This window comes from Podarcis gaigeae, assembly GCF_964106915.1.
Source record: "Podarcis gaigeae genome assembly, chromosome: 12".
NCBI lineage: Eukaryota > Metazoa > Chordata > Lepidosauria > Squamata > Lacertidae > Podarcis > Podarcis gaigeae.
Genome location: NC_139688.1, coordinates 49,344,081 through 49,632,438, shown reverse-complemented (window position 1 = coordinate 49,632,438; position 288,358 = coordinate 49,344,081). Strand labels below are relative to the sequence as shown.

At 42.5% G+C, this 288,358-nt stretch overlaps 3 protein-coding genes and 3 long non-coding RNA genes across 19 annotated transcripts in view; 4 read left to right on the top strand and 2 right to left on the bottom strand.

The window, feature by feature from the left end:
- The window catches only part of TMC2 (transmembrane channel like 2), a gene marked incomplete at its 5' end in the record, with an annotated part of 46,196 nt that extends 43,883 nt beyond the window's left edge, over positions 1 to 2,313 (bottom strand). For 3 of the 4 annotated variants that reach the window (XM_083705775.1, XM_083705777.1, XM_083705778.1), the window contains 2 exons: positions 57 to 147; positions 2,123 to 2,313. In XM_083705775.1, the coding sequence (XP_083561901.1) occupies positions 57 to 147; positions 2,123 to 2,313 (282 nt within the window). The remainder of the gene's footprint in view (positions 1 to 56; positions 148 to 2,122) is intronic. The other variant, XM_083705776.1, reaches the window with a different exon arrangement.
- LOC310828459 overlaps positions 1 to 81,432 on the top strand; it is a 95,023-nt gene extending 13,591 nt beyond the window's left edge. The window contains exons 1-3 of one of the 2 annotated variants that reach the window (XR_014556901.1): positions 481 to 608; positions 2,212 to 2,328; positions 80,941 to 81,432. This is a non-coding gene — a long non-coding RNA (uncharacterized lncRNA). Of the gene's footprint in view, positions 1 to 480; positions 609 to 2,211; positions 2,329 to 80,940 lie in introns of those variants that run through there. The other variant, XR_014556900.1, reaches the window with a different exon arrangement.
- LOC310828721 (uncharacterized protein) lies at positions 4,185 to 8,811 on the bottom strand. Its single transcript, XM_083706461.1, has 3 exons — positions 8,328 to 8,811; positions 7,807 to 7,854; positions 4,185 to 5,572 (listed from the first exon to the last, which is right to left on the bottom strand). The coding sequence occupies exons 1-3, from the start codon at positions 8,377 to 8,379 to the stop codon at positions 5,247 to 5,249; spliced, it is 426 nt and encodes a 141-aa protein (XP_083562587.1). The 5' UTR covers positions 8,380 to 8,811; the 3' UTR covers positions 4,185 to 5,246.
- A 3,547-nt stretch (positions 81,433 to 84,979) lies between the features above and the next one.
- LOC310828478 lies at positions 84,980 to 90,377 on the top strand. Its single transcript, XR_014556944.1, has 2 exons — positions 84,980 to 86,479; positions 89,316 to 90,377. It is a non-coding gene; the product is annotated as an uncharacterized lncRNA (long non-coding RNA).
- An 8,244-nt stretch (positions 90,378 to 98,621) lies between these two features.
- LOC310828490 lies at positions 98,622 to 101,267 on the top strand. 2 transcript variants are annotated; one of them, XR_014556959.1, is made up of 3 exons: positions 98,622 to 99,000; positions 100,376 to 100,536; positions 101,115 to 101,267. It is a non-coding gene; the product is annotated as an uncharacterized lncRNA (long non-coding RNA). The 2 variants fall into 2 exon arrangements; XR_014556960.1 differs by having other exon boundaries at positions 101,112 to 101,267.
- Positions 101,268 to 134,893: 33,626 nt separating this feature from the next.
- Positions 134,894 to 283,571, top strand: MYRIP (myosin VIIA and Rab interacting protein). Of its 9 annotated transcripts, none has more exons than XM_083705639.1 (18): positions 134,894 to 135,492; positions 153,374 to 153,524; positions 205,576 to 205,797; positions 236,241 to 236,377; positions 240,251 to 240,334; positions 241,125 to 241,222; positions 242,357 to 242,437; positions 244,917 to 245,069; positions 256,398 to 256,575; positions 259,076 to 259,722; positions 263,870 to 264,103; positions 266,144 to 266,206; positions 274,822 to 275,016; positions 276,481 to 276,642; positions 277,048 to 277,152; positions 277,480 to 277,540; positions 280,291 to 280,412; positions 281,844 to 283,571. In XM_083705639.1, exons 2-18 carry the CDS (start codon positions 153,415 to 153,417, stop codon positions 281,874 to 281,876), a joined length of 2,685 nt encoding a protein of 894 aa, XP_083561765.1. In that variant the 5' UTR covers positions 134,894 to 135,492; positions 153,374 to 153,414; the 3' UTR covers positions 281,877 to 283,571. The 9 variants fall into 9 exon arrangements, 8 of the variants coding, with proteins under 8 accessions (XP_083561765.1, XP_083561769.1, XP_083561770.1 ...); XM_083705638.1 differs by lacking the exon at positions 134,894 to 135,492 and adding an exon at positions 138,377 to 138,554; XM_083705640.1 differs by lacking the exon at positions 134,894 to 135,492 and adding an exon at positions 138,554 to 138,606.
- The last annotated feature ends 4,787 nt before the right edge of the window (positions 283,572 to 288,358 follow it).

Here is a 288,358-nt window from a genome sequence, read left to right as displayed (position 1 = left end):
CACCATACAAATTATGGGAAAACCTTACATTCATCAGAGTTCCTCATGTCGCTTACCTTTGCCATCATCATTTTGTAGGCATACAACTTTTTTCCTTTGCCTTTCCCCAAGGCACCTTCAAACTTTTCAACAAAAGCTTGAGCCTCCCTAATTTAAAGTTTGAAAAGGTGGTTATATTAACGACAACAGCAATAATAATGCATCTCTGGAAGTTGGCAGAAGCTTTAACACTTGTGTTGATCACAAATGCAGTATAACCACTGAAGTCACAGTGCTTGAGTTCTAAAGCAGTGCCAAGGCCTGGGTTTCATCATGAAGGAATCTGAAGTCATGTCTGCTATCATGTTATACAAAGGGGTTCTTATCCAACATTTCTCCTCTGTGATGATATTTACACTATAAAAGTAAACTGGTTTAATTGCCATGGTTTCTTCTCTCTCAACATTGTGACTTGGTCATTGTTGCATCATTGTCCATGAACAACTTTCTTAGTAAGATGGCAAGCCACATTATGTTGAGGTAGTCCTCTCTGTGTCTTCCTCCCTAGTTACGTCAACTGACAAACTCCAAATGTCAGCTGACCAGTTTACTCAGATTTGGAGCTTTCAGTGAGTACTAAAGGATGTATCTTCACCACAAAACCTACATTTTTTTCATGAGGGGTTACTGATCTACATGGTTCTCTGTGGTGCTTTGAATTGGTGGGGGCGTTGAATTTACTGGACATGACTCACTTGAGCTCACTAATTTCAGTTGGTTTACTCTGTGTAGGGCATAATTACAAATAACGCTAGTGGGATTTCAAGAAGTTCTGTAAATGATGGAGGACTATTGTATTGGTGAAAACTAAGTGTGTGAAGGTTTATAAAATGCAATATAAAATCAGGAAATGCGTATTTAAAAATTTAATGGATGATTGTCAGAGAGGTTGAAGGAAGTCTAAAAGAGAAAATATGTGATAAATTTAGATTGGATACTATAAATGTATGTTGGAAAATTTAATTAAAAAATTAATAAAAAAAGAGTAGGGCATAATTAACTACAACCCTAATTCCTTCTGGTGTGTTTCCTTGATACTTTAGCATCTAGTAACTTGCTCTGCTTTCTCTTCTAGCTCTACATCTGGGTCTTTGTATGAAATAATTTGGACATCATTTGTACTATATTATTATTATTATTATTATTATTATTATTATTATTATTATTATTATTACTACTATTAAAAATATACTGCCCATTTTTCAGTTGAAATTGATGGTGAATATAAAATAACCCACAGTTCAACTGAATCATAAATCAAAATACCAGCAGAAAAATCAAGACTATAATAAAACAAAATGACTAAACATAAATATGCCAAAAAGAGAAAATATTCAGCCAAGGGCCTTCTTAAACAGCCATAATGAACCATTAGGTTTTAAAACAGTTAATGTACACATGAAGCCTTATACTGAACCAGACAATTGGCTCAGTTGTCTGGTCTGAGTGGCAGCAGCTGTCCCAGACAGAATGTTCTCCTCTCACCTGCTGAGATGCCAAGGGCTGAACTTGAGACCTTCAGCAAGCCAGCTGTATGCTGTACCATTGAGCTCTAGCCACTCCCTGATGCTGGCCAGTAAACATTATTAGCTGAGGGCACATTGCGTCATTCGCTGGAAGAGCCTGGCAGCTGTACTCCACAAAGCAGTAATTGGTGCATTATGTTTCTCCTTACTGCTTCCAAATGTCTAACACCTGAAAGCTCTTGGGAAAGGATCACTTTGATTCGTATATATAGCAAAAAGCATAAATAATCAAAGAAGAGCAGAGAGCTTACTTCAACAAGGTTTCTGAAAGCCAGGCATTTAGGCCTGTGTGTTTTAATTGAAGCAATAAAATGAGCCATAGCTAGGTATCAGTCGAAGAGATTTCTACTCATCATCTGGCCTTCAGTTACAAAGACCGTTAACAGATTCCTGCGTTCTTCTTGTTAAGGCAGCCGATATGGCAAACATTGGTTGCTTTCCCAAAGTGATATAGTGGCTGCAGGGCAGTTTCTGCCGTTTTGAAAGAGAAGCCTAACCACATACCTATCCCTTGTGAAAATGGACATCACTGGGGGGGGGGGAGTGTTGCAGGTTACCTCAGCACAGCTAATTTCTTTGCCATCCGCCAGGGTTTGTTTCTCATGATCGAAATGAGTTTCTTCTTCTCCTCCACTTGCTCCTTTAGCTTGCCCAGTTCCTCTTCGCATAGAGACTCATCGTCTGAGGAGTTGGGAGATGAGGAAGAACTAGGAGCAAAAAGACAAGACCGGGACCAGGGACAGTTCATTCCTTTGTTCATGTGGTGAGTGCTTTGAAACCTTGCATGTATCAGCTCATCAAATGCGTTCAGCTCACCATGTGCAGTCACTCCTATGCACAGGGTCCAGTGTTTGGTGTTCCATTGCAAAAACAGGAGTAGCACATGCAAAAATACTCTGCATTAGATGACAGGTGTTGACCATGGATAGATGGATAGTTTGGCATGTGTCACATACTTTGTGGCTATTGTGTGTTCAGTAAACATGTGATTTGGCTATAAACATGTGATGTGATGGTAGATGTAAGATACTGGGTGACTTGGTCAATATTATCCATTACTGATAAAGGATGGAAATGAGGATGAAAAGTGGACACTGATGCCTGAATACACAACAGACTACGGTGGTACCTTGGTTCTCAAACACCTTAGTTCCAAAACGCCAAAAACTCAGAAGTAAGTGTTCCGTTTTTTGAACATTTTTCGGAAGCCGAACGTCCAATATTCAGCTATTGTTTCCAGGGCGCCTGCACCAATCAGAAGCTGCACCTTGGTTTTCGAACATTTTGGAAGTCAAACAGACTTCCGGAATGGAATTAAGTTTGGTGCTTTTGTTTTTGCTATTTATTTTGTGTTTTTGTTTTTGAGGCTTTTTCGTTTAGTTTGTTTTTGTGACTGTGTGGAACCCAGTTCAGCTACTGATTGATTGATTGATTGATTGATTGTGTGACTGCGGAAATGGATAAAAGCCCCTCATCCAAACAATGACTATCATCAGTGCAGGTAAGAATTTTTTTAAAAAAATTTAATCATCTACAATACTGTCTTTTTTATTTTATAGTACAATACATTGATTATTGCTTTCATTTTATGGATCAGTGGTCTCATTAGATAGCAAAAATCACAACAGACTACAGTGGTGCCTTGGTTCTCGAATGCCTTGGTTCCCAAACACCAAAAACCCAGAAGTAAGTGTTCCAGTTTTTGAATGTTTTTCAGAAGCTGAACGTTCAATGCGGTTACAGGTAGGTAGCCATGTTGGTCTGCTGTAGTCGAAACAAAATAAAAAAAATCCTTCCAGTAGCACCTTAGAGACCAACTAAGTTTGTCGTTGGTATGAGCTTTTGTGTGCATGCACACTTCTTCAGATACATTGAAACAGAAGTCACCAGACCCTTATATATAGTGAGAGGGTGGGGAGGGGTATTACTCAGAAAGGTGGTGGGAATGGGTGATTGGCTGATAGGTGTGGTAAACCAGTTGATGACTGTTAATGACTGCAGTTGGTCTTACAGGAAAAAGCAAGGGGTGAGATGGCTAAAAATAGCCTTTTAGTGGTTAAGAAAGCCCAACAGAGACTCCATCTCCTCAGAGTATTGCGAAAGAAAGATGTCAATCAATATTTGATGATCTCCTTCTACCAGTCCACAATAGAAAGTGTCCTTTCATACTGCATCACAGTGTGGTACGCTGGTTTGACATCAACTGATAGGAAGTGCCTACAGAGGGTGGTGAATACAGCACAAGATATTATGGGCTGTCCCGTGAATCTGCTGGATGAAATAGCGGAAGAACGTTGCCTCAGGAGAGTGAGGAAAATTCTCAGAGATAATTCACACCCTGGCCAGCACTTTCTTGATCTCCTGCCCTCAGGCAGAAGATATAGAAGCATGATTAGTCGCACCAACAGGGTAAAGAACAGCTTCTATCCGTGGGCTGTTAGACTGCTGAATGAAAAGATAACAACAGGGCAACTGACTTTCGGGTTTGGTGGGTGTGCGTCAGTAAATGAGGGGAATTAAGACTAAAAGAGCTGAGTGGAAGGTGCTCGAGTAATCTCACTGTATACAAGTTGTACAAGTGACAATAAAGTATTTCAATTTCAATAATGAGATAAGAATCCAATGTCTCTATTCAGACCAGGTCTCTCCATGGTTTTAAGTTTGGTAATAAGTTGCAATCCAGCAACTTCTCTTTCCAGTCTATTTCTGAAATTCTTTTGTAATAAGAGCTACTTTGAGATCTTGTATAGAATGTCCTGGGAGACTGAAGTGTTCTCCTACTGGTTTCTCTGTCTTGTGATTCCTGATGTCAGATTTATGTCCATTTATCCTTTGACGTAGGGTTTGGCCTGTTTGTCCAATATAGAGAGCTGAAGGGCACCGATCAATGCGGTTGTCGGCTATTGTTTCAGGGGCCCCAGAGCCAATCAGAAGCCGCGCCTTGGTTTTCGAACATTTCAGAAGTCAAACAGACTTCCAGAATGGATTAAGTTTGACACTTTTGTTTTTGCTATTTATTTTGCGTTTTAGTTTTTGAGGCTTTTCCGGTTAATTTGTTTTTGTGATTCTGTGGAACCCAATTCAGCTACTGATTGATTGATTAATTGATTGATTGGGTGACTGCGGAAATGGATAAAAGCCCCCCCCCATTCAAACAATGACTATCATCAGTGCAGGTAAGAATTTTTTTTTAATCATCTACAATACTGTCTTAGTTATTGTATAGTACAGTACATTGATTATTGCTTTCATTTTATGGATCAATGGTCTCATTAGATAGCAAAATTCATGTTAAATTGCTGTTTTAGGGGTTGTTTTTAAAAGTCTGGAACGGATTAATCCATTTTGCATTACTTTCTATGGGAAAGTGTGCCTTGGTTTTGGAATGCTTTGGTTTTGGAATGGAATTCCAGAACGGCTTAAGTCTGAGAACCAATGTACCACTGTATTTGCATTACTCCTGAAAGGCACACATCATTAAATCTCAATTTATCTTCGTGAAGTACACAGAAGTGGTGCTGGGAAAGCAATGGACTCCACAGATGTTTATTTTGCTAAGAAAAGCAGTGATTTAAATGTTTGTGTGCCACTCAGAACTGATAGAAAAGCATAGACTTTTAGTAAATAGTTATCTGTACCCAATGTCCAAATATCAAAGTCCTTAAGCATATTTTGTGGTCTTTACCTCTCATCTGCATTTTTCTTTTTCTTCTTCTTCCCTTTTGTTTTCTTGTTTGCAGCATCTTTTTGCTCTTTGCTGGAAACAGTTTTCCCTCCCTTATTCTTGCCTTTTGCTGTTTCCTCCATTTCACTTTCTTCATCTCCAGCAACATCATCCCCCACTTTCTGATTTTTCTTTTTATTTGTTTTCTTCCTCCTGGAACTCTCTCCATCATCCTCATCACTTTCATCATCAGCATCCCTCTCATTTTCTTTTTTTGTTGCCTTAGCAGTTTCCTTTGTATTCCTCCTTCTGACTATCGTTTCATCCTCTTCCTCATCTGTATCTAAGGGAGAAATGCTTGTTTTCAATAAAACTCCCACCAGTTAATAAGGAATAGCCTACTAGTACAGACAAGTAATCAGATGCATCAAAATACATCCTCAATGACTGTCGTGGTCTCTTGATCAGCCTTGTTTTTGAATCACACCACTATAAAAGACTTGCGCATCTATTGTGACAGTCAGTCAAGTGCCCTAAAGGTTAATAATACTATTATTTCAAGTATGTTAGGAGAGACTTTTAAGACATTCACATGGTAGGCAATATTTCCTTATAGGAAATTTGTGGATTATTTTTTAAAATTGCTAATTACAATAACTGAAAACAAATAGAATAGACAACATCAACAAAACAAAACAAAAAAACAGCCACAAATGAAAAAGGAAAAATATCAATCCATAATACAAACGTCCAAACAAAATTATATATAATCTTGACTTCCCTCCACCCATATATGACTTCCTTCTCTCATTTTAAGTTTGATTGTTGTGTTATTTATATTGTTTTACCTTTATACCTCTTATAACCAATTCCTCCTTATCTTTACCTTGCAAACTTCATTCACTGCATATCAATATATTTATACCAGAACGATCTTTTTTCATATCGTATACCCTTGACCGAAGAACGGTACACTCCTATCTGGGATGGTTGTCCTCTTCCACGGAGTGTGCAGCTTCAGGAGAGACGCACGTGGAGTGGTGAGGGAGGAAGGGGACACCCACCTAGCCAGCCAGATCAGCCGAATCAACCCTGGCGATCAATGGGATGACAGATGTCTCAGCCAGATCGCCCTCACATCCATATTTTTTCATATACTCCTTTACACAATCCCACTCTATCAGTTTTTGGTCTGTTTCTCCTCTTATCACTGCCGTACGTCTTGCCAAAACTATAAATTTGTGAATTTAGTACTCCATTGCAGCTCCACTCCCATGCTTAGCCCTCCAGTATGGATTTAGTAGTTCACCAGTGCCACAGCACAAAAGTATCAGTGCAGTATTACAAAGAACTCCTTAACTGTAAGTGGAGTTCATTGGAATCAGCTGCCTTTGAGTGGTGATGGAATCTCTTGTCTCTCAGGTGAACGGGTGGGCATGCATCTGATAGGATGCTCCAGGTCCAGCACACTTTGATTCTTCTTTTGGGATGAAGTACAGTAGACCCTCTACTTATGGCCGTCTCTACTTGGGCCCAATCCAAGTTGTGACCATGGCAAACCCGAAAGTAAATACTGGGTTTGCTGTGATTTGCGCACGTGCAGATGAGGCTGCAGAAGCATGCTGCCGCCAAATGTGCCTGCACACAATGGCGCTTCTACCAGCGACCCGGATCGACTTACGGATGGACCTCCGGAACTGATTGCGTCTGTAAGTAGAGGTTCCACTGTAGATGATCTGCTGTACCCCTTCCAAACCATTGACATTGTCAGTTACACTAAGAACGTTTGACTCAGCCCATAGAATAGAATCCCACTGATTTAATAGGCAAAAGTACTTCTTGATAAGAACCAGAGACTGTATATTAAGGCAGAGGTAGCCCATGGGCTGCATCTGGACCTGCAATTTTATTTTTTCGCTCCTCCAATTTGTTATTTTGATTATGCCTATGGTCCTGCATTGTTATACCATAATGTCAAAAGGGTGTGTGTTTTTGTAGCCTTCCAAGAGCCTTCCACCCCAGTTTTTAGTTTAAAAACCATTTCCATTTAGACCCCCCCCCCCAAAAAAAAAACTTTATGCATGTATGTATAATGATTGCTCCTATGGGTCTTCCATTACCATGCCATGATGCCAAAAAATTGTTTTGTGGGCTCCCAAGGAACTCCCAAATTTGTCCATGTTTTACAATTCTTATTTCCCCCTTAATAATATATATATGTTTATACTGACCACCCCACGAGTTCCCAGTTGCAATTGTGTGACACCAAAATATTTTCATGGAAGGCGAAAGATTTATATTATCAGAAGAGAAACCAGAGCATTTTTGAATGCACCCCACCGCCACCCCCAGTTCCTTTTGGTCTCTCTTTTGGCCCAAACCATCAGCCTGAAAATGATTAGCCACCCATTTTAAGGCAATCACCCCCACCCCCACCCCACCCCGACAGCTGGCAATCACTGAACAATTGCTTATGTCACTGCCTGTATGCATCAGTTTATACACCCTGCATGTAATTCTTGGGAAAATAAATTCTTTAACACCATTAAAGGCAGCTGCTATTAATCTATCATTTACCTTCACTTTCTGAGTCGCTCTCCAGTTGGCCATCTATCTCCATCCCGACTGCAAAACAGCAAATGGAACGATCACGTTTATTGTTAGTACTTCAGCATAATAGTAGATAACTCATAAAAGGGGGTGGGGAAAACATCTCCTAACTTTGGGCTAGAGAAAATAATAGTAGTAATAATAATAATAATAATAATAATAATAATAATAATAATAATAATTTATTAATATCCCGCCCTCCACAGCCAAAGCTGGGCTCAGAGCAGCTAACAACAGTAAAATAATATAACATTCTAAAATCATTTCATTATAAAATCAGTTCATTTTATAAATCAAGTTTAAAACCATGTGCAATTCTATTTTTTCCTGCTTTGCTATTCTTAACAGTGTGCAAATTACTGATTTGCTTTTTCTTGCAAAGGAATCTCAAATACATATTCATTGAGCATTGGGTATGAATTTAAAGCCAAGTTGTTTCCCACAAAGTCCAAGAAATGGTGACCAAATACAGGTGATTCCATACAAACCATCTTCCATAATGACCTCTAATTCACATTTCTCCTTCTTCTTCTTTGGCATCTTTTTCTCTCTGGCTCGAGGATATTATGGCCACCAGTTATATATATGCAGTTGCGTCCTAGGCTGCCTTCTTCGGCTACCTACTGCTGTTCACAAAGCACTGCCGTCAAGTCTTGCAACTACTAGTTCTCCCAGACATTGTTCTTCTATTACACAGCCGCTTCAGCTTACAGACTGCCGGCTGAGAGGAGATTCGCGGTACCAATCCTATCCAGCCACTTTCAGCTCTGATCTCTTTTCGACACGGAAAGCACCTGTTGGCATTACATTGCACAACATTACTTAAACATGAAGGAAAGCCCTTTGCAGAATGCTCTGCAATGTCTTTGGAGAGCAATGCAAATTCTAGTGTACACAGCACTGTGATGGCTTGAGGATCTCATTCGTGGCAGAAATGTTTGCCAAACCCTTTGCCAAACTTGAAGCGTTCCTAGAGGGGAATGCACAGGCCCCAGATCTTTTTATCTAAGGGTCTCCAATATTTCTGGGTGAATTATGAAGAAACGGAGTGAGTTCTGGGTGAATTATGAAGAAACGGAGCATATAGAGGGTATTAAATGAGCATAATGGAATTGTTCCAGAGCAGAATCTGTTGGAAAATTGGGAGCAAATGAACAAATTTGGGGTGATCTGGGTGGCATTCAGATTAAAAGAAGAACTTAGTGGACCACAAGAGTACTTCAACATAGACCCCTTGACCCACACACTGAATTAAATTTCTGTATCACAAATTAAAGTTTTTGTAATATAGTTAATATTGAATATACACATTAGATTTAATTGAATATATATAATTAATTACAAAATGCGAAAGCAGGTGAAGATTCAAGTGATGTTGTACGTATATGTAGCCATCATAGGAGCCAACTCCTAGCTGCTGAGGTCCCTTTGGCTCCCCCAATAAAATATTTGAGGGGGCTGCCCCCCCCAAGTTGATGGGCAATTCCATTCAAATGGTGTGCGTGCACTGCATCTTGGGATCAATTATGTGGGGTGGGGCTTACCTGTTCCCCCCATATTTTATTGAAGTTGGCATCCCTGGTAGTCATGCCATGTTTCAGTGCCATCTATTGGCACTGAAAGCTATTGCTTCTGATACCATACTCAAGGTATCCAAAGATGATCATACTTACATTTTCCCCCCCCCCAATAGTTTACGTTGTTGCTGAGGACTGCTAAAAAATCGGCCTCGTGCGGCCCAAAGGCTGTGGGGTTGAGCCACCCTGTGTTACACCACCCTTGTGCGGCCTCTTGGAAGCAACTGGCTGGCCTCTATTGGAAACATATTGCTGTGTGGAAGAGGGATTTTTGAACTGATGGAGCAGGCAGGAATCTTCTTATATCCTTTAAATCAGGAGTCAGCAAACTTTTTCAGCAGGGGGCCGGTCCACTGTCCCTCAGACCTTGTGGGGAGCCAGACTGTATTTTGAAAGAAAGAAAAAAATGAACGAATTCCTATGTCCCACAAATAACCCAGAGATGCATTTTAAATAAAAGGACACATTCCACTCATGTAAAAACACCCTGATTCCTGGACCGTCCACAGGCCGGATTTAGAAGGTGATTGGGCCAGATTCGCCCCCCGGGCCTTAGTTTGCCTACCCATGCTTTAAATGATGCATCCTTTGTATGGTAGTCCTTCCTTCACGGCACAGATAGATGGAAATGTAAATATTCTGTAGAATCTGTCCAGGCAAGATAAAAGACATGATGGTGCGTGAGAGCAGGAGAAAGAAAGGGGCATGATTTAGCAGGGGCCACTGAAGCAAAAAATAACCACAGGCAAGACAGAGAATCTGCATTAGAAGATGGGACATACATGCCAGGGATTGCTTAATTAGAATTCAATGAACAATTCAAAATAAGATAATTTCTTTCCTATTTTTTCTCCCTCTCCCCTCATCAAGTACAGACCTTGGGGTCTATGTAGACGCGCATGACAGAGAAGAGGCCACGTCTGCAGTACTGAGGGCTAGTGCTTGTTTGTCAAAGGAGACCTAGAGGATCGATCTCCTAAACCACAGGTGTCCATGAGGTCTCTCACCTTCCTTTTTATTGCCTCACACACCGTCCAAAGCTGAAGGTGGCTTTGTGAAACGGTTCCCCGTTTATTCCCCTGCTCAAAAAAAGACCCTGCCCCAAAACCTTCCACAGATAGTTGGTACAGATTTATGCCTTCAGCGTGGCTCATAATTTTACTCACCCGTTTGTTAAGCGGCGAGCATTTACATCTTCTGTTTTTTCCACTCAGCATATGGGATTAGTTTTCCTAGGAGGATAAAATGTCTTGCTGCCTTTCTTTCTTCCTCAGAGTTATGGGCTGATAACTTAACAGATTGCTTTTTTTGCCTCCAGAGCTTGCTCTGTGCAAGATATAAATTAGTAATGTGCAACTGTGAACCTAAACAATTACTTATGTAAATGTCAGACTAGTGTGCAGAGCATGAACAATTTGCAGGGCTGTAGCAAGGCATTGGGGATGACTGGACTGGATTACACAGTGGGTGGATCGGAGGGTGGCAGAAACCACCTCTCTTTTTTAGTGGACACCAGCACTTTCCAAGTTACCTTATGATTTTTAATAAACTTCAGACATAAGGGTTTTCTGACCACTTTGTACCCCCTCCCCTTTACGTTGTGTTTGCAGAGAACCTGCAACTGGATCCTGAAAGCACACACAACAGACTCCTTAATATTTAACCAGATAGTGTTGCCTTTCTTTCTTCGTTTTTGGTTAACATAAGGCTTTAGCTAATTAATCCTTGGGTTACGTTTATTCAACATTCAGCTTGTCTATAAATAATCCCTAGCTGAGCAGGTTTCCCAGTGCTAATACTTGATTCCTGCATATTCACAGAAATATGCAGCTCCTTTCCCCCCCTTTTGCTCACTAGACTTTCAGTGGTTGATGGTAGTTATGTGTTCCAGGTACGCAATCTGAAGTGCAGGCATTTGCCTTGAAAGCCCTACAAGGCTTAAGATCTATGTACCAGAGGTTAGAGTGGGAGGTTGTCCTCTAGATCCCTGAGGTAAATTGAGACAGAGAGCCTTCTCAGTGGTGGCACCTCATTTTTTAATTTCCTCCCTAGAGGCACCTTTGTGGCACCACCATTGCTACCTTTTCAATAAATATTATTTATATATATATATATATATATATATATATATATATTTGCTTTCGTAGATTTTCACGGGTACAGGAATGCAGGTTTTGGTGTCCTCGGGTGTCTTCCCGTGTAAAAGTTGGGGTGTCTAGGCGACGTTTCGACGAGGTCTCACTCGTCATCTTCAGGCTGGTGCTTTCGGCTTCTTGTTACTGGAACAGAGCGGGATCTCAATGTTTGAGTTCCTATAAATACTGTAGAGGGGGTGTGGTGTCTAGCCTCCAATGTTCTGGGCAGAGAGGAAGTTCCCAGGCTAGTGTGCCTTTTCTTCTTTTGTTCCTTAATTACTTGAGAGATACCTTGAGTGATTTCTTGAGTGATATCCTGAGTACCACTTAGGTGGGTCATTAGGTGTGGATTAGTTGCTAAAGTCTTTGTGTCTTGACCTCTTGAACTTTGTGAAGAGTTTTCCTGAGAAGATGGCTGTATTGCACTTAGTTGTGCTTTGGCTTGGCTTCGTGTATAGGGGCGAGCTGTGGTTTTGTGGCTTGTGTCAGCCAGATCTGTGTAGGGATTGCAGGGGGGTGCAGCATCCGGAGGTGCCACCATGGATTGGCTACTGGATGGTGTCAGTAATTCATCTGTGGAGAGGGTCTGGGTTTGGGTCTGGTGTGGTTGATTGGTGTTGGCGTTCTGTGTGCCTCTGGATCTGGTGTCAGTTTTTGTGGGGAGGGCTAATTTCCAGATGTCTGGCAAGCGGGATGTGTCGTCACGCTTGTTCATGTTGTGAGGGTGTTTCTCTATCTCGATGGCTTCCATGATTATTCTCTTGTGGTGATGTTCCGTGTTAAAGAGCAATTTGGAATCTGCAAAATTAATTTCGTGTCCTGTTTCTTTCATGTGTTGGAAAAGAGAGGAAGTTTTTTCTTCTTTTTTGACGGCATTCTTGTGTTCTGCGATACGTGCATTTATTCGTCTGTTTGTTTGTCCAATGTACGTGGCTGGGCAGACTTTGCAGGGTATTTCATAGATGACGTCCTAATCTACAAAAAACCTGATGGCTCCCTAGGACACACTATCTACCAGAAAAAAACACACACCAACCGCTACTTACATGCACAATCACACCACCACCCTGCACAAATAAACTCCGTAGCCAAGACTCTCATCTCCAGAACCAAACGCCTGGCTGACAAAGACCACTTGACAACTGAGTTACAGAATCTCTCAAATGTGTTAATTGCCAATGGATACCAGCAAAACAGGATTACGAAGCTAATCCAAAAGGAAACACCCCCCAAAAACCAAGACACAGAAGAAAACAATGGCATGGCCCTCCTTCCTTATATCAAGGGCACTACAGATAAAATTAGCAAAATCCTCCATAAACACAATATCAAAACAGCCTTTTGCACCAACCAAAAAATAGCCAATATCCTCAGAAACCCCAAGGATAAAATCCAGTTGGAAAACCAAGGGATCTATGAAATACCCTGCAAAGTCTGCCCAGCCACGTACATTGGACAAACAAACAGACGAATAAATGCACGTATCGCAGAACACAAGAATGCCGTCAAAAAAGAAGAAAAAACTTCCTCTCTTTTCCAACACATGAAAGAAACAGGACACGAAATTAATTTTGCAGATTCCAAATTGCTCTTTAACACGGAACATCACCACAAGAGAATAATCATGGAAGCCATCGAGATAGAGAAACACCCTCACAACATGAACAAGCGTGACGACACATCCCGCTTGCCAGACATCTGGAAATTAGCCCTCCCCACAAAAACTGACACCAGATCCAGAGGCACACAGAACGCCAACACCAATCAACCACACCAGACCCAAACCCAGACCCTCTCCACAGATGAATTACTGACACCATCCAGTAGCCAATCCATGGTGGCACCTCCGGATGCTGCACCCCCCTGCAATCCCTACACAGATCTGGCTGACACAAGCCACAAAACCACAGCTCGCCCCTATACACGAAGCCAAGCCAAAGCACAACTAAGTGCAATACAGCCATCTTCTCAGGAAAACTCTTCACAAAGTTCAAGAGGTCAAGACACAAAGACTTTAGCAACTAATCCACACCTAATGACCCACCTAAGTGGTACTCAGGATATCACTCAAGAAATCACTCAAGGTATCTCTCAAGTAATTAAGGAACAAAAGAAGAAAAGGCACACTAGCCTGGGAACTTCCTCTCTGCCCAGAACATTGGAGGCTAGACACCACACCCCCTCTACAGTATTTATAGGAACTCAAACATTGAGATCCCGCTCTGTTCCAGTAACAAGAAGCCGAAAGCACCAGCCTGAAGATGACGAGTGAGACCTCGTCGAAACGTCGCCTAGACACCCCAACTTTTACACGGGAAGACACCCGAGGACACCAAAACCTGCATTCCTGTACCCGTGAAAATCTACGAAAGCAAATATCTTACCTCTACGGGGAGGAAACCTTCCAGCTGACAAGAACCTACGAGAAACTAGAAGTCCGAAGAGCCACCATCTTATGTGATCTCTTGTTCCTACGCAACTGCCGAGACAACAAATTAATTCCCACATGCTTCCAACTTAAATTCCACTCTAAAACCCCAGCCACCGAAAGGATCCTGAAACGAACTGAACTATCCCTAATCAGAAACGAACTACACAAGAAAAGATACCTACTAGACCAAACCAACAAAGATCTACTCACTCTTCACCTCAAACTCTGTAACAAAATCCACCCTGCACTCTGGGACAAATGCAAACAACTAGCCGTCTGGAGAGCTGAAACGGAGACCTCACATAAGACAGACACACACACCAACAAACTCCACAAACTAGAGAAACGCCAGAAGCCCGGCCACCCTCCACAGCAACCCATGAAACAAACAGTACATAACATATCAGACAGGATCCTCACCACAACTGAAACCAAAGTACTCTCCAAAGGTTTCAACTTTGCAGTCGCCCCGAGACGCATCCCCACGGAAAACATCATATGCGGAGTCGAAGCTAGCCTAACCAAATTCAACCCAGATGAAGCCAATAAAATCAGACTTGAAGTCACCAACATCCTCTGCTCCAGCAAACCACCCAGAAGCAATTTACACAAAGAAGAACAGAAAGCACTCACCAACCTGAGGAAAGACAACAACATAATCATTCTCCCAGCAGACAAAGGTAATGCCACAGTGGTGATGAACACATCGGACTACCAAGCAAAACTATCAAAGCTACTCCAAGATCCTGCCTACAAACCTATAAAAACAGATCCCACCACCTATCTGGAAAAAACCACCAAATCCAAAATAAAAGCCTCTCCTATCAGTGAAGAAATCCAGCTAAGAATCATCCCCAGAGAAAAATCATCCAGATGCCCCAAACTCTACGGCCTCCCCAAGATACACAAAGAAGGAACACCACTCAGACCAATAGTCAGCTCCATAGGCTCACCTCTACAAAATCTCGCTAAATTTCTCGCCAAGCAACTTCAGCCCTATGCAGAATCCATCTCTTCACACGTACCAAACTCCTTCCAGTTCATAGAAACAATAAAGAAGCAAAACCTACATCCTAATGACCTACTTGTGAGCTTCGATGTTGTATCTCTCTTCACACAAGTGCCCATTAATGAAGCCTTGACAGCTATTCAAAACAAATACAATCCCCCCGAATACATCTTGGACCTGACCAACCACTGCCTAACCAACACGTACTTCATCCACAATGGACAAAGATACAAACAGATAGAAGGAGCACCTATGGGATCACCCCTCTCACCGGTCATCGCAAACCTGTACATGGAACACTTTGAAACCAATGCTTTAGACAAGTCAGAACACAAACCCAAACTTTGGCTCAGATATGTTGACGACACCTTTGTAATTTGGCCACACGGGAAGGAAAAACTGGATAGCTTCCTCACACATCTCAACAACTTACACCCCAAAATACAATTCACTATGGAAATAGAAGCCAACAACCAACTTCCCTTCCTTGACGTCCTAATCTACAAAAAACCTGATGGCTCCCTAGGACACACTATCTACCAGAAAAAAACACACACCAACCGCTACTTACATGCACAATCACACCACCACCCTGCACAAATAAACTCCGTAGCCAAGACTCTCATCTCCAGAACCAAACGCCTGGCTGACAAAGACCACTTGACAACTGAGTTACAGAATCTCTCAAATGTGTTAATTGCCAATGGATACCAGCAAAACAGGATTACGAAGCTAATCCAAAAGGAAACACCCCCCAAAAACCAAGACACAGAAGAAAACAATGGCATGGCCCTCCTTCCTTATATCAAGGGCACTACAGATAAAATTAGCAAAATCCTCCATAAACACAATATCAAAACAGCCTTTTGCACCAACCAAAAAATAGCCAATATCCTCAGAAACCCCAAGGATAAAATCCAGTTGGAAAACCAAGGGATCTATGAAATACCCTGCAAAGTCTGCCCAGCCACGTACATTGGACAAACAAACAGACGAATAAATGCACGTATCGCAGAACACAAGAATGCCGTCAAAAAAGAAGAAAAAACTTCCTCTCTTTTCCAACACATGAAAGAAACAGGACACGAAATTAATTTTGCAGATTCCAAATTGCTCTTTAACACGGAACATCACCACAAGAGAATAATCATGGAAGCCATCGAGATAGAGAAACACCCTCACAACATGAACAAGCGTGACGACACATCCCGCTTGCCAGACATCTGGAAATTAGCCCTCCCCACAAAAACTGACACCAGATCCAGAGGCACACAGAACGCCAACACCAATCAACCACACCAGACCCAAACCCAGACCCTCTCCACAGATGAATTACTGACACCATCCAGTAGCCAATCCATGGTGGCACCTCCGGATGCTGCACCCCCCTGCAATCCCTACACAGATCTGGCTGACACAAGCCACAAAACCACAGCTCGCCCCTATACACGAAGCCAAGCCAAAGCACAACTAAGTGCAATACAGCCATCTTCTCAGGAAAACTCTTCACAAAGTTCAAGAGGTCAAGACACAAAGACTTTAGCAACTAATCCACACCTAATGACCCACCTAAGTGGTACTCAGGATATCACTCAAGAAATCACTCAAGGTATCTCTCAAGTAATTAAGGAACAAAAGAAGAAAAGGCACACTAGCCTGGGAACTTCCTCTCTGCCCAGAACATTGGAGGCTAGACACCACACCCCCTCTACAGTATTTATAGGAACTCAAACATTGAGATCCCGCTCTGTTCCAGTAACAAGAAGCCGAAAGCACCAGCCTGAAGATGACGAGTGAGACCTCGTCGAAACGTCGCCTAGACACCCCAACTTTTACACGGGAAGACACCCGAGGACACCAAAACCTGCATTCCTGTACCCGTGAAAATCTACGAAAGCAAATATCTTACCTCTACGGGGAGGAAACCTTCCAGCTGACAAGAACCTACGAGAAACTAGAAGTCCGAAGAGCCACCATCTTATGTGATCTCTTGTTCCTACGCAACTGCCGAGACAACAAATTAATTCCCACATGCTTCCAACTTAAATTCCACTCTAAAACCCCAGCCACCGAAAGGATCCTGAAACGAACTGAACTATCCCTAATCAGAAACGAACTACACAAGAAAAGATACCTACTAGACCAAACCAACAAAGATCTACTCACTCTTCACCTCAAACTCTGTAACAAAATCCACCCTGCACTCTGGGACAAATGCAAACAACTAGCCGTCTGGAGAGCTGAAACGGAGACCTCACATAAGACAGACACACACACCAACAAACTCCACAAACTAGAGAAACGCCAGAAGCCCGGCCACCCTCCACAGCAACCCATGAAACAAACAGTACATAACATATCAGACAGGATCCTCACCACAACTGAAACCAAAGTACTCTCCAAAGGTTTCAACTTTGCAGTCGCCCCGAGACGCATCCCCACGGAAAACATCATATGCGGAGTCGAAGCTAGCCTAACCAAATTCAACCCAGATGAAGCCAATAAAATCAGACTTGAAGTCACCAACATCCTCTGCTCCAGCAAACCACCCAGAAGCAATTTACACAAAGAAGAACAGAAAGCACTCACCAACCTGAGGAAAGACAACAACATAATCATTCTCCCAGCAGACAAAGGTAATGCCACAGTGGTGATGAACACATCGGACTACCAAGCAAAACTATCAAAGCTACTCCAAGATCCTGCCTACAAACCTATAAAAACAGATCCCACCACCTATCTGGAAAAAACCACCAAATCCAAAATAAAAGCCTCTCCTATCAGTGAAGAAATCCAGCTAAGAATCATCCCCAGAGAAAAATCATCCAGATGCCCCAAACTCTACGGCCTCCCCAAGATACACAAAGAAGGAACACCACTCAGACCAATAGTCAGCTCCATAGGCTCACCTCTACAAAATCTCGCTAAATTTCTCGCCAAGCAACTTCAGCCCTATGCAGAATCCATCTCTTCACACGTACCAAACTCCTTCCAGTTCATAGAAACAATAAAGAAGCAAAACCTACATCCTAATGACCTACTTGTGAGCTTCGATGTTGTATCTCTCTTCACACAAGTGCCCATTAATGAAGCCTTGACAGCTATTCAAAACAAATACAATCCCCCCGAATACATCTTGGACCTGACCAACCACTGCCTAACCAACACGTACTTCATCCACAATGGACAAAGATACAAACAGATAGAAGGAGCACCTATGGGATCACCCCTCTCACCGGTCATCGCAAACCTGTACATGGAACACTTTGAAACCAATGCTTTAGACAAGTCAGAACACAAACCCAAACTTTGGCTCAGATATGTTGACGACACCTTTGTAATTTGGCCACACGGGAAGGAAAAACTGGATAGCTTCCTCACACATCTCAACAACTTACACCCCAAAATACAATTCACTATGGAAATAGAAGCCAACAACCAACTTCCCTTCCTTGACGTCCTAATCTACAAAAAACCTGATGGCTCCCTAGGACACACTATCTACCAGAAAAAAACACACACCAACCGCTACTTACATGCACAATCACACCACCACCCTGCACAAATAAACTCCGTAGCCAAGACTCTCATCTCCAGAACCAAACGCCTGGCTGACAAAGACCACTTGACAACTGAGTTACAGAATCTCTCAAATGTGTTAATTGCCAATGGATACCAGCAAAACAGGATTACGAAGCTAATCCAAAAGGAAACACCCCCCAAAAACCAAGACACAGAAGAAAACAATGGCATGGCCCTCCTTCCTTATATCAAGGGCACTACAGATAAAATTAGCAAAATCCTCCATAAACACAATATCAAAACAGCCTTTTGCACCAACCAAAAAATAGCCAATATCCTCAGAAACCCCAAGGATAAAATCCAGTTGGAAAACCAAGGGATCTATGAAATACCCTGCAAAGTCTGCCCAGCCACGTACATTGGACAAACAAACAGACGAATAAATGCACGTATCGCAGAACACAAGAATGCCGTCAAAAAAGAAGAAAAAACTTCCTCTCTTTTCCAACACATGAAAGAAACAGGACACGAAATTAATTTTGCAGATTCCAAATTGCTCTTTAACACGGAACATCACCACAAGAGAATAATCATGGAAGCCATCGAGATAGAGAAACACCCTCACAACATGAACAAGCGTGACGACACATCCCGCTTGCCAGACATCTGGAAATTAGCCCTCCCCACAAAAACTGACACCAGATCCAGAGGCACACAGAACGCCAACACCAATCAACCACACCAGACCCAAACCCAGACCCTCTCCACAGATGAATTACTGACACCATCCAGTAGCCAATCCATGGTGGCACCTCCGGATGCTGCACCCCCCTGCAATCCCTACACAGATCTGGCTGACACAAGCCACAAAACCACAGCTCGCCCCTATACACGAAGCCAAGCCAAAGCACAACTAAGTGCAATACAGCCATCTTCTCAGGAAAACTCTTCACAAAGTTCAAGAGGTCAAGACACAAAGACTTTAGCAACTAATCCACACCTAATGACCCACCTAAGTGGTACTCAGGATATCACTCAAGAAATCACTCAAGGTATCTCTCAAGTAATTAAGGAACAAAAGAAGAAAAGGCACACTAGCCTGGGAACTTCCTCTCTGCCCAGAACATTGGAGGCTAGACACCACACCCCCTCTACAGTATTTATAGGAACTCAAACATTGAGATCCCGCTCTGTTCCAGTAACAAGAAGCCGAAAGCACCAGCCTGAAGATGACGAGTGAGACCTCGTCGAAACGTCGCCTAGACACCCCAACTTTTACACGGGAAGACACCCGAGGACACCAAAACCTGCATATATATATATATATATATATATATTTAATACACACACACACACACACACCTCCCACCCCCACTCCTTGTTTGATTGATCATCCTGGAAGCGTTGCCTGTCTGTGCATAAATCTTTAAATTAATTGATCAATTAAATACTTTGCTAGGAAGAAAATGAAGACCAGTTTGGAACCAGTCAAATTTTCCAGTGCAGCGCCATCTGTATGTGCTTAAAAGGTAAAGGTAAAGGTACCCCTGCCCATACGGGCCAGTCTTGACAGACTCTAGGGTTGTGCGCTCATCTCACTCTAGAGGCCGGGAGCCAGCGCTGTCCGCAGACACTTCCGGGTCACGTGGCCAGCGTGACGAAGCTGCTCCAGCGAACTGGCACCAGAGCAGCACACGGAAACGCCGTTTACCTTCCCGCTATACAGCGGTACCTATTTATCTACTTGCACTTAAGGGTGCTTTCGAACTGCTAGGTGGGCAGGAGCTGGGACCGAACGACGGGAGCTCACTCCACCGCGGGGATTCGAACCGCCGACCATGTGATCGGCAAGTCCTAGGCACCGAGGTTTTACCCACAGCGCCACCCGCGTTCCTCTGTATGTGCTTCATTTGTTTTAAAACCAAAGTGCCGTAAATCAAGGAGGCCCCACAAACTCATTCCCTATTCTAGAAGCCCTGCTGTTATATGTATGTGTGTGGACAAAGGGATAGTTGTGGTAAAGGCACTTTTCCTGTTCCCAAAGTTCCCCCATATTATTTCTCCTCTTTCAGCCTTGCCTCAGCCACCATGCACATAGAGAACAATTCCTAAATTTGTCTCATGAAAACCATGGGACAAATTTATTAGATTCTGGCTATGTTCATGCACACAGAGTGATGCCTATAAACAAGTGTGATGCTGCTGTCAGTGGCATCCCTGTTCTGAGACCTGTTTCGAGAACTTAAGATGAAAAGTGCTGCTGCATCTGATCAGACTTGATCCATCCAGTTCAATATTCTTTTTACAGTTATGGCCAACCAGATGCATTTGGGAGCTCACAGACATCTGGAGATACTATCATGGACTATAGCCAGCGACAGACCTAGAGACAATTAATTTACCTAATCCTTTTTATAAGCTACCTAACGGCTTTAATATAAGTGCTTGGAACTCCCATATAAATGTGTTAAATTGAATTTTCTCCTAAAAAATGTCATCAAGGTCCAAACCACATGTTTACTAGCAGTCCCTCCAAGTGCCCCTATTTTCCAGGGACAGTCCTGGATTTACAGAAGCCGTCCTGGTTTCTGAGTTGATCCCTGAATGTCCTGCTTTTCCTTAAAAGGTAAAGGTAAAGGTACCCCTGCCCGTACGGGCCAGTCTTGACAGACTCTGGGGTTGTGCGCCCATCTCACTTAAGAGGCCAGGGGCCAGCGCTGTCCGGAGACACTTCCGGGTCACGTGGCCAGCGTGACAAAGCTGCATCTGGCAAGCCAGAGCCGCACACGGAAACGCCGTTTACCTTCCCGCTGGTAAGTGGTCCCTATTTATCTACTTGCACCCGGAGGTGCTTTTGAACTGCTAGGTTGGCAGGCGCTGGGACCGAGCAGCGGGAGCGCACCCCGTCGCAGGGATTCGAACCGCCAACCTTTCGATCGGCAAGTCCTAGGCGCTGAGGCTTTAACCCACAGCGCCACCTGCGTCCCTGCTTTTCCTTAGGACGTCCCTATTTTCATCAGAGGGTTGGAGGGTATGGAGTTTTGCCACCCCTGAGCCAAGGAGATATGTAACTATACAACCTTTAGAAGACTTCTGAAGGCAGCCCTGTGTAGAGAGTTTTTTTTTTTTATGTTTTATTATTTTTATATATATGTTGGAAGACACCCAGAGTGGCTGGGGCAACCCAGTCAGATAACCAGTGTCAGCAATGAGTTGTGAGTGCTAGCAAAGACAAGAGCCCAGGAATCCAGCCATATTTACAGGATTTATTGCTCCTTTGAAGCTATGTACAAGCAGCTCAAAAGTTCGACTCATTCATGGCGGGTCAGTTGTCCCGAGTAAACTTCCTTTCGATTTTCCCCAGCATAACCACCTTCTAAGCCCAGCCCCCCTCCTTCCTCTCTGACGAGAGTGGCTTATCCCCACAAGTGCCTGCCCCCTCTCAGATTCATTACCTCCTGACAGTTCTTCATCAGCCTCCTCGTCCGAGGAGGAGCAACTACTTATTAAAGGAGCTTTCTCCCAGTAAGTTCCCATTCTCTCCCCCTTCTCTGGTTCCAGTTCTCTGACAATCAGTGTATAAATAATAAAAATATTATGATGATGGAATAGGATGTCCCTATTTTCATCAGAGAAATGTTGAAGGCTATGTGCTGGATATATAGCATGTATCTTCATAGGTAGCTTTTTCTGACTTAAATACAAAGGCATTCGGGTGCGTGTCTTTTTTTTCCTAGAAAGACAGAATATGGCTATACCATTGTTATAGACCCATACTTATGTTCAGCTGGAGAAATGAGAGAACACTAGAGTATCCATTTCTATGTAAAAAAAAACATTTCCCCTCCTTAACATAGGGAAGGAATGCTTGAAGGCACACCCTGAACATATGCCCACTTCTGTAAAGTGAATTTTGGGGGGTGTCCCCTAACAACACTCAACAGCTGTAAACTGCAGTTCCCAGAATTTCTGGGGCCCTTAGAAAACTTTCCATATGATCTAAATCACCCACCCCGGGCAAAAAAATTCCTGCATTGCAGGGGATTGGACTAGATCAGCCTTTCTCAACCTTGGGTCCCCAGATGTTGTTGAACTACAACTCCCATCATCCCTACCTAGCAAGGCCAGAGCTCAGGGATGATGGGAGTTGTAGTCCAACAACATCTGGGGATTCAAGGTTGAGAAACATTGGACTAGGTGGTCCTTGTGGTCCATTCCAGCTCTACACTTCTATGATTCTGTGATTCAGGCACTGGATAGAATGACTTCACCAAGAAAGCAATTAAGAGCTCCCTCTTGTGATGGCAAATTTACATAGCAAAGAACTGCTTGCAAAGAATCCTGTGTTCTGCGATGATAATCCTGGATTTGCCCCCTCTTCTTGCACAGCAAGGTGTTGCTCTCCTATCAGGACATCTACTGGGTGTGTTAGAAAGTTGGTGAGGCTCTTTAGGTGATTGACAATGGGGCAGCGAGGGGAGAAAGTGTTCTGAGCATCAGTTAAGCCCTATTCATGCATTGAAAGCTGCTGGCAGAGCTCATCTGCCTCAGTTTCGAACATCCACATGTTGAGCGTTGATGTCTGAGCTAGAAAAGTTTGCATACATAGACCTCTCCATGAATTGGGGCCCTGTACAGTCAGGGGTTCAGCTCACCGGAAGCCCGTGTATAGACAGCCCCCCCCCCCAGTTCAACCGTCCACACCTGACCCATGTAACCTTAAAGGTATGGCCAACTCTTTGACTCTACTGCCCTTTTCACAGTGTGTACCCATTTTATGAATTAACATATGTGAGGTGGGAATCCATAATGGAAGTGAAGTTAGAATCTGGGGGGAGGGGAGGAGAAAGAAGAAAATAGATGGGGACTTTTCAGTTGTTTATAGTATCAGAATTTACAGTTAACAGGTTTAAAAATTCTGGATTATGTGTTTGAAGGGAAGAGTTAGGCAAGCTGTCTTATTTTTCTCCCAATATAAATAGAAACTTCAAGAGCTGGGAATTTTGATCACAGTCTGAGTCAGATGTCACTTCCTGGGCATATATTCAGTATGTGCCTTCAAGCATTCATTCCCTATCTTAAGGAGAGAGAGAATTCTTTTTTTACATGGAAACTGAGACTCTAGTATTCTCTCATTTCTCCAAGCACAAGTATGGATCTGTAGTAATGCCCATTCTGTGTGTGTGTGATATAACCTCACTTGGAGGTTTTAAATTATATATCTCAAATAACAAATAACGAAAACCTCACAACTTAGGGTCCCACAAGAGTTTTTTCTTCCAATAGCTGCTACAAATAGTGTGAGGTCTAAAAATGTCTTATATATTGTCGTCCTGACCATAATACGATGCTTAGCTAGATTCTTAATTATGTGTGTGGATCATGTTTTTGTGATGCTTAAGTCCAAGGTCATGTAATTTTACCCAGTAGTTTTACTATCCACTCTACACATTAATCACAGGTAAGCTGCCCTAGTCAATTTCTCCAGAGTTATCATCTTTGCTCAGACACAATTATATATACAGTGGTACCTCGGGTTACAGATGCTTCAGGCTACAGACTCCGCTAACCCAGAAATAGTATCTCAGGTTAAGAACTTTGCTTCAAGATGAGAACAGAAATCAAAAGGTGGTGGGGTGGCGGCAGTGGGAGGCCCCATTAACTAAAGTGGTACCTCAGGTTAAGAACAGTTTCAGGTTAAGAACGGACCTCCAGAACGAATTAAGTTCTTAACCCGAGGTACAGATGCTTACTGGGGACCACTTTCTGGCAAAGCATGTGCTGTATTACTGAGCCACATCCCTTCATTAGAAGGGGAAATTGCCTATTGTATATAGAAGTAAATTCTTGGATATGTGACTCAAGGTAAAGGCAAAGGTAAAGGGACCGCTGACCATTAGGTCCAGTTGAGGCCGACTCAGGGATTGCGGGGCTCATCTCACTTTATTGGCTGAGGGAGCCGGCGTACAGCTTCCGGGTCATGTGGCCAGCATGACTAAGCCGCTTCTGTCGAACCAGAGCAGCGCACGGAAACACCGTTTACCTTCCCACCGGAATGGTACCTATTTATCTACTTGAATTTTGACGTGCTTTCGAAGTGCTAGGTTGGCAGGAGCTGGGACCGAGCAACAGGAGCTCACCCCATCGCGGGGATTCGAACCGCCAACCTTCTGATCGGCAAGTCCTAGGCTCTGTGGTTTAACCCACCGCGCCACCTTAGTCCCATATGTGACTCGAGAGGTAAACACAAATTAAACCCTAAATCTGTAATTAAGTTGAATCTCGATAAACAAAAATAACTCTGATATTATGAAAAGTTGCAATGGTTGAAATATTTTGTCATGGAGTTCTACCCAGGGTTCATTTCCTCCAAAGCACTTATGACTGGGGGTGTTTCTGTTCTTGCATTTCATTCTACCTCTTCCATTTGTTTATTGCTTTATTGAGTTACGCAGTTCTCAAACTGACCAGCCCAACTGAGTGCTCTTATTGCTAATCTCATTGAGAGAAGCATCAGAATCTTTTCCCCTCTGTAGTTAATCCAATTCACTGAGGGAAATGTTGCATTCTTTTTACCAGCCAGTCAAATATGTATGAAATGACAGGATGAGAAAGCGTTTCTTACCAAGTAAAGCATACTCCCATTTGGTGTTTTTTTTAAAAAGAAGACTTTTCATTCTGTGAACATATGAGCCAGAAATGCCTGTGGAGATGTTGTGATATAAGCAGTATGAGTTTTTGCATGGCCTGCAGAGTATCGCCGATGTGACTGGATTATCAAAATCCTCCCCTGTTCTCCACATACAAAACCCAGAATTATCTTAAAATGTGCTCATTGCCCTTCACTCCTTCTTCATATATATATAATTAGAACACTGCAATGTTATTAATAATACCATGGGATTAACACCTTTTGTGTAGAAACTTCAGAATCATATACAGAGGAAGACTTACTAGGCCTCCTGGGTAGAGAAGAATTTACTAAGCAAATTACTCACAGGTTCCTGTGGAGAGTGACAGAAGAACTGATGAAATAATCAAGGATTCCACTCTCAAAGATCTAGTAAAACAAAGTTATTAGATCACTATGTATTGTATACGGAGAAAAAAACAAATATAAATATAGATTATTGTCCCTGAATAAGGAAACGTTCTCTGCTTTCTAAATGCATTCAGTAGGAGGCATATATATGTATTTAGGAGGCATATATATGTATTTATTTTGACTTATTGTTATAATTGTGTACCATCTGGCAACGGATGGATGATCAGGGTCTTAACAAAGGGGCTTAATTTTTTTATTGACTGGAAATCTTTTCTCAGTCTTCAGCTACTGGGCGGGGCAGAAAAATGGCACTTGAAGTTTGACTGCAGACAGAGTCCAGAAGAAAGAGGAGGAGATAGGAGAGTCTAGTTGGGCTTGGCTTAATTGGATGAAGCATTAGGGGGAAATAATTATAATTATAATTATAATTATAATTATGTATTATTTGTACCCCACCCACCTGACACAGTTGCCCCAGCAATCTAATGATGATTAGTGGTTATGCTGTTTTCTTTAGGATTCTGCTTGCTTCCAAAATCATTCATTTTGTGTGTGTGTGTGTGTGTGTGTGTGTGTGAACAAAAAGATAAAGACACAGAATTGGATAAGATGATAGGAAGGATTCGAAACCTGCGGGACCAGAGATTCACAGAAGATTGGAATAAATATGCGAACTATTTGAAGAACAATTGTAATCAACAAATTACGCTAGTAGGACTACAAGAAGTTTTGTAAGGAGGAATATATGAACTATTGCAAAGAAGATAAAGAAGAGAGACATTAGTTATGATATTTAAAAGTAACAGTGAAGTAAGAAATGTAAATAAAGTGGAAAAAAATTAGAAAATTTTCAGATGTGACTGATGGAAGTAAAAAAAATTGTATAAGATATAAAAGTATGTTTTACAATGTTGAAAATGATATGTTGGAAATATATATATATATGCTTTCGTAGATTTTCACGGGTACAGGAATGCAGGTTTTGGTGTCCTCGGGTGTCTTCCCGTGTAAAAGTTGGGGTGTCTAGGCGACGTTTCGACGAGGTCACCAGCCTGAAGATGACGAGTGAGACCTCGTCGAAACGTCGCCTAGACACCCCAACTTTTACACGGGAAGACACCCGAGGACACCAAAACCTATATATATATATATATATATATATATATATATATATACACACATATATATCTCACAAAAGACGCCATAGTACATTCTCATCATAAGGAAGATTCCGTAATGAGGCTACCCATGAACCTTCTAACTATAGCCCATTTTTGTATCTATATCAGGAGACATGTGTTTTGCATATCAAAATCTGCATTACATTCCCCAAAGCTTGGAGCAGATACTCGTGCCCATCAATAAGGACTGCTTTGTCATCATCTAATATTAGGTTATTAGAGAGACAGGAGAGGACTTGGGTTAACCAAAGGGCATCTTTGCGTCACCAGTCTGACCAGATTTTGTGTTTGGAGGAGTACAGACTCCAATGCATAAATAAAAGTGAACCCTACCCCCAGTAATCACAGCCTTCGTTGCACCCATTCAGAACTTGTGGAAATGGGGGTGACACTGAATTAAAAGATGCAGACTGAAAAAGGAAACCAAGAGGAAAAGGCTTTTTCCCGCAGACAAAAAACAAAATGACATGTTAGCAATCAGATTCCAGTCAATCATCAGACAAAGAAATCAAATTTGATACTCTGCCAAGCTGTACTAGGAGGGGACTTTCAGTATTTCATGTGCAAAAATAGACATTTCAGCGTCTCCTTATACACAATGGAATGCCGAAAGGAATTGCTTATCGGCTTCACAGTCCCCGTTTATCCCTTTTGTAGACCGCAGCTTTGGCCTATTTTTATCTTTACCCTGACATTGGAAACTGCCTTCTTAAAAATGTATTAAACGACGTATCTGAACAAACAGCACCAGGGAAATTTTGCATTTCTACCCAACAAAAATAGTACCTTGAAATGTAGAACTTGGGGGGAGGGGACCAGTGTTGCAGTGCACCCTCATTCTCTAAAAGGAATGCTCCTGTTCAGGGTTCCAGCCAGCCAAGTCAAGCTCTGAGGCAGGTACAGGGAACCTTGGCTTAGCTCAGTGTAGCAAGGAAGTAAATAAGGAATAAAGCATCTCCTGGACATCAGGAAATAGCACCATTTTACAAAATAATAATAATAATAATAATATCCCTGCTACTTGTACTTATGCAAGTGTTCTCTCCACTGCTCTCAGCAAATGCAGATAATACTACCTGCTAGTTTCTGGGTTATGATTACAAAGAATAAAACGATGCAATTTCCTTTGGGCTCCGTGTTTGGAGTTATAAATGCAGGTGTCGATTTGGAGGCTGAGTAAGGATTATATAGAATTAGTTCATAGTTAGAAGTTGGAAGCCTGTCTGAGGTTGGAAGCCTCACCGATCTGCCTTCCATCTTGATTGATATTTCAAATTAATTCCAATATAAGGCAATACTGCTTGGGGAGGGTGTTGGTGAAACTTGAAAGCTGGCATATCCTTGGGTCAATGAATGTGATGTACGTTTCCAAGTGCTTTGCATCTCCTACACTTTGGAACTGATATGGCAACGACTATCTACTGATTCATGGTTTTGCATTAAGAGGCAGCCCAAAAACCTGTTCTGTATTTATCATGAACCAGGGCAAGAGGCTCATTACGGACAATTGTAAGGATATAATTTAGAGTTCCTGCAATCATCTGAGAAACAGCAGCAGCAAGCAGCTGTGCTAAGCAAACTTTAGAGAATACTTAGAATTATTCCATGTAATCATTTCCCATTCATAGTCATTCTGATGAATGAGCTACATCCTGTTGAAGTCAAATGGTAAATAAAACCTTTCATTGCTTTTTATGCATATGGATTGCCTCTCCACTTCAGATTTGGGCTCTTGCATAAGAGCACCAGGTCTATGCAAGCGAATTTATCTGTTGCCCATTCAGAGGCCCAGTAACAGCGCTGGGGCGGGGGGAAATAATTAAAAAAATAAGGATAGTTCTTTTATTCTATTGACATATATTTCATCTCTCTCTGTCACCAAAGAAATTTGCTTTTATGTTACCCCATCATCTTGATAAATGTGTGTGGTGGTTTAGATGTATTGGCAAGCCACGTTTTTAATATTTTGCAAATAAACCTTGAAAGACTCGCAGGCACAGACTTCTCTTGTGCACGACAATTCCTCGTCATTTCCTGATTTGTGGCACACAAAAGTTTGTTGTACAAACTCTTCTTTGTACTTGACCTGCACACAGGGACTGGCAACTTGCTTATGCTCACTCACTGCATGAACAAAACTGCAACTTCACAACCAATATAGCACATGTATACAAAATAAAATTTAAAATTTAAAAAACCTCCAAACAATGCAGGATGAGATCTCCAGGACTGGAACTCATTTTGTACTTCTTCTTCAAAAAGAGAATATGCATGGGTGGCAGCTATTAATCCCTTAATGACTCAATTTTTCTTTCTTTCTGGATTTTGCTCTCCCCCCCCCCCAAGTTAACATCATTGCTGTGAGCCCTCTTCTATCCTATTGCATGCCCCTGGGCACCTAAAAGTAACCAAGAAGGTTATAACTGCAAGCACTGTAGTCCAAAATTGAAGTATTTTCATTCATCAAACCAAGGTAAATATATAAAAGCTGCTTATCCAGAAAATTATGCAGAGGCCTTACATACAGAAGCAAAGTGGCCAGTTCATGCATTTACAACACCTGTGATTCTAACAGTTGCCTCCTCCAAAGAGCAGCAGCTTCTGCTTTCTCTTCTTTGTCGATTACTTGTAGCTGAGTAAGATTGTCTTCCATAAACATGGTTTTAACAATGAGTCCGTAAGTGACTCTGGAGGCCAATTCTGGATCCACACGTCATTCCACAGTGGGGACATTGGTTTCTGGGTGGGAGTTGATCATGGCATGGATTTGCCAAGCATGACGTCCTCTTTTCTTCCTTGCGTCCTGAGTTTGAGTGTCTTCAAAGCCCATGACACCTTTGGTAAAGGCTGTTCTCCAATTGGAGTGCTTGCAGGCAAGTGTTTCCCAATTGTTGGTGTTTATACTACATTTTTAAAGATTTTCCTTGAGAGAATCTTTAAACCTCGTTTGTTGACCACCAGCATTATGCTTTCCATTTTTAAGTTCGGATTAGAGTAGTTGCTTCGGAAGATGATCATCAGGCATCTGCACAACATGACCAGTCCAACGAAGTTGATGTTGAAGAATCCTTGCTTCAACACTGGTGATCTTTGCTTCTTCCAGTACACTGGTATTAGTTCGCCTGTCTTCCCAAGTGATGTGTAAAATTTTTCAGAGACACCGTTGATGGAATCTTTCGAGGAGTTGGAGATGGTGTTTATAAGTGGTCCATGTTTCACAAGTATACAGTAAGGTTGGTAGTACAATAGCTTTGTAAACAAGCATTTTGGTATCCTTGTGAATGTCCTGGTCCTCAAACACTCTGCACTTCAATTGGGAGAAAGCCTCACTTGCAGAGCTCAGGCGATGCTGGATTTCGGCATCAATGTTGGCCCTTGCGGAAAGACATTCTTGGAAAGGAGAGTTCTTGAGGGCGCAAAGGGATTCTCCACTATGAGTTTAGAGCATCGACTGGGAAGTCCCTGCATGCATCAGCACTGCTGAGTCAAGGCCATTAGGTGGCAGCAAGTCCAATTACTTTTCCACATAACATACTTCATATTCCGAGAGCAGATAACCATTCCAGTTTTTAACTTTTTCTCCTCCCCCACCTTCCAGCTGTACTGTTGCCAATTTTGATTTAAAAAACCAACAGCTTTCAGACGCAGGAAGCAAAGGAGATACACTAGAAGGGAAATGCAGATACTCTTTGAGATTGTGCATTGATGTTCTTCAGGAAAACAGACCCCAGACAGGTCCATACCACAAGAAGGGAGGGTAGCTGGCTGCCATAGAGACTGAATTATGTGTGTTAGCGATAGGGGAAGGGTAGGCTGTGTATTTAAAAAGATGGACTGGCGAAAGAAATGGGCAGCACAAGGTGTGGAGGGAAACAATGGGGAGGAATTTGGGAAGCAGAGGGAGAATTCTTAGAGAATTCCTGTTGGAATACAATGCCCAAAGCAACCCATCTCCACTTCTCCCATCCCAATCCAAAGATGCAAGTGACAGTGTTGGCCTTCCAGGGCCTCAAACGGCCATAGTAGAAGTGCTGGAATCGAATCCATTTTTAAGGACTTGCCTGCAATTATGTGGGTGACATAAGAGCATATTAACAAGCAACAAGATTGTTTTTAACTTCATCCATTGGCTGAAGAGTGGTATAGAAATCAGCTGTGGTATAGAAATATCTAAAGTTATTAGGAAAGTAAGAACACAAGAAGAGCCTGCTGGATCAGCACCCTGTTTTCATATATATATATATATATATATATATATATATATATATATATATATATATTTGCTTTCGTAGATTTTCACGGGTACAGGAATGCAGGTTTTGGTGTCCTCGGGTGTCTTCCCGTGTAAAAGTTGGGGTGTCTAGGCGACGTTTCGACGAGGTCTCACTCATCATCTTCAGGCTGGTGCTTTCGGCTTCTTGTTACTGGAACAGAGCGGGATCTCAATGTTTGAGTTCCTATAAATACTGTAGAGGGGTTCCTATAAATGAGTTCCTATAAATACTGTAGAGGGGGTGTGGTGTCTAGCCTCCAATGTTCTGGGCAGAGAGGAAGTTCCCAGGCTAGTGTGCCTTTTCTTCTTTTGTTCCTTAATTACTTGAGAGATACCTTGAGTGATTTCTTGAGTGATATCCTGAGTACCACTTAGGTGGGTCATTAGGTGTGGATTAGTTGCTAAAGTCTTTGTGTCTTGACCTCTTGAACTTTGTGAAGAGTTTTCCTGAGAAGATGGCTGTATTGCACTTAGTTGTGCTTTGGCTTGGCTTCGTGTATAGGGGCGAGCTGTGGTTTTGTGGCTTGTGTCAGCCAGATCTGTGTAGGGATTGCAGGGGGGTGCAGCATCAGCCTGAAGATGACGAGTGAGACCTCGTCGAAACGTCGCCTAGACACCCCAACTTTTACACGGGAAGACACCCGAGGACACCAAAACCTGCATTCCTGTACCCGTGAAAATCTACGAAAGCATATATATATATATTTATATATAATTAGTTTTTTAACATGCCATTTTCAACAGTAATTAAACATACTTTTATATCTTATTCAATTTTTTTTGACTTCCATCAGTCCTGTCTGAAAATTTTCTAATCTAATCTCTTAGCATGCATTTCTTAGTTTCCCTATTACATTTCAAACTCATAACCAATATCTCTATCTTTTTCTACTTTGTAACACTTTGTATACTTCTCCTTACAAATCTTCTTGTAGTCCTACTAGCGTAATTTGTTGATTACAGTTCCTCTTCAAATAATTCATATACTTCTTCCAATCTTCTGTAAATCTCTGGTTCCTCAGGTTTCGAATCCTTCCTGTCATTTTGTCCAATGCTGCATAGTCAATAGCTTCCATTTCTGGGCTAACAGTACTCTTGCCGCTGTTGTTGCACATCAGAACCATTTAACATTTTGCCTATTAATGTTTTGGCCTATAATGCCAAGTAAAAAAATTTCTGGTTTTTTTTTTTAAGAATGTATATTTCAACATCTTTTTCATCTCATTATATATCATTTCCCAGAAGTTCTTTACTTTCTTACATTCCCACCACATATGATAAAATGTTCCTTCTTTTTCTTTACATTTCCAACATTTATTATTTTATACGTTTTAGCTAATTTCACTGGTGTAATATACCATCTAGACATCATTTTCATCACATTCTCTTTCAAAGCATTACAGGCTGTAAATTTATCCAGCACCCTGTTTTCACACCCAGACACCTGCGGGAAACTCGTAAGCGGGACCTGAGCATGAGAGCACACTCCCCTCCTGTGGTTTCCAGCAACAGATATTCAGCAACATTACTGCCTCTGACCATGGAGGCAGAGCATAGCTACCATAGCTAACAGACAGTGTTAGCCTTATCCTCCATGAATTTGTCTTATTCTCTTTTAAAGCCATCCTGATTGGTGCCCATCACTGCCTCTTATGGCAGTGAGTTCCATAGTTTAACTGTGTGCTAAGTGAAGATGTGCTTTCTTTTATCTGTCCTGAATCTTCATCATTAAGCTTTTTGGCATATCCGTGAATTCTACTGCTAAGAGAGAGGGAGAAAAGTTTTTCTATTTCCACTTTCTCCGTGCCATGTATTATTTTGGACTTGGACTTGATATCCCGCCTTTCACTCCCCTTAAGGAGTCTCAAAGCGGCTAACAATCTCCTTTCCCTTCCTCCCCCACAACAAACACTCTGTGAGGTGAGTGAGGCTGAGAGACTTCAGAGAAGTGTGACTGGCCCAAGGTCACCCAGCAGCTGCAGGTGGAGGAGCAGGGAAGTGAACCCAGTTCACCAGATTACAAGTCCACCACTCTTAACCATTACACCACACTGGCTCTTTTTATAAACTTCTATCATGCCACTTCTTACTTGTTTTCCTCCTCTAAAATAAAAGCTCCCCAATATTGCCATTGTTCCTCACAAGGCACTCCTTTGATTGTTTGGGTTTTCCAACTCCACAATATCCTTTTTGAGTTTAGATGACCAGAGCTGTACATGGTAGTTCAAATATGGCCACACCATAGATTTGTATACAGTGGTACCTCAGGTTACAGACGCTTCAGGTTACAGATTCCGCTAACCCAGAAATAGTACCTCAGGTTAAAAACTTTGCTTCAGGATGAGAACAGAAATCATGCTCTGGTGGCACGGCGACAGCAGGAGGCCTCATTAGCTAAAGTGGTACTTCAGGTTAAGAACAGTTTCAGGTTAAGAACGGACCTCCAGAACGAATTAAGTTCTTAAAGACTCTCCTCCCTGGAAGAGAGGGGAGTGGTTGTGGGCGGGAGCCCGAGCACCGCCCCTAGCAGGGGGCGTTAGCCCCCTGCCTCCACCTCTCCTGGCTGGCGCCCACGCCCCTCGGCAGGCACCCAACCAGGTGTCTCCGAGGGGGCGTGCTCAGCAGCCTTTTGCTGCAGCGCCAGCCTCTCCCCGGCCTCATTCTTCGCCGTCGTCTCGCTCCGAGTCACCCACCCTCCACTCCCTTTGAGTTAGGGCTTAGGTCATTGGCCTTGCTATGGACCTTAGGTTGGTCGCCCTGGTTGTCCAGGGGACCTGGTAGGAGTTTTTCCATTTGGCATTAGGCCTTTTGGTTTTTTCGCCTACCTTGTAGCAACAACTTTTGTGGTGGGTAGGTTAGGCATTGGAATAATGTGTTGTGGTGTGTCGAAGGGCTAGGTGTGGCCATCGCCTATGCCTTCAATTTTTGGGTATTCCGTTAAAGGAATCTGGCGGTCGTGTATTCTGTCCGATGCCTGCTTGGCGGGAGGCCATGGCACGACCCTCGGTGACATCAGGGGTGAGCCTATAGTTGGATTAGCATCAACAGGCTCCACCTACTGGTGAATAAACACACTTGTTTGAGAGATCCAATGCCTAAGCCAATACCTTTTCACTGCTGTAATCAATAAAGTTGTGGCCTTTCCTTGCCCATTAACCTTATATAACGTGTCCTTGTGTATTCATTTCACATTGCGGGGGTCGGGTCCTCGAACCACAACCCGAGGTACCACTGTAATGCCATCAGGATACCAGCAGTTTTATTTTCACTTCTTTTCCTAATTGTCCCTAGCATGGAATTCACCTTTTTCACAGCTGCTGCTCACCAGGTTGACATCTTTGTCGAGCTATGTGCTACGACCCCAGGGTCATCAATTAAATAAGCCCACAAATAAATAAATAACATGTTAGCTAAATGGACATTTTGTCTCCCTCTGCCTTTATTTATTTTTTATAACAACCTCCAGCAACTTCTAGTTAATTTCTTCCGCCCATCATTGTGGGGGTTTTACAGTAGCGCAAGATGGATGAATAAGTTAAAAATGTTTCTTGCTCCTCCACTGAGGAAGAAAGAGCAAACTGATGGGCTCTCCAAGCAAGAGAGTTTCCATACATGATATTGCCTTGTACGTGCTTGCCCATCGGGCCGTTGCTTTTATTGCGTTTGACTTTTATTCATTGATGAAGTTAAAAATAAAGCTCCCCTCTGAAGCTATTCTTCTGTAAACAATATAGCAATCATATTCCAAGGCAGAGAATTTGTATTAGCCACATGAAAGTTCCTGCATCAAATTTATGACAACATTCTAGCAAATGGATGTCTGTCTTGCACAGCTTTGTTTCCATGACACTAGCCAGCAGAAGGCTGTGTTCTGATTAAGATCCTAAACAGGTTCCCTATCCCCTTTGGCTCAAGCACTCTTACTTTACAAATGCATTCCTAGAGAACTATATTAATTGTACATCCATTCCAATTTCAATGAAATAGGAGGTGTTTGAAGAGTTAGCAGGGGGTTCAGAGAAGCCAGGAATATGATTTCTTCTCCTTTATAATCAGGTAGGCTCTCCTACCACTAAATACTGTTTTAGGGAAATGCAGAATTTATTCTCAGAAGACAGGACCCAAGGAATTCCTTGCAAAAGCAAAAAAGGCTGTAAGGAGGAGCTTCTATTCCCCCACCTCCAGCCTTTAGGAACAGCTTTGGGAGGGAGGGTTGCCGTGGGAATAGGGGAACTGGAAAAGTCCATGTGCACATGTGAAAACCACATGTGACTCTCTGGAACCTGATGGATATACTCCATGTAAAACATGCCAGATTACAGCTCATAGACTGCTTTTACATGGGGTGGAATTGCATGCCTGTGGGTTTTGCAGAGCTTCAGAATTACTGAAAGGACAGCTGGCTCTCACACAGCCACGGTGTGTGGCATGTGTACACCCAAGAATGAGCCCTGGATTCATGCATCCTGCCCAATGTAGAGGAAACCTTTAAAATGAACCAGAGCTCACATGTAAATACTGTGCGAGTCAGCCCTGCTGGAACAACCTGTGCCCTGCATTTTTTAAAAAAAAATGAGTGAACAAATATGAGTGAGGCATAATTCATAGGGTTTAGTTCATAGCAAAGGCTTTAAGAACAGTGAAGCAGAACAGGCAAACTTGAGGATCACTCCCAAACCTGCTCTATGGATGGTAAACAAGCCAAGCCCACGCTACTTTTTAAAACACTCTTTAGAAGGTACTAAGAGCTAATGACTATTATGTAACCAGGGAGCTGTCCACAGTGCTGAAAAAGTAAGCGAAAACTATAGCACCCCACCCAACACACATCTTGATTTAACCAGAGCTGCCTCTACAAAAGTTCCATGGGGTGAACAAGCAACAGTAAGGATATACAATTGGGGTTTTTGGATCTTGGTTTGTCTGCTGTTCCACGTTTCTTAGTATCAATCTTTTCTTTCGCCTTTTAGGTTTCTTGTTTTGGCTTCTACCCAGCAATAGCTTTGCTATTTGCTGTTAGCTCGGATTTCATCTGTTAGAACATTTGCCTTGGCTCTCATTATTGAATTTATGACTCCGTTACCTCCACTGACTTCTCAGTTTCTGATCTGGGTTTGTCTATAAATTGCTTTGTCTTCTATATAGCTGTATATTGTGCACTTAGAAACCTTCTGCCCATGTAGCAGAGAGAAGGTCCACTTCAGCAGTTTGGGAAGGGAAAACTTTATTGAACAGACAACATTCCAGAAGCCAGAAGTGGGTTTTATTGCATAGCACAACACTGTTCATATGTGATCAGGATTTATAATGAAGGTTCATTGCATTAAGTTTTAAAGTATACAAGCTTCCATATAGCCAGGGCATTATATCACAAACCCAAGCAGAGAACAAACATTAATGTTTGGATTCTTTTTCAGATGTGCAACTTGTGAAAGCAATATAATTTCATAAGTGAACTGATGGGTGACACTTTTTAGCCATAGTTTAGATAAAATTAGACAGAACCACAAGATGGCAAGATAAAATTGCTTCATAGACCTGCTGGTCACCCCTGCTCTAGAAACTATCACTATGATGACATTCTTTGTAACTTCTCTTTATCTGAAAATTAGTGAGATTCCGGTAACTTCCCTTTATTAAGAATTTGGTGAGGGTTTTCCAAAGACATCTAGTTCTTATTAAGGGACCAAAATAAACAGAAACATTTGTAAGTATCCATCAGTTCATTAGTATTGATAGATTTTAGGGAACTGCATAATAGTAACTGGAATCAAATGCTTTGAAGCTCTATTCCCTAAAAGCATTGAATAAGCTCACCAACTCTTAGCTTTCCTTCGCATGCTTAACTGCCAAGAATTGTTGCTATATTAAATTCTCTCACAAATACATCTTATGTTGAAAATATCTGTGTTTGTTTCGGGGCCAAAGTTAAGCTCATTTTGGCAAGACTGGTTTTTATCCTTCTTATTTGACTATGAAAATATGTTTGCTTGTCATTTGTTCTGCTGGATCTTTGATCCTCCTATGGCATTATCAGAAGACTGCTGATACTGCTTATCAGCATGTGCACATATCACCACACTGTTCTGTGTGGCCTGTAGCATATCATTTTTGGAACGTCACAAGCCTCTGGGTGGAGATAAAGCTGTATCTCAAATGTAGTGTGTCAGCTGTGATGTGGGTTGTGGCATTCCTTCACAAACGCCGGCAAATCAAATGTGTTGTGCCTTTGAGAGTTGAACATACGTACCCTAGGTGCATCTGGTAATCTCCATGCTAATAAGCATTTGTTTTAATCTCCGCCCTAGGAGTTCCTTAAAAATGTGGCATCAGAATAGTGAAAGGAACATGGATCTGAAAAACATTGACTCCCCAAATATGTATCTATAGATATATTATCTATCAACAGGAGTAAGAATGGGGAAAGAAAGATAACAACAAGAACTACAACTGTCTCAGAATACTTTCTCTCTGTCACCTCTCCAAAGGTGTTTTCCACAATCCAAGAACAGTGAATCCTTCAATAACAGTCTTGGCTGACCACTGGAATCCAGGGAACCAAGGATATGGTAAAGATGTCTTCTGTACTTGGTGGTGTAAGAGAAACTACCACTTTTCAACATGACTGCAATTTTATTGCAGCTAGGTGTTGAAAAGGTGTAGAAAAGAGACACATGTTTCTAATGTTTTTGCCACCAAGAAACCCTGGAAGTAGTGGTTTATAGAAACAAAAATTATAATATTCAAAATTCTTCTTCAGCAATCACTCGTAGCCGAGTAAGATTGTCTTCCATTAATACGGTTTTAACAGTGAGTCCGTAAGTGACTGTGGAGGCCAATTCTGGGGACATAGGTTTCTGGGTGGGAGTTGATCATGGTGAGGGCTTGCCAAACCTGCCTTTCTCTTAGCACGTTTCTTCCTTTTGTCCTGAGTTTGAGCGTCTTCAAATTCCATGACACCTTTGGTAAAGGCTGTTCTCCAACTGGAGCGCTCGCAAGCCAGTTTTCCCAGTTGTTGGTGTTTATACTACATTTTTAAAGATTTGCCTTGAGAGAGTCTTTAAACCTCTTTTGTTGACCACCAGCATTACACTTTCCATTTTAAAGTTTGGAATAGAATAGTTGCTTTGGAAGACGATAATCAGGCATACATCAAAAGAAAACAAGTATCAAAATATCAGAAAAAATAGGCTATGCAACCCAACATTAACAATGAGGAAATGACTGAGCAAAGAGGTAGGGTTTCAACAGATTTAGGTTTACTAAACTTTATTATATTTCAGTGTTTGCCCAGAAGCAGATGAACAGCCTCGTAAAATAGAATTACTCTGTGATCCTGAACAATTAAGTCCTATTGAATTCAGCAGGACTTATTCTGAGGTAAATAGGGTTAGTAAGTGGGGTAAGTGTTAGGAAAATATAGGAATATTTAGGATTCATTAAATTAATTGTGATGTTAAACAATCAAAGTAAATGTAGAGAAATTTTAAATAGTTGGAGTCCACTAATATACCACATCTGGTTTGGGATGGAATATGTGATGCTGTAGCTTAGAACATTATTTACTGCGTAACTGGTGGAACTGTGGATTCAGTATAAACATTCGTGTACAAGAGGGATGGTAGAAAACTGTATTTTGTTATGTCCCTTTAATATTTCCATGTGTTTTGCAATTTAAAAAATGTATTCCAGCTTCCACGGGAGTAGCTGTGATGCATTTAAAACCAATTACATTTAGTACTGTAGCTCTGGTGGCCAGATCTGGTCTGGGCTTGACTCTCAGAAGAGTTCTGCTGCACCAGCTGAGATTAATCTTTTCGTGGCAGGGTTATATAAGAATTACTGAACCAGAATAGAAAACCTCTATGGGTGAGCCGGGAGCCTTCTTGAATTGTGAAAGGAGTTCTCAGATGTCTTCCTCGTCCCATCTTGGCAGCTTGCTAGTGACTTAACCTTTTGTTCTCTGATAGTGACAGCATTTGCTGTATGAAAAGCTGAAAAATTAGAAATAACATATAATACGAACCAGGAATCTGATGCTCTGTAGCCATTTTCCTTATGGATAAGTTTTGTATGCACAGAGTGAACTTGAAATGCTTTTTAATAAGGGCGCAACTTTGTATTAGATGTGTGTGCCGTGTACATCTCTGAACTGGGCTGCAGTCAGTGGGCAGTGAAAGGAACTCACATCCTTTCATTTCTTCATGGCCTTGCTTTGAGAGTGACTGCATATTTCTTCAAAAATGAGGACTAAGCCTTTTAGAGCAAGCAGTGCTGTACATACCGAGTCCTGAGCTAGTTGCTATGGTAACAATCCTTTCTACTTCAATAGCAAAATCAATAATTGCCTAAAACCTGCTAAAAGCTGTTTTAGGTTTTTGAGTTTTAATCTAGTGAGATGCCTCCTATTTTAAATATAGGTTCAAGAGGAAAAGAAAGTGCTGTATAGGAGAGCAATAAATAATACATTTTTGAAATTTTGGGGCCACGTGACTTCCCCTAGATTATAACACTTTCCAGATAGAATGGTTAATTGTGCGTTATTATTATTTTTAGATAAAGAAAATGTGATTATGTCTTAGCAGCAGGTTCATAAGTTATAAAAAGACAATGACCCTAAGTTTGCATGATACAATGTAACTTACATTAGCATTTCTGGGAAGTCTGGTTTTATTCATAGACGGAAGGCCACAATTTTAAACCTAGTTACCTAGAAGTAAGTAAGAATGGAAATAAGTCCTGTGGGAGTACATTTTGAATAGAATTATTGAGATCTGGGACTTGGATATCAAATACAGTGGTACCTCGGGTTACAAAATTTGTTCCAGAGGTCTGTCTTAACCCGAAATTGTTCTTAACCTGAGGTGTGCTTTCGCTAATGGGGCCTCCCACTGCCGCTGTGCCACCACTGTGCAATTTCCATTCTCATCCTGGGGCAAAGTTCGCAACCCGAGGTAACTACTTCCAGGTTAGCGGAGTTTGTAATCCAAAGCATTTGTAACCCAAAGCATTTGTAACCCGAGGTACCACTGTATCTGGGTAAAGGTAAAGGGACCTCTGACCATTAGATTTAGTCGTGGCCGACTCTGGGGTTGCAGTGCTCATCTCGCTTTGTTGGCCGAAAGAGCCAGCGTACAGCTTCCGGGTCATGTGGCCAGTATGACTAAGCCGCTTCTGGCGAACCAGAGCAGCGCACGGAAATGCCGTTTACCTTCCTGCCGGAGTGGTACCTATTTATCTACTTGCACTTTGACGTGCTTTCGAACTGCTAGGTTGGCAGGAGTTGGAACCGAGCAACGGGAGCTCACCCCGTCGCCGGGATTCGAACCGTTGACCTTCTGATCGGCAAGTCCTAGGCTCTGTGGTTTAACCCACAGCACCACCCGCGTCCCCTGTATCTGCAACTATGCTTTTTTAGGAAACTGCAGGGTAGTAAATGTCACAGATTGGTTTGGATGCAGAGGAATTGTGGGAGTCCCCAAGGGGAGAAGCCTCAGAGCCAGGAGACTGGTGCTGAGATGACAATGAGCAGTCAGAGTATAGTTTAACTTCTCTCAGGGAGGGAACTACCAGAAACCCCTCGGAGCTGGACCTCAGTGTCCGGACTGAATGATGGGGCTGGGGATGCTCCTTCAGGTATACAGGGCCAAAGCTGTTTAGGACTTTAAAAGTCAATGCGAACAATTTGAATCGTGCTCAGAAACTTACTGGAAGCCAATGCAGATCTTTGAGGACCCGTATCTTATGATTTTGATGACACTTCGCAAAGTGACCTTGAGTTTTGCACAGCAGGCTAATAAATATGCACATTTTGCATGTTTAAACTATATGATGTATTTGGCAAAAAGGTTTTAATGATGACTACAGGGCATAACTCCTAAACATTTGCCCCATCAGCTGGTTTTAAATAAACACTGACCTTTGGGTGGTGTTCCACCTGAGGACCCCAGAGAGAGTCTTAATCACTCTGCCGCTTTCAACCTGAATGAGCAGCATGCTAAACAAATGCCATCTCTCACCCCAGTCTTTAATTAGGTTTTAAAACTCTATGGATCATGGCACTGCCTGCGGTTCATCAAAATATGTGGCAGTGTCTCATGATTCAAAACTCGGCGACAGCACAGCTGCATAAAAATTGATTTATAACTCTTATTTATCAGTTGTCAAATGGGAAAGTGACTGTACAAAAAAGTTAACTTTTATAATGATAAATGTATGAACCTGTGAGATTGCAAATCCTGGAAATACGGCTTCAGAAACACTCCCCTTGCTGTCTTCGACCCACTGGGAGTTGCTATGGGTGTTGACAACAGCAACTGTGTTTATTACAGTTTTATCCATACTTCCTCCAAGGACCTGAGGCACATTGATAACCTTTTCATCATCACATGAAGTTGGTTAGGATGAGACTTGGCAGTGGGCTTGAGGTTACTGAGTGGCAGGGGCTGACATTGGTACTATGGCGCCCTGAGCTAGGCCAAAATTTGGCACACATACACACCCAGTGCTCGTGCCATGTCGGGCCTTGGCAAGGAGGTGTGAGGGCTCTAGCAGGGTCCTAGAGCTATCCCACCTCCTTCCCAAAGCTGTGCAATCTCTAAGTAAGCTTTGGGAAGCAGACAGGAAGACTCTAGGACCCTGTCAGAGCCGTCATACTTCATTCCCATAGTCGGGCAAGTGCAAACCACAGGGATCAGCAAACTTTTTCAGCAGGGGGCCGGTCCACTGTCCCTCAGCCTTGTGGTGGGCCCGGACTATATTTTGAAGAGGGGGGAGAACGAATACCTATGCCCCACAAATAACCCAGAGATGCATTTTAAATTAAAGGACACATTCTACTCATGTAAAAACACACTGATTCCTGTACCGTCTGCAGGCGGATTGAGAAGGCAATTGGGCTGGGCCGGATCCGGCCCCCGGGCCTTAGGTTGCCTACCCATGGCTTACAGGGTCCCCTCTCAGCTCAGCTCCCAGTGGGGAGGAATCAATCACACTGCTCAGGTCTTTCAATCATAGTCCATTGCTCCAGCTTCCATACCCCACTGACTCAAATGCAGAGTGTGCTAAGTAGCAACCAGCAGGTATGAACACAGGAGAAATTTCATTTGGTTGTGGTTTTAATGCAACCCCCCTCGGATTCACACTTTCTGAAACAGTACAAAAACTGAAATGTAGCCCATCATTCAAAATTCACACTTCGCCAAATGTGCAACTTTGCATTATACAAAGGTCACACCCACCCACCCTGCATTTAAGGCACCCTTATCATATATATATATATATTGGTCTAAACCACTGAGCCTCTTGGGCTTTCCAGTTGGAAGGTCAGAGGTTCAAATCCCCACGACGGGGTGAGCTCCCATTGCTCTGTCCCAGCTCCTGCCAACCTAGCAGTTCGAAAGCATGCCAGTGCAAGTAGATAAATAGGTACCACTGCAGCGGGAAGGTAAATGGCGTTTCCGTGTGCTCTGGTTTCCGTCACGGTATCCTGTTGCGCCAGAAGCAATTTAGTCACGCTGGTCACATGACCCAGAAAGCTGTCTGTGGACAAACACTGGCTCCCTTGGCTTGAAAGTGAGATGAGCACTGCACCCCATAGTTGCCTTTGACTAGACCAGAGGTCCTTTACCTTTACCTTTTTTTATCCTGCTTTAGCAGTCACAGAAAAACCTGGGAAGAGTAGTTTGCTAAGGGAACTGGAAATTGTAACTCTGCTACAAATTATAGTTTCCAAGATTATATGAGGGAAGTCATGACTATTAAAGTGCTGTAAGAGTTATTTCAATGTACAATGTGAACGTGACCAAGGATTTCCTAGAACATCTGCTCTTGGACAGCACAGTTGAATAAACCACTAACGGAAGCCAGTACACAATGCTCAGGCCTATCTTGCAGGCAATTTCCCAATAGAAACCACTATAGCTTGGCGGTTGAGCTCATGTTTAACTTGCAGAAGTTTCCTAGTTCAATTTCCGGCATCTCTTGTTGAAATGATAGGGGAAACCTTTCCTTGCCTGAGACCCCAGGGAACTGCTTCCATCCTTCAGAGTAGATAATACTCAGTTAACTGGATAAATGGTTTAACTTGGTGTAAGCCACATTTGCCACACCTACCAGCTCAACTGTTTCACCTTCTGAACATTTCTGATACAAAAATAATAAAAAAACCGGCTAAGCAGTGTGGTGTAGTGGTTAAGAGCGGTAGTCTCGTAATCTGGGGAACCAGGTTCGCGTCTCCGCTCCTCCACATGCAGCTGCTGGGTGACCTTGGGCCAGTTACACTTCTTTGAAGTCTCTCAGCCCCACTCACCTCACAGAGTGTTTGTTGTGGGGGAGGAAGGGAAAGGAGAATGTTAGCCGCTTTGAGACTCCTTAAAGGGAGTGAAAGGCGGGATATCAAATCCAAATTCTTCTTCTTCTTCTTCGGTGGCTGGCAAATATTGTACTAAAATGAGCGGCTTTCCTGAACACCAAAATCCCATCTTGGATCTGATGCTCTCTACTTCAGTCATCCATGTCTCCTTTTCATTCTCTCAAGGAATACTGTGTGGATAATGAGCACGGCCTCTAGCCGCAGAATGTGGCTCTCTGTGACAGCTTTGAAAATATATATGTTTCCACTATCCAGCTGTTATAAAATCTGACAAGCCTACTGGAAAACAAACAAACAAACAAACCCTCTGACACATGAGGCATAAAACTGACAAGCGGCAAACTCCAGCCACTACATAAAAAATGCAGCCCTTGTTGGATGTCTGGGTGTAATTGAGGTTTTGATGGATGGAGCGTGTTCTTCTCAGCTTGTCTTCCAGAACTGGTTAGCCTGCTTGAAATTCATAGAATCTCCTATCACTGAAACCATTTACTCAGCAGTGATAGATATAGTTCTGCCTTGCTCTTATGTGTTGTCGTGAGTTTCTTAGTTTTGCAAGTTCTGTATACTCTTTTTATTTTATTGTGGGAATGGGCTTTTATTATTTCCAGTGTTCGGGATTGGGATAAGCTTTCTGTTCTTTTCGAGTTGCATCCCAAGGTCCTCTCCACATGTCAACTACATGTCTTCAGCAGTGTCAGTTGCAAGGTTGAGTAATCCTTGCACCATCAACCCTCTAGTGTCTTCAGTGGACAATCTTGCTGTCTACTTGATTGTTACCCAGAAACAGGATAGGCATGAGGAATACTGCTTTCAAAGATAGAAGCAAGAAAAAGCCAGTATGGGGAAACAGAATTTCTCATGTGCTCCATTTTACAGGGATCTAATCAGTGCCCTTTCCCCCCTTTTTCTTTTTGGGTGAAAGATTTCATTTCATTTCACTTTTAATCTGTATCTTTCTATATCACTATGCGCAAGGCAGTCTGCAAGCTGAAGAAACAACAAGATCACACGAGCAACAATCTTATCCAATACAAAAAAAGTCACAATAACTTTAAAGTGAACAACTTAGAGCAATATTCAATAACCCATTAGAATATAATGTTAAACGGTAAAATTATATACCAGCAAATAATAATTAAACAGTTTACACTTAACAGTTACAATAAAGAGTTACTACACTATAATCAATCAAATGGCCAGTCAAATGCATAAAACACCACAAAACATACAGAACCAGCTAAAAGGATCAAACTGAGAAACAATGACACACATAAATTATTATAATTTACTGTATTTATTTATTGAAATATCCATGAACTCCTCTTCTCTCTTCCCAGCCACTTTGTTTTCAAAGTCATGGTCTGGGAAGGGCTCCTAGGGCTGGAGGGTGGGGCAAGGCAGGGGGGGAAAGCCATTGCCTGATGGGCAGCAGGACTCATATATTGATGAAAGTTCTATGGGTGCCAACACAAAATGTCTGCCATGAGTAGCAAAAAGAATAGAAAAGAGGTGATAGTACTCCATACCAATGAATACTCTCTCTCTCTCTCTCTCTCTCTCTCTCACACACACACACACACACACCCTGCCTGATATTGCTAAAGGGGTCAACAGTCATTCCTTCTGTCTTGAGAAATCCATTGTAAAGAAATGCCATTTAATTTCAGGACAGGAAGATTTTACAGTAAGCTTAACATTCAGTCTACTTAATTCACAGAAGTTCATACAATGAACCATATTGGAAACTTGATGTTTGAGTTGAGCACTCCCATCTATTTTGCCACTCCTCTGGAGAGGACCTCTTCTTCTTCTTCTTCTTCTTCTTCTTCTTCTTCTTCTTCTTCTTCTTCTTCTTCTTTTTCTTCTTCTTCTTCCACACTTTGGGAAAATGATCGCTAACTACAGGTATTCAGCCGTGTGCAAATATGCGCATTTTAAAAAATTACAACTGACTGCAGCCCCGAAATGTGAAAAACAACCATATAAAGAAGTAGGAAGTAAAGTGAAGTGTCTTATGCCCAGCTTGGAGAGTGCTGTTTGTATTCCAGGAAGGCAGAGTGAAAGTCTCTTTATTTCAAGGTACAGCTATTCTCTTTAAGAGCTGCAGGGAACAGCGCAATCAGGCCTGTAGCTCTGAAGGCACCAGTATTGCCTTTGAAAAAGGGGGGGAAAGAATGTTTGAAGCACAGCTCTAATGACTAGCAGTGTCAAAGCTCTTTTTGCCATGGTCTTTGGCATGCCGTCTCTGCCAAGGCATTTTATGGTAAAGAGCAAGCCTGTGTCAAATAAGAAACGCCACGGCGAAAACAGCAATGTCGAAACTGAAGTGGAGGGTGCAAAGGTTTGTCCTGAAGCCCTTTGAGAAGGAAGCAGATGCTACTTTGTTCTGAAACAGCAGAAGTTAACATTTAATGATCCCTTTTAAATGGGTTTCAATTTATTTGAAGTGGCACCCTAGTGCAAGGGAAGTGGGAACTTGACCCTTTGCCATGTGGTGGTGACTCTGCATACCCTCCAACATTTTTCTCTGATGAAAATAGGGACGTCCTATTCCATCATATAGTCCATATAGTTAAAGCTGTGGTTTTCCCAGTAGTGATGTATGGAAGTGAGAGCTGGACCATAAAGAAGGCTGATCGCCGAAGAATTGATGCTTTTGAATTCTGGTGCTGGAGGAGACTCTTGAGAGTCCCATGACTACAAGAAGATCAAACCTATCCATTCTGAAGGAAATCAGCCCTGAGTGCTCACTGGAAGGACAGATCGTGAAGCTGAGGCTCCAATACTTTGGCCACCTCATGAGAAGAGAAGACTCCCTGGAAAAGACCCTGATGTTGGGAAAGATGGAGGGCACAAGGAGAAGGGGACAAGAGAGCATGGCATGGTTGGACAGTGTTCTCGAAGCTACCAGCATGAGTTTGACCAAACTGCGGGAGGCAGTGGAAGACAGGAGTGCCTGGCGTGCTCTGGTCCATGGGGTCACGAAGAGTCGGACACGACTAAATGACTAAACAACAACAAAATTCCATCATCATCATCATCATCATCATCTATGGATAATTCTAGATTAGATTTAACCGGCATCAGACCTGCTTACTTTTTGGAGCAAAGGAGGTGATACTCTGATGGCTCAGTTACCGAAACGGTGTGTCAGGGAACTGCCATCGGAGAGTCAGGTGGTGGAAGGGCTCAAGGAGGCTAGGAGACCTTCGGACGCGGAGGAAGGAACCAGTAGGGGGAGAGGGAGAGTTCCTGCAGAAACACCATCGGAGGAAGGGCTCCAAGATGTTTCCAGTGAGAACAGCGGGGAGGGCTCAGGACCTCCGCTGGGGACGCCCACCCCGCGCAGGAAACTGTCACGCAGAGAATCCAGAAGGAGAGTTTCCGTCAAGGAACTCTTATGTTGGCGTAAATTCCGGAAGCGCCCACTGACGGATTCTGCCAGCGATTGAGGTAGCCATGCACCCATGGCTCCGCGGACTGGGAGAGTTTAGGAACTGATGGTAAAGCTTGGAGGGCTTAAACGCTTACGCACGAGCAGCCCCCTTTTCCCATTACACGGTGTTTTTCAATGGGAGAAGGAGAACATTTCTATCACTCTTGCAAGCAGCTCTTTAAATAATGTGCCCATTTAATTTGTCCCCCTCCAGTGTTCCATCTTCTCTCTCTTTGCTGCTCCCTTTTCTCACGTTCCTGAGGCTGGCAGATTGTACGCTTATTAAAATAGCATTCTCCCATTGGCTGTGCCTCTGGTTTGCAACGCATTCTGTAAAACCCCAGAATTTAAAGGGGATTTAAATTGTTCTATCTACTCGGGAATGTCTGTTATCTTGAAAGAGGAGCATGCAGTCTGCAATCTAGATGCCTTTCTTTGATGGCATAGTAAGAATGTGCAGAAATGGAAGCATCCTGATTTGAATTTGCTGTTTTGAATTTTGCATTTTAATTACACATCCCTGCATCCTTCAAGCTACCCTGAATCACACAGAAAGTATCTGTAAATTGCTCAGTATTCCATGAAATGTTCTACTTGGCACATTAAGCTCCTGTTGCTCCAATATATTTAGAAAGGGGGAAAGGAAGAAAATACGGAGCAAGAATATGCAGAATTATTATTTTTACTGACTTAAGATAATGCAGGAAGTCATGAGTCATAGTTGAACTGAACAGGGCTGATCTTCCTCCAATGTCTTCTTCAAGCTAATGGACCTTCTCATTGCTTCAAAGAAGGCTGCCATTTTAAGGAGAGGCCATATCCTCAGCAGCCTCCCTTCACCATTTAAAAATGTTATAAAAATAAAAAAGCATAATACAGCTGTACCTTGGTTCTCAAACAGAATCCATTCCGGAAGTCCACTTCTGAAAACGTTCAGAAACCAAGTTGCGGCTTCCGATTGGCTGCAGGAGCTTCCTGCAGCCAATTGGAAGCTATGGAAGCCGCGCCGGATGTTCAGCTTCCAAAAAATGTTCGTAAACCGGAACACTCACTTCTGGGTTTGCAGCATTTGGGAGCCAAAACGTTCGAGTCGTAAGGCGTTCAAGAACCAAGCTACAACTGTATATATATCGGAGCTCCCATGCCCATAAAAAGCAGCCAGTCAGCCAGCACAGAAAACTATTTCAGTCCCTTCCCCAATGCTCTACTCCCAAAATATAACACAATGTTAGCACAACTAAAAATTAAAATAAAATAAAAACAACTTTTTTTCTATTGACGCCACTCTTCACTTTCATTCCCCCCCCCCCCCCAAATATCTGTGTGATACTACTGTGAGCATAATTTTGCCTCTTTTAGAAAGATGTCAATTCACTTTAGCCAGTATGCTCATGACACCGGAGGATTTGGCCTAAACCAAAAAACCCACCAAAATGTTCAGAAAATGAATATTTTCTTCCGAGCACTTTTTGGCACCTGTTTGGTTTCTACTGCTTCCAGGGATAGCCACTGGATTCCTGTTCGCCAGGAAGCTATCGCTGTTTCATAGAATTTGTTGTATCAGCAGAGCAGCTGCTTCCATCCCCCTGACAATTTATATCTAAACATGGAAAAGCCAGGCGTGTGCTGGTCCAAATGCAGAAAACAGCAGCTACAGAAATCCATTTCTTTCTTTTTAATAGAATATTTATTAAGATTTTTTAAAGTATTACAATAAAAAAATGAAAAACAAAAATACAAAATAAAAATAGTTAAAAATACACAGATTTTCCATTGCTAATTTTCCTTTAGCTTATTTCCCGGACCTCCTCATACCTCCCTTTTTTGTATTCCACTTCAAATTGTTGGTTCAGCAAATCCTTACCTTTAGATTTTTACCTGTTTATAACCCTTTTTTCATATTCTCTTAAAGCATTACAGCTGGAAACCACTTAATTTCTATCCAACATCATTCTAACATTCATTAATTTTACAATATTTCTGTAAATAGACTTTAAATTTCTTCCAATCTTCTTCCACCAACTCTTCTCCCTGGTCTCGGATTCTGCCAGTCATTTCTGCCAGTCCCATATAGTCCATCACCTTCGTCTGCAGAAATCCATTTCTAATGTCAAGCATGTTTATTTGCATTGTGTCAGCAAGCCTCTGCCTTAGCAGAAGGAAGAGGCCTTCTCATTAGGAACATCCTAATGAGATGTTGCTAGACTACAACTTCCATCACCCCTGACCATTGGCCATGCTTACTGGGACTGATGGGAGTTGGGGTCCCACAACGTATGGTGGATAGCATATCAGCTACCCCTGAGGCACAAGCTTAGCACAGGGGAGGGCTGGAGAAGAGGGCTTCCTGTGCACTTTATCCTGAGAGCTCTCCATGTGACAGTTCTACAAATAGCAGGAGGATAAGGCCATTTTTGTTCTTGCCTCCCTGGATTGAATAGTTCAAGAGTGAAGGACAATGCAAGAAGCTCTTACTTTTCCAAATCCACAAGAAACTACACAAGGAAGTATGAAGTCTAAAGTGAAAGGGAACTTTCTCTCTCTCTCTCTCTCTCTCTCTCTCTCTCTCTCTCTTGAGTACAAGAATAATTTTATTAAGTTTTCCATTTAACAATCCAATCATATCACATTAATTATTCCAAATTATACCAATACATATTATAAAGTCCGAATATTATGTTGGGGGTTCCCATGTTTCGAGTTCAGTGAGGGTCCAATCATTTCATATTTCTGCTGCTTTTGATCTTCACAAATCCCATCTTCCAGTCTTCTTGTTGTTATCATTTTTCTTCTTAATAAACTCTGAGTTGTTTCTGCAGGCAAGTTAAACCAAACATTGTTACATTTCTGTGTGAACTTTGTAAGGCTCTCCTTAAATCAGCACACGCTGATCCAAAAGTTCTGCTCGAGCGGCAGGCGCCATTTTATTTTGTTCCGATGTAATAAAGTCTAAGCGTCTGCTCATTAATTTTCCCAGGCCAGTTGCACCATAAATCAGTCTTTCCAGGGTAGGGTTTGGCAACTCAAACACACAATCCAAACATGATAACAAAGCAATGGCTCACCTCCCCCTCTGACTATCAATCTCGAAACTTAGTCTGTCTCATAATGGCAGATCCTGATTAAGAACTGCGTCACCAGAGAGCCTTTCATTTTCTTTCCATATCTTCCAAAAAGCAAAGCCTTTAATTAATATTTTTGTTTCCACACAGTTTATTCCACACAGTTATTTTCCAGTCTCACTTGCTATCAGCCATGTGATGGTTCTTCTAGGGGAGGGGTTCTTAGGCAGTATCGTAAATAAAAGAAGAAGCTTCCCCCCCACTTTCCGTTCTGTTTCAACATACCGACATAGCTGTAATTCTTAGAGGTAATCTTCTGTTCAGTCCATTCTCGTCACTCTTAGCTTCTCAGTGGCTTAATTAGCAGCTAATATACCCTTTCCTTCGCTCAAAACATGTGCAATTACTTTTATATCCAATCATTAATCTGAAGTAATGCAACTAGCGTCGCTCTCAGAAGCAGCGTCAGAGAGATCCAGAGCTCACTCGAGGGCTTTCCGTCCAGTGCCCCCACTCCCTCCTTCTTTCGAACTCGGGGGTGATTTATGGGCAACCGTGGACGAGGCTGCATCTTCCCATCCCCTGGGAAGAGTTCGGGAGGCTGATGTACTCCCATAATCAGCCCCTAAATTACCTCGTGTGAGCCGGAGAGATGGTATTGTCGGCCATCTTCCAAGGCGCCCCTAGCGGCCCCCGAAAGGGAACTTTCTCTGAGGTGGGAATTTCCTACCAGATCTTCTCGCACGTCCCTTGTAATTTGCCTACTTTTATATTAGCAAAGTGTTACCAAACTTTTTTTTTTAAGCAGAAATTTTAGACATCTGTAACAAGGTTAATGGGGGACTTTCATCAGATTTCTCTTAATGTGTATGAAAGAGTTGGAGAGTTTGTAGGAGGAATACTCCCTTTAACAAACAAAGGGTATAATTTTAATTCAGAGATTGTTCCCCAAATGGGTAGTTATTCCCTCAGGTCTCTCCCCCACCCCACCTCCAATTTTTGCACAAATAGAAATAGCACATTGTGGAACAAAATAAACCTTAGATTCTGAGCTATCTCAGACACTTATATTGGGGGTACTGTGGGAAATTTAAATACTGAGCATGGGAGGGGGGAATCAAAGCAGGTATTAAGGGCCTGGTAGCTGCCTGATCATGTTGTGTGGTGAATCCAGGCCTTGCTGTTGGCGTTATCATTTCTTCTTTGACCAAGCTACTATCCCACAGCCTTCTGGACATTCATCTGCAATCATCATCTGAAGCCCTTCTTCATGTTTCTCTTCCATGAGAGGCCTGGAAGGTCGGCAACATTAGAACAGGGCCTTTTCTGCGGTGTCTCCCTGCCTTTGGAATGCTCCCTCCAGGGCAGTTCGCTGGGCACCTTCATTACATATCTTTAGGCACTGAGCAAAAACATTCCTCTTCTCCCAGGCCTTTGGCTAATTATACAATCTGGGGTTACGAAGAGTCAGACACGACTAAACGACTAAACAACAACAAATGGCCTTTTAAACTGTGTGTGTGTGTGTTACGGTTATTTTTTGTTACTGTGTTGTGTGTTTTTACATTGTAAACCATCTTGTGATCCTCGGATGAAGGGCGGTATTGAATTTTGTGTGTGTAAATGGATGGATTACCTACTGAGGACCAAAGATTAAGAGCAGGGGTCCTCCAGATTCAGCATTCATCCTGATTGGCTTGCGCAAAGCTATACCCAGTTTTTACTGAGGATTTGTTCCAGTTTGTTTACGGAGTGGTTCTATGGCCACAGCCATTCATCCTGCTCTCATCCCATTGTGCTTGTGGTTTGTTTCCATCATGGCTTTACCCCACACTTTTCAAAACATTGTCATGTGACTTTTCAAACCACAAGAAGCCTGCTTAATTTTTTTAAAATGGATTTTTGTGCTAGAATGCTTTAGTTCATTTAAGTGCGTGAACCTAATGTTTTAGTATGTGCTTGAATGCTTCCCACAGAACACTGTCAGTCTGGAGGCCTCTATAAATAACTTCTTCTTCTTCTGCAAGAGACTCCTGGCCATTCTTGCTACCAGTTGTTTCTCTTCTGGTGTAAAAAAAGGTAAAGATAAAGGTAAAGGACCCCTGACAGTTGTCCAGTCACAGATGACTCTGGTGTTTCGGTGCTCACCTCGCTTTACAGGCCGAGGGAGCCGGCGTTTGTCCACAGACAGTTTTTCTGGGTCATGTAGCCAGCATGATTAAGCTGCTTCTGGCGCTATGGAACACCGAAACCAGAGCAGCGCACAGAAACGCCGTTTACCTTCCCACCAGAGCGGTACCTATTTATCTACTTGCACTTGTTGGCGTGCTTTCAAACTGCTAGGTTGGCAGGAGCTGGGACTGAGCAACGGGAGCACACCCTGTCGCGGGGATTCGAACCATCAACCTTCTGATTGGCAAGCCCAAGAGGCTCAGTGGTTTAGACCACAGCGCCACCCGTGTCCTCTCTTCTGGTGTAGTTCTCATCAATTTTGAACCACGTGGGAGACATTTCAGGTGAATTGCTCCCCTTACGGGTGTGACACTTTCTACAGAATCACAATGGAATCACAATGCTCCTATGAATCTGGTCACCGTTCTACTTATAAATATCAACAAATATTTTCTTACTAGATAGGTTCCTTTCTAAAATAACAATCCTTCTCTACTCTTTCCTGACCATTCCCTTCAGTCTCTTTAAAAGCATTGCTGATGTTCTCCTCCCCCCCCCCACCTTAGTGGGTTGAAAACATCACTATTCTGGGTCACCACTGCATGTTTCTTGGCTGCAACAAATGAAATTTCATTATCTCTGGTCACTGATTTGGCTGTCTCCCAAAGCAATTTTACATCAGTCTCTCCGAATGGCTGCGTTGCCCATAAAAAGTACAAATTTAATCTGTTTGGAAACATTGTATATTCATGGTTACAAAGGAAAAGACAATGGAAATGAGATAGCTCTTAGCTCCCGGGGTAGCTTTAAAAATTTATGTGAATCTAGACCTATCACACGAGCATGGAATAAAAACAACACTAACTGCACCGTTGCATATTTTGGAATGCACTTATCTTTTTTCAGGCTTTAATGGCCTTTGCAATAAGTAAAAGACAAAAATTCAAGTGGTCAGCCTGGATGTGGAGAGCGGTGGGGGAGAAATTTGGGTCAGTTTCCATTTTAATGCAAACAAACCCAGTTTGCAGTTCCTGAAGTGATAATGAACCAAATCTCCACCATCCTTTGAAAGTCACAAATCTCTGGATTGTGTGGTAGAGTTCTCTAACCAACTTGTAAAAATGCATTCATCGGGGGAAAAGAAAACTAAAATGCCACTGAATTTTACGGAATGCTTTTCTTTTTTCATTTTTAATACAAAGTCATGTAGAAATGTGGCAAACTACAACTTAACATAGGAAAAATGAGAAACAGAAACCAAAATTAAGAGATTTGCCCATCTCTAGGTGTGGGGTGGTAATGGAGAGGCCTGCTTGAAAGTCCTATTGCGCAGATAGCAGCCACATGCTACATGCCTTGGTGTTATCCATGTACTTTGGAGAGCCTTCTCCCAATTTTAGTCAGAATGCCAGCTGCATCGCCTTCTGGGAATAAAAAATGGCCTTCAGGCTTAGTGATATCTAGGCTTAATTTCCATTCAGTGTTATATGTGAGGGTGCCTTGGGGAACATCAGCTGTTACAGAGCACTTCCAGAGTGGTAGCTGTGTTAATCTGCAGCTGCAGAAACAATAGAGTTCTATAGCAAAGACTAACTGTCACGGACCTTGTGCACACTGCAAGATCTTGAGAGATTTCAGTGAGATCTCAGCAGGAGCTGCTGCCACTTCCCTGGGTGGGCTGCCCATGGTGATGCTGCTTCTGGCACTTCCGCCACCTGAGGCAGCTGCTTCACTCTGCCTCATGGGTGGGCCATCCCTGCGCTGGTGCAGAATACACAATGTGACAAAACGGGATTGAGCTGCAAGTTTCCCCACTCGACTCAACTGGCGACCACTTGTGAGGGCAGTGAAACTTGCAGTGCCCAGTATCCCAGTACAGTGGTACCTCGGGTTAAGAACTTAATCCATTCCAGAGGTCCGTTCTTAACCTGAAACTGTTCTTAACCTGAGGTACCCCTTTAGCTAATGGGGCCTCCCACTGCTGCTGCGCTGCCACCGTGTGATTTCTGTTCTCATCCTGAAGCAAAGTTCTTAACTTGAGATACTATTTCTGGGTTAGCAGAGTCTGTAACTTGAAGCGTCTGTAATCCGAGGTACCACTGTATGTGTCTTACATTGTGCAATTCTACTGGGAGAGGGAGGAGCAGGAGGGGTGGGACATTTGCCTTTGTTGACACTTATCACCATTTTGACAGCTTCAAATACCCACACACACTGGTCTTGCATCTAGGCAGCAGTTCAAGATCTGTGCTCTATAGAGCAGTTGCGGCAACAAGGCCCACTTCTCCTCCACCAGTTTATATACCTCCCCCCAGTGGGCTGTGTTTACACAGCTGGTAAAGGTACAGGACCCCTGGAAAGTTAAGCCCAGTCAAAGGCAACTATGGGGTTGTGACACTCATCTCGCTTTTCAGGCTGAGGGAGCCGGTGTTTGTCCACAGACAGCTCTCTGGGTCATGTGGCCAGCAGGACTAAACCACCACTGGAGGACGGAGGACCATGACAAGTGCCAGAGCACACGGAAACACCGTTTACCTTCCCGTCACAGCGGTAACTATTTATCTGCTTGCACTGGTATGCTTTAAAACACAGCTGGAGACTACACCTGCATGGAAGCTGCCTCAGCTCTTCTCAATCTCCTCCTGGTTTTGGGAGACAGTATCACAGGGGAGGGCAGGGAAGCTGCTGGCCCTTCACTTGCCTGCCTGCCTGCCTCTTCCTCCTCGTCTTCCGACCAATCCTGGGCTCCATCCTCCAGCTCTGAAGCTTCCCCTGTATTATGTACTGAGCTGAATCCAAGAACAATAGGACCCAGAATGCAGCAGTCTGATTGGTCCACAGGAGCCACCCAATCCAGGTGGAAGTGAATCAGTAACCTGATTGGCCTGCAGGAGCAGCCAATCAGACTTCTGGAGGAGGTGAATCCGCAACCTGATTGGCCTACAGGAGCAGCCTGGAATTAGCCAATCATGTGGGGTCCATTGTGTAAATAATGTGTATATAGCTAGACGTTTTGGGGAAAGTTTCATTCATTGCTACTACGAGCTGAATAATGAGCATGAAATTCACACTCTACTTTATTTCACCCTGCCTCCGACTCTTCTCTTCTTCTCCCCACAGACCACAGCCCTCCTCTCAAAAGTCAGGCTCCAGTCCCCCTTTCCCTGGTGCGCACTTGTCCCTGACAGCTAGTGTGCCTAGGAAGGATGGAGCTTGAGGGACTGCTGAGTGGAGCAGCAGTGCCCATCCTCAAAAAACAGGAGGTGATATTCAACTTAGTTTTACTCAGAGTAGAGCCCTTAAAATGAATGTGCATGCTTATGTTAGCGCTATTGTTTTCAATAGGTCTACTCTGAGCAAAATGAAGTTTGAATGCCACCCATGACTGGTGGGTGGTGCCCATTGGGATGGATTAAGCAGAATACAGGGACACCAACAGTTGGTGCAGCCAGAACAAACTACTGTATTTTTTGCTCTATAAGACTCACTTTTTCCCTCCTAAAAAGTAAGGGGAAATGTGTGTGCGTCTTATGGAGCGAATGCAGCCTGCGCAGCTATCCCAGAAGCCAGAACAGCAAGAGGGATTGCTGCTTTCACTGCGCAGCGATCCCTCTTGCTGTTCTGGCTTCTGGGATTCAGAATATTTTTTCTTGTTTTCCTCGTCCAAAAACTAGGTGCGTCTCATGGTCTGGTGCGTCTTATAGAGCGAAAAATACGGTGATTCTAGTTTTATCCCATGATTCTCCATGCTGAGTTATACAAAGGCAGCACTGAGGCCAAGGAAAAGGAAGCAGTGCCATTCCCTGGAATGATGGGAAGGAAGAAGGCAGGCAGGCAGGCAGGCAGGTGAGGGCTGGCTGAGAACAGGCTGAGGTTGGTATAATGGGAGAGTCCCCCCCCCCCCCCCGGCTGCAGGCAAATCCTTCTTGACATAATCTGTATTGGATGTCTCGCGTTGCTATTTTGTATTGGGGAGAAAAAACATTTCCAAACATCTCAATACCTTTTAATCCTGTTAAGTGCAAGCATGGGAAGTGTATGGCAACACAGCTGGTATAATTGTGCTAATGCCACAAATGGGGGAAACAAATGTCCTGCAGCTCTAATGACAGAGCAGAGGGAATGCTGAAAAGGTGAAATGCACAACTGAAGCAGGAGTGCTGCTTAAAAAAGGAGTATGTTGGATGTCTTAAGCAACTCGTTGATACAGCCTGTGTGGTTAAGAGTGCATGTGTGTACACACACACACACACACACACACATCATCCTGTTTCTATAACTTTTTGTTCTTCTTGTTGTTGTTGTCATCTGTCTGTCTTGAGAGGCAATGGAGTGTGCCCCTGTGGGTGAAGTCAAACCACTGCATTAGCAGTACCGAAGTGACCTCCCTGGGGCGCAAGCCTGAGAAATGTGTGTGTAGGTTTTGAGCTGCCCAGAAGATAAGACTCCCCCCTCTCAGCCTCGCTGATGTGGTCCAAAGGAAAGCAGAGCGATATGTTTGGTACCAGCTGAACCATGATAACTGTCCCATTGGGATCTCCTAGTTCCATAACTTCCAAGGAACTTGAACCCAATCCCATTCTACTCCACTTCATAATGAGGTCTGCCCATTTTACCGGTTCACTCAGAGTCTAGTAAGCATCCTTGGCTCTCTTGACATCTTTCACTAAAGAACATAGGCTTTGTTCTGGCTATCCTCTTTGGAAGCCATTTCATTATTCTCTGCCAGAAGCGAACCAAAGCGAGCCATCAATAAATCACACTGATTAAGTGGACTTAGAAGAAACAGGAACTGCTCAGGAACTGCACAGTAACTCTTCTTCAGTAGATTTTACTCCTATGAGTTGTGGAGCCTGAAGGTCCCTGTCTTCCAAGAGCTGCCTAAGTCTCCTCTTCCCCAGGCTCTTTTTCAAGCAATCTGAGACTATGCTAGTGTGCCTGTCTTTGCTGCTCCCACTTCATACCTCTCCTGGTCCTAGGAGGCTGGGGTGGGGAGAGGAGCTTGTTAGAAGAGGAGGGGGAGACCTTCTGGCTTCTTTACCAGCCTGCCTCATCTCTGAATCTTGGATCCGCTCCTCTCCAGCCTCTGCTTCTGCCTCTGCTTCTGGGCTGCTCTCTGCCACAGCCTCTTCCTGCTCACTAAACCTTGTTATCTCTTCAGCTTCTGACACCACCTCTTCCCAATCTTCTCCCTCTGACCATCACCACTGTCCCATCACTAATTCCCCGGCTCTAAGCCTTCTTCCCTTGGGGGTTCCCCAGCTGGTTCCCTTCAACATTCCTCTGCGTCCAGCTAGTCTGTGACACCCTCACATTGTTCCTGATGGCTGGGGACAAACAAGACTGCTTAGAGCAGCTAATTACCCATTAATTATTTTCATTCACCACATCAAGAAGAAAGCAATTTCTCAATTCTCCATGACGGAAAACTAGAGTGTTTCTGGAAAAATCAGGACACGTGTGCAAAAACCAATAAAATGCCAGTTTATAAATTTAATTGGGGGAGGGGCTCTTTAATTGTCTTTTTTTCCTAAGTAATTCCCCCCCCCCACCTGTTCCCTGGGAAACCAGGTCAAGCTGCTTATCAACCATTTCTGTTACTTACTCAATTTAAAAACCATGTGTAAATACTACGCTGGCGAATGCATGAGATGAGTCTCACAGCAGGGTTCATAAACAGCAGGGACAGAGGGACCAATTTGGTGTCTTCTGTTGTATTGAGGTTTTGAGGCTGGCTATTTAGTTCCCATGCTTCCTTTTTAAAAATAAGGATGTTGCTTCTAAGGGGGAAATAATCATTCTGAGAGGCTGTTTATTTCCCAGTCTTAAACAGAAGCACATGAGGGGAAGGACAGTACTCAGGCAACTGAAGAATAATGGGAGTGTGATGTGAACAGGATCATACCATGGCCAAATAGCGTGTGTGAAAAATGCTTCAGACTCCTGCATTATGCTGAAATGTCAATGACAACCCAATCATTCCCAATAATTTGTGTGAAAGGAAAGTCAATTCACGTAACACTTCTAGCTTATATTGCAGTTTGGCATTCTGCAAATTGAATTTACGAGGCTATTAAAGAGAAGTGCCATTTCGGAGGTGCAAAGTTATTTCTGCGGAATGCCCGGGGGGAGGGGAGACTTGAAACTGACAATAGTTTGTGAGGCTGCGTTATAGCTCATGGTTTAACACTAGTCTAGGGCAGTTTCAGGCTCCCTCCCCCGGTGGCAGCAAAGAAGCAGATAAAAAGGGGAAGAGTTCTTACCAATTAGTTTATTCTAATTTGTGAGCACTTAATGCTTCCAACCCCCACAGGTTGCCATATGATTCTATTTCAATTTTAACCTAATTTTAAGCTGTGTTTTAATTGATTGTTTGACTTAATGTTTTAGTGTATTATATATTTTGATGTTAGGGACTCGGGTGGCGCTGTGGGTTAAACCACAGAGCCTAGGGCTTGCCAATCAAAAGGTCAGCGGTTCGAATCCCCGCGACGGAGTGAGCTCCCGTTGCTCAGTCCCTGCTCCTGCCAACCTAGCAGTTCGAAAGCACCTCAAAGTGCAAGTAGATAAATAGGTACCGCTCTGGCGGGAAAGTAAACAGTGTTTCCGTGCACTGCTCTGGTTTGCCAGAAGTGGCTTAGTCAGCTGGCCATATGACCCGGAAGCTGTACGCCGGCTTCTTGGCCAATAAAATGAGATGAGCGCCGCAACCCCAGAGTCGGTCCCAACTGGACCTAATGGTCAGGGGTCCCTTTATCTTTACCTTTTATATTTTGATGTTAGCTGCCCTGAGCCCAGCCTCGCCGGGGAGGGCGGGATATAAATAAAAAATATTATTATTAATTATTATTATTCAATAATCACAGTGAGAAACAAAGGAATGCGGTCTCTCTCCAGAAATGGCGTTGCTCCAAGTAAAGTCCCCCCCCCTCCATCTTCCCTGTATTCTACGTCAGTCCTGCACCAGCTAATCTGAGCTTTCTGCCGCTGAGCTCTCTGCTCTACTACCCTCAATGCCTGTCTGGTCCTGGGAGAAGTGGGGCCAGGAATGCTTTCCAAGGACACTGAGTCTGTCAGCTGTCTCTCCCTGGCGCTGCTTCTTCTTCCTGCTGTTCCTCTTCCAATATTTCCCAGCTTCTGCCCTCTGCAGCCTCTGGACTGTGCCCTTCTGCAAACCACTGATCTAAATCTATACTGTCCTCCTGTTCTTGGGAAGGTTCAGGAGAAGTGGGGCAGCCCCCAACCTTCCTCCTCAGTCCAGCCCCTGACAGGCAAGTATCACCAACCTTTGTAGACCCAGGGCCTACTTTTAACCCAACCAAACATTTGTGGACCCATTTCTTAATCTGTTACTAAATTTTTGCATGGTGGTAGGGCTAGGGTTGCCATGTGTCCTCTTTTTCCAGGACACATCCTCTTTTTCAGAGGTAAAATTTCTGTCCGGGTGGATTTTTTTAAATTTGCCAAAATGTCTCTGGCTATACTTTCTGGATAATACATAGACATAACTGGTGGCTGAAGACCTGCTTTCCTCTTCTCTTCTCCTGCCCCTCTCAGCAATATATCACAGCTTCTATAGCCTACATACTGTAGATGTATCTAAAATGAGAGTCGTCATAGCATCCTCTTTTTTTGCTCTTCAAAGTATGGCAACCCTAGATAGGGCTCTTGTTGAGAATGGTTAGTGCACAATTTATATTCAAAAACATTACTTTTGGGGGGGGGGCAGGTGGGGAGGAGAGGCTGACTTAGGCAATTAGTTACCATGGTCTCACAAGGCTTTCCATGATTTCCTAGTTATTTAGCAACTGTGCATGATACCTAAATGCATTTTTAATTTTAATTTTTTACCAGATTTCAAACACAATCCTGGGCTTATAAATGCTAAGATCCAACCCAAACTATATGTGAATAAGCCCGATTAACCTGTTGGAGCAAACACAGTAAAGCAACAAGTGGGAGAAAGCAAAACAAAACATTGGCACTCTGAGTCACAAATCTGGCAACCGAGCCACTGTGCAAATGATTTGAAAGCAACTGTGTTGGGCATCTTGGGATATGAGTTAAGGTGAACGCGAGTGTCTGGGCTGAGATCCAGCGTTGGCTCATTAGTATTCCAATATCACATCCAAAAAATGAAGGAGAATAAAAGATGAGACCAGAGTGGGAAGGAGAGTAATGGCAATAATAGCATGCTGTTTCTTCAAGTATTGAGCAATTTGTCCTGTTGCCCCCCCCCCCCGACCCAAATCCAACCTCAGACTAGTTATGGTAAACAGCCCGTTGTGTTCTTTACATGCCTCCACACATGATATCAGAGCAGGAACCAGGAGTGCATTCTAAAGACGGGGATTGCAACCAAAGCGGCCCATTCTCCAGCCGTCTCCTGCCCCAGGTTGTTTTCGCCTGTTCTGGAGGTTAGGACCCAAACCAATGGATTCAAGTTACAGCTAAACACCAGGAAGAACTTTCTGACAGTAAGAGCTGTTTGACAGTGGAACAGACTCCCTCAAAAGTGGACTCTCCTTCCTTGGAGGTTTTTAAACAGAGGTTGGATAGCCACCAGTCATGGATGTGTTACTTGAGATTCCTGCATTACAGAGGATTGGACTAGATGACCCTCAGGATACCTTCCATCTCTACAGTTCTACAATTATATATATATATACATTTTTATTAATTTTTTAACATCTCATTTCCAACAGTCATTTAACATACATTATTATCTTATACAGTGGTACCTCTGGATGCAAATGGGATCCGTCCCGGAGCCCCGTTCGCATCATGAACAGAACGCAACCCGCCTCTGCGCATGTGCGGGTCACCATTTGCCACTTCTGCGCATGCACATGACGTCATTCTGAGCATCTGCACATGTGTGAGTGGCGAAATCCAGAAGTAACCCATTCCGTTACTTCCGGGTCACCGTGGGACACAACCTGAAAAGACGTAACCTGAACCAAACGTAACAAGAGGTATGACTGCACAATATATTAGACCAGTGTTTCCCAACTTTTGGTCTCTAGCTGTTTTTGGACTACACTTCCCATCATCCCTAACCACTGGTCTTGCTCACTAAGTATGATGGGAGTTGTAGTCCAAAAACAGCTGGAGACCCAAGGTTGGGAAACACTGTATTAGACTTCCGTCAACTACCTCTGAAGATTTTCCATTCTTTATCACTTAATCTGCATTTCTTAATTTCTCTATTACTTTTAATTGTCCTTAGCTAATGATTCTCTTCATAGTCTTCTTTGCAATATTTCGCATAGTCCTCCTTACAAAACTTCTTGCAGTCCTACTAGCGCAATCTGTTTATTACAATTGTTTTTCAAATAGTTCAATATTTACTCCAGTCCTCTAAGAATCTCTGGTCCTGCAGGTTTTGAATCCTTCCTGTCAGTTTGTCTAATCCTGCATAGTCCATTAATTTCATTTGCCACTCTTCTTTTGTCGGTAATTCTTCTTGTTTCCATTTTTGTGCCAATAGTAAGCTCTATGGTTCTAAGGTTCTACCTTTCTGGTATAATGGTCTAGCACACTGTCTATGCATAGACCTAGAGGAGGAAAACAGGGCTGCATTGAGAGAACTGAACTTGTGAGAACTGTACTTACTGAAGGTCTACATCAGGGGGAACCTGCGGCCTTTCAGATGTCCTTAGACTCTCATTCCCATCAGCTCCAACCAGTATAGCCAATGGACAAGGATGATGGGAGTTGTAGAACAATAACATCTGGAGGGCCACATCTGTCCTATGCTTGGACTAGAGTGTGCTCCTTATGACATGGATTTTAGAGACGACGTCTGCAGATTAATTTATGGGCTCACTTTCTGATTGTGTTTTTCTTTTCTTTTCTTTTTATTGATACAGTCATACCTCGGGTTACAGGCGCTTCAGGTTCGGCAGTTATGGACCGCCGAAACCCGGAAGTACCAGAACAGGTTACTTACGGGTTTTGGCGGTCGCACGTGTGCAGAAGCACCGAATCGCAACCTGCACGTGCACAGGTGCGCAGCTGTGGGTTGCGAACGCTGCAGGTTGCAAATGTGCATCCCGCACGGATCATGTTCGCAACCTGAGTGTCCACTGTACAGCAAAAAAAAAAGAAAACACAGATACAGAATTACATGCAAGAATAACAATGAACACAAAATTTTCTTAACAAATAAAACATAAGTTGGTCTTAACACTATAGACCCACCTCCCGTCTATTCCTTATTTCAATTTCATATTACTTATTACCAATACACACTTTCTGAATATATCTTAACTCTTATGTCTAACTTGCAACTATTACTGAAGTTCCTCGAATGCTGCAACAGAGTTTAAACTACTGTAATTATATTTCAAATATACTTTGAAAACCTCCCATTTTGAAACAAACTCCTGTTTTGGTTTATTCTTTATTTTTTCTGATAGATCATCTAATCGTGCTTGTGTTTTGCCTTGGTTTCCATTACGTTAAAAAACGCAAATGTGATTGATGCACCCTCCCTGGCACTAATTTAACTATTGTAACTCATTCTCAGAAACATTTCCCATTCAGAAAGGTTTTGCTATTGGTAACAGTTCATGGGGAGGGGGGATGAGAAAGGGGTGGAAGATACTTCCTTGTTTGCTCAGTTGATACATCTGGCAGATTCAGCCTATCATTTCCCAACCATTTTGTAAAACGTTGTGGTTGCAGACAAAGGTCAGCAGCTATTACAGTTAACCATTATAGTGATGAGTGTGTATTTTTATTTGCATCTCATTAAAATGGTGTTCAGAAGCATTTACCCTATACTAGATGACAACGTAGCATGACACGATTTATTTCTGGGGCATATGTGGAGCCTGGTTTGAATTATAAGTAGGGATGTTATAAATTTTCCTCTGCATCCAGCATTGTTGATTCATCTGCCCCTAGTAAAAAATGGCATTATGGAAATAGCTTGGTCATGACTGGCACAGATTCTTTAAGGGAGGGTTTTCCCGTGCTCTTAATAGGTGTGCAGAACAGAGGATCTTGGCTAGGATCAACCCTAACCCTAACCCTAATAATATATATATATATATATATATATATATATATATATATATATATATATAGCCTGCCCCTCTGGCTGGGTGCCCCCTGCCATTCTGGGCGGCTCCCAACAGAATATTAAAAACACAATAAAACATCAAACATTAAAATCTTCCCTAAACAGGGCTGCCTTCAGATGTCTTCTCAAAGTCACATAGTTGTTTATTTCCTTGACATCTGATGGGAGGGCATTCCTCAGGGCGGTTGCCACTACCGAGAAGGCCCTCTGCCTGCTTCCCTGTAACTTGGCTTCTCGCAGTGAGGGAACCACCAGAAGGCCCTCAGAGCTGGACCTCAGTGTCCAGGAATTTGGGGCTCTCCTGCTCAAACAGCAGCTCTCTATCAGACAACCACCTTTGGAAGTGTGAAAAATTTCAAAAGCAGTTCACAGTATAGCATGGGGTAGGGTTGGGCAATCCCTGGTTTTCAACATTGTGATATATGGCAATGTCTGAAATAAGGATGGAGCTATGCGGAAGCATTGACAGGCTTGCTGCTTTTCCCACATTGTGATTTTTGCCAGTGGCGGCTCCTGTGATTCGCTCCTGCATGAGGCAGGGGAGAGCTGAGCTGGCAGAGTTAACAAGGGCTGCAGGAATTAAGAGAAGCATTGGTCGGCTTCACGGTTCTCCCCACATTGTGATTTTTGCATAGCACACACACGTAATGACTTGCGATATATTGCCAGGTCAAAAATTATGAAATCGATATCGCATTATGAACTTCAAACCGGTTCTGGACGATATATCGATACAGTCAAACCTTGGTTCCTGAACGGCTTAGTTGCCAAACGAATTGGCTCCTGAATGCCGCAAACCCGGAATGAATTGTTCCGGTTTGCAAACGTTTTTTCGGAAGCCAAACGTCTGACACGGCTTCTGCTTGAGTGCAGGAATCTCCTGCAGCCAATCGAAAGCCACATCTTGGTTTTTGAACGGTTTTGGGAGTCAAACAGACACCTGGAACGGATTACGTTTGAGAACCAAAGTACCACTGTATATTGCCCAGCCCCAGTGGTGCATGAGAATAAATGCCGTTCAGTGAAAACAGAAAAATCAAGAAATTCACTCGACATACCCAAGCACTCCACAGTTAGCTTTTCGGATCCTGATGCCTGACTGATTAATTTCATCCATCACAGAGCAACTTCAACTTAGCCAGAGTAGAGCTTCAGTGATATGAAGGGTCACACCAGGCACTAACTTTTCCACAATTATTAAATGCATTATATTGGGTGAATTTAATTATATCTCTATGTCGCCCTTCTCCAACCTTGCGGCCTCTAGATGTTTTAGACCACAATCCCCAACACTCCCAGCCAAAACAGCCAATGGCCAGGGATGGTGGAAGTTGTAGTCCAAACCTTTTGAGAGGCACCATGTTTGGGAAGACGCTTAAACATTGCATGCCAGGATTAGTGTATATGACAGTAATGCCATGTGTCAAACACCAAATGTACATAATATCTTCTCCTGATAGTTTCCTTCAAAATGTGTAGCATTATCTATTCTCTCTTAAGTGGCTCATGGGGAGATTATTTAAGCACAAATTAGAAATACACCCTTTGAAAACATCCTCCAGAAATGAATTGTATACATATGTAATGTTATATTTATCATATCAAAGTCATAATTTTGGAGAGGGAGGTGAGGAGGTGGGGGCGCAAGAAGAGATGCATTTAAACTAAATTCCTGCTGTTCCAGATTATCTGAAATGACCTGAGATGTAGTTCAGAAATGGAGTGAATAGGATACTGTGTATTTTGGCTCAGTCCTTAGAAGGAAATGCTTCTATAGTGGTGAAAAGCTAGAAGGGGAGATTAAAAAAAAAAATTCTGCTCTTTACCAGTTACCCCTGCAGCAGTTTACCATTCAACAGCAGATAAATAGCTCTTCTGAATCCTGCAGGGTAGAGATCATTAGTTAAACAAACAGATAATTAATGTGGAAGAATTCAATTCTAGTGTCTGGACTCCTGCTCAACACCCTGAAGACTATATGGAAATAAGTAGGGAAATTATCCTTTAATGTGACACTCAGAAGCACTACCCGAAGGCATAATTGTCTTACCAGTGATTCTGCTGTTGTCTTTTCAATGTACAAAGACACCTGGAGATGCATAAATACTCGTCGGTTTGAATCCACAGCTGCCTTTTGATTATAAACTAGACACTCTTGCATCAGAGTCACACCATACATTTAAAGCACATGGCTTCCCACAAAGACTCTTGGGAACTGTAGTCTGTGAAGGGTGCTGGGAATTGTAGCTCAGCGAGGAACAAACTACAGTTCCCAGAATTCTTTGTGGGGAAACCATGAATTTTATATGTGCACCGTTTGGATGTGATGGTGGACTTGCAAACTCGACTTTCTGAAATTTGAGCTCCTTGTTTGATTATTGATTACCGTATTTTTCGCTCTATAAGACACACCAGACCACAAGACGCACCTAGTTTTTGGAGGAGGAAAACAAGAAAAAAAATATTCTGAATCTCAGAAGCTAGAACAGCAAGAGGGATCACTGCGCAATGAAAGCCGCAATCCCTCTTGCTGTTCTGGCTTCTGGGATAACTGCACAGCCTGCATTCGCTCCATAAGACGCACACACATTTCCCCTTACTTTTTAGGAGGGAAAAAGTGAGTCTTATAGAGCAAAAAAATACGGTATTTATTTTAAAGGATAACATTATCTTTCATTTCATTTCACTTTTCATTTGTAGGAAGTTGGGTTATTGAACCACTGATCAATCTCTACTTGACCTGAACAGAAACTCATTGAGTCCCTTTATTTATATGTTATAGTTGAGTCTGATCTGCACTGGTTAAACTTCCTATTTAGATGACGGTACGGCTTAAGTGGTAAAGCATTTCCCTACATTGGAACAACTTGTACCAATTTATTTAGGATAACTAAGGCTGTGGTGTTGTTTGTTTGTAATTGTTGGGGGACATTGTTGCTGTTGTTGCAGATGGTTTTTTGTATCTTTATTTTAGATATTGTTATATGTGGAAATTGTTCAGGTTGGTTGTGTATTTTTCAAAGTTGTATTTATTGTTTATTACTACAGTGGTACCTCGGGTTAAGTACTTAATTCGTTCCGCAGGTCCGTTCTTAACCTGAAACTGTTCTTAACCTGAAGCACCACTTTAGCTAATGGGGCCTCCCACTGCCGCCACACCGCCGGAGCACAATTTCTGTTCTCATCCTGAAGCAAAGTTCTTAACCCGAGGTACTATTTCTGGGTTAGTGGAGTCTGTAACCTGAAGTGTATGTAACCTGAAGCGTATGTAACCTGAGGTACTACTGTACTGTGTTGTAGTGCTTTTTTTTCAGGAGGGACGCAAGGGTATGCATAGCCCTAAACATTTTGTGAATCTAATTTTGGCCTCATTGAGGGGCAGTATTTCAATATGAGTAGGAAAATGAGAGTACCCCTAAACATTTTTTAGTAAAAAAAAAGCAAGCACTGGTTGTAGTCATGTATTTTTTTATACTGTAAGCTGCCTCGGGCTGCTTGAACTGTGGAAATGTTGTATGCATGTATGTATTGAGTCTAGCTGTTTTATTTATTTTTGAGTTATCTAAGGTATCTGGACCAATTTGGCAATTATTGCCTGTGTTCTATCAGCTATTCATTTTTACTGACAGGCCAGCTACTTGCTTCAGGTCTTCCAATACTTTATCATTCTGACCTTTCCAGATGACTTGCATTATAAATACTTAGCTATTACAGGAAATTCAGGTGTCTTCCCTCAAGGAAGTAGTTGTATTGCAAAGACGTTATACTGGAAATGTGGCAGAACTGATTCATGTAAAATGCAGCGGTCCTGCTGCGATGGTTTGTGATGTTTGAATTGCGGTGGCATAAATGAACCACTTAAGAGGAATGTAAATTTAGTGGCTAATGTGCATAACAACTGGACAGTATGCACATTCACCAGGCTTAGTCAATATGCAGAATCTCCAACAGTGTATCCAGGAAGCAGAGATGTCCCCCCCCCCCAAAAAAAGCTCAAACAACAGCAACAACTTTTGGGAATATGGCAACCCTAGAAATGTGCATATAGTAACTGAACTTTGTAGTAGGCAGAGCTAAACTTTCTTGGCTGGTTAAATCTCTCTCTCCCCCTCCACCCCCACCACAATTCTGATGACTGACCTCAGGTGGGAAAACAAGTGGAAAAAACTAGTGTCTACTCACAGTAAGCCTATTCCTCCATGCAGCAAAACTACCTAACAATTTTATGAGAATGGGACATTGTGCCATTGTCAGGCCTACAACTAATACACAATGAAGAATACCATTTGGTGTGGTTTGAAAAGAAAACTGTCCCTTGGAGAGGCCCCTTTCTCATCCCTGAATATTGCTGCTGCTTTCCAAATGTTTTTCTTCTTTAAAGATTGCTGGTCTTGATCGGCATGTGTGTCTTCAAACTGTATACAATTCATCCATCCGTTGTGCATGTATATTGGCCTTTTCCGTCTTTGCTATAGTATTTGGGGTGTATGTGTGTGTATGTAGGAAGTTGGGTTATTGCACACCAAATTGTATACACACACACCCAATAAAACCAAATAATAGGTGCAATTGAAATATCTTTCCTGGCCTTAGTATGGTGATTCCAGGTGGCTCCCCCCGCCCCAGTATTCTACCATTCTTTCCGGCAATTATGCAACTTCTTGCTGCTGCTTTGTGAAGCCTTCAGCTTATCAGTGATGCTCCTGGTGGAGAGCCATAATTAAACATCCCTAAAGGGATTTCTTTCAGATATTCAAAACATTCAGCCTAGGATAGCAGCTCCCATGGAGTTACACTGGGTTGTTTTCATGCTTTCTGTCAAAATGTGCTTTTTGAAAAATATAAAGCGGTTATTTAGCTGTTCCGTACAGAGTCTGGTAGTAGCAACGATGCTACATTCTTCCAGAGATGATTGCAGCGACTGTGTGATCATATGAAAGACAAGCAGCTCCATAGATAAGGCTGCATGTTTATTTTAACAAAAATAAAATATAAAAACCCCAACCCCCAACATTGACAGATCTGATTAAAACAAAAGTGGTTGCCTCTGGAGACTCACCCTGACTTTGTTTTCCCTTCAGGAATATGATTGTCACCATTACTGCTGTGTGACAAATTGCAGTGTCGATTTATGAAACCGCAAGTTTCTGCTCCCTTCCTTAATTCTAGGTACCTTTGTTCTAGTCACTATTATTAACTAAATCATTTGCTAAACTTAGCCAAGTCACTTTCCTTTACTGTGTGTCCTTGAGTAACCTCAGCAGTAAACTGTGAATTGTAGTCCTTTTCATTTCTCCTTAGATCTGTACATGAAAAGAATGATAGGAAGAGTTGTGCTCTGTTCCACTTTCAGATTTCAATTTCATAAATGTCTGCCAGCTTTACTCCCTTAACAACCTTTCCTTGACATTTTTTTGCTAGGTGAATTGGGGGCAGATTCCTCCTAAGAAATTTCTGAGATCTAGGAGCCATCTTTTTTCAAATGTTGTTTTGAATAAGAGATGAGGAAAAAATATATTTCTTCTGGCACCTGCACTTTTCCGTGGAAAGGCTAATCTGGAATGAAATTCTGTTGGATTCATCAATATTCATTGGGTATTTACTTCTGCCAAAGGCATTTGTTGGATTTATTGATTTAATAAATGCTGTTAATGACCAAGTGAAGCATGTAGGCTCCTGAGAATCATCCATTTTTATATAGACACCTACTCATGAATGGGTCCAGAAATTAGTCCAGTTCAAACAGTTATTGGCTAAACATTCTGTTGTTTCTGTCTTTTAAAGATCCTGTTTATGTAGTGAGACTCTAGGTTTATAATCAGTTTCTCTCTCTCTTCCTCTCTCTCTCTCTCTCTCTCTCTCTCTCTCTCTCTCTTATACACCACCATACCCAACATTTCTCCGATGAAAATAGGGATGTCCTATTCTGCTTCACTGACTATGCAAAAGCATTTGACTGTGTCGACCACAGCAAACTATGGCAAGTTCTTAAAGAAATGGGAGTGCCTGATCACCTCATCTGTCTCCTGAGAAATCTCTATATGGGACAAGAAGCTACAGTTAGAACTGGATATGAAACAACTGATTGGTTCAAAATTGGGAAAGGAGTACAACAAGGCTGTATATTGTCTCCGTGCTTATTTAACGTATATGCAGAATTCATCATGCGAAAGGCTGGACTGGATGAATCCCAAGCTGGTATTAAGATTGCCAAAAGAAATATCAACAACCTCAGTTATGCAGCTGACACAACCTTAACGGCAGAAAGTGAGGAGGAATTAAAGAACCTTTAAAGAGGGTGAAAGAGGAGAGCACAAAATATGGTCAGAAGCTCAACATCAAAAAAACTTAAGATCATGGCCACTGGTCCCATCAATCTCCTGGCAAACAGAAGGGGAAGGGATGGAGGCAGTGAGAGATTTTACTTTATTGGGTTCCATGATCACTGCAGATGGTGACAGCAGTCACGAAATAAAAAGATGTCCGTATAGTTAAAGCTATGGTTTTCCCAGTAGCGGTGTATGGAAGTGAGAGCTGGACCATAAAGAAGGCTGATCGCCGAAGAATTGATGCTTTTGAATTCTGTTGCTGGAGAAGACTCTTGAGAGTCCCATGGACTGCAAGAAGATCAAACCTATCCATTCTAAAGGAAATCAGCCCTGAGTGCTCACTGGAAGGATAGATCCTGAAGCTGAGGCTCCAATACTTTGGCCACCTCATCAGAAGAGAAGACTCCCTGGAAAAGACCCTGATGTTGGGAAAGATTGATGGCACAAGGAGAAGGGGATGACAGAGGACGAGGTGGCTGGACAGTGTTCTCGAAGTTACCATCATGAGTTTGACCAAACTGCAGGAGGCAGTGGAAGACAGGAGTGTCTGGCGTGCTCTGGTCCATGGGGTCATGAAGAGTCAGACATGGCTAAACGACTAAACAACAACATTCCATAATAATAACAACAATTTTATTATTTATACCCCACCCATCTGACTGGGCTGCCCCAGCCACTCTGGGCGGCTTCTGACATATATAAAAACTTAATAAAACATTAAACAGTAAATAACTTTCCTATATAAGGCTGCCTTTGGATGTCTTCTAAAGGTTGTATAGTTACTTCTAACTCCATACCCTCTAACATTTCTCTGCTCAAACTAGGGATGTCCTAAGGAAAAACGGGACATTCTGGGATCAAATCAGAAACTGGGACAGCTTCTATAAATCCAGGACTGTCCTTGGAAAATAATGGCACTTGGAGGATTGGTGTGTGTGCCAGTCCACTGCCTCACCCCATGTACTAGATCTGTGGCAAGTGACCCTTGAAATGGTCCTTCATTGTACATAATAATAAGGCTTGATTTTTACGGAATAGCTGTAATGAGATCCTAGGAGTTGTCAAAACCATAATCATTTAATGCACAACTTGTTGCTTGTTACCATCTGCGTTAATGCCTTTTGCTTCCATGAGTCTCACTGCCCATTTTCTCTCGAACATCAGCTTCCGTGTTTAGCAGTGCCTTATTGAAAGTCGGGGAAGCTGGCAGCTTCCTTAGAGCTCTCTGTGTACAGAAACTCATAAAGAGAATGAATTATGGATAGTGACACCCTTGCGGAATACAAAGAGATCAGAAGAGGAAGGGAAAGAACAGGGCCGGAGAAGATGGCAGCAGGAGGCATGTAGACCCAGCCGCGAAGAAAGGAAAGGTGATAAACGATGCATGGTTTTAAGGTCTGAGTAACAGCACTATGCCACGTTCAAGCATATCACAGGAAGAAATGTAGTCTGCAGTTGATTTTTGCAGGGAAGTATGTGGAGTATCTTGACGTAAACATTGCTGTGAACCTTGACGCCTATCCTTTCCATTGGTGATATTTGTTGATTGTTTAAACCTTGCTTGACTTTGAAAATGAATATAACATGTGTTGTTGAAGTTTCTGGTGCGTTACTCAGTTACTGGTAGTGCTCACCATAACGAACGTTTTACAAAGACTGCAATATTCTAGTTCCAGTTGCAGCAGTGCAGATGGCTTCTCTGAGGTCTTGTCCTGATGCTTCAGATAAGAAGCTGCTTCCCCTGCAGAAATGCTTGAGGTTCAACCCGCCCCCGCCCCCCAGAGCCCATGCTTAATGCTAATAGTTTCTTGGGTATGATAATGTGCACACTAATGACCTACAGCAAAAGACTACGGCTTTAAATGGCTGAACAAAAATTTTAGCTTGGCTTTCAGACAGTGTGATTTCGCCGGAGGGTATTTTTCTAATGAACAAGCCAAACAAATTGCTATTCAGACAGAGTAGCAAGAGGTCGCAAAATGCAGTGCTCTTGCTTGAAAATCTGAGAGGAGCTCAGGCAGTAACAGAAACAGCAAAGGTGGTGGCAGAGGTGTTTTTGTGCGTGTCCTGTCACTGCCCAATTGGGCACTGCTTAAAATATGGAAATTATCTGTTGAGTGACCCCATGTGGACTTATAGGCAGGTTGATGTACACAGGAGTGCAAAATCATTAGGATGTGGCAAGAATGCAGAATTCAGCCTCCAGAGTATCTCAGTTCTCTCTCTCTCTCTCTCTCTCTCTCTCTCTCTCTCTCTCTCTAAAGCATGCTTCTATGTAGCTCTGAAGATTTCCTCAAAAGGAACCTCAGGTGTTAGTGGTAATATGGTTTCTAGTGCTTTAGGTCCTTCATAGTCACCCTGGGAATTTATTGGAAGTGTGGGTATAAATTCCAAATAATAATCTCCCTATAATGGATGCTTCAGCCTTCCTCCGAGAGGGTGGCTGCTGCAGATCCTGGTGCTCGCTTGCCATCCCCAGGCAGCCGGAACGGAATGCACATGGCCAGCTGGCCACTGGGGGAATTCCCCCTGGCCGCCTGGGTAGCTGCCCCAAGTTCCCCTGCCAGCTGTTGCATTACAAATTGGCCAGTGAGTGGCCTCTTCCAGGAGGTGTGCCTCACCAGCTGAAAGGGCATTGGCTCCTCACATGCCCGGGCAGCCAGCAAGGAATAAATTCCTAATGATAATCTCCCTTTAATATATCTATGCTAGTCCATCATTCATTGCATAGCTCCTTTTGGAGGATTTGTAGCACCACGTAGCAATTCCGGATTTGCATAAAGTCAGAGTTCTGGCCCCATCGGAAGGGAAAGGGTGTGAAGGTGAAAATGGAGAACTGCAGTTTTAAAAGAGTATATATTTAAAGCAGATGGATAAATGAGTAAATTAAGTTAATTTGGAATATGCGGGGGGGGGGGAATAAAAAAAATTAAGGAACCACAGAATGAGGGGGAAGGAAGTCGAATTTTGAAATGTTCAAATGATTGTAAAGTTACTGAAATGTATAAAACTGAAAATCATTAGCAGCAGCAGCAGCAACAACAACAAACCTTTTAGTCCTAAAAAGAAGAGGAAAGAAAAGAAAGAGAGAGGGGGAGAAAGAGAGAGAGAGAGAGAGAGAGAGAGAGAGAAAGAAAGAAAGAAAGAAAGAAAGAAAGAAAGAAAGAAAGAAGTGCAAAGAGGGTTGCAAGAAGCAGGGCCTTTTTTCAGCCAGAACTCACTAGAACGCCATTCCAGCACCTCTCCAATGGGTGCCATTGCCATTATAAGAGAACAAGGGAGGCATTCATGGTGAGTTATGGCACCTTTTTGTCTAGAAAAAAAAATAGGAGAAGGAACGAGTAGAAGTCATGAAAAGAGGTGAAGGAGAAAGTGGGCTTCAGAAGATGGTGGCTTCATAACTGGACAGAATGTGAAAAGGGTACCTAGTAGTTGCTGTGGGGAAGGGTGGAGGAAAAGATTCAGGGGGTTACCATGATGGTTGTCTGTATGCAAGGGGTGCTGCAGAATAGGAGGCGAGAGAAGAGGGCATCAGCATGGGGGTGAAGGTGAAAACGGGTGCAAAATGGTTCTGCGGAACAGGGAAGCTGGGGTGATTTCTTGAAATAGAATGTCTTGTGACTGGTGCAGTTGGGGCAAGTTGGTGGCTGACTGAATGGGGGGGCAGAGCCCCACAAGTAATAACAATATTAACACTAGCCCTAACATCTTTCATTGCAGCTGGTGATGTGATTTTATGCATTTCTAAGCCTTCTGGTCACTTTGAAGAGCTACAAGGACAGAGCAGTGGGGAAAATTCGCATGTGACTTTCAGTTGACACGACCTACCTTTGTCTTTAGATCTGCAGGGAATTAAAATAGACCTTGAGCTAAGGTTCACTGTGAAAGGTTTATACTTTTGTTGTTGTGTATTTCCAAAATGCTTCCAAGATTTATATAAAAATCAACAATGAGGAGGGGAGGGCAGTTCCCTGTATAGAACAAGTGAATGATGGAGAATAAATTAAATTCCTCCTTAAAAGAGAGGTGCTGTGATAGCTGCAATGCACCTTGAGTGAAAATCAAGAAGGGTGTTCTCCAGGGACAAATGAAAACAAATCTAGTTTCAGGCAATAAAAATAAACAAAGGGAAGTCCTAAACTCTTACCCAGGCACAACATCATCTTGTAAATTGTGCAACGTAGGAAACTCAGCTAAAGCATCCATGAGAGATGGCCATCCAGTCTTCTTAGAAATCTCCAAGGAAGGGGAGTCCAAAGACTTCCAAGGGAGATCCATCTTCCATGTACAGTGGTACCTCAGGTTACAGACTCTTCAGGTTACAGACGCTTCAGGTTACAGACTCCGCTAACCTGGAAGTAGTATCTCAGTTTAAGAACCTTGCTTCAGGATGAGAACAGAAATCGTGCGGCGGCAGCGGGAGGCCCCATTAGTTAAAGTGGTACCTCAGGTTAAGAACAGTTTCAGGTTAAGAATGGACCTCCGGACCGAATTAAGTTCTTAACCCAAGGTACCACTGTACAGTCATACCTCTGCAAATGTCCTCCCCCACGACCATCCATTTCAGCGGATGTCCACAGCAAACCCGGAAGTACCGGAACAGGTTACTTCTGGGTTTGGCACTTCGCGCATGCACAGAAGTGCAAAACCACTCCACATGCATGTGTAGAGCGATGCTCTGTCGAGCGTCCGGGGCTCCGGAACAGATCCTGGATGCTCGACAAGGTACCACTGTATTATAAAAAATAAACACTTATTTGACCCCAGTTATTTGACACAGAGGGGGAAACCTGCAGATACAGTCCAAAAGGTGCACAGGGAGTTCTGTATATATGGGAGAATCCTAAAAAGCAAGTGGTCTTCACTGACCTGGTACAAAAAGATTTTATCATCCAGAGGAGCCCTGGCTGCCTAGATAAAATACTACAGCCGCCCACACGCTTTATTTTATTTATTTATTTAGTTTTAAAATGATTTTTTTCTTCACTTCACACATCCCTCTGTGGCCCCCTAGCCTTGTGCTGTTGTTGTTGTTGTTTAGTTGTTTAGTCATGTTCAACTCTTTGTGACCCCATGGACCAGAGCACGCCAGGCATTCCTGTCTTCCACTGCCTCCTGTAGCTTGGTCAAATTCATGTTCGTAGCTTCGAGAACACTGTCCAACCATCTCATCCTCTGCCGTCCCCTTCTCCTTGTGCCCTCCATCTTTTCCAACATCAGGGTCTTTTCCAGGGAAGCCTTGTGCTATGACCCCCCCATTTATGCATTTTTCACCTGTGGCCCCCTTAGAATATCCTAGGCCCCCCTGATTGGGAAGCACTGCTATAAAGGTAAAGGTAAAGGTACCCCTTTACCTTTACCTTTATAGCAGGGTTTCCCAATAAAGGTAAAGGTACCCCTAAAGCAATGACAAACCTAGGCAGCATCTTAAAAAGCAGAGACATCACCTTGCCAACAAAGGTCTGTATAGTTAAAGCTATGGTTTTTCCCAGTAGTGATGTATGGAAGTGAGAGCTGGACCAAAAAGAAGGCTGATCGCCGAAGAATTTATGCTTTTGAATTATGGTGCTGGAGGAGACTCTTGAGAGTCCCATGGACTGCAAGACGATCAAACCTCTCCATTCTTAAGGAAATCAGCCCTGAGTGCTCACTGGAAGGACAGATCGTGAAGCTGAGGCTCCAATACTTTGGCCACCTCATGAGAAGAGAAGACTCCCTGGAAAAGACCCTGATGTTGGGAAAGAGAAGGGGACGACAGAGGACGAGATGGCTGGACAGTGTTCTGGAAGCTACCAGCATGAGTTTGACCAACCTGTGGGAGGCAGTGGAAGACAGCAGTGCCTGGCGTGTTCTGGTCCATGGGGTCATGAAGAGTCGGACACGACTAAACGAATAAACAACAACAAAGGTACCCCTGACCATTAGATCTAATCATGGATGACTCTGGGGTTGTGGCACTCATCTCACTTTACTGGCCAAGGGAGTCGACGTTTGTCCTTTTCCAGGTCATGTGGCCAGCATGACTAATCCACTTCTGGCGAAACCAGAGCAGCGCATGGAAACGCCGTTTACCTTCCTGCCGGAGCGGTACCTATTTGTCTACTTGCACTTTGATGTGCTTTCGAACTACTAGGTGGGCAGGAGCTGGACCGAGCAATGGGAGCTCACCCTGTCACAGGGATTCAAACCGCCGAACTTCTGATAAGCAAGCCCTAGGCTCAGTGGTTTAGACCACAGCGATAAATCATGTTATTATCCTTTGTTTTGAGAAAAGCAATTTTTACCCATGTTTCAATAAAAACTGCACTTCCTTAGATGTAACCTCTTTTTTCCCTGAATGTGAATGCAGATATCTCTCCCCAGATACATAAGACTTGGTTTACCCAGTTATATTTCTGTTAGGAAATGCTCAGCACATAAATGTTGAATGCTTTACCATTCCAAACTTAGCCAACAAATATTTTGAAAACTGGTTTGTTTGTTTATTTTTTTAAAAATCTTACATTCTATTAAATTGCACTGAGACTTCAACAAATGCTTTAAAACCAATGAATGGGTTGTGATCCTGCCTATACACCAGCATTTGATTTTGTGGTGCAATTTTGATCCATGGCTAATTTCCAACATGCTCAGGGAAAATGCCAATTAACTTGCTTAATTGCTTCTATTACACCATAGACATTTGATTCATTCAGCACTTTCTTCTTGGCTTCCAATTTATCAGCGCTGATTTTCAGAGTTAGTACTAATTTGTGGCTGTGCTTATGATGAACCGGAACCTCAGGTCTTCTCTAAAACAGTGCTGTTACACAGTTCAGAAGTTAACACCGCAAAACTATAAGAACATGCCTTATCTGCTTGAGATTCCAACATCAAACTTGCTGAGGAATAGCTACAGAAAAGCTATTATAATCTGCTGTCCCTGTTATTGCAAAATAAAGTAAACAGAAGAAGACAAGTCAATTGCTATGGAGTAAAGGAACGTAACGGTAGCTGCTGCATCAAGGTGCAACTTTTATGAATGGACTGAGCTCCTGGTGGCAATTGTACCTTGAAGCCTGAATCTAGGCAGAGTATTCATTTGGGGTCCTTATAAGGAAAGATGTAGGAATAAACCCGTACCCCATTGCTATGATAAAAGACCTCAACATCACTCTGCACTGTTTCATTATTCTTTTCAAATACAAACACTCTGTTTCCACTGAAGTGAGAGGATTTATGAACCCATAAACCTCTTGATGAGAAGCAGAGAGAGAAGATTGATTTCTACCAGTAATAGGCCTTACGGGTTACATAACAAAACAACAAAAACAAACCAATAACCAATATTCTTTATTAAATATCTAGCCCATACTGCCTCATAAAGGCACCCAGGGCAGCGAAAAACAAAGCAGTAAAAATAATACAGCAAAAGACCCTAAAACACATTAAGAACATTTAAAAATGTCTAAAAACATTTAAAAACAAGGACATACATTCACAACTAAGAATGTCAAGGCTGCCAGGAACAACCTTGGTGAACAGGAATGTTTTGAAAATCCTCCTGAATGTTAATAATGAACCCACCTCACCAGGGAGGACGCTCTGCGGCCATGGAGATGCTACTGAAAAGGCTCTGTCACAGGTCCTGTTCAGCACCGAATAGGCAGCACCCATGTTAATGGGAGATGAACATGGAAATGAACAGGAGGCTTTGAATTAAATTTCGTTGGCAACGTGATTTAATTCCACATCTTTCAGAGCATTTTTGGCTTTGTTCATAAGCATGATTACTTAATTGGAGACAGAACCCCCCCCCCCCATATAATGACTTGTATACACAAACAGTGCTCATTTCAGCAGCCTAGGACCCATGTACCTACGGGACTGCCTCTCCTGGTATGCCCTGCGGAGGACCTTAAGGTCCACAAATGACAACATTTTGGAGGTCCCAAGTCGCAAGGTGGTTAGATTGGTCTCAACTAGGGCCAGGGCTTTTTCAGTACTGGCCTCGACTTGGTAGAACACTCCGTCACAAGAGACTAGGGCCCTGCGGGACTTGACATCTTTCTGCAGGGCCTGCCTTTGGTTTGGACTCAGTCTGACCCTTATGTTTCCCTCCCCTTATGGTTTTGATCTATGGGCTACTTTTAAAATGAGGCTGCATTTTAAATTGCATTTTAACCTGTATTTTAAATTGTTGTTTTTTTTCCTGTTATGTTTTTACTGTAATTTTACTGGTGTTAGCCACCCTGAGCCTGGCTCTGGCTGGGGAGGGCAGGGCAGGGTATAAATTATTATTATTATTATTATTATTATTATTATTATTATTATTATTATTACAAACCTCCAAGGAAGGAGAGTCCATCGCTTTCTTATGGAGTCCGTTCCACTGTCGTTTCGTTTTCTGAGAACAGCAGATATGATGGCGTGAATCGGAAATCAGTAATCTTCCTTAGAAGCATGTGCTTGAAAGATAATGGCAACCTGTTTGAACAAGTATCAAAATCCATATGATATCCAAAGTGTTACACACCAAAATTACATTGATTGCAGACTTGCATGATCAAGTGCTCCAAAGCAATGCTGAAAGGATTATATTAGATGAGAAGGGGAAAGAGAGAGAGAGAGAGAGAGAGAGAGAGAGGGAGAGCGCAGTGCAAAGGTTTTGATAACCATACAGAATGGAATGTGAAACACTTGCCTGAAGTGTCTGCTTATTTTACCATAAATAACAGCAGCTTCAGCACAGTGCAGCAAAATGCTTAGAGAAAACTGAAAGGATAAGCAAGGGTTGCAGCTGGAAGGCAGGAAACATAATCTCCAGTTTGGAAAAGGTTCAAGGCCATGCACCCACCAGTTCACCACCATCACACCCCTCATTTCATTGGCAAAGTTTGTATAGGGCAGGGGTAGTCAACCTTTTTATACCTACCGCCCATTAATGCATCTTTCTTGATGGTAAAATTTCCTTACCGCCCACCAGTGCTCGATGGAAGGAGGAGTCAGTTTGTGCCGTAGAACCCCCTATTGCCCACCTAGAATCCTGAAACGCCCACCAGTGGGCGGTAGGGACCAGGTTGACAACCCCTGGTCTAGGGAGTCTGTAACTGAATTGGCCTCTATAGAGGTTTGACAAGATGTAGACTCCATTGATGTCCATAGTTCACATAGGGTTACCTTTGAACCTTTAACTGTTAACCAGAGATGATGTCAGCGCAGAAGAGATAAATTTGTGCACCTGAGGCATTCTGCCAGCTGGGTCATTCATGCAAGCTGAGAGATAGACAAATCCCAAGCAAGTCAGCTAGAAGTCAGATAGATGCTCAGTGGCTTCTGCTCCCATTTGGGCTTCCAGTGGTGGCAGGTGACTTTCCGAATGGGTGGGGATACATTTTGGGGGCGGCGGGAACACCTCTCATTTCCCCAAGTAAACATGCACTAGTGGCCTTAAGATACGCCACTATTTCTCAACCTCACCTGAGGAGTAAATGAATTATCATACTGATGAAGTAACTTGCAGGATTGTTCTAACTAAATATATGCTATATAAAAATTTATTATTAAATTTTGCAATCCCTGAGCCAAGGAGATAAGTAACTATACAACCTTTTAGAAGATATCTGAAGGCAGCCTTGTATAGGGAAGTTTTTAAATGTTTAATGTTTTATTATGTTTTTATAAATGTTGGAAGCTACCTCGTCAGACGGGCAGGATATGGTGTTGGTGGTGATGATGATGGAATAGGACGTCCCTATTTTCATCAGAGAAATGTTGGCGGGTATGTAACAAAATAGTTGCATGTGTCTTTCCCCCCACAAAGATCTGAAGTGAGATATGACATTTCTCTCAGGGCTGAGATGAAGTGTGGGTCTGGGTCTGAGGGCAGAACGGCAGCAGTGGTGGGGACTCTTCCAACTTTACTATGAACCAGATCTGAAACTAGAGATTGGTGTAGATTTTTCAAGATTGGAGGGCATGATATAGGCAGCCTGGGGTGGATCTGCGCACAGGGGGCGGGGAAACGCTATAAATAAGTCAGAAATTAGATAGTTATAACAAAAGAGGAAAAAAAACCCTATGTAAAACCGCGTAGAAAAGTTTTCTGCTCTACAGCGCCATCTGGTGTTGCATGTTTATAACCCATTCAAAACACTGTTTTTGCTAATGTAACTGAGTTCCTAGACTGTTCCGCATTGTTTTTATTGTGAACAGTTGTTGTACCCATTAGCTACAGGTGGAAACAAACTTGAGATTATCCTACACTCTCTCATGTAGCTATGCACTGGAGCTATTCCCTCCGCACTACAGTATTTACTTCTGGATTAGCTTCCTCCCCATGCAAGATTAAACCTTGTAGAATGTACCACTGTTCACCACTACCATTTGCAGATTTTCCCTGCTTTTATTTAATCACCAACCAAATGATCTTTGTAAAAGTTCACAGAAGCTCAGTCACTAAGAAGATGTTCTGAAGCTTTATTATTCCTTCTGGTTATTGAAGTTTTCCCATTTCTTTTATATATGCATGTAGCGCCTGGGAACTATTGCCAATGGGTCTCCTTAGTAAATAAATTATTGTGATTATTGACTTGCGAGTGAGAAATGCTGGCTGAATTTTTATTGATGGAATATTCATGGTAGGCGGCAATTTTAGCGCAGTTTGTGACTGGAATACAAATCAGAGCATTAGCAGCCCATGCTCACTTCTGCCAGAAACCTCCTTCACAAACAAGCCTGGGTTTAAATGGCAGTTTGATGCTTCTAGGCGGGTGGAGGAGGATGGTTTTATTATACTGTTTAAAGTAATATGTTCATCAACTCCACCCCCCACCAAATCTCCCTAAACAACCGTTCTTCTAGATTTCTCATGTAGATGGCAGCAAGAGATGGTAAGACATGTGGCCATTGTGTGTGCGCAGGGGGGTATTTTTCAATTTGCTGTACAAAACAGAATGTGCGCATGCAGCATTGACCTGTCACAAACTGAAAGTGTCAGTATTTCTGTGATGAGCATTAGGGATTTTCTCATGGAGATTGTGGGCATGCTAGCTATTTGTATCTGTCCAGTATACCTGAAGGAGCGTCTCAACCCCCATTGTTCTGCCCAGATACTGAGGTCCAGCGCTGAGGGCCTTCTGGCGGTTCCCTCGCTGCGAGAAGCCAAGTTACAGGGAACCAGGCAGAGGGCCTTCTTGGTAGTGGCACCTGCCCTGTGGAACGCCCTCCCACCAGATGTCAAAGGGAAAAACAACTACCAGACTTTTAGAAGACACCTGAAGGCAGCCCTGTTTAGGGAAGCTTTTAATTTTAATAGGTCATTGTATTTTAGTGTTTTGTTGGAAGCCACCAAGAGTGGCTGGGGAAAGCCAGCCAGATGAGTGGGGTATAAATAATAAATTATTATTATTATTATTATTAGTAGTAGTAGTAGTAGTAGTATTCACTGCATACTGATGTGCATGATGCCCTATGTATTTTTCAGGTCATGCATGGGGGATGTCACAGCTGATGGACTGAATAAATCCCGTCCCCTCAACAGTCTTAAGAAGTGGCTAAGAGTGCTTCATCATCCTGGATATTGGAGGTAGGGGTGGGCATTAAAGTCCAAAGAATCTGGAGGGGAAGACCACCTTACAGCTATAACTCATGTATAGCTTAAATTGCGGGAGGCCAACTTTTCAAGTCCGCAGAACCGGATTATCCTTGGCCATGATGCTCAGAAACAAGACACCAGTTCTGATCTCCTTGGCCAAGGCATCTCTAGGCTCATTGGCTTAACAATCCAGCATCACTGCCAACCATTCTATTGTACTTCTTCAGCACTCCTCCCACTGTTGAAATGGAGAGAGGATAGTGATGATGACAATGACGACAACAACAACGTATTGTTTATATGCCACCCATATGACTGGGTTGCCCCAGCCACTCTGCTTCTAACAAATTAAAACACCAAATGTGGTGTCAGGATGCTGTCATCGGCTCCCGGCTGGTTGCCCAGGAAAGTACAAAGAAGGGAAAGTTTCTTACCATCCTTTTTTATTTCAATCTTTACAGAGAGAGGCTATAGAATGCAGCCTCTTGGATAATGGCATTGTCCCAAGTGAATCTCCACCCCCAGTCTCTCCCACTTCCTCACCTGTCCCTTCTACGGGTGCTGCTACATGCCCTCTGTCTTTGAGCTCTTTGCTCTCCTACTTTCAAGGCTTGCCGGGTCTGGAATGCTTTCTAATGACAACGTGTCAGCCGGGAGTTGCTTTGGCTCTCCCACGATTTCCCAACTTCCCCCCTCATCTGCCTCTGAGCTGCCACGTCCCTCAAATCCCTGTTGTAAATCTATACTATCTTCCTTCTCCTCCTCCCTGGAAGGGTCAGGATGGGGGAGGTGGTCTCCACCATTCCTTCTCTGTCCAGTCCCTGACACACGGGAAAACATCAAATGTTAGAAAACTTCCCTTCAGGTGACTTCTAAAAGTCATATAGTTATTTATCTGCATTCAGACAGCTGGGGTGTCAGATAACGTCATACCCTCCAACATTTCTCCAATGAAAATAGGGACATCCTAAGGAAAAGTGGGACATTCAGGGATCAAATCAGAAACTGTGATGGCTTCTCTGAATCAAGGACGTCCCTGGAAAATAGGGACACTTGGAGGGTCTGACTTCAATGTCCAGGCTGAACAATGGGGGGTTGAGATGCTCCTTTAGGTGTACGGGGTCAACGCCATTTAGGGCTTTAAAGATCAGCACCAACACTTTGAATTGTGCTTGGATTGTTCTCCTTTAGCCCCAGTGTTATATGGTCTCGGCGGCCACTCCCAATCACCAGTCTAGCTGCTGCATTCTGGATTAGATGTAGTTTCTGAGTCACCTTCAAAGGTAGCCCCACCCAGAGTGCATTGCAGTAGTCCAAGCAGGAGATAACCAAAACATGTACCACTCAGGCCAGAGTATGTACTACTCAGGCGAGACAGTCTGCAGACAAGTAGGATCTCAGCCAGAGTACTAGATGGAGATGGCAGACAGCTGCCCTGGACATAGCTGCAGAGCCGTCTTTCCCATCAGGCTTAGTGGTGCGTTGTGCCAGGGTGCCAGCCTCTCAGGGACGCCCCAGTAAGTGGGGGAGCTGCTTGGCTTTGCCAGCGGCCTCCCCTTTCCATGCACGCCCGCCAGCTGCGCCCTGCCAACCATATGGCTGGCGGGTGTGCAGCTTGCCTCCCAAGCTTCTGCAGGAGGAGAGTGATCCCTGCAGAGGCTTAGGATGGAAGCTGCGACCTGCCAACTATATGGCTGGCAGGCACATGGCTTCCCTCCTACGCCTCTGTGGGGATTGCTCTCCCACAGCGGCATGGGTGAGAGCTGTGCCCCCCCCCCCATGGCTGGCAGTGTGCAGCTTCTGTTAGAATTCCTGCTTCGTGATTGCAGTCATAGGATTGTTGCCTTTGACATGACTGTATATGTTTTGACTCCACAGAGTGGGAAGTGACAGAGACAGGATGTTTGTGTTACTGTGTTCCGTGAAGTGGGACTATTGTCCTTTGTTCTTTTTCTCTTTGCTGTATGATGCTAGAGAAAGAGAGGGAGCCATGTTGCAGTGCTCCGTGTGTGTTTATATGTAAATAAAGTAGATTAGCCAAAATGCTGAGTTCTGTCATGCGAACTGCGCAGACTCCACAGATCCCTAAGTGTGCCGGTGTCTGTTGGCATCGGTTGCTGTGATATTCGGGCTGAAGAAAGCTTTTGAAGCTCCCGAACAATCGACCAGGAGGGAGAGAACATGCCAGTTGGGCATGTGTCTCTGCCAAGGTCCTACTCGAGTGTAGGCTGAGCTCCTGACAGCTTCGCCCCCCCAACCATGGTTATTTGGGGGCGCTGGGCGGATATTTGCACCCCGGCACCGCATCTGCCAAAGACGGCCCTGCACAGCTGCCTTGGGTTAGTCTGCATCTGGGTAGGGTACCATTTTTTGTCACCTTGGGCATCAACGTGTCATGGGCTGGCCCTGCTTCTCACTCAATATTGTTTTCAATCTCTTTTTCAAATAAAAGCTATTGGGGTGTTGGGGGAAGAATCTCCTTTGAATCATAATCCAGTGGAACTGCGATAAAGTTCAGAGAATTACAAGTATCTTTAGTTTTATCGCTGAGGATCAAATAAGTTATATCTCTGGGTATACAGAGAGAAATGAGAGCTCAGTTTCAAACTCAAAAGATATTAAATCATATTGAGAAGGAAAAAAATATAAAAAGAAAAGATAATTTATTTGAGCAGAGACATACTTTTTCCTTCAAATATGCCCTAGTGTAAAAGCTCTTCTTTTGAAGTAATTTAAAGTTAAAATTAGCAGTGACACACACCTTTGTCTTTAATCAGTGTTAAAACCTCAAAAATAAAAAGACAGCCAGATAGACAGGGGAAATAATTGTGTAACTGGAGAAAGACCCATTATCTGAAGTAATAATATGGTATTGGGATTTGACAAAGTTTGCATGACTTTAGGTAGGAATGATGTAAAAGTATTGCTGCTTTGCAGTCTGCCTGAATGATGGACATCTGGAGGGCTAATGGGCTGGAGGTTTTCCCTCCCATTCAAAAGGAGCAAGTAAAGATAAAAGTAAAGGACCCCTAGATGGTTAAGTCCAGTCAAAGGCGAGTGTGGAGTTGTGGCACTCATCACACTTTCAGGCTAAGGGAGCCGGCGTTTGTCCGCAAACAGCTTTCCAGGTCATGTGGCCAGCATGACTAAACCGCTTCCGGCGCAACGGTACTCTGTGACGGAAAACAGAGCACACGGAAACGCTGTTTACCTTCCCGCCACAGTGGTACCTATTTATCTACTTGCACTGGTGTGCTTTCGAACTGCTAGGTTGGCAGGAGCTGGGACAGAGCAATGGGATGCAGGTAGTGCTGTGGTCTAAACCACAGAGCCTCTTGGGCTTGCTGATTAGAAGGTTGGTGGTTCGAATCCCCGTAACGGAGTGAACTCAAAAGGAACACAGTGATTAAGGAATCACAAATGCCTCAGGGCATAATCCTGCACTCATCACCCACCAGCTGAAGGATGGAATCCCTCTCTCAGTGCCAGAAGAACACCAGATACACTGCCACCATAACAGGTACACAGGTGGAACTAAGCGGTGGCCACTGTGGCACAGAGCTCCTCTCTGACAGCAACATCACTGCCACTGTCAGGAGAGTAGTGGCATGGCAGGGCTCTACCACACTGGCTGCTTCTGAGTGAAATGCCTCATACACACTATCAGAATGGCTGGAAAGGGGTGGACTTATGTCTGGGGCTTGGGCCACACAAGGAAGGAAAACACTTACACTGTAACTCCTTCAAACAATCAGTGGAGCAATTTCATTCAAGCTTCAGAACTGAGATTCGTTCAAACTTCAAATTCATTCAAGCTTTAGTGAAAGCATCTCCCTCCTCTTGACTTCTGTTTGTGTCTGTCCTTCTTCCTGCTTGCCTCAGCCGTGTAAAAAGGTAAAGGGACCCCTGACCATTACGTCCAGTCGTGGCCGACTCTGGGGTTGCAGCGCTCATCTTGCTTTATTGGCCGAGGGAGCCGGCATACAGCTTCCAGGTCATGTGGCCAGCATGACTAAGCCGCTTCTGGTGAACCAGAGCAGCGCACGGAAATGCCGTTTACCTTCCCACTGGAGCGGTACCTATTTATCTACTTGCACTTTGACGTGCTTTCGAACTGCAAGGTTGGCAGGAGCTGGGACCGAGCAACGGGAGCTCACCCCGTCGCGGGGATTCGAACCGCCAACCTTCTGATCAGCAAGTCCTAGGCTATGTGGTTTAACCCACAGTGCCACCCGCATCCCTCCTCAGCTGTGCATGACCCCTCAAAAAACTTTCCTAGTTTAGGATATACCCTGGGATTCAAATCAGGGACTTTCAGTCTAGCATGTAATATATAAGCTACCCCTCCAGGCAAGTGCTCCTTGTTTGCGGTTCATGTGCTTCTGGTGCCTAGGACTGGATTTTTGCAGTTGGAAGATGTTGCTTTGCTACATTCACAGCAGTGCAGCCCTGGAGCCCAAGGCATCTCTCCAAGCCAGTCTTCAGCCAGCCTGCCCAAGATGGATCTCTCCTTATTCTCCCCCCAAACCTATAACAGTTCTTTTACCCTCACTAATGATATCACCACCAGCCAGGGAAGGCCTGGTCCCTATAGACCACCTTCTAGATGTTAAGGATAATGGTTTAATTTTCTGAAATGGGAAAGTGTGCTTATGCTGAATTGCTGTGTATTTTTGGCATGGGGTTTTTCCTTTGGTAGTAGCTATCTCATGTGATTGGCTGACTGTGAGTCACATGAGAAAGGCATTCCATTCTGTTGTGACTGTTATTCAAGCAACTGTCGTTTTTAACTGCTTTCTGATCATGTGTGTGTGTGAGGGTGAGAGAGTGAGAGTATGGCTACTGAGAGAGGTTTCTCTGGATGCCGCTGAGGCAGTGTGTGTTGGTGTGGTCAGTTTGGGGTGAAACAGAGGGAGGAAGATCCCTAAATGTTAATAGGGAGAAACCTGTGTTCTCTATAACGGACAAAGTGAATAAGCATGAGATTGTAGATACCCTATGTTCTTCTCAGTTATGTGTTTATGAAAGTAAAGTTGTTTTGAATATAAAGATTCTGGACACTGTATATCATCAAATTTTATTTTTATATATGTACACGACAATGGAAGCATCTCCAGCTAGTACCTTCTGTGTCAACTAGTCACTAGAACTCTTTAGACCTGCAAAGAGACAGTTAACAGACTTGCCTTGAGCTATTAACTTAGTAAAGAGACTGTGTTGACCACTTTAGCAGTCTCTTTTCATACAAAACCTGTTTCACAGATAAAAACACAGAGGCCACACCTGGGGAAAGCTGAACTTAGGTCTAATGTTCATAGGTGCTGACTGACAATCTGAAGACTGCAAAACTGAGGAACCTTGGATTTTTCTGGTTTACTCTATGTGCGTACAGTTGTTGGTTAAGAACGGACCTCTGGAACAAAGTATGGTAAGTTCATAACCAGAGGTACCACTGTATTCAGAAGCATACTGCCTCCCACCATAGAGCAGAGTATAGCCATTGTAGCTAGTAGCCCCTGCTAGCCTTAACTTCCATAAATATGTGTTATATTCTTATAAAGCCATCACTTTAAGTTGGTGGTCATCATTGCCTTTTGTGGGAATGGATTCCATATGCACTTGGTGATGAAGAATTTTTTTCACAAGGTGTTTGGCCCACACAAATTCCATTTACAAACTATGTAGGCAAAAATGCAAGTTTAACAAGATGTCTGTACTGCTTAGTCTGTTCACTGAAGCCTCATTTTGATATAAAAGAATATCTACTAACCTCTCTTTGTAATGCTCTAATTAAGCCAAAGACCTTCATATTGATTGCTGATGGCAGATGAGAATGATTCGCCCCGTGTAGATTGATTTAACTGGATGGCGCTATTTTGAAACGTTTATTATTTAACTAACCACAGGCTCTGAAACCACTGGTTCAAATAATTAAATCAAATCCAACATAACAAAGACGATCTTGAGGGAGAATCATATGTTCCATTTATCCCAGTGGACGGATGGCAAGCCGTTCTTCTGTACTGATCCAATTTCTGTTCCTGAGCTCTTAAATACATTTAACCTTTTCTTATAAGCTCCTGGATTCCAGAATTAGCATTCAGAACTCAGCAGCTGCCACAATGGCTCCTCGCTAACCAGAAGCAGAATGTTTAGAGTTGATCTTATAGCTAAAACAAAAATGTGGTTAATTTGGATTTACCCTTCACAGTTGACAGTCCATTGTTGTCTGTTTTTTGCATTCAGCTTCCCACTGTCATGGAGCAGAGGTTCAAAATTATTGGGTCTCAGTGCTTAGATAGATAGATAGATTCTTTATTGTCATTACACAAGTGCAACATTGCACAAGTGCAACGAAATTGGATGCCATCCCTTAAAAACAACAAAAGCAACACAACAACAACAACCAAACAAACCACATTCCAGCCCCACCCACACCCACACCCATCAAACTCCCAGGTCACACTATCGAGTTACTGCATTTAAGAAGGCCACAGCTCTTGGATAGAAACTATTTTTCAGTCTATTTGTCCTTGACTTGATGTTTCTGTATCTCCTGCCAGAAGGCAGTAGTACAAACAGACTGTGTCCCGGGTGAGATGCATCCTGCAGGATATTGTTTGCTTTCCTAAGACAGTGGGAACCGTACAGTTCTTCCAAAGATGGGAGGGGATGACCAATAATCCTTTGGGCTGTGGTTATGACCTTCTGGAGCACCTTCCTCTTCCTAGCTGTACAGCTGGAGAACCAGGCACAAATACAGTATGTGAGAATGCTCTCTATGGAGCCTCGGTAGAAGGACACCAGCAGTCTCTCACTCAGATTGTTCTTCTTTAAAAGTCTGAGGAAATAAATTCTCTGCTGGGCCTTCTTCACCAGAGCAGTAGTATTTGCGCTCCAAGTCATGCCCTGATCGATAGTCACTCCCAAAAACCTGAATTCCGCCACCCTCTCCACCCGTTCCCCGTTGATATACAAGGGCTGAATGTCCGCCTTTTTTTTCCTGTAATCCACCACCAATTCCTTGGTCTTAGTCGTTCAAAATTATTGGGTCTCAGTGCTTGGAGGGTGCTCATCTACAAATGCCTAAAATGGACTCTTGTTCCAGGATAAATACTCACCTTCTCCAACATTTCATGTATTTTAACTTGCAATATACTTGGACAAACTGTTGAGAACCTTCTGGGTAAAGCAGCTTAATGAATAATGGACAAGTGGAACTCATAACAGGACAGTTTAGTGTGAAAATTTCATGCTCAGGATTCCAGACAGCCTTGAGTCTTGCTGGAAATGTCAGGGACTGGGCAAAGGAGGAATGATAGAGATCACCTCCCCATCCTGATCCTTCTAGGGAGGAGGAAGAGGAAGACAGTATAGATTTACAACAGGGGTTTAAGGGAGGTGGCAGCTCAGAGGCAGATGAGGGGGAAAGTTGGGAAATCATGGGAGAGCCAGAGCAACACCTGGCTGACACGTTGTCATTCGAAAGCATTCCAGACCCTCCATCTCCCAGAACCTGGCGAGCCTTGAAAGTAGGAGAGTAAAGAGCTCAAAGACAGAGGGCACGTAGCAGCACCCATAGAAGTGACGGATGAGCTACAATGTGGAAAAGTGAAAAAGTTCCCTCAAGACAAGAGCGGGTCCAAAAAAATGATTGATTATGCTGAATTAGATAGCCTATCCGAAAAATTAAAGAACAAACCAAGGAAAGAATTCATGTCAAAATGGGAAATATTTAAAATATATTTGAAAATCAATAACACTGACTTAAAATCCATAGCGGTATTTGAATAATTCCAGCAATATCGTTCACTAGTTATACGATTTAACGAATTTTGAAGTGATTTGAGATGAAAGTAATAACATGTATTGGCAGCAAAGAATGGTAATGTGATTTATGGGGTAGATGGGAAGTCGGCTTTAAAAAGAAGAGACCATTACAGTTTACGGATTATGAAATTTATATTAATTCTCTGTGTAAGGCGCAACTGATGGTATTCTCACTATGGTTTATTTTGTCCTTTTTGTTATGTGTTGAACAAATAAAAAAAAGAAAGAAAAAAAGGGGAGCAAAGAGCTCAAAGACAGAGGGCATGTAGCAGCACCCATAGAGGAGGTGATGATGATGATGATGATGAATGAGGAAGTGGGAGATTCACTCGGGACAACGGTATTATCCAAGAGGCTGGGTTCTCTGTAAAAATTGAAATAAAAAAGGATGGTAATAAACTTTTCCTTGCCTACATACTTTCCCGGGCAACCAGCCGGGAGCCACTGACAACATCCTGGCAGGAAAGAGCATTGGACAAGATGGAAGCCACAACTGGGGGAAAAAAAGACAAACCTTTGCCTGAGTTGCTCTAGGCAAGCTCATTCAGTGGGATGTGAGAGACCAGCACGATAGGAAATGGTGACAAGGTTTGCTTCATTTGGCCTTCCTTGCTCCATAGCTGGGCAGAAGGGAACATCCTCTTGCCCCCCCCCCCAGACCTCTCCCCCTCCTGCCCTCCCTCTATGCAATAGCTGAAGAGTGGGCTGTAATAGACTTGGGTTCTTAGCTATCTAGCTGCTTTATTTCCAAATTAAAATAAAATGTAGCTCTCTGGAACAATCAGCACGCCGTCTCTTTCGGTCAATGAGTCCTTAAGCTGTTATTTTCCCTTTGGTTAAGCAAATCAAAAGCTCCTTTGCTAAGTGGAATTAAGTGATATACAAGCCTGCAATATTCAGTGCTTTTTAAAATTGACAGGATTACTCAGTTCCTTAAATCAGAAGTGGGGGAAAAATTTGATATCAAAGGCTGTGTTTCTGCGGGTCAAAGTGTTCAAGGATCACATGGGGACGGGTAGTGCTGGCAGTGGGTGAGGCCAAAGCTAGCCCACCTCCCCCACTCTCAATTCATATATATTTGTAAAATCTAGCCCCCTCTCTGTGCTTGATAGGCCTTGCTGTACCTGCACATTTTTCATAGCTATTTGGTAAACTGCAATAAAAAGGGCATTTAGCAACTTGTGTGTCTTTCTGTGGGAGTTCCCTGGGAATTTTGTCCTGCCATGTTGGTTTGTACCCTTGGCCAGCACAGGATATTTAGCAAGTGATAGGTGGCAGAAAACTGCTTTGATTTCCTTATTAGTGGATTAGGTGTGAAATTGTTGGAGAAGGGGAAAGGAAGTTAAGGAGGGAGGGGAAAGAGTCTTCCTCTTTGTCTTCCTCTGCCCCCCTCCCCAATAAATTCTTTGGGGTTGAAATGTAAAAGATACAATGGAAAGAGCAGACATTATTTGTGAGCCTATCTCCACCTGAATAATAAAATAATATTCAGAATATATTGTCTTTACGAGTTTTTAATGCCATTTTAGCATGATTTTATGATGCTTGCATTGGCTTTGTGTGCATAGTTGCATTGATTTTATTGTTTTGATTTCTTTGTTTATATTTGATTTAAAAAATAAAACCACACAGCTGTGTACCACCCAGATGGCATGGTTAATGGGTGGACTATGAATGTCAAGTAAACAATGTTGTTGATGATGATGAAATAAATGCATCTCCCTGTTACTATCAAAGAGATCTCCCCTTCCCATCTTTGAACTTCTCTCTCTCTCTCTCTCTCTCTCTCTCTCTCTCTCTCCCTCCCCCTCTCCCTCTCCCTCTCCCTCTTTCCTTCCAAGTCTGAGAGAAAAGTCAGTAAAGGTCACACATAAAAATGTGACATTTATAAAATCAGACAAGTTGAAAAGGGATTTGCCATTTAAGCAAAGCCCAATTAGTATTGCCCCCTAGTCTCTGAGAGTTTATGGGCCTCATCGGAGCAGACAGAAAATAACTGAGCTTCGCTTTGACAGAAAACTTAACTATTATGTGCTCAGAGCTTTTAACAAATGGGGTGCCCACAGCCTACTGTGCCATTGCTTCTATAATCAACCTGTGGCCATTTAGCAGTTCCATTGTGCATGCGCAACTCCACAGAACTTCCTTTTTCTGCTGTGGAGGCAAAGGAAGTCTTCTGATTTGAATGAGAACTAAACAACACAATACCGAGTACTGTAACCCTACTGTCAAGGTATATTTTGTGTTCACATTCGCTCTTTGTACTATGTCCTTCGGAAAGGAAATAAAGAAAGGTTTGTTTTTTAAAAGTATTCTGCCTCATAGATGAAAAGCAGAAATCCCTGTTTGCCTCAAGCTGTGTTCAGTATGTTTAAGAGAGGCACTGGAATAACTTGACTTCCATTGACCTTTCTCCAGGCTATGCACATGGTCAGGTGTGTGTTGTAGTGGTTCAGAGTGCTTGGCTAGGACAGAGGAGGAAGCCCAGTTTTAAATCCCCACTCAGCCAAGAGACTTAACAGGTGCATTTGAGCCAGACAGTTGTTGTTTTTTAGACTAACCTACCTCACAGGGTTGTTGTGGAGATGAATTTTTTTGGGCGCGGGGTGGGTGGAGCATGATGTGTCTCACGATGTTTCCTCATTGGGGGGAAAAGTGGGGCATCAGTGAAGCAAATAAGAAGATGCATCCTTTCAAGTCGAAGAATTTTTTTCCCCCAGCTGGAAGAAAAGGGTAGCAGTTTTTGGAAACCTGCCTTTGCCCAAACGCAACGTTTTCCTTCCCTCCAGAGAGAACAGACAAAAGGCGGCTTGCGAGCCTTTTTGAAATCAAAGGCAGGGATAAGTCTGTGATTCAGCTCGGTGTTTGGGGAAATGGTGAAAGGCGCATGGCTGACATTGGCAGCTGTCATATTGTTTGGAGATTGGGAAGAAGCGCGGCATATTTTCAGAACTGGCAGTGGCTAAAGCCACAAGCTGCCTGCGAAGAAGAGCTCTGGGGAGCCAGTCTCCGCAGCACACGAGCGCTCCAGACATTACTGCACTTTCTGCTGATTAGCTTGCCCTTGCTTGTTCTCTTACACGAATGCTGTGCCGGCACATTATCCCATTTGACAGTTCAGAGGAAGGCTGGGGGTCTGTGGCTGGGGAAGATTTATGCTTCTGGTAGCACCTAGGAGCAGAGCACTTCATTAAATATTTACCGGTTTCAAATCCAAGGTGCTGCCTTGACATTGGGATGTTCTCTCGTGGAAGGTTGTTTTTCTTTTTCAGTTGTTCCCCATGGGGTCCTACTCACACCACGGTTTAGCAAGCATAAAACGACTCTTGCAGCTTTCTCCCATGTCTGCAGGTGCACTCAGAAAATCTTATTAGGAAGGTATCAAACAGTGATGGCGGGACAGCTCAGTTGGTAGAGCACGCGACTCCTAATCTCAGGGGCATTGGGGCAAAAGATTCCTGCATTGCAGAGGGTTGGACTAGATGGCCTTTATGGCCCCTTCCAACTCTAATATTCTCTAATTATTCTTGCCCAGAAGAACTAAGCTGGATGTGATGGTGGTGGAGGATGGTCTGTCCTGATGACATAGAAAGTGAGTTGTGGAGCCTCTTTCTGGTTTTGCACAAAACGGACTGTTTGAGAGAAAGGGTGTAAAGCTGGCTGGTCTCTTCCGCTTTCCCCAGCTGTGCTTCATTGCTTCAAGCTATGGCCTCCCTCATTCACGGTATTAAAAATGGGTTGGGTAAACCTTGTTTGAAGCAATAAAGAATAAAGAAAGAGGATGCAGTCTCTCCTCTTCCCTGTTCATTCTATTACAGCCAAACCCTGGTTCCCGAACGCCTCCGTTTTGGAATGTTTCAGCTCCTGAACACCGAAAACCCAGAAGTGACTGCTCCGGTTTTTGAACAATTTTCGGAAGCCGAACGGTCTTCTGGAACATATTAAGTTTGAAAATGGAGGTTCCACTGTACATGTAAAAACTTGACCCCTGCCCTACATTTTATGGTTTTTAAATGGTGAAGGTGTATGAATACGTAAGCATGGCTGCCTTCTTGCATTTTGCTTGGCACAGACTCTACATAAATTACCAACCTTCCTATTATACATAATACCCATGACAGTCATTTGATAACCAAAGAGAATCTTCTTCCAATTAATGTACAGTAGTTGGACTGTTTCTCTGGGTGCCTGACACTGCCCACTGTTGGCAATGCTCTTGTGTCTTCATTTTTCCGCAGTTAGGAGAAGGATCAGTGGACAGTTGCCCCATCTGCTGAGCCACTGAACAGCCTTCTCAGTGAAGTCTTCTCGGTCAACCCTGGACTGACTCTGCCCACCCAGGCTAGCCATTGGCTCCTCCTAGTTAGGTAGAGGTATACCTGGACTTCATGTTCCAATGGAGCCTTGCGTGAGCAAAAACATCTTCCTTTTTACTGCTGAGTTCTGTATTCTTAGTTGTCTTTGATCCACAGACTCCTGGCTAGCTCCTTAAACACGCCTCCTGCTTTGGTCTTTCGTCCTGACTGCAAGAATGCTTCTCAGCCCCTGGCTCACATCAGACTCCTGCCAATGGCTGAGCCATTGGAAGATACCACCAGCTTATGGATCAAGGGTGGTATTCATCTACGACCATAATCTGAGACCCTTTGTCATGTTCCTCTTCCATGAAAGGTCTGGAGGGTGGCAACATGAGAACGGGCCTTTTCTGTGGTGGCCCCCTGCCTGTGAAATGCTCTCCCCAGAGAGGCTCACCTGGCCCCTTCATTACATATCTTAGGCGCCAAGCAAAAAACATTCTTCTTCTCCCAGGCCTTTGGCTAATTAAACAATCTATGGTCTTTTAAACTGTGGGAGGGATAGTTATTGTTTGTTACTATGGCATTTATTTTTGTGTCTCTACATTGTAAACCACCCTGCGATCCTCAGGTGAAGGGTAATATAGAAATAATAATTCAACTAAGTTTTACTTAGAGTAAAGTAAGGAATTATTTGTGGGATTGAGTGTAAGTATGTTTGAACACTTTTAAGGGTTGTATGAAATGTATGTTTGTATGCTTGTATATTTGTAATATATGTGTATTAATGATGAATTATTTTAACAATAAAAACTTATTAATTAAAAAAAAAGTTTTACTTAGAGTAGACCTATGCAAATCAAGAAAGAGGGCATCATTAGGGCCATTAAATGAGTCTTCTCTGAGTAAAACTCAGTTGAATACCACCCCCTGTATTTACACTTGAGCCATGATCTTGCAAAAACTCTTGACAGACTTGCTTTTGACACCTGCCCACTTCACAGTTTGCAACTATTAAAGGTAGAAGGTAGAATATTTTGCATACCCCCCACCTCCACTCTGGCAGTTTCCAGCTGAATGGAACAAGTTTGTTTTTGCATCATTAATGGACGTGTTTGGAAGGAAGAAGAGTGACATGGTCCCATGTTGTCCCTCACTTAAGGCGATGCAACTTAAGTGTGACAGATTGTTTGATGGGCGATGCACATTGATCATGAGGCAGTGTGCCCTAGCAGCAAAATGACAGCATGTGCAAATTCATTACTGGGAACCTTGCCAAAATGTCATTAGAAATGTTGGTCCAGGAAATTAAAGTTGATATACTGTGATGATGGGCGCAAAAATGAGCCAAAGTGTGGAAAACAAGCATTTAGGTCGCAAGATCTGAAGAGCCCCCAGCCTAGTTATCCTGGAGGGTTATTGATTATTAAGTGTGAAGAATTGACATACCTAAATTGTGTCTGACAGTGGGGTGTTTCATCTTATGGATGTGTGCATAGATTTGGCACCTGGGGACCAAAGACAGGCAAATCATTTGCAAGAAGGGCTTCATTTTCTCAGATGTGAAGATATCGCAACACACGCAAGCACTAAGAGAGCTTTCACAGCTTAGTTGACTGGAGAGAAGACAGCAGAGCAAAGAAAACCTTCTCAGACCCGGAACTTGAAATCACTTGGAATCATGGGATGAACAGAAGTGTGGAAGGGCTCTTAGTTTATCTCCATACGATCCTGGTTTGCAGCAGTTCCGTGTTTTTTGTAATTTTTGCTCTTGCTCCACTTTGCTGTGGCTTCATAAAGCTTCAGGTTGTTTTCATTTCATATCGTATCATATTAAGGAGAAATAGGAATGCCTGTTCCGGTACAATTGTCTGCAATTACCCCCCTGCCCTTAGGGTTATTGCTTTGAATGCTTGTCTTGGTTAATGGAAGGGGGTGGGAATCTTCAAATTTGAAGACTATTAATAATTATGCTGCCCACAGAAGCCCTTCTGAATAAAATGGATGTGGCAGAATTTGGCTGATTTCATCTAGAACATTAATGTAGTCTCAACTTTTCTTCTTTGTTTCATTTTTTTTTTTTAGCAAATCAGGTTAGCAATGTTGATTGCACTCCTGCTGCACTTCTTACATCATATAAATCAATTGAATTTACTTGTGAGTAGGCATGCACAGCCTTGCACTGTTGTAAATCTTCTTTTTTTATGAATGCTTGTTACTTAGTGTCACCAAAGTCATATTTACACTTTTGGGAATTATTTGACCTCCTGTCGCAGGTTATGAGCAGGGGGCAATGACAGAAGGGGTGTGTGTTTGTGTAAAGTCCAAGTAGAAGCACTGTGTTCTTTTCCTTCTACAGTGGTACCTCGGGTTAAGTACCTAATTCGTTCCGGAGGTCCGTACTTAAGCTGAAACTGTTCTTAACCTGAAGCACCACTTTAGCTAATGGGGCCTCCTGCTGCCGCTGTGCCGCCAGAGCATGATTTCTGTTCTCAACCTGAAGCAAAGTTCTTAACCTGAAGCACTATTTCTGGGTTAGCGGAGTATGTAACCTGAAGCGTATGTAACCTGAAGCACATGTAACCTGAGGTACCAATGTAGAAGTAAACTAGTGCTTATAACGCTTGATCCATCCACAATCAGTAGTCTGAACGACTACAGACCAGTTGCACTGACTCCAATCATCATGAAGTGTTTTGAGAAACTGGTGCGCCGTCACATTATTTCCTGTCTTCCATCAACTTTTGACAACTACCAGTTTGCATACAGGGCAAATAGATCCACGGAAGACGCTATCACTACCACTCTCCATGCTGCTCTGTTCCATCTGGAGCAGCCGGGGAGTTATGTGAGGCTGCTGTTTGTGGATTTTAGCTCTGCTTTTAACACTATCCTCCCCCATAGACTGGTGTCCAAGCTAGAGGCGATTGGACTCTCCAACTCCACCTGTCTCTGGGTTTTGGACTTTTTGTCAGAACGTTCTCAGAGGGTTAGAGTAGGGTCACATATGTCCACAGCCCTTAGCCTTAACACCGGCTCACCACAGGGTTGTGTGTTGAGTCCCCTGCTCTATACTCTCTATACGTATGATTGTACAGCCATTTATTCCAGCAACAAAATCATCAAGTTTGCTGATGACACTACGGTGGTGGGGCTCATTTCAGGAGGGGATGAGTCCGCCTATCGGGACGAGGTGGAGCGGCTTTGTGCTTGGTGTGGAGAGAACAATCTGGCTCTTAATACGACTAAGACCAAGGAATTGGTGGTGGATTACAGGGGAAAAAAGGCGGACATTCAGCCCTTGTATATCAACGGGGAACGGGTGGAGAGGGTGGCGGAATTCAGGTTTTTGGGAGTGACTATCGATCAGGGCATGACTTGGAGCGCAAATACCACTGCTCTGGTGAAGAAGGCCCAGCAGAGAATTTATTTCCTCAGACTTTTAAAGAAGAACAATCTGAGTGAGAGACTGCTGGTGTCCTTCTACCGAGGCTCCATAGAGAGCATTCTCACATACTGTATTTGTGCCTGGTTCTCCAGCTGTACAGCTAGGAAGAGGAAGGTGCTCCAGAAGGTCATAACCACAGCCCAAAGGATTATTGGTCATCCCCTCCCATCTTTGGAAGAACTGTACGGTTCCCGTTGTCTTAGGAAAGCAAACAATATCCTGCAGGATGCATCTCACCCGGGACACAGTCTGTTTGTACTACTGCCTTCTGGCAGGAGATACAGAAACATCAAGTCAAGGACAAATAGACTGAAAAATAGTTTCTATCCAAGAGCTGTGGCCTTCTTAAATGCAGTAACTCGATAGTGTGACCTGGGAGTTTGATGGGTGTGGGTGTGGGTGTGGCTGGAATGTGGTTTGTTTGGTTGTTGTTGTTGTGTTGCTTTTGTTGTTTTTAAGGGATGGCATCCAATTTCGTTGCACTTGTGCAATGTTGCACTTGTGTAATGACAATAAAGAATCTATCTATCTATCTATCTATCTGCACAGTAAGGAACTGTTTGGAGATATACAAAGATACACAAAGCAGGAAAGATAGATGCTTTTCAGACTGATATGAAAGTAGCATAGCCCTTGTGGAAATAGCCACCAAGTACAACAGAGTCTTCAAAATCATCAACAGGAGAAAGAGGTTTGTGAAAGAGCAATTGATTAACTGCTCAAACATTTTTGGAGTCATCTCTTCTCACTGCTGCCCCAAGGCCCTAATTTATTGATTTTCTATGTTATTCTTGACTTTCTATATTCTCTGTCAGCCGTTCCTTGAAACCAGTCATAGCTTCCTTCTATGGTGTGCCTTTCTTTTTAAAAGTTATGTCAGCCTTACTCAACCTGCCCCGCCTCTCATATTTTGGACTACAACTCCCATCAGTCTAGTCAGCATGGTCAGTGGTGAGGGATGCTAAGAATTGTAGTCAAAATATCCAGAGGGCACCAGCTGGGAAAAGCTGGGTTATATAATTTCATGTAGAGACAAGCAAGCTTTCTCAATAAAAAAAGTGAGAGCTTTTTATTTTTATTTTGCTTTGTAAGGTCCTGTGCCACAATCCCCCAGAAAGTTTTTCCGAACAAGCCCCATTGAAATGATTGGTAGTTGTGTAAGAACATGGTGTTATTATTCAGTGGAGACTGCTCTGGATAACTTAACCGTTTGCTTCTAGATGTGGAAGAGCCTTGGCCAAGCCACATTGTCTCATAGTTGAGGATTTCAATCTTTTCAAATTCCTAGATGAAACAACCTGATACTGGACCAATCTGTAGACTGGAACTTAGCTATCTCCCTGGTTTCGCACATCTCTCAATGTTCTTGGCAGTATAAACATATCAAAGCATGCATTTAAACATTGCTTTTAAGAGAAAAATAATACATTTTGAGAGGTGTGGTTTAAAAAAAAATATTGATGTGGAGAAAGAATGAGCAAAAATATGTGAAGCTGTAAAGGATCACCGAAAGACAGATTTCCCTCAATTAACCTTGTGCTCAGTGTGGGCAGTATTTGATCTGCAACATAGGCATATGTTGCAGGCAATCACAATACAGATAGTAAATGAACTTGCAAATTGAAAGTGTTTTATAAAGGATAAATAGAAGAAGCACCACTTTCACTTTATTCATTTAACGCATTGATGTCATTTGGAAGAATCTGGTTTTTCAAGACTGGTGATGTTTCATTATTGTTGTTTTTTCCTCCATCCCTCCCACCCTCCCATCCCAGTCCTCTGCTACTTCATATTAAATTGGTAGATTTATTGGCTCTGGTGAAGTATAGGTAGATTTATTGGCTACTGTTCCAGTAACTCTGAATAACAGACTGATTCCCTCCCCACAGCCGCCTCTTCTCCCTTCTCCCCCTACACAAATGTGCCCTCCATTGGGAAGAGGAAGGTTATGGCCAGTACTCACCATGAAGTTGTTACATTAAGTGTCACACTTTCAACACCAGCCACAACAAAAGAGGTGCCTGTACTGCGTATCCTTGAGTACCCCCTGAAAAAAAAGAGAACTGGTTATGATGAGCCTATCAGAAGCAATGCTACACTACAGCCTCTGAAGATGCTTCTGCACTTTGGCTTCTGAATCCAAGCTCCCCAACACAACTGTGCATGGAGTTAGAGCCAGGAGATTTATACTTCAAGACAAAACGCGAAACAAAAACTCAGCATCAGCAAACTGTTGTGAGCCAGGCAGCAGCTATACCCCCACAGGGGTCTCTTGAAGAGAAACAATTTTCCATCTAAGCTACTGAAGAGCAAAGGCGAAAGGAAGCAAACAATTCGTTGAAGTTCTGGTGTCCAGCAGGGATTGCGATGTGAGCCGTACACTGACAAAAGTTGAAAGTCTTTATTTTATTTTAATCATACCAATGGGCGATGTTCAACAGTATCATTTTATTTTATTTTACTACCAGTTCAAGAGATACTATAGTCAACATTTTTAAAAAATCTTACTGAAACCATTTTGAAGTCCATCTTCTGGGTATGTGCTGAATATACTCTGAATGGTGAATAATCATTTCTGCACCACGGAGCTCTAAATTCTGTGGAAATGTTACTGCAGGGATCACCAGACCACTTGCCTGTGCATGAGTGCGCACACTTTGTTTTTCAATTAAATTAGGTCCTCCTGAATTTGCATGATTTTACACAGGGTCCTTCCATACCCACCCCACCCTCAAATACCATGAAATTAATGCTTGCTTTGGAAGACACAGTTAAAATTGTAAATCTGGTGCTTGCTAGCTCCACAAAAATATTGATCTAAGACATGGATCATCATGCAACTTCATGATTTGTACAGAAAATGACAACAAAACCACCAATATATCACAGAATGCACCTGATGTTTCGAAGGCATCCCTTGTGAAAATTATGAGGATCCATAAGGCTCTGTGTCTCAAATCTACGTTTTTGTATCACAACACCACTAGAAAGTGCCAGATCAATGATTTTTTACAGTTCAGTCAATGGAGACATATGTTATGTGTATTTTGATTGGGGGCAGGAGGAAACCTGTGAAAAAATACACAATTTCAAGAAGTACCATTTTACTGGAGCAATGTGCATGCACTTATCTCTCTTTCTTGCACATCATTCTCCACCTCTCCCCCTGACACCCACAGCTGTCCTTTGTCCACTGTCTTGTTCTCTATCCCTGCCCCCCCAGTCTCCCAGATAACTCCTTTAAACTTCCGGTCTTCTCAGTTGCTCTGTTCAGCTATGCAGGTGCTTATCAGAGCTTTGAAAAGCATACAGGGCTGCATACAGAGAAGGCACCATTTTTCCAACTTCCCCATTCAGCTCCCCTTTTCAAGAGAAGAAGAAGAAGGGTTTGGATTTGATATCCCGCTTTATCACTACAGAAGGAGTCTCAAAGCAGCTAACATTCTCCTTTCCCTTCCTCCCCCACAACAAACACTCTGTGAGGTGAGTGGGGCTGAGAGACTTTAAAGAAGTGTGACTAGCCCAAGGTCATCCAGCAGCTGCATGTGGAGGAGCAGAGTCGCAAATCTGGTTCACCAGATTACGAGTCTACTGCTCTTAACCACCCTCACTACTTCATGACAACGTAGACAGTAAATGAAAAGCTCCAGAGGCTTTTCAGGTGAAGTACTCAAGGACATTACAGCAACCACAGGCACCACCTTGACAATCCCATATGTGATGTTTGCTTGGTTTGGTTTTTCTTTTCTAGCTTTAATGCCTGGCTTTTGCTGAAATAGAACAATTGTGCCATGATAGATATAGCAAGGAAGTTGTCCTGTCTTCTCCTGGATTGGAGTCCCAGTGGAGCCCAACTTGAAGCCAGGATACTCATTGGAGGTGTACCATCTGAAAGAGCAGGGAGAGGACAAGGCATGTCCAGTAGTGTAGTTGAATCTAGTGGTAACATCAAACCCATTCATTCGTTCTAGGTAGCTGCTGTCCTATGCAGGGCAGGGCAAAAGATAGCTTGTTCAGGACCCTGGAGAGCTCCCTAGGGCTAGTGTTGCCTTAGCAGCATGCTGGAGCCTTTTTATAGCTGGCTGGTCATATACTTGGGAGTCCACCCCCTGCAAGGAGCTGTCTGTTCATTTAAAAGGTCTGTTCTGCTCTGCAGCACTGGCTCCTAAGCAAGGAGGTAATGATGGGTGCATTGGAGGGGTATCCTCTGAAACAGAGGGGTGTGACTAGACCACATTTTTTGGCTTGGATGGTTTGAGAGAGGGGAGGGTTGATGACTCCACAGGTGGTGCCTCCTCTAACTCTGAGGATGCCTTTTAGCCTGATGGAGGATCACGACCAGAAAACATTCCAGAAGTGAGTAATGGTGACAGTCCAGTGCAATGGCAACAAGGCCATTAGATGAAAAGGGGCAGGGAGCTGTGCAGGGCGACCTTGATTACTCCTATTTCTTACTCCAGTGCATTCTTAATTTTCTGTGTTCTCAGCAGGCACATTCCAGCAAACTACCAAAGTACACCGATGCCAGAAACTAAAAGGAAGAGTCATGATTTTTCACCAGAATCTATACTGCATAGCATAAACAGAGGACATTCAGTCACAAGTGGATTTTAACCCATTTAATTAAACGGGTAAAAACAGAAGCCAGATTCACGTGTCCTTCATTTCCTTGTTATTGTCAGCATGTAGCCTTAACCCAAGCTATCTACAATTTGGATTTGTTTATTTGCCACAGGACTCTCTGGCTTCTTTTGGAGCTAGCCATCTTTAACCTTGACTTTATTTTAAGGTATCCCTGCCCGTACGGGCCAGTCGTGTCCGACTCTAGGGTTGTGCGCCCATCTCACTTAAGAGGCCAGGGGCCAGCGCTGTCTGGAGACACTTCCGGGTCACGTGGCCAGCGTGACAAAGCTGCTCTGGCGAGCCAGCGCAGCACACGGAAACGCCGTTTACCTTCCCGCTATAAAGCGGTACCTATTTATCTACTTGCACTTAAGGGTGCTTTCGAACTGCTAGGTGGGCAGGAACTGGGACCGAAGATGGGAGCTCACCCCGTCGCGGGGATTCGAACCGCCGACCATGCGATCGGCAAGTCCTAGGCACTGAGGTTTTACCCACAGCGCCACCTGCCTCCTAACTGCCATCTGTATCCGTGAGCTATGTAGGTGCAGAAATGGCAAGGCTCTGTTGAACTAGGACTCAAGCAAGGGTAGCCACGTGGTGCCCTCCAGATGTTGTTGAACTACGACTCCCATCTCCCCAACTGTTGACCAGCTGACAAGGATTGATGGGACCTGGGAGTCCAACAACATCAGGAGGATACCATGCATTGGTGGACTCCAGTATTTTGTGCTTTGTCGAACTATATAAGGGGCTGGTTGGTCCTTGATGCATGGTGGCTGGGCACTGATGAGTGGGCACCAGGAGAAGTGGGGTTGGAGACTGACTTGGAAGAAGGGAACAGTGAAGTAGGGGAACCTATAACAGCCAAGAGACGAGAGTCAGAGGCTAAAGAAGCTGCAGGATTGGAAGGTGTCAGGCTTGGGGAATTCTCTCCTTCCCCCTTACCATCAAGGATCAAGGAAGAAACAAGAAAGTTCGTATTTATGGTTTTATTCAGTTCTTGTGTTGCAAGACAAAGAATCCATTCCTAACTCCATAGTGACGTTGCTCACTCTGAGCTCCTCCCCTCCTTTCCCCAGCAATTGTCCTTGCCTCGGGAATCAGTTGTCATTGAGCCCTTTGCTCTTGAATTCTGATTGAGCGACGAGTATGATGGGATGGTGGTGTTTCTATGCTTTCTTTGCTTTCCAAGGACCTCTCTGCTGGCAGTTCTCCCCCTTCTTCTCCTAACAGCTCATAACTTGGCAGCTCCGCTTTCTGCTGTAATTCAATCCTGTTTCTCTCTTCTCCTGAAACTACTGGGGAAGGGGGGGGCGATTCCCCCCACCCCTCCTCCTCTGAGGGAAGCAGAGGAGAGGGAGGGGGCGTTCCCCAGCCCTGACAGAGGGTGAATAATAGGTGGAGGAGAAAGGAGAGAGAGGTCAGGCTGCTGTAGAGTCATGGGCTTCCACCACTCCTCCTCCTGTCCTCACGTCTCCTGGGAGCAGGCAAGGATTGAAGTGGAAGGAGCAGGAGCAGGTCATGCACAGACAAAGTCTTAGACTGTTTGCACGCAGCTTGGCTTGGGAAATTACATAAGCTGAGGTCAGAGCTTTATTGCAGCAACTGCCTCATCTGGTTCACACCTAGGAGTAGCTAAGAGACTTTGGTCTGGTGGACTTGCCTTTCCCTAACTTTTAGGTTTACATTTGACAATAAAGAATCAATTCCTCACTTTGGACATTCTGTGCCTGACAGTCCAGTGAAAAACCACCGGAGAATTCCTGTAACTCTGGTACCTTCGGCCTGGATAAGAAATAAACCTTGAACAAAGATGATGTTCCTGAAAGAAGACTACTACTTCCATTAGTAAGCAGGGACAACAGCAGAGCTTAGCTCGAATGGAGATAAACTGTTGTTGTTGTTTGTGCTTGACCTTTATTACTCTGTACAGCAACTCTTTATACAATAAGTGCATTTATTACTAGAAGAATGCGAACAGTTAGGACTGGATTTATCATTTGGTCTCTTGACACCATGTGGCTAACTTAGTTAAAACCTTGTACAATGGCAGTATATTGAAATAGGATAATGTGGACATGGTTACAGTAGCAAAGACGTCTTTGCGATTTTCTAATGAATTACTGTAGCATGTGATTTAGAAATCCTGCTAAGAATGTGTTCTTGGCAGCATTTGGTGAAACTTGTTGCGTTTCACTTATAAATTACAATTTTTAACAGAAAAGGTTTTGTATTGGGTAGAGGAAATGATTTCTCATTCCATGAAGAGGTTAGTAGAGGGTGAAAGCGATCCTGAGACCTATGCTTTATAATATTTAATGCAGTCTTAAGGAAAACATTTTCTGAATAAGAGAATGTGAATATATTTCATTTAATTTCCTTAAATAGTAAAAAAAATTGTCTTTGTTCCTATGCATTAATTATAGTTGAGGTTATATGTAAGAATACTGTTAGGATTCAATTTCTGTTATCAACTGTTTTCTTAAAACCTTTTTCTATTCCTCTACCCCTAGATTACCCAGATCTTTATGAAATGCTTCTTTTGATTGTACATCTGTAAATTAGTGTTTTAAATACTTCAATCAACAGCTCTTGATAAAGAGAGTCGTTGCAGTTGTATATAAATCCCAACACATGAAACTGACAGTACAATAATCTGTATCAAATATTCAGCAATCAAATAATTTCCTCATTAAATGAATATATGGACCTGTATGGCCTTTAAAAATCAAACAACCCCCCAACCTGAAAAAAACAACCAATAAGTCACTAATAGCAGATCCCCCAGCCTCAAAATTGTAGTAAATGAATGATTTATGTCACTTTGCTAAAGTGGCATTTTTGGTAGGTAGGTCTCTGCTAATTTTTATTTAATTTGGCTTAGTAAAGGCCACTTACAACTTTGCAGTCTTTGTATAATATATTGTCCTATCTTGATCTGTGCTACACTTAGACAGATGGATCATAGTTCCTCTTGTCTTTGTCATTGTCCAAGTCCACTTCTACCACCACATCTTTCAGATCTTTCTCTCGCTCTCTCTCTGTTTCAGCGTGGTCCATCAGTTTTCACAAACATCATCTCTTTCTGTCTACCTATTATTCTTCAATATCACATGGCTGTCACTTTGAAGTCCCTCAAGGATAAAAATGCCATAGCTGTCACTACACAGAAAAATGCTGTCGTAATCTTGGTGTAGCGAAATGGCTAAAAACGAGGTGGCCGCAAACCTTGCTTTACAGAAGAGAGTCCTCTGTTTTGAAGGCATCTACTGTTTGAAGAGCTGCGCTGTCCAAGACTGGTACAAAAATAGCAAGGGCCTTGGAAGCTGCCCAACTCCAGTTAGCACCTAGAAAGCCAGACTGAGCAGTCGCACAAATCACCTAGTCATTAGATAATGGTTTTGTGTGATCCTAGCAAAAGGCCAAGAAGCGGCACAAATTCTCAAAGAAATTGGCATCGTTATTGGCATTCACCACTCCTAGACGGCAAATTGTATATTCTTTCTGTTTTCCCAGGAGTTAAGGCTGACTACCCTTTAAAACCTTTGGTGATTTCCCTTTTAGTTGCAGCCAGACTGGTTGCAACACAGGGATGTTTCTGTTATTAATGTGGACTGTTGGTGTAACCCCCTCCGCCCCCCCAAACCCCCACCTTTCTCAGAAAAATTAACCCATCATTTTCAGATTTCGAAGGGAATGGCTAAAGCCAGGGGTCAGCAACATTTTTCAGCCATGGGCCAGTCCACAATCCCTCAGACCATGTGATGGGCCGGACTATATTTTGGAAAAAAATATGAACAAATTCCTATGCCCCACAAATAACCCAGAGATGCATTTTAAATAAAAAGACACATTCTACTCATGTAAAAACACACTAATTCCCAGACCATCCACAGGCCGGATTGAGAAGGCGATTGGGCCGGATCCAGCCCCTGGGCCTTAGGTTGCTTACCCCTGTGCTAAACCAATGGACTGCCACTTGGAGGGCTTTTGTGATGCACGTGAACACAGGAAGCTACTTATCCCTTTTGAATATATATATATATAAATCTTTATTAGTTGCTTTCGTAGATTTTCACGGGTACAGGAATGCAGGTTTTGGTGTCCTCGGGTGTCTTCCCGTGTAAAAGTTGGGGTGTCTAGGCGACGTTTCGACGAGGTCTCACTCATCATCCCCAGAGAAAAATCATCCAGATGCCCCAAACTCTACGGCCTCCCCAAGATACACAAAGAAGGAACACCACTCAGACCAATAGTCAGCTCCATAGGCTCACCTCTACAAAATCTCGCTAAATTTCTCGCCAAGCAACTTCAGCCCTATGCAGAATCCATCTCTTCACACGTACCAAACTCCTTCCAGTTCATAGAAACAATAAAGAAGCAAAACCTACATCCTAATGACCTACTTGTGAGCTTCGATGTTGTATCTCTCTTCACACAAGTGCCCATTAATGAAGCCTTGACAGCTATTCAAAACAAATACAATCCCCCCGAATACATCTTGGACCTGACCAACCACTGCCTAACCAACACGTACTTCATCCACAATGGACAAAGATACAAACAGATAGAAGGAGCACCTATGGGATCACCCCTCTCACCGGTCATCGCAAACCTGTACATGGAACACTTTGAAACCAATGCTTTAGACAAGTCAGAACACAAACCCAAACTTTGGCTCAGATATGTTGACGACACCTTTGTAATTTGGCCACACGGGAAGGAAAAACTGGATAGCTTCCTCACACATCTCAACAACTTACACCCCAAAATACAATTCACTATGGAAATAGAAGCCAACAACCAACTTCCCTTCCTTGACGTCCTAATCTACAAAAAACCTGATGGCTCCCTAGGACACACTATCTACCAGAAAAAAACACACACCAACCGCTACTTACATGCACAATCACACCACCACCCTGCACAAATAAACTCCGTAGCCAAGACTCTCATCTCCAGAACCAAACGCCTGGCTGACAAAGACCACTTGACAACTGAGTTACAGAATCTCTCAAATGTGTTAATTGCCAATGGATACCAGCAAAACAGGATTACGAAGCTAATCCAAAAGGAAACACCCCCCAAATGATTGATTGGTTTATTACGGCCATTGGCCCATATCTAAAAACAATACATCAAAATTTATCCATAAACAATACAATTTAAACAGTTCCAAGTTAAAACACCCCTATAAAACCAATTTTACTTCAATTTAGTAAACTATACACAATAAGCTCCCTCTATGTCAACCGCAATTCAAATACCTCAGATTTTGGGGGATATGCGTCTTAGTTCTGGCACTTATTGATGGTTCTTAAGTTTGGCTAAGCTGTCAGAGTCATACAGTGATCCATTTCTCCTCTTATGAAATAAGACATTAATCAGGTATCTAGCGACTGCAAGGGATCTACTTGAGTCTTCGTCGTTTAATAAGTATATTATTTGGGCTTCCTGAGGTCTGTCAGCTATTCTCGATAAATATGGGGCCAAAAACTTGGACCGTGAAGCCGAATGTATAGGACAACAGAAGATTATATGATATAATGATTCTGTAGATCCACTTTTACAGTCACAGAGGAGTGAGATCTGTCCGTTGGAGAGTCTGTTACCCAACACATTTGATGGGAAAACATTGAATCTAGCCTTTATAAAGGCGTACCTGTGCATCACCACAGATAAGGTAGTTAAATAAGATGGAAGCTTTGTTGGTGGTGTTAAGCCAAGGTTTATCGGCGAACAGGTGCCACCACCTGTCGCAATATTAAATTGTAAATCCATCTCCTCTAATTTGTGAGTTATAATTCTCTTGGCAGAAATTAAATCCAATTTTAGTAGTTCAGATGGAGATAGTCCTAAGGACACAAGTTTCCCATGTATTATTTTTGCCCAAGGGCTAGGGAAGTCGTCTCTCCAGAGACACTGTATCAAGTGGAGATTTGGAAGTTTATGCCATAATGCCAACCAGTAACAGAGGATGCATTTCCATAATGTGGTTTCTAGAGATGTAACATTTAGTTCGAGACGTATAGCAGTATTGCCTACACACCTGGGTAATTTTAGCAACCTTCTTAGCAGCTGGTTTTGGATTACCTCCAATTGGGTTAGATTAACAAAGGACCCCCATATTGGAATTGCATATGCTATTGTTGCAATCACCTTTGCCTTGAAAACTTTTAACACTGATGGAATATGGAAAGCCCCATCTGAAAAGAAAAAACGCAGTAGCGCAAAGGAAAGGGCTTTTGCTCTATTTAATACATATGCCAGATGGACCTTCCAGCCCATGTTGTGTTGGAGAAGGACTCCCAAGTATTGAAATTTAAAGACTTGGTCAATGGCTTTTCCGTCTATTCTCCAATTATAGGTTTTTCGACTCTTGGTGAAAATTAGAACTTTGGACTTGGCATGATTAATTGTAAGAAAATTTGATTTGCAGTAAGCATCAAAAATTTTCAGTGCCCTCCTAAGGCCTACTCTTGAGAAAGATAGGATCACTGCGTCGTCTGCGTAGAGTAGAAGGGGGCAACGATATTGGGCAAGGCGGGGGGCATGGATCGTTTCTTGAGAATCTATCAGAGGCGCCCTCATATCACTTATAAATAGATTAAAAAGGGTCGGAGCAAGGATACATCCTTGACGGACACCTCTATTGATGGTTACTGAATTTGAGAGGTCGCCGGCCGGAGTGATTCTCACCCTTGCGGCTGATCCGTCATGCAATTTAATTATTAGCCACAAAAGTCTTTTGTCTATTCCCCATTGTGCTAATTTTCCCCAAAGTAATCCCCTGGGGATGCTGTCAAAAGCGGCCTTTAAATCAATAAAGGCTGCACAAAGTTGGCCTCTATTTGGGGCGGAATATTTCCGGGCAAGGTGGTATAAAACTAAGACATGGTCAACCGCAGACTGATTCGGTCTAAAACCAGCCTGTTCAGGCCCAATCAGGTTGTTCTCTTCGGCCCACTTAGTAAGCTTAGTTAACAAGAACCGTGCATATATTTTCCCAATTATTGACAATAAACTGATATTCCTGTAATTTCCCGGGTCATCTGTCGAGCCCTTTTTATGAATTGGAATAATAATCGCATCCTTCCATATTCTTGGAACCTTCCCACTGTTGTTTACGGCATCAAAAGTAACGGCCAGGATTTTCGCCCACCAGTGTGCATGAAGTTTTATAGCTTCCGCCGGGACTAGGTCGGGACCGGGGGCTTTTCCAACTTTGAGATTGGAAATGAGTCCGTGGATTTCCTCCGGGTCAGTGGGTGGCCAAAGAGGGAGCTGCTCATAGAATCCATCGATTTTATTAATATTAAGGTCTGGTAAGGCAAAATAGTTCCTTAGAAATGATTCCCAAACTGGGGCAGGAATAACGGTTAGTGGGTAACTTTTAGATTTTCTGTTAACCAACAGCCAGAATTTTCGGGAATTACGGGTATTTGAGGCAGCTATAAGTGCATGCCAGCGGTTCAGTTGCCATTCCTGTTTGGCCTTTTTTTGCACATATTTGTAAGCTGATTTTGCCTGATAGTACTCCTTGGGAAGCATAGTCGCCCCTGAGGATTTGTAATCATTATAAATAGCACAAAGATGTTGTTTGGCTTCTTTGCAATTACGGTTAAACCACAGTGCACCTGTCTTGGAGTGGGCCCGATTTACCTGGTGGGTTGGGACAGTAAAGAATGACGTGAGGTCATTCGACAGATTGGCAAATAGATTAATAGTTTGATCGTGTTCATATGAGGTTATGTCAAGGGCTGAATAGGTTTGTACGATCTCCTGCTGAAAAAATTGAGAATATTTTTGAGCCTGCGTTACAGACCACTTTATACCCTTCACTCGTAATGCCGTATTAATGCCCTCTACCGGGTTTTCTGTGTTAGTGTCTAATTGAGTTGGATGACTGTACTCGTCCCCGTGCCAGTCTAGGTCAAACATAGCAGCAAGTGGAAGGTGGTCACTGAACTGAACATTGTCAATCTTAAAAGAGAGAGCTTTCGGCATCAGATCACTCGAGGCTAAAAGGTAATCTAGTACACTGTTTGATTTTATGCCTAGGTGGGTATACTCCCCCGGTATATCGGGAGGGCAGCAACCATTCAGGGGTACTAGGTTTAAGCGAATAGCCATTTGGTAAAGAAGTACTCCCGCCTCGTTTACTTTAGAGTCTTTTGAGGTTCTCCTCACGGCGTGTCTCAAATCATAGTTGTCGAGGCATGGAGCAGACCACCATTTAGCTTTAGTTAAATCGACCCAATTTGCTGCTATGCGTGCGTTAAAGTCACCCCCAATTAAGGATTGGCTATTGGGATATTTAACTCGGCATGATACTAAATGATCTTCTAATATTTCCCATCTATCATGCAGTTCAAGGGACGAACCCCCTGGCGGGAGGTAGACATTGGAGATTAGCAGTGATACTTCCCCCCCCCCCGACATCAACCCGGATAAAGCATAGGGGGGAGCAGTCGAAACTAATGAAAATTTGAAATGGAGCTTCAGTGAGATACCTATTACTAGACCACCTTTCGGCCGTCCTCCTTTCTGGGAGGGGCAAGCTGGAAGAGATAGAAGGTCGAATCCGTTTATAACAATTTCACCCTCCTCCCAAGTTTCTTGCAATAGAATGATATGAAACGAATTGATATACGACTGGAATTCTGGGTCACATTTTTTCCTACGCCAGCCAGCGATGTTCCAACAGAGGATCGATATTGGTGGTTTTTTGGGTTGACCGGCTAACCGTCATTTAAATTCTTGTGGGAAGCTCTTATGCAGCAAGGACGCTCCCTTAAAGAAGTCCGTTATTTTCCTTTGCTGAGGGTTGACGTCCTGGTGTGGTGAGTCTTTTGCTCTGGTGCGCGCCGGTTGTGGTGGGTCTTTTGCTCTGGTGCGAGTCGGTTGTGGCACGATCAAGTCGCAAGGGCCAGACTTTTTGGGGGGCAGAAAAGAGTTAGCATCCTGGTGAGTAGAGATAATATTTGGCGATTTTAGCTGTCGGGCCCAACTAGGCTCTGAAGAGGCTCCTGCCAAGTCCGCTGGAGCCGTCCTCTTTGGGGATCTAACCGAAACACTTGTGATCATTTGATTTATATGTCCTGCTGGGTCTTCAGTCCACTCTGTGTTGACTCTCGACACTTTAGTGTCTTCCTCACGTAATTTTTGGATTTTTGGTGGAGAAGCCTGAGTTGGAGTGGCCACTACTGTCTCAGGTCGTGGATGGTCTTCGATGTATGTTGATTCCAAGTCTGGCATGGAGGGGTGCAGGGGCGACGATTTATCCAGGGGAGTGTTATCCTGAGATTCATTCTTTGATCGGTTAATCTCAGAGGGAACAGATAAGTCTATTAAAAGCAGGGATGAGTTACCAGTGTGAAGGGGAGGAGAAGAGTCTGCCTCCAGCAGTGAGACCTTCCCATCCAATGCCGATGGCACCTTATATGCTGGATATTGGGGGATTGTTGTTTCCACCTCCATGGGGCATGGCACCGCTAAGTTAGAGTGGGTATTATTCATAGTAACTCTGTTGCAGGCGATACTTAGGAGCTGAAGTTTAAGTGAGTCCAGCCTATTTATAATTTCTTGTTGTTCCATCGCTGGTAACTCTCCAAAGGAGGCGATAAGCTCTCTTTCCTCCTGGGGTGTCAAAGAGTTACTGGCACAATCATAGTGTTTAGTTGTAGGAGTGGGGGTACTATGGGTCTGGCCCCGACATGAGGTGTACAGCTCAGCCCTCTTTTGTGGTTCAGGATGGGAAGGTTGTACCGTCTCCTTGATTAATCTCTCCGATAGGAGGGGTCTAATTATGGAGTCCATGAAAACTCTCGTTGGAAAAATGCCAAGACTATTCAAAAACACTTTTTGCTGAATAAGAAGAGAGGGGATTTTTGCAGAGCGGAAAGCCAGCATTATTCTCTGATATCTGTTCTGGCGGACTAAGGGAAGCACAGCACAAAGATCTATTTGTGATGTCTCGAGTTTTAGAAGCCATCTGAGGTGCTCTTTAGACCCATGTAGCGTTGTCCAACTTAGGTCCCTTTCCCAGAAGGTTAGGGAAATCTTCCTTGGATGTAGAATCAGGGATTGGCGATTCAGTGCGGGGTTGAGATTGTATTTGCAGTTCTTCATACAATCAGTGTTTGGTGGAGCTTCCTGTCGGCGCAATGGAACATCTACTGCCCCATCTTGGGCTGTCTGTGCCGGCTGGTCATCCAGTTTTTGCTGAAGGCTATGCAGCTGAGAGGATAGGCCGTCAATTCTCTTAAATATACAGTTTAGAGTTCTAATTATTAGATGGAGTTGCTCGCATCCTGTGCAGACCAATTCGGCTACCAACTCCTCCTTCGGATAGGGACCATCCCCATTTGTGTTACCATTAGCGTTTCCAATTTGTAACGTCTCAGGGGCCTCATCTTCTGATGTTGTTTCAAGGGCAGTTAGAGGATCGAAACGATTTTGAGTTGCTATTGAGTAGGTACATTCCTCGGGGCCTCTCCCTCCTTTAGGTGAACCCTTTCTTAATTGCTTAGGCCTCGGAGAGGATAATGCCTCGTCAGAGTCTCTTGGACGTTTTCCATGACCCATAAGTCAATTTTGCAGGAGAACCGTCGTGGGCACTGTGCTGGGGAGCTCCTTAAATCCTTTAGTCTTCCTCACAAGAATACTACCACTTCCAGGAGAGTGGTGCCATAAAATTACTCACAGTAAGGCAGTTAGTTCAAGCCTCTTCCTTCCCCTCTTCCTTGTTCCTAGGATTTTCGAGACAGCTCGGTTCCAGCAGTCGGGCAAAATTCACTTCGTAGTATGCAATAAACTAAAAGCTAAAGGAAAGAGCTGGTCGACAGGGCAGAGGATTTATGCCCAGGAGAACCTTTCACTTATCTCTCCCAGTTAGGGAGGCGGCGGCAGCCATGGCGGCAAGTCCGGCGTCAGTGCAACCCAGATAAAAAGAAAAACAAAGATAACACAAGCAGCGGGATACTAAAAAATACTAAAAGACAGCCAGCACAGCCAGCAGATCATTAAAACTCACGGATAAAAACAAGGGAGGATAAAAACCACTTAAAACCACTTAAAAACTCTGATAAGGGTAAGCGAAATTACTCGGAAACTACCTTCGCCGCCATGTTGGATCCTCCCTCCCAGGTGGGAGTTCGAAACACCCCCCAAAAACCAAGACACAGAAGAAAACAATGGCATGGCCCTCCTTCCTTATATCAAGGGCACTACAGATAAAATTAGCGAAATCCTCCATAAACACAATATCAAAACTGCCTTTTGCACCAACCAAAAAATAGCCAATATCCTCAGAAACCCCAAGGATAAAATCCAGTTGGAAAACCAAGGGATCTATGAAATACCCTGCAAAGTCTGCCCAGCCACGTACATTGGACAAACAAACAGACGAATAAATGCACGTATCGCAGAACACAAGAATGCCGTCAAAAAAGAAGAAAAAACTTCCTCTCTTTTCCAACACATGAAAGAAACAGGACACGAAATTAATTTTGCAGATTCCAAATTGCTCTTTAACACGGAACATCACCACAAGAGAATAATCATGGAAGCCATCGAGATAGAGAAACACCCTCACAACATGAACAAGCGTGACGACACATCCCGCTTGCCAGACATCTGGAAATTAGCCCTCCCCACAAAAACTGACACCAGATCCAGAGGCACACAGAACGCCAACACCAATCAACCACACCAGACCCAAACCCAGACCCTCTCCACAGATGAACTACTGACACCATCCAGTAGCCAATCCATGGTGGCACCTCCGGATGCTGCACCCCCCTGCAATCCCTACACAGATCTGGCTGACACAAGCCACAAAACCACAGCTCGCCCCTATACACGAAGCCAAGCCAAAGCACAACTAAGTGCAATACAGCCATCTTCTCAGGAAAACTCTTCACAAAGTTCAAGAGGTCAAGACACAAAGACTTTAGCAACTAATCCACACCTAATGACCCACCTAAGTGGTACTCAGGATATCACTCAAGAAATCACTCAAGGTATCTCTCAAGTAATTAAGGAACAAAAGAAGAAAAGGCACACTAGCCTGGGAACTTCCTCTCTGCCCAGAACATTGGAGGCTAGACACCACACCCCCTCTACAGTATTTATAGGAACTCAAACATTGAGATCCCGCTCTGTTCCAGTAACAAGAAGCCGAAAGCACCAGCCTGAAGATGACGAGTGAGACCTCGTCGAAACGTCGCCTAGACACCCCAACTTTTACACGGGAAGACACCCGAGGACACCAAAACCTGCATCTTTATTAGTTTAAAATACAATCATACAGTAAATCTAAGTATAACAAAATTAAGCACAAAAGAGAGAAAAAGAGAGAGAGAAAGGGATTCGTCACCTCAAAAAGGTCAAAAAAAGGTTTAAATATGACAAAAAAGAAAAAAAGACAAAAGAACCACATATTTATACAACGTCATGTTATACTTACCTTTACTGTATGATTGTATTTTAAACTAATAAAGATTTATATTTAAAAATAAAAAAGGAAGCTACTTATCCCATTGAAGTATCTTTATTTGGCAATGTCTATGAAATACAACACTGTTTGACTGATTGGCCCAATCTTGCCTTCTTCACCCCAGTCTGTTTAATAAGACAACATTCGTCCTCTTCATTTATTGCCTCCTTCTCTGTATTGTACTAACCTTGGCTTTTCCAAAAAGCCATTCCAGTGACAGTTTTGTATTCCGTTTCTATTTAAATTATAATTTCCAAATTACCAAAATTTCAAGTTATGCAAATTTTATGCAAATCTGCACCCTTGTCTATCCTCTTCCTTGGTGACGCATTTCTTTTTCTTTTTTGTGATGCCTAAGTGTCCTCCCTAGCTAAGAGTATGAAGTAGTATGAGCCAGAAAATCCCTGTTTTGAAACCTCTCAAATGTGGAAAAAATTCAAAAGGAAAAAAATCACTTTTTTGGTTTTTTGTTTCTTAATCCTGTGCCATGGCTGATTTTGCTAGAAATAGTCTACCCGCCTCTAGTTTTTGTCTGGGTTCTTTCAATTCCATCCGACCTATATTAAGTACTGTACTAATAATTCTGTCCATGTATGCTATTATTGTGAGGATGTGCTTTTTTGGGGGGGGGGGGGAACGGCGTAGACTATATGCCTGCATCTCTTCTATTTCCTGGGCCCAACAAGGATTCAACTGCTGGAAAAGCCAGACAAGTTTCTTGGTGGTGGCCCCCTAAGTATAGGTCATTAAAGTGGCTGTATGGCAGAGAACAAATGGGAAGGCCCTGCGCCCTCAACTGTCTAGTAGAAAGACAAAAACCAGAGCTGAGGTGTGTGAGCTAGAAGCTAGAGGCTAGAAGCAGGCTGGGCAGCTGAGAGACAGAGCCATGCCTGATTTCTGCTGGAAACCAAGGGTGTGGCCCTGGGAGAAACACAACCTTCTTGGGGTGTTAATGCTGTAAGCCCCTCTATCATAGACTCAGATTGTGTATACAGTTAGGGGGGGGAGTATTTGATTCCCTGCTAAATTTGCCCCTTTGCCCTCTGACGAAGAAATGAGCAGTCCATAATTTTAATGGTAGGTTTGCTGCAGCTGTGAGAGACAGAATAATAACAGGAAAACACCCAGAAGACAAATGTCAGAGATTGATGTGCATTATAATCAGTGAAAGAAGTATTTGATCCCTTTGCAAAAGATGACTTAGTACTTGGTGACAAAACCCTTCTTGGCAATTACAGAGATCAGACGTTTCTTGTAGGTGGCCACCAGGCTTGCACACATATCAGGAGGTATTTTGTCCCACTCCTCTTTGCAGATCCTCTCCAAGTCAATAAGATTTTGAGGCTGATGTGTAGCTACTCAAACCTTCAGCTCCCTCCACAGATTTTCAATGGGATTAAGGTCTGGAGACTGGCTAGGCCACTCCAGGACCTTAATGTGCTTCTTCTTGAGCCACTCCTTTGTTGCCTTGGCCATGTGTTTTGGGTCATTGTCATGCTGGAATACTCATCCTCAACCCATTTTCAATGCCCTGGCTGAGTGAAGGAGGTGCTCACCCAAAATTTGATGATACATGGTCCTGTCCATCATCCCTTCAATGCGATGAAAGTGTCCTGTCCCCTTAGCAGAAAAACACCCCCAAAGCATAATATGTCCCCCTCCATGTTTGACAGTGGGGATGGTGCTCTTGGGGTCGTAGGCAGGATTCCTCCTCCTCTAAACACAGCAAGTTGAGCTGATGCCAAAGAGCTCAATTTTGGTCTCATCTGACCACAACACTTTCACCCTGTTCTCCTCTGGGCCATTCAGATGTGCATTGGCAAACTGCAGACCGGCATGTATGTGTGCTGTCTTGAGCAAGGGGACCTTGCGGGCTCTGCAAGATCTCAGTCCTTCATGGCGTAGTGTGTTACCAACTGTTTTCATGGTGACTATGGTCCCAGCTGCCCTGAGATCATTGACAAGTTCCCCCCGTGTAGTTCTGGGCTGCTTCAACACCGTTCTCCTGATCATTGCAACTCCACAAGATGAGATCTTGCATGGAGCCCCAGACCGAGGGAGGTTGACAGTTATTTTGTGTTTCTTCCATTTGCGGATTATTGCACCACCTTCTCACCAAGCTGCTTGGCAATCGTCTTGTAGCCCCGTCCAGCCTTGTGCAGGTCTACAATCTTGTCCCTGACATCCTTGGACAGCTCTGTGGTCTTGGTCATGGTGGCTACTTTGGAATCTGCTGGATTGATTGCTTCTGTCGACAGGTGTCTTTTGTACAGGTACTGTAACGAGCTGGGATTACAGGTAAGACCTCTCCCTTACAGCAGCAGGTGCTTTTAATCTCAGCTTGTTCTATACAGTGAAGATACCAGGTAGCCTGACATCTGGCTGGTTGGTCAAATACTTGCCCCCCTCACGGTATATGTGTAAATAAACCATAGATTTATACAGTCTCTGCTGTCCCTCATGCTGAGGAAAGCAAACTTTTGATAAGCAGCCAGAACCCCTGGAATCTCATACTGCTGGGAGATTGGCGGGGCATGGAACAATATTCATAGTATATACATAACTCAATGCAAATATTAACATAGAATATACTGTACCGTTTTGCAAAACTAGGGCAATCCTTGGAGAATTCGAGTTCCTTAAAATGACAAGATTATTTTTTGCATTTGTCGGCAAATGCGATTCTTCATCAAGATAATGCTATTATTGAGTAGGAGGGTTTATTATTGTTATTATTACAACGTAGCTGGTTGAACTGATTATACAAATGTGAAAAGGGAATTGGAGTGGTTTGTGGCATAAGCTCGCAGGGATGGGCAAAATGAATTCGCAAGTGTTTGCATAGTGCCTAGTACAATGGAGGACTGATTCTAATTAAAGCCTTTGGGAGTTGCTCCAGTAGACATTTCCAACAATATTGCCAGAAAACCTAAAGGCGTCTCTCTCTCTCTCTCTCTCTCTCTCTCTCTCTCTCTCTCTCTCTCTCCCTCCCTCCCTCTCTCTCTCTCTCTCTCTCCCCCTCCCTCTCTCTCTCTCCCTCTCTCTCTCTCTCTCAACATGCTCTGTTATCTGAGCACTATTAAAAGATAAGCAAGAGCGAGAAGTCTTGCTGTGGAACAGTCACAGCTGCCGCTGTTCCACCTGGAAGTTTTTCTCTCCACAGAAGCAAATAGATTTGATGAAGGATTTACTACTTGAGTGATTGTCTAGTGAAATCTAATACTACCGAAAAAACACAGTTTTTGCAATTGCTTCCTTTTTGGTAACAAGCCATCAGATGCTTTCAAAAACCCTTTTAAGGGGGGGAATAGAAAAAATGACCTATTTGTGAATCGGTTGTATTTGTTACATGCACTTTCATGCCCCTCTCTTTAGCCTGAATTATGTTTGAGTGGCTTGCATCAGGCTAAAAACCCAATAAAAAACGATTAATATCTGCTTCTTTCATTTTATAAGCTCACTGCAGTGACTTTGCAATTGGTAGAATATATATGCGTGTGCGTCTGTGTGTATTTACTTTCCCCCCTTAACTTTGTTTTTAATTTAATAACGTTTCATTTCCACTGAGTTAGAAATGTAACAACTAAATATTTGTATCTTATCTATTTCTCTTCTCGCAATTAATTTAAATTGGTAAGCTCTTCAAGCAAACACAACTTTTTCATAAGCTTACAGAGTTGAAGAATAATCATTTGGTTTATCTGTTCTACTTTTCTGTTGCTTAAAGCTACACTGATTGCTAAGAATGGCTTAGGTAAAGGTAAAGGTACCCCTGCCCGTACGGGCCAGTCTTGCCAGACTCTGGGGTTGTGCGCCCATCTCACTCAAGAGGCCAGGGGCCAGCGCTGTCCGGAGACACTTCCGGGTCACGTGGCCAGCGTGACATCGCTGCTCTGGCGAGCCAGAGCCGCACACGGAAACGCCGTTTACCTTCCCGCTAGAAAGCGGTCCCTATTTATCTACTTGCACCCGGAGGTGCTTTCGAACTGCTAGGTTGGCAGGCGCTGGGACCGAGCAGCGGGAGCGCACCCCGCCGCGGGGATTCGAACCACCGACCTTTCGATCGGCAAGTCCTAGGCGCTGAGGCTTTAACCCACAGCGCCACCTGCGTCCCCAAGAATGGCTTATTTCCCCTCTAAATGTGTCTATTTCCTGTGTTGTTGTTCTTTATTAAATTTCTATTGCACCTTTAATTCCAAGGACTGCTGGGCGACCAAAAACAAAGAAAAGGAAAAACCAAACAAAAAGCATTTTAAAAATATCTTCTGCAGCTAAAAATTTAAAGGTAGCCATCAAATGCCTAGGTCAACCTTTTTGAGTCCATGGCTCCCTTGACCAGCTACAGTGGTACCTCAGGTTAAGAACTTAATTCGTTCTGGAGGTCCGTTCTTAACCTGAAACTGTTCTTTTTTAATTTTTAATTTATTAAAATAATTCAACATTAGTACATACATATTACGAATATACAAACATACATTTCATACAATCCTTAAATATATTTATACATACCCACACTCAATCCCACACATACTTCCTTTTCCCACCACCATCCCTCACTCCTCACCCCACCCTTGTGTTAGACTTCCAATCTACTCAATTGCAATTTCTTTCCACTTCTATTACTTTCTTTCACACACGTTTAAACCAACTTTCTACTTCTTTTTCTGTTACACATTGTTATCCATCTTATTTAGTATTTCAGTATTTATAACAGAACTTATTTATTCTAACAGGAGTTCTGATTTTTCAATATGATTTTGCAAATATGTTCTTAACCTGAAACTGTTCTTAACCTGAGGTACCACTTTAGCTAACGGGGCCTCCCACTGCCACCACGTGATTTCTGTTCTCATCCTGAAGCAAAGTTCTTAAACCGAGGTACTGTTTCTGGGTTAGCGGAGTCTGTAACCTGAAGCGCCTGTAACCTGAAGCGTCTGTAACCCGAGGTACTACTGTACATGCTTTCTGCGGCAGCCCTGTGGGGCTCAGGAGTCCAGTTAGGTCACCCCTTGCCGCAGCTGCTGTCCCTGGTCTCTGAGCTGCCCACCCCACCCCAAAGAGAGGTGCCTCCTCACACTGCCCCACAGGGGCCTGGGAAACACCCCCTGACCAGCCCCAGAGGCATCATTCGCCTGGGGAGCTTGTAGCCAGGGGTGCTGCAACAAATAGCTGTGCAAGCCTTTGGGAGGCAGAGACGCGAGAGGGCATCAGAGGAGCAAGGGGAGGAAAAGGGGACAGAGGCCAGTGTTGCCCACGGCACCCCTGGCCATCATTCAAGGCACCCCAGGGTGTCACAGCACACTGCTTGAAAACCACTGGCCTATGTGAGTAGGGATGTTTTAAAATTCAGTCTGAATGTGAATAATGAGGCAGACATAAGCACCTTACCTTCTTGTTTCCTTAAAAATGCAACCCTATGCATGTGCAAGATGATTAATGCTTAGAATTCAATGGGATTTATTGCCAGATAATGATGTATGTCTACTCTCTTGTCTAAATTCAGTGCGGTTTACTTCCAGGTAAGAGGGGCTAGAATTGCAGCCTAACTTCTTCGCTACATTAGATTAGAATGCTGCAGAAACCTACCTGGGAGTACACCCAGTTGAACTTAATGGACATTACTTCTGAGTAGACAGAGATAGGATTGTACTGTTATCTCCCTTTCCCTTTTAATTAAGGTCTTTACTTCACATGTCTTCTGTTCATTTTAATATTCGCTCACAGAAATAATTTTCGCAATATTGGCAATTCATTTAAACATTTGCTGAGTGTGCACATACCCTATTTGTAACACAGACGTCTGCTTTCTAATAAGCAACACAAGACATAATTGATGTTTGTCATGATTACTGAGCGAAGCTATGTGAACATTGCAACCAAACTGCAAAGTCTTATGCTCATTCTCCAGTGAAAATAAAATATAATTGTAGAGCATGTGCTTGAACCATGAAATTAACAAGTTGTTTTTAATTGACCTGCCTCGTCTGCAAGCAAATAATTTGTTTACTAATCTGGCTTTTTAACTCTCATTTTGTTTGGTTCTTACAGATTAAAATGCATCACACATAGATATTTATTTCAATAATGGCTTTTATAGAGTCGATATATTTGTGGTGTTCTGCACAGTTTTTAAAAACACTCTATGCAAAAAGCAAAGATAGCCATCTTGTCCCATAATGAAAATTCCAAAATCCCCACTAGGGCCAACCAAAATATCACAAAATAATGTGCATGTTTTCATGTTCTCCAGAACTCTTCCCTCAGGTGGAATAAAATTTTGGCTTGTGGTGACAAGGCCGTGAGCTCATCCACACTTATATTTTGCCCCCATCTTTCCAGACAGAGGCCCGTCCTTTAACACTCCATGTCCCAAGTGTGTTTGGTTGTTTTCCCCCAACCTTTCCTCGTGAAAATCTGCTCTTTAAAGCAGAATTGGAGTAAACGTCTATTTGGGTTTTCTGTTGATTGACATTTGCTCCAATTGAACTTTAAAGAGTGTTTTTTTGCGGGGAAATCTCTGGAGCAAAAAAATAAAGAAATAAAGTTGGGTGTGCTCAGACACAGAGCTTTAAATTGGTTTATGCTTAGAAAGAGCAGAGGAAAAGTAACGGTGGATAAGCCCCACTAGTATGCATCTGGTAAGAACCTTAAGGCAAAGGTGACAGCAGACATTCAAATGAGGCTCTTAGATGCTGTGCATAGACCCTCCAAATGTCTCTATTTTCCAGGGACAGTCCCAGACTTACAGAAGCTGTCCAGTTTCTGATTTGATCACAGAATGTCCTGCTTTTCCTTAGGATGTCCCTATTTTCATCAGATAAATGTTGAAAGGTATGGAGTTATGCGACCCCCAAGGACATAAGTAACTATGCAACCTTTAAAAGACATCTGAAGGCAGCCCTGTATAGGGAAGTTTTACTTAAAGTTTAATGTTTTATTAGGTTTTTCAATGTGTTGAGGCAACCCAGTCAGATAGATGGGGTATAAATAATAAAATCATCCTCATCTTCCTCCTCCTCATCATTGAATAGGATGTCCCTATTTTCATCAGATAAATGTTGGAGGTAAATATAAGATAAATATCTGTTGGAGATAAATATCTGTGTTGTGTACAGATATCTGGTTGCACCAAGGACTACATAGGGAGGAACAAACATAACAAATGGCTATTTCTATGTCTTCTTTATTTAGCAAACGATGGAACCTATGAATGGCCTATATCTCTTTGAGGTGGTAGATCTGTGTCTTGGCCACTTCTGATTGCAGGTGTGAAGTGATGCTGCCCAGATATATCTTCACTGCCTCTCTGAGAAATAGACCTATACAAATAAGATCCAATGTATATACTGAATTCACATGGACTCAAATAATTACTGAATGGCAGCGGCATGTTTCAAAATTTGGATTTTGTGATGGCATTTTTGTCTACATGTTCTAGCACAAGATAAGGCCAAAAAGGTAAAGGTAAAGGATCCCTGACAGTTAAGTCCAATCGCAAACCACTCTGGGGTTGTGTCGCTCATCTCGCTTTACTGGCCGACAGTTTTTCCGGGTCATGTGGCCAGCATGACTAAGCTGCTTCTGGCGAAACCAGAGCAGTGCATGGAAATGCCATTTAACTTCCCGCCAGAGCAGTACCTATTTATCTACTGGTACTTGCACTTTGACATGCTTTCGAACTGCTAGGTTGGCAGGAGCAGGGACCAGCCACAACTCACTTAAATGGAAACTTTATGCCAGAAAACTGTAATGGGACTCAGACTGGAGTAATTCTTAACTACGTGTGGGATGCGATTTGTCATTCAGCAGCATCCTAGTACATCATTTAAAGATTCTGTAGACTCCCAGCGGATGTTTCAATGCTTTTCTTTATTTTGCTTTGCTTTGTTTTCATCATTTGCTTTGCTTCTCCCTTCCTTGTATTGAATGTGTTGCGTTGAATGACTGAAAATAGTTACCGTAGTTGCATGGTGAATACGAGTGATTGGATTTTGTATCAACATCTTTTAGTATATCTTGGATAGAATAAAAATCATAATTTATTATTTATACCCCGCCCATCTGGCTGGTTTTCCCCAGCCACTCTAGGCAGCTTCCAACCAAATATTAAAAACAATACAGCACCAGACATTAAAAACTTCCCTAAACAGGGCCGCCTTCAGATGTCTTCTAAAAGTAAAATAGTTGTTTATCTCTTTGACATCTGATGGGAGGGCGTTGCACAGGGTGGGCTCCACTACCAAGAAGGCCCTCTGCCTGGTTCCCTGTAACCTCACTTCTTGTAGGAAGGGAACCGTCAGAAGGCCCTTGGAGCTGGACTTCAGTGTCTGGGCTTGATGATGGGGGTGGAGATGCTCCTTCAGGTATACAGGACCGAGGCCGTTTAGGGCTTTAAAGGTCAGCACCAACACTTTGAATTGTGCTCAGAAACATACTGTATGTCCAAATTATGCATTACACCAACTAAACATTCAATATAGCTGGTACCTTTGCAAGTGCATATTTAAGAACAACAACAACATATTATGTTATGATGTTATTATTTTGTTTTATTGTTTTATTTAGTTTCCCCAGCCACTCTGGGTGGCTTCCAGTACAAATAAAAACATAATAACACGTCAAACATCAAAAACTCCCCAATACAGGGCAAGCTTCAGATGTCTTCTAAAGGTTGTATAGTTTTTTATTTCCTTGACATCTGAAGGGAGGGCGTTCCACTGCCAAGAAGGCCCTCTTGCCTGGTTCCCTGTAACTGCAACTGCATTTGAAATCCTGAAAAATTATACTAGGAATGAGACGTAGCACAATAGCATGTATCGCTTTGTTCTATTTATGATTTCTTTGAGTGTCAAATAGTTCCCTCCAAAATCCTTTTTGATAGTATCTGTCAGCCAGGTTCAATGGAATTGTGTTAAGATTCTTTTTTTTATACATATAATATTTATTGGTGTTTCAAAAAGTTACAAGAATAAAAAAGAAAGAAAAAGAAAAACAGAAAATACAAAATACAGAAAAAATAAAAACAATTAAAAACAAATCCATCTTTCCATATCTTATCTATCATTTGCTTGTTTCCTTGACCTCCTCACAGCTCCCTTTTTTGTATTCTAGTTCATTAGTTGTTTCAGCAAATCCTTTCCTTCTTTGTTTTTATCTTACTAATTTATCTTAATATATTGTAACTTTACATTCTGACCTGTTAACAATCCATTTTTACTTAATCCTTTATAACAATACTGCTAAAACCACATAGCTTCATTCCAGCATCCTTCTAACATTCCTTAATTTTACAATGTTTCTGTAGATAGACTTTAGATTTCTTCCAGTCTTCTTCTACCGACTCTTCTCCCTGGTCTCGGATTCTGCCAGTCATTTCCGCCAGTTCCATGTAATCCATCACCTTCATCTGCCATTCTTCCCGGGTGGGTAGATCTTGTGTCTTCAGGAAATGTGTTAAGATTCTTCAGGCTTGGCTACTAATCGCAGGCAGTGTTGTCCTGGACAATCTCTTATTTTGAACTTTGACTTAGCATCTTTGACTGAGCATCTTGCACTTGAGACTCTGTTCTATACTTAACACTTTGCTAAGCCAGAGCAGCTCTCTGAACATTGGTATGGATGGATCTATTATATTGCATCTTTTATACCTTAGCAGTGAAACAGAACAATGTTTATACCCCAGGCATGAGCAGAAAGCCCTTGTGTGATGCAGTTCTTTCAGATTTGCAATAATAATATGGCTGTATAGAGTTAGCTCTACTGCCCTTTATCCCTAATATCGTTCAGTTCATATGAGATGTTTAATAGGTTCAAAAACTTATTTCTTCATGAGCAAGAAGAACTAGCTAGAAGTACAAGTTCTTTTGATGGCTCTCTAGGAAAGAAACCCCACCTACCGCTTTCAAACAAATTTGAAGATTTTTTTAAAAAACAACTGTTGTTCTAATAGAGGCAAATCATTGATTTTTTATACTTTGCCTGCGTTGCAGGTTTTCCAGATTCATTTTCTACCGGGCCATGTTTTGGGTGAACAATGCTGCAACTGAGTATGACTAACCTTTTCCCTAAGAAAATGAGAAAAACGAGATGTTTTACATTTTTGAAACAGGGCTACTAATGCATGAAAAATGCCTCCAGAGATTTTTCACAGAGACAATTTAAGAACAATTGTGTGTGTAGGTAAGGTGTTAGCATCCTGCATATGTAACTTCCATTATTCAAATTTATAAGAGGAAAGTTTGCTGTATAGCTTTGTGAATACATTATCCCTATTTTCCAAAACAAAAATACCTAGGGTTTAACTTGGAAAGCCAACAAGAAAAATCAATCAGCAACGTATCTTGCTGCAGTTTTCACGGCAGAGAGAAGGAAGCAGTGTGGGTCCCCAAGGATATGTATTGGGAACAGCCAATTCCGCAGATGGTACCAACTTGTTCAGGGTGGTAATATTCAAAGCAGACTGTAAAGAACACCAGAAGTCTTTCTTTGACCTAGGTGGACAGGTCTGTTGATGAGCATTACCCAAATAGCTAAATGGAACCACCAGATTCAAAGGCAGTATATCTCAGAATATCATTTGCCAGCCACCGTGTAAAACAGGATGGTTTACAGATAGACTCTTAAATCTGATTCAGCAGGGCTCTTACGTTTTCAGGCAAACACGAAAAGGAAGTTACCCTTTTGCAGCAGATTCTGGCTAACAGTTGCATGCTTCGAATTTTGCATGACTCGGTGATAGCTGAAATTACTAACCACACCACAATTTTATTATCAGAGCATGGTGTTCTCAGCATACACATTACGGGAACTTTTGGCAATCTTTCCGAAAAGACTAATCACAATTTCCAATTACTGAATGATGTTTATCCACATGCGTACCAATATTATCGCCAGGAAAAAACCTGAGTAAGCTTTTGTTTGGGCCAAGGAAGCTGGGAAATTAAGGCATTGGAAATTGTGCTTGTGTTCGGTCCTGGAACAAATGAGGATGACATCTCAATATAGTACTTTAAAAGCAAAATGCCTGCAGATGAGGATTAAGGAGTTAAGGGGAGAAACCTACAAGGAAAAAATGATTATTGGCAAGGAATATGGAGGAAGAGAGTGAACTGGCATTGTGTAAAAGCTCTATAGTGTGCCAGGCATAGGAGGAAGCAAAGGAGATTAGGCGGAGTCATTTAAGAGAACAGGACCTAACAAAGAGATTAAGAGAGCAGCTTGTGACAAAAAGACAAAACTTTTAGATGAATGGTTGTCCCTTTGTACATTTAGTCAGGGATGCCCAGGATTTGGTTCATGGTGTGTTTTTTAATCACTTGGGACAGTTCTGTTAAATTCCATAAATATGAAAACTTGTCCAGAAAGTCTAACACAGTCATATTTAATTTCAGAAGAGAAAACTTTTAAAACTCATGATGGGATTAGTTAGAAGAAATTGGAAGGGACAGTCAGAAGTCTCAAATATCTTCAGGAAGCATGGATGTTATCAAAGGCTGTGTACACAGTGTGTAGGGACACGGGCGGCGCTGTGGTCTAAACCACTGAGCTTCTTGGGCTTGCCAATCCGAAGTTCGGTGGTTTCAATCCCTGTGATGGAGTGAGCTCCCGTCGCTCGGTCCCAGCTCCTGCCAACCTAGCAGTTCGAAAGCACACCAGTGCAAATAGATAAATAGGTACCACTGTGACAGGAAGGTAAACGGCGTTTCTGTGCACTCTGGTTTTGGTCACTGAGATCCGTTGTGCCATAAGTGGTTTAGTCATGCTGGCCTATTTGTGGACAAACGCCGGCTCCCTTGGCCTGAAAGCAGAGATGAGCGCCGCAATCGCATAGTTGCCTTTCTCCAGATGTAACTGTCCAGGGGTCCTTTACCTCTCTTTTTTAAACCCAGTATACTTTTAAAGCACATGGCTTAGTCCAAAGAATCCTGGGAACTTTAGTTTACACCTCACAGAGCTATAAATGGCAGCGACTTAAACTACAGTTCCCATGATTTTTTTGAGGGGTCACCATGTGTTTTAAGTGTGTACAGAGCCTTAAACTACTATGATAGAAGCAGATTAATGTTTGCTTTGAATCAGCAGTAAATAATGGGTTTTCATGGGGAAAGCGCTGAGCAAAAAAAACAACAACACTCCAACAAGTTCTATCTGAGCTCTGCTGCGTTTGGTACTTCCAGGTTTGCTCTTCTGGTTTGCCCTCTTCTTCTGATTTCTGTTTGGTCTTCACCCGCTCCAGACTTCAGCTCAGAGCACAGCCATGGCGAAAAGGTACAAACAAGCCGAAGAACAAACAAGGAAATGAGGAAAGGCAAAAAGCTTCTTGTAAATGGTGGAAGCTTTACCAAAATGAAAAAAAAATATAAGAGGAGCACAACTCTGTAAAAAGCACAATAATTTAAGGATTATATTGCTTAAAACAAACAGTGCACATTTCTTCAAATGCATTCGAATCAAGAAACTGGCCAGAGAGGCAATTCTAGTGCTAGATGACAAACCTGAGAAATAATGACTGGGAAATGATAGTGAATCTGCAGAAAAGCTAAATTAATTCCTTGCATCTGTCATCGCTGAAAAGGCTGCTGGAAAGACGATCATGATGGGCCAAGCAATTTTGTACTCCAGTTATGTTGGGTCTGAAGATGCACTACCACTGCTTGAGTGGAAAGGATGCCATAGGCGATACACAGGCGGGAGGAGAGAGGAAACAAGCTGTTTGAGAAATCCGAAAATGGAAGAAAAACACTTACAATTGCCAACTGTGATGATGATGATGATGCCGACCTATCACACACAGAAGGAACTAATCTGTGGAGAGTGAGCTGGAGGCATGTCTGTCAGGTTGCAATGCTCCTGCAATGCGAGACAAAGAGAACCAGGCAGAGGCAGCAGCCACCATCAAGAGAACTCTATGATCTGTTTTGTCGAAGCCCCTAGGAGTTGGCTCCTATGTTTGGAAGAATCAGGGCACAGGGTAAGAAGTTAGAAAGGTGTCTTGAATTTTGTATTCTCTGTCCAGAATTTGGAGACTTCTCCGGACCATTATTCTCACTGTGGTTTGAATAAAAACTGAATAATTTCCATGCACTGCTGTCTTCTTTTGGCCTGGAGAACCATTGCGAACTAGCCACCCCCACCCCCTGTAAGGTAACAATACCACGCAGGTGGCGCTGTGATCTAAACCACTGCGCCACTTATGCAAAAAAGCCTGGCTGGCCGAGCGAAGAGCAAATCTGTTAATATGACAAAAGGGGTTGGTGGGCCATCAGAGAGGGATCCTTTGGTCTGGGGAGACAGATGGTGTCAGGGTAACTGGGTGTGAGGTGCCACAAAAAGGAGTCGTTTAGCAAGGTGTTATGGGGAGAAGAAATACCAGTATCCATCTTGGGCAGGTTGGCTGCAGGCTGGCTGGGAGAGATGCCTTGAACTCTAGGGCTGCACTGCTGTGGCTTACAAGCCCCTCTTAAAAGGACCATGCTGTAAGATCTGGACTCCCTCCGTGAAGGCTGAAGGTGTAAATAGGTGAAAAAACCACATTTCTTAAAGCTATTACAATCTCTGTCGTGTCTCGGTTCTCCAAAGGAACACAGGCCCTGGGTGAGTGCCTGGAACCCTCTGGGATCTTACTATCGCTTGGCAGAGAGTGGGGGTGGCACCCAACTTTTGCAACAATACGCTCCTGGCACTGGCGTGGAAGATTCGGGACAAAAGCAAAGGCCACAACTGGAGGAAGTAGATGAAGATCACAGTTACCAAGCAGAAGCAGCATTGCCAATGTAAAGAATCCTGTTCCCTAGGTTGGGAAGCCCAGAGGTGAAATGAGTACGCACTCTCTTCCTCAGCTTTTCAGAGGTGTCGTTCTTACGTCTCTTGTGGAAACCCAGAACAAACACCTTCCTCCCCACTTTTCTATAACAGGCTTGACAGCCTTGGTCTTTGGCTGCAGTCCAAGAGCAATTTCCTTGTTTAAAACCACCTACTTGTAGAGCAAGTGTTTTTCTTTGCTCTCAGTTCCTTTTTCATTTCTTGATTCCTGGGTGGGTGGCCTGGCTGGCTTGTTGTCCCCACCTTCTGAAGCTTGTGGAAGGCTTGTGCAGATGCGCAGCCCAAAGTTCAGGTTGAAACTGTAGTCAAAGAGAAAAGGCAGAACCAAGAAGCACGCAAGAAGCAAAGCAAGTTGCAGAGTCAAGAAATGGCCTAACTGCAAAGGGAGTTACCAAGAACAACACCTCTGTCTAGGGAGCTTTACACCCTGTGAGGATTGGAATTCACACAATGGCGGCACCAGGTCCTGGAGGGGACAAGCAACTGGGGAGAATGTTGGCTTTTGTGCCCAAATTGCAGACTTCCTAGAAGTTTTTGGGCTTTCCATCGTCTGCACCCTACTGTAGGCAAGATGCTGGATTCATCCTTGGCCTGATTCTGCATGGTGTCAGGAAGATGAATGCTACTGAAGAATCACATCCATCTATCCATCATGTGATTTACCATCCTAGTCCACATAGTGACCAGAAGCAGCTATTTACAGAAAAACTGAATTAAGTGGAAATTTGACTCTAGGCCTCAAGTGCATAATAAGTCTGTAAATAGCGTCTGTATTTTTAGGACTGCACATTAAATATTTTAAGCCCTTTAAATATTTATAGGCACGGCTGTTGTATTACTATGTGCCTAGTGATGCAGCAAATTAGTTTTGACCTTTGTTGTTTACAACACAGTGATGCCGATTGGTATTACCATTTGTTACAAACCTGTTTTAGAAATACACATAATAGCACTCCTTGGGTGATCAAAGACCAGGCTGAAGAACTCCCACTCCCAATGGTTGTTCATATATTATGAGCGAACAATATTGCTAATGTTCTCCTTTCAAGATGAATCTGCAGGTCACCACATGGACAAACGGGGGAAGAATTGTGAGGATGCTAAGTCCACTGGGAGGCAATTTATTTTGATAAGATAGGTCCAGTTAGGCCAAAGGAGAGGAAAGTTATGGGATTTATCATATACTTGAAATGAGGTCAAGAAGAAGAAGAAGAAGAATGGTCTTTCCTGCCTAATGAAACAAGAAGCAGTGGATTTTAGAATTCGGTTGAAATTTTGGATAAACTTTAATGGCTTTAAGTTGGATCCTAACTTTCCTTCCCTGAATGTCAATTCGTATTCATGGAACATGACCGTTCCACGTCATACTTACTGTAGAATAGTGGGTAGACATGGCAGACGACACAGCAATTTCTCCAAAGCCGCTCTTTATTTTGTAAGCTGGAACAGAAAACTGAACAGCAAACAGCTCAGCCGGCCTGCTTTTATAGGCTGGCTGTCAACATTGTAGCAACAACAACCCAGGGATTCCCACCTAAAATAACTGACGTGGACCTGAGTGAAAACTACATACACAATACTCCTGGTGGCCAGGGTGAGAACTTCAATACATAACACTTACAGGTTCTGAAGCATCCTGCGCCATTAATAATATGACCTTGGGGATCTTTAAGGAATAGTGTAAGGTTTAGTGGCTCCAAGTTGTAGTTTCAGAAAGCAAAATGCTAATTGGTACATAATCCTTGCAGCCACCTTGTCAGCTTATAGGGAGTGGCCCATTAGGCTCTCCTAGGCCTCTGCTACTGTCATGGAACAAAATACATTGTTCACCAGGCCTAATAATAATAATAATAATTCTTAATACCCCGCGCATCTGGCTGGCTTTCCCCAGCTACACTGGGCGGCTTCCAACCAAATATTAAAAACAACACAGCATCAAACATTAAAAACTTCCCTAATCCTACTGCTGCTCTTCCAACAGTCAGACTGACTGACTGAGGGCAGGAAGGAGAGAACATAAAGTACTCTTCCTCTCCACATATCATTCTGATGGGCATTTTGTTAGTTTTTAATAAAGGTGGTCTGATGGCAGTTGCTATTTGGGAAATATAGCCAATATTGAGGAATGAAAATAGAATGCTTCAGGTTGAAAATAGCATGCTTTCTTCATAAATCAATATCTTGGGTTCTTTTGCAATTACTACAATGAAGCTCCAGAGAATACTGTTCATTTTATCACTATGAGAGAGTTATGGCCGGACTGTTTGTTACAGCAAATGAAACATAAGTATAGGTCATAACATATGATCGGTCCAAATGCCATGGAAAACATGTAGCTGTGAGATTTTAAACAGAACCTTCAACATCTTTAACCTCTTGGCTAGGATTTTCTTTTCTAAAAATATTTGTGGCCAACAGATGCAACTCCCCCCTCACAGTCGGAGGGATTTTCATGGACATTTGACCAATTTCCACCCAGACACTGCTGCAGACTGCAGTATTCCAGATACGTCCAGGAAATTCTGGACATACTGCAACCCAATTTTTTCCTTGGGTCTTTCATTTCTCTTTTTATATCTAGTATTCATGGCACAATTTTCCAGTAGATTATTCAACATTTAAAATGTGGATCTTGAAATACAGTACAGTATGCTTTCGCTTTAAAGAAAAATGGTTGCAAACAATGGAACCTTTGTAACTCCATCACACTTAGTGATGTTTTCCCCATCCGATGTTTCTGAAAAATGGTCAGATTATGAAGTGGACAATTCATGACAAATTTAATAACAATAGGACAGATCTTCTTGATTTCATGAATGAATAGAATTTTTACCACTGGCCAGAGGTTGCAGCAAATAAGAAAGCCAATCAAGATTTTCTTTTTTCTAGGTCTTCTGCTGAGAAATATTACAGAACGTCCTGTCCTAAGGAGATATGTTCTCCTCCTGATTCTGTCCTTTTCCTTCTGTCAAGCACTTGACTTTCTCATAAATCTGCCACTTGCTTTGTCTTGTTTCTGTTCTCCCTGCTTGCTTGTAATGCAGAGTACAGTAAACATAATAAAGGAGAAGAGAGCTTTGAGATATTAGGGCAGGAGTGCATACCTCAGTTGTAACTCCAGCTTGCTGTGCAAAGCATTCAGATGCAAGAGCTCCACAGCACAAAATATGGATCTTCGCCTTCTGCTCGTTACCTAATTAGGTACTATCTGTCCAGCGAGGACTCATTATCCAAAGACACAGTGGAGCTTTCAATCAGTTGAAGAAAGAAAATGGAAACTTTGGCTTTTAACTGCTTCCATGAACTTACTGAGTAGCTCAGTTGGTAGAGCATGAGACTTCTTAATCTCTGGGTTGTGGGTTTGGGCAAAATATTCCTGCATTGCAGGGGGTTGGACTAGATGATTCCCAAGGTCCCTTTGAACTCTACAATTCTATGATTCTAAGTTTAAAGACATCTGCATATGAACGCACACAACATGAAGGAGCCTTTCTTAGGATCCTGAAGGAATTGAATTGTTACTGTTGGCATTCTATTTGTGTATCATAACTTGATTAAATTTGATATGGTCCACTAAGGGGCCAGATAAAGCTGTTTGGAGGCCTAGAGGCAATCTGTGAGCTACTGTTCCTGACAACTGCTCAACTGAAATTTGAAACAGCAAACAAACAACACATCTTCAGACTAACCCGGCTACCAGCAATTATACTTTTATGTCCGAGACTTGCCACTTGAGCAGATGCGAATGCAGAAGGATGACCTACATAAAAAACAACAACCAGGAATACTGCAATCTCCACAAAATATTTTCCCCACAGCAGGCTCTCAAGTTTGGCTAGAATCTACAACACAGCATAATGGTAAATCTAGCCTGCAGAAGAAGGGTGTTGAAGGTTGTCTCCCACTTTACAGTGATAGCAAGAAAGCCAGCGTGAGTCTAATGCACACAGAATGGAACTTAGGAATTACATTCCTATATACGCTTCCCTAGGAATACGTCCTACTGAACTCAGTGGGGCAAACTTCTAGGTTAAGTGTGTATAGGACTGTATTCGAAACGATGTCCTATGAGGAGCAGTTGAAAGAGCTGGATGTGTTTAGCCTGGAGAACGAAAGAACGAAAGAATAAGGGGAGACATGATAACTCTCTAAAAATATTTGAAAGCTGTCATGCAGAAGATGGAACAGACTTGTTCTTTGTTTTTTTCAGAATTTTTCAATTTTTCAAAATCGTTTTTTATTGCACATTTATAAAGAAAAAGAAAAGAGAAGAGGGAAAAGGAGGGGAAAGAACTCCCCCTTAGCTCGCATTAACTGTACAAATGAATATGTGCCATTCAAATGTCCGAATAGGTATCTAAACAAAATCAATGTTTATAAACGTATGTTCTAATGTAGCAAGAACATTGTCTTCATTGCACAATAGAGGGTGAACATTTATGCTTCCAGACTCAAAGTGTATATGTATCTTAGCAACCATTAAGGCTCATAAAGTCCCTTTTTGTTTCCCTGTTTTTAATTGTCATATGACAGGGATATAATTCAAAAGTACATGGACAGCCACAAATATCAAGGTTTTTGCCTATACAAAATTAATATGGACAACAAAAGGCGATATCACTGGAAAACCCACATCATGTGCCTCAGTGAGCCACTTCCAGCATTACATCTCCAGAATCTATCTAAATTAAACAATGCCGCCATAAAGAGATGTGGAATCCAGTACACCCAAAGCAACAATTTTTGCTCAATTTGCTAAATTTTAAATCTAGAAAAACGTTTCATATGGATCCTACAACCACTTCCCATTTTTTAAGGTTGATTAGTACATTCTAACTCCCTGTTCCACTCTTCCCTAAGGTGATCTGCTTCCCATAAACCTTTAGAAACAATAGTGATGGATTTAGTTTTCTGCAAGGATACAGTTATTCCAGCAATTCAGGGAACGCTGAAGCACTCAGCTAAACCTCCTGCTGTAGTTGCAAGATTCCTGCACTGAACAGGGAGCTGGACTAGCTCCAGGGATCAACTCAACTCTAAAAGTATTAAATTATAATAAATACTTTAGAGCATTTGGTAGCCCACCCTTCAACCAAAAATGCTCCAAGTGTGGTGGCCTACATACACTTAGAACAAGACAGTCCCTGCCCGCAGGCTTACAATCTAAAAAACCACAACACACGAGGAAAATGGGACAGGGAGAGGGGGAGGAATTAAACTCAAGAACCAATTATTAAAAGTGATTCTACAGGATTTTTTAAAAGGAGTTTTATTATAATAATAAAAAGGGGATGGGGAAACACAATACAATGCGAAGAGAAAAAACTGGAGAGACCCTAGAGAGCATAGCATGTGATTCCCACACTTATGATTCTGTGATTGTACTGTTAATCTGAGAGCTGAGTATTCAAGACCCACTTCTATTTCTACAGATTCATTTAAAAATAATAATAATTTCTATTAAATTTTCTATTTCACAATTTCAAATAAACATTTTACAAACTTTAAAACATCCAGTGACTTCCCCTCTTCTCTTTCCATGGTTCATTTTGCAATTCTTACATCCCTGCATATTTTACAATAACCACTCCAATCAGTTTTCCGCTATTACATCCATCAAAAATTATTTACTCTGTTGAATTTATCTTAATGCAGCCAGCGTTTTCAGCTGTACACAGTTATTTTCCATATATTCAATAAACATTTTCCGATTTTCTTTAAACGTACGTTTTTCTTGCTCTCTGATTTTGTATGTTAAATCTGCAAGTTGTGCATAGTCTGTCAACTTAAGTTTCCAGTTCTCATTAGCTGGGACCTCACTCACTTTCCAAATTCTACAGATTCATTTTACAGTTTAGGCAACTGCTTTCTTCCTCGCTCTCTCTTCCCTCCATATTTTGGTATGAAAGCTACACAAAAGCTGTGATGTGCTTTATAAACAAATCATAAGCAGTCCATGCATCCACTGGCCCCTGGTAAAATATGGTGCCAGACTCTCTTATTTTTGGCCGCTGCAGTTTCATCTTCCTTGTCTTCAGCTGAGAATAAAACAAACTTTACAGCACACGATCCATGCCCTTCTTTTTAGCAATCCACAATTCGATTCTAAGCCTTTCAAGAATAAATGTTGCAGGCGCCACCTTCCCCTTCTTTGCAAAGTGTCTCTTTTGCCAACTCTGGTGCTAGGAGTCGGCCCCTAGCCAGCTCCGCTGAATACTAACTTCTCCACAGTCTGCAGTATATTTCGCAAACACTGAAGGTTGAAGATGCAGAAATGATGCTTCCGGAATGATAAACATAAGCCCTTTGAGTTCTAAAATACAAAAATCGACCACCACTTCCCGCCTTTTCCTGCGTGGAACACACTGATTTTACTAATGCTATTACTATATGGTATTTGTTTTGGCGTTTTTAAAAATACCTGTTCTTCATGCTGGACTATAAAACGCACTTGAGCTTTGGGGAAAATAATAAACAATGCAATAAAATGACAAGCCACCTCTTCCCATGCATCATCTCAGAAAGGGAAAGATGCAGTGGCAGAGGCCTAGATGCAGACGAGCACCTTTGCCAAGGAAACCCCTTTTCCTAGCAGAACGGGCAAAAATAACAGCAAACTCAAGAGAAACTAAGGGTGAGATGCCTTTTTCGGACTACTTAAATAAATATTAAGGTATGACAAACTCACACACAGGATTTGAGCTTCGAGAAACCGAATTAATTAGATTATAATACTGGGGTTATGATTTAATAGGTAGAAGATAGGGTGTGGCAGAAGGGGAGAAACGACGACTCCATGGAAAACGGGGAGGCAAGTCGACAAAAATAAGAGAAAAGTCGAAATTGTGCTTGGATCGTGTGTGTCAAAAAGGTAGAAACTTAATAAAATATAATTGGAAACCTTTTCCCTGAACCCACATGGGAGCTGTGTGCGCCCTGCGGTCCCCCAATGCACTTTGCCCATGCTCAAGAGCCCTCTCCTCAATGTTATAACATTCCTACATTCCAAGACTTTTTTGGGGTGTTTGTGTGTCCGCCTTGTGCTTTAACTTAAAAGCCCCTCCCTGGCTGCTGCTTTCTCCTGAGGGCAGTGGCGTAGCGTGGGTTGTCAGCACCCGGGGCAAGGCAAGTAATTTGCACCCCCTAACCCGTGTATTTGCGCCCCCTAACCCTAACCCCCAGATGTTGCGCCCGGTGCGGCCGGCCCCCCTGCACCCCCCCATGCCACTGCCTGAGGGGCAGCAGCTGCCTCCCTTCCCGCCGCTCCTTTGACGAAACTCCCCTCAACTGCTGCAACGTGGGCGCGCGCCACGGCCGGGCATTCGCAGCGCGCGCAAACGGGGAAGCGGTGCGCGCGCCTCTCACCCCACCCCCAACGGAGAGGCAAGAACGGCTCGTTGGCGAGATCCGGAAAGCGCGGCCGCGGCGCGCGCGCGCGCGCGCACATTCCCTTAACCGCCCGCCTCAGCCTCTCCTCCTCCTCCTCCCTCAGGAGCCGCCGCTTCCCTCTGATTGGCCGCCTGGCGTCCCGGCCAGGTGTCGGCGGCGGCGGCGGGAGGCAGCGCAGCCGCCCGGAGAGGGCAACGAGGGCGGGAACGGGCTTGGCCGGGGTCGTTGCCGTCGCTGTCGCTGCCGCCGTTACGACCCGACGCTTTGGCTCCGTCCGCGCTCTCTGAGGAGAAGGAGGAGCCCCTGTCGGGAGAGCGAGCCGGCGAAGGTGGAAAGCCGTCACTCTCCCGTGACAGGCGCCGAGGAAACAGCAGAAGCAGCAGCAGCAGCAGCGCCGCCGCCGCGCTCTTTCTCGACGGACCCGGTCTCCTCATGGGACGCCCGCCTCGCGCCTCATAGCTGGACACGCCGCCGACGCCTCTGCGGGTCCGGGATATCGGGGAGCCGCTCGGCGCGCGCAGCTGCCCAGCCTGAAGGTGGGCTTCCTTCCTTCCTTCTCCTTCTGGGGGGGAAAAAGAACCGGCGCCTCAAGGTGTCCCGCACCCTGACGACCTATGCATGCGGGGTGGGGTGGGGGGTGTAGTGGGGGGGGGGGAGAGACGCGGTTTGAAGGACTTGTGGACCCGCCTTCGGCTCTGGGGAATGTCGTGTGTTTTTTTTTTTTTTTGGGGGGGGGGGGAGTCCTGCCCGAGATGGGGGTGGGCAGAATCGATGGGGGAAGTTGCCCGCCAGCTTCCATTTTGGTGCATCTCTCTCTGGCGTTCTGCAAGGACTGATAATTGTCCACCTCTTTTTTTTTTTTTTGCCGGTTTCCTTTATCGCAGTGCCTGCTGCTGCTGCTGCTGCAGGGGAAGGGAGAATGTGTCTGGTGCTGCTGCTGTTGCTGCTGCTCTCGAGGCGATTGCTCGCTTGGACACACGCTGCTAATCTATATGCCCACAATTTCCCAGCTGGGTCATGCGGGGATGGCAGATCCCGGCTGACTTTGACGTTAGGACGGCGCCAGGGTGGCATAGAGGGAAAACTGGGCAGGGATTCCTTGGGTATATATATATTCTTGAAGATCAGCTCTCTCTCCCCCTTGGCTGCCGGAGTTTGGGCTCCAGGGTGGCGTTTGTGCTGCTCCTTAACTGCCTTTGCAGGTAATTCCAACGCTAGGGGCCGAATGGCACACAACTGGCTTGGCATTAAGTGAAGAGACCGTGCTAAGGGAAAGGGGGCAGGCAGAGGAAGATGGAACAAGCAGGGATGATGAAATGGGAAAGGCTGCTATTGCTTTAAATGATGTGAAGCCCCAAGATATGCATGTTTAATCTGAAGTAAGTCCCATAGAGATCAACAGGGATTGCTCTCCAGGCTTGTACCCTTCAGCTGACCCCTCTCTGCTAGCCTAGAAGTCAATATGTTGGTACATTGCTTTGAATAAGTTATTGTGTTGCTAGCTATTGTACGCGGGTTTTGGGTTTGTTTGAAAAATAATTTATGATGGCCTTTCTTCTATGCTGCTGAATCAACCAAAGGTGTCTGTGTATATGGGTGTGTATTACTTGCTCTGTGCCAAAGATAAACTTCTCTTGAGGGCGTAGTAAAAGTTGGTTTTATGTCTGTGTTTGACGTCACTAAAAAGGTGAATTTGTAACAGTCTGGAAATCAGTTCCATCATACCTGAAATCATCTTTAAAAAAAAAAAAATTATGAAAAAAGCCCCAAGCAGTGTGAACTGCTTGAAACCATTGTCCCTTTCTGCTCATTTCATTTATTTACATTAAAACACTAATCAGATTTATTTAGTTTGGATTGGTGGCCAGCTGCTCAAATAACTTGGCAGATTTATTAAAACATCATTATCTGATCACAAATAATTGCTCCTATTATTTCTTATTAGAAAGCAACACAATGTTTTGCTCTGCAGTAACTTCCAATAGATTTTGGAAACCGTAGTGCACAATATTATACACACAATATTGTGACTGCATTATTTCTGCTAGTATATACAGCAGCACCTTTCAAAATCACAGGAAAGAGCATGTGTTACTATAACATTAACGTGAGGACAGCACATTGCAATTATGCAAGAAAATGCCATCTGGTCAAAGTTAACTTGTCTTAAGCAAATTAATTAAAATGATCAGTGCTGTTGTGCTGAGCTGTATTTTTAAATTAATGTAACCAAATTGGAACAAAAAACGAAGCAAAATGCTTTAAAATGTGGCTGTGCTGTTAAGTATATCCTAGGGAATACAACCATGCCTAAGGGAATTATATTGATGAATATGCTGCATGTGCATTAAAAAGCTTACATATTTTCCTTTTCCAAATTAGCTGTTGGAGCCAATAACTTTTGATTTCTACAGAAATAGGGGTGTAAGGCCAAAGCTCAGCCCCTTGAAGTCCATTAATTATGGGAGAGATTTCAGCATGTGCTTATCTTTAACTTAATTGCAAGGCTTAAAGATGCATAACCTGTCTTGTGTTGGTCAGGCTTCCCATCCCTACTCTTCCTTTGAAAATGCTCTTCCAGATATTGGGAAGAAATTTTGGTTTTTGCACCCAGGAAGATACCTGCTTCTATTAACTGCCAGGAAGTGACTTGTCTAATTATTCCATACTAGGCCCACAGTTCTGTCCATGAGTTCTGCCTGTTGAGGGGCTACAGGGTTTGTCAGGAACTGGTGGAATGAGGGAGATGCCATCACTGTGGTGGCTACACTGACACAACACTACAAATACGCTGGCAGAATGCCTAAAATGAACAGTGTTATGGGAGGGTTGGGGTGGCACAGTTTTAGGCCATAGCGCATGTCATTCTTTCACAGTGTCTCCTTTTGCCACAAGTGGGGGAACCATCTTGCAACCAACTCTATGCATATCATGAGGCACAACCATTGACCAGCACTAGTGGCCAGGATACTTCCTACTCCTTCTCCTGCTCCCTGTAGGCAGGCTACTGTGCCCTGGCACGCTCCATGGTAGTTATACAACACATGAAGGCATTTTTGATGTGGAGCTGGTGTCATACGGGACGCTACACCTCCTGCCCTGCAAAGCACCTACTGGAGTGACTGGTTGGCAACCCCAGATGTGTGTAATTTCCTTTCGGGGTCTCTTCCATCCCAAAAGCTATTCAATAAAATATTTCACACTGCCATATGCTTTGTTTTGCTGTTGTTTCTGGGACTTGGCTCTAGCTGACCCCATTGGGATGAAACTCCCGAGACAAGACTGACTTTTCAGGGTCCACAAGTGGGATGGGAGCTAATGTCAGGGTACATGAGGCAGTCATCTGGCATGGTGTGGTGACGGTAGAACAATGAGGTGTGATGTCATAATAAAGCACCCGTTGGCTCATGTAGGGAGCAGCCTACAGACCCTGTAGTGCCCTTCCTGGTTGGTTTAAGTGGAAAGGTGTACAGTTCCACCTTTCCTAGTGTGCGGGCTGTATACTTCCTGAATGTAAGATCTGAGTTGCTCCACCTGGCAAGGGCTTCTCCTGCAGTCCGGTGCTCCTGGTATAGATGACTTGGTGTGCAGATTGTGGGTAAGAGAAGAGGCAAATGCCCTGTGATGTATCTGTTTCCTGTGGCTGAGTGGTAGGGAATTGCCCTCTGTCATTTGCAGTGTGAATTTTGAGTCTGAATTTGAGGCAGAGGGCCTTCTTGGTAGTGGCACCCGCTCTGTGAAATGCCCTGCAATCAGATGTCAAGGAAATAAACAACTATTGACTTTTAGAAGACATCTGAAGGCAACCCTGTATCAGGAAATTTTTAATGCCTAATGTTTTACAATTTTTTATGTGCTGTAAGCCACCCAGAGTGGCTGGGGAAACCCAGCCAGATGGGCGGGGTAAAAATTATTATTATTATTATTATTATGAGTTTCCTGGCAGTTGCCCCTCTCATGGTTTTTGCTGCTGTTATTGTCAGGCTTGCTAAAAATGAGTGGTGCCAAACTCCCAACTCCTGCTTCCTAACTTTGTCCCCTGTATACAGAGCCACTGGAGGTTGTTGCTGTCACTCTCTTTCTCTGCCACTACCCTCTATTGTGAATCCTGATCCCGCCCTTCCACTTCTTGAACCCTTGCCTTAGGCAGGGTTTTGGTATGCACTGCAAATATCCTGCTCCAAAGATAGGGGAAGGGCTGTGCTGTGTGAGCTCTCCTGGTGCATTGTGATGTAAAACAGCAGTTGTGAGCAGTATATGGGGATTTGAATCCCTACCTGGAGAGATGTTTGGGGACTGGCAGTAATGTGTTCCTGGCTCTGTCATTGCAGCTGTACATGACTGCTGCTTAGGATTGCCCTGTAAGTGCTGTTGTCTATGTTATGCTTATGACCTTGGTATCAACATTTCTTGATAATTGAATAGGAACATATAACAGAGAAGAATTATGGAACACACACACACACACACACACATTTTCCATTAAAAACAATTTAGAGCCCAAGAGTAGTTTTTGCTAATATTGTATTGGGCTTTAGCAAAACAGGGTCATTGACTCCTTCTAGGTTGCATGCGTAGAAGTACCTGAAATAATTAGATTTATAGAGGATTGTAACTGATGGTGAGCACATCTAAACGTTAAGGAAATGTTTGGGGAGTTTTGTAGCCCTCTTCATGTTTACTAGAAAGCAACTTCTATTGCATTAAAGTGGGCCTTGCTCCCAGGTAAATGTGCATAGGATTGCAACTTTAGCAGAATACAGCATTAAACCTTGACCACCTTAGTATACCTAAAATGCTTTTAAGGCAACAGGCTGGAGTTCTTGCTACAGTGGCTTATGCTTCCTGCTGGGTTTCTCAGTTATATGGACAAAGCCATCCACTAGAACAGTGTTTCCCAACCTTGGGCCTCCAGCTGTTTTTGGGCTACAATTCCCATCATCCCTTGCCACTGGTCTTGCTAGTCAGGGATGATGGGAGTTGTAGTTCAAAAACAGCTGGAGGCCCAAGGTTGGGAAACACTGCACTAGAACAGTGTTTCCCAGCCTTGGGTCTCCAGCTGTTTTTGGACTACAACTCCCATCATCCTTAGCTAGTAAGACCAGTGGTCAGGGATGATGGGAACTGTAGTCCAAAAAACAGCTGGAGGCCAAAGGTTGGGAAACATTGCACTAGAACATCACAGAAAGAAGATAAAGAAACAAAGCACTTTCCCCTTACTCGTAACCCATTGGCAAACTATTATTATTATTATTTTTATAAATGAGATTTGACTTTGACTTGTATTGACAATAACATGTTGAAAGATCCTGCTTTTGTACACACACAGCTATGGAAGCAGTTTCCACACCGTAGCAATGTCTGAACAAATAAGGATGTTTAAGAAGGCTATGGGATTTGCAGTAGATGAAAAAGGACAGAACAGGCATTCATTACTGATGCTGAAGAAAAGTGTTATGCGCTCAATATATTTTTGTTCAAATAAATCATCATAGGGAAAACCTTGACTTCGAAAAGCACAATTGATGTATAAGTAAAATATAATCACAATCACATGAGTATGTATGCTGGTTATTCAAAGTTTGTAAACTACAAGTGTATTTTTTTCTGATGACTGGAAGAAAGAGAACGTTAGGGGTCAAAATACAGATTTGGAGAATCAAAGGTATACAGATTACACTTAAATTAGGTAGCTAGTAGAAATCAAAGATATTTGTTATGTACTCTTGTTAATCAAATATATCATCTGCTTCTATTGACCAGTATGGGATATTTTCTTATTATATTTAGGTATTCTCAGACCCAATTGTCATTGTCATTCAGAAGATTTATGAATAAATAATAGATGTCCATTTCTTTTATGTTTAATGTTACAGCAAGTTAAATTTGGCATCCCCCCCATTACACCATTCATTAAAATGGTCTGAAATAATCAATGAAATATTATACAAGATAAGAAATTAATCTGAATTTTAAAGGTCTTTTTCCATTCAAGCTGTATCAATGGAAATTCTGTTTAACAAGCAGAAGCAGCAGTGATTGAAACTTTTCAATGTGTTTTGAGTTTTTGTGTTTGTGTAAAGGTCAACTGTTAATGAAGTATATCTTATGCTAAGAGTACCTGCAAACAAGAATTGCTTAGCATATTAGCAACTGTCAGTCTAAATGCTGGTTTCAGGCACTCTTCGCCTGTCTTCCTTTCTTGGTGACTTCATCAAAAGCTTGTTAATTGTTCTGACAGCACCACTTTCCTATTTAATGTGTGTGTTGCTATTGGTTTTTGTTTTTTTTGCTGATTTATTTAGTGATCTTTTGGCTGACTGTTTGCTTTACTATATTCAGAAATGGGAAATAATTGCTTTTTATTTACCTTGTAAAGTGAGCCTGCTCCTAAGCATTTGTGCTGGGTTAGCTGCAAGTGACTCTGATGTAACTTCACTGCAGTTCTGGGATAATATGATTTTTATTATGCATACACATTCCAAAACACAAGCACCGATGCAGACAGTCTTTGGTTGGCATGTGAGAAATGAAAGTCAACATTATGAAGAAAGTTTGCCTACACTTTAAAGAGCCATGGCACGCTCTTTTGATTTTGGGACATTCTGCTAATGTTAGCAACCTAATAGTAATCTATTTGGCGTCACATCTATATTTGATGACAGCACATTTTAAGCCTAACTCTTTACTTGCTATTCTTTAAAAATAATGTTTGCAAACTTGATTGGCAAAAGCATTTTCTTTACCCAATTAGTTCTGCACATGCATTTCCAAGAAATTACAGTTTTAGTGCAACAAAGCAATTGTTCTGCAAGCATCCAGGACCTAGATTCTAGTTGGAGATAGGCTTTTTATATTGAATCGAGAATTAGATATTCTAGAAGAGTCAGAGGAAAAGCTTTGTGATTTTGACGAAGGGTAAAAGCCATAGAAAAGTTGGTCTTTTACAGTTATCATAACTGATGTGGACAACTTCATGATACCAAAACATTATATTATTATGAAGAATATCCAGTTACAGTACTAAAGTGTGTATATGTGTTACACACACACTATATATATATATGTGTGTGTGTGTGTGTGTGTGATTTATTAATAAAACAGACTCTATGAATTATTTCAAAGATATTGCTGGAGTTAGGTCCTACAAAACAGTATCTCAAAGGTTCATCTGCTTCAGCTGCAAGGTGGCATTAAATTAATTGATACTGGTAATCCAACAATTCAATAATTTTAAACCTATGTAACCTATTGGACTTGATATTGGATTTTTTTGGGCAGGGCAATAGCGGTCGCTTTGCTTTACCTGGCCAGAATCTGGGATTTGACATTCAACAGCTGTGAACATTTAAGTGATGTCTCCCAATGGCAGCTAATGGTTTGAAGTTTGCAAAGTAGTCCTACATCAAGAAGCAATGTTCTGAACTTTTTTTAAAAAAATGGAGAAGGGGATATGTGGCCTACCTTCCCCCACACCCCAGCTAAGGATGATGAAATCTATGTCTGTGTGTGAAAAGAAGAAATATATAAACTGCAGTTTTGAGACATGGAGTAAGAGACTAGGAGAGCTATAAGAGAGGGCTGAGCTCAGGCTGTGTAAACGTTTTAGGGTGCTAGCTGTCTTCATCTGCATACCTGTTGTGGGGCAGTGGTGTTTGCTGTTGGAGCGTTTAAACTGCATGCTTTGCAATCTCAAATTGTTTATTTTAAATAATCTTAAAATATTACAATATGCCATAAGCCTCCAATTGCCTCATTTCGAAAGAAACCACATTCCACTAATATTGTTCCACCTGGAGAAATGGGGTGAGCATATCAATATATTTCCTTTATGACACCTGAACCTTTAATTTATTTATTTAGAAATATACAATTCTTGATTGTAAAAAACAAAAACAACCCAAAGTGGTTTATAGTAGTATGGCAATTTGTCAGAGCTAGCAAAACAATACTGGTATGTGTCTCATGATCAAACGAGTGATTCAATATATTTTACTGCCCTGTGTTAGTTCCTTGAAAGCTTTTAAAAATGGATATAGCTTGTTACCAAGGCAAGAGGCCAACTTTACCTTAATGTGTTTCCATAAAGAAATACACAAATAAGTTTGCCAGCTTTCCAGTGATGAAGCACAGCTGATTCAGTGGAAGCCAGTTTGGCACTAAATTAAAATAAGCTTGTAGTTATTTCCTGCAATTAACTCTTAGTAATAAAATGATTTAGAGAAATCGGTGCAAAGAATTATGGCTATTGATGATGTTTCACTTGTAGACCAGAAGGTCAGGCAGGGTGTGTTTTCTGGGTATATGAGTTAAGTTTTGCTTTTAAAAAACAAACAAACAAACATTTTATGGGACACCAGGGCCTGCAAGCCCCCCCCCCCCGCCCCGCAAGGCAAAATATTCAAAATGCTTCTTGAACTTGAGAAGTTTATGCAGAAGTATATGTCAAATTCATTTTGGCATCTTGTCTTTTTTAGGTCTGAGGCAGCATGCTTTGAATGAATAACAATTTATTTGCCTCTGAAGAATGTGGCACACCAAATCACACAAGCATATATTTTCTAATAAATTTATTTATTTTTGAGCATCATTTTGAGGTTTTTGGATTTTTGCTTGTTGTCCTTTTGGTGCTGCCCCTTCCTTTTCCTACCACAATGTCTTCCTTTTACAGTAAGGAAAATTGGTTTATTTCTTAGTTGCACTAGCAATTGAAATTTATTGCCTTATTTGCGTGCACTATCATGTTTAGCTGCTTTGGGATGCTGTTTCGAGGCTGCAGCTAGCAGAGCTGTCAGGAAGGAACAGATTATACTGTGTTCTATTGTTTGTGTATATTTTACAGAGTTTTGCTATATGCCACTCTGATTTACATGGGGGGGGGAGTGAGAAATAATTTTACACATTATAAATTGTGATATAGCTTAGGCCATGACTATATTCTTCAGTCACCTGGACCACTTGCCCTGCAGCTAACTTCCCTAGCGTAGCTTTTCTCACCCTGTGCTGTTCTGTATCCTGGACTGCCGCATTTGATCAGATTGAATGGGTCTAGTGCAGGGGTCTGCAACCCACGGCTCCGGAGCCGCATGTGGCTCTTTTACACCTTTGCCGTAGCTCCGGGGCGGATACTAGCGAGGGGGCATGTATGCTGGTCACTGTTTTGAAGGGGAGTGAAGAACACACACAAAAAAAGGTAACTTGTTAATTTAACGTTTATTTCTATGAGGAGGAGTAATTCTGAGGGGTCAAACAAAGAAATAATTTTAAAAAGTGACAAAAAAGTTATTTTTATCATGACGAGTTTTGCGGCTCCCAGTTTTTTTTCTTCGGAAACGGGTCCAAGTGGCTCTTTTTGTCTTAAAGGTTGCAGACCCCTGGTCTAGTGAATGGATAGCCTTGCTGTACTTGCAGGTAGCTAAGATAGATGGATTTCTGGAACTCTTTCAGCCCTAGGATGATTATTAGGTAGTGTTGGTAGTGTTTGTATTTTTGGCCTTTTTCCTTCTGCATTTTGGTTGCTACTTTCTCCTTCCCCTCTCTCTGCTTATAACAGTGGACATGCATCTTTATGTGCCAGTCCTGAACTGGAAGTGAGGGACTGGAGCCAATCTAATTTGCCATTGGTCCTTCACACTTTTGTATGAAAAGAAAAGAAAACGAGAAAAAGAAAGGAAAGAGGAAAAAGAAGCCTACAAAAGCCTGTACCTTCCTTAGCTGCTTCTGGTTGAGCACTCCTACATATAAATTCTGCTCATTTGCTATTGCAGACCTTGGCTACCTCCCAAGGTAACCTTTTCACCATAAAGCTACTCTGCATTGATCTCAGCTTATAAAAATTCTTGTTCCAGCCTGGTTGGTTCTTGACCATGCCTCTCTCTGTGCTGTCCTCACAGACCTCATTTGAATCTAACTCTTGATTGACTGTCGACTTCTCCTGAACAGTTAGCAGATCATGCTAGAAGACTGTCTTGTTCAACCCCCTGCTAAATTAAAGCATGTTTTCTTTTAGACAGTTAAGTGAGAGAATGGATGGGATTGAGACTAATGTTGTGTTACTGCCAGCCTGGTGTTTGTTGCACATGCAGGCACTGCGATGTTGAGCACCACTGTACACCCCACATTCCAAGTGGCATTGTTGCAGTCAATTTCAGGGCCAGCTCTAATATGCAAATCATGAAGAAATATTACCTTTGAATATCTGCGGAGGGATTCACTACTACTTGGAATTTGTTCTTTCCACGTGGGACTTTAAAATGGCCTTTCAAATCCAGACTACTTCTCTACTCTGGGAACTGATTCCTTAGTACTAAACCATAGACCCACCTTCCATTTGTTGGCAAAAGAACTATCTTTAGTATTTGGGGAACTTCTGGAGCAAAGGCAAACACAACAATAAATGTATTAAATTGCTTCAGCAGAATAACTATTTTTTAAAAAGAATAAATAAAAGATGTGAACCAGAGGAGCTAAAATAGTTTATTATGGACTCAGCTATACAGCTGCAAATAGAACGTTTTAAATGTGCTGCACAGTGCAATATACAAATGTGACACTAGATGATGACAGTGAGCTATGCAAAATTCAATGTCTTTTTCCAAACGCTTTTTAAAAAGCATTTTCATAGCGTTTTTTATATGTGTGTAGATTCCACCTATGTCTCAGATTTTATTATTCTTTGAAAATTTCAGCAACAAGAGTAACATTTAGTCTTCATTTGGCACTCTCTCAAGTGCTCTAAGCTTATAACAGCTGGTAAGCAATCTTTTTACTGCAGGCAGAAGGTGAAGCTGAGAGACAGCAACTTGTCCAAAGCTGCCCAGGGGTTTATAGCTGAAAACAGTATTATAAGAATAATTTATTATTGGGATATGCAGACAAGGGACTTCTGAGGGCATAGCTGCTACTGCTCTTAGCTGCTGCATAGCATCACCTGTCTCTAATCCCTATTTTAAAAGAGACAAATCTGTGCTTATACTTAGGCTGCTGTCCTGTACACATTTACTTGGGCTAAGTATCAGTAAACCAGTGAGGTTTTGCTGCATAAGATCAGGTCACGATTCTGCACACAGTTGCCATCATGTGAGTCCTGTTAATGTAAACGGAGAATACAGATGGGTAATGAATAGTAAATGCCATTATTTAACAGGTGAGATGTAAACCAAGACACCCTATAATTAGCCATCAGGATCAATTTTAGTTATCAAAAAAGTAATGTTGACAGGGCTTGATCTACTGTCTCTTTTAAGAACGATTTTTTGCCTGTTCCTATGGCACCTGAAATATTGTGTTAGAAATATAAAGATGATTTCCCCAAAACCATGAGCAGTCCCAATAAAAATACAACCTGAAGTGTGTTTTCTCCTTAGAAAGAAGCTCTGAAACAATTTTGAGAGTCTTTGTTCTGCTGATGTTAACTCTTCTGTGATTCCCCATACCTGAACAAAGGCATGCACCCTCCTGAGTTGCTCTAGAGATAAGTCAGAATAAATCCAGATTCCAAACTGGTTTGAGGACATGCTCAAAAGGACAAAGAAACATTGCTTAAACTAAGCAGGCCTAAGTCTGGTTGGGTTGCCTTGTAGTTACATGATGAAATAAAGGCAAGCTATGAATGTCATGGTTCAACAAATAAAACTTGCTTGTGTTGACTCCACTTCCATGCCCATGGCCGACTCTTTGCTTGTGGTGAATGGGATGGCTGATTTATCATTGCGAAAAGCAGAAAGTGAAGTTTTGCAAGCTAACTCCAGGTTTCTGTGGTTTATGAATTGGATAACTGGTTTCCCTTGAGAAAGCAAATGCCATGAAAGCAAAGCAGTTGTCATGAGTAGTGTAAGGAACTTGTCTGAAATTGACACCGGTTCTAAACTGGTGGTTTTCCAGCATATCTTGAAATGCCAGTTCCATGCTGATTGGTTTGCTAAACAGCCTTTACTGTAGAACTCTTATGTGCTGCACGAGATCCTGGGCTGCACGTTAAGGTCAGGTAGGATCCTGCTGGTCTTACTAGTTCTCTGTTTGAGCTATGATTTAACCCTAGAACCCACCCATCCCTCTCCTGTGTCTCTACACTGCTGGAGAAGGTCAGCAAAGTTGGAAAAAATGTGAAGTTTCAATCCAGGTTAATTCTCTGGGTCCAACTTTACATCAGGGCTTTAAAGGGAAGGTACAAATAGTTTTTGATAGCGTCGGCATAATTTTGGAGGAATTCAAAATGCAACTGCTTTTGCAAGTTAAAAAAAGATCTTTGTGCAAATAATAGGTTTTTAGAACAGTTGTTTGATAACGTTGTCCAACTGTTATAAAAAAAGTGGTATGGTATGGTTAGCTGATCTCTATAATAAAGAAAATGATGTTGTGTTAATAAGGAACAATATGATATTTGTTGCTCTCTTTCACAGGCAGTTCTCAGTGAAAGCGCTGTCTCGTGTTTATTTCATGTGACCATTTCAACAGGCAGTGTTTCATTCATGTGGCTGCTTAGTTAGATACTGCACATTTTTCTGTCTTGACTGCTAACACTATCAGCTTGTTTTCTTGGATAATTATACTCTTTTCTAAGTTCAGGTCTTAAGGAAAGAATTACGACATTTTCCTGAATTTTGCGTGCCACATTTTGCTGATAAAATAATGTGAAGCTATTTACCCAATAATTTTATTCATAGCACTTTTCTTAGGCTGCACATAAAGGTATGCAATCTTTGTAATAATAAAACTAAATGTTGCTTGCTTCTAGCCTCTAAAACAATTCCTGAAATTCGATCAATTGCTAAAATTACTTAGAACTGTTCCTGCCAATCCAGTGGTAGTAAATCTAAACAAAGAGTGGCGTACATTTTGGGGGATGGGGAAGCAACAACTAGCATGGATTTCTCAGGACCATCAGTGCTTTTGCAGCATAGTTCATATATCACCAGCAGTTACTTTGCTAGATTGTTTAGAATGAACAGAAATCGTTATCACCAAAGCTTCTACCCTGTGAATTGCAGGTGTTGGAGGCATCCAGTTGGACTCAATTTAGTACAGTACACATTGAATCAATGAATGTCAATTAAAAAAAAATACATATGAATGTGTATAAATATTTCGGGGTACTGAGCAGGTGCTCCAAGGATTGCCAACTCCCCCTGTGATTGTCAACTGTTTTTGCATTGTGGACATTATATCATTAGGTTCTGGGTTCCAATTCTAGTACAGTGCTACCTCGGGTTACAGACGCTTCAGGTTACAGACTCCAATAACCGAGAAATAGTACCTCGGGTCAAGAACTTTGCTTCAGGATGAGAACAGAAATCGTGCTCCGGCGGCACGGCGGCAGCGGGAGGCCCCATTAGCTAAAGTGGTACCTCAGGTTAAGAACAGTTTCAGGTTAAGAACGGACCTCTGGAACGAATTAAGTTCTTAACCCGAGGTACCACTGTACTGTGAAGCTCTAATTCAACCCTTCATAGATGTAAGGAACAATTACTTGGTATTTCTTAAAGGGCTTATTCATTTAAGGGCTGAACAGGAATGAGAGGAAGTGTGGGTGGCCTCATGGTCAACCTGTCAAGAGCAGATAACAGTACTTCCTTTACAAGATGTCTTAATCTTATTGAAAATACGTTGACTTCCTTCAATTATAAATTTGCTTAGACTGAAATTCAGTAGCAACTGTACTCATCATATTTATGGGGTGTTGCCTTAGCTCCAGTAGCTCAGACTTCTGTTCTGTGTCATAGCCCTTAATGGCAATCCTGATTATCTGACTTTCCCCAAGTCCATGTATTGATCATCAACTCTTTACTGGCCAAATACTGCACCAGCAGCAGGTTGTTTCGGTAAAGCTTAATGACTATTTGCAGTTGCAAAGTTGTTCTGTGCTGTTCAGAAACCCCTGAGTCAATTACCTGTTTTTAATGTGTCTCTTCCAGTAAATTTGCCATTGCAAAACCTGGGAAACATTCTTCAGAATTAAGTCACAATGGTTTTGAAGCAGAATTAATACCTGTAAACTGTTTTGACATATTGGAATCAAAGGCTAGAAAAGTACATACACCTGTTGTTTTCTGCAAAACTACACTACATTTTATTATGTTGGCAGATCATGATCTTCTGCAGTGTCCCCCAACCTGATGCTCTCCAGATGTTTTGGCCTGAGTCTGAAACATCTGGAGGGCACCAGATAGGGGAAGTCTTGCCTTGTGGGTGGAGTCCAATGTGAGTTATTCAAGTGCAGTAGCAATAGTAAAGTGGTAGTATTAAGGTAGGAACTGCCTGTTTTCTCTGTGAAGCCATAATGGGTGTATTGGGACAAGTGATTTTTAACTTGGTCAGAAGTGATTCAGAGCTAAGGGTGAGCAGAGAAGATAGTCAGATTTGCAAATGACACTAAATCATTCAGGATAGTAAAAACTAAAAGGGATTGCAGAAAGCTCCAAAAGAATCTCTCTTGCCTGGGTGAATGAGCATTAACATTTACTTCAATGTAAGTATGTGCAAAGTCAGGGCATTCCACACCCCCCCAAGCTGGAACTCGCTGGGACTCCGTTCTGGCACCTCTCAGGTGGGTGCCATTGCCATTATAAGAGAACAAGGGAGGTGTTCATGGTGAGTTTTGGCACCTCTTTTTCTAGAAAAATAGCACTGTTAAAGTGATGCTTATTGGGGCAAACAATCACATATAGGATGATGAGGGCTGAACTAGTGGCTGACTGACCAGGAAATGGATCTTGTAGTCATAGTGGATCTCCATGAAAACATTAACCCAGTGTGCTGCAGCTGTGAAAAAGATAGATTCTTTTGGGGTTCAGAAATAAAACTGCCAGTAGCATAATGCCTTGTGGTGCGGTCATACTTGGAATGCCATGTACAGTTCTGATTACTGCATCCCAATGAGAATATTGTGGAGCTGGAAAAGGTGCAGAAAAGGGCATGTCTAGATTAACGTTCTGGAGAGTGTTCCTTTAGAGCTTCACTTCAGGAACTGGAGTTGTAGGAGCAAAGCAGCCAGATTAAAAGATTTCAAGAGAATTTAAGGGGCAAAGCAGTTACCCAGATTCCATTTCCTTCAGTTACTGGCAGCTAGCAGTGTTTTATAATATTTGAGTTTATCTGCAAACAAACAATTATTTTACAAATAAATAGGTAGAGTGTAGGTGGTGGAGGCACAGCTTGGAAGAGCAGGCAGCTGAATCCAGTGTCTCACATCAGATCTCCAGAGAGAGGCAGCTCCCTATTAAAATCTTACTGTCCTCCAAATGCTGAGGTCCTGCTTCTGGGCTCCCAATAGGTATTTTGTTGGTCACTGTGAGAACAGGAAGCTGAATTAGGCATGCCTTTGTTCTGATCCAACTGGGCTCTTCTTATGTTTCCTTTTAAGTCTTTCCTCCCAAGCCATAATTGCCCTTAATTATTATTGACTCTTCCAGTGGCAGAGTTACCAAGGTACATATTTTGTTAGGGAAGCTACGCAGACCCTCCCAAGTGTCCCTATTTTCCAGGGACAGTCCTTAATTTAAAGAAGCTGTCCCAGTTTCTGATTTGATCCTTTTTCTTAGGACGTCCCTATTTTCATTAGAGGCGTAATGTGACACCACCCCCTTGAGCCAAGGAGATAAGTAACTATACAACCTTTAGAAGACATCCGAAGGCAGCCTTGTATGTTGTTGTTTAGTCGTGTCCGACTCTTCGTGACCCCATGGACCAGAGCATGCCAGGCACTCCTGTCTTCCACTGCCTCCCGCAGTTTGGTCAAACTCATGCTGGTAGCTTCAAGAACACTGTCCAACCATCTCATCCTCTGTTGTCCCCTTCTCCAGTGCCCTCCATCTTTCCCAACATCAGGGTCTTTTCCAGGGAGTCTTCTCTTCTCAAAGTATTGGAGCCTCAGCTTCAGGATCTGTCCTTCCAGTGAGCACTCAGGGCTGATTTCCTTCAGAATGGATAGGTTTGATCTTCTTGCAGTCAGTCCATGGGATTCTCAAGAGTCCCCTCCAGCACCATAATTCAAAAGCATCAATTCTTCAGCGATCAGCCTTCTTTATGGTCTAGCTCTCACTTCCATACATCACTACTGGGAAAACCATATACTTCCTGTATAGGGAAGTTTTTTAATGTTTAATGTTTTATTATATTTTTATATATGTTGGAAGCTGCTCAGTGTGGCTGGGGCAACTCAGTCAGATGGGTGGGGTATAAATACAGTACTACTACTACTGTTAAATAGGGTATGGTTGCAGGTACATGGCCAGTAAGCTAGGAGACTTTTGAAAAAGATGACTCACTTATTCTCTCATATCCTAGCCCAGTGGTTCCCAGTTTGCTAAGTACTGCAGACCTCCTCTTTTTCAAAAGCCAAACTTCTGAAAATTTTGATACCACTGTGGTAGTTTTTGTTATGTGAATGGTGCCACAGACCCCCTGGGTGGGTTAAACAGACCCCCAATTGGGAACCACTGTCCTAGCCTATTAGCCATTTACCTCACATGATCAGCTCTGCATCTCATTATCTTCTGACCCATAAGCAACTGCATCAGTCCTGGTCTGGCCCTGCAAACATGAGCCGAAGCTGAATAATGTTCATGGAACTTAAATGATGATGGCTGGCAGAACTGTTGACCTAGGTGGACCAGATTATCTGGTCACTCACATTTTCACCAGCTATAGTTTGTGTTTGCTTGATGTGTCTGTTCTTTTGTTTTCATGCTTTTTTGTGTGTAGATCTGATTCACAACAGTGGAGCACCGTATTGCCAGTAATATTGAAATCCACCCCCCCCCCCGCTAATTTCACTCATGGTTCCTTCTTCTGTTGGCTATGTACATAAATTAATAGCCAGTACTGTGGGGAAAATAAAAATGGGAACTGGGAATTTGGTTTGGTTTTTCCCCAGAGTAATTAAACAACTCATGCTCATTTCCGTTTGTGTGTGTGTGTGCGCGCGCGTGTGTGTGTGCATTTTTACTGGAGTTGTGTGTTGTTCATTAGTTCTAGCTTTATGGACAGGCTTATTATTGGATTGCCTTGAGGATCAAAGGCCAAGGCAGCACTACTCAAAGTGCTTGAGCAGTCTCAGTTTCTTGTTCAGAATTAAGTAGCTTTGATTACTTCTGTCCTCCAAATCTTGCATGTAATAACTTGCATTTGGCATCTGGAATCTGATTGTAAGGAAATTTCAAAGCCACTTTCCAAATGTAGCATTTTCTGTTTACTAACAGTAAACTCATTCTTCGAGTGTGGATCTCTTCATAGTTGAAACAGGTCCGTCCACCTGCAAGGCGGAGGTCTCAGTAGGCTTGGAGGAACCCCCAAATTGTGCGTTTGTTACACTTTAAAACTGCCCTTCATCTCAAAGGATTCAAGGTGGCATACAAATATTCAATAAAATACAACATGCATAAGTATTTAAATCACATGCCCATAACTAAATAATAATTTCCAACAAAATATACAAGGTTTGCAGCTGGGTGATTTTTTTTTTTTTTAAGGATCCCCCCCCCCCCAACACAAAAATGAAGACTGAGCATGCTTAGTGAATACAGAATGCTGATTGAGTTGGGCGGTAGTACAGTATAACAGAATATCTTGGGAAATGGTTTTCTGTAATCCTGAACATAATCCTAACATACTAGTTTTCTATGTGAAGGTTTTTTGTTTTTGTTTTACAGGGAGAGAGGAGCATTAGACATTTTGAACTGTAACATTTCAGAAACAGATTCAGCAGGGCAGTTCTAGACTGTGCCAGAGCTCGGGTTCACAGTTAAAGTGGATTGGGAGCTTTTGCAAAAGATTGGACTTTTTAGGATAAGCAAAATGGCAGGAAAATGCACTGGAAAGTGTCGGATAACACTCAATGCAATGCCATCTAAGCTTTCCGCAAAAAAATCAAGATGAATGCTCAATAAACAGGTTGTGTGGAAGGGACCTTGGTGAGAACAAAAGAGGTTTAAAAAATATTGTCTTTGCCATACATTTTGCTCCCCACCCCCCATGCTGGCATACACCTCAAACTACTTTTTGCTCTTGGTATGAAAAAGGACAGTTATCTGTACCTTTTTACCCCACACCATGGGGAGAAAAGCAGCTTGAAGGGGCAAGAAAACAAAACTGCAGAGAAAGAGATGAGCATCTACCTGCCATTGCCATGCAAACATCTCTAAATTGCAGCTCCCTGAAACTGCTTTGAGGTACATTTTGTTTTGTTGATCAATCTGGTGAATATTAGCCCTGAGCTGGAAGTCGACATGCAGTTTGACTCGTAAGAACTGTAGGCCTGAGGTGTACATTGATTCTACATATATAAAAAAGATTCACCCTCTTGTGAATTATACCAGTTTTTAAATGAGTATTCTTTTTTAATTTTTAGGAGCTCAGCTGGAGACCTGCAGTGAGTTTTTAGTTTTTACATTCTTTATTTTGTTTCCTTTTGTGGTTTAGGTTCCTTTCGTTAATTGATTGCACTGAAGATAGAACTAACCATGGGGAGGAAGCTAGACTTGTCTGGCTTGACTGATGATGAAGCGGAGCATGTCTTGCAGGTGGTCCAGCGAGATTTCACCCTCCGCAAGAAAGAAGAAGATAGACTGAGGTAAGACCCGTGAAAGTGGAACATGTAAGCATTTAGATAAGAAAACTGTTGAGCGGTATACATTTTGCACCATCTGTAATCTGAATTCATTATATTTTGATGTGATTGAATTAAGAATCCAAAACTTCTGTTTTACAAAACGTAAGCAAATTTTTTAGTGGCAGGCGAGAATTCTACCACTGAACCACCAATGCAGTTTTTTAGTGGAAAGTGAGACTGACTTGGGGCACCTTGCTCTAGTTGGGGGAGGGAGGAGGGCAAGGTACTTGCTAGAGAAATCCCTCTGTAACTTGTTTGCATAATGTCTCATTAAGAGTATGGAGGTATATACTTGCTTGAGATGTGGCCAAGGCTGTGCATTCTGGTCAAGGTGTGGAAGATATTTGGTCGGCACCTGATACTTAGATTGGGCTATTCTGGATTCCTCTGATTCCTTGTAATAGTACCGTGCTCATTGTCAGAGGCGGAGCTAGTTGCTCCGGCACCCGGAGCGGCGCACAGGCTGTGCACCTGGGGGTGGGGCTAGCCACCCGTGGGGATGGGGCTAGCCGCCCGCAGGGAGCATCCCAGGGGGGCGGCACACCGATGTCACCCCCCTCAGGGATGACACCCGGGGCGGATTGCACCCCCTGCACCCCCATTCCTCTGCCAGTGCTTATTGCTCAGAGCTGAGACAAAGGGCAAGAGTTCCAGAGAACCGAGGTTACAAATGCCCTGGCCTGTTATAACTATTTTGCTTCAGATAGTTATTTAAGCATAAAGTATTAAGTGAAATGATAGCCAATGAAGAAAAATAAGACAGGAAACCATAAGTTAAGCGATCTTCTCTATTAGTGGCTCTTAATACTCCTCATTCACTGTAGATTTCTACCAACCACCTAGCCTACCATTCATGTTAACTGAAAATTAAATTATAGTTACTTAATCAGAATTCATCATTTTTTTGTCCAGATGTGGAAGTCCACCTGAGAGATGAGAGCACTAAAACCATACCACCTTAATCTAAAACTCATTAATTGCCATGCCATTGCTACATACTTTCAATTTATGCAAGACTATTGCAACACTATCCATCTCCGTGTTAGAGATTGGCAATGAGCAACATTTCATATATTTCATTTGGTTGGTGGTTTAGAGCTGTGTTGAAAGAGCAAAACGTACTGTTGTTGTAACTGAAATTCCTTTGGTTCTTTTCTGCCAGTAGCACATGAAAATGTAGCTAATAACTCGGTTGAACTCTGTGGTAGGGCAATATTTCTAAAGCTTGTTTCTCAAATATGTTGTAAGGTCAGCTTTGGAGTGTTTTGATGAGCTGTCAACAGATTTGGAATATATTAAAACATGTGTTATGTTAATTAATGCAACATTTGTGTTTGGAACTTTAGATGTCACCGATGACATGAATTACTCCCACATGCCTCCTATATAATACTAGTTTATATTCAACCTACAGTAAGAAGCTGAAAGTGTTTCCTTTAAGCACTCCTGCTAGAGAAGGGGTGGGAATATTCCCATGGCTCTGTGTTTACCAAGTGACTCATTTCTGTGTCCATACATAAGATGGTTAATAGACAGAGGTGAGCTTAAAGAGGCTAGGAAAAAATGGACCTGGAACTGTTGTTTTGTACTTCCATTTGATGATAACCTGAAACAAGTTAGAATGATGGGCACCTTAACAACTTCACATTGGATGGCAGGATGTGGCAGCTGCTGATTACAATTGAGAGCAATTGTAGTTTTCATCATAATTCAGTGCCTAATCGTATGCCAAAGAATAAGTGATGCACCTAGAAACAAGTCTGACATTATTTTATAGCAGTTCTGGCCCCACTTTTCATCACAACAGTAGTTCTTGGTTCTGGTTCTCACTGAATGGTGAGCTTGCGTCTGGCTTCTCCCACTTCATACTGGGCAGGGGGAGCTCTCACAACTGAATTATAAAAAAAAAGTATGCTAGAAAATCGGCAAGCCAGGAAGAAGCATTCTTTGATTACAATTGAAAAATTTGAATAGGGTTTTCCAAGGTTGGCCTCTAGAGGTTATCAGATGAATCTGTTGGCGCTTTGAAGTTTATGGTAAGACTATTTCATTGCTGTTGTTTACTGCAATATAAAATATAAATATTGCAATACTGTTGTTCTCCATCTTGAATACTGTATCAGATGTCCATTAAATATTTCTGGAATTTCGATTTTATTTTCACTATGCTCAGCAGAATTCCAGGTATACTGTGGAAAGTTGATTTGTATTGATCATTCAGATTATAGAATCAAAGATAATTGTAGAGTTGTAAGAGACCCTGGGGGTCATCAAGTCCAACCCTCTCCCATGCAGGAATCCTACCCACTGCCATTTCTGGGTGGGCTCAAACCAGCAACCTTCTGGTTACCAGCTAGATGCACTGACCCGCTGTGCCATCTGCTCCTGTATAGTATCTACATTATAATCTTATATCTGTGTTCCTGGTGGGTGGGTTCCTGACTACAGGGGAAAATAGTTGAAAAACAGAAAAAAAGGTAAAGAACAGAAAAGGGGTGAATTGGAAGCAGGCAGTAGGTAGCGGGAGACTATTCTATTATTTCACTTATTGGAACATTGTGCATTCAGTACCAGTATAGTATTCTGTCAGAAGAAACAACAAAAAATCCCATAGAGGCTGAATCAAAACCACATGTTTCTACATGCCCAGAACATCAGGTTGTGTAAACTAATACAATGTTTGCACAAAACATTTTGAAGTTTGTTCTAAGATCTCTTGAGTTAACCTGGTTTAAGTTTGTAGGTCAACACCCTATCCGCTAGACAAATTAATAATTATTGCTTAGCTCACAAGATGTGGCATACTATGAGATAATGAGTAGCTGGAATGTAAAATCAATATTTAATTATGGATATCTTGTGTATTCAGAAGCTGGGCCTGATAGCCTTATAGGAGGAGTATTATTCACTTTCCTAGGCCGGTAACACAAATGAGATTATGTAAGATAAGTTTTCTTGACTTACGCATTGGAGACCTTTGATATAACATTTTGGAAATAGGATTCCGGGCCAGATGGACCAGGTTCCACTAAAGTCCCTATGTTCCACTTATTTCAATGGGACTTGTTTCCGAAAAACAAGGGAAGAGTCATGCCTTGGATTGTAGCCCCTCTCTCTAACATATGGATTTATTTCTGTGTTTTATGAAGGTCAGGGGTATTGTTTGGAGGAGTTTGCTGAGTGCGCTTGTTGCCTTTGTTCTTTTGTATCTTTATTTTAGATTTTGTTGTGATTTCTGTGGAAATGTTTCAGTTTGGTTTATATATATATGTTTAATTTATTGCTTATGACCACTTTCGTTACGTTGTAGTGATGTATTTTCTCATGTTGCAAGCCGCCTTGTGTGTGCTTTGAACTGTGGAAAGGCAGCATACAAATAAGATTATGTATTCACATGCATCCTTTAAATAAATAAAATAAATGTTATGCATTAGAGGGCTACAACCAAAGGTTTGCATTGCCTTCTTTACCATCACAATTTTTCTTGCCTCCTCAGGCCTCTTCCTTCTGGTGGCCTTTCCCCAACTAATCATCCTGCCATAGCTCTCCCTTGGCTTTCTGCCTTTTAAGGCACAGGCCGCCTCCTCTCATAAACTGGGTTGCAATTTTTTTGTTGCCTACAAGATGTTCCAGATCAGGAAGGGTCAAACCAGATTAGCACAGGACTTAAATATTTTAAGGAAATGTAGGGCTGCATCAAGGGATTGTTTCTGTTTATTATGCACTTTGTGTTCCCATTTAGCATTTTTATGTTGTGAACCTCCCTGTGATCTTTGGATTAAGGGCAATATACAAATTTAATAAATAAGGAGCCTGGAAGACGTGGCACCACAACCTTGTATTACATTTGTTTCTGGTGACTGATGAGAGCCGTCACCTTCCTAGTTTCTATAGCAATAAAGAGCTAATCTCAAAGAGGAAGGAAAACCTTTACGAACAAAAATTATGGAAATTCTCATTAATGCTTTTACAGAGCTTTTATTAACATCGCAATCTCTAGGCAGATCTGCATAGGGCAGCTGCAGCTAGGTCTAATTTTGTTTGGATGCTTGTTCTAGTCTATAGTGCTCAATAGCAGGTCTGAACGGAAAGGCTCCAGCAATGGTGCTCTGGTTTTTGGAGCTCCAAATCCCATTATATCCTGTATTGATGCTTTACTTTTCCACTCTGGCAAATGCTCTTAGCAGGCCAAATTTGTGTCTTTGACACGATGCAGCTACATTTCCTTATGCACTGATGCCTATGCTAACTGGGGTCCACGGACCAGGTATCCAAACAGAAACACTCATCAAATCTGTAAACAAACTTCTGAATTGTTTCCATTCTTTATCTTACGAAGAAGCAGAATTATTGAAGACCTATCGCAATCAGCTATATGACATACACTTTTCAGTGAGACAAGCTCCAAAAATTTAAAATGCTGTTTTCCCTTTTTAACTTCCCTCCGAGAATCCTCAGTGTAAAATGTTAAGTATTAGACACATTATTATTGACCCATTTTCTCTGAACCTCCCCTCCTACTGGGGATGCATGACAAGGAGGATCTTATGCAACAAAAATGTGTTCAGCCCATTTTTCACTCCTATACATTATTGATTGTTGTATAATAAAAAATGGACGTTCCACAAAACAGGATGAATATTTGAAAAAAACCAACAACCCAGCATAGTAGAAGACAGCACATCATCATCATCATCATCATCATCATCATTTATTTTTAAAATACATTTTTTATTTCATGAGCTGGGCTGCTGGAACAAGGAAGGTGGAGAGGAGGAAAAACCAGGAGGGAGGATACTATAGGCTTGGCTCTTGAATAAACTGAGCTAGCAAGTGTTCAGAGGCAACCTGCTCCTCTGTTCTAAGTGTAAGATGGAAGAACAGATTATAGGGTATTATCATCTATCTATCTATCTATCTATCTATCTATCTATCTATCATCTATCCTGCCTTGCACATGGCTTAAAGCCCCAGAGCCCTTTTCTCTTTAAATATGTTAAGCACTGATTGCATCTCCATTGTCAGAAAACAGCTACATTTTTAAAACATCCCCTCTGCTTTGCTTCTTACAATGGTTTACATCTGATTTTCGTATCCTCTTTCCTTCCAGAAAATTTTCCACAAATGGCTCGCGCCCCCGCGTTTTTTTGGTCTGCGTAATCTTCCTTCATCCTCCACGCTCTAATTTAGTTAGATCCTTGTGCCAAGGATCACCAGAGTTCGAACCATGAGTCCATTTTCAAAAGCAGGATGGAATCCTGGGATGTATCACATAGTAGTGGGTACCTCTGGATATTGGTCTGGTTGAATTCAATAGGACTTACATGTGGGTCAATATGGTTAGGATTGTGCTGTGAGGCCATGAAGGGAGACAAATGGTATGCACAATGAACAAGAGCATATTTTCCATTTCTCTTCCACAGAGTCTTATCAGAAATTGTAATCCTTTGTCTGACATCACAATCAGGTGTCCCTTTCTGATAAATGAAGAACTCGGTCTTCTTAATGCAGTTACTTTTGTTGGGGGAGCATTCTGCACATGCTTATAATGATTCTATTATTTATTTCTGCTTAAGAATTATTTTCCATAGATGCACTAATTGACCTTAGGCTAGCCGCTGATTGTAATGCCACAGTGCCCCCCCCCCCAGTTTTAAAATGGGACATATATCCTCAGAATGCATAAACTGGTTCACACATGATGTTATTCCAAACCATGGCTTAGTGGAAATGCATGAGTGTGAGGATTCCAAGGAAGGAGATTGTGGTTTGTGGCATGTGGTTTGCCTCACTCCAGACAAACCATGGATTGCAAACCCCCAACCAAACCTTGCTTACGGCTTGTACTCGCAGCTACAGTTGTGCTGGTAGAGATTCTTTGGGCTGTTTACTTTCGTAGAGGTTAAGTTCAGTAAAGCTTAAGTTGTGTAGAACTGATATTTCTCCTTTTCTGCAACAAGTTCCAGTATGAAAGATACATGAAACAGGTTTGAGACAATAGCTGCACCTAGATTTCTTTATACAAACTAAACAATTTATTGTACTGCTGTTTCCTAAGATCCCATGATCAAAGAATTCCAGGGTGTTTCAGCTTCCATGATTTCTCTTTCCTGACCATAGATAATACCACTGCTGTTTATCCTGGGGTGAAATGAAATGAGTCAGGAATTTCTAATTTTGCCAAATAAGGCTGCTTCCCATCTCCTGTGAAAAGTACTTTATGTAAGATGTCTGAAACTGAGAAATAAGATCTCTAAGAGACCCTGCATATTCTAAGAAGAGAAGCTAAGAAAACTGCCAATGGTGAACATATACAACTTCTGTGTGAGCTTGATAATTTCATGAATGTTGTGCTTGGCTGTAATGACCTTTGCCCCATGTTTTAAATGCCTAGTTTTCAGTCTGCAAAGCGTTCTTGATCCGTTATAATTAGTTGTTTTCCCCCAAATCTTTCTTAAATCATAATACCCAAAGCATGAGATATTACTTAGTATAAGACCTAAAGAAACCAAGTGAATGAGTTTTCCAGTTTACAATATCACATTTGCATAGAATTCTCTGGAATAGCTCTTCTAGCTCCAAAACTCTAGAAAATTGAACGACTGTAGTCTTTTCTTTTTTCTTTTTAATCAACTTCACATATAGAAAGGGGCAATACGGAAATGGCATATACTTCATGGGTTTTCTCCCCTGACACAGTTGTTCCTTTTACAGCAAACTTATTAAAAGGAACATAAGGATTCATGCATATCTGTATGTATAGCACATCTCTAAATGCTATTATTTGATATGTTGCACCAAACATGGTGGTGTTCGGAAGCACTGGGTTCTGGAGGTAAATTCTATTTAATTGCACAGCAATGTAACAAAACAAAACAAAACAAAACAAAACAAAACAAAACAAAACAGCAGTTAGAACCAGCACGTTTTTGGTTCCAAGAAAACAAAATTATTTCAGTCACTGTCTCTTGAGCCAAATATTATTACATTGCCCTCATATAAACAAACCTACCATTTTGCTCTTTCCTCTTCTGTAATTTTAAATTAGATTAAGCAACATTAGATGAAGAACAACACATTTTACATGTGTGAAATTAATTTATTTTTGAGTTAGTGCTGTTAATCACAATGTTATAAAACACTTAACAGAATAAAGCATTAAATTCTCTCTTCATTGACCATGTCTGGATATTTGTATCTCAGCTTAATATTTACATCCACCTCACTTGGGCAAATCAGTATTTCTCAGCCTATTCTAATTCACAGGGCTCTTATGAGGCAAAATCTGAAAATCATGGAGGAAGGGTAGGAATGGGATAACTTTCAAAGGAGTCTTGAGCAGCTGCTTCAGTACGTAATGGGACAATATCTCCCCCACCCCACCCCAATTTCCTTCACCCATTGCTGAGCAGAGTAGAGCAGAAACATTATCACTGCACACAGCAAGTTGCAATGGGGGAGATTTATTTTTGTTTGTGAGAATGTCTCCCAAGTGATGAATTAAGTTAGCGGAGTCCCAAGGAGAATGTGTGATTGTCACAGACAGCAGCAGACTCATCGGAACGATGCTGTCAAGCCCCCTGGGTAATTTTAATGCAAGAGTTTGGTGAGATTTCGATCTGTGGCCTGTGACTATTGGGAAGAAGAAGAGGAGTTTGGATTTGATATCCTGCTTTATCACTACCCGAAGGAGTCTCAAAGCGGCTAACATTCTCCTTTCCCTTCCTCCCCCACAACAAACACTTTGTGAGGTGAGTGGGGCTGAGAGACTTCAAAGAAGTGTGACTAGCCCAAGGTCACCCAGCAGCTGCATGTGGAGGAGCAGAGACACGAACCTGGTTCACCAGATTACAAGTCTACCACTCTTAAACACTAGACCACACTGGCTCTCAGGAAAAGAAGCAACTGGCAACAGCAACCAGAACGGAATCATACTATATATGCAGTGCACAACGTTGTTATTACCAACACACTCTTTCGACAAAATAAATAAATTAAAAACATAATGGAGGCACCCTCAGATGTACCACTGGCACCTCTTAAAGGTAAAGGTAAAGGGACCCCTGACCATTAGGTCCAATCGCGGATGACTCTGGGGTTGCGGCGCTCATCTCGCTTTATTGGCCGAGGGAGCCGGCGTACAGCTTCTGGGTCATGTTGCCAGCATGGCGAACCAGAGCAGCACACGGAAACACCGTTTACCTTCCTGCCGGAGTGGTACCTATTTATCTACTTGCACTTCAAAATGCTTTCGAACTGCTAGGCACCTCTTAGACTATGTAATTGTCCTAGCTGAAGATCGCCGTGATGTGCTCCTTACCAGAGCTATGACAAGTGCCAATGACTGCTGAAGAGATCACCGATTAATATGTTCCACGATGGCTGTCAAGATTATACCTAAACACACGCTTCAAGGAAGGAAACCAAGGCACAAAATCAACACTCAAGCCCTTCAAGATCCTATTAAGCAGGATTGCTTCCAAACAACTCTTAAGGACCATCTGCTTTCGGAGTTCCCTGATAACATCAAGGAACACTGGACCAAGCTAAAAACATCCATTATTGTAGCCTGTGAATAAACTATTGGGTACCAAACCGAGAAACACCAGGACTGGTTTGATGAGAATGATAGTGAGATTGAACACATTATTGACAAGAAAAGGAAGGCCTTTTAGATCTGGCAAAGAGATAGAAACTGCACCACTAAGAAAAAAATGTATGTCAACGCCAAGGATAAGCTTAAAAGAAGAACCAGAGAACTAAAGAATACCTAGTGGATAAAAAAGCTCAAGAGATCCAGCACTTAGCCAACACTCATGATGCAAATAACTTATTTAAAGTCACAAAGACCATCTATGGGCCCATAAATCATGGCATACGCGCCCCCTATGCCTAAACAGATGGTACCACACTTCTGAAACATAAAGAAGCTATTGCATTGTGCTGGAAAGAACATTACCAGCATCTCCTTAAGCACAACTCCCCCGTAGCTGCTGAGGTCCTCTCATAAATTCTGCAAAAACAAATTAGAAATGAGCTTGCAGTACCTCCAAATCCGGGACAGTTGTGTACAGGAACTTACAAGAACAAGCAGTAAGAACATATAAGAAAAGAAGAAATGTATTATTATTGGAATTAGCCTCATAGGTTATACACCGTACGAATGAATTGTATATGTTGCACATATTGGGCTAGACCTTTACGATAGGAAATAACCAGTAAAATTTTCACAGTTGTTATCATTCAGCCTGTTGTGCTTTGTGTATGGTGTACTGAAAGAAGCATAGATCACCAGTGTCAAAGCAATGATTTTTCAACATCAACTTTGTTGGACTGGTCATGTTATTCAGATACCTGATTATCGTCTTCCAAAGCAAGTAATCTATTCCAAACTTAAAAATGGAAAGTGTAATGCTGGTGGTCAACAAAAGAGGTTTAAAGACTCTCTCAAGGCAAATCTTAAAAAAAGGAGTATAAACACTGACAGTTGGGAAACACTGGCCTGCAAGTGCTCCAGTTGGAGAACAGGCTTTACCAAAGGTGTCATGGGCTTTGAAGATGCTCGAACTGAGGACAAAAGGGAGAAACATGCTAAGAGGAAGGCATGTTTGGCAAACACCATGATCAACTCCTGTCCGGAAACCTATGTTCCCACTGTAGAAGGATGTGTGGATCCAGAATTGGCCTCCACAGTCACCTACAGACACACTGTTAAGACTGTGTTCATGGAAGACAAGCTTACTTGGCTACAAGTGATCGCCAAAAAAGAAGAAAACTTGAGAAGCAGCTTGAGGTTCTTTTAAAATCCCTGTTCTTTCCTTGCTTCAAACAAAACCAAATGTTTTCATCTCCTTTTGTTTTCAGAGGCCAAAGAAAATGATGAAAGCAGGATGAGTGGAGGCAAGGACAAGTGCAGGGCAGAGAAGGCAGTGCATTAATATGTGAAATAGGGCAGAAGAAATAAAAGAATAGAACTGTGGATGGCCCTGAAAAGAAAAGGGAACAGCTGGACTATGACAGAAAGAAGGGATGGTGAAAACCAAGGGCAGTAAGGAATGCTGGTGATGTACAGATACAATTCTGGCCAGAAGCAGGTGCACTTATAACTTGAAATACATAGATATGGCACGACACCCTACACAGCACCTCCTGATTCAGATATAGCTGTGCATCATTAACTTACTGATTATACCATGCTCCAAATCGCAGTGATTTCGTATAGCTGTAGGAAACAGAATGGACTTTTATAGGACCCCACAGTTCAAAAGCCATGGGATTGAGGAACAGCCCCCTAGTGCTGCTTTCTGGCAATGACCCTGTAGGTAGGAGCAGAGCATTATCTCCCTCCCACCCCAGAGTCCTTCCAGAAGGGCACTATGGCCAGTGCTTAGTGCAGTCAGATATAATTTCCACCTTGGGCTCTTCACCTTGGGCCTATATTTACCTGGACTGGCATTCTGAAACTTGCTTCTCCCGGTTGCACATCACTCCCTGGCTCCCATTCTCTGACTCCAGATTGGAGCCAAGCACAGCTTCATTGGCCTGGAAGATCTGGGCCTGTTAGCATAAATATTTTATCTGTTTATTCCAAGTCATTTGGCAAGACTGCAGCATTCAATTCCTAATATCAGCTGTTTAAAATTGTTTAATGGCAATCAGCAAAACACGAACATGCTGCTCTTCCAGGGGACAGGGGAACGAAACAACTGTGCACAATTCTGTTTTATTTAGTTCTGTTCATAAACGAATGCAACTATTGGCCTGATCCAGCAGGCTCTTATGTACTTTTCCATTGCCCTCTGAAGTGAGGCGCCTTCTGCACTCATTTGCCCCCACCTGTGTGATTTTGCACGAGTAGAAAGCCTGAGGTTGGGGTTTTAAAAATCGCTTACTTAACCTAATGTGTAATATGCATCAAGGACATCTGGCAAGACCCCTTTCCGTCTGTGTTACATGAAAAGCTTTCAGCTTGAAATTCCAGAAGCAACCCATGTACCCCTTCCTACCTGTAGCACATCTGCTTCACCATTAAGCTATATCTTATTTGTAAAATAAGTCCAGGAACTCCTGGTATCCCTGAAACGTTTGAATGTTCTATGAGTTGGCTGGTTCCAGTACCCTGTGGTTTTTCCATGGTGTCTTCAGTGTTTCAAATAGTGGACAATATAAGTATAGGTATAAAGAAACCCTGTTCAGATCATTGGCATTATTTCGCTTTTCCCATACTTTTATGCAATAGAGGCGCTGTGGTCTAAACCACTGAGCCTAGGGCTTGCCAATCGGAATGTCGGTGTTTCGAATCCCCACGATGGGGTGAGCTCCTGTTGTTCGGTCCCCACTTCTGCCAACCTAGCAGTTTGAAAGCACATCAAAGTGCAAGTAGATAAATAGGTACCGCTGCAGCAGGAAGGTAGACGGCGTTTCCATGCTCTGCTCTGGTTCGCCAGAAGCGGCTTAGTCATGCTGGCCGCATGACCTGGAAGCTGTACGCCGGCTCCCTCGGCCAATAAAGCGAGATGAGCGCACAACCCCAGAGTCTTCTGCAACTGAACCTAATGGTCAGGTGTACCTTTACCTTTACCTTTGGTTGTCCTTTTCAGTGTTTCCCTCTCAATTTATCTTTGTTTAGAACTATATTTTTCTAGGGCTGAAAGCATTAATCAGATTAATTTCTAGATTAATCAAACCAGTTTATATCAGATCAAAAATGTTGCTTTTAATTGGATTTTTAATTGGATTTAATGAGCATAGTTTCCCCATGGATGGATGTGTAGCAATGATGGAATTACTATAAATTATCTGTGACAGACACTCCTCCTCACCCCATGGTTGAACCAATTTGAACACCCCTTGGAAAGGGATTTGCATTCCCCCCCCATTTATTTTCAGGGTACAAGCCCTGCCCCCCTACAACACTGCCTAGCTGTTTTAATGATACTTTTTATTGCTGTTTTAAAAGTTAGTGTCTGGTTATATAGCTCCATTTCTCACAGTGGGAGAGCAGATGTACCCTTTAAAAAGAAACAGGCTGAACATGTCAAGATGGATACCCACAGTGCAGCTATTGATCTACTGAAAAACTACACTCACATTTGTGCTGGCACAATATATGGTGAGCAGGAGTGAGAAGTGGGAAATTGATTTGCATTTTACTAAGTGATGTCATCAAGGCTCTTTGTTTGCAGGTCCTGTGTTCTTTAACTAGGCAGATTGGCCTTCTTTAGTGCCTCCTATTAAATCTTAAAGTTTTGGAGGCATTTCCTCTGGAATCGCCCTCGGTATTTATAGCTTATCTGGAACTGAAATTAAACTTCTTGGGATATGACAGTACGGTATTGTTTGTCCCAGACGATAACCTCCTAAGATTCCAAGGTAAAGTTAACATTTCCATGGACAACTTCTATCCTCTAGTAGTAAATTAGGAAATGAGTACAAATGTACATTTTTATTTACCTGCAAGTGAAAAACAGTACTCTGACAAATTCAGTATGCATTATACAGATAGTGGGCATTTTAAAAATAGTTTGACAAGTGTCAAGCTGTCTGTTGGGATTAGGATCTGCTCCCCTCCCGCTTTGATGCAAGCTAGGAACATATTTTTTAAAATAAAGAAATAAACCCAATGGTTTTGGCGTCAGTCCCATGTTGCAAAGAAAACAAAGAGTAGACTGTGCATTTGATTCCTATATTCAATGAAGTTATAAACTGTTTTATATATAGAGGCTCATCTTGTAAATTCCAGTTCTTTTCTCTGTCTTGAAGTTTAAATATTTTGTAATTTAAACAAACATAAAGAGAATTACTTGGCTGATGCTCGTTGAACCTCAACAACCTCAAAATTCCTGTTAATTTTTAATCTCATTTTCTTTTAGGACAGTAACATTGTTGCCTGCTGTTGATGGTGGTACTTCTGGGTCTTTTGTTGTCGCTTGGGGCTCAGGGGTCTCAGTGGCGTGGAGGTGCCTTCCATCAGCTTCCTTCCTTCCTTCCTTCCTTCCTTCCTTCCTTCCTTCCTTCCTTCCTTCCTTTCTCTAGCTTCTGTTATCTGTGCTCTGGTAACCTCTAAGTTGGATTACTGCAATGCATTATTCACAGGACTGTCTCTAAAGATGGTTCAGAAACTTCAGCTGGTGCAGAAATCAGTGGCCAGGTTGTTCATCAGGGCAAGAAAGTTCAAGCATATTACACCGATCCAGGTCCGACTGCACTGCCTACAATTAGTTTCCGGGCCCAATTCAAAGTGCTGGTTTTGACCCATGAAGCCTTAAATAGCTCAGGACCGAAATGCCTCTCTCCATATGAACCTACCTGAATCCTGAAATCATCATCTGAGGCCATTATTCATGTGCTTCTTTGTACTTTTGTCCTTCCGGGCTCTGGTGCTTTTATGCTTTACATTTTTTATTCTTTATTTTACTTCTTTTTGTCATGTTTGCACTTTTTAACAAAATCAGTAAAATATTAAATGTTAAATATACGTTATCAGATATTATACTGGTTGATCTCCCATAATTCTTCTCTAGCTAGCTCACCTCCCTGAGCACCTCCGTAGGATCTTGGCCAAGTCCTGATTGGCAGTGCTTTAAGCTACCTCATTGAATATTTGTTTTGAATTTCTTAGAAGCCTGCTGTCACAATCAGCTGTTGCAACCTGTTTTTAAAGTTTTTGTATCTTTGACATACATAGATTTCAACCGTGTCTTACACTGAAACACCGGAGTGACATGCCCACAAACTGATTTTTTTTTCAAGTAATGAAGTTCTTGCCCTGTTTTCAGTTCATAAATTCTTTTGTGACTTGGCAACACGTTCTGTCTGTGCCCAAAGGATTTCCTCTTTCCTGACTTGCAGCTCTAAAAGAAAAAGGGCCCTTCCATTGTTTTGTATTTGTTTGTTCTAAAACGTTGTAACCAGGCAAAAAAGCTTGCAAGAGTACATATACAGAACACTGATATAATTCAATGTGTGTGTATGTTGTGGCGGATAGGCTGGGGATGTCCAAATTATGGACCTGATCAAGTCTCCGTTCATCTGCCTTTCTCCCCTCTTGCAGCTTTCCATTATCCTTTTTTTTGTAGTTGCCTCAGGGATTTGAGATAGCCCTGGCCCCTTCTCCCTGTATCACTTTTGTCATTGGGAGATCAGTGTCATGGGTATTATTAGGGGATGTCCCAGAGTGACCATGGACTTTTGCCTCTTCCCCATTGTATTTTTTGCAGGATGGCTGGGCACAATATAATGCATAGTGCTGGTATCCCAGGTGGCCTCTACATACATATTAAAAAATGCTGTGAAAATGCTTTATTTTAAAACGTTTTGAAAAAATACATTGACTTTTGCATAGCTCACTTTCGCCCTCTAATGTCACATTTGTATATTGCACTTCACAACATATGTAAAACATTTTATTTGTATCTGAGTCCCCAGTCACCCAGCATCTTAATTTGCTTTCCATTTTCAACACAGATAGTGCTGACTTGTGGTTGCTGGATATTGTGTGAGGATATCATTGACTGGTGACGAGAGTGATGCATGCTGTCGCTGGGTGAGGAATATGGGTGAGAGAGATGGGGGTTACTTTAGATGGTGGAGCAAGGCTTGTTTTAGTGTACATAAGCAGCATCTCTTGCCAAAAGATTATGGGTGGGGTGGAGGGACCAATCCACATATCCTGAATATCCTCTTGGCAAACCATAGCCCAGAATAAGTCTTAACAGTAAGAGCCAGCACTTGTTTTTCTCCTCTGAAAGTTGACCTAAATATGCATCATGATATATCAATGCAGCACATGCAAATTTATGCCATTGCCCTGTGCCCTAGTCTTTTAAGTACATAGCTTTGGCCCTGGTGAGTGCCTTATGAGAATACATGACAAGTGAGCCATTCTTTTCCATTAGTAATAACAGATATTTTCTAGTAAATAATCAAGCTGATTTAGCTATTGTACTAGTACAGAACCTCCAGTCTTCTAGATGATGTTGGACTACACCTCCTATCATTCCTGTATGGGGGTGATGGGAGTTGGAGTCCAACAACATCTGAAAGGCCACAATTTCCCCCCGGGGAAGGGCAAAAGGCAGGCAGGAGGGTCTTTCCTCAGAAACTCACTTCTGTTGTGCTAGCTTCAGCATTGGGGGCGGGGAGAAACAGAAGAAATTGTTTTTGTCTATATGAAAATGGAAATCTGAACCCAAGGTAGCGTTTCCCCCCTTCCCAAGCAGTTCTCTATTGCTACATTCACTTTTATTTCATCTCTCCTGTGGCTTGATGTGCAGCTGAAACTGGTTCAACAGCTCCGTTGACAAAGTGAGCCAGGAAGTACAGTCTATTTGTCTGAGTGCGCTGTTTTTGCCAAACTGACAGAGGTGAATAAAAATCATATTTGTCATTAAGTTAGTAGCTATGAGTCTGAGTACACGTTCACATGGAGCTAAGCTACTATATAGGATTCTTCTTACAGACGCCCGATTTTTTTAACTGAAAAAGTGGTGCTTCCTGGATGTGTGACATCCTAATATATATTATTCATAAGGACTATATTGGTTTTCTTAAAAGATAATTGTCTTTAGACAGGAAAGTAAGACTCCTCCATTTATCATGGAAGCGTTTTAAGGATTTTGGAACCATCCTTCTTACTATAGACATGAATAAAATACTGTTGGTGGCATGACCTCTCAGTTGCTTCAATTATATATTTCCCCCTCTTTGGTGGCACATCATACTCTTGTATCCTGTCGTACGAAAAATGTATTTTGTATTGCAGAGACATAACTACATAAAAGTTCAAGGACAGCAGCCAAACTCAGGATAAAAAGGAGCAGATTAATTACTGTGGTGTGTGTTTGCAATGGCAACAGGTCTCAAAGTCAGATACAAAGTGATTTCTCCACTCTGGAGCCATTACTTGTAATGTCCATAAGCTGTCGTCAGGAACGCCATAAAGTGATGTGGAGCCTCTGCAGTATGTGGTGCTATATATTAAGACCCGTGTGTAGAGTTCACAATACAGATTTTGTTTGTAGTGGTCCTCTTGTGGAGGCCATTTTCTGTACAGGGGTCCATAGTGTCGAGTCAGTTCTTAGCCACCTCATGCTATCTTTAAAACTGCTCAGTTTAACAGTGGGTGCCTCCAGTCTGTAAATATTTTGTGGAAGGGATTCAAGCACAGACTGTAAATTTAGGCTTGCTGGAATTGAAGTGGATTAAAGCACTAAGCTGCCCTAGCACAATGAATCCGCTTTTAAAAAGAAACAGACCTATTGTGTTTTGGAAAATGCATTTAAAAACATGCTATGAATAAATGATTAATGAGAAGACATATACTGTAAACACCCCACTGGTGAGGCAGTATAAACCACCCCACAAAAGAAATAAGAGCAGATGCTCAGTAAAGACCAGTCATAGTCTAACCTCCATGTAAGCTTTGTGCAAGCAAATCAGGATGAATGCTCAATATAAACAGGACATCTGGAGAAGGCGGTGTTTTTCTTTTTGCTTTCCGATAGACATTCTTTTTCTCATTACCAAGTAGCTGGGTACCACAATTATGTGTCATCACATTCCACTGACATTATCTCTTAATTAACCTTGCTGGATCTTATTAATGAGTCTTATTTAATATCAAAAATTGGGGATGTGTGCAAGGGTTGTTTTTCTTTTGCCAGTAATAGGTAAGGTCCCTTGACACTTAATTCAATCTCCTTTAATTAAAGTATTGATTTAGTTGTTTGAATTCTTTAAGGCACTTTGCAACCTTTAGATGACATTGAGCTGCAATTCTAATGAGTTTTATAAGAGAGCTGCTTGATAGTTTAACAATTCATCACATCATAGATGTACAGCTGTTGCCAGCTTGATTTAAAGCCCTGTTGGGACATATTCACACAATCAAAAGCTGAATCCTGTGCATAACTGAAGATGCATGGCTTACCAGAAGCTGAATTGGCTAAGACCAAGAAGGTTTTTCCAGTATCTAGAATCATCCTGTCCTCCCCTCCCAATAGATGCTTCATAACTGCACAAGGGTAAATTTGCAGTCTTCCTCTGAAAACTCTCTGTAACAAAAAATGACTTCATATTTTGCAAGCGTTCTCAGAGAAGGTTCAGGAAAAGCCAGCGAAGTATGAGGAGAGTTGGGAAAATATAAAAGGTATGATATACCCATGCTGTTAATTCTCACATTCTTGTGATGATCTGCCTATCTAGTGAATCATTTTTCCACGGTTATTAATGATTTCATCAACTTTATCTAATGTGTTTTAACAGACTGCAAAATAATAATAATAATAATAATAATAATAATAATAATAATAATAATTATTATTTATTTATACCCGCCCATCTAGCTGTGTTTCCCCAGCCACTCTGGGTGGCTTCCAGCCGAATATTAAAAACACAATACAGCATTAAACATTAAAAACTTCCCTAAACAGGGCTGCCTTCAGATGTATCTTGCAAAAGGAGTATCTTGCAATTTCTGGAGATTACATATCATAGTTTCTATAAAGATTATATACACTTCCTGAACTGAAGGGCAGAAATAAAATATTTGCTTAATTCAAATGGCGCTTGTTACAATAATTAATGGATTGTCTAATATTTAAACAGGTGGCCGACTTGTTTTACTTCTTTCTTGCATTCATTTTGGCGAGCCTATCCTTTGAATTGTCAGAAGAGGACTGCCTAGCATGCTTATGTTTTGCTGAGAGCATGATAAGATACTATGTATGTATTGCCTTCTAATAGATCTCAGGTTATACTTTACAACTCTCCCCTCCCCCACCACATCTCTGGGTTTCTCCTTCTTTGCAAAGCTTCACGTTTTTGGTATCTTACAGCCATCATATGGGATTATATCTAAAGACTTATGAGGTTGAAATCCTCTACACACTTTCCTGGAAGTAAGTTGTATTGAAGTCAGCAGGACTTACTTCTGAGTAGGCATGCCTAGGAAAGATGCTGCACTTCTTCCCTTTGGCTACAATCCATGCACACAGGATAGAAAACTGTGCACCCAGTAGAGGAACCAAATGCACTTTGGCTTGCTGCCTTCTTTGTAAAAAACCTTTCTATGGAGTCACATAAATGCAAGGCAGCAAGTCATAATCTTTCTGATTATTTTGAAGATGTTTAAAATATCTGGTATGGTCTTCTTCTTTGGTGATCACTTGTGGCCAAGTAAGATTGTCTTCCATGAACACGGTATCTGGTATGGTAGACTCTGTTCAAGTATTTCGAAGGCCAAATGGAAATTTCCATAGAAAAGGTCATCAGTGAGGGGTGGGAGAAGAGACTTGGCAATTCTGAGTTGAACACATTTCCCACAGGAACAAAATGGCATGACAAAACCTGTGAGATTTTCTTGCACATTCACGGTTCGTTTCTTGGGCATTTAATATGTTTACAGAACTGATCAGAAACAAAGCAGATGCTTTCTGGCTTCTCACAAAGAAGGCAACATATGACTATTTCCACACCTCTCAGTAACTGAATTTGAGATTGCAGTCATTATTAGTAATGGAAAACCCTACTAAAAGGGACATCAAGGAATGTTTGATGCAGGCTTTCTTACCATCACATTTTGTAAGCCCAAATGTAATTAAAAAGTAAAATTACTTAGAAATCCAGTGTTTCCAGTGATGATCCTTCCCCCCCCCCACTTGACTTTTCTCTTAACTTAATTATAAACAGAATATGTTGCTAATATTATTAATTTATGGTGCTGTTCTTAATTTACAAAGTATCCAAAGTAGTGTAAATAAAACTGTGGAGAAATAATTGGCTTAGCATGTCCAAATCAGGGCTCATGGTTAAGCCCACCATGAACTGTAACCAAGAACAAACCAAGGGAAGAAATAGCTTAACCATGATTCAATGAGCTCTGGATCAAACAACTTAGCTCAGCATGGCATGGAAGCAGAAAGGACCAAGAAGAAGCAAAGCAACTGTAGGCTTGTCTCTGGGAGCTACATACCGTATGTCTTCACACAAAGCCAGGGTTTGGCTTAGTGTGACATGCACACCAGGCCAATGGCTGATATACCTCCTTTATTAAATTCAGGTGTTAGTAATATCACTGATTTGTTTATAAGGGTTATGTACATCTCTCTGGAGAGCTCCTAGGCTAGATGTTCTTTCCCACATTTTGTATCTCGTCCCAAACATTTCAACAGTACTAATTCCCACAGTATTGAATGGGGCTTACTTCCAGATAAATGTTTTTGGGATTTCAGCCTTACATTGTAAGAATTACATTGATTATTAGCTTTTATTTTAAACTGTGCCTTGGGCACTTTGCAAAAAAAGGCAAAATATAGATGTAGTAAGTAAACAAATGACAACAACATCAAATAAACATCCTGCTTTTCTTTTATTGTATATTCAGTTTTCATGTCAACCCCTTATATGTAAGAGATCACATTATGCTGCGGTGAAGCTAATTTCTTACTACTTCCTGAAATATGATATTAAGTAAAAGTGTTATATAGCAAGTCTGAATTGCTTCTGGCTAGTAGAGAATTCTGAGGAACTCAATACATTTTGAATTCTCTTTCATAGTGAGTTCTCATTATCATCATATAAGCCCCAACTTCCTGTTTTCAGTAAAAAAAACCAACATGGTTTTTTCCCCTCTCTCTTCTGCTATTGTACCCTAAGAAAGTAACTGGTTTAGTAGCCATTCCATCTTGCCTGCAAACCTAGGGGTTTGTAATTCTGCGAGGCAGGATAGGAATAGTTGAAGGAATTTGTGACACCAATGCCAAACTATAGTTTATCCAATTATTTGGGGGAAAGCATCATGGTTAAACCCCATCATGGATCACTGCCTTGCCGTGGCGAAGGGGCTTGAAGAACTCAGAGAAGCTATGAACTATGCCGAGCAGGGCACCCAAGATGAACAGGTCATAGTGGAGAGTTTTGACCAAACGTGATCCACCTGGAGGAGGAACCGGCAAGCCACTCCAGTATCCCTGCCAAGAAAACTCCATGGACAAAGACAACAGGCATATAAAAGATATGACGCTGGAAGATGAGCCCCTCAGGTCGGAAGGCGTCCAACATGCTACTGGGGAAGAGCGGAGGGCAAGTACAAGTAGATCCAGAGCTGATGAAGTGGCTGGGCCAAAGCCGAAAGGACGCTCAGTTGCGGATATGCCTGGAAGCGAAAGGAAAGTCCAATGCTGTAAAGAAAAATATTGCATAGGAACCTGGAATGTAAGAACCATGAACCAGGGTAAGTTGGAGGTGGTCAAAAATGAGATGGCAAGAATAAATATTGACATCCTGGGCATCAGTGAACTAAAATGGACGGGAATGGGTGAATTCAGTTCGGATGACCATCATATCTACTACTGTGGGCAAGAAACCCGTAAAAGAAATGGAGTGGCCCTCATAGTCAACAAAAGAGTGGCGAAAGCTGTACTGGGATGCAATCTCAAAAATGATAGAATGATCTCGATACGAATCCAAGGCAGACCTTTTAACATCACAGTAATCCAAGTTTATGCACCAACTACTTGTGCTGAAGAAACTGAAATTGACCAATTCTATGAAGACTTACAAGACCTTATAGAAGTGACACCAAAGAAGGATGTTCTTCTCATTATAGGGGATTGGAATGCTAAAGTAGGGAGTCAAGAGATAAAAGGAACAAGTGGCAAGTTTGGCCTTGGAGATCAAAACGAAGCAGGGCAAAGGCTAATAGAGTTCTGTCAAGAGAACAAGCTGGTCATCACAAACACGCTTTTCCAACAACACAAGAGACGACTCTACACATGGACATCACCAGATGGGCAGCATCGAAATCAGATTGATTATATTCTCTGCAGCCAAAGATGGAGAAGCTCTATACAGTCAGCAAAAACAAGACCTGGAGCTGACTGTGGCTCAGATCATCAGCTTCTTATAGCAAAATTCAAGCTTAAACTGAAGAAAGTAGGAAAAACCACTGGGCCGGTAAGATACAATCTAAGTCAAATCCCTTATGAATACACAGTGGAAGTGAGGAACAGGTTTAAGGATTTAGATTTGGTGGACAGAATGCCTGAAGAACTATGGATGGAGGCTCGTAACATTATACAGGAGGCAGCAACGAAAACCATCCCAATGAAAAGGAAATGCAAGAAAGCAAAGTGGCTGTCCAATGAGGCCTTACAAATAGCGGGGGAGAGAAGGCAAGCAAAATGCGAGGGAGATGGTGAAAGATACAGGAAATTGAATGCAGATTTCCAAAGAATAGCAAGGAGAGACAAGAAGACCTTCTTAAACGAGCAATGCAAAGAAATAGAGGAAAGCAATAGAATGGGAAGAACCAGAGATCTGTTCAAGAAAATTGGAGATATGAAAGGAACATTTCGTACAAAGATTTCCATAATAAAGGACAAAAGTGGAAAGGACCTAACAGAAGCAGAAGACATCAAGAAGAGGTGGCAAGAATACACAGAGGAATTATACCAGAAAGAAATGGATGTCTCGTATACCCCAGGTAGTGTGGTTGCTGACCTTGAGCCAGACATCCTGGAAAGTGAAGTCAAATGGGCCTTAGAAAGCACTGCAAATAACAAGGCCAGTGGAAGTGATGGTATTCCAGCTGAACTATTTAAAATTTTAAAAGATGATGCTGTTAAGGTGCTACACTCAATATGCCAGCAAGTTTGGAAAACTCAGCAGTGGCCAGAAGATTGGAGAAGATCAGTCTACATCCCAATCCCAAAGAAGGGCAGTGCCAAAGAATGCTCCAACTACCGCACAATTGCACTCATTTCACACGCTAGCAAGGTTATGCTTAAAATTCTACAAGGAAGGCTCAAGCAGTATGTGGACCGAGAACTCCCAGAAGTGCAAGCTGGATTTAGAAGAGGCAGAGGAACCAGAGACCAAATTGCAAACATGCGCTGGATTATGGAGAAAGCTAGAGAGTTCCAGAAAGACATCTACTTCTGCTTCATTGACTATGCAAAAGCTTTTGACTGTGTCGACCACGGCAAACTATGGCAAGTTCTTAAAGAAATGGGAGTGCCAGATCACCTCATCTGTCTCCTGAGAAATCTCTATGTGGGACAAGAAGCTACAGTTAGAACTGGATATGGAACAACTGATTGGTTCAAAATTGGGAAAGGAGTACGACAAGGCTGTATATTGTCTCCCTGCTTATTTAACTTATATGCAGAATTCATCATGCGAAAGGCTGGGCTGGATGAATCCCTAGCCGGAATTAAGATTGCCGGAAGAAATATCAACAACCTCAGATATGCAGATGACACAACCTTGATGGCAGAAAGTGAGGAGGAATTAAAGAACCTTTTAATGAGGGTGAAAGAGGAGAGCGCAAAATATGGTCTGAAGCTCAACATCAAAAAAACGAAGATCATGGCCACTGGTCCCATCACCTCCTGGCAAATAGAAGGGGAAGAAATGGAGGTAGTGAGAGATTTTACTTTCTTGGGCTCAATGATCACTGCAGATGGTGACAGCAGCCACGAAATTAAAAGACGCCTGCTTCTTGGGAGAAGGGCAATGACAGGCCTAGACAGCATCTTGAGAAGTAGAGACATCACCTTGCCAACAAAGGTTCGTATAGTTAAAGCTATGGTTTTCCCAGTAGTGATGTATGGAAGTGAGAGCTGGACCATAAAGAAGGCTGATCGCCGAAGAATTGATGCTTTTGAATTATGGTGCTGGAGGAGACTCTTGAGAGTCCCATGGACTGCAAGAAGATCAAACCTCTCCATACTGAAGGAAATCAACCCTGAGTGCTCACTGGAAGGACAGATTGTGAAGCTGAGGCTCCAGTACTTTGGCCACCTCATGAGAAGAGAAGACTCCCTGGAGAAGACCCTGATGTTGGGAAAGATGGAGGGCACAAGGAGAAGGGGACGACAGAGGACGAGATGGTTGGATAGTGTTTTCGAGGTTACCAGCATGAGTTTGACCAAACTGCGGGAGGCAGTGGAGGACAGAGGTGCCTGGCGTTCTCTGGTTCATGGGGTCACGAAGAGTCGGACACGACTAAATGGCTAAACAACAACAACAACATCATGGTTAAATGGTTATAAAAAGTACAGGATTATGGCAAAGATGCATGCTGTAATGGTGACATCTGCCAAACCTTGTATAGTCAATTCTGGTTTCAAATATTTTAATTTTTTCTTGTTGCTAAAGTCCACTTCAGACTTTTCATGGTGGCCCAGTTATATGGATAGATGCACAATGGGAAGGTAAACTTGGCAATTGCTCCCTGGACTTTGTCTCCTTTTCTTCACACTTTTTATGTTTCAGACACTACAGTACTTATGCTGCCATGTAAAGGGGAAAAAACCATTTTTCAAAAAATAAAATTGATAAATTGTATCTAAAAATCTGGTTATCATGAAAAATAGGGCTGCTTTTAGCTTTATATATCTAGGAATGCTTTCATTTTCTATGCTAGTAACCTGCCTTTTCTTTTTACAGTTTTGTTCTTTTTGTCTCTAGGCTGTATTTCACCTTCTGACATTTTCAAACCCTTTGACCTTCTTTTGAATGTGTTTTCTTGGCTGACTTCTTTTTGAAAACAACTTGTGATTACTATTCCCCCCCCCCCCATGCACTTCCTTCCTGCATTTCTAATACTGCTTTGAAAACTGCAAATGGGAACTTAGGCCGTGCAGATAGCCATAACAACAGTTAGGCAGAATACACCATGAATGAGATTTAGAGTGGTTGGAGCCTATTGATGATTGTGGTGTCAAATGGTTGTGTGAATCTGGCAGCATGTATCACTGTAAACATTTAGTGCACTAACATCTAATATTGTACAACCTGATAGTTAACCTAGGAGTTGGGAACCTCTAGTCAACAGGGCCCATTCATTTGGCCCATCAGACCATTTTGAGGCAACCAAACCCACCTGCCCCGCACCTGACATCATAAAAGGTTTAGCATGAACCTGTTGTGGGAGAAGGTTACTGTGGGGGGTCTCAATGAAATGGAGTGAGAGTAAGTGTCAGGCAGAAAGGAACAGAAAAGGATGTGGGGGGAGGAGAATAGAGATATATTATACAGCCCCACTTGTAACCTTATTGATAAGGTTGGTTGGCTGAATTAAATTCTGCCATAATAATGAAAATTTCGAAGCAGTAGTAGGTTTTATAGGTTAAAACCTATTTTTTTAGAAAAGCAGTGAAAAAAGCTAATTCTATTCTAGGCTTTATCGGCAGAAGTATAGTGTCTAGATCAAGGGAAGTAATAGTACCAATCTATACTGCCTTAGACAGACCACACTTGGAATGCTGTGTCCAATTCTGGGTGCCACAATTTAAGAAGGATGCTGACAAGCTGGAACGTGTGCAGAGGGGGGCAACCAAGATGATCAAAGGTCTGGAAACCAAGGCTTATGAGGAATGCTTGAAGGAGCTGGGTATGTTTAGCTTGGAAAAGAGGAGACTGAGAGGAGACATCATAGCCATCTTCAAGTATCTTAAGGGCAGTCACATGGAGGGGGAGAGCATGCTTGTTTTCTCCTGCTCTGGAGGGTAGGACTCGAACCATTGGCTTCAAGTTGCAAGAAAGGGGATTCTGACAGTAAGAGCTGTTCAGCAGTGGAACAGATTTCCGCGAGAGGTCTCTCCTTCCTTGGTGGTGTTTAAACAGAGGTTGGTTTTGGTTGGTCATCTGTCATGTATGCTTTAGCTGAGATTCCTATATTGCAGGGGGCTGGGCTAGATGCCTTCCATCTCTAAGATTCTGTGATTCTATGATTCTATATAGCTGGAAAATGGCTCAGTGAATTGACTTGAAACTTGGTAGTGTAGAAGGTTTGAGAATGGTTCATGCTAAATGAGGGTAGAAAGGATTAAACAGATTACTTCAGGGACATTAAATGTTTTGACTGGAGACTGGCATATTGACAAGGTATTGTGCATTTTTCTCCCCAACTTTTTACTGTGGTGGTTTTTCTGGAAAGATTTTTCCATTTGTACTGCGTGTTTTGAGAAATGGGCTGTTGTTCTAGGTCAAGTGGAATGTCTAGTGTGTGCTTTTGCCCATGGGTTCTAAAACATGTTTATAGTCTTCATTTAAAATGCATTTTATTACCAATGTTAGCCAATGGACTGGACCTTCAGATGTTTTGAACTTCAAGTTCCATCAGCCATGAGTAGCTTTGCTGGGCTGATTGGGGCAGATGGAAGTTGCAGTCCAGAATAGCTCCTCAGAAAAAGGACCTCATTTGTATTCCGTTTCCATCAGTGGTACTATTTAAGTAGACAAATAAAAACTTTCCTGCTCTCCCAGCACTCTTTAAGACCACCCAAGAAAAATACCCTGTGCATACAATTTGCTGGAGCCATGTGGCAAGAACATATAAAGAGATGTTCTTATTGGCTCTACAGAGTTTGTAGATTCACAAAAATGGAAGGCAAAAGATTCCTGCATTGCAGGGGGGTTGGACTGGATAACACTTGTGCTCCCTTCCAACTCTGCAATTCTGTGATTCTATTTGTACCTCAAAACACTGGAAAAATCACTGGGAAGTCTGCATAGACTTCAGCTGGCCTTGGTGAGTTGGTCTGAGTTGGGATTTAATGTGGTATTTTGATACTTCGTAGAGTCAAGTTGTTACAAATTTATTTTTGCAGCTCTAGATCTTAAAATGCTGTAACCTTCACTGAGCCTTTTGTATGCTTATGAACAGTGTTCTAGTATATTTTTAGTGTTCAGTGCACCAGCACAGCTTTACGCCTATCCCTAGTTGCAAAGTAATGGAGAGCAAATACAGCTGGGAACATTTACATGCTATTAAGTTGATGTGCGATCAATTATGCTCTGGTGGTTATAAGTTCGATGCGTTCCTGTTTTATGATCACAAGACGCTGACAGCTATTGAGTATGCCTATGGATATTAATGTTTTTATGTATTATACTGTAGATTCTAAAAATACCAGTGTATGCTAAATTGAACCTAATTTGGAATCCTAGGTAGATGAAGAGATTCATTCCCCTTCTGCACGCTACCCCAATCTCTGAGCAGTGTGAGATTCCAGGAGTTTCTGGTGCTTTGTCCTTCTAACTGACTGCGAACTGGAGGAGGGGGCCTCACCCATTTGCTGTCTCACACACAGCCCATTTCTTGGGTTTCCCTTAATGGCCCATCGCCCAGGCTTTCACCTCAACACAGGAAAATTCTATTTTAACCCTTGATGGAACCAGGAATTAGAAGGATCTTACACACAACTTACTTCCCCCCTCTCCCCCACCATAACAAGCCACACTAAGGATTATCAGCTGCTGCTGTTGCCTGTATTTTGTGAAATTGAGCATTAATAGGCATTTATAGAAATACTTGTTCGTTAAGAATTAACGTCCTCTGGTTGCATAAATGCCCTCTTTGTCTTATTTATTATGTATTTTATTTACTGAAACATTTTCTATTCTGCTTAACTATAATTGTCTCAAAGCAGTTTACGAAGATGCAATACGGAAAGTAAAAATGAGTTAAACCTATGAAATCAAACTTCAATTAAATGCCTGTTGGAATAAAAAAAAAGTTTTCAATAGGCAGCAGAAATTCAGTAGGGAGATGACCTATATGAATTCAACTGGAAGGGGAGCGCCATAAAATTGGGCCCACAATATTAAATACACAACTCCTGGTAGATATGAGCTATGCATCCAAGCCATGGAGGACCACTAACAGTGACTCCTCCAAAGTCCAGTGTTCAGGCACAGATGCAAGAGATTAGGTGGTCCTTGGGGTATCATAGACACAAATTGTTAAGGGCCTTGTAAATGAATACAAAAACCTTGAATCTAACCCAGCAGTGTGTGGGCAGCCAGTTCAAGCTTTCGGTTATGTAGTGGTGGTGATCTGTCCCTATCAACAGTCTGTTCACTGCATTTTGCACCAGCAGAAACCCCCAGACTAGGCTCAAGAGTAGTCCCACACATTGCAGTAATCAGGTCTTGAGGTTACCAATGCATGGATCACCAGGACCAGACTTTCTTTAGCCACTGAGTCTACCTGAGCTTCCAGTGACAAAGTTGGATGCAGGAGCACACCCAAACTCTAAAGCTGTTCTTTCATAGGGAGTGCAAACCCATCCAGAACAGGCAGCTTATCTGTTCTCCCTGTGCATGTGAACCACCAACTCACAATGCCTCTGCATTCCGAGGATTTGAGTTTGCATCTAGTTCACCACTGCACCCAGACCATGCATAGTCTTTTCATGCATAGCCTCCCCTGACTCAGGTGTTATGGAGAAGTTGAGCTGTGTGTCATCAGTGTATTGATGACACTTTGCCTCAGAACTCATAATGACCAAACCCTGTGGCTTCATCTAGATGTTGAACAGTGTTAGGGGCAAGGTTGTACCTTGTGGTACCCCATACTTTCAAACCCAACGGAGGTGAAACATAGTCTCCCAAGGATACTCTCTTTCAATACAGCCCTCTAGGTAGGAGCAGAACCACTGTAAAACAGTGTCCCCCAATGTCCATCCCACAGATGAAGTTCAGCAGGATACAGTGGATATTGTGGATGGATCCAGAAGCCGCAACAAAGTCTCACTTTTCCTGCTGTTGATACAGGTCATACATTGGGGCAACTAAGACTGATTCAGTCCCAAAACTGCATTGGAACCCAAATCGAAATGGTGCCAAGTAATCTATATCCTCCAAGAATGTTGTGTGCTACCTAAAGGCACCTTTGAGCTGGTTTAGGTGTTATGATAAATCATTGTTTGTTGTGCCTGGAACAAGCCACAGTGTGGACTTCCAGTGTGACTCCGATTAAGAGTTGGGAAGCATTTTTCTTCCATCTTTTATTAAATGCAGCTTATTGTTTATCCTGAATCCAGCCACCTGTGGCTTATTTGAAGTTGGCTTCTTTCAACAATATTAATTAAGATTAACCACAACTTCATGTTAATGTCAGAACTAAATTGTGGTTAATCTAAAGTTGAAGTGGATGCCAGTGTGGTGTAGTGGTTAGGAGTGGTAGACTCATAATCTGGTGAACCGGGTTTGCGTCCCCGCTCCTCCACATGGAGCTGCTGCGTGACCTTGGGCCAGTCACACTTTTCTGAAGTCTCTCAGCCTCACTCACCTCACAGAGTGTTTGTTGTGGGGGAGGAAGGGAAAGGAGATTGTTAGCCGCTTTGAGACTCCTTTGGGTAGTGACAAAGCGAGATATCAAATCCAAACAACAACAACAACAACAACAACAACAACAACAACTCCTCCTCTTCTTCTTCTTCTTCTAACTAACTAACGCATGCACCGCCCCCATGTGACGTCACAGCCAGTACAGCACCCGCCACAGCGGGGAGTGTCAGGGCGCACAATGCGCCTCCTCCCCTTTCTAGTATCCGCCCTGGCAAAGGTGTAAAAGAGCCACATGCGGCTCCGGAGCCACGGATTGCTGACCCCTGGTTTAGTGTGACAGATGGAGCTCACTGCTTAGTAAGTCTTATTTGGATTGCAGCCTAAATCATTTTGCCTGGGAGTTACCATTCCCTTGCAGTGGTTATACTGGGAAAGGCTTGCAAATTCCAAATCATGAGATCCATCCAGTTTGGCTTACTCAGGAAAATTCTGACTCTGCAGATTGATTCCCCCCTCCCAAAATAACAGGCCTTTTGTGTATATTGTACTGCACTTTGAAATGAATCCACCCAATCAAGAGTCACAAATTTATCTTAGACATGGTTTTTCTAGGCAGCCACTTACCATCACTTTCATCTTTATAAATAATGATGGGGAAAACATAAAAAACATAGTAAGTTTAAAATTTGTGTGGGGGCGAAGGACTCTTAAACCTGATTCTGATCTTCCTTTAGTTTTCAAACTATAATTGCTTGCAATATCATAAATAATGAATGGTGCATTTAGTAATTTTAGTATACATACAATGCTGCCCTCTGGTGGGTGTCGTTTTGGACACTTCTTTCAAGTGGTATTGCCATACATCGGGCTATTGCCTTTTCAAGTCTTGCTTACGTACTGGATATCAGCATCAAGCGTCCAGCTGTAAATATGATTCGTGCTAGCCTGAATTCTGATCTCATGGTGTCATGGTCTTCCATAGAGCATGGAGAGTGAGTTGCTTTATGACTCTTTCTTAATATACCTAGCTAATAATAAAAAAAGTAGCTGTCACCCTTTATTATACTAGATTTGTCATCTCATTTGAAAAATCTGTGTAATATGTTAATCCAACTATAGGAAAATAGCTCAATGCCAGTTTTTGATTTCACCTTTCTTTAAAGAAATGCCATAGCAGAGATTGTCTCCCTAAATGTCTTTCTCATCCTCTCAGTCTCCTTTGGCTTGTTCACGCAAAAATGAAAGCTGACAGTAGAACATTGTAGCTACTTTACCTGTATCAGTCCCTTTTTTCTCTTTCCTGCACAGGTACTGCAGCTTCCCCGTAGCGTGGGAAAGCATGCATGGAACAAAAAAGCCACGCTCTTGCATTTTATGAAGCTGCAGGGTCTTTCTGCATCATTTGGTTGAGGGAGGAAATATAAATAGACTCAAGACGAATTTTCATATAAGTGGGTGGAAATTATGTTGGGGTGTTAGCACATGCACACCTCCCTGTCTACGTGTGTGTGTGTGTGTGTGTGTGTGTGCCTGCCTATTTACACAGGCATTCCCCTGATCTGTTGACCCGAGTCTCCTTTTTTAGACACCATTTTAATCAGATAGTGTTATCACATATTTCAGTCATGGATGTTTATATTTTAATATTTAAATGAGATTGTTTTATTGCATATTTTAATTATGGTGTATTAAAAACACACACGGTGTTGTGCAGTTTTTGTATGTTGTGCAAACCACTTAGATGCCAGCTGCACATTAAGCAGTATATAAATGAATGAATAATATTTTTTTCCTGTGTGTGTGTGTGTGTGTGTGTTTGTCTGTCTGTGCATGCATACCTATGAATGCAAACTTTAGCCACAGTCATCACTGGCATGTGGCCTCCAGAGAGTTGGCCAGCAGCAAATGAGGCCCTTAGGACAAAAAAGTGGCTCAGCCACCTGCCTTATCCAGTAGCTGCTGCAAAGTGCATAAGAAATTTCTCACGAGCAAGGACTGCCTTACAGCTTCACTTCAGTGTCAGTTAGATATATCCCTCTGCAGAGGTGAAGCTGCAGTGGAAATAAATAGGAAAGCCTTGGTCCCTTGTTTGGGTTGAACTTTCTAACTAAATTGTCTGGTGCAGCCACAAACTATTTAATGCATGCCACAGCAGGACTTGCCGATCGAAAGGTCGGCGGTTCGAATCCCTGCGGCGGGGTGCGCTCCCGCTGCTCGGTCCCAGCGCCTGCTAACCTAGCAGTTCGAAAGCACCTCCGGGTGCAAGTAGATAAATAGGGACCGCTTACCAGCGGGAAGGTAAACGGCGTTTCCGTGTGCGGCTCTGGCTCGCCAGAGCAGCGATGTCACGCTGGCCACGTGACCCGGAAGTGTCTCCGGACAGCGCTGGCCCCTGGCCTCTTAAGTGAGATGGGTGCACAACCCCAGAGTCTGGCAAGACTGGCCCGTACGGGCAGGGGTACCTTTACCTTTTACCTTTACAGCTAGGCCAGTTTAAGAATTAAGGAGGGCACACAAACATTTTCTCCACTATGTAATTTTTGAACAGTGTCCTTAGAGTGGATATTCATTTTCAATAAGGCCACACACCTTACCATTATTGGCCCGGAAGCCAGAAACAAAAACCTGCACCTATCTGAGGCTGATGGAGGAGTTTAGCAGCATCCAGACTGCTGTAGCTTTTTCCATTCCACTTATGCAGAATAATGGCAGCTATAAGGATTGGTGAGGTAATAGCTTTGACCCATTTCAAACGCTGCTGCTGTGTCCATCTGCATTGGGAGAGAAGGGGGGTTGGATGCAAAGAGACAAAAATATGTCATTAGAGAGCTAATTTACTACTGTTCTCTTTGTGTGCAACTGTTGCTGCTGATCTGCGACTTCTCTGAGTGAGACTTAATTGGATACAACCCAGTAAAGTTCTAAAAACAAAGCCATTTCTACATAATGTCTAAAGGCAACGTACAAGATGCAATAAAAACAGTTAAAAGATGGTGCAGGAAATAAGAGCAGATAAATTTAAAAGCAATACCAAGCAATATCATGGCAGAGATCTATTCATTCAGCTGGAAAATCTTGTCAGAAGAAAAACATGTTCAGTTGTTTCCAGAAAGTGTAGATCAGGTATCCCCAACCTGTGGCCCTCCAGATGTTTTGGCCTACAACTCCCATGATCCCTAGCTAACAGGACCAGTGGTTAGGGATGATGGGAATTGTAGTCCAAAACATCTGAAGGGCTGAAGGTTGGGGAAGCCTGATGTAGATCATGGGTGCCTGTCGTGTCTTAGCAGGAATGCTCTTTCAGTTATTCCTAATATGACTGAGTTGCACGTCAAGGGTTATGGGTTCAAGCCCCACATTGGGCAAAAGATTCCTGCATCTTTTGGTTGGACTAAATGATCCCTGTGGTCCCTTCCAGCTCTACAACTCTATGATTCTGTAAACCTTGTAATGAGCCCATTGACAAAAAGAGGTTTCATGTGGTGTTTTGCGGAAATCATGTCTGACATCTTGTGCTGACCTTTCCAGAGTTGTCAACTGTTTTTGTAGAAAGTCACTACAAGCTGACTTAATGGTTAATACACTTTGTTTCTGGAGCCTGCGAGGGCAGTGACAAATGTTTCCAGCCAGGGCTCCCCTGTGAGTCACCTCTCCAGTACCTGCCCTCCTGGGTGATTGCTTTTTCCCAAAGGGGCCATGCGACAGATATTTAGTTGATAATGCATATGTTTTATTATCTTAGTTGATAATGCATATGTTTCATTATCTGGGAGGCTTCTCATGCTGCTATGTATTGGGTGTATATCTATCTATCTATCTATCTATCTATCTATCTATCTATCTATCTACAGTGGTACCTCAGTACTTAATTCATTCCGGAGGTCCGTTCTTAACCTGAAACTGTTCTTAACCTGAAGCAGCACTTTAGCTAATGGGGCCTCCAGCTGCTGCCGTGCCACCAGTGCACGATTTCTGTTCTCATCCTGAAGCAAAGTTTTTAACCTGAAGCACTATTTCTGGGTTAGCGGCGTCTGTAACCTGAAGCGTATGTAACCTGAAGCATATGTAACCCGAGGTACCACTGTATATCTATCTATATCTATATCTATATCTATATCTATATCTATATCTATATCTATATCTATATATCAGTGTTTCCCAACCTTTTTTGGCCATGCCCCGCCTAAGCATCTCTAAAATCCTGATGCCCGCCCCCCCCCCCCGACATATAATTCTTAGTATTCAAAAAGTGAACTCCTTTTCACTTGGAGGAAGCCTAAAAGGCCAATAACTTGGTCTAATTCATTCTTGAATTGCCCCCCTTAAAAATCAAATTGCCCCCCTGTGGGGTGTGTGCCCCATGTTGGGAACCACGAATCTATATAGATATATCACAAATATGCTTAGGGCATGCTATTGAGAATGGTGAATATCTGTAAAGATACTTATTTTTCTCTTTGAAATGTATGAATAGTGGTCAATACACTGGTCAACAACAAATTTGTTGTCTGCGTTTTTTTCAGTTGATTTAGGACGAATCTGATGCGCTGAATCCAAAAATCACATTGGTTTTGCTCAATCAGGTCAAGTTTTTGAGCTATGGCCACATGTCATTTTCTACGTTTTTGTTCACATGTACGCTTGTGTGGAGCATTTTAGAAGAAGTTGGTGGGGGTAAAATGCCATGTCGAATAATTGTTTTGATTGGAAATGATTATTTTAATGACAAGAAGTATTCAGGTCCGATGGTTCTGGGTGATTATGTCGAAAAGGGATCAGTTTGAAGTCATAAAACCTCGAAATCTTCCATAAATTGGTGCAGCAAAGCATAAAGTTGGGGGATCAAAACTAAGTTAATGGGGCAGCCGCCCCACGAAGAATTGTCAAAGGACTCTGCCAAACTGTTGGCATCCAGATTGAAGGGGAAAAACCTCCTCTCTGACAGTGCTCACATCAGCTTCTTCCACAACAGGCATCAAGAGTACCTCTGTTTTTTCTCGGAAGAGAAGGACTTGGTGTACTATGCAGATATTGCACAGCTTCTGCTCAAGCTTGGAGTGCCACAGTACGAACCCAAAGATTGGAGACTGTTCATTGACAGCAGCAAGAGATCACTGAAATGTGTTCTGCTACATAACGGCAACCAGTTTGCCTCTATACCCGTGGCTCACTCGACTACACTGAAGGAGAACTATGAAGCGGTGAAGTATGTGCTGGAGAAAATTGGTTATGATCAGCATAAGTGGTTTATTTGTGTTGACCTGAAGATGGTGAACTTTTTGTTGGGACAGCAGTCTGGCTTCACCAAGTACCCATGTTTTCTGTGCATGTGGGATAGTAGGGACCGTGCTCAGCATTACACGAAGAAGGACTGGCCTGTGTGGGAGGAATTGGTGCCTTGCAGAGAAAGGAACATCATCAACGACCCTCGGGTGGACAGAGACAGAATACTCTTACTACCGCTGCACATCAAGCTTGGCTTAATCAAGCAGTTCACCAAGGCTCTGGACAAGGATGGTGACTGCTTCACTTACTTGTGCCAGGCTTTTCCAGGATTGACCATGGAGAAGTTGAAAGCTGGCATCTTTGACGGTTCTCAGATCCGTCAGCTCATCAGAGATCCAGAGTTTGGAAACTCAATGAACGAAGTGGAACTGGAAGCGTGGAAGGCATTTGTTCTGGTAATGAAGAACTTTCTTGGCAACAATAAGGCCAGAAACTATGCAGAACTTGTCAACAACATGCTGACTGCTTTCAGAAACCTGGGCTGCAACATGAGCGTCAAGATGCACTACCTATTTTCACATATGGACCGGTTTCCTGAGAACCTGGGTTCAATGAGTGACGAGCAGGGGGAGAGATTCCATCAGGAGATGAAAGAGATGGAGACCAGGTATCAGGGTCGCTGGGACGCAGTCATGATGGCTGACTACTGTTGGACTTTGAAGAGAGACCTCCGTGCTGCTGAGCATTCCAGGAGTTCCAAGAAATGGAAGTTCAAGCCCTGAAGTTTGAAAAATGGTGAAGCAACATGCAATTTACGTGTACTTACCTTTATCACTGCCCACCATTCAGTTTACAGTAATCGATGTTTCTATCAGGTAATCAATATATGTTGTTGGAAAAACATTTTTTTTCTTAAAAACATATTTAGGATGATATGTATTGACAAAAATCAGCTGATAACGCCACAAAAATGTAATCGATTTTGTCACAAGATCTGATTTTTTAAAATCAACATAGCACAAAAACCTGACCTGATGGAGAGAAACGGATGCCATTTCCTGATTCAGCAGTGCAAAAATACCCTAAATCACTTGTAGAAATCTAGACAATACTCAAAAAGTAAAAAATTGTTGCCCAGTGTACCGTCCTACTTAAATACTTTAAACAGGGGTTGGCAAGGTTTATCTTGCCTGGGCCAGTTCAGTCCAGTGGAGATCCTTTTGTGGGCTGGAGCGCGTGGCCACGATTTCCTGCATCTGCACGATTTCCAGTGTCTGAGCATGCACAGACGCGATTTCTGGCACCGCGGAAGCGAGTCCTCACGTCACGCTGTGCCAGTTTAGTGCAGCGCGCAGGGACTCGCAGAGCGGGTGGCTTGATACAGGGGCGGCTTGTGGGCCAGTTAAATGACCCCCGTGGGCTGCTTGTGGCCCATGGGTCTTAGGTTGCCTACTCCTGCTTTAAAGGAATATACCACAAGTTTTGTACATCCCCTTTTCTCAGCTGATATGTTGTGGTACAGATACTCTGGTATCTGTAAGTTTGGAAGATGACCCAGAAGAGTATTCAGAAAGGTTTTATTATGATTAATATCAATAATGTCACTTTGAAATGATAGTTTTTTATTAAAATAGAGGAAATTCTGCCCAAGCATTCATTATTTTCACTATTTGGTCTGTATGAGATGCAGCTGATTATTTATAATGTGCATCAATAATGTGGCTGGTTCATTTTCAGTAGTATTGATATCACTTGACACTTGTAGAACAATTTCCTGACTGGATTAATGAATCATAAATTAGAGTCTGCTTAATAATTTGGATTCTATGAAATTAGAACACAGGTTTTTTAAAGCAGCTATTGGGGACAATGTTGGGAGCAGGTTAGAAGATTGAAGCAATGGTTATTTATTTACTGTGTTTGATTAAAAAGCAACAACCCCCTTTTGTAATTTTCTACATCAGATCCAGCTATTTAGTTATGATTACAAATACTTTTAATTTTGTCATTTGAACCAGTGTTTAAAGGGCTCTAGCTTTCTAAATGTTGAAAATTGGAAGATTGAGTACTGCACATCTTGAGCTCAACCCACCACCAGTTACGAAATGAAATAAAAAATAAGCTACAGTTTAATGCTGCGTTAATCCACTCTAATTCATAAATCTTTCTCCCACCAAACAGATGATTGGTAGCATGAATTAGTTTTACTTCTTGAAATGGGAGAAGCAAGCGGAGCTCTGCAAACATAGCAGTGGGGCATGGATATAGTCTTTGATTGTGCTTGGAAATCTTCTAACTAGCAGCACAGGAGAGGGAAGAAATGTCTGGACTGTGTCAAGCAGAGGCAAAAGCAGACTTCCAAGAATGTAGCAGTGAGCACACTTCCTGCTGCTATGCTTGCAGATTGCTATTGTGTTCATAGATCTGCCCTCTTTCCAACTGAATGGGAATGCAGAGGAGTGCAGCTCCAGGGCGTTTTTCAGAGCAGGAGCAATCCCATCTTCTGTAACCACGAAACTGGGCCTGAATTTTCTGTTTTCTTCCTCCCTTTCTTTTCTTTTTGTGTCCCGTCTTTCAGAGTGTAAGCCTGATGGCTGTCTTATCCATGACCTTAATAAACCTCTCCAGGAGTCTTTTTTTAAGTTGAAGAGCAGGATAAAAATGTGTTACATAAATAAAATAAAACTATTTGCCTTAGCACCAGGTTAATGGACAGAGCCTCCTGCCTCTCACAACTCAGTGAGGAGATCCTGAGGCTTTCAAGTTTGGTTGTGACAGATTAGCAAGGAGGAAGCCAGAGAATGGGGAAATAGTCTGGCAAAGGGTAGAGAGTTTTTCTTTTCTTTGACGGGGTTCCTACTTCATACTGGTAACACTTCTTTACAAGAAATATATTTTGTTAAATGTCAAGTTGAACCTACGTGGTCTGAAGTAAGCATCACTAAGTAAGCACAACTGGAACTCACCCATAGCCAACTGTGCATAGAATCTCAGTCATGCTGCTCTTCATAAATTAGGCATGTACCATTATATACAGTATATGCACAGCCGGCACTTTTTATTCTCCTGCTAGAGGCTGTCCTGATGAGCACCAAACTTCAAATTTCCCCTCAGCTCCATTGCTTTCTTCTCACTGTTCAGCAGATAATAGGAAAGAAGAAAGGGGATACCTGATTTGCCCTCCATTGTGGGTGGGCAGAGCATGGAAGGAACCCATTAATGCAGCAGTAAACACCCAGCCTGTAAGACACTTGCCAATTTCCAGATCAGTGTCCTCTTCATATGCAGCCCTAGCCAGTGGAAGATTTCTCCAATCCCACGCAGCCAGAGTCCTGCACACTCACTCAGGTTGTGAGATTATGAGAAGAGCTGAGAAATTGCTGCTTCAAAGAATATGTGAATAAGCTGTGTGACGATGTGAAGACATAATATGCTGTCTAGGGCTTTGAATAGCAGTTTACGTCTATCAACGTACATGTACCTTGGAAAGCTGAGCAGTGAAAAAGTGTGATAATAAAAGGCTAAGTACTTTGGCACAGCACAGGTCTCAATTCTACTTTGGTTGCACAGAACATTTTCTAAAAGCAGTTGCATAATCTGATGAAGTTTCTTTACTAAATGAATAGAAGATAGGTAATTCTTGTAGATTACTCCTTTGCAACATTATTTTTGAGAGGCCTCTAAGTAACCTCGACAGAGTTAAGCACAGAATTAAAATGGAGCGGAACAAGAACTATAGAAAGGTATGACTTGGAATGAAAATTCCAAGGCTACCTTAATGGTTTGCAGTGGGAAAAGAGCATGTGGGCGTTTCCTGAACACCATTAGCTTATCAGCAGCACTTACTGATTGCAAATGCCATGGTAATCTATTTAGTTTTACAGCATCTATCAGCTGGGTAGAAAGCCACTGCCAGCAGTTCTTCTACTGGGGAATAACCTACGGATAGTGCCAAAATGGGCATTTTAGGGTAGCACTGGGGCTCCAGCAGCTTCAGATCTACGGGATCCTTTGGATCTTCAGCCAAAACATGAAAACAACACTAAAGTCTATATGCTTAAACATAGCAATAATCTTTTGTGTAAAGGTCTCAAGTACAAAATGCCTTCCCGCCCCCCACAAAAGAAAACAAATGCTGAAGCTACTGAGTCAGTTGAGTTCTATGCATGTCTACTTGCAGGGGTGGACCTTGGTAATATAGTGCCCTGTGTGAGAGCATGACTCTCCCCAACCCTCATGGTGCCTTCCCAAAGCTGGTTTAGGGAGGGAAGGAGCCTGATTCTTGATGCATGTGATGATCACCTTATCGGCACAGGAAGCCTCTGCCTGTGTGCACCACAGCTACCAGACGGAAGCTACCAGAATCCGGTCTGTGGAAAGGAGAAGTGGATTTCAGACGGCATCCCAAAAGTTTGTTGGTATCTGGATGAAGGTTCCGCTGAGCCATTTCCATAATGGCACTGGATAAGCTCTGCACCTCTGGCTAATAAAAGTTAATAGAATTAATAATTGGAAGCAAATTAAAAAGTAACTTGGATGGGCAACAGTAGCATCTGTGCTTAGAATGTGTGAAAGATCCATGAAAAGCTTCATTTAAATGGTTCTCCACAGAAGGAAGGTTAGCACATATATATTCAGTTTCATAATAGTGCTTGGATATTTATGCATTTATACTTTGGATACCTGCATTTCTAGAAGAAAATTTTGGGATCGCTCATAAGGGAATGGTGTTACAGAAACTGAGATAGTACCACAGATTAATTGCTCCCCTGCATGGGATTGTAATCTCTTGACCCAATAGAATTGGCAATGGTTTTCAAGGGAGAAACCTTGACTTGCCTTAGTTAATTGTTTCTAATTAAGTATTACTCTTGCAAAAAAATTGCTTTGGTTCTTAATGCCTGTCATTGGCAATTCCATACTGATCATGGCATCCAGTGGAGTACAAGAAGAGAGAACTCAGTCCCTGCTTACCATAACAGTTGATGAAGACTCGTCTCCTTTGCACCCTCTGTGTGTATGTAAGGCATAGAGCATTTGGCAGAATGGCAGGTCTCTTCCCACCTTCCAAATCTCCACCCAGCACTTCCCTGCTGCCTGATGTAAGTTACTTTTGCTCCAGAGCATAAACAACTTGTATCTAGACATACGTTATTATTTATTCTCCATTAAATTTTGCAGACATTTATTATCATTGATTACATTTGCAGATGTCTCCCATATAACTAATACCAGGGTAGTTTGCAGACAGTATAGAATATACAAAGGATTAAAACAGAGCAATGACAAGACAGAAATCAAGTCATAGCCTATTAAAACCACAACAGCCCACAGACTATCTAAAGTATCACTGATACAAAGACAACCAGTACCAAATGCCCATCAGAATCATACCATTACAGTATGTAGAACAGGTCACTTTCCTACCTTCAGTATTTTGAGTTTCTCTTGCTCTGAGGACTCTGAACTTCTCAGGACCCAGAAACTAAGAACTAGGACAGTGGTGGCGAACCTTTTCGAGACCGAGTGCCCAAACCGCAGCCAAAAACCCCTTTATTTATCACAATGTGCCCAGAGTTGTTGAGCTTTTTTTGGGGGGGGGTGGATTGCCCGGATTTGCTGAGCTTTTTTTGGGTGGTGACTTCTTCTTGTAGGAGCAGCCACCGTTTGCTGCGTCCCCGCCAGTGAAGCTGAAGGCCCGCCCCAGCCGGGGACCCCGCTCCAAGCACGCTGCCCAAAGTTCTGCCACGTGAGCTGGCTGGGCTTTTGAGGTATCTTGCTTCCCAGGAGGAGGCCCAGGACCCTGTATAGGCTCCGCTGTTTCACTGCAGTGGCAAGACGTGGCTCAGGCTAGGGGCTGGGTGGTGCTCCGGTGGGGCCCCGGTCTTTGCAGCACCCCGAAGTACGGGTTGTGCTCCAGGCAGGTTCCCAGGCACGGCACAGCCCCACTCTCTGGCTTGCTGCCGCTCAGTAAAGATGGTGCACAGCGGTCAGTGACGCTTCTCAACTTGGCACGGCAGCTGGCGCTGGGGCCGCTGGAGACCAGCTGTGCGTGGCCTGCTTGGGGAGCTGCCCCATGAGCGCCCGGCTGGTGGAGGAGTGGCCGTGCCGGCGGTAAACAGTGGCGGAGGGGGCAGGGCTCTTCTTCGGCAGTGGCTGCCTCCACTCAGATGTGTCAGTAGTGCGTGTGCCACCAGAGAGGGCTCTGCGTGCCCACCCTGGCACATGTGCCATAGGTTCACCACCACTGAACTAGGATAATCAGGTTCCTTGGGCAAATAACTCCTGACTAACTACCTTGCAGTGGAATTCTATACATGCCTTCTCAGAAGTAAGCCTCACTGGGGTTAGTGGGGCTAAGTGCCTGAACTGAATTGGCCCTATATTGATATGAATGTGATTGTGTTGTTAATCGTCTCTATATCACCATGGAGGTGTTCACTTGTTTAGAAACTCATGACACCCCCCCCCCCCAGCACCTTTGCATAACTAAGCTGTTAGCATTTCCTGAGTTTCCTTCCTCTAAGCAGATGTTCAGAATATGAAACAACAGAAGGTACCTAAAAAGCACAGAGCCTTCTGGAAAATAAACTGCAATTAAGAAGCAGCTTTACCGTTTGTTTTGTTTTATGTTACTTGCTTGGGGCAGTAAAAGTGTGCAAATCAGTTGCTGTGCTGGTAGAACTCACTTGTGCTTGCACCCAGCTTTTTAAACAGCAGTGGTTTGCTTCCATATTAACTGGCAGTAAAGCCACTGGTGACTTATGTGAAGAAATATTATTGTCACAGTCACCCCAATCTCTCAGCAGTGAGATTTCACAGGTTCCAGTGCATACCCAGAGTTCAATTTCCTTGGAATGAACGGCAGTGTAGACTGTGGTGTCTTTAGAATATGTGGTTTTATTTACACATATATACAACCTGAGCATTTTCTATTGTCACATTCCAAAGCACTTTAGATTCAACCAAAGGCTTACACATGCCAGTTAAATTGGGTTTTTTTTTTATCGAACATCAGCCCCATCCTCTCTGTGCTGCATAGCAAACTTATTTTGAAACTTTAGGAAGACTTAAAAAACAAAACAAAAAAACACATTTGCTATGCAGATTTTGATTTGAGAAATTAAAGTGTAAAGTACCTTTGGGCAAGAAACTAGCGCAATGTGATTATTTGCATCCTGGTCTACATCTTTTATTTATGTATTTATTTACATCTTCACCCTTCAAATCATTTCCCGCAGCGACTTTTAATGCACTTCAGAGCAGAATTTACAGCAGTATTGATGGCAACTCTCATTATCCTGCCTTCTTAACTATGTCATTTATATAACTTTGTACTTCTATAATCTTGTGTAATTTATAAAGTCAAAAAGGCCTGCATATGGTGATGGTCACATATGCTCCAACTGTCCCTGTTAGACTACAGGTCATTCTATCCCATTATTGTCTACACTAACTGTAGAGAACAGTTGATATTTTAAGGTGTTGAGACCATGGCAATCTTAACATGTTTAAAGATACTGTTTTCTTTATAAATGTTGGCCAATCTTTGTTTGGGGAAGGGAGAGAAGTGTTGTTGTTTATTTTATTTATTTTTTTAAAAAAACAATCCTACACATTAAAAAAGTCACCGACTGGCAATGGCTCTGCAGAGAATATCGCCAGCCCTACCTAGAGATGCTGTGGATTAAACGTAGCCAGCTACATCAACGTAACTCCACTTGTTAATAAAATGTGGCGATAGTATTGCAGTTTATACAAAGCAGAGTGGGACAGGTCTATGCAGCACAATGATAAGAGGTTTGCTGTGTAACTGAGCACCAACTATACTTAGCTGTTACTGTATCTTTTGCAGTATGGTCTGCCACCATCACCTCTGTGAGAATAATGATTTGGTAGAGCAAGGGCTTTTTGGTTGTGGCTCTGGCCTTGTGAAATGTACTTCCTAATGAAGCTCATGACTGCCTTTCCTGGAAGAATTTGGAAAGGCATTCTAGATGAGCAACCACTTCAGAACGTTTTATGGAGGAGTTCTGCTGCAATGACCGCTCCCTGCTTAAAACGGGGGGCGCCCTTTGCGTGGACGTGCGCAGCCCCTAGATCTGGAGCGGCTCCAACAGCATAGGCTTGGCTTTGCCTTCCCTCAGGTGGGATACCTGGAGGTCCCCGCCTACCTCAGTCAGTTGTCCAATCCCACCTGGGGGAAGTGTTGCCAAGGAGACCAGGCCAGGTAGGGGAGGGATTACCTGCCCACACAATAGAGGGAGGATCTTACCTGGGAATCCTCACTTGGCTCCAGAGCTTCTCCCACCCTCAGTTAATGTCTTATTTTGCAGGTTAACTTTTCTTCACAGGTTTTGCAGGTTAACTTTTCTTCATAGGGACGCGGGTGGCGCTGTGGGTAAAAGCCTCAGCGCCTAGGGCTTGCCGATCGAAAGGTCGGCGGTTCGAATCCCCGCAGCGGGGTGCGCTCCCGTTGCTCGGTCCCAGCGCCTGCCAACCTAGCAGTTCGAAAGCACCCTCGGGTGCAAGTAGATAAATAGGGACCGCTTTCTAGCGGGAAGGTAAACGGCGTTTCCGTATGCAGCTCTGGCTCGCCAGAGCAGCGATGTCACACTGGCCACGTTACCCGGAAGTGTCTTCGGACAGCGCTGGCCCCTGGCCTCTTGAGTGAGATGGGCGCACAACCCCAGAGTCTGGCAAGACTGGCCCGTACGGGCAGGGGTACCTTTACCTTTACCTTTATGCTACGTTAAGGTCGCTGTTAAAGGGCCGGAAAGGAATTTCCCTGCATTGGCAGGTTTCGCCTTTCCCGTAGCAAAACGTCACAACTTTGGCAGTATCAGGCATTGGGCAGAATCCTTTAGTCCATCTTCCTCTTTGCGGCGGTGATACCAGGGTTCCCCGTTAAAGGGGTTTCTGAAGGGAGGCTTTGACCGTACGCCGAAAGGTCGTCATTGCTCTCCCCTGCGACGGTGGCGTAACGGGGGCAGCTATCTCTGCTTGAACATATGTTCTCCAGAGCCAGCCCCCCCCCCCCCACACTCACTGGATAACCCTGATGCTCCCTAGGTCCCCGGCTGGGGACTGGGGAGGGAGAATGCCCAATGCCTGAGCCAAGGTCTACCCACATTTGAAATTTAATAAAGTTGTGGCCAATTTAATCCCATAGCATGTTGTCTTGAGTCGTTATTCCACATGACGGGGGGGACCGCGCGGGATCTGGGGACTCCGCCTGTCCACGCAATCCTGTTCTCATTTACTTGGGAGTGAGTTTCATGGTATTTGATTGGTCTCACTACTGGGTAGACATTGTTAAGCTTGTAGCCTTAATCTATGTTATTCCTTCTTGTTATTCAGTACGTTTCCAGTATTACTAAATGAGTGAACTGCTTTCAATGTGGAGAGAAGGCAGGAGTGATTTTTTTAAAAGAGGTCATTATCGCCATAACTGACCATTTAGATGTTGCTATTTTCCTGCATTCATTTTAAGTTCTGCATAATGCCCATTCTTTGTATGGTGATTTCTTTGGTGATGATGACCACTGGTACCTGTCTTCTAGCCTTGCTTGCATGATGTATAATGTAACTTTCTTGGCATTTCTTGGATGACCTAATTTGTTCAGAGGCTGACCAAGCAGGAAAGCTGGGTTTTTACCTTATTTAGTTCTTATCATGTGCCTGTTAATCCCTTTCTGCAGTTCACTTTTTTGTTTTGTTTTGTAACAAGCCCAGCATTGGGTTTTGAAAGGAAAAATAGTATTGTATACACTGTCATAATTCAGTGAAAAGTATTAGTCATTAATCTGGGCTTTATATGCTAGTTACTTTGTCTTGCTCAAGTGGTGTTTTATGTAAGGGGTCCAAATGGAAAACTATCCTATATGTTTAGTGGTTCTGCTGTTGGATTTTCAGCATCTAACAATGTATATCATTTATCCCCCAAAACTTCTGAAACCTATCCTGCAATGTATTTTTGTTCGTATCTGTGTCAAGGCACATCTTCAGCCATAAATTGCCAAAGGCCAGGTGAGATCTGAGCTGAAAGGCAGCTGAATGTAAACTGAAATGTCCACTCTTGCATTTGATTGTAGAAGAAATCTCTAAGGCAATTGATGAAAAAGCTTAGCTGAGAATTCCCATAGAACATTTCCACCCCCCCTCAACATTAAGTCATTAGGGTTGCTCATATGGGAGTAGCAGTATGGAATCTGAGAGTGATCTCAGACTTTGATCCCTTGGTAATGTATCTTAGGAGGAAAAGGGTGTCTGCCCATGGTTCCCAAATTGCACCTAGCCCCCCTTCTCTCACTCTGCACTAATGGCAGTGGGGCTGCTAATAGAGAGGCGTAAAATTGTATTTCTCAAACAGTTATCACAAGATAATCCAGTTTGAAACACCAGCGCAGGAAATACATCTAATCATTCACAGCAGAGATGAATATTCCATTATATACATCACCCTGAGAACTAGTTTGGCATCGCTCAAACCATATGATTAATGTACAGATGTTATTTTCCTTAATTACTCTACAACCAGCTTTGTCTTAGAAGTAGAATATAAACTTTCCAATAAGGTTAGTATTAGAGGCCAGAATGTAGCACTCAGAAGAAGTAGATGGTTCTATTCTGGAGAGTGGAGTTGATTTCAAAAAGAAAACACTTGTTTTAGCAGGTATCTTTGCCTGGACTAACATTAATATCAGCTTGGCATATCCAAGCCCCTATAGAATGCATTTTGAACATTAGTGTTAGCATATTGGGTATCTGTGCTGCATGCCATATACCCTAGTTTAAAGGTTTCTAAGGAGCAATTTGTGGATTAGCTATATACCTCACCAATGTTTCTGGATCAAATACCATAAACCTAGAAATGTCCACCCAAAAGTTGGGGACAGGTTTAAGTCGCCCTACCCTACTTCTCTACAGTTCTTATCAGTAGTAGAACTGTGATAAACACTGCAGAAGCCTGCAGCCACTGGGCATAATAGTGACCATTATAGGATCACCTACTTCTGGACTATTTGATTAAGCATTTATCAGGAAGGTATATAATGGTTGCACCAAACAAATAATAACTTGGCTTCTTGGAAATCAGTTCTGTGATGAACCTTGGGATTGTAAATCTTGCAGAGGCTCTGATTAGAAATAAGTTACTTGACTTCTGTGCATCAAGAAGAAACTGAATATTTCTATTCTCTTTTCTGGAGGCTGCATTAAAGTTTATCTCTCTCGGTTCTGAGCCATATGGAATCTGTAAGGCTTGGCACCTGCCCAGCCAATTTGCTGGTATATTGCACTCAGACTATCAGAGTAGCTCTAGAGATCTCTGTTCCTTTCTATTTGCAAGAAACATGCCAAATCCGAAAGCTATATTTGACAGTGGTTGCTCTCATGTTTCCCCTTCATTTATTTTCGGTTTTAAAGGATGCTTTAATCATTACTCAAATCATGAGATTCACATAATGTCTGTACATTACACAATAAATGCTTTTAGTCTACCACATCACTTGAAATGTTAAACCACTGCTGCAGGACAATTTTATGCTATGAAATGATATAAAAATTCTTATGTGGCACATCCACTGTGACTCACTATTGTAGCATTGCAAATTATTGGACAAACCTGAATAATTATTGCCCCACCAAATTCACTTTATAGAAATGAATACTTACATAATGCTGCTGGTGGTACCAAGTGTGGCAGCAACAAAACCTGGCTGCAACAGAGGGTGGGTTCTTATCAAATTTTGCACAAGTTGAAAACCCAGGAAAGTTTTGAAAAGCAGTCTTCCCCATTTGCAATAATGGCTGTATTCGCCCAGAGCATTTAGCCTGATTAGTTTGCAGAAGCTTTGTTGGGAGATTATACGATGTCTACTGTCTACTGAGCATTCATTCTGATTTGTTTCTGAGGGGAGGTTGTACAACATCATGTGAAGCAATTGTTATGCCATACTTCCTAGTGCATTCCCAATCACTTTCCTTAATACAAATAGTCTGATTTTTAATTTAGGAAATAATAATAATAGTTGTTGTTAAACTTATTACAGTAGTCTACTTCCCCAGTGTGCTCCTTGTGGGTAACATGTTGGTGACTAACACCCCTGCAGCCACCAATATTGTATCCTCTGCTCATTAGCTGAAAGTCTTCAGCCCAAGCCTGGATCTACCCAAATCTGCCCAATTTGGTTCAGAAGTAAGGCTTTATCTGAATATGGTACACAACCCTGTTAGATTACTGTCAAATTTGATTAAAATCAGCACAGTTTTGAAAGGTTCAGCCCACAATCTTGATTTAAAATGGCATCCAGTGCTATCTCAATCCTTCTCCATCTTTGGAAATTGGCTTATTGGTGCCAAATTGGGTGACAATATCTTCAGAGACGTCCAAATTAGAGTTTGGAACTGTTCGGTTCGTCATCTTGATTCAAAGTGGTCTCCAACCATTTCCACGTTTCCAAATGTAGACGAAAAATGGCTGCTCCATCTCTGGAACCCTTGTGACAGATTGGATGGCAATATTGTGAAAGGCATTTGAATATCTACATATGGGGAGGCAGATGGGTGGGAATATGGACCAACAGACAAACCCCTTTCCAAAACAGAGTAGATCATGCATTCAGCATACAAAGGGAGAGGCCTAAGGGCTATCATACACCATTATTTCCTAACAATATCCTCTACTTCTATGGAAAAGCACCAGCCAAAGGAAAAAAGAAAAAATGATGGGGAAAGGAACCTTTTGCATATTGAATTCTTCATAGCCCTATCTATCATTGAACAAAGAGATCCTCAAATCAATATTTCAAACCATAAACTAGAAGTAAGGAGCAAAGAAAAGGGAGCAAAGGAGAAAGAGGAAAAGGAGACAAAGAGGAGGAAGAAATCAAAATTCTATAACTTTAATCCAATGATATGTTGGAGGCCACTTAGCACAAATTAACTTCCCATGTGAACTGCACTCCTTCCACGAACCATGTAACGTTTGAGCAGCACACTTGGCTCCGTACATGATGACTGAAAAATCTCTTAACAGAATGAGAGTCGCAGTCTTGTGTGAGTTTGAGGCTAGTCTGTAGCCCAGGCATATTGTTGGAAGCCACACTTGGACCATGAGATAGTTTAGCCATGGGCATTCAAATAAAACTGTAAATAAATACTTGTACTTGATTCCATACTAGATGCTCATGATAAATACCAACATTTTCTAGCAAATGAAGTTGCTGAAGATGTGCGGCTATGGCTTTATTACTTTTTTGAAACTTTTTATTGTATGATAGCAATTTCATTTTCAGCTTTGTATGCTGCCCCACTGCCAGAGGGTTCCATAAGGCAACGGAAAGCAAACACCAGTTTTGACAGTAAATCATAACGAAATGTTGAGGCTCAAGGGAAAATGCATTAAGAGCTATTTGCTTTTAAAATTGTACATCTAATGGGGCATTTTTAAACCAGTTTCTGCCTCATATAAGAAATAGCCCAAAGATTAGATATATTTATTTTTTCTTGCATTTTGTCAGACTGTGTACTCTGTGCATACATACAGTGCCAGCAAATACTACTGTTAGGTTCTCTGTGTTAAGGTGAATTGAACCACCCTGTATTTTGCTTATTCCTAACTCTGGCTTCAAGCCCCACTTTGGGCAAACAATTCCTGCATTGCAGGGGGTTGAACTAGATGATCCTAGTGGTCCTAGACCTCATAGGCTATATGATTAGTTTTAACTCTTACTAGTTGCAAACCCTTTTAAATTTAGCCTATTGTAGCTTATGAAGTCTGTATTTATTGATCCCATGTTACATCTTTTAATAAGTATGGTATTTCCCTTTTGATATGATAAAATTACTTTTGATTTATCTTGGTTGTTACCCTTGAGGTGCCACATTCTGGAGGTTCAAGGTCAAAAGATCTAAAATTGGGTGTCAGGGTTGCATGTGTGAATTACCCACTTCATGAGAGCACGAAATATTTCTCCTGGGAAAGCATTCAATCATGCAATTTCCCATCTCCCTTTGAAGTGGAGTCATCCAGGCACAGTTTTAACACCTCATCTGTTGTTTATGTGAACTAGACTTCAGTGTGAATTAATCTCACATGCCATCTCAACATGCAATAAATTACATTAATTTTTGCCCCAGTTGATTTTAAAGGTGAGCTTAATTTAGCAATGTGAAATTAAAAAGCAACTTTGATCAGTTCATGAAACCAGATGAGACAAATATAAAATCAATATTCTTGGGGGGGTGTGCATTTTTATTTGTGCAGTCTTTTTAAAACTGAGTAGCAGCAATCACAGTGTGTAATTTGAAATGTTTGCCCAATTTGCATAACTTACCACTTTCCTTGATGCATCTGTTATTCTTTGAACTTTAACAAATATCCCCTCTGTTCTGCTGATTAAATAATAAATCTGGGGAGTTTTAGAAGTCGAGGAAATAAATATTTTATCATTTCAAATGTTGAAGACTTCTCTTCTGTTTTATTCCTACAATTCCAGCTCTGCACTGTCTAGGGATGTTTTCTAGAAAGTGAGTTTCCACTGTTCATTATTCATTAGAATGCAAGTTGTATTCCTCTGTTAGAATAAATCCAAATTATGAACAGTGTCATAATGTAACCATAAAACAGCATTGTTGTTTCCTTACATTTATTTCCCACCTTTCTTCAGTAGGGAAACCCAAGCACCATACATGTGATTCCATGGCAGTCATCCAAACACAGAACAGAACTACTTAACCTCTGTTCAGGTGGTAGCTTCTCAATCAGGTGCCTTCAGACTATGTTACCTGGGACCATGAATTCTATTGCTGCTATGCTCAGTGCATTACCAATGCCAGATTTCCTTCCATGTTTTTCTTAGTGCAATTAGTGCCAGAGACAGATGCAAATAACTTCCGGCTTTTATATTCTCAAAGGGTGCATTGTGTTTTTTTCTCAATTAGCTGGCAACGGAATTAGAACATGGCTTCCTCAGAGTATTTAATACACTGAATTAACAACTAGCAGTGCCCTTGCCAGTTGCCACGATATTTCTGTAAAGCCTACTCACAGAAAAGTTCTATTCAGTAAACGTTTCTGGCACGTTTAATTAAGGTGTATTTCTCTTAGTCTATTTATCCTAAAAGGTTTTTTTTTAGGTTTTTTTAAGTGTAGTTCTTTCAGAATCAGCCGATTCCAAAATCCATATTGGAGCAATACTTTCATTAAGCCAACCAAAATGACAGAAAATAATGTGCAAGCTTTTGAGTTATTCAGAACTCTTCATCGGGCTAGATGGTAACCAAAGTGGTGGTAAGGTGGGAGCTGGCTGGACTCTACATCTTGTAAAAGACTTAAGTAGGAATGTGGAAGGAGTTAGCAGACATTCAAATGAGACCATGTAGGTGTTATGCAGCTTCACCAAATCTGCTTGGGAAGAAGAAACAGAAAAATGGCTGATTCCCCATGTCTGGAAATACCAGCCGCAGCTGTTACGCTGGTTTGTATCCTTAGGCAAAAGACACAGGTTCCTTGGTGGGTGAGGAGGAAAAGGCTTGCTTAAGTCATGCAATCTAAGCTTGGAGCATTCATCTTAGACCTCCTTGCTGGTAAGGTTAACATGGGTAGAACAAAGGCTTGATAACCCATCCACCCAAGGTGAGGGAGAGAGACATAACTATGCTGGGCACACCAACTTACTCTATGGTCTTAACCCCTTCATGCATTAATTAGAACTTAGCATGTTGGTTATATGCGGATGGTTTTTCTCATATTGATTTGTTATCACCTCCTATTTTATGGAATTGTTATGCATTTAAATGTGTCTGGGATCTGGCAAACTGTAGAAAGACAGATAGCATTACACTAGAAACTTTTAGGTAAAGATTTGGCAGGATAGCAGGTAGCATTCTCAGACTAGCTCTCTCCAGTTGTTTGTTGACCTAATGCAGCAAATGGTTGAAATGTTCTGAGAAGGAAAGAGCAGAGATGTGAACAGATTCTGAGGCTATGAAGATGAAATCAATAATGTCATCAAAGTCATTAAAAAAGAGTGGCTGGGGAAACCCAGCCAGATGGGCGGGTGGTATAAATAATAAGTTATGATGATGATTACTACTACTATGGCTACTGCATTAGAGAGACCAATTGCTACTTTGTCCCCTTACTGCATTACTTTTCTCAGGGCTTCAGGATGCTTGCTTTGGCAGAGAAGACAGTCCTTTGTTAATCAGCAAGGAGGAAAGTGACTGCCATGTGTAACACAGACTGATAGTGTGGTTTATTAGGCTAGTACTGTGGGAAATATAAAATACAAGTTTTGGAAATTATAAAAGCAGGGGCCACTCAAATGGAAATGAAGGACACCACTCAACAGGTTCTAGAGAGCATTAAACAAAAGAGCAATAATATATGACATTATATAAACATTACATAAACTGGCATTAAACCTTTATAACTTCTTTAGAGAATGTAGTTAGGCTGTTTAAAGTTTAATGGCTCACTGCTCCTAGGGTTCTGGAATCTTCAAAGCACATTGCAGTAGACCTCATTTATCCCTCCTCAAGGCATGGGGTGGGGGAGTATTGACTAAAAATAACTATACCTCACAGATTTGTGATTCTAAAACAACATTCCAGTATAGTTTTTAAGAGTCTTTCATTAAATCTAATCCAGAAATGAGGGAGCAATTCAGTTCTGTTTGCATTTTAATGCAAAGAAACCTAGCTCACACTTCCCCAAGCAAGAAGTGAAGTGAAACACAGTTGTCCTTCAAAATTCACACTTCTCCAAATTTTTGCAATTCAGTACTCCAACCAAATAATGTGTAGAAAATTGAGTTAATTGGGGGAAAGTGTGCATAGAAAGGCATATGTTAGTGAAAATAGCATTCCAATATACATTGTACATGTGTGCATGCGTGCGTGCGCGCTATGCAAAAATCATGTTGCAGGAAAAGCCACAAATGCTTGCCTTGACTCCTGTAGCCCCTGTTAACTGTCGGTTCTGCCCTCCCATGCCTCATGCATGGGGCAGAAAATCACAAGAGCCGGCGCTGGCAAAAATCACAATGCAGTGAAAACCATGAAGGCAGCCCTCTTGCAATGCCTCCTTATTTCAGACATTGTGATATATCAGTATATTGTGATGTTTACCTGGTGATATACCATGACAATGATAACCTGATAACCCCACAAAGCATGTGGGGTGGGTGGGAGGTGCCACAGGGTGTGTGTGTGTTTTTAAGAGATCATCAGCACCAGCTGCCAATTTGAAAATGGATCTCAGAGGAAATGGGAAGGCAACAATGCTATCTAATCATATAGAGTAGTTCTCTTTGCACATCCTCTGGGTGCCATTTTCAGATGGGCAGCGGACAGCCAGCCTGTTGCCTTGATGGGTAAGCCAACAAGCTTGGGTTGATGAATACTTGGACTAGAACATTCAGGTGAGACAACAACAACAAGCCTGTGACAGGGAGGGTGATACTGCCCTTGGGTGGATGGCAGTGCAGCGCAGGAGTGTGGGGCTGCCAAGCAAGCAAAGGAGCAGACATGGCATTGGCAGGGTAGAGAACCTGGGAATGGTCACCAGGGCAGCATGAACTGGAGAGCCCCGTCAATGAGAGCTTGCCCCAGGGGTCCCTCAAACCTGCAGTACTCACAGGGCTGTCTTAACCATAGGCGCCAGGGGTGCCGGGCTCTCAAGGTGCCAGGCCAAGAGTCCGGGGCCCGAGAGTTGGAGTCCAGGGAAGAGCCCGTCCATCAATCAGAGCGCCGCGTCAGGCTCTTCTGCTGTGGGTGGCTCTGCGCCGTGAGTTTGGGGGTGAGCGAGCAAGCAAGCAAGCAAGGCACTGAGGTAGCCGGCTGGCTGCAACCTCCTGCATTCCTGGGATTGGCATAGGGCCATGGAGAGGCCCACCAGCGCATGCTGCTTACACCACGAGGCACCTGGCTTTCCTCAGTTGCCAACGGTGATGCCTCAGGCTGGTTTGTTGCGCTGGGCTCCTTATGTTTCCTGTTTTCTTTTCCTGGGCAGAGATAAGCGTGGTGTCAGCTCTCTAAAAAAAGGTTGACAATTCTGGGCAACCTGGGGGAGCGTCGGGCGGATCTTTGCACCCCGGCGGTGCATATGCTTAAGATGGCCCTGAGTACTCATGCCATACCCTCTGATGAAAATAGGGACATCCTAAGGAAAAGTCAGGGAACAGTTCTTTAAGGGACGCAGGTGGCACTGTGGGTTAAACCACAGAGCCTAAGGCTTGCCGATCAGAAGGTCGGCAGTTCGAATCCCTGCAACGGGGTGAGCTCCCGTTGCTCAGTCCCAGCTCCTGCCAACCCAGCAGTTCGAAAGCATGCCAGTGCAAGTAGATAAATAGGTACCACTGTGGCAGGAAGGTAAACGGCGTTTCCGTGCGCTGCTCTGGTTCTCCAGAAGCGGCTTAGTCATGTTGGCCACTGTACGCCGGCTCCCTTGGCCAATAAAGCGAGATGAGCGTCGCAACCCCAAAGTCGGCCACGACTGGACCTAATGGTCAGGGGTCCCTTTACCTTTAAGGAAAAGCAGGACTTTCCAGGCTCAAATCAGAAATCAGGATGGCTTCTGTTAATCTTAGGAAATAGGGACACGGAGGGTCTGTCCCTGTGCTATTGAAGACTGGTCCGATTGCTGAATGGAAATGGCATTATTTTGATTATCTTTCGTTTCTTTCTTCTGGGGTTCCAGTGAAATGAAGCAGAAGCTCGATGAAGAGGGTAACAAGTGCAGCATTCTCTCCAAGCAGCAGAGGTTTAACGAGCGCTGCTGCATGCGTTGCTGCTCCCCTTTTACGTTTCTCATCAATACCAAGCGGCAGTGCCAGGATTGCAAATACAACATCTGCAAGAACTGCAGCTCCTATCAAAGGAAGGAGAAAGGTTGGCTCTGCAGTGTTTGCCAGCAAGCTAGGTGAGTGCATTTTGTGATACTAATAAATAACAGGGTTGGGGCCTTCTTCTGACCTTTTTTATTTTTTTATTTTAAATTGCAAGCCAAAGAAAGACACACATTTTACTCCATTATAACAACATTTTGCTGTGTGACTTGTTAGTCCATTGCTTCTCTGGAGATTCCTACTAATTCTTCTATTAATCTTGCTTCATTCATGAAACATATGGCTCATCTCCTTTCTTTTCTTTTCGCCAAGCTTTGTTTTCAAGTTGCTTTGACCAAATGTCAAATCAGCATAATAGGGTTTTAGAGAGACATCTGAAACCTCTGTATTGGCAGCTGTGATAAAACAAAATAAAAATTCCTTCCAATAGCACCTTAGAGACCAACTAAGTTTGTTGTTGGTATGAGCTTTCGTCTGCATGCACACTTCTTCAGATACTTCTTCATGCAAAGTCCCATACAAGTTCTACAAAGTGTGGTGCCCTATGTGCATAACGAACAGGTAGCATTATTTGAATACCTGAAGGAACCGCCTTGACCCATGCTAGCCTGCCTTTGCCATAAGATCTTTGGGAAAGGCCATGTTCCAACTACCCTCTTTAGCAGATGTTCACTATATGACTGCATCCGCAATCCGAATCACTGCTATTTCACTCTACCATTTAGGGAACTGGAAGCAGCAAACCACGAGGGTTTGGTGTGTGAAGCAAGTTCATGGTTTGTTTCTCTCCAAGCAAACCATGCTCTGAAGCCAAACTTTGCTATTGACTTCCTGATCATGGTTTAAGCAAATCAAACCATAAATATTGTGATTCTCTTCTCCTGGCTCCAAGGTGAAGTGAAACAGGAGCAGTTCAGCAGTGTGTAATAGTATAGTGCTTGTTCACAGTAAAATGTGGTTTTCCAGCTTGCTGTGACATGTGAACTGGGCTTTTACTTTTACAAAGGAAAGAAGCTTTTCACTGTTGCTGCCGCAATTTTGGAATCCCCCCCCCCCCCAAGGAAGCATGCCTGATACCAACATTACAAGTTTTTTAGTACCAATTGAAGTCCTTCCTGTTTGCCCAGACATTTTAATTGTATATTTTTTTTAAGGGAAATGGTATTATTTCCTGCTTTTAGCTTTGGATGTTTTGGGTGTTGGGTTTTATTTTTGTCCTCTTGTATTTTGTTAAGTATATTTGTTGGTTTTAAATTAGACTTCTGTGTGAATTTTACCTGTACTTTCGTATACCACCCTGAAATATTTTGATGAAGGGCATTTAAGAAATACTGTAAATACATTCAAATGAATACAATAATGCTATTTCCTCTTTTAGCGGCTTCACAGTGTCATTTTAAAGCATCCCCACAATCGTACTTGGAGATAGGAGACCTGTGCTCTGTTAATAGTCACATCTTCCATCATTCCATTCTGACTTGACCTATCCCTTTTTAAGAGCTGATTCTCACAATCATTTAAAGCATTATTTCTGTGATGTGCTATGATTGAAGGGAGCCATGAGCGGGTCATTCTGCCATGGCATGCACAGAACACTGTATGTCTATTATCCCTGCAGCACCCCTAACATTGTGGTTTGAAGGGTAGCGCTCTCCCTAAGGATGGGGGAAGAGAGAAAAATACAATTAAATGTAACTGCATCATTGTGCTTATTGATTTTGGTTATCCAAGCTAATCTTCAGTGCTAACTCAAATCGGCAGAGGCATTGGTGAGGTGAGACCGTCACTGATGCCTTGTTTCTCTTTGGAACATAGGACTGAGCCACACCATTGGAAATAGTGGAAAGTGCTAAGGAGCTCAGGCCCATATTAAACTCCTACATTTGTGTGGCTGAAAGATATATTTTTTCGGTTTTAGTGAAAGATGTAATTTGGGTTTATATGTTGATTTTAAAAAATTTTTTAAACCAGATTGCATGCAACTAGAAGCAAACATTCCCTAATGTTTCAAAAACTTTGATGTATTTCTTGCTTTATTTGTCATGACAATGCATGCACATTCCCTTAAAATGCATGGTTTCTATGGGAGGTGCTGGAACTTTGACTGGAAGTCAAGCTTACCTTTCTCTCTCTCGCACGGGATCCCTTCCTTTTATCCATGGGTATGGAGAGAGAATGGCTGATATTTCTCAGTGGGGCGAACCATCGCATGGTTAAAGTTACATTTTCTTTCGTAAGTGCTTTAAAAGTCAGGGATGCAGCACATGAAAGCAACCACTTCAGGTGCTTTTGGTGGGGAAATGGTCTCTCAGTGGTAAAAGCGCTTGACCCCTGCATTTGGGTGCTGCACCGGACTGCAATGTGCTGTGGTTGGAAAGGGAGGCAGCCTCACCTACTCAAAAGATGAGTGCTGTCACTGGTGCAGAGGACTGTCTCTTTGCACAGCTGGCACTCAGCATAAAAATGGGTCTTAAACACTAAGTACCAGCCTCGGGCAAAACACTCTATTTAGTATACCTTCTCACAGCTCCAAGTGCGTTGTCATATGCAGACATAAGTTTTTGTACAGTTGAGCCAAGATTTTTCTATGAAGGATCAACTCTTTGTTATTTTGTGATTTAAAAACAGTTAATTTTTATCTGTTTACTCAAGACAACATAAATAGAACAAGATAATTTAAATTTCATGAATAAATTCAAGTAATTGTTCCCCTTACTGAATGTTCCATTGCTTCTGACATTTTAGCTGCTTCTTATTACACACAAACCAGAAGGAACCAAGTACTTTAAATACACTGTTCTTCAGACACTGGGTAGAATCTTGGGTAGATGCTTTCTCAGCTCCATCTCTTTTGTTATTTATTAATGTCTTTCTTGATTTGTTTTGCTTGTTCTTTTATACACTTCTCTCAGTATTGGCTTAAATGGTGTGAACTGGCCTATCAAAAATGAGCAAAAGTTTAGAATGTATTAGAATTGACACATGACAGCCACATTCAGTTCATGAATCTGAGAAGAAGTGATTAATCTCTAGACAAATGACATTTGGATGGGTGTTATTCCCACTCCCATTTTTTAAAAAAATATACTGGGATTAAGTCAGTTACAGTTTGCTGTAATAGAAGTTTCCAGTAAGAAGACGCATTGCTATTTACTACTGGTTTATTTTGATATAAAACACAACTGAGACCTGGAGACAGTCAGCCTGCCTTATCAATAACACAAAGTCTATCAGTTCTTCTTCCCAGGCTGCCTGTGGAAGGCTTTGTCTTCAGTTATTCACACTGCGCTCTCCCAGGGACTGTTGTGCACTTAGCACAAAGTCGTATGGGGGGAAAAACAATAGGAAAAAGTTGGCCTCTTGGTGCTTTAGAAAACCTTGTAAATGTACTGCTTGCAGTATTCTCTGCTGAAACTGCACAGTCATTATCCACCTTTATTGTGTCTTGCAAAGTTCTGGAAAAAAATGTTTGAACATATGCAGAATCTGTGTTTAAATTATGCATGTTGCACTGTTATGGTCTTGCAATGGAAGATACATTCATAGACGTTTTGTGATAAGCAGATTGTTTTCTTTCAGATAAGATAATTGTTATTCTCCTTAGCTGCACTCAGTATGTTGTGATCCAGAGTGGTTTTGTTTGCTTGCTTTTGCATTGGAGTTGTATCGATTAAGGACTTATCTATGTAAAATAGTTACCTTTCCTTGACTGCCTTTTTCAAATGTTACTTTAATTGCTTAATCCATTAGGTAATCATCTAGATTTGGCTTCAATAATTGAAATTTAAAATGCTTTTCTCTGCTTTCCTCTCAGGCCTTTTCTTCTGCATGCCATGGATGCTGTAGTTGAGATTGTAGAGTTGTAGTTGGGGTCCCTTGCAGCTATAAAATTCTATGATTCTGTGATTCGGGGTCATGGCAAATGACCTTTTATTCAAGAGCACCCCTAACACTCTTCAATAAAAATGAAACCCTGATTTACACTAAAACAGCATGTAAGATTGAAGTGAGAGAAGCAAAAAGAAGACATTAAAACCAATTTAAAACCAATTTAAAAGTTGGACTGAAGAAAGCTACTTTATTAGTTATGTATGTTGCAATGCAAGTCCGCCGATGTCTACTTAGTTCAGAGAGACTTACTCTCAAGTTTCTGTGTTTAGGAATTGCAGTCTATGTGGACTTAGTGCCCTCTCGGCTGCAATGTAATCTACTTCAAATCATCAGTGTATTTGTATTATCAGTTCTGAAGCCCTGCTCCTAAGTGAAAATAGGAGCTCTTCAAAAATTAGCTGGGGAACTCACTTTGCCTGCTTTAAAAAGAATAAAAAATTAGGAGAAACAGGCATTCCACTCCTGAAAAGGTGAAAGATTAGTCTCTGGGGATTAAGGCACAATTAAATGGTGACAGAATAAAGCATAAAGTCTGCCTACTGACAGAGGGTCGTTGTTAGATATGGGGAGGGCAGGGAGAGAAAGTAGCAGAGGCGTATTTAGGGCAGTGCAACGAGTTCCCACCACACTGGACTCTGAGCCTCAGAGGTGCCGTAGGTTGTTGCAACTGTGACATAGAGAATTGAACAGAACGGAAAGCAGGCGGCAGGGGTGGTGGTGCCAATTTTTTGCCTCGTAAAGGGCAAGAAGAGTCCAAAGTCCGCCCTTGAAGGTAGCCTTTTTGTTACATAAATATTCTGGCACTTCAGGAGGACAGTAGGAGAATGTTCTGTGTGCCGCTTAAAATAAAAGGTCAGAAATAGCACACATGGCTATCACTAATGGTTTCAGAAGTCACCAGTACAAAGTTGTGTCACTGTATCCTCTTGTACTTCAGTTTCTCTTCAGATGCTTAAATGATGTATGGAATGTCCTTACACGTAACATTTATAGACAATTGCACTGTATGTCTAAAAGCAGTAGATGAGAGTATGCCTTATATGGGATTTTTTTTAAGGTTCCTAGCAATACTTTGCTGCCCAACTGAATAAGCATATTCTCCATATGGCGAAACCATACACCTAAAACAATTAGTATCCCATTAGGTAGCAGGAAGCAATATATTCGTAACTTCTTTAGACCAAATATTGAGGGCTCGTGTACACTGAATGGATGAAACGTTGAGACTGTGTTAAATTGCTTCCCATGGGGCCTGTGTCTACATGACGAGCTGTTTATGTGCAACAGCTCGCTAAGTAGATGGAGTGGCTTTTCTCCATGGCCCTGCCTTGAAGCAGCGTGGAGAAAATAGGCCATTTCATGTGATGCACAGCAGTTGCTGGTCACATGCAAAGAGCCGCCATGGGCAGAGTAATTTCAAACAGGGTTGGCGCATCCTTGTGCCCTGATACTGTGCAGTGTGCAGCGAATATTCTTCTGAAAATGGAAATCATGGGCAGGGAATATTGCAGTCTGATTTCAGAGGGAGCAGGTCAAAACCCACACCTTTTAATATACAAAGCTCTAGTAGTAGTAGAATGCAAAATTAAAACGGCAAAGGATGTTTAGCTTTTAAAATGCAGGTTTAAATGAGGTAGTTTAAAGTAACCTCTAAAGTAAGGGGGCTTATCGCTTCCCTCCCACTGCTCTCTCTGATATATCCCTCAAATAACTTCTCTGTGTGTTGCGGCAGTTAGAAATCCACATGGCTGTACTAATTGGCTTCCTGCCCGTGGTGATCTGGGCTTAATCAGGAGCTCCTATAAAGAGAACTTGCCACAGAAAACTGAATACATAGGTTAGCACTTAGCAGTGATGTGCCAGAAATGTTATTCTGTCCCTTGGTTGTCGAGCAAACTTTGTAGTTCAGCTTTGTGGACACATGGAATGGCCTCTTGTTCCTCAACACACGGCCATCAGACCACAAAGGATGACTTATATCAAGTAGTTGCAAAAGACTGTAAATTTCAGTAGGTATGTGGAGGAGGATATTCAAAGGTTTGTGCTTTTATTTTCATATTTTGTTATCTGTGGCTGAATGTTGGCATTATAAATATATCCTGGAGTTAAGGCTTGGTGAATTATGATCCAGACTAAGGGCTACTTTTACCAATCATAGATTTTTATCCAGCCCTTTCTCACAAAGGAGATTTTTTTAAAAAATCTTTGTCTTCTAAGGTGGTGAATGAAAATGTTTTATTGTGCTCATTTTCTGCTTGTAAGCTTCCTATAAACTTCTGGTTGGCCACTGTGAGAACTGGATGCTACACCAGGTAGCTTTTGGTCTGTCCAACAGTCCCTTGTTGTGCTTTTACGTTTCCTTTCGTCCAAAACTATATTTATCCTTCTTTAGAAATAAACTGAAATGTTATGACTGGCATTTGTATCTTATTAATGGAGATAATTAACACTGGAAATTTTCCAGACTTGGAGACATTGCTGGCTGTGAATAACAACAGTAAACGAGCACCTCCTTTGTTATTAATGTGCTTTAGCAATCAGGGGCAGCAACATCAATTAAAAACTCCTGGTTTTTTTCCACAGGAATCAAAAGGGGCATTTCATATTGTAATTTTGGAGAGTTTAACCACAAACCTTGCTATTTTCTTCCAAACCGTTCCTTATATTTCAGTATATAATGCAGCACAAATGGATTGTGTAACTTGGATGAAAAACAGTGAATCCATGATTGGTACTCTTGGCATGAAACTCTGCATAGGCTCTGGCTAAAATAGAAAATCATTCCCTTTTCCTCCAGCATCAAGGAAACGAGATCCATGAAGCAACTCAGCTTGCCTTCCTGCCAAGCTTGGTTTTATTTCAGATGAAATAAACGGAGCATATCAGCATATATGTTTCTGTTGGCAGCTGTCTATCTCAGGAGACAATGGAGGAGTGTGCCTTTGGGGGTGAAGTCAAACAGAGAATTACAGAGCCTGCTGTGGCTGCAGAGACCAATATAGGAGAGACATGTTTTGTTGCCAGTGGAGCAGATTAAGGCGTCCGGTTGTGCTGCTACAGGTGCACCATGGCGTTTCATCGCTCTGCAGTCCTCCTGGTGGTCATTCCTCCTCTGGTCACTGCTGTGGATACAAAATCTGTCTGTCTCCAGGCGCTGCAGTCGTCAGCAAGGGAATATTTAGTACATTTACACCAATTTACTTTCTTTTATAACTGAACATTGCAGAACATGGATGCAGTTTCTTGAAAAACCGGAGGGGGCGTATCTTGAGACTTGAGACAGCATCTTTCTCCCACCTGAGGCAGGCCAAAGTTGGCCTGACAATCACCAGATGCCATAGTGAAGTTCTATAGGGTCTGCACCCCCTGCTTTGGACATAATGCCAAACTGTGGTCAATTGAAAATGGAAGCAAAAGCTTTCAGTCCCCTGCTGTCAGAAATGTCAGAGTCCCACAGCTCACGCATAGCATTGGCCCTGTTTGATTGAATTTTTTAATGGAAAGTAGTAAAAAATAAATAAATGAAGCTCTGTTTATTTTTCAAATAATTCAAAATTATTTATGAGCATTAATAGCACATAAATAATATCATGAGCTCCAAAATGGGGGGAGTGGAGGGAAGGAAATCAAAAGAGTGGAGCTGCATAATGCAGAAGAAGAAGGTATAAATGGGAAAAAAGGCTGCTGACATTACTGCATTCTTATGTGCATTCTGTTACCACACATATTATTTGCTACTCTCTTTCTTCAGCAAGGTGCCCACACTTAAAGGAAAGATACTAGTAGACTGGGGTTTATTTCATTTAATGCACTGATAAGATATATGCATGCTCTCTCACATGCACTCACTCACACCCCCACAAAATTTGGTAGCATTATAATAGAGAATGTCCAGTTGCATATACTGTACATTCTAATGTGCACTTTTGTTAGAGATTTGACTGAAGAGGAACATACTTCAGCATTAATGAATTAATTCAGGCCTAATTCTTTAACGCTGAAGTAAAAGTGACATCCTTGAATGCATGTTGAGGTATCACATGTTTTAACGTCTTCCCACATATTGAAAATCTTTTGCATGTGCAGTGTTATAACCTAATGTTCTAATAAACACAGGAAGAGTTTGATGTCAGGTTGCTTTCAAGCAAGCAGTCTCACCTGTGCACCTCTGGAGCAGAGATGGCTCAAGGTATTTTGATGCCTGAGATGCAAAACCAAAATCATGTTCTCCCCCTTGTACCGTCAACCTTGGATCCTGAACTCCTTGCAAGTCAAACATTTTGGCCCCCAAATGCTGCAAACTCGGAAGTGATTGTTCCAGTTTGCAAACATTCTTTGGAACCTGAACGTCTGACTTCCTGCAGCCAACCAGAAGCCGTGCTTTGGTTTCTGAACGTTTTGGAAGTCAAACGGATTCCTGGAACGCATTCCGTTCGACTTCCAAGGTACGACTGTATAACCTAAATAATTGACAATTTTATGCTCTTTAATTGTATTTTAAAATCTGGTGCCCCACCCTACGTAATGATGGAACCAGCCTTACTCTGAGGTGGCATCGTATGCCATGGCTTGCTGAACATTTGGATCAGCTCATCGTGAACATGTTTTATGGGCTACATAAAATGTTTTAGTGGTTTCAGAAACATATTGTGCAATTCCCACCTACCTTTATGTCTAGTTTCATACGCAGAAGTTGACATATCCTTTCAAACATATTTAGTATAGAGATACCTTGGCCATGGGGAGTTAAGTTGTTGTGATATTCCTAACACCTACGTTTTGGTTGTAAAGTGTCAACATAGGAACAAAGAAGCCTTGCACTGTAGAGAAGGTTGAATTTTAAGCATTCTTCATAAGAGATTTCCTTTGATCTGACAGTTTAAATGTTTAGAGCATTCATAGCGGTAATTTTAGAGCATTCGTGGCAGTGAATAATAAAATATTTCAGATGTTTTTCCTAGATATACAGGACAGCTGCTTGGCATAAACATGGCATGTGAAAGCACCCCAGTGTCCCAGTTTGCCATTCAGTGATTAGACAAAAGGAGGGAAAACACAGCTTACATTCTATAAAATCTGCAGGGTTCATGCATGTTGAAAGAATATACATTTTTCAGGGATCATATTAGTAGCATCTCCTACAGTTTGATTCTGTACCTTACTTGTAAGCACTCTCAAACAACGTGTTTTTTTTCCTTTCCCCTTGATGTCCTTTCCATCCTTCACTCCATAGAATGAAATGCAGTTGGGAATGTGCAAACTTGCTCCTTTATTTCTGCAGCACTTTTACACAAAAAGCCTAAATATTCTTGTTTTTCAAACAGCTTTTGTACAACTGGGTTCCCTCCGCCCCATTCTGAAGCAGTTGCACAAACTAATGTGTATTGTATTTTGAACCAAGAGATGCCTGCTGACATTTTGCATTAGGGGTGGAGAAACCCATGGCCCTGGACTTACGGTTCCCCTCATACCTGAACACTGGTCATGCCAGCTGGGGCTAATGGGACTTAAGGTCCAACACAAGTTCCTTATCCCTGCTTTACATTATCATATTCACTATCTTAATATGTACTATTACTGGTTGTGTTGCAATTCCCATTCCATTTTGCTGTCTGATAAACAAGTGATAAACAAGGAGGAAAGCAGAATTAGTTGCAAACCCAGGTGCTGAGTCCCTGCCCCTGGGAGCCCAGCCAGCTAAGAGAAGGGAAGGACACAACAACAATCTCTGGGATTTAAAATGGCCACAACTTTTATTCGTTTCATATGTAGGTAAGCCTTGGCATAGGCATTGGGCATGTATCTCTCTCAGCCCATTGCTGGGGGTCTGAGGCATGACTGACCCTTGGGAAGATGGGTTCATCACAAGATGCAGGTCTACACAGATGGACCCCCCACCTCCAAGCAGGGGCAGAGGAAGGGGGTGCAGTAGGGGCGGGTTGCCCCAGGTGTCATCACTGAGGGGGTGACATTCAGTCCACCGCCCGCCCGTGACTCCCAAGCCTACCCTGAGCCGTCGGGGGAAGGGGCAACGCTGTGCCGCCTTGCCAGTGGCCTTCCCCCTCCCCCTTCATTTTGACAGCTTGGGGGAGGCTTGGGAGTCAAGGGTGGGTGGTGTGCTGTTGCCCCCCCCCCACTCCCAGGCTGCTTCCTGGTGAGGGGGGTGAGGCTCCCCCGAGCTGTCAGAAGGAAGAGGGAAGGGAGGAAGGCTGCTGGCAAATTGGCGCTGCTCCCTCCCCCACCACCCAGGAAGCAGTCTGCCATGGGTGGCTCACCCTGCCCCCCATGGGACGCTCACCCCGCCACACAGCATGTGCGCCACTCAAGGTGCCAGAGCAGCTAGCTTCACCTCTGCCTCCCAAGTGCCAAGGGAAGCTCTATGGTCTGCTAGCCACATGCTTTGACTCTTTGGACAGAGACTTCCCTCCAGATCCCTCTAATGGAGTACCCTGTTATCACCCCTGCAAGAGGTGCTCTGAGTTCTAAAATTTCACTCTTCCTCCAGTGTAGTAAAAGTAACCACATGTTGGGTAACTTAAAAAAAGAATGGTTTGCTTACAAACTCTTCAAAGGTCAGATTCATGTGCTTCAGAAAAGTTGCACAGCCAGTAAAACTTACCGTATTTTTCCGTGTATAAGACTAGGCTTTTTCCCTAAAAAATAATGTCCAACATTTAGGGGCATCTTATATATCTCCCCCCATTTTCTTAAATCGGAGTCCCCCAAAATAGGGGGTGTCTTATACATGGGGGCGTCTTATAGACGGAAAAATACGTTATCTCAGTGACTGTGGAGATAGAGTTCCCTTTAAGCAGGCTTCATCAAACTCGGCCCTCCAGTTTTTTTTGGCCTACAACTCCCATGATCCCTAGCTAGCAGGACCAGTGGTCAGGGATGATGGGAATTGTAGTCTCAAAACATCTGGAGGGCCGATTTTGAGGAAGCCTGCCTTTAAGGCTAGCTTGTGGGTTTGTGTGGGAGGCTGTTAAAGATTCCAGAATGATGAGCTCAAACGCAGATGTTCCTCATTAAAGTCTCAAGGCCAGCCTAGGGAAAACAATAGGCTTGATTACCTATTTCTTCCCAAGGTAAGGGAAGAAAGCTAAGAAAGTTAAGATAGCTAAGCCTTGCAGGACAGCTTACTCTATGGTATTAACCCCTTCATGCATTAATTAAACTTAAGCATATTGGTTATATGAGGCTAGTTGTCCCACTCCTTTGAAGAGATTGCAAATACTCTGCAACATCGCACCCGTTCACCTAATCTACACCAGAACATCTGCTTCCTGAGACACAGTACAGTATAGGCCAGCCTTTTAAGGCACTGAGAAACAGTATGGTGGACAGCTTTCAAATATTTTCATTGCAGAACACCCAAAATCATCTTGCTGAATGCTATAGTGCTGCAAAATACAGATGTAATGTATTTCAGTGAACTGCAGGATTCATTGAATTTAATACAGCTAAATATATTCAATTTAGAAGATGTTTCCATGTGGACATTTTTGCACCAAATGGACATTTGCTTTATTTAAACAGAGAGTGTGAATGAAACGGAGAGGTTTCCAAGGCAATAATAATAGGCTTTAGATTGGGTTTTAAAGTTGTTAGTTTTGTTTTGTTTTTTGCATTTGATAAATTTTTAAAACCAAGCTTAAACATTTTGGGGCAGTATTGAACTCTCAAACAATACCATATTATGCTTTTAGTACCTGGAGCAATCCTGAAAACATGTGAAAACATAAAGCATTCAGTTGCTATATTATTTTGCCTAATGAAATCTCCAAAGCAGGCATAAATGAACAAATAAATGAATGGCATTACTGGCTTTAGGACCAGTGTTTATTGCACTATTACTAGCAACAGCAATTACCGTGTTCCATGGTGTCTGTTTGTTTCTACAGAAGGTCTTCTCTTCATCTGCTGTAAGCATAGTGCAAACCATGGGCATACCAGGGGGGTGCAGCTGCCCCCCATCATGTAAATAAATAAAAATACTTACGGTAACTAACTGACCAATTGCATTGCAGATAACTCAGTTCTGCCCCTCCCCCCAACATAAAGCCTGCTCCACCAATAAATCCTGGCTATACTCATGGTGAAAAACCTATTACAGTGGTACCTCTGGTTACGTACTTAATTCGTTCCGGAGGTCCGCTCTTAACCTGAAACTGTTCTTAACCTGAAGCACCACTTTAGCTAATGGGGCCTCCTGCTGCTGCCGTGCTGCCAGAGCACGATTTCTGTTCTCATCCTGAAGCAAAGTTCTTAACCCGAGGTGCTATTTCTTGGTTAGCGGCGTCTGTAACCTGAATCATATGTAACCTGAAGCGTATGTAACCCGAGGTACCACTGTACTTCCTATTTTTGAATGTGACCTGTCTCCACAGTGTGGTGAATATTATGGCCTGAGCAATAGTTATAAGATGGGGAATTAGTAATGAGAAGGGGACTGCCTTTTAATTGGCCTTTGAATAGCATCCCTTAGTGCCCCAGTGCCATTTTCTGTCCTGAGCGTGGGGCTTGAATATCTGGTTTCTTATCTTCATTTGTTCTTCTTTTTAGTTTTCCACCAGGCAGCCACCTTTTGCTATTAATGAATTGAAAAATTTCAACCTCAAGAGATCAACAGCAGACGGGGAAGGAAAAAATTAAAATTGTCCATACATTGGATCCTGTAGCCTAGCTGCTGATCTTCCATAAAATGGTATAGCCAAGTTCCTTTAAACTAGATTTCCCCAGCCTAAATAAACAAACCTAAAATAAACCTTACTCCTCCCCTCCCTGGCAAGATGTTTTGGACTCCAACGCTCATCACTCCCAGCCAGCATGACCAATGATCTGGAATGATGGGGTCTGTAGTCCAAAACCTAGTGATGGCCCCAGGTTGAGGAAGCCTGCTTTCAAAAAGTTGTGTTTTTCTATTTAATTTGTAAGACACACAGTTTAAAACTAACTATATACAACCGTATAATTAAATGAAGACAACATAACAAGTATGTAATGCCGCAATCCTAATTACATGTAGATGAGGGTGAATTCCACCATACCTTCTGCTGGGTAGAGTAGACACATACATGCCTCAATTCTCAGAGGTAGTAGAGTCTGTGAGCAGGAGCATAAAGTCATCCTGTATCCCTTGCCTGCCTTCCCAGCACTTTTCTCTCCAGTAGACAAAAAACAAAGTAGAGGAGATTGAACATGTACAGTGGTGCCCCGCAAGACGAACGCCTCGCAAGACGGAAAACCCGCTAGACGAAAGGGTTTTCCGTTTTGGAGGCGCTTCGCAAAACGAATTTCCCTATGGGCTTGCTTCGCAAGACGAAATGTCTTGCGAGTTCCTGCGGGGTTTTTTCCCTCCCCCCCCCCTTTTCCTAAGCCGCTAAGCCGCTTATCAGCTGATCCGCTGATAAGCCACTTATCAGCTGATCCGCTAAAAGCCACTAAACCGCTAATAGCGCTAATCCGATATGCTGTCAATGGGCTTGCTTCGCAAGACGAAAAAAACGCTATACGAAGAGCCTCACGGAACGGATTAATTTCGTCTTGCGAGGCACCACTGTACTGTACTTTTACTCCACACTGGAGCTATCAAATACTTTGTGTACTTCATTGTAACCAATCTTTTGGAAGGTACAAAGTAAGAGTTAGTAGAGGGGTGTGTGTTGAATAATAAGGACCATGCACACACACCCCTCTACTAACTCTTACTTTGAGTAATTAAAAAATGGCAAGTTTAGTGTAGCTGCATTTGCCCCCACCCCTACCTCGCCCAGCCGAAAGTATGACAAGGTTTTATAGCTGAGGGAATGTTTATTTCCACAATATGTACAAGTGCTTACCTAAGGATTATGTAATGTCTGAATATTTATTCTGCTGGAGGATAAGATCCATTACTGTCCACTTGATGGATTAATTTATATGAAATGTTGATAATCTTATGGATCTCTCCCAAGGCTGGGAGTGAGCTTTTGCTTTTGACTACTGGCTTTTTGCAATGATAAGCTCTAGTTAAGCACTTTGCAGCTGGTTTTCTCAGCTACTCATATATAGAGCTTGAATGAATAATAACGGAGCATAGAATCAATGGTGTGCTGACAAAACATTAGCTATCAGATTTGAATTTAATGCTTTCTTTTTTCCTAGTGTAGGGAAGTAAAAGCAGAGGATAGCAACTTTTAACTTTCTTGGCTACAGAACCTCTTTATTTCTGATTTTCTTCCATTCCCTTTCATGGAACTCATACTCTAGTTTGTATAGTTTCTTTTCAGCTTGTCTTGTGATTTGTTTATGGTAAGCCATTTTGGCAAATATGGAACTGCCAAATACAGTTTTGGTTATATATTGCCAACCACAGCATTTGGGATGTTTGGGTTTTGAAATTCCCTCTCCCATGTTAGAGATTTTTTTAAAAAGAATGGTGCGTAATGTAGTGTTGCCTAAATTATTATATCATTTGGGGGGGCGGGCAAGGGCTTGTAAAACCTCTTCTCTGCTTCAAAGAAGAAAAATCAGAAGCGCTATTCTTACATGTTCCGTTCTTCAGTCTTGCATCTGAAGCATGGAGTAAGGGGCTGAGATGTGGAAGCAAATGACCACACAAAGGCTGCCATGATGTTAAATGGTCACGACTTTTATTGGTTACAGCTTACAGAGTGTGGCATGGCATATGGCAGGTACCCAGTCATTACGCAGCCTAGAGGTCAATGCCACCACCCCAGTCTTGAATGCTGGGATACCATGGACAAAAGTTGCATGAATCACAGGCCCACCCAAGTGCAAGTCAGTTCCACAGGCCTATTGTGCAACCTGGGAGTGTGGTGGCTGTGTGCTAGTCTTACGGGCTGGTGCTAAGGCTCTGAGGAAATGCCGCCAAGTCCTCTTAAGGGAACCCTCCAGTGGGGAGCTGGGAATGGTCAGGCCTCCTATCTATGGCCTAGAAAGGGGCACGGGTGGCACTGTGGTCTAAACCATTGAGCCACTTGGGCTTACCGATCAGAAGGTTGAAGGTTCAAATCCCCACGATGGGTTGAGCTCCCGTTGCTCTGTCCTAGCTCCTGCCAATCTAGCAATTTGGAAGCACACCAGTGCAAGTAGATAAATAGGTACCGCTGTGACGGGAAGGTAAACAGTGTTTCCGTGCGCTCTGGCTTCCGTCACAGTGTTCCGTTGTGCCAGAAGCGGTTTAGTCATGCTGGCCACATGACCCAGAAAGCTTTCTGTGAACGAACGCTGGCTCCCTCAGCCTGAAAGTGAGATGAGCATCACAACCCCATAGTCACCTTTGATTGGACTTAACCATCCAAGGGTCCTTTACCTATGGCCTAGAAGCAGATCACAAGGAGAAGATCTGATCCCAGCCCTGTCTCCAAGAACAATTGGCAGAGCTATATGTTTCTTAGATGGGGCCTAGGTTACAGCATGGCCAAGAGGCCCCACAGGTAGTAATTAAGCTGCCAGCCTTGTACCCAGACTTATGATATTTACTCCCTGCCCTTATCCCTCTCTCTAACATACACACAATGCAGCTGATTAAAATAGCACTTTTAGTAAGCAGATATCCAGGGCCTGTAAATCAAATTCCTGGTGTCTATGTTCACAACACTTACCCCTAGAACATTGAAAGCAATAATAAAGAATGAAAGAGATTCTCAGAATATGCAGAGTAGCTCATCTTTTATCACAGATGTCATGAAAACATGGTGCTCACAGGTGCACAGCATGCACTTACATAGTGGGATGCAGTTCGATACCCACAACAAGTTTCTTGTGCCCACAGGCCCCAAAAGGTTGCCAACCCCTTCCGTACTAAATAGCCACAGCCAGACCAGACATCAAAGAGAAGAGATTGCAGATTGGATACCATGGCGTGTGGGGCGATGTCAAGCCCACTGCCTCTTTCGTCAGGGAAATTCACCTCTGGAATGAAGTAGGACTTCATTTGCAAGTGACATTCTAAATTCCTTCCATGCTGCTTTGTAATCTGTCACATATGTAATAGTTTCCCCTTTCAGCAAAGGCAAAGTAACTCCTTAGGAATATAAGTATCCATAAAGCATAGGAAAATGCAAGAAGCTGACACAGAGCAGAAATATTTGCCCAGGAGCACATCGCAAATATCAGAAGCCCCTTCACATAAACTTTAAGCTGGACAGATGTTGAAAAATGGAAACTAGGAGATGACGAAATCCACATTAAAACTTTAAATATGTTTGTAAATTGAACACAGTCTTCTTGTTTTATTGTCAACTCTAAACTCCACATTTACAGATTTTTGGAAGACTAGTACTGAAGTAAACCTATGTATATTAGATTTGGTACTAGTTGTTCCGCTTATTGTACTGTGCATGAGACAAGGACACTCCAAAAGAGAGAATGTTGCTACTTATTAGGAATGCGTATTGATCACAGGTTTGGGATCAAAATCTAATCTGTTGCTTCACAAAGCAGCCGGCCCTGATCCAAGGCACTTCATAGTCTGCCCAATTTGGTCCAGTTCAGGCCATACCTGCTTTGTTCCTAACCCCCCACCCCTGCTAATTCAGTATTGAGAAACTTTAAAAGGCAATAACTAATTTCTTTTTTACAAAAATACAGTGGTACCTCTGGATACGCACACCTTTGGTTGCATACCCTTCAGGTTACACACACTGCAAACACAGAAGTATTTTTCCGTGTTTCACTGCATTCGCAGAAACACTCTACCGCGCCGCACACATGTGCAGAACAGGCACCTCCGGTTGTGAATTCCTTGGGATCCGACCAGAGCTCCAGAACAGATCCCGTGCGCAACCGGAGGTACCACTGTAGATGAAATTTGTAGGCATTATAGCTACACAATTGTTGCTACAGCCTGCCAGATTACAGGCAAATAGGTATAGGGGTTTTTGTGATGGGCGCTTTTAAAGTTTGATGATCTTTTTCTTTTTTTTAAGAAAACCTTTCATTTTGGGGCAGAATTTGATGAAGTTCATAGGGAAGGTGTTCCCTACTGAGAGCATTAACCCTGCTCCATTTCAGAGTTGCAGTGGTTATGGAAAATTGGTTTGAAAATTTCAGACATGAGAGAGTACTCCTGCATAAGAAACCTACCAAATTGCACACAAATAGAATCAGGGGCTTTTATACTAGGCAGCTTTAAAGTTGAATTTTAGGGCAGGGAGGAGGAACTAAAAGAAATTAAACTAGCCTCCTGCCTTCAAACAAGACTTCAACGGTTAATCTGGCTCACTTGCGAATGTGGAATTGGGGTGCTTGTGCTTCCTCATCCTTTGCCTCAGGCAACAAGTGACTTGAGCCAGCCCTGAGGAAAGCAGTTTGTGTTCTTGTCACAAAAGAAAACCAGAAGTTTGGAATACAATCCGTAGTATTTCCCCCACCCCCTGTAAGTGTCTCTTTGTAGAACACACAGAAAACACTGCACCCTCTCTGAGGGCCTTTGCAAGCCCATACACCCCATCATAAAAATAACACTTTGGTGCTCTAATATAAAACCTTCTCCCCACCTTACGCTAAGCAAGACTTCCTCTATGAATGTTGCTTTCTGTGCTTGCATTCCTTACTGCGTTATCCCAGGCTTAGATGTGAATATTGCAGTTCTGTTTATAAACTCTGGGATTTAAGCTAAAAGCTTCAAGCTGGTCACAAAACATAGCCTTCATTGGCCACGTGAAGGTATTTTTGATCACATTAGCCAAAAGCATTTCTAAAAAATAAAAATGCAGCCTTAGCAATAAGAGGACAAACAACAATCTGTGCAGCATCTGTGTGTTTCTGAAAAATAAAAAAAGGATAAAATCCTAGCTAGGGAACAAGCAGGTGTTGCCCAACAGCTCTTTATCTTTTCATAAAAGCAGCAGTCATTAAAAAAAAAAAATCAGCCACACTCCCAGTGTTTTGGCTAGAAGAGTCTAGCTTTTGTACAAAAGGAAAGGATTGCATGAGTAATGTACAATGTTGTACTTGTGAACAGCTGGTGGTAGAGTAAGGATTTATTGTTTGCCCTACCACTGTTTCAGCTGAATTCAATTTAGCTGAATTAATCGGAATGAATACTAAGTATACTTAATGCAGATTATCACTATATTATATCAAACAGTTCAGCTCTCCTCGTATAGTCAGCTATTTATTGCCTTTGTGCTTGCCTTCGTGGCTAACCAAAATACCGGTATACAAAATCCTTGGATGCGAGTTGTTTACAAGCCCAAACAGATAACATCTCGAATAGATGTATCGCCCAGACCAAGAGGATTCTAATGTGATTAACAAGGAGAACCAAGAAACCTTTTATTTATTAAAGCTGTACCCCCACCCTTCCTCTTCAAGAGCTCCAATGTGAAAATGCTGATCTTCTAACAGAAATGTGTGGCTCTCCCCTAAGATTAGCTTCCTTATCTGAGGCTTCAAAAGGCATTTAACGCTATCAGTGGCTTCTTGTTATGATGTCTGTGTGTTACCACCAGTGTTGGGAGCAGTACACTTCTGTATATACCAGTTGCTGGGGCAACCCAGTCAGATGAATAACAAATTATTATTATTATCATCATCACTATTATCACAAGTGGGGAAAGTGCTGTAGCACTCAACTCTTGCTTGCAGGCTTCCCTTATGCATGCTGGTCAATGTGGATGCTTGACTAGATAGCCCTTTGGGCTGACCCAAGAGGGCTTTTCCTAATGTTTTTTTTTTTTATTTCTTACGTTAGATTTAAGTGGGGATTAAATATTGGCATAATAATTTACTCTGTTGCTTAATGTCACAGAATTGAACATTAGGGATGTGTTTCCTGCCCCCGGTCCCACTTTGGGGCCTTTAACAACAGCATGACACACCAAAACGTAGCAGATGAAGCAGGGAAATAACAAGCATATAACAGAAGTATATGATACATGGGGCTTCTACCCCTGCTCGCTTTGCTCACCAACCCCCCTGCCCCCACCGACCTTGCTCAAAGCCCCCTTTCCCTTACTCTTTGCACAAGCCCCTTGCTCCTCCCCAGCTCACCTGTGCTGCTGCCCCTCCCCCTCACTTAAGTCATCCCACTGGTGCAAGCTCCGCATGCCCCCTTCGCCCCATTATCATGGTACTCTCACTCAACCTCCCCACCACCACCAGCCCAGTTTGCTTACCCAGTTCTCTTCCCAGTTGTTCACATGCTCAACAACGGTCTGAGGTTTGATCATGGCTGATCTGAAATATCTATTTTGCCCATTCTTTTTCTGACCTTTAAAGGTAAAGGGACCCCAGACCATTAGGACCAGTCGTGGCCGACTCTGGGGTTGTGGCACTCATCTCGCTTTATTGGCCGAGTGAGCCGGCGTACAGCTTCCGGGTCATGTGACCAGCATGACTAAGCCGCTTCTGGCAAACCAGAGCAGAGCTCGGAAACCCCATTTACCTTCCCGCCGGAACGGTACCTATTTATCTACTTGCAATTTGACATGCCTTCGAACTGCTAGGTTGGCAGGAACAGGGACCGAGCACCGGGAGCTCGCTCCGTCGCAGGGATTCGAACTGCCAACCTTCTGTTCGGCAAGCCCTGGGCTCTGTGGTTTAACCCACAGCGCCACCCACGTCCTTCCTACTGAACTTTAGGATCTGCTTAATTTAGGGGAGAGTGTTCTCGACTGAGTATTTTGCCCAGTTTATACGTATGATAATTGTAAAAGCTTTGTGGTGTATCTGAAGCTGGCACTTTTTTTGTGGTGTATCTGAAGCAGGCACTTTTTTTTTTTTTTTTTTTTTGCAAGAATGCAGTGCCATCATTAGGCAAAGCAGCTCGTAATGTGATGAGCTTATTACGTGTGGACTATTAAATTTCCTTGCTGATGTTTTAACTTTGCCCTTTATTGTTTTATTGATTGATGATGGGTTGATATTGTATTTTAACGTTTGGCGCTGTTCTTCAGCAGCACACATGCACCTTAAATAAAGTCAGCACCTCTCAAAAACGGATGGCAGTAGGAAAGATTTGAGAGTCAGGAAGAGAGTAAAGGACATGACAAGAGCCACCACACTTTTTTGTAAGACGGTTGCTTCTTCTGCATTTTGCTGTGACCGTGTGAGGTCTCAGTGGACCTCACCCATAATTAAAACATAAAGGGTGGTGCAAGGGAAATTAGTTCTCTGAGCCAAGAAAAAGGTTTTAGCCAAACAGGGCTTTGGAATATTTGGTCTCATGAAGACTCGTATGGAAGTTTTTGTTGGTTTCACTTGGTGGCCAGCCTGGAAATTATGTGAAACATGCTAGATTTGACTGCCAGACCTATGCATTGAAACTGAATTATTGTCCATTTCCCATAAAAGTGTGTGTTGAGGGACAAATTAAATTATTATCCAGGGAGGGTGCTGTCCACATTGCCCCCCTAAGTACTGCTTATCCCCTGTTGCCCTCACTATACTGATCTCTGAAAACAAGCTGCTGGGAAGAACCTGGCTTGGTTGGTTTGCTTGTTCTTTGGGAGAGGAGAAGTGTGAATAGGGGAACAGTCTAGTACCCATCTCTTCCTCAGCCATGCCACACTTTAAATGCTCTCCCTTTATAGCAGGGATGGGGAACACTCCTAACACTTGATGTCACAGTCCACTCAGGCAACCTATTTTCCTTTATCTGTGTGGTTTGAAATCAAACCACATGAGCAAAGACACAGGGCCTGCAATCCTTGCTTTCGGCAGGCAGCTGCATCCTTACATTACATCAGGTGCAGGAAAGATGGACGTGGCGTGGCTTGGCCAAAATGGCCTCCCAGGCCCAATGCCTGCATTCTGACACATGCCGAATGTCAAATTTGCCCAAAATTTTCAAGGAAAAACAGTGTCATGGTCCGGTTTATAAGCGGTCAAAGTCCTGGCAGAGGATGTCGGGACAGGGGGCAAGACGGCGGGGTGGGAGCAGGAACGGGAGTCCGGAAGCCAAGGGTCTGAGGGTCAGGAAGCAAGGAGTGAAGAAGCCAAATGCAGCAAGGCAGGAAGTGTGTTGCTGTGGCAAAGAGCCAAAGGGAAATGCTGACCTTATATCTCTTCCCGGCTCTTGCCACCAGGTGCTGTGAGTTACCAATCGGCCTCACCTGTGCCTTGCCTCTTCAAAACAAACTTAGGAAAGCCCCAGTCCTGCGAAGCCCTACCGGTCACAGGGCCTGGCTCCTGTACGCACTCCTGACAAACAGACTCAAAATTAATGCTGTGCCAGGTAGCTGATAGACACTTGTTTGCTTTACAATGTGGTCAGAAGAGCCAGGGAGTGAATTGCAAGTGGCAACGGAATAGGCTTTGTTTTTCCAAGTTCTCCAGTTTTTCAGATAAGTGCCTATGGGCATCCAAAACTCATTGGCATTTGTGCTCAGATTTCTAACCCCTTTTGGCTAGGTAAACTTGGATTAAAAATCTCATTTGTATAATGTGTAGATTCTGTTTTTAGAGCGGGGAGTGGTTTCTTCTAATCTCCTAAACTGGCCTCTACCTTTTGGTAGGCTGCTGGACAGCTGGCAAAATTAACATTTCTAGCATCTGGTTCCTGGCTGAACATACTGTATGAACACAGCAGCACTGCTGGAAAAAGATGTGCATTTAAATGCATCACTTTTCCAATTAGTGGCTCATAGGAGGGAAAATAAATAAAGAAGCAAAAGTAACTGTTCCCAGGTGGTTTCAAATCATATTCCGCTTGCAAAGTGCATAAAACATTGAAGGCATTACTTTGCTGTGTTTCCTGGGAGCAAAACCAGAATTACTCTGGCTGCACGGAATGCTTAGATGTTTATTTGCATATAAAATGCATACCATAAAAAGTATAGCAGAATATATAGGCCACATGCAGTAGGAACTCTCCTCCATTTAGAGCATTCCCTGGAGAAAGTATGAGGAAACCCATGTTGCTTCTTTAACCAGCCAAGCAAGGCTACAAGTGGCTTCTAGTGTGTTAAGCATGTCACATTTCTGCATCTGTGGCCAGCTCAGATGACCCTGGATAGTAACTGAGGTTTTCTGGGCTATGATAGTATATTATCATATTATACTATGCTATAGTACATTATATAGTACATATATAGTATAAAGTATACTTTCCCATATCCTGGGAATCTTGCCCCAACAAGGCACCTTAGAGGTACCCAAATTCTCTCAAGAACTGCAATGTAACTGAGGCCTGAGACTTGCATTTGTAGAGCTAGTTGTTTATCTGATACCTCCTCTGTCCACACGTATGCAGTATGCTGCCTTGAACAGTTTGCACATCTCCAAATATCCACAGCTTCTCCGAGTGGGAGGATGAAATATGACGTACATGCTTTCTATAAGCAGACTTCACATCTCTATTTTTTGCAAAGGCTAGACTTCCAGAATGAAGGATTAACCATTTAGAGATAAAAGTTGAATCTGAGCAGATGCAGTATAAGAAATTCAAGGGGTGAGTGGGTAATAATGTGGTTTGTTAAGAGAGATTCAAATGAATTTCAATTGCTTTTTCTTTAATAGCGGTGAGTGCTTTCTTCCTCTCCACAGCTGGGGTTTTCCAGCTGTTTGTTTGCAACGTGGTCTTGAAGTGAGGAGCAGATCTCGGATCAGGTTGCTGACTTTTTGCTGTTCGTATTGTAAATAAAAAGCTGTGCACATTTTTAATAATCAGGATTACAGAACTAATTTGCATGGTTTATCCTGTGCTATTTATTTTTTCAAATAGAGATGACCTTGTATCTCTTTTGCAAATATTTTTTATGCTTCAGCAACTGCAGATTTTTGTTCTGCTATTTTTTGAGAATCCTTGGACCGATGTGAAGCTTGCAGAAACAGAAACCTCCTCTTAGGTAATTTTAAATAACTAATTTATGATTTATACATTGCTTTGTTTGATATCTGCTAGGTATCACAGAATGTTAGGTTTGTCTGTTAAACTGGAATCTTCTGAATGGCATGCAAGTCATTCCAGTTTGACAAAGCAGGATAGAAACACACAGTAACCACATTTCCACATTTCATAACCTTATATTAGGTTTTGTGTACAGGTTATATTAGGACAAGTGGTATTTATCAATAATCTGCTTTGAAATGCAGCAGTGCATGCCATTATTTAATGAAATATTTAATACTGCACAACACAATTCATGTGCTATTGTACTGTCATTTTTAACAGAAAATTGTTGTCATTTAAAATGTCTCCTGAAACAGATCAATTCAAAAGTTATTATACAGAGAGTCTCTTGTGTTTCAGCTGCAGATTTCATATGCTGATACACTCATCAAAGGAACAGCTGCAGAAGTTTTACCTTATCTTGCTATTATGATTACAATATTTTTATTTGGAATGTAAATGAACACAAATGGCCAGAAATGCACTGTTTTGATACTTTAACTGCCTATAACTGGTTCCGAGATTGCTATGAGAACATGCTGCATTACTCACATCTCAAGAAACATTAAATGTATCCCCAATGCCTCATACATAGCCACTGACGCTTCGAACATAACACATGTCCTGCCTACCTGTTGAGCTAACTGTAAAATTTCCCGACTCTAATAGAGATTCCTTTCCTGCCTCATTTGCAATTTAGTAATTAACAGAACACCTACAAGGGCCATGAACAAAACTAGCTTCCTGCTTGGCTGGTCCCAAACTTGCAAATCACAATTCTCGTTCCTGGTTGGCCAACAGTTGCAAAGCAAAAGTCTGTTTCCAAAGGTTTCCCTTTGAGAGAGAGAGAGAGAGAGAGAGAGAGAGAGAGAGAGAGGTTTTCCCTTTGGAATGTCAATGTCATAAATCACCCATTCTAGGGAAACAACATGGTTTATGACAACATAAGAGTATGCTAAATCTTAGATAGTCGCTAAGCTAAGTTTTAGAGCTAGTGAGTTATCAAACTTCCAAATAATGCATAGAATATGCATGAATAGATGCTAGAACATTTATCTTTTGGTTTCTTTTCTAAATAATAATAATGTTTTGCAAACAGGAATGTATTAAGTAGATCCTTAGACACTGGGGTTTGCCTGGGGTAAGCCTTCTGGGAGCTACCACTGAAAAAGTTCACATCTGTCAGAGGAGACACACAGAGAAGAACCTCTGGTAACAGACTCAGGCAGTCCCTGAGGTGCTGGGTTCTTAAGCTGCATAAGACTTTATAGATCCAAACCAGCAATGTGAGTTGAGCCTGGAAACCCATCAGTAGTCAGTGGAGCGAGGCCAGAACTGGTGTGACACGGTCAGGCCTTTCCCAAAGAGTGGCGGCAGCGGCCTGATGCAGTGCCTCCCTCGGCCCGCCCCACTGCGCTGCGCCACATTTTGACAGTGCCAGCACCCCCCTTGGCCACCGTAGAGGTTCACAAGTTCCTGCCAAACCCAGCAATTCAAATGGGCCAATCCGCAGCAGCCTGGGGGTGTGGCTTGGGGAACGGACCCAAAGGAAGCAGGCTTCACTCAGGTCCACCCACCGGCTATTTATCCCAGCTGACACTGCTGAGTGTCACCTACCCTGCCCCTTCCCTTCATTAATAGTTGCTTATTGCTTTAACTGTTTCCTTTTCAGCCAGGCGGGCTTTGCTGTGGTCTTTTGATGGTTGTTGTATTTGGGGCTGGGAAGGAATTTTCCTTGCGTTGCAGGTTTCACCTTCCCCATAGTCACAACTTTGGCAGTTTAGGCCTTGGGCAGAATCCTGTATTCTTTCATCCATTTGAGTGGAGGGTTTGAAGTGGTGACTCATTTCCCCCTTTTTTCCTGCGGTGGCAATAACAGGGTCCCCCGTTAGAGGGGTCTGGAGGGAAGTCTCTGTCCAAAGAGCCAGCTGTTTAGGGCTAGTGGGTCACAGAGCTTCCCTCAGCATTTGGGAGGCCATCTGCGTAAACCTGTGTTTTGCGATGGACCCATCTCCCAAATAGACCCTGTCATGCCTCAGACCCCCAGGAGGGGGCTGAGAGGGCTGCATGCCCAATGCCTTTGGCTTCCTACATCTGAAATCAACACAAGTTGTGGCCAGTTTAAATCCCAGACAGTTGTCATCTCCATTTGTTTGACCCCTTCCAGATCAGGCACACCGGGGTGGGGGCTCTGCGGCTGGGCATGCGACTGGCGTTACACGGTCAGACCTTCTGGTCCCAGTCAGCAGCCTGGCCCCTGCACTGGCTGCAATTTCTGAACCATCTTCAAAGGCAGCCCCACATATCATGCATTGCAGTCATCTAACTTAGAGGCTACCATAGGATAGACAACAGAAGCTGGATTATCCCTGTCTGGATAGTGTCACTGCTGGGCCACCAGCTGAAGCTGATATAAGGCACTCTGCCTTATTTCTCCAGTGAGAGCAGTGGAGCCAGATGTGTATCTGCTCCTTTAGGGTGTGTGCAATCCCATCCAGACAGGTTGAAGCCCACTTACCCAGTCTAGGGAACTACCCACTAATAGTGCCTCAGTCTTATCTGTGTTAAGCTTGATTGTATTTGTTTATCATTTTACTACCGTGGTGCCCCGCAAGATGAATGCCTCGCAAGATGGAAAACCCGCTAGACGAAAGGGTTTTCCGTTTTGGAGGCGCTTCGCAAAACGAATTTCCCTATGGGCTTGCTTCGCAAGACGAAAATGTCTTGCGAGTTCCTGCGGGGTTTTTTCCCTCCCCCCTCCCTTTTTCTAAGCTGCTAAGCCGCTTATCTGCTTATCTGCTAAGCCGATAAGCCACTAAAAGCCACTAATAGCGCTAATCCGTCAATGGGCTTGCTTTGCAAGACGAAAAAACCGCTAGACGAAGAGACTCGCGGAACGGATTCTTTTCATCTTGCGAGGCACCACTGTACTGTATGTTTACCAACAAATACACCCTTGGGTTTAATTGCTCTAAATGAGTGTTATTGAGCAAGATCAGAAATAACTCAGCCAGAAGAAGGACAGGCCCTAGGTGAGATTCAAAAGACAGTTCATAAAAAGGTATGTTTGTGTGTTATAGACCTGTACCTAGGTTTTTACTCTTCTGTGTAGTCCCTGTTTTGGAAGTGAAATAGCCATAGATCAGACATGGCCAAACTTGGCCCTCCAGACGTTTTGGACTACAACTTCCATCATCCCTAGCTTACAGGACCAGTGGTCAGGGATGATGGGAACTGTAGTCTCAAAACATCTGGAGGGCCAAGTTTGACCATGCCTGCCATAGATGTCTAGTGGTAGCAAACTCAGGGCTTACCCACAACTTACCTTTTGCCCCACTCTTTCCAGGCACAGGTCAGCACTTTAAAACTCTGTGTCCAAAGACCTCCCCCCACCATCCTTTTTGCTCTGGAGCTTTCCCTGCAGAAACCCGCTCTCTAAAGTTGAATCGGAGCAAACTGCTATCTGGGTTTTCTGTGGACTGCCATTTGCTCCGATTCAGCATTTTAGAGTGGGTTTTTTTTGGGGGGGGAGCTCTGCAGCAAAAACAAAAGGGGGCACTCAGACACAGAGCTTTAAAAAGCTGGCCATGCCTGGAAAGTGTGGAAGAAAGATAAGTGTGGATAAGCCCTCACTGCAATAAATCCCAGAGCAGTTTTAGTTACAGTTCGCAACACTCTGTGTAAAAGTCAGTACAGTGGTGCCCCGCAAGACGAATGCCTCGCAAGACGGAAAACCCGCTAGACGAATGAGTTTTCCGTTTTGGAGGCGCTTCGCAAAACGAATTTCCCTATGGGCTTGCTTCGCAAGACGAAAATGTCTTACGAGTTCCTGCGGTTCCCCCCCCTTTTTCCCCCTTTTCCTAAGCCCTAAGCCGCTTATCAGCTGATCCGCTAAAAGCCGCTAAACCGCTAATAGCGCTAATCCGCTAAGCTGTCAATGGGCTTGCTTCGCAAGACGAAAAAACCGCTATACGAAGAGCCTCACGGAACGGATTAATTTCGTCTTGCGAGGCACCACTGTACTCAAAATTCTTCAGGTGAGTTGGTTTTAAGTCATACATATAATTGTAGCAATTGGGGGAGCTGCGTATTTTTAGTTTAAAGTGTTTGTGCTAACTAACTAAACAAATATGTGGAAACAGAGATCTGCTAATATTTAATAGTTATTGTGGACAGGTAACCTGAAAGCAGTGTTCTCCTTTATTTATTCATGTCTAGTTAATTTGGGGCTGGCGGGGGCGGGTCAAGCATGCAGAACATATGCCAGCTTGATGTTCCAAATAATCTGTCAGCTTCCAGATTTTAAATATAGCTGTTTTTCTGGTGTATACTTGCTACAAAGATGTGCTACAAAGGTCCCTTAATCAACTGCCCTGCGCAGCAAAATAGAACATATGAGATAGGGCCAGTATATATTGTCTGCTCACTAAAGCACCATGATGGAGGGGGTGTCTAGTTTGTCAGGGAGAGGGAAATGTCTCCTGACTGTGTGACATCAAACATTGAAATGGGAATAGAAGAAAAATCCTTGGGGGTGTACCCCAAGAGCATTGGGGACCATGGATTAAGTCAAGACGGCCTGATACGAATGATTATTGAGGAGCATTCTGAAAAAGTAGCTGGCAACATCAGTGAAGAGAGGTTTTCACAGGGTTTTATAAGCAAAACGAGGAAAAACTGAACTTGGGAGACTGAAAACCATATATATTTAATTTTCCATTTGAAACCCATTTACTCATTTTGTCTAGAAAGCTGTTCCTTCACAGGTGAGAAAACCGTAATGGGCAGATGTGTCTATTTTATGAAACTAATGAAACTGAGGTCTTTTAGCCAAGGGGCCTGATAGGAATTTTTCCACTTGGCAAATTGGCACTGACCATTTGGCTTTTTCTCCTACCTCATAGCAAATCGTCACAACTTTGTAAGGCTAGGCGGTTAGGCATTGGAGTATTCGGCTGAAGGTGAGGGGAGGTAGTGGCCATCACCTACCTTTCCTAATTCAAGGGTAGTCCGTTAAAGGAATCCGGGGGCGTGGTCTCCGTCCGAAGCCCCAGACAGGGGGGCTAGGGCCATGGCACCACCCCAGCGGTGACCCTGGGGGAGTCCCTAATTGATGTGCATCAGCAGGGCTCCCCTACTGGTGGTTAACCCTTCCAAGACTCCTGCAGATGGGCAGGAGTCAGACATAGTTGTGTGGTTTCCAATGCCTAAGCCAGTACCACTCAGATTCTGCAACCAATAAAGTTGTGGCCTTTTTCGCCCATTAACCTAAAATACTGTTTCATATGTCCTTATTCCACTTCCCGGGAGGGTTTGGGACCTTGCCATGCAATGAGCTGCTAGCATTGTCACTCTTCAGAGTTCCACTCCTTTCTCAGAATCTCTAGATATTACATTATTACATTAAATCTCTTAACACACATGCATGCGTATTTGTACACTGAGGAATCACAGTCTGACATTTCAAATGCTGCAGATGCTGAGATCTGTTTTTGACTGCTGATATATAGCCTGGTGTAGGACAAGTATGTGATGGTAGATATTTTTTTTAAAAAAATGCACTACTGTGTTGGGATTTTTCAGTGAGTGGAAAATAGTGGAAGATATCAAAGGGCAAATGAATATAGCAGATGGAACAGAGCACTGAACAATGTCTGATGCAGGCGATGGTGCCTGAGCAGTGGTTTTTGAGGGGTGGGAAAGGTGCTATAAGCATATCATCTATTTTAATCTGTGAAATGTTAGAAGCTTGCAAGGAATGTTGCCAGTATCTTCAGATTCTCATGAATATCTTTGTCTGTGGAGGCTGGTCCACTAGGGCAGTTGGGGCACAGCACTTCCAAGGAGAATGTCAAGCAACTATCACAAACAAACAAACAAACAAACAAACAAACAAACACACACACACCGCAAATCTCAAAGCCACACATTCTTTCCTGTCCCACACACATATTTTACACTTCTTGCCTGGAATTGCCATCACTCACTTTTTAAGGAGAATCCAGACAATGTTATTGCCAACACACGTTGCACTCCAGTCTGCCTGTGCCATCCTATGGTCTTTTCCGGAGAAGATTCGGGGCCATTATTGAAATGCAACTGTGGCATCCATTGTGGTGCTGGCAAAGCACTAAAAAGTCTTTTCAAGGTTTTAATACCTTAAATCAGTTGCTTCTTCATTGCAGCTTCTGCCTCTTTTACTGCTCAGCTTCAAGTGCATGGCTGATGAGTAGCTTCATCAGCCTGTAGGGACCCAGCCTCATATAACCAGCGTGCATGAGTCTAATTCAAGCATGAAGGGGTTAATGCCATAAAGTAAGCTGTCCTGCCAGGCTTAGCCTATGTCACTTCCTCTCACCTTGGAGGGAAATGGGCACCAGGTTCAACACCACTTCAATTTTGCACCAGGTCCTGGGCACCACTCAAGATTTAAGGCCATGCTTGCTACCTACTGTTCTTATTTCAGAATGAAGAGCTTGTGTGGAAGCATCTTTCTTTCTTTCTTTCTTTCTTTCTTTCTTTCTTTCTTTCTTCCCTTACTTTTCTTGCCTCTACGCTCTCCCTTTGTGTGATCTCATCAGTTCATGGTTTGTAGTAACACTTTTACATTGGGTTCGTTCATTGAACCAGTCAGTTTTTCAGTACTTGAATATGGACTGAATCATCACATGACACATAATCCTGATACTCAGTCACAATATTGCTTCTGTGGATATTTTTTTAAACCACCTGTTAATAGGATTTGACTTTACATAACACAATCTATGGCCTTGGGATTTCAGGCTGCGAACAATTAATATGGCTGTGCTTGTAGCACGGAAACTAGAAGAAAATAGCTATAGCCATTTTCCCCTTTAAAATGAGAGTGACAGTGTTCTTTAAATGAGCATTTGTATTTCATGGCGAGAATCGGCATACACTGCAATATAGGTAAGTGAAAGAAAATGATTTCATATATAGATCTGGAGGTGGAGTTTATTCAGTTTTCTACATACATTGAAAGCCTGCATTTGCAGAACACGGTTACTTGTGGTTTCCAAAATGCAGGTCAACATTAAAGATTCTGAAACAAGCAGACTGTGTCCTTATTTCTCTTTTGAATGGGCCCTTTATTGTAATACCTTCTAACAGGGATAGTTCCTTCCCCTCCAGATCCTTTCTATACAGTAGGAATCAGGAGGGACATTTGTGACTTAACATAACGCTAAGAGGCTGAAAAGCTTTAGAAGATTCATCACAATCTGTTAGGGAATTCATGCAGAAAAGATACACAGATTTAGACTTCATGGTAGAAATTAATATATCAGACAAATGTCAGATTAAAAACTCACCAGAAGCATAGCAAAGGGAATTTCAAAATTGTTTCTGATCACCAGAGGAAGGGAGGAGGGGCAGAGGAAGATGTGATCAACATACCATGAATCTAATTGTTTGGTGTGTTCCATTGTTATGAAGATAATGTTTTCTCAAAACCTCTGCGAAACAGAGAAAAGAATTCAAAGCACCTGAACAATGACTATAATTATTTGCTTGTGCAAACCTAAAACCATAATGTTATCTGTTGTAAGAGCATCAAAATGTGTTCAGTTTGCAGATTAGACAAATTAAAACAAACATCATGATAGAGAGCTAGGCTAAAACCAGGGGTGGTGATTAGAGTTTATATGTTTTACTTATTTTTACCCCAGCCCAGCCTTCCTAAAACTACTGAGAAATTGTTTTAAAAGAAACCCCAGCTTGGTTCTAAATTTTCTGAAATCTATCTATCTTCTTTTCTTTCAGACTTTTACGAGCTCAGTCGCTGGAATGGTATTACAATAATGTGAAAAGCCGCTTCAAGCGTTTTGGAAGTGCTAAAGTCCTGAAGAATTTATACAGAAAACATCGGCTGGAGACCGGAGCTTGTTCTGATATACTAGGTATAGAGGAAATGTCTTGTGGCACCTTAAAGGCTAACAGATTTATTGTAGCATAAATGTTCATGGGCACAAGTCCACTTTATCACATCTGTGCATACGTGGGCATGGAGGGCAGGAATGCAAAGCATAAATCTGTGAGAATTCTGTTTAAAGCTTATGAATATTTATTTTGCTTTTCTTAACAGCAATAACTGGTGGCATTATCCTCATTTTCTTATGCTAGTTGCTACCTGCACTGGGATTGTAAACTATTGTCTGCATTCAAGATTAAAGCAAATAGAATAAAAGTTATTGATTAGGTCTGATTTATAAATTTCAAACTGGTGTTTCCATTTGAAATTCCTCGGCTGGAGAATGACAACTTTTAGGTCAGCAATAAGGGTACTCCATGAGACTGAAATGTTCTTCCGCTGTTGCAGTTTCTGATGTCAGATTTGGGTCCGTTTACAGGCAACTCTTAATTTGCGCTTGTTTGATGCATGCACAACTGTGCGTGCTGTGTTTGGCACTGAAAGAGGGTGGGACGAGGCTTATGCCCATGATCACCCGGAATATAAACCCCACATAAATTGGGTGTGGGTGTGTTGCCTGTACTCATATGTGTAGAGACCAGCCTGCTCAGTCTATGCAGAAGAGCTTTGCTTGCAAGCGAGAGCATGTATCACATTGGAAGATGGGTGGAAACCTGGTATTGCAGCTGACTTTGGAACCTGTAATAGTGTTGCCTGAGTGTATACAGAGACAGAAAGATACATCTAGGTTTGTTGCAGGATCTAGCCCAGGAGCCGGCAATGTTTTTTGAGGCTGGGCCGGTCCACTCCCTGGCAGACCTCTCAGTGGGCTGGAGCATGTGCACCCGAGCACGCCTGTGCGTGCGTGCGCTCAAGCTATTTCCGGCGCTCTTCCGAGTCGGAAGAGCACCAGAAATAGCGTGTGCACATGTGCCCGGGCACTCCTCCGTCCCGGAAGTGTGCCGGAAATAGCGTATACGCTGGAAGTTGGTCCCTGCGGCGAGAAAAAAAAGGCACTGTGGGGAAAAAGAAGCACAGAATTCCCACGCCGATCCACAGAATGGCCATGGGCTGGTTCCTGGAAGTTATGGGCTGGAACCGGCCCATGGGCCTTAGGTTGCCAACCTCTGATCTAGCCTCTGTGTTTATGTCTCTCTTATGTGTCCTGTTGCTGGTCATCAGCTGTTTTAAATTAGTGGGCTATCTCTAGGCAAAGGTTGGTTTGCTATCCAAGGCCTGTGGGAGAAAAGTGTTATTATCCAGGAAAATTGAAAATGCATTGGAGTGATTTTAGCTGTGAGCAGTATGGGACATGATATAGTATCCTGTCACTTTGTCTTCTGGATCTGTCTTGTAGTAAGTTATTACTGGCTCTTGATCTGTAATGTCTCATGTATATCAAGGCATGAATCTGTGTCCTAACAAAGCTGGGAGAAATGCAGTTGTATCATAAGACTTGGCAATAAACAATGGGCTTTGTGGTGTGTTCTGGGTGGAAGCTAGAGTTGTGCAAATATGTGCCAGTGGTTTCTGGTCTAAGCAATGCTTATATATGTCCATTGTGTAGCTGCACAGTAGTGTCCAGAAGATGAATGTGCAGAATGAACTAGTTGGGGTGGAAACTTATAGAAGACTCCTTGCAATTCCTCAAGGATTTACTGCCCATGGGTGCTGATGATGAAGATGTCATCAGTGTGTTTCAGGGAGGGGAGAGGCATTTGAAAGCAGAGTTAAGAAAGAAGTGTGCATAATGTGAAGCCATGCAGGTGGTACCCATGGCTGTGCCATTGCCCCTAATTAGCACATACAGAAAAATTGCTATCAGTTCTTAAGGGTGCCTCTATTTTAGCTTTGTTCTAATCCAATTAAAATCCTTACATCTAATTTTTAACCAGCAATTATTATTATTTTTTGCTTTTTGCAAGTACCATTCTTTATATGTTAGGTCATCTTAGTGAACTTCTGCTGGAACATTTCCCTCCTTTTGTATTAATTCCCATCAGGGAATGTCTTTATGGAGATGGAAAACATTATGTTGGTTAAAAAAAACAAAAAAGCATGGAAAGATCTCTGAGCCGAAGGTGGCAGAAAGCTTGCAGTAAGAGGCTACTCATCATCTGTGCTTTCATACTATAGATCGCCAACATAATGCAGCCCAGAGGTACCCTTGCTTCCAAGCAACTCCAAGCAGCAGAGAACAGATAGAAATCAGTCTTCTATCCATCATATTTATTAGTACAATTACAGCAAAAACAAGGACCTCAGTCTATTGTTTGTCTTTACATGAGCTTCCTCTGTAACCTAGGGGAAACCAACAGGGAGCCCTACAGAGGTTGTTGCAGTACAACTCACATAACCCTTGATCGTCTGATCCCTGATCCAAAACTTATGGGTACCATGTTGGCTACCCCTGATGTAACCCAATTGGCTGCAGGGGGATCTTACAGGGTCCCAGAGCTTATAATCGCCAACATTCACACCTGAAGCCTTGGCTGTTGGAAATGAGAACGCTAGCATGTCTAGAGCTCCCTTTTGCTGCTTCCAAAGCACATTCCAGAATAAGCCTAAACTGTCATTGCTGAGGAAGTTCTGGCCTCTGACCGCACTGAACTGCCAAGTATCCTTTGTGTCTGGATAGAGCCCCTTCCAGGAAAGTGATGAACAGAAAAGGACTCAAAGAGAAATAAAACATGAAAGTTTGAAATGATTTGGGGTGGTGGATGAGTATTCCTCTTTGGTCAGAGTAATTCAGAAACATCTAAATTGTACCAGCCTTCCTGTGTCCCAGTCTCACCCACCCCTACCACCACCCCATCACCTCCCCAAAACTTCCTTTCAGTATCCTGCTCACAAATCACTCTGAAAAATCCATGTGGATTTCAATCTCTGTGCCACAGTACCTGCGCTGTATTCCTCCATGGAACTTGTATAGCAATAAACTACGGTTATTTCTCTCTCTTGAGTCTGCTGGCTGCCTAACCACTCCTGATTCAAGCCACTGCCTGCAACAACAGTTTAGGTAGGGAGCTGCAGTTTGGGAAGAAGGGCTTGCAGGGGAAGAGCTACCTTCTCATCCCAGGAACCAAGCCTGAGAGAGGAGGAGGAGGAAGGAAATGACAAATGAGCCAAGAGCTGCGCAAGGCTGCTTCTTAGCTGCTTAGCATACTCTCCTCCTCTCCCATCAGGCATGATGGAAACGTTGCTACTAATTCTATTATAATGTCCGTGGCAGAAAACTGGCTTATTAACCATGCTGATAAAACATCATTTTACCCCTCAGGGTTTGTGAGAGCTCATATCGGTTTCAGAGAAACAACTCCTCTCTTTTTCCATCACTGGCAACTTATGTTTGTCTCTTTCCACTGTGACTGTGAGAAGTCCTCTTGTTCCATTTGATACAGAAGCAGGATTAATTTTCCTTTTCTTATATGAAATGATGCCCTTTGGAATCTGTGATCTATTTCAAGTCCAAAATGTCACATTCAAAGCAAGTCCTCTGCACTGGCGTTCTGCGTGCAATCTCTGCTTATTGTTAACTTCATAGTTCTCTCTCTTACTCCAGCAGCCATTGTCTGAATCCAGGGATTAGCTAGGTGTGATAAATTTTTCTCCTCTGGGAAGAAATATTTTTGAAAAACGAAGCACAATAACTTCTTTTTTAAAAGGATTTATTTTTCAGCCACATGTCTTTTGTGTTAAGGATATTTCACTTCCCCCCTCCCCCATTTGCTTGTTTTTGTAATGGTGGTGCATTTAGAAATAACGGCCACATTCTAGAGGGAACTCTTTTCTTCTGAAGTTATATATGGCATTAGTGAATGGCAGTGACGGTGACGATGACAATGATGTTCTTTTTGAGTAGAAGCAGGAAGCTTCTGTGAGGGAACGATAGAAAATGAAGGAAGCATTTGTGGCAGTGACTCTACTTTCTACAGACAGACAGAAGGTAATTACGTTCAAAAGTGCATGTGTTTTACTATAACTAAATTGTTGCAAATTGAGTTACTGGATGAAATGACCTGGACCATAGATGGATTTCCTCCATATGATAATAGTGCTGAAAGATGAAAAAACTCCACACATCCTGTCTATTGTGCATTCATCCTGATATGCTTTCAGAGTATTTATACATCTTCACACCAATCATTTGTTCATCCCCCACTTTTCACCCCGCACCTTTCCTCGTCACTTTCCTAACTTTGTGTATCTTTAAGTATACTTCTTGCACTAGGGCAGGTGTGGGGAACCTCTGGCCCTCCAGCTGTTGCTGACCTGCAGCTCACATCAGTCCCAGCAAACATCACCAATGGCCAGGGATGATGGGAGTTTTAGCTCAACAACAGTGTCCTACTGGCATATTTGTGGTATTCTATCCTCATATCTGTCTGTCATGTCTGTAACAGGGGTTTTGCCATATCCAACAGCCCTGGAGCTGGAGTAGCTCAGACGTGGCATTGCTCTTGTTATATATCACATGTAAAGTATTTATTTGCCTTCCTTTGTAGTCAATTGGAGTTATTTGCCCTGCAAGTAAATTCTGCTTCCTACCTGAAACACAGTGCAGTCTTATCTGCACAGACTGATCATTTTTGGAAGGGAAATGGTGAATGGATGTATTTTCCCTAGAAAGAGAGGGGTTCTGGAAAACAAGCATTTCTTGCGACCACCCAGCTCTACTTCACTGCTCTCCTCCGTTCCATAAATGCTAAACATGCTTTAATGCATTCTTTGCTTAGGACACAGCATGATGGACACCCTTGCTGTGGCCTTGCGTGTTGCAGAAGAAGCAATAGAAGAAGCTATTTCTAAGGCAGAGATGTACGGAGACAGCTTGGTAAGAATACTGTAATTACATTCATTATTTTGATAATGATATTTCCATCTTCCCCCCCCCCCAAAAAGATAGCTCCTGCTTAATTAGCAGGAGCAGTGTAGTCAAAGAAGACTCTGATCTTCACCATCATAGGATATTTTATTGCATTATTTAAAAGCTCTGCAGTGTAGTTATATCCTCATTATTGCACCAAGAAGGGGACACAAGTAGCATTGTGGTCTAAACCACTGAGCCTCTGGGACTTGCCAATTCGAAGGTTGGTGGTTCGAATCCCTGCAATGGGGTGAGCTGTTGCTCTGTCCCAGTTTCTGCCAATGTAGCAGTTTGAAAGCACACCAGTGCAAGTAGATAAATAGGTACCGCTGTGGTGGGAAGGTAAATGGTGTTTCTGTGCACTCTGGCACCCGTCGTGGTCCTCTATGTGCCAGAAGCAGTTTAGTCATGCTGTTCACATGATCTGGAAAGCTGTCTGTGGACAAACGCCGGCTCCCTCGACCTGAAAAGCAAGATGAGCGACACACCCCATAGTCGCCTTTGACTGGATTTATCCGTCCAGGGGTCCTTTACCTTTACCTTTTATTGTACCAGGAATGATGATAATAACTTACTTTTAAGTCTGCCCCCAACCTGCCCCCCCAAGCAACAAATTACCATCTACTGACAACTCTCCCAGCCAACACACCTCTTCAAGTGCCACCATAGGCAGCTTGGCTTGGCATGCCTTAGGCTTGCCTAAGTTCAGGAGATGGCAAAGGTGCTGGAGACTTTCCGCTGGCAACATTTCCTATTGCTTGTTTGGAGGGTTTGTGACTGGTTTGCCAAGTGATAGCATCATCTTCGATCAAACCAAAGGCTGATCTAGTCCGTTGTCATCTTTCCTGCGACACCTAGCCAGAAACATTTGGGAAGACCAGAGTATGAAAGCGGTCGGTCCACTCCCTGTAACCTTTCCAGAGGCTATTAAAATTAGTCCTCCTAAGTTCTAGCCACACAGAAATTAAAGAAAGGAGCAAAATAGAAGGGCCATGGTGTTTCTGAGCTTTGTCAACAGCTGTCAGTTTTTTCTTCATTGGCATTCTGTGCATTTTTAGAGTTGCTTTATGCAGTCCTTACCCGTGCATGCCTTTTGTGCAGGACAAACAGAACGAAGCTTGTTACTTACGGGACCATAAGGAGGAGCTGATAGAAGAGCTTGCTACCACCATTGTCCAGAAGGTATGACTCAAGACTTTGCTACTAGGTGATTTGACTACTAGGAATGATAACGTATAGAAACTTTTGAACAGTTATCGGTATGTTTGTGGAATTTTCTAGCCCTCGTGCCAGCATTTTATTTTTTTTAATGTAATCCTAGGCATGGAAGGTGGAAGTTTTCATCAGGGCAACAATGCATGGGGAAGTAAGTTTGACACTTGCCTCTTTAGCCATGATCCCAACAAAAAAGCACCCCACCTGTCTAAAGTTAGCTTAGGGGGGCTCCCATTGGCCCTAACTCTAGCTTTGTGGCAACTTTCATTAGGATCACAGCTTCAGAAAGAATGGTTAAGCTACACTTCCCACACGCTGGTGTCCCAGTGAAAATTGCCCCCACCCAACAGGTTGGATTACATTTCTAAAAACCCCTAACATGGCTCCTAGCCATGCAATTAATGTAACTCATAATTTGATCCACAGTGGCAGAATACTTGGGACAAGTCTGCCTGAACACAGGCTGGAACCTACTTGAAGACCTACTCTGTGGCAGTGCAGGCAGCAAAAACAAAAAACCCAACATTTTTCTCTGCCTCCATTGCATCAGCAAGCACCCATCCAGCAGAGCTGTTTTGAGTGGTCAGGGGTCTTTTATACTCTGGATGAGAAATGTGACTACTCGACAGCCCACTTTGAACAATTTGCTCAGCACTTTGCTGACAAAATCGCTCGGATCCATTCCGACTTGGATGTGATACTTGAGGCTGGTCAAGTGGATGTAACTTTGGCCCCTGCTTGTCCCATGATAATGGATGGGTCTTTTTCCCCAATTTGCACAGCCCAAGGATGTGGACCAGATCCCTGGAAATATGAGAGCTAGCAAAGGCATGCTAGATCTTTGTCCTTCCTGGCTCATTAAAAAGGCCAGTGGGGGACTGGCTGAGTGGGTTAAGGGGTGGTCCATGCCTCCTTACAGCAAGGTAAGGTTCCAGCAAGCCATATGGTGGTTCTAGGGGTTGCTTTCCCTGTTGTAAGCCCGACTACTTAAAGCTGCAGTAGTCAGAATAAATAGAATTCTGATGCAACTCCATAGCTCTCTCTCCTCTAATGGAAATCCCCTTTACATAGTAAACTACAGTGTAAAGAACAGCTTTTGCTCAGAACTTTACATGACTCAGAAGGAGGGGGTATGTTGTATTATTTGTTGGGCAAACAAGGGTTTTCCCCACCTCACCCCATTATTCTGCCCAGTGGTATGGTGGTGGTGCTTATGGGTTGTTGTTGTTGTTGTTGTTTTTGCACGAGTTGGTGTATCTATTTGATTACTTTCACCCCCGTGTTCTGACAGTAAAAAAACTATTTCCCTCTCTTGCCGTTTACACTGGGGACAACCAGTTTATTTTCGTACTGTAGGATCCCTCTGTTCGCTAGAACGTATTATTAGTTCAGAGTGTATTTTTCTGTGTTTCCCTAACCTCTTCATGGGCTGTTTGGTTCTATATATGAAATCCGTGCTGCATTGCAGTAAGGGCTTATAGCTGTGTAGATCAACATGCACTTGGATTTAGTAAGGCAGTATAAATGAAACCCAGTGAGAAATGTATCACTCAGCAGAGGGATATGCCTCTTCGTTGCATGTGAAAACAAGTCTTCTCTTAACATGAGAAAGCATGGGGGAAATACCAGTTTCTTAAACTGCTTCTTCGTTCTCTTTCCCCAGGTAGCACCATGATCTCTATTAAATTGAAGTGCTTACGTCTGCTAAGTTAGGGCCAGAGAAAAGCACTGAACATGCTGTGCTAATAGCCCTCCCTTATTTAGATCATTCACATAACTTAAGTACCTTTAATACTTCTTTAAAATGCCTCTACTAGATCTGTTTTAGTGGCTAAGGACTTGTCCACACTTCTGCTTGTCCTTCTTTCTCCCAGGGAAATCCCTCTCTTTCCTGCTGAATTGGAGCAAACGTTAATTGGGTTTCCCATGGATTGATGTTTTCTCCAATTCAGCAGTAAAGAGCAGGTTTTCCTGGGGAAAGCGGTTGGGCAAACGGAACCCAGACTTTCTAGGAATGGGACAAGTGTGGACAAGCCCTAAGACTGCATAAACATTGCACATAATGAGCACCTAATGTCTTAGCCCACTTCCTAAGTTTTGCTAATTCTCTATATGCACCGTGAGGTTAATTTCTAGAAGGATAAGATTTTTCAATGCAAATGGAAGTACTCGTGTGTGTGTGTGTGTGTGTGTGTGTGTGTGTGTGTGTCTGTGTGTACACACACCTTGTTATAATTCACTCTTGGGCTTTTTATAAGTACAGTGAATTCAGATAACAGAACTGCACACAACCTGCCCAAACATCAACCTTTCGGGAGCTAGAGGAAAAGAAGAAGCCATGTTAAGGCTTCTGTCTCAAATCTTGATGACTCAGTCAGTTTGGTATGGCTCCCGTGGCAATACTCTGCACTGAACCCTTCCTTGTTTCCTTTTCGACGTGCTGCAGATCATAAGGAAGCAGAAAACCAAACGTGAGCAGGTGGAAGATGGTTTTGAATGGCCGCAGTCCAGGAGCAGCAGCGGCCTCACATCTGCTACTGTCTCAGATCAGAGCATGCTGACTTTCCCGGGGAGTCGCAGGGGATCGTACACATTATGGGTGAGCTACCAGATCTGACCCATCACACTTTCTTCAGCTGCTTGAAAACTGGTACATAGGAAAAAGGAAGGTACATGGATGCTGGGATGTCAAGTAATATAACTATAGGAAGCTGGCATCCAAACTTAAGAGCTGTTTCGTACAAAGGGTAGTGAACTGGGTCCTGATTTTGCTCATAAACCAGGAGTCAAACCACTGGAAACAACAGAATTGGACAGGAGTACTTAATGGCAAGGAAAGTCGGGCAGCATTGGAAGCCTTTGTGTTCGTAGCTGATGATACAGATTTTTACTGGCATCAAGCCTCAATTTGGCTTTGAGAACAGTGAGGCTTAGTGTAAAGCACTTCCACTTTGCGAGCTGATGTGTTGTTGCAGTCCCTTTTTTCAGAACTTAAGGTGTCAGTTCAACATTCAATTTAAAATGCTGGCTTTTAAAATTGCTTCTTTGCTGTCTTTCCCCAGGTAAATTTAACAGCCACTTATATATCATGTTATATTTAAGACTGTTCCCACATCCCCTGGGTTCTTTTCTCAGCATAAAGCCTTTATAGCCTGCTAGACTGTTGCAGAAAATCTGACAAACAGCAGTAAAGTGTGATGTGATGCAGGACTGGCAAGGGAAAAGCAAAATAAAAGGAAGTCTTTTGTGGTGTATTTTACGTTGACAAAAAATAATAATAATGACTGAATACTTTCACGGTTCCTCATGTTTATTTATAAATGGCAAAATGTATAACCCATGTTTCCTTCTCCAAACTGAGATTGCAGGTGACTCTTTCTTCAGCAGAGCACAAGTTTGTCTTATAAACTGGTTATACCACAGCAATGCCACAGAACATGGCGCGATATGTGGACATTTCAGTTACGTTATTATCACTAACAGATAATTGTATAGACTCCGTTGAACATAGCAGGACCAAATTACAGCTGTTCTGATAACTTCTGCCTCTTTCAGCCATTCATGGCAGGGAGGGGTGAAAAGGAATCTCTCCGCAGAACGGAGAGACTGGTGGAAGAATTTTGGTAAAATGTTCATAGGGTGGATCAGAGGGCACTGAAGGCTTATCTTAAGTATAAATGTTAGGGGTGTGGACGTTCTTTCTTTTCACTTTTTATAAAACTAGCATAGTGTAATGGTTCTAGGGGTTGCTCGTGCGTAAATTGGTGCCACGCTTGGCTGAGTTACCTGGGTGAACCCTTTTTGTCCGGACAGCCACTCACCCGTGACTGTCTCAATCGCTGGCAGAATCCGTCAGTGGGTGTTTCTTGAACTTCTTCTAGCAAAGAAGCTCTTTGACGCCTAGTCTCCGCCTACTCTCCCTGCGCGGAAGCCTTCTGCGCAGGGAGGGTGTGGGCAGCGGAGGACCCGTGCTCTCCCCGCTGGTCTCCGGCGAGGAGTCATGGAGCCACCTCGCCGATTCCCCCATCTGCCCCCCTTCTCCACTAGTGCTACGCTGATTTCCTTTCCCAGAAGATGGGCTGCTTCTCTCCCTCCCGGTACACTCTCCAGAATCCCTCTGGAGCCCTCCCTCTCCCTCTGGCTCCGATGGCAGTTCCCTGACACATAGGAACATGAAAAGTGCTCTGCTGGCCCAAAGTCAATCTAGTCCAGTATCTTGTTCTCACAGTGTCTAAGCAAGTGCTCGCGGGAAGTCCATAAACAGCATAAGGGTATGACAAAAGTCTCCCCACTTGTGATTTCAAGCAAAAGATCCTAAGCATATGCTTTTTCTCATGTAAATGGGACTTACTTCCACATAGTTCTACAGAACTTTGTTCCGTGCATGTGGATTTGCACATTCAATGGAGACCGTTTATTCCTTCTGTCTAGAACCCTCTTGTTAAGTAGCCCATGGTATAAATGTTATGTGGGATAGCTCAGTTGGTTGGACATCTGGAGCTCAGGATTGAGGGTTTGAGCCCCACGTTGGGCAAAACAATCCCTGCATTGCAAGTCGTTGGACTAGATGACCGCCATAGTCCCTGCCAGCTGTACAGTTCCATAAGGAGAGAAATAAAAAGAGCAAGTGTAATATAGTGGTAAAATGGCAGACCTAGGACCTGAGAAATCAGGGTTTAAATCCCCACTCAGTCATGAAGTTCACTGGGTGACCTTGGGCTTGTCAGTGCCTCTCAGCATAACCTACCTTACAGCGCTGTTGTAGAGATTGAATTAAGAGTGAGTGAATGATGTATACCACCTTGAGCCCCCCCCTCCCTTTTTTGCTCCACTGCTTTCCTCAGGAAAACTCGCTCTGAATCGGAACAAATGGCAGTTTGGATTTCCTGTGGATTGCTGTTTGCAATTCAGCAGTATAGAACAGGTTTTCACAGGGAAAGTGTCTTGTGGGGTGGGGGAAAGTATGCATCTGTGTCTAGGAATGCGGCACAAAAGGAAGTCTGGATGAGCCCTTAAACCAGGGTTTCCCAAACTTGGGTCTCCAGTTGTTTTGGACTACAACTCCCATCATCCCTGACCACTGATCCTGCTAGCTAGGGATGATGGGAGTTGTAGTCCAAAAATAGCTGGAGACCCAAGTTTGAGAAACACTGCCTTAGACGCAACAGCTAATGGAAAGCCAGAAGGTTGTGAAATGGCAGGAACATGGCAGAGAAAAATCAATGATCTGCAGGGAAAGCCTTGATCTTCATAGGCCAAAAGAAGAAACAAGGCATGTTGTCAGTTTCTCCTACTCAAGCTTCAGTGTGTATTTATTTATTTCCGTGAAACAGCATGTTATCTCTACTCATTGTCAGAGATCTTAAAACTTTTAAGGCTTAATAAAAAATCTGTGATAACTGGAGCCTGCTGTACTGAAGTATTTAGCAAGGTATTTTTAGTTTGGTGCATTTGTGCGGTTGTTCACATAAAAGCATTTTTTATTTTTTAAAAAGGAAGCCTATAGGCTTTTTCTGTCAAAGAAGCAGGGAATATGCTCTGATTAGCTGTGATGGGTGCTGTTCTTAGTGCCACACATCAGGAAGGAGCAAGACTGGAAAGTGAAGGACTTTTAAAAGCACAGCTGAGGACAGCAAGTGAGGAAACAAAAGCAAACCTAGTATTGTTAACAAGGGAATTGCTGATTTGAAGGATGTGCCGAGCTGGTGTGTGATATCTACCATATTTTTTGCTCTATAAGACTCACTTTTTCCCTCCTAAGAAGTAAGGGGAAATGTGTGTGCGTCTTATGGAGCGAATGCGGGCTGCGCAGCTATCCCAGAAGCCAGAACAGCAAGAGAGATTGCTGCTTTCACTGCACAGCGATCCCTCTTGCTGTTCTGGCTTCTGAGATTCAGAATATTTTTTTTCTTGTTTTCCTGCTCCAAAAACTAGGTGCATCTTGTGGTCTGGTGCGTCTTGTAGAGCGAAAAATACGGTAGTTTCACTGGAGCAATAGGTCAAGTTTTGGCCTGCTTATAAAGGTGGTACTCCAGTGAACACCTGGTGACAACTTCTTTCTGTCAATATGGTATACTTTTATGACTGAGATCAAGTGATCTTAACATCTGTCTTGCCAACCGTGGAGCATCCAATTCTTCTGGATTCACCAGTTCAGTCATTATTCCAAATTTTAATTGCCCCATTTACCACTGCAAAATAATTTCCATAACACAATTCCTTGGTGTTTTGCAAAGCATAACTAATCATCATTAAGAAGCACTTAGCAGTCTTCTGTTGAGAGAGGTTATGTACATAGGTATAAAATGTTGCACACTATTCGCACTGAGAAGTCCTCTTCAAAACGCTCTGCCAATTAAAGCGTCAAATGTGCTGTTCAGAAATGGAAAACTCCCCAATAAGCCTGCATTTAATTCTGCCCTTGCATCACAATCCACAAATGAGTTCAGCCGAACTACTTGGTTGTAAGCTGATTAATGTCAACAGAGAAGTAGGCTTAAACATCAGCTTAGTTTAATTGCAGGGTGCTCAGATACATTATAGTACATGGGTTTAATGGGGGGCAGGATTTAAAATTAAGCAAATAAGCATTTTCAGATTTGAGTTGTAATACCATATGCATGAGATAATATTATGCAGAAGAACACCTGTCCACCTGCATTTAAAAGCAGAGACCAGACCTGAAGCAGACCCTTGTCCATAAACAATGTATTTGTTCCACACATTTATTTTCAATTGGGAACATACCATTAGAATTTTTTCATGAATAATTATTAGCTTACAAATAAGTACATGCTGAGTTCATTACCAGAACTTTATTAGCATTTGATGTTCAAGCTATATTCATTAGCTGTGACTTCACACATAGGCTCCAGTACTTCTAACCCTGACATCGCACACTTACTTAGCATGAAAAATTCTGTTGAGTAATAGGTTCATTTACATTAATGGCTATTTTAGTGCCATTGAGTATGGAACAGAAACAAATATTCACAGCAAAGCCTGAATTCGCAATGTGCATGCTGTGCATTCAGATGTGAATATTTGTAAATATAAAGTAATATTTCAGTTATATATGCACATTTTAAAAGCATGATTAGTTTCAGCCTTGCTTGGTTTCCATGGAATTAGAATTTTAACCGATGAGATTAAAAGTGGATAAAATGCGGCAAATATGTTGCTATTAAAATGTATGAAAATAAAATGTTTGTGCCACGTTGAGCTCCTTGGAGGAAACCTGCGATATAAATGCAATATTTTAGTACAGCATTCCAGGCTATTAATTTTTTAACTGATCTATTTACACTAATGCTAAACATTGCTGCCACAGAGTTTATAGATATAGAAAAAGTTTTTTTAAAAAAAGAGTATTCTCTAGAAAGGAGTGCTAAACTGCTGCCTGGGAAATTGTTCTTCAGATCTCTTCTCTTCAATGGAGTCTTCTTCTATAACATTTTCTGTGTCAGAATAGAATGTATTTTGAAATACTTGAAATCAATATCATTTGGGCTGCAAAGACATAGATCATGAAGAAATGGAATGTATCGTCCGCCTCATCCATGCAGTGTGCATTTCATCATTGCCCCAACTCATGCTTTTATTAACAGGGAGATTAATGTGTCTGGGGGCGGTGCTAGTTTCTGCTAAACCACTGAGCCTCTTGGGCTTGCCAATCAGAAGGTTGGCAGTTTGAATACCCACAATGGAGTGAGCTCCCGTTGCTCTGTCCCAGCTCCTGCCAACCTAGCAGTTCGAAAGCACACCAGTGCATGTAGATAAATAGGTACCACTGCGGTGGGAAGGTAGCTGGTGTTTCTGTGCACTCTGGCACTCATCATGATCCTCCCTGTGGCAGTAGCGGTTTAGTCATACTGCTCACATGACCCAGAAAGCTGTCTGTGGACATATGCTGGTTCCCTCGGCCTGAAAGCGCTGCATAGTCACCTCTGACTGGACTTAACCGTCCAGGGGTCCTTTACCTTTACCTTTTTACCTAGTCTCTCCTGCTTTCCTCATAGAAAAAGTGATGCTTACATGGGGCTGGATCCAGACTAAGTTGAGTTTAAGTCTCATCACAATCAAATATTTGAAGTCCAATGTATTTCATTGGAAGCTAAGTTGAACTATCAGTCTGTGCCAAAGTGTTTACTCAAAGCTAGGAGGGTTCTACGTTCTTGCATTTAAGAGGAATTGCTCATGTTTAACAGTAAAACAGGAAACATATTGCTAAATTTTACCAAAAGAAAAGTACTGATAATAATACATTAGATGTGCAAAACGAATATCGCTCTAATAGCATCATGTTATGCATGTGCCACTTTGTAATCATATGCATTTGGAGTATCTTGTACCTGTTTAATGAGCTAAAAATATATTGCCTGATTGCCTTGTTGGAAGTCAGATTGAAGTACTGAGATGAGAAACATTTATTGCAGAACAAAAAAATCCCTTCCAGTAGCACCTTAAAGACCAACTAAGTCAGTTCTTGGTATGAGCTTTCGTGTGCATGCACACTTCTTCAGATACCATTCTTCGTATCTGAAGAAGTGTGCATGCACATGAAAGCTCATACCAAGAACTGACTTAGTTGGTCTTTAAGGTGCTACTGGAAGGAATTTTTTTGTTTTGACTATGGCAGACCAACACGGCTACCTATCTGTAACTGGATTTATTGCAGAGGTAGCTAAAGTGATATCCTCAATATTTACTATCATTATTATTAAAGATGTTGTTAGACTGCAGCTGCCATCAGCCCCTGCCAGCTTTTAGGTACAATGATTCATATTAAAATATGTTACAAGTGCCTGGAAGTCTCCTTCAACATTCATTTTCAGTACCCATAATTTTTGCAGTCATTTGGACCTAGGGTAGTCCTTCTCTGTCTGAAGCCCTGAGTTCTCCTTAGGGGGCAGTGGCGCTATTGATGATTCTCTAATGGAGCTGTGTCATGGTCCAGGACAAAGTTCTAGCCACTTCTCAGTCACTAGACTCTTAGTCTCAGGGTCGTGGGGTTGAGCCCCATGTTGGGCAAAAGAAGAGACTGGGCTGAATGACCCTCAGGCTCCCTTCCAAGGCTATGATTCTATGTACTAGTGTACTGATGAATTTTCAGGAGGACTGAATGCAAGATTGTAGAAATGAGAATGAGAGCGAAACCAGAATAGATATTCCATTCCTAAAAGGTAAAGGGAACCCTGACCATTAGGTCCAGAAGGCGGATGACTCTGGGGTTGCGGTGCTCATCTCGCTTTACTGGCCGAGGGAGCCGGCGTTTGTCCGCAGACAGCTTCTGGGTCATGTGGCCAGCATGACTAAGCTGCTTCTGGCGAACCAGAGCAGTGCATGGAAACGCTGTTTACCTTCCCGCCAGAGCGGTACCTATTTATCTACTTGCACTTTGACGTGTTTTCAAACTGCTAGGTTGGCAGGAGCAGGGACTGAGCAACGGGAGCTTACTCTGTCGCAGGGATTCGAACCGCTGGCCTTCCGATCGGCAAGCCCTAGGCTCTGTGGTTTAGACCACAGCACCACCCGCGTCCCATTCCATTCCTAGCAGTAGTCAAATGCACAAATGGTTGCCTAATAATGTTTGTCTACTTGTTTCACCTTATTTTCGTCTAGCAATACTCAAAATATTTTTACTTTCTTTTTCTTTTTTGTCTTGGGCAGGTCCACTGTGACACGGCTGGCATAGATTATAAATAGCTTGCATGGCTGGGTGGGGAGGAAAGTAATTTATTTGCTTCTGCTGCCACCTGCTGAGGTAGCTTTTCACTGCAATGAACACTGAAATAAATGAATTGAGAGGAAATTGTTTGCAGAGTAGTTTGTGGGTAGATAATACCGTACTTTAGTTTCCTTACAAATTTAGAAAATATTTCCTGCAGATATATAAGTAATCTACTTCCTGACTTTTAAAAAATATCTTAAACTGTAATTCTCCCAAGAATAGCAGTACTGCAGATATAGCAGTAGTTCTTTGTCTGAAACAGACAAACATACTGCATCTTACAGTTTGTTATATAAACTATAAAGAGGCTGTGGTTTAGACTGATCTTCAGATAATCTGTTTTTGCTAGATCTTTATTGCACTATGTAGACTTTTATTTGCTTGAAACAATTTTCAAACAACGGGCAAGTAGAATAGGCAAGGAATGTGCCCCTCCCCTCTAGCATCACCCCCCTAAAGTCTGTTCCGAAAGGTTGAGGAATAACATGGCAGATCGTGCAGGAAGCTTTTTGGGAGGGGTTGAATTGGCAAAAAGAGCCTCCCTCCCCATTCTACCTATGGGAGTCTGCTAGATCGTAGAGTCTTCGGCCAGCAGAGGGACACCATTGGATAAAATCCATGATACATACTCAAAACTGGTCAAAAATGTTTTTGAAGTGAAGCAGGCACACTGGGACCTCAAAATAAATGCTTAATTGTTTTCCCCTGCTGCCAGCTGATGGAGGCCTAATTTTAGCATTAGCTTTTCAGCGCCAGCCATCCTAATACCTTATGTTTTCAAGCTTAACATTGCCTGTGGGTTATGTATTCTGTGAGGGCACAGAAAATCCCATGCGGGTTTAGCTGGCTCAAGTTGCAACCTTCTCTGGAGGGCTGCAGAATGAGGTGCAGTGGAGATAATGTTAACTGGCATTTCCCAAATGCAGCATTTAATTGCGCAAGAGCAGCTTCAATTGGCCCGCGCTTTACATTAGGTCACCTGGAGGCAATTTGCTCATGATTGTGTGGCCTCTGGCTATCCAGTGTGTCAGAACTAATAGAAATGTATCTCGGTTACCCTCCAACAATCATTAACCTTCGTTTCTTTCAAGTTCACCTACTGTCACTATTCACCAACTGCATTTCTGCAGATGTCTTGTAGCTGCCCCAAGCAATCAGGTATCTCTGCAGGGGCCATAGCCACTGGGGTGTGTGTGTGTGGTGTCATTGGAGAATCAGTCTCTCCCAATATTACCCTATGCTTCTTTCCAAAGTGTTCAATTTTAATTAAACAGTGTCTCTGTTCTTTTGGGATGCGGGTGGCGCTGCGGGTTAAACCACAGAGCCTAGGACTTGCTGATCAGAAGGTTGGCAGTTCGAATCCCCGTGATGGAGTGAGCTCCTGTTGCTCGGTCCCCACTCCTGCCAACCTAGCAGTTCGAAAGCAAGTCAAAGTGCAAGTAGATAAATAGGTACCACTCTGATGGGAAGGTAAACAGCATTTCCGTGCGCTGCTCTGGTTCGCCAGAAGCAGCTTAGTCATGCTGGCCACATGACCCGGAAGCTGTACACCAGCTCCCTCGGCCAGTAAAGCGAGATGAGTGCCACAACCCCAGAGTCGGTCACGACTGGACCTAATGGTCAGGGGTCCCTTTACCTTTTACCTGTTCTTTTACAGAGGCAGAGGCATTGTTAACAGGAAATGTTATTCAGTAGCTCAGCAAGAACTAACTTCAATGTCAAATGTAACTTTATGCTATCAAAATTGATTAACTTTATTACAGTGCTTCATTGGGTTTAGACATTATATTTATTACTGGTTGTTTTGTTGTTGTTGTTGACTTGACCAAAGCCCACCATTGCCACTACTATCAAAATGTAGTTTTATCACTTTCCCCGCCATTTTTCCACAAACTTATCCTGTGATCCTGTGCGTGGTTAAAGGTAAAGGTAAAGGTACCCCTGCCCATACGGGCCAGTCGTGACCGACTCTAGGGTTGCGCGCTCATATCGCTCAAGAGGCCAGGAGCCGGCGCCGTTCGAAGACACTTCCGGGTCACGTGGCCAGCGTGACGATCTGCAACTGCCGAGCCAGCACCAGTGCCGCACACGGAAACACCGTTTACCTTCCCGCTATAAAGCGGTACCTATTTATCTACTTGCACTTAGGGGTGCTTTCGAACTGCTAGGTGGGCAGCAGCTAGGACCGAACAACGGGAGCTCACCCCGCCGCAAGGATTCGAACCGCCGACCTTATGATCAGCATGTCCTAGGCACTGAGGTTTTACCCACAGCGCCACCCGCGTCCCGGGTCCCTGTGCATGGTTACTCAGAAGTAATTGTCACTAAGTTCAATGAAACTTACTCCCAGCTGTGCACATATAAAATTTCAGGTATACTTAAGGGATAAGTTTGACCTACCACAAAATGTTGCAGTGGAGGGGTGTTCCCTGTTCAGAGTTCTAGCCACTCCAGTCCATTAACTCCTCTCCCCCCCCCCCCAGTCGTCTGATACAGTAAGCCTGCAACATACACAGGGGTTAAGTTTCAGGGAATCATGCTTAAAGCCAAAATTGTGTATGGTCAAAACCCATTTGGTTCAATGGCTGGTGGGATTGGCAACAACATTCCCCCACCGCCCGAGATAAAATTTGAAAATATGCGTAGGTTCCTCAATGAGCAAACCACCCATTGAATGAGAGCTTCAGATAGTCTTCTGGGCAGAATGAAAGTAATTAGCAGTTAACTGCCTCACACTAAATGATTGTCTGAATAACACTTCGAAATAACCGAACCCCCTGCGCTGACAGCAAAAGAGCACTCTCAGAAGCCAAATGTTGTAGCTAAATGCCTACCTTTTAAGAGGTCTGAATATCTCAAGCTGTAATGCCTCTCTAGCAAATTCAGCCCTTTCCCCTCCTTCTATTTTCCTCCTACAGTATATTGAACATGATTGATTGCTTTCCTTTATGTCTACTGCTTTCTCACTTACTAGTGCTTGCACCAGTGATTCTGACTTTTAACAATTTCAATTACCCTGTGGGTTATCAGAATAAAACACAATCTGATTATCTAGCCTAAACCCCCAAGCAAAACTGACATCAGCAGTGAGAAATAGCCTTACAAGGGCTTTTTGAGGATGCAATCAGACCATCTCGTCTAAATCTCTCCAGGAACATGGAGTAAATGGAATTGTGGAGAGATTGTGGTGGGGTGGAGGTGGGGAGCGATGTGGGTTGATTTGGCAGGAAAATAATATTCAGCTGCTTCTGACAATTTCTTTGCATTCAAATGCTGACATAATCATTTTGAGCATGGCAAATATAATTGCTTTCCTTTCAGTTTTGTATGGCTCCCTTCTTTCTTTAAGAACTTTTACCTACCACAGGAGGGGAGAGTGCTCTTGTGCTCAAATCCAGACCCTCCAATTGTCCCTAGGGACAGTTTCAGATTTACAGAACCCATCCTGGTTTCTGATTTGATCCCAGAATGTCCCACTTTTCCTTAGGACGTCCCTATTTTCATCGGGAAAATGTTGGAAGGTATGGAGTTATGTGACCCTCTCCCCCAAGCCATGGAGATAAGTAACTCTACAACTTTTCGAAGACATCTGAAGGCAGCCCCATATACAGATTTTTTTTTAATACTTAATGTTTTATTATGTTTTAATATGTGTTGGAAGATTTCCAGAGTGGCTGGGGCAACCCAGTCAGATGGAAGGGTTGTAAATAATAATATAGTTGTTGTTATGGAATAGGAAGTCTCAATTTTATTCACCTTATGGGGATGAAAGGGAAGATAGGAAAAGGTTTGTGTATGTTGATTATGATCAGAATGAACAACTACTTCATTAGAAACTACTGAAATAGAAAGCAGCAACACAGAGGCCATATCAAGGGGAGGGATGTCTTCTATGTGTTTGGGAAAGCATAAAGCAGTACAGTCCTGAAATAAGTTTAGTTGGTTTGTTTTCTGTTAATTACTATTCCATATATAATGACATGACCTTAGTAATTAACTCGCATGCATTTCTGAAAAGGAATTAGCAATGGAAAGATTAAAGAGTTTACCTCTTGATACGGAAGTAACAAAATTCTGTTCTCTTTCCCTTCAGTGATTTGGACTTATCTCAGTGCTGCTCTTGCAAGTAACCAACATTTAACATCTCCATAGCTGCCTTCTGCTAAATATATCGTTCTCCATATTTCCCCCTAACAGCGGTCTCAGTCTGCATTCTCTCTGACCAACGAAGACGCATCACGCAGAGACAGGGACCGCGCATCTTCTGTGCCCGAATCTCTCTGGAGACAACCCAAAGGCCCGAGCGGAAAGCAGAAAGAGGACAGGCTTTCTGCATTGCCCAGCTGGAAGAGTGCGGACCAACTAAACGAACCAAGTAAAGGACTGTGATGCCTGCATAACATTTCTGTGTTCTGTGTGGAAGTAGCTACCGTACTTCTCCCTAAGGTTTTAGGCTGAAACCAAAAAGAATAACTTCTTAAAGGGGTACAATAAAGGAACAGTAACCCACAAATTGACTGAATAGGCTGTTGCTCTTGAAACTTCTGCTCATAATAACCACCTATCTTTGATTAGGAAGAAAAAATATAGTAATTTGGCTAAAGATTCTGACTCACTGGCCTATTTCACATGACACAAGAAACCAAACTTTGGCATAGCAAAGACTGTGCAAACATGCAACCACGTGCCAAGGCAAAACCTTAGCTTGGTGTAACAGTAAAAAGAGCTGTAAAAGATGTAAAAGAGTAAAAAGATGGCCGTGAGCTTTGCTCTGGGAACCTGCACATTTACACAGCCTTACCAAGGCATAGCTTGGCCTACCATGTTATATGAACCAATTTTGGACAATCAGAACCTGTAGCCTACATAAGAAGAGGTATCTGATCTCTTGCCATAGACGCAAACATATGATTCTAATGTCAAATGGAAAGGAGACTTCCTCAAAACATATAATTATGTTAAATTGTTATAAAAGCTATATCTTACATGGGTTAAAGCTAAACTGCTTAGCAGTGCTCATTATTAGTCCCTGACATCTGGATTGTGGGTGGGTGTGCAATCACAACAATTATTTATTTATTTATTATTTGAAAAACAAAAACGAAACCCTAAAATCCATCAAGATTAAGAAAATAAAAATAAAAAATATGGTGGTGAATAGCATAACAAAAATAAAAATCAACAGTAAAATTACATTTCTAAGTACAAAATGTATCACAAATCAGTGGATCAGCTTTATACATAAACATAGATGGATCAGCCCTCAGCAAAAGACTGAGTGAAGAGATCAGTTTTAAAGGCTAATATTATAGGCGCCTGCCTTATGTTTTACACACTTTGCTCCTTATCCAGCTAAGGATAAACCCATGAAAGGCAGTTTCCCTGGTTGAATCAGGACAGCTGTAGCTAATGATAGTTTTTCTTAAATGGCTACCTAATGCACTGGTGGCAGAAACCACCAGGCAGCTCTTCCAGAGACCCAAGAAGGTAATTTGTGCACACATTTTGTGTGAGGTCGCTTGAATAAGCACTAGCAGATGATGCTTATGTCAACTTCACTAGTCAAGCACTGAATACTTCAAAAGATTCAGTCTTGGGAAAGACCTTGACCTCTTTAGCATGAAGGAATTATCTCCTAAGGCGTTTCACGGTGTCTTTGACATAAGCAGCAATTTGCAAGCATAAATAGGCTGTGGTAATTTAAATAAGAACCTGACAGTTCTGCTTATTCACATTTCGTGCTTTCCCTGATTTTAGCCGTGTTTTGCTCCAGCCTTCCCACAATCATTGTCACTACTATATTGTAAATTTTATCTATTAATAATATATGCTGTGCTGAACAGATAATGCTGCAAGTGAAATTATCTCAAGTTTCAGGAACTTATTTATGGTCATTAAACTACTGGGAACCCATGCTTTCACCTACCAAAATATAAAATCGCTACACTTAGCTGAATATGCACATAATAAGGCTATTTAAGGCTTGGACAGATAAAGCTTCTAGCTTTAGTATTTTCAAGGCCATCTAATCTGTCCACTTTGAAAGTCATTTATGGCAATGTGAAACTTCAGCCCAGATGGTTGGTTCTTATAAAGTGACATTATACAACAGATTTTCTTACAGTGTGCTAGAAAGTGTATGTATATTCAGCGTGTTGCTTATTGTACAATGATTTAGCAATGGTCCTCCATGCCTGAAATTAATTTTCTGCACACATAATGCAAATCAGTGGTGCATCCTTTTATGAATTGGCACCTTGCATAGAGTCAGCACTGTCAGCAGGAACAGCTGGGCAAAAAGAAGTGTGAGTGCCAATCACATACATTTGTGATACTTCACGCACACATTCCAGGAAGCCTTTTTTAAATCACAGATCCCAACACATGTGCAGTGCTTATATGCACTGAAATTGCTGTCAGCACTAATATAACTTAAAACTTAAATATGCCACTAACTATATTGATAGATGGGATTTGATCTGCTTATGTCCCTTGCCCTCTAAACCAGGCACCCCCAAACTTGGCCCTCCAGATGTTTTGGGACTACAATTTCCATCATCCCTGACCACTGGTCGTGTTAACTAGGGGTGATGGGAGTTGTAGTCCCAAAACATCTGGAGGGCTGCGTTTGGGCGTGCCTGCTCTAAACAATTTCTAACAAATTCAGATGCATTGGGGCAAACCCTGATTGGTCCACTCCTCATTATTTATCATGAGACCTTGGATTCAAGCCTCTTACAAGCGTCTATTATTCCCACCCAAGATCTGTGACACGAAATACTGTGCAAATCTTTTCTACCCAGGTATGATAGAACGCTTTAGGGTAAGGCAACACAATAATGATGGAATTGTATCTTCCTCTTGTGTTTCCTTAGCTTTCCCCCCTGTCTTGGAAAGCACAGACGGAAACTGGGTGGCCCTGCAAAACGTCAACTTGCCTCGCCCGCGAATGCTTGCCAAACCAAAGAGCCAAGTGTTCAAAGCCTTGGAGAGTGAATCCAGCGTTGTATCTGCTTATGATGAGATGGGCTCTGATAGCGAAGACGACTATGACTGGAACGTGGCTTTAAACAAGCTGCGACAGAGACCCAAGCAGCTGTCAAATTACGCTGGCTCTCAGTGCAATGCCGAATGGGAGTGTGGCAATGAACTGTACCAGCCTGTGGCCTCCCCATCATCTGGGCTGTTTACCAACGCGGAGGCAGTGTACTCTGATTCTGAAACATCCTCAGTCAGTTCTTCAAGGGAGGCTAGGGAGCCTAGCTGTCTTCCTTGGATGCAGAGGAGAACTTGTAACAGTAAACCCAGAGAGGAAAAGGCACAACTCCAGGAGGAACTAGATGTGAACTTTAACCCACAAGCTACCAGTTTAGACTATTCAGATAGCAGTGAAAGCGAAGAAGCCTATCATGACTTGGAAAAGAGGTCCAGGAGGTGGAAAAAAGGCAAGACTCAATCAGAGGATTTATGCAAAGGCAAAAACCGCACAAAATCGCACATGAAGAAATTGAGCACAAGTCAGGTAATTAGGCTTCAATTAATGCAATGTATTGCCTGCAAGCATCAAATCTATCTCTGTTGTTCAGAGTCACAAGAACACGGTATTAACCCTCATTGCTCACGTTTTATGTCATGGTCAGGATTGTGCCAAGGACAATTGCAGTAAATAAACTAAGTTAATCTGGTACTTTTCCGTACAGGAGGGTTTGGAACCATATTGTAATGGGAATTGGGGTTGCTTGTGCGTAAGCCACAAACTGCTCCAAGCTGGTTGTATGGCTAAACCTTTCCCTGGCTTGACAGCCCTTACAACTCGGCTGTCTCAGTCACTGGCAGAATCTGTCAGTGGGCGTTTCCTGAACTTCTTCCAACATAAAAATTCTTTGACTCCAAGTCTCCGCCTAGCTTCTCTGCGCGGAAGCTTTCTGCGCAGAGTAGGCGTGCCAAGCGGAGGTCCTGTGCTCTCCCCGCTGATCTCACTGGAAGAGTCTCAGAGCCTTCCCTCCGAAGTACTCTCAGCCTCCCCTTTCTTCCTGGTGTCACCTTGATTTCCTTCCCCAGCGGAAGCTCTCCCTCTCTCCTTGCTAGTTCCCTCTCCGGCATCATTGGGGAGCCTTACCTCTCTTCTTGGCTCCGATGGCAGTTCCCTGACACATATGATACATAAACTTCAAGGATGGCCTCCCTAGTAATGAGTACAATATTTGCAGTCGTGCTACATACAATGAATACCGTATTTGCAGCCATGCTGTGTAACAATGCCCATTTTGGCTTGCCCAGTGATTCTGGCCTTCATTCTCATTCCCAAAATGGCACTCATAGGCTGTGGAAACTACTCTGAAAACAGGAGGCACCCCCTGGTTTTGGTAACCATGATCACAAAGAAGTGACCCATGTTGTCATATATAACTATGTGGCATATCGTAAAATGTAATGGCTAGGAGAGTGGGAATGTGGGAGTGGGTTGGTGTGGCACTGCCTTGTGTTTGGTGAATGGCCAAGCTGATATGCCAATCTTGATACGATTTTCAAAGTGTCTTTGTACTTAGCACGCAGGTTTTGTTTAACGCAGACAACATGAACTGTGTGTGTTTGTGGGTGACACTTATCAGAATAGCAGCTAATAGGAGGGGGATTCAACCCTTTTGCCCCTTGCTGTGGTCCTGGGGAAAATCCCCGAATCTGGTATTAGCATCCCTACCTGCAGTTATCCTGATAATTTTCAGCCACTCCCACTGATGAAATGTGGAATTTTAAAACCTGCCCATTAAATTCAATGGCATGTTTAGTTCGGCCCTTTGTAGCCCCTTGAGGCTGAAAGAGACAGAGGGGAGAGCATTACCCATAGAGCCATTGTTGCTCTTGAGTGTTCGGCTGGGGGTAAGAACAAGGCTGCTTTAAGTTATTTAAATGTATACTAGTTTAAAATAATCTGCTGCTAACAGTGGAGCAGGGCCAACATATTCCAATGAGCCACCCAGCCACAGGCAAACATAGTATGGAAAACGGATGTCATTAATACTTCACAATATTACACCCATTCTGCATTTTTTATTTTATTTTTTACTACAATGCACAGTTTCGGTCCATTCTACTATTATTCATAAAAGGCTTGTTAAGTTTAAAGAGAGAGAGGAGGGAGCGGGCACACATATTTTAATAAAGCTTTTCCTTAGTAAGTAACAATATTGAGCTAATGGCCTCATCAGTTATTTTACACGTTAGACTATTAGCAAGATTGCTACAATTAGGACACTCAATTTTTTTATTCCCCGGCTTCCACTAGATGGTGCTTTTAGCTAATATACTGCGGGGAAATCAAATTTTAAACTGCAAGCCAATTCAGAGCTTTTTTCACTTTGTGCTTAGGATGTTGCTATGCTCAAGGCTAAGAGAGCTGCTGGCATCTCTTGCCCTATTGTTATCACATACAAGATGGTTGTCCATGCAGCATCTAACGGGCAAGAGCCATTTAGTAAATCAAATGTGTATTTTATCAAAGATCAGATTACATTTCAAGAGGTGGTTTTTTAAGAAAAAAATTAACTTTTCATGTGACGATAACTTTAGCTGGTCCAGCTGGGAACAGGTGTAACTTTTCACTTACTAGAGTTAAATGAAAGAGAGTGAAATTAGATGATGTACTTTTGAAAAGTTTTATATGTAGATAAAAACCTCACATTAATAGTCATAGGTACCATGAACGGATGCCATTATTGGGTGACTTGATTCTGTCTTGGGGTTTCCCTTTGTGCCCTTCACTACTCATATCACAACTTTTTATTTCTCTGACTCGTTATTTTTCCTATGAAACTGCAACTCAGAAGGATTTGAAGCCATGTATGTGGGCCAAATTTTGTGGGATTTCCATCCACTTGAGGTCAGATAACCCCTCTCCCTATTGAACTTCCTTCCAGTGTTTGCTGAATATTTTTTTATTCCAACAGGCATTTTAATTTAATTCTGATTTTATAGTTTCAACTCATTTTTAGTCTTATTGTATTGGGTCTCCCATATTGGGTCTTAGAGATGGCTGTGATTAAGCAGCATGCAATTTTAAAGAAAGAATTTATTAGATATATTCCCGATGAGCTGAGGCGGGAAAAGAGGGAGATCCCTGGCCGTGCCAGTGTAATATCGCGCAAGCCACGCCCCCCCTGAAAGCCAGCCCCCGCTCACGTGGAGAGGGCATGAAGCCTTTAACTCCACCTCCTCTCTAGTTTGGAAGTGGTTTTGGGCAGTCAAGGAGAATAGATTGTTTTTAATGTTCATATCCCTTCAAACTCTACAATTCTATGATTCTATGAAATGCACCATTCTATCTCTGGAGGAAAGAAGTTCACAGTTTTACAAAGACAAAAATTGTTCGGGGGTGTGTGTGTGTATGTATGCGAAAGAGTTTTCTGAAAGAACAGAACATTCAAAACAGCACTGACACGAACAGGTGACATTCCTTGCACTGATGTCGAAAGGTGCTATATAAAAAGCATTTCTGACCCTAGCATAGCTACAGTCCACAGGACAATACTTTCCTTTTTCTGAGTAATTTGATTTAGTGCTTGAGCACAGACTTCCCTAGCAGTTCGAACAAAGCATGTCTTACCTCTCTGTGCTGTTAACTTGTTGAAAGCTGCTTTAAATTGGTGTCTGTGTGTGTAACATCACAATAAGGAAATGTTTCTCATCCTAAGCCCTGGATGTATCCAACAGATTACTTACTGTACAAAATGCATTACACACGTCTTAGAGGAGTATACAACATATACACAAATAAAACAATAATGTTCCTGTTCTGTCATGAAAAAATTGATATGTAAGATACCACATCGAGCTTAAAAGCTGTGGTGCAAGATCAAACATGAAGCTGGGGCTTGTTTTCATCTAGAGAATGGATTTGTACTGAGCACATGCTGTTCAGAAATGAAAACCTATTTCTCCGTACAGTGGTACCTTGGTTCTCAAGCTTAATCTATTCCGGAAGTCTCTTCCAAAACCAAAGCGTTCCAAAACCAAGGCTTGCTTTCCCATAGTAATGCAAAATGGATTGATCTATTCCGGATTTTTAAAACAACCCCTAAAACAGCCATTTAACATGAATTTTACTATCTAATGAGACCATTGATCCATAAAATGAAAGCAATAATCAATGTACTGTACTATAAAATAAATAAGACAGTATTGTAGATGATAAAAATTACAATTAATTTTTTTCCTTACCTGCATTGATGATAGTCAGCCTTTATCCATTTCTGCAGTCACACAATCAATCAATCAATCAATCAATAGCTGAACTGGGTTCCACACAGTCACAAAAACAAATGAACTGAAAAAGCCTCAAAAACAAAAACGCAAAATAAATAGCGAAAACCAAGGCGCAGCTTCTGATTGGTGCAGGTTTCCCGGAAACAATAGCCGACAGCCACATCGGACATTCAGCTTCCGAAAAACGTTTGAAAACCGGAACACTTACTGGTTTTCAATGTCTGGGAACCAAGGCGTTTGAGAACCAAGGTACTGCTGTATGTCCTTACGTTGCTGTCATCAGAGTTATAAATCTCCTGTGGTATAAACAGCTTTGGTGAACAGCTTTTGTATATATATAACTTTGATTTTCTTCTCTTTGAGATGCATTTGCTTTGTCCCTCTTTTTTATTAAAAAAAAATTTAAGGCATCTGATGATTTATCAGAAACTGACATAAGCAGCGAAGACCATCAAACCAAGGCAGACCCTATGGAAGAAAAGCTGAAGTCAAGGTTATATGAGCTGGCTGCAAAAATGAGTGACAATAGGGAAACCTCTTCAGAGGAACAGGTGTCAGAGCCAAGAACAGAATCTGAGAACCAGAAATCGTGCTTATCTTCAGAAGACAGTGGCAAATGCATTCAGGAGGAGCTAAAGAAGGTAGGTAGAGCCTGGTGGTTGAACGGTTTGCAAACACAGGTGAATATGCTACTGGGGCAGGAGACACGCTGTGTGCCTAGAAGCAGCAGTTGCCACAAGTACAAGTTGTGATTTGCCAGCATCCACATCCTAGCCAATGTATATGCAGTCACCATGTGGCTGGCGGCATTACATTGTTAAGTCTCCACCTCATTTCCTTGTAGCTGCTATGAGTAGCATGTTATGACTGAGTGAGTGATTGCCAGTGTTTTGGGTGACGTTCCCATTTGATGGCAACATTATTCTTCAACTCAAGAAGGCGATTGGGAACACTTGTGTTCAGATTTGTGCTCTTTGTTCATTCTTTTGGATAGAAGCCTTGCCCAAAGATTTGTTTTTAATAGATAGATAGATAGATAGATAGATAGATAGATAGATAGATAGACATAAACAAATACATTTCTGGTTCATTTCAACAATCTGGGCAGTACAGTGCTTCAAAGGTATATACAAAAGCACAAGACTCAAATAAGACATAGAACTCCCATTGGTATATTGTTCCAATCACTGTTCCTGCAGAACATAGAGATATTTTAAGTGGTAAATGGTGGTGGTTTTAGAAGTGGCAGCTTCATACAGTTAGATGACAGGAGTAAACTCTATGATCTGTAGAAATTCAAGCTTTGATAAATCATTTGGTGTAATTAAGCAAATAGCATTCAATTGGCTATTAAACTTTAGTCACTAATTAGTTACCAAGACTGATGACAAGTAACAACTCCGGAACGGATGACTCATAAAGTTCCTGTCATCGTGCGGTCCGCACAGATGGATCTATTTCCTCTTTCCTGCTCCACAGTTTATGAAACATGAAAATTCTGTTTTTATTCCTGGCTTGTTTGCAAACCTAGCACATGGTTTGCCTTTCAGGTTGGAACGACTCTGGCTTTAAGATACTAATGCTAATCATTTAATTTTTATTATTAAAATGTGTAACCCACCTTGCTAGGCTAAATACCAACTCAATGTGACTTTAAATATCTATCATCTATCTATCTAATCAAACAAAAAGGCAGCAATCAACAGAGGCGAAACGGAAAAGCAAAACCAAGGATTTATTTTTTTTCTTGAAAATGCTTGCGAAAATAATAAGCTTGTTAGTGCCTGCTTAAAAGTCATCAATGAAGCACCAACCAAACCACTCTGAGGAGGTTGTTTCATAAACTGGGTGCCACAGTGTAAAACCCAGTTATCTCACCCAGCAACTGAAATTCTGACACGTTATAAAAAGGGTCTTAATGACAATAAGACAACTGAAGCAAGCAGTGCTCATTTGAAATCATGATCTTTTAGGCCTAGTTGTGCTGCTACACTACTTAACCTTGAGCTTGTTTATTTGAAAAACCATTTTGGTGTGATGTTGTGATGGAAAGTACTTCACTTAATAAAATTTGATTAACTACAAAGTATTCAAGTTAGGTGTTTCACCATCGCCATGAATGAGCTTTTGCCTATTACATTTTATGCTTAAGAGGGAAAGTCCTCTTTTGCTGTAGAAACTTCAAAAAACTGCCTTCATAGATATTGGTTTTTTAATCCAACATAGTCTAGTGATAAATTGTTCAGTTGGTTGAGAGCATTTCATCCAATATAAAAGTTGATTTGCTGTGTTAATGAGCGAACAAGTATTTCAAACAACAGCAGGCGAACCCTTTTTTAATTACTTTTATTACTGCAATGGGGCAGCAAGTGACCATGTGGGGGGGGGGTAACAAGCAGATGGAGAAGACCCACAAAACTACTCTATTTCCTGCCCACGATATACCTGCAACTGTGTGGGATAGCTCCATGGTGGAACAGCTCCCATTTCCCTTGTGTGTGTGTGCAAACCATGTGCAGCTGAGGGCAGGATGGTATCCTTTAATGGTAGGTTCAAACTAGTACACATTTTTAAAATCTTTTGTCTTCCCTTCACTCCATAGCTCTTGCCCAGTGAATTGTGTCTATCACTATCTAATTTCTCTCTCCTCTTCTTTTCTAAACTGCTTTCCAACTACCTAGGAAAAACAAAAGGCTTTTGATCTCCATCTTAAACTCCAGTTTTTAACCTCAGCACTTCAGCAGGTGAGACTGGACGATTTTATGTGTGTTAGTGAGCTTCATCTGAAATAATCGCTCTTCCATGCATTTACTCATATTCTGAGGTGTGCAGGGTTTGGATATGATAAAAAGCAATTCTAATCATGCATTTCTAAGCTGCTTCTTAACTGTTCTGCTCACCATTCAGATAAAACCTATTGTAGCAAAAGAAAACAATAACAAAGTAGTCAAACTTTTGCTTTGTATGCTGCTGATAGTCAACCTGTTCATTTTTCCGAATCACAAAACATGAGCCAGACTTCTGGGCTTGAGGGCAGTCAGGGTCCTGTGTGAGTGTCTTGGGGTGGTTGGTGGATGGATGATGGCAAACAGATTGAGGTGGAATCCTGACAAGACAGAAGTACTGTTTGGGGGGGAGGGAAAGGGGTGTGGGGGTCGCAACCTGGGAGTCATTTTGGACTCACAGCTGTCCATGAAGGCGCAGGTCAATTATGTGTCCAGGGCAGCTGTCTACCAGCTCCATCTGGTATGCAGGCTGTGACCCTACCTGCCCACAGACTGTCTCACCAGAGTGGTGCATGCCCTAGTTATCTCCTGCTTGGACTACTGCAATGCACTCTACGTGACACTACAACTAATCCAGAATCTGGAAGCTAGACTGGTGACTGGGAGTGGCTGCTGGGACCATATACCGTATTTTTCGCACCATTGGACGCACCGGACAATAGGACGCACCTTGTTTTAGAGGGGGGAGAACAAGGGGGGGAAATCTCTCCCTCTCTGCCCAGCGCCCCTTCAACGAAGCGGCAGGAGGCGCTGCACCGAGAGGGGGAGATTTCCCCCCCTCTTGTTTTCCCCCTCTAAAACAAGGTGCCGTTTAAGGTGCGTTCAGACGCCTTCAGGCAGCTACCTTGGAAGCCTGGAGAACGAGAGGGGTCGGTGTGCACCAACCCCTCTCACTCTCCAGGCTTCAGGTTCCTTTCGACCTGCTCTTTGGGGCTGGCGGGGGGAAGCCCACCACCAGCCCCAAAGAGGAGGTCGGGGAGCAGCAGAAAGGCGCGTGGCTATAGAGGCTCCTGCCATAGCTGCATGTCACCTCTCCAGCCGGGAGAGGGTTGCGGGGGGGGGCTTCTTTAGCCCTGTGCGCGCTCTCCCGGCTGGAGAGATGGCGCGCGGCTATAGAGGCTCCTGCCATAGCCGCATGTCACCTCTCCAGCCGGGAGAGGGTCGCGGGGGGGGCTTCTTTAGCCCCATGCGCGCTATCCCAACTGGAGAGGTGGCGCGCGGCTATAGAGGCTCCTGCCATAGCTGCGTGTCACCTCTCCAGCCAGGAGAGGGTAAGCGGGGGTTCTTAAGCCCCCCCCGCGTGCTCTCCCAGCTGGAGAGGTGGCGCGCGGCTATAGAGGCTCCTGCCATAGCTGCGTGTCACCTCTCCAGCCGGGAGAGAGTAGGGGGGGCTTCTTTAGCCCCGCGCGCGCTCTCCTAGCTGGAGAGGTGGCGCGCGGCTAAAGAGGCTTCTGCAATAGCTGCGTGTCACCTCTGCAGCTGGGAGAGGGTAAGCGGGGCTATGCTGTCTTCGCTCCATAGGACGCACACACATTCCCCCTTCATTTTTGAAGGGGAAAAAGTGCGTCCTGTGGTGCGAAAAATACGGTAACACCAGTCCTAAATAATCGTCACTGGCTCCCAGTATGTTTCTGAGCACAATTGAAAGTGTTGGTGCTGACCTTTAAAGCCCTAAATGGCCTCAGCCCAGTATACCTGAAGGAGCGTCTCCACCCCTATTGCTCAGCCCAGACACTGAGGTCCTCCCTTTGAGGGTCTTCTGCTGGTTCCCTCACTGTGAGAAGTGAAGTTACAGGGAACCAAACAGAGAGCCTTCTCAGCAGTGGCGCCCTCCCTGTGGAGTGCCCTCCCTTTAGACGTTAAGGAGATAAAGAATTACACAACTTTAGAAGACATCTGAAGGCAGCCCTGTATTGGGAGGTTTTTAATCCTTGATGTTTTATGTTTTTAGATATGCTGTAAGCCACCCAGAGTGGCTGGGGAAGCCCAGCCAGGCGGGCGAGGTATAAATAATAGAATTACTATTATTGTTATTCTCCCCCTTCCCAAATAAACTGGAATGCCAACTTGTCCTTTGCTTGCGGCTAAATGTCTTAGGTCAGCCTGACTTCTGACCTAAGACAGTGACAGTGACACGGTTGGAATCTTCTGGGGGCAGCTTATTCTTGCTCCTACATAGTAAAAATAATATGTGTTTTTTGGCTGGAGAAGAGAAGTGTGACTCCAATTTTAATTTGGAAAAGGTGTGCCTTGCAGTCAGAAATTTGGAGAAAACTGCTTAGAAACACAATAATATAGATGTAGGAGGTTGCTTGATCCAAGGGCAGACTATTTGGGGTTCCTTAAAGCCTGTTGATGCCTCCTTGTTGTGTTTAGACGGTACAATTTTGGTAGTATAATCAGTGCTATTTTTCTAGAAAATACCTCCTTAAATACCACCTTTGTTCTCTTAGAATGGCAATGGCACCCATCTGAGAGGTGCCAGAACAGGGTTCCAGTGAGTTCTGGCTGAAAAAATTCCCCAGAGTATTGGGATCAGCACTCAGAAAGTTTGCTATTTGTTCTAAGAAACTAGTTGGCGCAGCCATTTTTACTGTGAGACTTAAAAGGAATGCAAATTGAAGGAATGAAAGAGAGTCAAAGGCATGGTATGAAGTACATTTCAATCCCCCCCCTCCAATATTTTTGTGAAGTCTGAAGTGAATTGCGTAACTCCAACAATGATGAATCAATGTACGACCTGTTACCACCCCTTAGATGAAGACAACAGATATTGACTGAAGAACAGCCACACTGCTGTGAGCATGATAAAGCACCTCAATAATGGAGCTTGTAATGTGTGCATGGTGATTTAAGGATGTGGTCAATACTGCCAAGAACCATTAGAGATGGAAAAGATTTTTATGCGCTCATTCTGTGTGCCTCATGTTGATTTGACGTTTCCTCAGAGATAGCGTAAGTCACTGCATAAATCACCGTTGAATTCAGAGTCCAAGGTTCCTACTATCGTACTCAGCTATGACCAAAACTTTAGGAGTAATGGCCCAGTCAAAGTTAAGCACTTTTCTGTCCAGTTTATTTAAATGGGTTAAATTTAAGCGCAAGTTTATTTCTCCCATTGAAATCAATCAGATTAAAAGTGACAGCATCACTGACAGGTGCAAAGAAAACCAAAAGTCTGTCCTCAGTTTAAATTGGTTTAAGGAGGGGAGAGAGGCCATCAGTTTTCAGGAGGGTAGGGTGTTGAGGCCGCCATACTGGGGTGCCCACTATATTGCCATGAGACCGTTGCTTAGCAGTGCAGTGTGTCTAGAGAGGGGGCATCCTGGATGTGAGTACAAAATAGTGCACATCTGAATGCAGATGCTGCTTACTCACATTGAATTGGTTTTCAATGAGAGTCACATAAAAATGCACAGCCCTACCCACATTCTGATACAACTGCATCTTAATTGGAGCTCAAGAACAGCAGCCCAACTGCTTTGGCAACAAAGATCCTCTTCCTCTTTTTCCCTTTTTGAGCCTCATCTAAAAACAAAAACAAAAACAAAAAAAACCTGCTTAAAAGTGGGATATTTGGAGTGGAGCATGGAAATATTCATAGCGTTCAAATACCCTTTAAAATCAGGTTCCAGTGCAATAATGTATGATGGAACTTCAATATCAGGCATGCAAATACAATATACCAGTACCACAACCACTTAAATATTGGTAACTACATAAGTGAGGAAATTAACAAGAACTAATGTAGGTTTTTAGTACAGAAAGCAAAAGTGCTGGTTTTCCCTGAAACTACCGCTCATACTCTACTGCTGTCCCATTCTTTGCTGGATCTCCTCCTGAATTTACTGGTTGCCATTCACAAATGTTATCACCCCGTAGTTTCAGTGGAACCAATTTTAAGGGATCTCAGGGTTCAAATTGGCACCATTAACCTTTCAGCTGGCAAGTAACAAGAACAGACTGGAGGAAAGGATGTATGGGAAAGATCTCAGCCTACTGCTATTTGCTACATTCCTGTATTCATGAGCAGCCTCTTTGTCATTAATGGAATTACCAGTATGTAGGAACAAATGAATCGGTTTCTGCCTTCCCCAGGTCAGTTTCTCAATCATAGGGCCAGTCCCTTTTATGCATTAAAAAACCCATCATTTAAATTGTCTGTGATCAGCAAATTAGGTTTTGTTGTTGTTGTTTAGTCGTTTAGTCGTGTCCGAGTCTTCGTGACCCCATGGACCAGAGAACGCCAGGCACCTCTGTCCTCCACTGCCTCCCACAGTTTGGTCAAACTCATGCTGGTAACCTCGAAAACACTATCCAACCATCTCGTCCTCTGTCGCCCCCTTCTCCTTGTGCCCTCCATCTTTCCCAACATCAGGGTCTTTTCCAGGGAGTCTTCTCTTCTCATGAGGTGGCCAAAGTACTGGAGCCTCAGCTTCACGATCCGTCCTTCCAGTGAGCACTCAGGGCTGATTTCCTTCAGAATGGAGAGGTTTGATCTTCTTGCAGTCCATGGGACTCTCAAGAGTCTCCTCCAGCACCATAATTCAAAAGCATCAATTCTTCGGCGATCAGCCTTCTTTATGGTCCAGCTCTCACTTCCATACATCACTACTGGGAAAACCATAGCTTTAACTATACGAACCTTTGTTGGCAAGGTGATGTCTCTACTTCTCAACTGGCTAGTTAGGTTAGTTCACTTCAAAATGTCTCCTCCATCCCTACTGGCAGGTCATCAACAGTCGCTGAAGGTCTCTGAGTCAAAGCTAGTTCCAGAGGGGGGAAGGCTCTAGCTCAATGGAAAAGAGAAGGTTACAGGTTCAATCCCTAACTTCTCCAGGAGGGGCTGGAAAATCCCCTGCCTGAAACCCTGGATAGCCTTCCAGTCAATGTTGACAATATTGAGCTAAATAGACCAAGGATGCAAAGACTCATTCCCATGTTCCTATCTTTGCAATGACAGCCAGTTGCTAGGACGCCCTCTGCATGGGTTTTAGAAAGATACCTGCTACCAACCAATCCCCCATCCTGCTTTCCACAGTGTTTGATGCTCACAGGGTGCCACAGCTGCCACTTGGATAGGTCGCCGAGCTATTGGCTCTTCGTTCCAGCCTATCAGTGGGCAATGCCACGAATACTTGCCTTGCCCCGGACACTGGCAACCTATGCTATGCTACTGCAGTTAAATGTTAGCAATTGCCATTTACTTACAGTAAATGCTGGTACAGCTGATGCAGAAGTTTTAGCTAATATTTTGGATTTCGGTACTCTTTAGCTGTGCTGTTGCAGTTACAGATTGCCTAAATGTCTGTCACTTCCCTAATAGTAGCTTAGCTAAGAAACAGAGCAGATGTGACAGCTGTCTTTGAGAATCGCCTATTGTAGGTAAGGATGAGTTTTCAGCAATATGAAGAGTCAGATACAGCAAATGCCAGTCAAAAGGGCTTTCCCCCCAGTACAAGTTGTCCACCTGTTTACTTGACCTTTCTTTGTACATTCTTATGACTATAAGGGAATGCCTATTCCACCTAAACATTTCAACATTATTCTGATGGCTAGACCTACTTTATTTATAGTAGGAAAATCAGAGCCAGCCTCCTGATTCAGGGTTCTTCCATTACCTTCAAAAACCCACTTTCTCCTGGTGAGTCAAATCATCCAGATGATTGAAATTATAGACTGGGCAGTTAGAGGCTGAATATAGGCCATGATTTAAAACATCAACTCAGAGATATGATAGCACAGAAATCTGGTGGAAAAGTGCTACAACTTAGAGAAATAGTGGTTTGTGGTTCTTGGTTCTCATGGCCATGTGCCCAATTATTTCTCTTATGCCCTTTATCCCTGCTTTCTGCACAGGGGGTAGGGGGAGGGAGAGAGAGTTTGTGTCACTGCTTCCAAAATAGGTCTATCAGATAGACCTATTCTTCTGGATAACCCTCACTAATGAGTCTCTTCTAATCCACTTTAATGCAGTGGATTCTTTTTACAGTAGTTCTAATATTTGCCGCAACTGGTGTTCTCATGATAGGAAGCAGTAGTAATTCATGGGAAATCAAATGTAACATTGCTGGTTAAGGAATGAGAGCATCCATGTCGGTAGGTACCATTGAAGTTTTGCCACTGACCAATGATCCATTGTGGGATGCCCATGATAGTCATCTTTTTGCTTGAGTCAGGCACTGGTACAGTCGTACTTTGGTTTTTGAACAGCTTAGTTCACGAACAACTCGGAACTCAAACATCACAAACCCAGAAGTAGTTGTTCCAGTTTGCGAACTTTGCTTCAGAAGCCGAACGTCTGGCGTGGCTTCCACAGTTTCTGATTGGCTGCAGGACGCTTCTGCAGCCAATCGGAAGCTGCACCTTGGTTTCTGAACGTTTCGGAAGTTGAACGGACTTCCGGAACGCATTCTGTTTGAAAACCAAGATACGATTGTACATATTTTTGGAAGTGTTTGCACAGTTAATAAAATAAAACCATCATTACTGCTGGTCTATGTAACAACTGGTGATATTTGGGTTGTGTGCATAAGCTCTGAGTGTTTCACATCATTTGTGACCTGTTTATAAAGGATTGCAGCAAGACATAAAGATCTAAGACTTAATAAATATTTTTCAAGTGCTGTCTGGATTATGAAGAAGGAAGAACTCCAGGCACATTTCTTTGAAGACTGAAACATTTGTCAATATGCAGATACTTTGAAGAAAATGTAATAGCTCTGGAAGCTTTTTTTTTAAAATAAAAAAATATAATTAATGGAATAATGGGGCATGGAAAAGAGGCCAGTGAAAGCAAAATACCTAAAATAACCCCTCCACAGCATTGATTTCTCCCTAAATATTATTGATTTCCTTCAAACTAAGTGGCACCTGCAAAAGTAAATGGGAAACATGGAAACATCATGAGAGGTTGAGCAGCTCTTCATGATTCAAGTATCTCCCATTCTGTGAAGACAGGAAACATTTGGCTGCTTTAATTATCACTGCTATTCTTGCCAGACAGGCCAAAGGCCCGATTCTATCTAACCTGCTGCCTGAGTGCCTCTTTAATCACGGGGCTTCAACCATATGTTGGAAGATCAATGTATGAAGGCATGGAAAGAGCATTTATTCAGTAAACATCTTACTGACGAAATGGCATGTGAAGAATGTGAACGTACAAATCTGCCTTGCACTGAGTCCGATCACTGGCCTATCTTGCCAGGGCTAATTACTCTGAATGGCAGGAGCTGTCCAAGATATCGAACTGAGATCTTTTCTAGACCTGCTACCTACACATCTTCTGAGATAAACCAGAAGCCTTCTGTGTACACAGCAAATGCAGTACCACCAAATTATGTCTACTTCCCAAATATCTAATGTACAACACTGCTTGTTCTGTGCATAGGAAACCATAACCTGCTAGGAAAGCAATTACAGCATGGTCAGAGCCAGCAGAGCTTCCTCTTATCTGTACCTTGCTATAGTCTGCAAATAACCAAACTTGAAGCTGACTGTCTCAGGGAACATGACAAAACGTTTATTTATTGTTGTCCTCGACAATAAGCAAACATTTTGTCATGTCAGTTCTCTTGCAGGAGAACCAACTGGTTCCCTGTGCGGCTCAAAATACAATGGGACCTGATTTGTTGTAAAAGAATAAACCATTGGGTTTTTTTTTATTATTTACATCAGATTTTTGTTTGTGAGTGCAGAATAACATTGCCAATACAGTGGTGCCTCGGGTTACATACGCTTCAGGTTACATACGCTTCAGGTTACAGACTCCGCTAACCCAGAAATAGTGCTTCAGGTTAAGAACTTTGCTTCAGGATGAGAACAGAAATCGTGCTCTGGCAGCGCGGCGGCAGCAGGAGGCCCCATTAGCTAAAGTGGTGCTTCAGGTTAAGAACAGTTTCAGGTCAAGTACAGACCTCCGGAACGAATTAACCTGACGTACCACTGTATAAACTATGAAGCTCATGCATGAGTAGATAAGGAGAACGGCAACATGTTCAAAAGCGCATTGTAGACCATGGCCTGGATTTGGTGTTTTATACCAACTGGACTGATGGGAGATGCAGATCACTGGTGAGAGTAGATTTCACCATGGCTTTGCCCATCTCCCTGTCTATTCTTCAAACCCCAATCAACTCCAAGACTAGGGAGATGGTGGGTATGATTCAGGATAGATGGATTATTCTATTTCACTCAATTTCACATGTGTTTGATTCATAAGCCCATTATCTTTAGTTGTAATCTGCTTTTTTAAAAAAAGTCCACATGGAAAAATCTCTGCAACATTCAGCTTCATTATATAGATAGAGGGTGACTTGAAAGAGCAAGAGACCCAAACAGTTTTTTGTTTAGCTAGGCAAAGTGCAGGATGAGAAATAATAATAATAATAATAATAATAATAATAATAATAATAATAATAATAATAATGGTTTCCGTGTTGTAAGCTGATTATGTGGCTAAACGGGAGCTTATCAAAAAAGGAAAGCAGGAGCCTTTGTGTATTCATGAAGCAAAACAATTTTACTACATTTGCCTCTTCCTTCTAACAAGAAACTTTCCTGTTTTACAACAGAAATATTCTGCAGTGTCTCTCTGCAACATATCTACTGAGGTCCTAAAAGTCATCAATGCAACAGAGGAGCTCATAGCAGAATCTACAGGTCCTTGTGATTTTGCAGCAGATGTGTCTGACAAAGGCAAAGGAGAATTCCCCCTGGGTGCAGACCCTATCAGACTTGATGAGCAGCTCACCACATTGGAAGAAAATGTAAGAGTGGCAGAAGACTTCATGTTATATCTGTCTGTGCTGTGGGTAGTCCTGCTTTGATTACTCTTGCGGGAAAAGAGAGCTGCTGGTTTTGAATGGCAATTGTGTATACAAAAAACCCAAGCAAACTAAAAGACAAAAGCCCTGTTTAGGTATTCTGAATCAGAGCAAAGCCGACATATGAGGGACGCAGGGACAAGCACTCTGTCCCCGTGCCCCCGTTCTTATTGCTATCCCTGTGAGATTTAGAATCAGGGTTCTAAAATGCATCTGACAGCCTATGAATGGGATAGCAACAGACACAGAGCTGCGGGTATAGGGCATACTACTACTACTACTACTACTACTAATAATAATAATAATAATATCTGTCCCTCTGTGTGAATCATTTCTTTCATGTTTACTTATCTCTGATTCAGGAAAACACATTTATGCAGTAGTAGTAAAGTTGAAGCTAGGTTTGGATGAGCTGTTGGGGCATTTTCCATAGTCAGGGAGAGATGAATGAGGTCTCGAACCAAAGCACGGAACAAGTAGATTAGCGAAGAAAATCAAGCACACACGTACGCTCTCTAAGGTTAACTTACAAACAGAGCACGTCTGTGAATTTTCACTAGTCCTCATTAATATTCTAAAATCAATCCAAGCATATTGTTCGTTAAATCGGAATGTTCATCTTTTATTCATCCATTTTTGTCTTAAGCTCCTCTGGGGACAAAATGAATGTAAAATCACAGGGGGGGGGCAAAGCATTTTTTAAAGGGCTGTATCCTTTGAGCTGAGACTTGTCATGTTGAAGATAGCCTCATGATCACACACAAGCTCACCACTGTAGTTACATGAATGTAAACCAATTTGGAGTCATTGGCTTGGATCCAAATATCCCACTGTGGGAGTGAAGAGCACACCTGCTTCTTGGGGGGGACGGGACTCACAACCCACCCCCATCAAGAGTCCTCTTGTATTTCCCTGAAATACTGGCTCTGGAACCACTTTTGGTAATGCAGGACCTGGGGCTGGAGAAGAGGAAAATCACTTCTCCCTTTTCCCACCTGCATAAGCAAAAGTGCCTCTTGCTTGTACACTATGATCTTTGGCCAAGGCAATGTTTTGCAGACACTGGCATCCCAAAATGCAATGTTTGTAGGCATTTGTCTCTAAAGCACCCCTGCCACACTGTCAGTGTTTCGCAGAAGGGAGGAAATTTAGGTTTGCTTAATTAAAGTGGCTTAAAGCGTGCCCTAGCACAACAAATCCACTTTAAACAAAAAAGAAAAGAAACTGCCTTTTGCACTTCCAAATGTGATGGGGAAACGCATTAAAATGTGGAATGAATGAATGATTAATTCAGTGTTGGTCAGTAGTGGTCAGTGGGGTGGCAGTAGGAACCTCAGGCCCTAGTACTTGAAGAGGGCCCAAAGCTGTAGACTTACCTAACTGGATTCTGGCACATGTACTGCTTAGGTCTACCTAACAGCCGGCAGTGTGTATGGCTTGGAGAGTCAGCTCAATGACCTTGAGGATGCAGCACGCAGAATTAGCAGCATTAGTTCAGAATCAGAGTTGGCTGACCTGGAAGACCAAGTGGCAACAGCAGCAGCACAGGTTCATCATGCAGAACTTCAGGTGAGATGACCAGCTAGCTCCCCAGTTTGTACCTGCCAGATAATTTCGTATTCTTTCATTGTGTTAAACAACCACCCGTGAGATGGACTCAGCTACATTCATCACAATACTGTATATAAAGCCCTTAGCAACTTGCAAGCATTTTGCCTGCAAGATCTTCTTTCGCCATACATTCCCGCTCGACCATTTCAGTCTGTGGAATTGGTACTGCTACCAGCTTAATACTCATTCCACATTTGTAAGAAATCAATCCTTTAGTGTGGCAGCATGGGACTCCCTGCTTTTTGACACCAGGCAGGCACCTTCCTACTAAAAACATTTCTGTTTGAACAAGTCTACCTGGATATGTGTTTTCATCTGTTTTCATTGCTGATTTTAATTATTGTTTGAATGTTTCTTTTAAAGATTTCAGATATAGAGAGCAGAATTTCAGCGCTAACAGTGGCAGGCTTGAATGTAGCTCCGTGTGTTCATCTAACAAGGAAACGTGACCAACTGCAAACAAACCAGGTGAGAAAAATTAAACCAGCAGCCGCCCCACCGATCCAACCAGACCTGTGTAGTGAAGCAGGCACACATCTGTATTGCCAAAGCTGGTATAGATGCCCACTGAAATGTGTGTCAACATTTGCAGCATAATGCTCACCTAGTCCTCATTAAGCTGGCCATGTGTCTAAGGCAGGTGGGGATGGATGTCCCTGGTCCACTGTGGTCCAGACTACTAGCCTTTGCATTTGACCAGCTGTATGTAGCCAGAGTTGGACTGGAGCCAGTATTGGTTCCCTGTTATGTGCTAATTATATACTAATAAACCGTGGGGAATTTTTCATTCCATAGATGCACACGATAGACACATCAAGACAGCAGAGACGAAAGCTTCCAGCTCCACCAGTGACAGGTACTGAAAAACAGTGGAAAATAACAGTATGCTTATTTTGATTCTGTAGTACATATTTACTTGCCCTGCACTGGAGCTCAGGCTTTGGCAGTTTTAGCGGATAAGACCAAGAATGGGTCCAAACGGTCAAGAAGGCGGTTTCTGTACATGCTGTTAGAGGGAAGTGAGGGGCAGATGGGGTCTGTCAACCTGGGAAGGTAGCCCATCCAGAGAAGGAAAACTCTGATCCTAAGCCTTGTGGGGTATCCTCAGAGAAGAAAAGGCGAAACCCTCCACAAATCCCGAGTGGAGTCCCTAAGACGGTTGGATGGCACCTTTGTTTGTCTCCTTGCTGCAACTCCTGCAAGCCAAGCTGGTGCCAAACACATTGCTCTGCTTTCCTTTGGACCACATCAGTGAGGCTGAGAGGGGGATCTTGCCTGGGCATCCCAGGACCTCCAGACACTCTGCCCAAGCTGGCGCCCCAGGAAGATCACGTCAGTGCTGCTAACACAGTGGTTTGACTTCACCCCCAGGGGTACACTTCATTGTCTCTCAAGAAAAATGGGTGCCAACATCAACTGCCAATATGACCAATTTAGGAACAATGGAAAATTATACTATGAGTAGTGATGTTAAATTCTTGAGAATAATCTTTTGGAGAATATTCTCGATTAATGTGAATATTAGAGAATTTTCATTTGAAATAGGTGAATATTCATTTTAATGCATTGAAAATGATATAATTTTAATGCATTGAAAATGATAGACTTCATTAATATACATGTTTATTCATGGGTAAACTTGTTCAGATGGCAACCAAAAACTATACAGATACTTTTATGCAATGGGGCAATGCAGTGAATTCACATTTGTTGATTTTTTGCCCCTAACCATTCTAAGGTGATGGCACCAGTGATTGTCATGTTAAGCTTTGCTATAAGGAAACTCAGTAGTTAAATCCTATTTTATGCTTCCATTAGAACATGTACATATAGGACAAGTCAAAAAATACAATTGGCATGTTAAGGTTTGATACAAGTAAATTCAGTAACAGGCTATCTTGTGTTTCTAATAGTTCTAACACTTAATAACTGTTTTGGTGACTAAAACACAGCTTGATAAACAAAGCTATATGCATACATATAATAAAGAAGCCATTAACATTAAATATATTATCATTATATGATAATATATTTCAGTATGCCAATCTCTGGTAAATGGCACTGCAAAAACCAGCAACTGGCACTAAATAAAAATATAGAAATGTCAACTGTTTAAATCAAGGCCACCTCACATGCTGTTACACATAATTGTATAGGCCTAGGTACTTTAAGTGTATAAAGCATTAAACGTGATTTCTGTAAAAATAAAATTTAAAAAATCACACTGGCCAAGGGTATAGAATTGCAAAGAATAAGGTCACACCAAAAAAGAAAAAAGACTATTACATATAGTTGAAATACATACGAATACAAATGTTCATCAAATTAAATGAATGCATTTTTAAAACTAAAAAGTAAATAAAAATGTTTTCTGTAGCTCACATTTCAGAACTGCCAATGGTGAATGACACAATGCCCATTAATGTAACTGGATCAAAAAATAATTATTCATTACTTATACTGGCAATATCATAACTTGACTTATTATTTACTAGATTTTTAAAAAATGTGGGTTGTAAAACTAGTTCTTACATTAGAATTTACAGTTTGTACCGGAGAATTCTCGAGAATATTCTCACCTCATCACTTAACTATGAGTTTATTATACATGTTTAAATTTTGGATATTTCAAAGTCAGATTAAAAACAAGCAATCATAACATTATCATGAATAAAATTGCTGCCTTAAAATATTTTCTGTGTACACTTACCTGGGAGTGTCTCATGGAATTCACTGACCCTTCCATCTGAGAATATACAGCACTGCAAATGAATAGAAGTTAGCAGGAACGGTTTTATTTTGGAAAAGCATTTTAGAAACAATTTTGAGAGGGTGGGTTGCCAGCTACATTCCCTACCATAATCTTCCCATTTTTTTCCGTTTCTGAGTGGAGCTGGGACAGGATTTTTTTCTGGGCTTTTTTGTCATTAAAGCTGAATGAAATTGATATTAACTATCTTTTGCCATTTCTTCTTGAGGGTCTTCTTGAGGGACAAGCATGTCATTTGTATTAATTATTTGCATATGCACTGTAACTGTATAGCACATTCTAAGCATATCTGCCCCTCCTCTAATAATTCTGGGCACAGTACATTATCCCTTGCAGAGTTACAGCTCCTAGCAACCCGTAACAAACTACAGTGCTCAGAATTCTTCAAGGGAAAGAACCTGCTTTGAATGTGCTTCAGATGTACACAGCCTAAGAAATACTTGGTTGAAAGTCTCTTTCTACCACCACCAAAATTTCCTACTTCAGAGGGAAGCCTGGGAAATTACGCAGTGCACTTTCAGCAAGAGATAACTCCACAAGAAAGAGGTAGTGTCATCTCACGGTTAGAAGACATCCTGCAACCTTCGCAAATGGGTGCATTCCAGATATGATGGACTACAACTCCCACCATCCATCATCATTGACTACCACTTGATGGCGCTGATAGGCACTACAGTCATATAAACATCTGGAGGCCACCAGGTTGAGAATGGCTCATACTGCATCTGCCAGATTTGAACCTTGCCCCTTCTTTTGTAGGAGCTTAGCTACACATGTTGCCTCCTCCATCATTCTCTTGAATTTATGCAGAACACTGGTGACAACTCTTTTTTCAGGTGAAGACATGGACGCATCTCCAGTTACACCTGTTAGAACATTCAACAGGAATTTCATACTCCAAGGATCTCTTACGCAGAGAACCAAAAAGGAGAGGAAAAGCACTGCCAAGGATAAGAAGGTAAGTACTAAGCAGAAGCTTACAGAGCAACCCAAAGCATTGGAAGCTAGCATAAGTTGATGCTGGTTTACGTTACCTCAGTTCCAAACTCTGTTCAGGAGTGAGATTATTGCCAGCTGATCCAGAATGAGCTTGGCAGGAGGAAAACAAGCCTTGAAAATACAGTCTGACTTATACCACCCCATTTGCTGGTATAACGTCTGCTGGGTTACCAGGCCTTGTGACCGAGTGAAAAGAAGTTTGGAGTAGATGTAATACTCTACTCACCCTCCACAACACCCCTTTGGGGGCTTATGCCAAGATAGATAGATAGATAGATAGATAGATAGATAGATAGATAGATAGATAGATAATTATTACAGTTGGAGACCAGCTTATAAAACACACTTGGGGGTACAGTCACAGAAGGAAAACAAACAATTAAAACAATGTACAACAATAAATTTAAAAACAATGTACAACAATAAACTACCGCAGGGAGCTGACCCAGAGTCACCCATAAAACCAAGTTTGGGGATTTTCTTAACAAACTAGTTTGAGTTGGGAGATGGTCTGTGCCTATAGATCTGTACACAGAATCTGGCGACCATTCGGGTTGTCTTCTGATCTTTGCCTAACAGGAAAAGGTTGAATTTTTGCTTTTCCGGCAGGTCAGTGAGCCTCACCAGTAGGGGATCAAAGGCCTTACTACATGCCTCTTCATAAAAGGGACATCTAAAGAACAAGTGCTCTGGGCTTCCTATATCCCCCAATGAACAGGCGCAAAGTCTCTGAGCGTATGGGACTTATTTAAAGGCTCCTTCCAGGACCGGCGAGGGCAGAGCCGAGCTTCCAACATAAGCTGCTCGAGGGGGGTCAGCGTAGACCTGAGATAGCCCAAGGTCCACCTCTCCCAAACTCACTCATCCCATTGGTTCCTGGGTTTGCTGTTTCTCTCCCAAAACCCAGGTCTTAAGAGGAAGAACCCCCAAAACGTTCAAACTTCATTGCAAGTTTTGAATTCTAAAATTCGTTTACCAATGAAATGTATTGAATCAAGCAAGAACTTCATGCTGCGACTCAAAAAAACACGTGTGTATTTTTAACGCTATCATTTTTTGTGATACGTCATCCCGGTTATAAAATGACTTCAAAATCTCAGATTCTAAATTAAACATTTTCGAACTTCAATGCCAAAATTGAGTTTTAGGAATGAGTAACATGTTAAGCTTAAATTACAATTTTTGTTCAGCTTTGGGAAGAACAGCGAGGTCTAACTGACCAAGAGACCTTTGTAATAACCCTTTCCCCATTGTGGACTTTGGATCATTGAGCCTGTAAATAGTCTGATCTCATGAGTTAAATAATTGCCTTTTAGAAGTTTTGCTGTATATTTATATTATTTCGTTATCAACTTTAATGTTTCCTTAATTCTGTATTTCCCCTTTTTAGGAACCAACAATAGGGTCTGCTGTAATGTACTAGAATTCTATAATTCTACTGCCATTAACACACTGCCTGAGGCTACACACTTGAGTGCCTTTATATAACAGCCATTGTATACATCCAATAAAAAAATGGACCCTCAAGAACCCACAATGCCTCCGTAATAGGGCTTTGCTTGGATACCTCACTGAGAAAGCTGTTCAAGTCTTCAGCATTGTGGTCTGCTGTTGGAAGCTCTGCCTTAAAGTTCTCATGAGACTCCAAAAAGGACGTCGAGTTTCATATAAGCAAGGCTCCATGTTTTAAGATGCACTCCCCCCCCCTCCCCACATTGTCAACTGTTCTAAAAAACGTTGTCTTTAAAATACAGTATGTTTTGTATTCCTAATTCATCCATTAACGTCAGCCAATATCCCACGTGTAGATCAAGGAAACACTCAAGCCATCCACCCCGTCATCCAGATTTGCTGGGACCTTACTGTTCACACAGTCATAGTCATGTATGTATTGTTGAGCAATAAGAGGAACTCCAAAAGTAACTGGGTAAATCATAAAGCAAATCCTGGAAAGGGATGGCCACTGGGGAGCTTAAATGGGAGGGAAGCATTTTTCCGTTTGTGATCTGTGCTTGCCTTCCATGAGTGTTGTAAGCGGAAGATATGGGTGCTTCCAGATACGAGCTTTATAAATCTAAAAGGTAGCTCAGATTCGGTTTTTTATGTGCACACCATTGTCAAGTTAGCTTCTGTTTCCCCCCAGTTATGGACATCTGTTGCTATTCAATTATTAGCCATGCACACAGCTTGAAATAATGTATCTGTGCTGAGCCTTTTATGTCCCTGCCATCAAACCCCCACTACAGCTCCATTCTGAGCATATGTGCAGGTACTTTTGTGCATTCATTTTTAAAAACAGATCACCAGAAGTGCTATTACCAGCCTTTATTTATCTTAATTCACAATAGGAAACAAAGGTTTGTACTTTCTTTTTTGGGGTGGGTGGGCTTGGGGGGCAGGAATCAATTTCCATTCATTTGTTTTTTCTGTAATGATAATAATAATAATAATAATACTGAGGTCTTTTGCAAGAGTGATACTTAGCTAAATCAATCCACGGTTTGATTTGGATGCAGCAGTATCCAAAACAATTAATACTGTAATACTTGGCAGACCCCTGTAACCATCAGCGGCATAAACAAACAGTCCCCACTCCAAAAGAACAGCAGCACATCAACAACGAAGAACCGAAATGCTCATCCAAAGACCTCTGTATTAAAATTTTGTGTTGAGTCAGTAATTCCCTACATGTACTGTTTGAGGATCTTGAGAGAGCAGCTCCTCCAAACTGGGCTGTTGAAATTCAGGCATGCCTTCTGCATGTGGCAATCTGCAGAAACAGGCACACTCGTATTGTTTGGGCCAAGGCCACCAGAAACGAAATGGCTAGGTTGTGGTCATGTGAGGAGCACACTCAGAGGTAGGAGTGTGGTGGTAGAGGCTGTTTACCAATACACCAACTCACACCTAACAAACCACTGGGCTAAAGAACTTTCACACCAGCGATGGCTGTGCGTGTTCAATGAGGTATTTTACCTTCCATGTTAAGGAAATTGGGGCGCGTGTGTAGAAAAGGGTATGGACTGGCATTTTGATGACAACCGTGTCAGGCGGATGCTGGGCAAACCTTGTGTTCATGAGCAGTCCTGATTCCACAATAAATTCCTATCTCGAAGCACCCAATATTTGCTTGTTAAATGAACTTCCCCCTGGATGAATTATAAATCTCTCCCATTCTCAACAAAAGGCACGTGCAGCTGAAATCAGTCCTAGTCTTTCCACTGCTAGAACTGGTCTCCGAGTCTGTAACTTCAGAGCCTTTCCTAGAATATAAGATTCAGATTAATGCACATTCGCTTCACCTTCAGTTACAAAAGTGAGCTAGCCATAAAGTGTAGGTGATCACCCTAATATGGGACTATATATATATATACACATATATATATATATATATATGCTTTCGTAGATTTTCACGGGTACAGGAATGCAGGTTTTGGTGTCCTCGGGTATATATATATATATATACACACACTTTTAGAAGTGTGTGTTTGCAGTTTAATGATCAGATTTTGATAGTCCCTCGATTGAGAGTCTATTATTGATTCCTTTGTTCCCACGGGAAGGGCTTTTGGAATCACTGGTCCTTTTTAGAAAGTCATAATTTCGATGGATGGTTATGTTTCAGGGCTCTCAACCCCCACAATCTGGACAAGTGAGGTCCATCAATCAGTCTGTACTGCTTACTATGTGCTCATTATGGCTGACTGGTGCTGGGCCAGAATCATTTAGTGGCTTTAGCAGTTGATTTGGTTGAGTATGTGAGCTAAAATCCAGGCAGCAACACTGGGCACATTAGAATGCGTCTGAACAGCAAATAGGTTTGTTGCTGCAAGCCCTACTGTGTACAAGATTGCAGCCTCGTGCTCTTTCTCTGATAATCTTCGTACAACTAGCAACCCAGGTTCTATGCGACAAATGCTAACACATTGGAATCCCCACTTCACTCATAAGCATGCATTAAAAGGCTAATGCCTTTACCACTCTTTAATTGTAAGAATAGAAGACTGGTTAAAACAGATTCTGGCTGCAATCCCAGGGAGTAAATCCTACTGAGCTTAATGTCACTTACTGCTGAGTAAACAGGCTTAGGATTGCACTACAATGGAATTGTGTACCTGCAACAATGTTAGTTTCATTACTTTCGTTTGGGTTTGTGTATTCCTAGGCCCATATCTAAAATCCCTATCCACATTCACTCCCTTTTTAAAAATGCTGCAGACAAAATGATGCTATTATATACATGCATGAAATTCTTACTAAGTTTTATAAAACTTGACTATTCAGATGGCAGGGTTTTTTTCTGCAGTATATAAAAAACATCCATATAGTATATGATCAAATAAACTAAGCTACTTAACTAAAGTAGGGGTCTAATACAATTGTGTCGGTTTCCATTCACACCACTCTTTCTGTACTTGTCCAAGATACATTCCTAGATTCTTGTTTCTGCAGGTCTGTGTGTGTTAACGAAATGTCAGTAATGATGGCTGGTCTACATAATTGTCCAACGATATTATTAGCTACTATTGTGTATGTAATATTCAATCCAACATGACTAATTTTAATAGATAACTCTTTGACTTTTGTTCTGTTGGTGTGATATAAAACAAAACTGAGTTTGGAATAGAATGTTTTCCATAAGAGGCATGAGAAGCAACTACTGTGTTCAAATGTTAAACTATTCAGTCATCTTTGACAAAAAATGTGTACTTGTAGACATTGCAAAAAAAAAAAAAAAGTCAAATCCCTGCCTGCTGTATGGCATTTCAATTTTTACAAAGGTTTACCTGTGCCAAATGTGCAAAGATTTAATTTACCGTTTTAAAGAAAACCATAAAATGTATATGCTGTAGCACACAAATAATTATTTTGTCATCCAGTGAGTTCAATCCTTAGTGTCAATATTTATATTTAGATTTTTTTATATATATAAATGAAGAATATTTTAATGGTTAAGATAATATGATTCAGTCTGAGTGGAACTTAATGCTTGCCTTGTTGTTGTTATCTGCATTTTTGCCAGGAATTATTGTGAAGAGAAATGATATGAGAGTAAAACAAATGATTTACGGAAAAATACATGGTTTTTAGGGGCCCTGATTGATACAGAAAACATGTAATGTACTCTATTGCTGACCGGATGTATGTATGGGATTTAAGGCCAGCTATTACAATACAGTATACGCTCTAGTAGTAGATGAACCTGCTGCTCATACATTCCTATTGTATGTTGGAGGACTGCATTGACCTGAGAATGCTTCCAGCCATGCCCTAAGGAGACGTCCATCTCAAAGAGAACTAGGCCACAGCCCAGTACACTGAGAACTAGTAGAGACGTATACAATGTGCTGCCCATCTGCATATTTTTGTTATGTCCCCTCCATTAATCCCAGGCTATGGATCTGAGTTTGACAGAACCCCAAATCTCAAGTGTCTCTCCGTATGGGTCATTCCATCAAGTGGCCCAACTTTTTTTTAACCTCATGTCATCCAATTTTCTTAACATTTTGTACACTTGTTGCATGACCGGCTCCAGTGCATGAGGTACTGCCTTGCTTTGCAGGTGCGGATGAGAGCTGCAGGCCACCAGGCTGCTGTATTGGTAACAGCCTAAAAGCAGACAAGAGTTCAGATTTCACATCTTTCATTCTTTTTAATAGTGACCATTACATAATGCTTTTATCAATGTTGTTTTCATTCATTATAACACACTGTGAAATAATGCAGGACAGGATGCAGCCGATTTTATACAACTTATTTCAAGCGCATATCTTTTTGGTCGAACTATCATAGAATTGTAGAGTTGGAGGGTCCAGTGCCCTGCAATGCAGGCATCATTTGCCCAGTGTAATAGTAAAGTTATCCCATTTTAGCAAGAGTGACCACTGCGTCCAGTGCATACAAATGGGTGCCCCATTGAGTAAAGTCCCCTTGCATCCAGTTTCTGGTAATGTGCGCATTATGGCGCATGCTGTATGGACCATCATAAACAGCTCTCATGGTCAGCTCTGAGACTGTTGGTCTCCTGACTAAGGTAATGGGGTGGAAGATGGGACTGAATTTGTGCTCACTTCACAAATTGGAGTGAATTGGATTCAAGATTTTGAATCTTAAGTACATGCCATTTGCACACAAATTAAGTACAGGGCAGCAAATCTAGAGCAGGCAAATGAACATGGGTGTGTGGAAAGGAGATGGCACTTAAAGTGGAAAAAAGAAAAGAAAGTTTGTTTCTGTTAAGTATAATGAGCAGAAAGAAAGTCACCAGCCATCATCATCTGCTTCTAGTGCTGCTGCTTTTTGTAAAGCAGTCAAGATAAGTCCCAAGTTTCTGCTTCTAGACCGCAGATTATTCCAACCAAACTTCAGCTGCCTTTTGCCAAACCGGCCAATGGGTCGAACTCCACGCCCCACATACCAAAATGGATCGATCTCAGGACCTGGAATTCAAAGCAGTTGGTGAACATAGACCTATCGACCCATTTATCAGTTAGCAATGCTTGGCTTAGCAATGTAAATCCCCTGGTCTCTTGCAAAACACTCAAAGGTTTGTCACTGTTGACAGGAGGTATATAAAACAAAGCCAAGGGAAGAACATGCCTTTAATATATTTTTTACCAATAATGCATATCATCATAGGGATTGTATCGACAAGCATGGCTGGAGTCAAAGGACAGGTGAGATATTCACTATGCAACTTGAAAGGGAAATCAAGACTGTGCATCACCACCACAACCTCCGTTCAGTTTGGGGCCTCATGTGGCACTTTGGAATGGCTCCAACACAACCCGGGATGATCCGTGGCTGTCTGAGCCCAGATCTGGGCCCCAAACTGAATCAAGGTGTTGCACATTGTATAATTTATTTTATTTAATTAAGCCCTGCCCGTGTCTCCTCCCTGTGTCACCCAGCCTCCGCCCGCTTTGACAGCCCCAGATTACTCCAGGTGAACTCAGTGTGACTTGGGGCTGGCTCAACTCACTCCAGCCCAATCCTAAATCCACATTGGCCTAATTGGATTCAGGATCTGGAATTCAGCCAGAGTGGTTCCACAATCCTGTTGCTGATAAATGCATTGTGGTGAGGCTAAACAACTTAACATCCCGGACAAGACCACTCTCTCACCTGATTCAATACAGTTCCCTTTCCCAGCCTACTTGCAGTGCCCATGAGGTGTGTATATTAGTAGTAGTGGCTGAAACAGATCTTCGGTGGGGCAGAGAAGGAGGTGAAGAGTCCCACTGCCCTCCATAGGACTTTGCCCCTCCCTCTTACTTGCAAGACCAGAATAAGCGATGCACAAATTGCAAAGCAAATATAGAAAAATGGTACAAAATGAGAGAGGAATTTGCCCACTTTGCAGCGCAACTACAAGTCACAGCACTCAGCATTGCTTGAAGATAAAATACATACAGGTCTGGGTATTTTAGGGCTCCTGTATTTTCTTGTTCGTTTTGTTATTTAAGGGCTTTGTGTTTTGGGGGCCAATACAGAAGAATCTATAGCTACTTGCTTATTACTTTTTCTGTAAAATACCTAGGATTAGGGACAGATGAATCTATCTATTTTATGTCCATCTCTCTCACACACTTTACTCGTAAGTCAATTACATGTCCACACTAATTTGCAATGTTTACCCCCCTCCCCCCCTAAAAAAAACACCTTAATCAAATACTTATTTAAACTGCCAAGAACCAAATCACAATATTTGGAGACTTGCAACATTGTAAGTCCCAATGCAGATATTCTGAAAAAGGCAATTCAGGACATCTGATACAGACACTCGCAAAGAAGGAATTTCTCGTGCATCTCAACCGCAAATTTCCATAACATTTAATGGAATGAGTCTTTATGCTCTGCAGAAGTTAGTTTTGTCCCTCATGATCTTCACCTTAATTGCCAGAA

What these genes read in the sequence shown, in the direction of transcription:
- LOC310828721 (XM_083706461.1), bottom strand. Translation starts at nt 8,379, where the DNA reads ATGCCAAAGAAGAAGAAGGAGAAATGTGAATTAGAGGTCATTATGGAA. An exon ending in AGAGGTCATTATGGAAGATG is followed by an intron (nt 7,855 to 8,327) that starts GTTTGTATGGAA and finishes GCTGTTTTGCAG; the next exon opens with TCGGGATGGAGATAGATGGC. An exon ending in GAGCGACTCAGAAAGTGAAG is followed by an intron (nt 5,573 to 7,806) that starts GTAAATGATAGA and finishes TTTCTCCCTTAG; the next exon opens with ATACAGATGAGGAAGAGGAT.
- MYRIP (XM_083705639.1), top strand. Translation starts at nt 153,415, where the DNA reads ATGGGGAGGAAGCTAGACTTGTCTGGCTTGACTGATGATGAAGCGGAG. An exon ending in GGGGATCGTACACATTATGG is followed by an intron (nt 245,070 to 256,397) that starts GTGAGCTACCAG and finishes TCCCCCTAACAG; the next exon opens with CGGTCTCAGTCTGCATTCTC. An exon ending in TAACCTCAGCACTTCAGCAG is followed by an intron (nt 266,207 to 274,821) that starts GTGAGACTGGAC and finishes GTTTTACAACAG; the next exon opens with AAATATTCTGCAGTGTCTCT.